This window comes from Amyelois transitella, chromosome 29 (assembly GCF_032362555.1).
Source record: "Amyelois transitella isolate CPQ chromosome 29, ilAmyTran1.1, whole genome shotgun sequence".
In the NCBI taxonomy this organism is placed as follows: Eukaryota; Metazoa; Arthropoda; class Insecta; order Lepidoptera; family Pyralidae; genus Amyelois; species Amyelois transitella.
In genome coordinates this window covers 5108053-5361013 of record NC_083532.1, presented here as the reverse complement: position 1 = coordinate 5361013, position 252961 = coordinate 5108053, and the positions used below count along the sequence as shown (strand labels likewise).

General features: G+C 37.8%; 9 protein-coding genes and 1 long non-coding RNA gene across 13 annotated transcripts in view; 4 read left to right on the top strand and 6 right to left on the bottom strand.

Moving 5' to 3' along the window:
- Positions 1-29535: 29535 nt before the first annotated feature.
- On the bottom strand, positions 29536-30387 carry LOC106140476 (serine protease 3-like). Its single transcript, XM_013342072.2, has one exon. It carries the CDS (start codon positions 30385-30387, stop codon positions 29536-29538), a length of 852 nt encoding a protein of 283 aa, XP_013197526.1.
- A 5075-nt stretch (positions 30388-35462) lies between these two features.
- LOC106131754 (talin-1) lies at positions 35463-158355 on the top strand. The gene is made up of 65 exons (XM_060952654.1): positions 35463-35857; positions 48995-49114; positions 65703-65816; positions 66243-66364; positions 66816-66970; positions 67798-67953; positions 68558-68661; positions 69400-69541; positions 70252-70443; positions 70833-70911; positions 73572-73740; positions 74987-75159; positions 75563-75724; positions 76324-76415; positions 77449-77537; positions 78857-78976; positions 79962-80100; positions 80601-80803; positions 81450-81551; positions 87198-87368; positions 88035-88230; positions 89249-89397; positions 90655-90774; positions 91302-91412; positions 92808-92897; positions 93921-94052; positions 94771-94838; positions 95759-95809; positions 95895-96039; positions 96432-96622; positions 97095-97224; positions 103031-103158; positions 104625-104793; positions 105419-105511; positions 106242-106316; positions 107035-107197; positions 107833-107960; positions 112098-112229; positions 114539-114724; positions 115899-116053; positions 116611-116754; positions 117836-117969; positions 118813-118925; positions 119366-119524; positions 121707-121867; positions 124487-124589; positions 124930-125060; positions 125742-125874; positions 126519-126642; positions 127595-127759; positions 133373-133563; positions 135047-136873; positions 139741-139857; positions 140294-140479; positions 141620-141824; positions 142426-142556; positions 143661-143780; positions 145536-145745; positions 146283-146461; positions 147877-148023; positions 148358-148753; positions 150876-150917; positions 152114-152220; positions 152610-152619; positions 153227-158355. Exons 5-65 carry the CDS (start codon positions 66835-66837, stop codon positions 154170-154172), a joined length of 11022 nt encoding a protein of 3673 aa, XP_060808637.1. The 5' UTR covers positions 35463-35857; positions 48995-49114; positions 65703-65816; positions 66243-66364; positions 66816-66834; the 3' UTR covers positions 154173-158355.
- Positions 158356-159171: 816 nt separating this feature from the next.
- Positions 159172-177564, bottom strand: LOC106131760 (protein prune homolog 2). The gene is made up of 10 exons (XM_060952747.1): positions 177440-177564; positions 174773-175472; positions 173979-174071; positions 172998-173144; positions 171435-171574; positions 169966-170098; positions 167074-167207; positions 165999-166130; positions 164406-164492; positions 159172-163691 (listed from the first exon to the last, which is right to left on the bottom strand). Exons 1-10 carry the CDS (start codon positions 177442-177444, stop codon positions 163571-163573), a joined length of 1692 nt encoding a protein of 563 aa, XP_060808730.1. The 5' UTR covers positions 177445-177564; the 3' UTR covers positions 159172-163570.
- LOC106131752 (uncharacterized) lies at positions 177336-180879 on the top strand. The gene is made up of 7 exons (XM_013330946.2): positions 177336-177346; positions 178840-178931; positions 179027-179153; positions 179697-179764; positions 180034-180133; positions 180209-180339; positions 180623-180879. The coding sequence occupies exons 2-7, from the start codon at positions 178862-178864 to the stop codon at positions 180877-180879; spliced, it is 753 nt and encodes a 250-aa protein (XP_013186400.1). The 5' UTR covers positions 177336-177346; positions 178840-178861.
- A 541-nt stretch (positions 180880-181420) lies between these two features.
- LOC106131762 (uncharacterized) lies at positions 181421-188125 on the top strand. Its single transcript, XM_013330957.2, has 6 exons — positions 181421-181824; positions 183944-184064; positions 184684-184821; positions 185327-186142; positions 186401-186564; positions 187059-188125. Exons 1-6 carry the CDS (start codon positions 181677-181679, stop codon positions 187100-187102), a joined length of 1431 nt encoding a protein of 476 aa, XP_013186411.2. The 5' UTR covers positions 181421-181676; the 3' UTR covers positions 187103-188125.
- A 7643-nt stretch (positions 188126-195768) lies between these two features.
- LOC106131764 (protein quiver) lies at positions 195769-210091 on the bottom strand. Of its 2 annotated transcripts, XM_013330960.2 has the most exons (6): positions 209930-210091; positions 207730-207814; positions 203251-203310; positions 201787-201834; positions 197169-197315; positions 195769-196376 (listed from the first exon to the last, which is right to left on the bottom strand). In XM_013330960.2, exons 2-6 carry the CDS (start codon positions 207752-207754, stop codon positions 196180-196182), a joined length of 477 nt encoding a protein of 158 aa, XP_013186414.2. In that variant the 5' UTR covers positions 207755-207814; positions 209930-210091; the 3' UTR covers positions 195769-196179. The 2 variants fall into 2 exon arrangements, with proteins under 2 accessions (XP_013186414.2, XP_013186415.2); XM_013330961.2 differs by lacking the exon at positions 201787-201834.
- Positions 210092-214812: 4721 nt separating this feature from the next.
- LOC106131761 (F-box/LRR-repeat protein 2) lies at positions 214813-228148 on the bottom strand. 3 transcript variants are annotated; one of them, XM_013330953.2, is made up of 15 exons: positions 227952-228148; positions 226557-226679; positions 226015-226098; positions 225585-225692; positions 225132-225229; positions 224199-224265; positions 223082-223184; positions 221261-221346; positions 220787-220847; positions 219838-219959; positions 219188-219289; positions 218250-218337; positions 217078-217202; positions 215776-215884; positions 214813-215116 (listed from the first exon to the last, which is right to left on the bottom strand). In XM_013330953.2, the coding sequence occupies exons 1-14, from the start codon at positions 227979-227981 to the stop codon at positions 215780-215782; spliced, it is 1302 nt and encodes a 433-aa protein (XP_013186407.2). In that variant the 5' UTR covers positions 227982-228148; the 3' UTR covers positions 214813-215116; positions 215776-215779. The 3 variants fall into 3 exon arrangements, with proteins under 3 accessions (XP_013186407.2, XP_013186409.2, XP_013186410.2); XM_013330955.2 differs by having other exon boundaries at positions 226557-226670; XM_013330956.2 differs by lacking the exon at positions 227952-228148 and adding an exon at positions 226802-226819.
- A 1861-nt stretch (positions 228149-230009) lies between these two features.
- On the bottom strand, positions 230010-243244 carry LOC106131751 (uncharacterized). Its single transcript, XM_060952617.1, has 14 exons — positions 243127-243244; positions 242368-242488; positions 240193-240288; positions 238961-239092; positions 237612-237765; positions 236803-236867; positions 236074-236224; positions 235328-235405; positions 234677-234754; positions 234238-234350; positions 233468-233557; positions 232567-232656; positions 231151-231304; positions 230010-230374 (listed from the first exon to the last, which is right to left on the bottom strand). The coding sequence occupies exons 1-14, from the start codon at positions 243242-243244 to the stop codon at positions 230120-230122; spliced, it is 1695 nt and encodes a 564-aa protein (XP_060808600.1). The 3' UTR covers positions 230010-230119.
- On the bottom strand, positions 234676-236179 carry LOC132903759 (uncharacterized). Its single transcript, XR_009657478.1, has 3 exons — positions 236074-236179; positions 235328-235405; positions 234676-234754 (listed from the first exon to the last, which is right to left on the bottom strand). It is a non-coding gene; the product is annotated as an uncharacterized LOC132903759 (long non-coding RNA).
- Positions 243245-248460: 5216 nt separating the features above from the next.
- Positions 248461-252961, top strand: part of LOC106131759 (aldo-keto reductase AKR2E4) — a 6179-nt gene continuing 1678 nt past the window's right edge. Inside the window, exons 1-5 of the mRNA XM_013330951.2 lie at positions 248461-248497; positions 248918-249010; positions 249736-249918; positions 250671-250787; positions 252259-252426. Coding sequence (XP_013186405.2) covers positions 248918-249010; positions 249736-249918; positions 250671-250787; positions 252259-252426 — 561 coding nt within the window. The 5' untranslated portion in view covers positions 248461-248497. The remainder of the gene's footprint in view (positions 248498-248917; positions 249011-249735; positions 249919-250670; positions 250788-252258; positions 252427-252961) is intronic.

Below are 252961 nucleotides of genomic sequence, written 5' to 3'. Positions count from 1 at the left end.
CCGCCAATAAACAAGTCATCGACCCCGACATACGCTGTTATTGCTCATTAAATTAGCGCAGTCCGGCTATCAGATGACCAAAGAGAGCTCCCGAGGGAATGATTTTGAATGAAATTGCATAAGATTGTTGTGTGTGATTATAAAGGACTAACTACGCTCCGTACTCCACTTTATATGTTTTCAAGATTTCATGGAAATTGGTTCAGTAATTTTGAAGTGAAAGAAAGACATACAACCCACACTTTCAGATTCATAATATTACCTAGTATGGCTATTGCTACAGACACAGATTGGACCTATTCTTATTAACCACTTCATCTCGTTCCCATGGATGTCATCAAATACATCATACAATATGATGTCATATATACAAAGGGAGTGTGGAGGGAAAGGTCGGAGTGGGAAGGCCTAGACGAGCGTATCTTGATCTAATTAAAGACGTCCTGGCAAAGGGTCAGGTCAAGAGTACCCGAAACCGCCGAGCTTGCATGAATGTGGATGAAGCGAAGGAAGTATGCAGAGATCGTGGCAAGTGGAAAGATGTAGTCTCTGCCTACCCCTCCAGGAAAAAGACGAGAGTGCCGAGAACCACACGGCACCAATCTTCTCATGTTTAAGGTAATCATGACCTGTCATTTTTTCAGTATGTGGGTACTCTTTCACAATTAGACAGTCTGTCTGCTCATAGCTCAGATTAAGACACATGTTCAAACGTTTAACACATAACGTGTTTAAACCCCTCCGGGAAAGAGGCGTGATTTTATGTATGTATGTATGTATGTTCAAACGTTTTGTGCCTAATCGCGCGAGAAACCGTTTAAAACAATTACGAAAGCACAGCCCATTTAACTAAAAGCCAAACTGGATTACAGCTCCGACTGCCGGCTGTAATCCGATCAAACTAAACATAAATACGAATTACGTTGGGGAGTTGGATACTTGGATGATGTAGCGCTGTTTAGTTTAGGCTTTTGGATATCAATAGCTGTGCGTTGGTCAGTCGGGCAGTATCCTATCATTATGTACCTAGAATAAAAGTAGCTTACCCGCGTCTGTCACTCTGGGATTACGTATGCTTGGACTTTTCAAACTTCACGACCGATTTTAACGCAATTGTTTTTATAACAAGAGTGATTCAAGTGAAGTCATTGTATAAAGTAAAGTCGCTTTCTGCTTCTGTCCCTATGTAAGTATGTATGCTTAACACATTAATACTACACAACGGATTATCATGCATAGACAATGATAACCGTGCGTAGCCGGTGCGTAATAATGGAATTAATAATTTTATTAAAATAGACACGAATTACGAAATTGCAAAGATTTTTAAAAGCCCAGGGCATTATTCCACTGTCGTACATAGGAACTAGGTCCCTAACCAACTAGTACTTAAAGTAGATTAAGTGGAGAAGGAGAAAAAATCTAAAGAAATATAAGTACCTATTATTGTATAAAATTTTTCTTCCCAGATTAAAAAATGCCATGTCACAGATGTTTACCTACATTTTTCTGAAATTAATCGCATTTATACCATGAGTAACCTCACCCCTTCAGATTTCTTTACACATTTGTTAAACAATGTGTGTGTAAGTGTGTCCGTAGCTCCAAAACATGTTGGGCGCCGGAACTCGCGACAAACAGGACGATACATCACGACACGCTCCACGGACGAGGGGGCTGAAAGTATTCTTTTCCATTTCTATCCTCGAGAAAGAACTTTGAGAACTTGTGCATTTAATAAATAATCACGTCTATATCCCTTGCGGGGTAGACAGAGCCAACAGTCTTGAAAAGACTTGAGGTTTATCATTATTGGTGTTGTGGACTGTATATTATTGAAAATTTACGAAAAGGTATGATTTCTTGGTTACAGAATATGTGTTTGGTTTTGTAGTATACACACACAACAAGTACAATCTCACATGTTAGGTAATGTTGTCTTTTATGACAAAACGTGATGGTATTTACAAATTAAACCTTCTTAATTAACCTGTAATGCAGCGTGTCTGGTTAATCACTTTACTGCAAACGAATTCAAACGAAATAAGTTGATCGCATAAACATAATTAGTTTTTAACCCCCGTAAAAAAAGATAATTTCTAGTTTGACCTGTTTGTATGTACGTTTCCATGTGTGTAAGTTTGTAAGCGATTCTCTCGCTTTTCGCTGAACCGATTTTGATGCGGTTTTCAAAAGGTTTTCGGAAAGTGTTTGTTACACTTAGGAGAAGGTTTTAAAATTGAACAGATTTAAAAAAGGAGGTTATCGACTGGACGTGGTTAATAATATCATTTAAGTCTATGATGGACGAGGAATTATATTTTTAACCCTTACAAAAATAACATTTAAAACGCTACTAACAAATGCACATCTAATAGCGTAACAGTTTAACGTAATATTCATCGCATTTGCGACTTGACTGCATTGAGGCGCTTCCCTTGCTCGCTGAAATAAAAAAAAACTATAAATCATGGCGGCCGCCGCCCCTGCGATTGGCGCGCACGACTCATCGAGCAAATCCCTCTATATTTACTTTGATTTACATACAGTTTGAGATTTCTTGCGCTGATACATAGTAATGTTGTTGTGTTGGATTATATTGTACGTACGATATATCTGTACGATGTATCGTAAGATAATATTATGGGCTAACAGCCTGTCACTGTTTGAATCTCAATTCCATCATTAAGCCATACATATAACGACTTTTAAAAATTGCTAACAGTCTTTTCAAGAATTGTGTGTGTGTCTTAATCTGAGCTATGAGCATACAGACTGTCTAATTGTGAAAGAGTAGGTACCCACATACTGAAAAAATTACAGGTCATGATTAACTTGAACATGAAAGATTGGTGCCGTGTGGTTCCCGGCACCAAGAGAAAAAAAGAATAGGACGCCTCCGTCTCTTTCCCACGGATGTCGTAAAAGGCGATTAAGGTATAGGCTTGTAAACTTGGGCTTCTTCTTTTAGGCGATGGACTAGCAATCTGTCACTATTTCAATCTCAATTCCATCATTAAGTCATACACTGAACGTGACTTGCAGTCTTTTCAAAACTGTTGGCTCTGCCTACACCGTAAGGGATATAGACGTGACAATATGAAGGTTTATATAAGAAATATGAAGGTTTATATAAGAAATCTGAAATATTGAGGCACATTTGTTTTTAGAAGCAAAGATGTACATATGTGAGAGCTGCGTTTCCTTCAGGCGGATATTGTAAAAGGCAGTCAAGGGAAAATTGCAGACAAGTCGTTTTATTATTTTATTATATAAATTTCGTATAAATCAATTAATCATCACAATGTATTCTGTCGCCCACATTTCTATTCCAAGTTTGGATAATTGTGAAGTTGACGTTATTGAAGAAAATGCTGCAGTACAGTTTGTTACCGCTTCATCTGTACTGACGCTTTGGAAGCGGCAGTAAACTTACATAGTTTTAACTTATTTTTTCGATGTCAACCGATGTTGTAAAACCGAAAGATGTGACAATAATAAAGTGATGTTGCATGTCCTATTATGGAATATAGAATGAATAAGAATTTTGAATTTGAATTAGTTTTTTTTTTTTAATTTTTTTTTAGTAATTTTTTTCTACAAAAATGCATCTGAAGTAAAGAAGCCATTTGTATGATTGACTAGCAGAATAGTTTTGGGCATCATTGAAGCTCTCAAGAATGAATAATTTTCCCCGTTTTTTTCTCATTTTCCATTATTTCTTTGCTCCTTATAGTTGCAGCGTGATGTTATATAGCTTAAAGCCTTCCTCGATAAATGGTCTATTCAACGCAAAAATATTAATTTTTCAATACGAACCAGTAGTTCCTGAGATTAGCGCGTTCAAACAAACAAACAAACTTCAGCTTTATAATATTAGTATAGATTTCTACAATTTGCGAGAGAACATGCATCTTTCACACACTATTCTTTGTTTCTAGACTGATATAAAAGTTAGCGTTAGTTGAATGCGATGACTTTTACTACATTCACGGGACAAAGCAGAATGTTACTATTCTAAAACATCACACAGGCCTTCTATAAAAAATAACAACAATATGTAAGACACGGAACATAAAATAAACTTGTTAAGAAAGTTTATATACTCTGTGGTACTCTATGGTAGGCATAAACATAAAAATAATCCGCTGACTCAGTGTGCAAGCAGAGTAAAGGAGAAAAACATCTCGGCGTCTACAGATCGCTGCTTCCTGTTTCCGGAGTGACGTCACTACCGGCGAGGGAAGCTGTGGGGTAACCATCATGAAACATTTTACATGAATTTCGTAATTTTTGCATTAAGGTTTAGTTAATTTTAAATATTTCATCTTTTATCAAATCGGGGATGTTCTAGGGAAAGGTCAGGTCAAGATAAGTACACTTAAAACTTCGAGCTTGTACGAACAAAGTTTAGTAGGTATGAAACGAAAGGGAAGTATTATGCAGGTATCATGGGTAGGAGAAAGATGTGTAGATAATGTTATAAAAAAAACCGAATTAAAAAAAAGAAGGTATTTTTATTTTTACTAACCAAAATATTTGGGCACCCTCCGGCCCAAAGAATCAATTTGTTACTGCGTTTTGTTCGTTGTTCATAAACTTTTATTGTTATTAATATCAGCGGAACCCGGCGGCTCCTGCTAGTCATGACAGATGAAAAGCAGCCAATTTATTATAAGTCCGATGAAGCGTGCGGTTTGGGCTGTCATACGAATTGTAAGTACTTATATTAAGACGAAGGGTGTGGCTGCTCTTAATCTCACTTGATCATAAAAAATATTTCTTTTTATTTTCAATAGAGTTCAACTTGTCAAATAAATATTTATCAAGGAAATTCTTTCGACTATAATAACAATAATATTCATTTATTCTTTGAATATGGTGTTAACGGCGTCGGAATGATGTAACTTTTTAATAAATTTATTTTATGACGATTATTTTATTGTCAAATAATGTATGATGATTATTAAAAAGTAAAGATTTTATTAATGAAAATCAGGTATTTTTACTACATTGGCATCAAAAATTCCAAGCGATCATTAATTACAAAGTAGGTACCTATAGGTAAGTACCTAGCTAATCTTAAAAACATGGAGTACAGCAAATACATACATGTAATCACGTCTATATCCTTCGCGGGGTAGAAAGAGCCAACAGTCTTGAAAAGACTAAAATGCCACGTTAAGCTTTATAGCTAAATTATGAAAAATCACCAAAAAAATCACAATTTATAGAGCCAATACATTTGGCTCTCAATAATGTATTTCTTTTTGTACTTCAGCTTTCTATTACATTATTGTTGAAATAATACCTAAGTACGTCTTATTTCCAAAATACTTCGCGGAAAACCACGAAGATATTCACAATCATTTGTCATAAAAAGTGTTCGCGTTACGCCAGTCATGTTCGCCACTCAACTAAAACAATAACCGTTGCGGCGGCGTCGTGACAATTATAATGTTGTTAATGGTTAAAATAACAAATGTTACGAGAGGGGTGCTGTTGGGGGGCTGGGGTGGTGCTTCCGTTAATGTATGTTGACTCGACACTGTTATAGATCAAATGAAAATAAATTAAACATACATACATACATAAAATCACGCCTCTTTCCCGGAGGGGTAGGCAGAGACTACCTCCTTCCACTTGCCATGATCACTGCATATTTCCTTCGCTTCATCCACATTCATAACTCTCTTCATGCAAGCTCGGCGGTTTCGGGTACTTTTGACCTGACCCTTTACCAGGACGTCCTTAATTTGATCAAGATACGTTCGTCTAGGTCTTCCCACTCCGACCTTTCCCTCCACACCCTCCATGTATATCTGCTTAGTCAACCTGTTTTCATTCATCTTCAAATAAATTAAAATGTGTATTAAAATAAGTAAAAAAAAATATTAAAACTTGTAACTTTTTTTCAGATAGTGAATTGATACCTTTACAATGCCGTGCGGTAAGGACACTTTTGAATAGGGTCTCTTCTTCTTTTCCCTATGGATGTCCTCTCCAATAGGTGCTTAAGGTAATTGCCACGTAAATCTAGTGCAGTTTTTACTATGATCCAATATGAGTTAGATTCTCCAAAAAGAGTTCGTTCGTTCATCAGACGGTAGTCGTTACGTGTAAAAACCTGACTTCAAGATTATGGTCATAACGCTCCCCGAGCTCCTCTCTAGGGAGCAAGAGGAAAATAAAAAAGAAAATCTGAACCGTAATTACTGTATCAAATACACCGACCGTAACGCGAACATTGATATCTCCGCAGCGAGACTTAATTTTTTTGTCTATGAAGACATTACAATTTGTTTTTACGACGCAGACAAAGGCATCTAATTACAAACAGCCTTGTTTCTTGCAGTTTTCGCGCCATAAAACAGTAAAATTAATAGAGTCGCAAATTTTGGGGTGCAATTACTATTATCACTTCTTTATTAGTTTGGGTTTAATGTTTGAATTTATAATTGAGTAAAAGCATATATATTTCATTTGATATGTCTTTCGAATGCTCGAGTAAACATAGTCTAAGTTGTGTGTGTAAGTAGGTACCTAACCAGTGATACCTATATTTGGAAGAGATTGCATTAGCGATAAGTCCGCCTTTGTACCATCTCTGACTATTTTGTGCCGTTTTGTATGTTTTACTCTTATGGTGCAATAAAGAGTTTTATCTATCTATCCTATTTTGAAAATTAATTTAATTTAATTTAAGTAACTTAAAGTTACTTATTACATGTAGATGATGTTATAATTTTAGCAAAAGGTTGAAGCGAACACTGAGTTTAGAAGGAGAGTAAAAAATCGCTAGGGAGATCGCCTATTATTTAATTATTAAGCCAAGCTCCATGTGGTATTTGTGTATTCGTAATATTGACTCTGTTTACTCCGTAAGAGATGTAGACGTAATGGGTGTGTTTAAATTAAAGGGTTATTAATTAACATTCAAAGGGTAATTTTTTGAATATTAAAATCTTCCGACTTAATGTTAGGATTCCCGCCAAAAAACATTTACAGAAACCCAAAAATGATCACGAACAGAAATTCAAGAACACATCCTTCTTAAAATCGGTTAAAACTAAACAATCGACTACCCAAACGTTCCCCAATCGATACAAATCGTATCGATACTTAAAAGATAGCGATTCGCGACAGCCATAAATTTTTATAACGTCGATTTGTGAGATAAAGTGAATTAGAAACGGCTCGAATGGAGTACGTTTCGTAGCCGCCATGTTTGTGGGGGACGACAGGAGATAAAACAGTTTATATCTATTTAATTTTCGGACATAACTAACTTCAATTTTCGAATGGTCATGTATGAAATAAGATTAATATATTAATTACGGTATAGGCAGAGCCAGCAGTCTAGAAAAGACAACGTTCAGCTGATGGAATTGAGATTGAATTAGAGACAGGTTGCTAGCCCATCGCCTAAAAGAAAAATCCCAATAATATAAGCCTTTCCCTTAGTCGCCTATAACGTAATAGATTACGTTAAAGGATTTAGGGAAAGGCTTATATACTTGGGATGAGTGTTTGAGGGCTCAGGGTTTAGAAGCTTACGTAATAGATAACGTTAAAGGCGATTTAGGGAAAGGCTTATATACTTGGGATTCTTCTTTTAGGCGATGGGCTAGCAACCTGTCACTATTTGAATTTCAATTCTATCATAAAACCAAACAGCTGAACGTGGCCTTTTGACGACTGTTGACTCTGTCTACCCCGCAAGGGATATAGCCGTGATTATATGTTTGTATGTATGTATAATTTACACTATTGAATTAGTTTTGTTTATCAAAATTTGTTTACTAAAAATAAAACTAATTTGAAAATTCCTAGATATAAATAAGCTTCTAAATCCTGAGCCCTCGAACACTTCACTTAATCAAGTAAAGTGTATCACAGTTATGATGTAAGTTATAGTCCTGAGCTGGGGGGCGATGACAGATGGGGGCTCTGGCAAATGGCAACACCAATGTATAATATATACATACCTACATCCTTATAATTAATGCCGTGTGGTTCCCGGCGCCAATAAAAACAAATAGGACCACTCAATTGTATTCACATGGATCCCGTAAAAGGCAACTAAGGGGTAGGCTGGGTGTGTTCATTAATTCATTCATATAATCACGTCTTTATCCCTTGTGGGGAAGACAGAGCCAACAGTCTTGAAAAAACTGATATGAAAAAACTGATATGGCTTCGTTTAGCTTTTTGGATTGATGATAGAATTGAAATTCATATAAAGTGAGAGGTTGCCAGTCCGTCGCCTAAAAAAGAATCCCAAGTTTGTAAGACTATTTATTAGTCGCATTTTACGACATCCATGGGTAACAGATGGAGTGGTTCTTTTTTTTTGTATTGGTGCCGGAAACTAGATGGAATTTTTCAAATCAATTTTAAATTAATGCTTTTTCAAATCAAATGTTAATTAGTAGTATTCAGTCATTCCTTTAGTAACACAAGTTTAGATCTTACCAGGTCAAGTTCGCCCGCTGAAATATAAAATACTACTGCATTTTATTTCAAAAATTTAAATATTTAATTCAGTAAGTATGTTTTTTTTATACATTTATAGTAGTGAGAGTATTTGTTTAGCAGAACAGCAGCATGCGTATCGTTGCTACGATCTCGTAGCTGACTTCTACGAAATGCTACGGCCTACGAAATGCCTACGAAAATGCTTCAAAATAATTTTGCAATCAGAGAATAATAAGGAATAAGAGAAAATTTAATTTCGAATGATGTCAAACAGTAAAAGTTAAACCTACACAATACAACAATTGATTCTTTTCAAGACTGCTGGCTCCGTGAGGTATGTGGACGTCATTGTATATATGTATATGTATGTATGGAAAAGTACCTATACATAAGTCTTGGGCTGTATGTTATGTACTAAAAGATTCAAATGCTTTTTTTAAAACAAAATCCTTGTCAAATTGTTACTTACTTAAATTCAGTGGTTTGATATAACAGTTTTATAAAATAAAGTTCATTAAATCTTTTTGAAAATACATACCTACCATTCAGGCTTTTGAAGACTGATGGCTTTGTCTACCCCGTAAGGGATATAGCCATGACCATATGTATGTATGTATGTAAAAATACACACCTATATACATAAAAACAGCAAGGTCAAGGAACGGTCTCTTCAATTCAATTAATCTTACGATGTTAATATTACATTGAATTTTCAGTACCCTCTAACTTCAAGTATCTAGAACATGTCTACACCGTAAAACTTATCCAGTCTACTCTCACAGCTATAGAATCAAAGCCGTCTCTTAGTACATAACACAATCGATTTTCCCAAAGCCTCCTAAATAAGTTTCAGCGGGCACATAGCGAGGTACACACAGCCAATGGCGACCCCGGGGCAACAGGTGGGCGGCGGCCATCTTGGAAACCGCGGGAGGGCGTGGGCAGGTGAGTGGGGGTTCAAGATTACTTTTAGATTAAATCTGCTTAAGATTTTCAATACATACATACATACATACATACATAAAATCACGCCTCTTTCCCGGAGGGGTAGGCAGAGACTACCTCTTTCCACTTGCCACGATCTCTGCATATTTCCTTCGCTTCATCCACATTCATCATAATTCAATTAATTATTAACTAGCTGTGCCTGCGACTTCGTCCGCGTATACTTAGTTATTTTGGGCATCTTTGAAGCCCCCAAGGATGCGTTTTTTTCACAATTTCCATTATTTCTTCGCTCCTAATAGTTGCAGCGTGATGTTATTTAGCCTAAAGCCTTACTCGATAAATGGTCTGTTCAACACAAAAAGAACATTTAAATTCTAACCAGTAGTTCCTTAGATTAGCGCGTTCAAACAAACAAACAAACAAACAAATTCTTCAGTTTTATAATATTAATTTATTAATTGTCAAATTTTGTCCGTCACAGCTCATAGTGGCCTTTCATTCTTTTCAAGACTGGTTGGGCCTACCTACCCCGCAAGGCATAAAGACGTGATAAATGAATGTATTACAAAGAGGACAAAAATGAAAACTCTTGTTAAGGTATGAATGCTATATCAATATGTCTTTTACATAGGAATCTGTCGATTACTCTTTGGCACAGAATGTCTGAAATTTTGACACTAATTGACATTTATTGAAATGTAGTTTATAAATATAATCAAAATTTTAAAGTTCGTACGTTTGGGATCTAAATCAATGAAGTGATATTTATTAATTAAGAAAAATCAAAACATGCAACAAAAATTATCTTGAAATGTAAAAGTTGGCCAGCCTGCAGCTAGCCTATGATATACCTAAAAAGATTTATTTTCAAGATAGGATACAAGGTATCGCTTATTATAGTCAACATAACTTATTATAAGTATAATGTTTACTAGCGACCCGCCCCGGCATCGCACAGGTAGCGTTTATACATATAAACCTTCCTCTTCAATCTTTATTATTTTCCTATTAAAAAAACTGCATCAAATACTGTCGTGTAGTTTAAAAGATCGATACGTGGATGTTGAGTATGATCGAGACTGTTGGCTCTGTCTACCTCGTAACCAATAGAGACATGATATAAGTAAAGCGGGAGTGTGTGGGAGCGATGATACGGCTACAAAGTCACGTCTATATTCGTTGCGGGTTAGACAGAGCCAGCCGTATGGCTTTATGATTATAAAACTACTTAGGTATATCTTCCAGCTCATCAACCTTGCTTGTGCATTTTTGACTTCGTGTTGACATAATTTGTACAGTGTGTACATATTTTACCCTTATTCATTTGACGAAATACGAGTACCTACTCTTATTCTTATTACTTTAACATTCGTAAAACTTATTATTTCAATATATTTATTCACATTCGTAAAACTTATTATTTCAATACTTTTAATGTAGACAATGTGCATTCGTCCATGATTTAGATTTAAAAGATCTACTTATATTAGTATATTGACGTCCGGCGAAAATGCTGCAGTGTAGCTTGTTCCGCCGCTTCTTCTACACACTGCGCTTTGGAAGCGGTAGTAGTTATAATTAGATTTAAGTGATGTGACATCAATAAGTGATACCTTGTATCCAATTTTGAAAATAAATCTATTCTAAGAATAGAATAGAATTCTAACCTAAGGTTGGAAACCAGTAGTATGAAACTTTAATAGAACCATATTCGATGTTCTGGCTGGTGTGGTTCGTGGTGATGGTGGCTGACACAGCCTGCCACCACTATGATATTGATGAAGACTTTGATGACAGCTTCGAGGAGGAAGGTAGGGTTAATAATTAGTGCTTAGTAAGTTTGTAGCTTGTAGCATTTTTGAAAATTTATGTATTAGATATAACTTAAATTTTATTTATTGCAATATGTGTTTATTTAATGACCCAAAGATTAAGATGATAATAACTTTAAATGACGTAAAAGGCGACTAAGCGATAGGCTTATAAACTTGGGATTCTTCTTTCAGGCGATGGGATAGCAACAAATCACTATTTCAATTCAATCATTAAGCCAAATTGCACAATGTGGCCTATCAGTTATCACAAGAGTGAGAGCTCTGTCTACCCCGCAAGGGGACGTGAGAGAAAAAAACTATTTTAGTGTGTTTTGTCTAGTTTTGATAGGACTATTCAGTCTTGAATCATCTTGTCTTCTCACTGTAACTCATTTGGGACAGATGTTCTTCAAACTATTTGTTTGACGGCCTGTGGAGCAGCGGTAGTACGCTTGTCTGTGACACCGAAGGTCCCGGGTTCGAATCCCGGCCAGGGCGTGATGAGAAAAGAACTTTTTCTGATTGGCCCGGGTTTTGGACGTTTATCTATATAAGTATTTATTTTTAAAATATAGTATCGTTGAGTTAGTATCTCGTAACACAAGTCTGGAACTTAACTTCGAGGCTTAACTCAATCAGTGTAATTTGTCTCGTATATATTTATTTATTTATTAACTAACCATGGCTTTAGTCTTACAAAATTTCTTGTTTACTTTGAGAAAGCTGGTCGTAAATTCATCTGTCTGCTGTTTTTAATAGAGTTCACAATGACTACACCTTCAAGGACTTCTGTATTCAGGAACTGCACCAGAATGCGTAGAAGCGGTCTGATATCAACTACCAGGAATGAGTATGAGGAGACAGGTAATTTTTTTAAAATTAAATGTATGTTTGTAATATCTTTATTGCACAGAAACTTACACAGTTACAAAAAACAGAACATAATTATAAAATAATGTAAATAAATAAAGGAAGTGTGCAGAGATCGTGGCAAGTGGAAAGAAGTAGTCTCTGAATACCTCTCCGGGAAAGAGGCGTTATTTTATGTAGGTATGTATGTATTATAAAATAAATAAATCACTTGTTGTTGTCATGGATGTCGTAAAAGGCGATTAAGGGTTAAGCTTATAAACTTGGTATTCTTCTTTTAGGCGATGGGCTAGCAACCTGTCCTCCTATTTGAATCTCAATTCTATCATCAAGCCAAAAAGCTGAACGTGGCGTTTTGAATTTTTGAATTTGTATGTATTTTCAGAAGCTGCCTACGTTATGCCAACGAGATCAGTGAAACCTCCGGACATACTGCCAGCTTCCATCATTCATGCCGCTCTGAACATACCGTCAATAACACCATCACGATCAACAAAGTTATCTACAACATCAAATTCTCCAACACGATCATCTCTACCAACACTAACTTCAATTGATTCAACATTTTCATCGACAACATTAAAATCATTAGCTGTTCTTACTCGATCATCATTACCAACTAGATCATCACCTAACAGATTTACATCAAAAACACCGACTATTGTTTCAACTGATTTAGAATTAGAGCCATCATCATCATTTACTTACTCGATTCAAAGATCACGAACCACTGCGTGTGATCACTGTTATGAGTTAGACAGCGGAGTGTTACCGAGAGTAGATAATGAGGTGAAACTGAACGAAGTAGATGACACTGAAGATATGATGATTGGCAAAAGTAAGGAATCGAAGGTTAAGCAGATGGAAATGCCACAAATGTTAGAGATGATGAGAAACCTGGCAGAAGATTACGATTGGAGTCTGTCGAGAAGAATTAAAGATAATTTTTTGAGGTAACTTCTTGCGATACACCTAGACTTGGGTAGAATCTATTGAGAACAATTGAAGATATTTTTTTTAAGTACATACACGCCTCTTTCCCGGCGGGGTAGGCAGAGGCCACATCTTTCAAAGTAACTCACTACACCATAGATTTGGTATAACAGATTAGCTGTTTCACGCGCAAAATACCCATATTTCTTACAATTATAGAATGTTCGCTAACTCTTGAATTTTTGAAGATTTCAAGGCTAACTTGTTTTGATTACAATAAAGAATTGTTTCTCGTGATGGAATGCATTCAATTCTCAAATCTCAATTCCATCTAAGTCAATCCATAATAATTCCATCTAAGTTAATAATCGGAGATGTTCTAGCAAAAGGTCAGGTCAAGAGTGCCCGAAACCGCCGAGCTTGCATGAAGAGAGTTATGAATGTGTATGAAGCGAAGGAAGTGTGCAGAGAACGTGGCAAGTGAGAAAAGGGGAAGACAACAAAGAGGCGTGATTTATGTATGTATGTATGTATGTATTTAAGTCTAAATAAAATAAGTAAAAAAACTTGCTATGGGCAAAATAAATAAAATAAAAACAAATGATCAAGATAACAAAAATAGGCTTTCACAGTCTTTTAGGATCTTTAATATTGCTTGAATCGTTAGTTAGTGCAAAAAGATATATTTCAGGAAAATTAGTGACATTACTGGCACCTATTCGACCACAGACGACACGGCTGACACCACGGAGTTGACGTCGGAACTCACACATGTCGTTAATTTTGACGCTTACGCCAACGCCCGCGTCATTTCTAAGGTCAGGGCTTTTTATCTTGTTACTAAGTACTTAGTATTAAAGAAATTATTGGAAGTCACGGTAATTTGAACGATATAAATATAGGCATATCGCACTTATATTATAGATGCGCGCTGTGTGGTTCCCGGCACCAATAAAAAAAGAATAGGACCACTCCTTCTCTTTCCCATGGCTGTCGTAAAAGGCGACTAAGGGATAGGCTAACAAATGTCAAGCCAAAATGCTGAACGTGGCCGATCAGTCTTATCAAAACTGTTGGCTCTGTCTACCCCGCATGGGATATAGACGTGACAATATGTATGTATCATAATTGCGGAAGTAAGCTCGTCTGTTTTTATTTTACTTTTTCACGCGTTATCTACTGAATCAATCTAGAAATGCGAACATACAAGTATAAATTAAGAGTCTGAAAATTACTGGAAAAGGAAAAAGTTCTCGTGGGACTTGGGAAAACCTTGTACTCTTTTGTAGGTGACGATAAATTCGTCGTTTTTTGTAGGTGGCGCTAAAAATAGTTGCTTTCTTTGTGGCGCTAAATTAGTTGATTGTTATAGATTTTGCAAAATTCACGCGGGCGTAATCTGGTCTAATATATACAACCTACTTTCCAGTGTGGTATGCCGTGTGGTTTCCAGCACCAATACAAAAAAGAATAGGATCACTCCATATCTCTCCCATGGATGTCGTAAAACGCGACTAAGGGATAGGCTAACAAACTTGGGATTCTTTTTTAGACGATGGGCTAGCAACCTGTCACTATTTGAATCTCAATTCTATCATAAAACCAAACAGCTGAATGTGGCATATCAGTCTATTCAAGACTGTTGGCTCTGTGTACCCCGCAAGGGATATAGACGTGACCATGTGTATGTATGTAATTATCAGTGCTTCGTCTGCGGGCTGACCGTTACCGGGGTCCCTCAGGACTCGAACTGCGCAGACGCATTCGCCGGGGACTTCATCCCGCTGGTGCCCGTCGACCCTAAAGCCAGGTCCTACATCTCCAAGTACAGGAAGTACTGCAGGTTTATGGACGTGTAAGTATTTGGTCTTTCAAGAACGCGTTTTTATTTAAAAGACATGAATAAACATACATATAGTTACGTCTCATATCCATTGCGAGGTAGACAGAGTCTTGAAAAGACTGATAAGCCACGTTCAGCTTTATGGCTTGATGATAGAATTGAGAGTCAAATAGTGACAGGTTGCTAGCCTGTCGCCTAAAAGAAGGATCCCAACTTTATAAGCATATCCCTTAGTCGCCTTTTACGACATCCATGAGGAAGAGATGGAGTGGCCCTATTCTGAAGAGATAAAGTGGCCCTATACTTTTTTCTAATGGTGCCGGGAACCACACGGCAAGTTGTTACCCTGACAATATTCCAGTGCCTAAGACGAACGTATCTTGATCAAATTAAGGACGTCCTGGTAAAGGGTCAGGTCAAAAGTACCCGAAACCGCCGAGCCTGCATAAAGAGAGTTATGAATGTGGATGAAGCGAAGGAAATATGAAGAGATCGTGGCAAGTGGAAAGTGGTAGTCTCTGCCTACCCCTCCGGGAAAGAGGCGTGATTTTATGTATGTACTAGCTGTGCCCGCGACTTCGTCCGCGTGGAATAGTTATTTTGGGCATCATATTTATTTTTGCAAACATCCTCCTCGGCTTTATCAATTATAGCTGCTAATTGTTTTGCGACTTGGCGACGACTTGGCCCACATCATTACCCGCGACGGAACGGAGACCGTATAGTTACTTTACTTTAAAATAGTAATAATCTTCTAAGATGTTCATTGAAATTAAGTGATATCAAAGACAGTTGTGTTTTCAATTAAGTAAATACTCATAATCAACAACAATCTTAAAAGATAGACATAATCAGTTTAAAAGTAGGTAAGAGGTAAAAACAGACAATCATACAAAGGAAGTATTATAAGTAGAATGATACCTATCTATATGTAGGAAGTAGGATAGAGCAGGGCGATCGAAAGATGCAGGGTGTCAGGCGGTCCCGCGTATTAGAAAGAACGCTGGTTCGCCGTATTAAATGTTTCGCTGCAAATTGCTTATAACGACTATATCTCAAAACCTATTCGTCTGAATTATATACTGTAAATGGCAATTTTAGTCTACATGAAAAGCCGAAAGTAATAAACATATTTATTTGGATAAGGATTAATACTGAATTAAAGAAAATTGGTTTCAAAATAACTTATGTTTATAATGAAAAAATAATCTTAAAAAGTGAACATAAAAGTGGTTATTGTAAGTAAACCTTAAGAGATAGATATATGCTCTCGCGGACTTTTTTGTGGCAAAAAATGAGTACTTTACATCTTTAGTACATTGTTTTACTATATTTTTGTTGGTTTGCGCAGCGTTCGCGTGGAAAGCTCGCAGATGGCCGACTCATTCAACTTTCACCTGCATTTTTGACGTTTGCCGTAGGAAATCCGGGATAAAATGTAGCCTATAGCCTTCCTCGATAAATAGACTACCTAACAGTGAAAGAATTATTCAAATCGGTTCAGTAGTTTCTGAGATTAGCGCGTTTAAACAAACAAACAAACAAACAAACAAAACAAACTCTTCAGCTTTATAATATTAGTATAGATGTAGGTATATATTCCAGTGCCGGCTCCGTCGAAAACGTGTTCGAGCCGCGCTCTGTGTTCGGCCGGTTCACGGGCGGCTGCTCTGTGCGCTGGGTGGACCTGACCGGCATCTACACGCAGCGGACATGCCGGAACAGGCGGCGACCCGTCACGGGGAAGCATTTCGCGAGCAAGCGGATGGCTAAGCTCGAGAGGGCATTGCATGTGTGTAAATAAATGTTGTCATGTTTTTCTCGTGAGTTAACTTTTATGCACTGGTCGTGTTATCCCAAATTTGACATATACATAAAATCACGCCTCTTTCCCGGAGGGGTAGGCAGAGACTACCTCTTTCCACTTGCCACGATCACTGCATACTTCCTTCGCTTCGTCCACATTCATAACTTTCTTCATGCAAGCTCGTCGGTTTCGGGTACTCTTGACCTGACCCAAATTCATTATGAACTAATTATTAGTGTTCCTCGTCTTCCGCGTTCATTCCCATAGATATCGTAAAAGGCGACTAAGGGATAGTCTTATAAACTTGGTATTCTTATAGCCGATGGGCTGTCTTCGTTTGAGTCTCAGCTTAACAGCTGAACGTGGCCTGTCAGTCTTTCAAGACTGCTGGCTCTGTCTTTTCTTTCTGTCTATCTGTTGGGATTCAAATAGTGACAGGTTGCTAGCACATAGCCTAAAAAAAGAATCGAAAGTTTATATGCCTTTCCCTTAGTCGCCCATTACGACAGCCATAGGAAAGAGATGGAGTGGATCACTCTATTTTGTTTTGCCGCCGGGAACCACACGGCACTTAATTACTTTAACTTGTACCAGAAACAGTTGCAGATTACAAGTTATTAATGGAACTTTTCAAGCGGTTCTTCTCACAGGAGATGGAGAATGGGTGCATCATCAGCCCAATGGCGACCCTTCTCCCGATGTCCAGGCAAATCTCCCTCTACGCACGTTTTCATGCCTGCGTTTGTACGGGGGAGTGGTGCAATGCAGCTGAGGGGATACCGAAATGGATGACGAATTATGAAATAGTGTCGTTGATTTTCGTATTGTTTTTAGTCTAGCTGCGGTTGTGATGTTTAATAATTTGTTAAGTAGTGAATGTATTTGTAAAGTGTGTTTACGTTACTTTGAAATAAGTTTTCGTATGACATGAAAATAATAAGAAAAATAGGCAAAGTGTGTTAATAGATTAATGAAAATTTTAAGGACATTTATACAATTTACATGTATATACAATACAATACAAATTATCTTTATTGCCCATAAAAATACATATGTAGTAGTAACATATTTTATGAATATGTTGAGCATAGGCGGACTTATCGCTAAGCAATCTCTTCCAGCCAACCTTTATAAACTTTTATATAATTACTAGCTGTGCCCGCGACTTCGTCCGCATGGAATAGTTATTTTGGGCGTCATTGAAGCCGTCAAGGACGAATAATTTTCACCGTTTGCAGCGTGATGTTATATAGTCTAAAGCCTTCCTCGATAAATGGTATATTCAACACAAAAATATTTTTTCAATTCGAACCAGTAGTTCCTGAGATTAGCGCGTTCAAACAAACAAACTCTTCAGCTTTATAATATTAGTATAGATATTATATTTGTTTGTTTGTTAACTCTTTATTGCACATACAAATACTTAAATATAACATATTACAAACAGTTAGTGGATTTAGAAGAATATGTAGGTACAAAAGCGGACATATCCCGATCGGGATTTCTTCCAGTCAACCAAGATATGAAGGAAAATCCATAATAATTTATAATCATACGTTTTTGAGTCAAAAGATTTTTGTTTTGTAATGATTTTATTGAATCACAATTTACCCGTTTCGTGAAAGCATTAAGTTCAAATGTTACTGATGTAGTTTTATATCTGTAAGACCTTTAAGTAGAGACTAAATAGATTAACCGACTTGGTATTACATGGATCTCACAACTTTTTACGGTAGAAAGACTGAGAGCTGCGAGACTTGGTTTTTTTACAGGATGTTTTTGATGGCATTTAGTTTTTTTTCTTAATAGAACGACAATAAACGACACTAACTTTGTTGTCATTTAAAAGGATCGTTTTTTTTGTAAAACCCTGTGACTTAATTAGCAGCAGACAGGCAGCAGGTATCAGACAAAGGTTCTTGTAAAAACCTGTGACTTCCCCAATTTAGGATCAATGTCAAACAGAGGACAGGTTGCTAGCCCATCGCCTGAAAAAGAATCTTAAGTTTATAAGCCTATCCCCTAGTTGCCTTTTACGACATTCGTAGGAAAGAGATGGAGTAGTCCTATCCTTTTTATAGGCATCAAATTTTTATGCAATACCGCGGGAGTTCAGGGATAATAAAAGTAGCCTATATGTTATTCTGGGTCTTCAGCTACCTACATACCAAATTTCATCGTAATTAGTTCAGTAGTTTTTGCGTGAAAGAGTAAAAAATTACACGTTTTTATTTTTTAGGGCTCCTATTGTAGATTGTCCGTGCCTCTATCTTCTCGCTGTGACTCTTTAAACTCTACCACGTTAAATGTCATGGTCCACGATCAAAAAGAAAGTTAATTTATTATTTATGGCTTCTAAACGTCTTTTCGCTTTTTGTTGTGTCTGTTGACAAATTAATCAAAAATTATGCTGAAATTCCGATCTTTACGTTGAAGCTTGGAATGAAATCCTTGGTATTATTTTGTGTGCATTTTGTATAGTCCTGATCCTAAATTCCGAAATGTTTTGATCGTCTCCCGAAGCCTCGCGAGGCAAACCCAGGATGCTGTGGAAACTGATATGTGTGCTGGTCTGCCACTTGCACCAGGACTCAGCTCTCATCCAGGACTTGGAGCCTAATGAAATACTACCTGAATTTACCGAATTTGAAGAAGGTTAGAGCTTAAATTATTTAATCTATGGTATGGTTCAGAGATCACCCATCGGTAAAGTTCAGAATGGTGGTACCTACTATGGGTTAAAAATGAGTGTGATACTTGGATGTGCGTATTGAAATTATTATTTTACTAGCTGGACACAGCACAGCGACATCGTCATAGTATAGTTTAGTTATTTTGGACATCATTGAAGCCCTCAAGGATGAATAATTTTCCCCGTTTTTTCAACGCAAAAAGAATTTTTCAACAAACAAACGAACGAACAAACAAACTATTCTATTCTAAACGTAAACACGGTTTCTGTATTACCTACCTTACAGTTAAACCACTGAACCGATTTTCATTACATTTTGCATACATAAGGTAAAAGCACCTATTACGGAGGTATTTCGCAACATTTGAAAGTAAGAAGCAAAAATAAGCATAAGTAAGTATTTTTAAAGGTTCCAAACAAAATTATTATCTAAAATGGAATTTAAATTTTGTATTGCTGTTGAGTCTAAGTATCCTTTCATGTGATTTCTTATTTAAAAAAAATATTTAAAAAGGCAGGTCGATTTTCCCTAATACGGAGGTATGATTTTGGTCAGAGCCTATTACTGCGGTAGACGGCTCCTAATACGGAGGGTCAGGAAGTACATTAATTTACCGTACAAATAATATGTATAACAATAATAGAAATGTGTAAGTACCTTTATTGTAAGTTTTTCGTTCATTGACTATTTAATTACATTATTTCACTTTAATGAAATTAAAGACGACTTTGAATTTAAAGTATATTATTTATTTAAAGTATATATATGTATATATTATTATTTAGTGTTTTCTACACGCGTGTGTACAGCTTTCACGGATTTAACAATATAAAAAAATGCAGGTTCATTTAGGAATTAAGTTTTATTTTTTATTACAATTAGTTACTTTGGCTAAGAAATAATGACGAACAATAACAATCATCTAAAATCTTTCAAAAATCAACACTTCGTAGAGGAACAAAAAGTAACAATAATGAAATATTTATAACATTAGTCTTTCAAAAACTAACACTCCGCAGAGGATAGTAAACTGTAACTAAAAGTTTTACATATTAAAAAATAATCACTTTAGTAATGGTAAGTGAACTTAATATAAGATACCTAAGTAAAGTTTAGGGTCAATTCAGGCTGCAGTTACAGTGGTCGACAGCAGCCCGAAGAGCATTTACAGCTTCGGAAGAATTTTAAACGTTCGCTACTAGACTAGCTTCGCTTCAAAACTGCTGGCTGTCGTCAGCAACCGACGCCGCATCAGTCACCAACAGTTTTATTTTTTCGAGCGATTACTGGTCTATAAAATAATGAAAATAAAGTTTAAAACTCTTTTAAAACTTGCGTCAATGCTGCCCGCTGCCACTGCTGCCTGAATTGAGCTATGAATAAAAGCGTAGTAAAAAATGAAAAGAACAATTACGTAGATTGCATTAATTGATATTAAAATATTTAATTATTTCAATGTTTTTGATTTTACAAAAAAAAAAAACATTTATATAAAAATAAGAATCAGAAAAAAGACGATTTTTTTATTTATTTACGAAACCCTAAAATCTTGTGATTTTCTGTTTAATTAATAAAGCCATAATAGGAAACCATATTACCTAATACAGAGTTACCTGGAAATAACTACCACCGTATTAGGAAAACTACTCGTGTTTTTAATAATCCTAATTCTGACCCATCAAAATTCCGATTAATAAAAGAGTGTAAATTTTTAATCAAACGACAACTATTTCGTGGCTAAGATGTGTAAAACTGAAGTAACAGTTATACACAGGATATTATTTGTGATAAATTAAAACACACCTCTCAATTTTTACCCCTCCTAAGAAACTAACATTTTGTACTCAACAGTTTTATTATTTAACTAGATTTCTAATTGAGAACACATACCTCAGAATATGGTTATTAATTTATGAGATTAATAATTATTTCAATTGAACTTTTAACTAATTCAAAAACTTAATAATTTGAAAGTTATAAACAATTAAATTTTATCAGTATTTTTCCTATTACGGAGTTATACCACCGAGTTAGGATTAGTCTATAAAATTCGTATCCTATTACGGCGATATTTTATTTCTTATTTTTTGGGTAAAAACTGAGTTACAAACGTGAAACAAGCTATTTAATTTAAAAATTTAAAAGTAGGGAAATGCTATAAGTTATTCATAAACAAACTTGAACGGCCTATTAATACGAAAAATTGCCTTTGTAAATATTAGTGTGCTTACTTTTGTTGTTCCGCGTTTGTATGAAAACACCTGTCCCGTCGATGCCGTGACATAAACTGATTGATTTTGTTGTGTTGCCAATGTGTTGTAGTTGCAAATGTCGGTTAAGTCGTGCCGTAATAAATTTAGAATAACACATTTGCGTTATGATGTACTTACACTGAATAGAACAGGAATAAAACTAAGAAATATAAATACCACCGTAATTGGAAGCGATTTTGACTACCGCCGTATTAGGAGCTTTTACCTTATAGTGTGGAGTACAGAAAAGGTGAATAGACTACTTCTCACGAGGGCGAAAGCTAGTCAATCAATAATGTGGCGACATGACAATGCCACACGTCACAACAATGAAAAATAAAATCACGCGACGTCATCAAAAAAAAAAAAAGCGAAAAAACCTAAATCACGCAAGCAAAGATTTCACTGATTGGAGCATATATATAAAACCTCCGACACAACATCGTCGGAGCCGCGGTTCCCCAGGCATAACACCTAGCCTGGCGGAAGATCTTCCCTTTGGTGGCGGTCGAGCCTAATCATCGCTCCCGCTACAAATAATTTGCGCGTCAATGAGTATGTACACACATACATACATATAGTCACGTCTATTTCTCTTGCGGGGTAGACAAGAGCCAGCAGTCTTGAAAGACTGAAAGACCACGTTCAGCTGTTAGGCTTAATGATAGAATTCAGATACACAGATATCACATCAAATGGTTTCGTTCCAGACAACAGATTTATGACACGCGAACCTCATAACTTCCGAAGACTGAACAATTCAGCTCTGGAACCTAACATAGTCTGGAAACCTTCACTGTCGACTGCGCACGAGCCGTTTGGTTGGAAACCTATCGACCCTATGAAACTACGTGGCTCATATTTTGGTAGAAACCCGGCTACATTGACAAAGAAATCTCCTGATATTCCCAGTAAGTATACTTAAACATTTTCTTTATTATATATAACTAGCGCCCGCCCCATCTTCGCACGGGTGCAAAATTCGGAAAAAATTATACATAAAAACCTTCCTCTTGAATCACTCTACCTGTTACAAAAAACCGCATCAAAATCCGTTGCGTAATTTTAAAGATTTAAGCATACAGACTAACAGACTAAAATAGCGACTTTGTTTTATACTATGTAGTGATTATTATAACTAGCTGTCCTGGCAAACGTAAATCTTTAAAAAATTATAATATTTTTTTCATTTGGCCTTCGTGCGCTAAATATCAAATTTAAGTTATTTGCTGATAGTATCCTTTATCTTGTTATTTCTTTTGTACAGACGCTTGGAAGCGGCAATAATACTAACTAACTTAAAACTAAGTTTTTAAGTAATTCATTTGACGTCAACCAATATTGTGAAACAAAAAATATGACAATTATTAAGTGATGTTTGAAATGTCCAATGATAATTAATTATTTTTTTTTATTTGAATTTTCTCTGCCGGCAGCTCCCGTTCGCAGTATTATATCTATAAAGCCATCTCGAGTTGCCTGGACATTGATTTTACCAAAACCAGATCGTTCTTCTCCGCAACCCATCAATTGGAGAAGGCTAGACTCTGCTGAAGATCAAGGTACAGGTAAAAGCTGATTTATAAAGGTATTAATTGTTTTACCAAATAAAAAATAAGTAAGTAAAATTTAATGCTTGAAACATATTATTTGTTTGTTTGTAATATCTTGTTGCGCAGAAATTTACACAGTTTCTAGAAAAAGTACATAGTTATAAAATAAATAAATCACTTGAAAAGGTGGACTTATCTCAGTAAGGGATCTCTTCCACTCAACAACATATTGTTTGTTTGTAAACTCTATATTGCACATAAAAAGAAATATTACAAGTTACAAAACAGTTATAGGATTTAGAAGAATATGAATAATAAATATTATTAACCAAAACAATAATTTTATCAAGAGATAGAGCCAATAGTCACAAAATTCTAATGTAATACGTTTAGCTGGCTGGGTAAGAATTGAATAAAGATATAAAAAAACTTATTGTTTTAATAGATCTCGCAGCAACTAAAGAGAAAAATACTGAAGACACTGAAGATGATGGCGGCGATAGCTTCATTTCTTCTAACGAGGATAATATAAATGAAAAAACTTCCTTAAATTCAGACTCTACTAGAACTAATGCAGACACAACAAAAAATACAGCAAGTGATACTGAAAGTGATAACAGCATTGATACATCGAAGAATAATAGAAGAACATATACATTTACAACATCTACCCCTGATGATGAAGAAATTGTGGCACAAATAGTTGCAAAATCTGAAACAACAACTATTAGGGATGAGACTTATGAAGTAATTGAAACAACTGTTAAGGTTATTACATGGCAGGAGGATTATGGCACGCATAAAGCATCCACGATACCTGAAGATGAAGCTGATAGAAATGAGAATTTTAAACAAGATTTTAGAAAATATAGAGATTCAACATACGCGACGACAATGCTGGAAAAGAAAAGTAAAGGGACTTACACGTACGCGGCAGACACGGAAAATATTTTGGACAACATCACTTATGTATTTGAAGAGGATATTTCCATTAATAAACAATTAAATAATCTTAGTACACAATCTTATATGGCAGAGGACAATGAGGTGACAGATTTGACACGAAAAACTATGGATATTCATGCTTCTACAAGAGAAACGCCTTTAATAACAACAGAAGAAGACAAAGTAACAAAAGTTATCATCGAAAACTCGGATACTACGATTGTTAACATTCCGAAAGTCATAACGTGGCAGGAGATGTATGGCACATCTAAAATTACTCTGTCTAGTATAGACAACGATAAAAATGTCACAGAAGATTTCACGATAGATGAATCTTTAGATTCAACTTCTACTATCGATCCACATCTAACGCGTTCAAGGCCTGCTGTAAAAAAAGACGATTTAACAACTGTAGAAGATACAACAACAACAATTGAAACTGTTACACCAGAAGTGTACACAGAAAGCACTTTTAAAATACCAGAACCAGTTACAATAACTTTCGTACATGATTCAGAAAATAGTCTAACTAGTGCAGCCACCGAAGCGGATACTATAGATGCTGAGAAAGTGTTAAGATTTCTGAACGACATCAAAAAGGGTGGTGAAGACATTATGGGTCCGAAGGGTTCTTCTGATGAGAGCTTGCGACAGTTGCAGGGATTGGCCAAATTACAGCAAATGTTAACGGGTTTGTTGAGCAACCAAACACAGGCACAGACATATACAAGCACGACCACTACGGAGACGGAGCCACCCTCGACTATTGACTTTTCTAGCAGTAAACTAGTCGCTAAGGTACGTACGTGAGATACTGTTTTATAGACATGATTTGAGTGCTTCTTCCTCCTGGCTTAAGTCTCGGTTCATCCTCACCTCTCTGGAGAGTAGCCCGGGATATGCCTTTGACCATGGATTGGGTGAGGTTTTTTGTAGACATGTATCTCGAGACTGAACCAGTAAAGGAACACACTCAAATGACTACATTATTTGCAGTGCTATGTGTGTGGTCTGGACGTAGAAGGAGTTCCGTACACTTCAGACTGCGCAGACGCATTCGCCAGCGACTTCATACCGCTGGTGCCGATGAGGGCGAAGGCTCGGGGGATGATATCCTCGTTCAGGAAGTACTGCAGATATCTGAACACGTTAGTATTATAACTGAGCGTTGGTTAGGGAATCTGTCTTAAAATTGTGCCCGTTTCAAGATATGTACAAGTGAGTGTACATTGCTCCCGTGACAATGTACAAATAACTCTTTCCTGAGTTGATGACATTACTCTGGCATTAAGAAATGGGAGTTGCATTTTTGAGTACTCTGTGACCCCGGTCACAATCTCACTGACTCATTTTACAACCGGGACCAACGTGCGAATGACGAAGATGATAGATGTTCAGAGTGGCATGTTGCTGACCCGAATTTAATGTTGCCTGTACGTTGGTTTTGTAATCTGCGCGGAACCATTAGACCAAACTTGATGTAGTGGAGAACAAACCCCAGGAATTATGAGTATCACAATCGAAATAAAATCGTCCATTATCTGCGACATCTAACTCAGCTTAACTACGACCGAAATCTACTAGAACTTACGTCATGCTGCATCAAACTTCCTACTCATTATATTTATTTTTTTTATTATTAAAATCTCATATGAATCACAGTCCACATTTTTTAGTTTGGATAGTTGTGAAGTTGACGTTCTTGAAGAAATTCTGCGGTGCAGTTTGTTACCGCTTCTTCTGCACTGACGCCTTGGAAGCGGCAGTAAACGTATTTGACGTCTACCAAGGTTGTGCCATCAAAATATGACACTAATTAAGTGATACGAAGTGTCCTATACAATGAAATTTTGAATTTGAATTAGTCGCTACCAATTCAGACCTCTCCCCCTGTTACTCTAGCAACCGCGTCATCAACAACGAGAAGGAGCCGCGCTCTGTGTTCGGCCGGTTCACGGGCGGCTGCTCTGTGCGCTGGGTGGACCTGACCGGCATCTACACGCAGCGGTCCTGCCGGAACCGCCGGCGCGCCGTGCTGGGCAGGCACTACGCCAGCAAGCGGATGGCCAAGTTGGAGATGGCTTTGAGTGTGAATGCTTGATTACTTATCGTATTCCAAACCTTTTAACTGCTTTTCGTGGCAAGTGGAAAGAGGTAGTCTGTGCCTACCCCTCCGGGAAAGAGGCGTGATTTTATGTATGCATGTTTAACTACTTCCTTCCAATTTCCTGATAATCATCAACTAGTTCTACATTCATTCATGTTTTTTAATGTAGACAATGTGCATTCGTCCATGATTTAGATTTAAGAGATCTATATCCTAATGGTGAGGTGACGAGTAGGAAGTCTCTGCAAACTCACCGTTATATCTTTGTATGTTAAAATGTAGGTAAATTTTCAATCCTCTTTCAGGAAGTGAATAACGGGTGCATCATCAGCCCAATGGCCACCCTGCTGCCCGTGGCCCGCTCCATCTCCCTCTACGCTCGTTTCCATGCCTGCGTCTGTACGGGGTACTGGTGCAACACCGCCGTAGTGAAGAAGCAATGGATGACGAACAACGCCCTGATGACAGTTTTAGTAGTGCTGTTGTATTGAAAATTGTGATGGTTTGTGTCATTTTAAATTGTTCAGTTTTGAGTGAGCAGTTTTATTTTTTAGATTTTCGTGCCTCGAAGGGATAAATGTACGTCATATCCGTCAGTTTGTGGATTTGGCAGGATGGTCAAGACCGTATACCTAATCTTATAAAATTCTCGTGTCATATTGTTCGTTCCCGAACTCCTCCGAAACTTTCGTGTATGTTAGTATAGTCAATGACAGAGAAACATGAATCTTGTATCTCTACACTAGCCTGTCAAAAAAATTCGTTCCTGCAGTCGAAAAGTCAATAATTCGGCGTTACAGTTAAATTCATCTGCTAACTTTTACCCTGCCTTCTCTCCTCGCAATATAAATTACTCAATTTGCCCAGCACTCTGGCCGCCGCATAAACGCACAAAGTTAGTTTTCGCTATAATCGTAAATTAGCTATAATAGGCTGGCAGCGGAAGCGGCTGTATACGATATTTTCCTTTGCCTCTATTCAAGACGATGCGACGAAAGTTGGCCCCGGCCAGTCTGGCGCCGAAATCTTCCCGCGAACGCGTCTGTCAAACGCCATATTTGCTTACAGTCACCGTTGTAATTCTAACCTAAATGTAAAGTTTTAAGATCCATTTTCGCTTGCCGAGAACATGCAACGCCAGTATTGACTTTTCAATATAAAAGCAATGCGTTCTGTTACTACGTGCGTCTGATATCACAAATTTTACTCTGAGGTTTTAGTAATAGAGGTTATTTTCCAGCTATTTTCCGGAAAATTGTCTATTGACTGAAACATTTTTCGGCGGCGTGGCGAACTGTTGTCTGGGTGGCGCCAATTTTCCGGATAACCTCAAAGGATTAACAACTTTGTGTGTTTAATGGAAAGTTCATTTTAGTATTTATTGTAAAAGACAATCCCTAAAGGGCGAAGTTGAAAAGTTATGTTATATCAAGAGATAGGAATGAATTACAGAGTTATTACATAGGTACATGTTTTCAGACCATAGAGTTCTAAATTGAACGAGAGTTTCAGCTGTCTAACACCCTAAAGGGTCCACTGTTTTGTTAGAAATTATCTATCGAAGTATTTATTGTTGTATTTTACCAATATATTTTTTGGCGTTTTGTGATTTGCGGTATAGCAACTGCTATTTCAAAGCTCATATCCTATAAATGCCCAATGTTTCTGGGCTCATAACCTATTAAAAATGGTCTGACGAAGTGTTGATGTTGTATATCTAAGAGAAATGTGTGTTACGATTTATACTTTTTGTTCAACTTTTCAATTTAATGGAAGTTATAAAGTAACTTAAAAACTTGTCGTTCACTGAGATTTCTATCTGATAATCTAAAATTTATGACAGATATTGGCATAAGGACTAATGATAAAACGAAAAAATTAATAAAGCAATGAAATGAAGAACTTTCTTTTACAATACCATTTTAATACGATTTCATAGGCTTATAAACTTAGGATTCTTCTTTTAGGCGATGGTCTAGCAACCTGTCACTATTTGAATCTCAATTCTATCATCAAGCAAAAATACTGAACGAGACCTACCAGCATTTGCAAGACTGTTGGGTTTGTCTATATATGTACGATTTCAAAGTCAAAAGAGATATGAGGATATGTCATTTGTGATCCTAAACCTGGAGCAAATTGTACAAGTAATCGGAGAGGGGTTTGAGCGTGCAAACAAACAAACATTGGGCACTTTACTTCTGTTGATTCAGACAGTTGACTCTTTATCCGAAGGTATTAAGCTAGGCAAACAAATATGACTGACTGACTGACAACGTAAAGCCGTAATAGGTTAGGTTGGTAGGGACACATTATGAGAAGAGGAGCCAAATAAACTTCATGACTTGAAATTAAGTGTATTTGGAAATTATTGTAACAAATGGAATTATTTCAACCTATAACTATTTGAATCTCAATTCTATCACAGCTGAATGCGGCCTATTAGTCCAAGACTGTTAAGTCCGTCTGTTCCGCAAGTAATATAGACGTGATTGTAATATGTATCTATGTTTTGCCATTTGACTACGGAACTAATAATATGGAATCAACAAAAGTTGTAAAAATCAATAGAATTCAATACGGATTCTAAAGTAATTTGCTATACTACAGTACTTTTAAACAATAATGAGACTTAAATCCCCAATACGGAAGGACTATAATCCGTTCTAGTAATTTACCTAAGTGCCTTCACTACGATATTTTGTACCATTAGACTCGGTGAAGTCAATGATGCATGAACAAAGGTCTTGTCATGTTAATTTTTCGTACAGTAGCATTATTATACCCATGATTTGCAGTTTGCGACTAAGGGAGAGGCTTATAAACTTGGGATGCCTCTTGTAGCGTAAGCTGTCACTATTTAAAATTTAATTCCATCAGAAAGCCAAACAGCTGAACGTGGTCTATCAGTCTTTTCAAAACTGTTGGCTCTCTCCACCCCGCAAGAGATACAGATGTGACTATTTGTATGTAAGTTCTTGCGTGTGGAGATCATATAGTTTCTAATAAGAATATTATCATTCTCAAGCTTGAGTCACCTGATTCTCTATAATCAAATTATTATCTATAATAATTGAGCTTTCCCAGTTGCAAGCTCCGAAAAAGAATAGTAGACACTGGTTCTTCGCAAAACAGTGGTCTTGAACAAGAGGCAAAAATTATTATAAGACATTTTAAATTAGTAGAATCGAGGTATTAGTAGTACATTTCATGTAGCCGTGATAATGAAGCAAGCATTAAAAACTCACACAATTTTATTAGATACCTCAAACAACAAAACTCATACAAAATATTACCCGTAAAACGTCGTGTGTGTCGACTTTAAAATCCAGTCGGAATAATAGGAGACATTTGTGAATATCGCATATTTATTGTCACAGTCTCTGGGTCTCTCTGTCAGGACGCCCACGATCTTGTCTCCGTAGAAAATAGGGCCGAATTCGTGAATGAAACAGTCATCGTAATTCGACAAATCCACGCAAATTAACGACTCGTCTAAATCGACGCCGTATGCTTCTATACACTTGATGCCGTCCGCGATTTTGAGGTCGTAAGTCGTGAAATCATCTGTGAGAAACAGCTTCTTGTGCATCGTGGAGACAGTCCTCCAAATGCTGGCTTGAATTAACGCCGGCACGAACTTATTGTCAAACACCGCCGGCCTCATATTAAAAGGGTAATAATCCACATTTAATTTAGCTACAGCTATGTCATATTTCCCTCGCGAACTGTAATTGAACTTCTCATAAAGTCTCCAGATCAAGATTGGGTAAGTCTGGCTTCTGTTAGTAGACAAGTCGTAATATAACAGCACTCTGTGGGTAGCCCCTCTGGTTCTGCAGTGGGCTGCGGTGATGACCCATTTGGTCAAGATGACGCTGGCGAAGCAAGCGAAGGTCCAGGTGGATGAGGAGTTTCTCGTGATAGCGGCGACGTACGGAAACCTCTCGAAGTTGTCGGAAGAGCTGTTGTCTTTCAAGTTGATGACGCCCATTGACCTGGTGAAACTGTACACGTTCGAATTGAAAAGATAGTCCCTTTTCTTCTCTTCCACGTTGATGTCAGTCGCGAACTTGACCATGACGCAGACCGCCATGATGGCCACGAGGATGAGGAGCGACAGGACAATGCAAGCGGTCTTCATTTCTGGTCGCCGTTATGAGATTTCCGACTATGTAGCATTGTTGTGTACATTTGGCGTTTGATGTAAGACGTTATGAAGCTTCAAGAAGACATGTCATAATCATAGAAATTGTGTCATAATCATAGATAGATGTAGAGCGACTTGAAGTTAGAATAAAGATTATCGCGCGCAAATGATCTCATACATACATACCTACATAATTATATTCACGTCTATATATCCCTTGCGGAGTTGTAAGAGCAAACAGTCTTGAAAAGACTGCTTGGCCACTATCAGCTGTTTGACTTAATGATTTAATTGAGATTCAAATAGTGACAGGTTGCTAGCCAACCGCCTAAAAGAAGTGTCGCCTTTTACGTCATCCATGAGAACGACATGGAGTGGTCCTATTCCTTTTTTTTATTGGTGCCGGGAACCACACGGCACTGAACTCACGTAAAACAAAGCTTTACTAAAAGCGTCCCTCCGATAGGATTGTCCTTGCAATTCGACATGGGTATAATATTGACATACCGACAGATTCCCTTAAGTGAATACGGCTTATTGTAGACGAATACCAAGGGATTACTTGTACTAGAACTGTCTTTTTTGTCTCGTATTAAATATATAGAAAGTTCTAACTGTCAGTACTTATCTGATTTCATTCCAAATATAATATCATACTTATTCATAAAAACATTGCTATACCTAATACCTACATAGTAATATGTAGCAATATGCCGTGTGGTTCCCGGCACCAATTAAAAAAATAAAACGATCACTCCATCTCGTTCCCATGGATGTCGTAAAAAGCGACTAAGGGATAGGCTTTTAAACTTGGGATTATTCTTTTAGGCGACGGGCTCGCAACTTGTCACTATTTGAATCTCAATTCCATCATAAAGCCATACATCTGAACGCGGCCTTTCAGTCTTTTCAAGACTGTTGGCTCTGTCTACCCCGCAAGTGATATAGACGTGACTGAAAACTAATTTAGTTATTATTATTATTAAATCTCTTCCAGTGTGTAAGGTCCGTTGTGCAACCCTCGTGAGATATTCCCAGACATTCGTAAAGATTTGTTCCGTTACGCACGGTCGGCGGCTATCGGAGATTTTCACTATTTTCACAGTTTTATACGACTTCACCCCGAAAAATAGAGTTATCTATACTAATATTATAAAGCTGAATTCGAATTGAAAAATTATATTTGTGTTGAATAGACCATTTATCGAGGAAGGCTTTAGGCTATATACGAGTAACATCACGCTGCAACTATAAGGAGCGAAGAAATATTAGAAAATGTGAAAAAACGGGGAAAAATATTCATCCTTCAATGATGCCCTAAATAACTATTCCACGCGGACGGAGTCGCGGGCACAGCTAGTTTTATATATTTCGGTGTAATTTGTACAGGGTTTACATATGATCGTACAGTTTGCAAAAAAAAAAGCGAGATGATCGCAAACAAACATACATACATACAGGTCACACTGAGAACCTTTTTAATTTTTAACTCCTTTTTATTTGAAGGCGGTTAAAGGAAATCAACACGCCAATGGTTCGATGTGTGCATTGATATTAGTCAATCAGTCAGTCGTGAGATATTACAAAATACATATGTTTAAACATGATAAAGCTTGCATGAAGAGAGTTATGAATGTGGATGAAGCGAAGTAAGTATGCAGAGATATTGGCAAGTGGAAAGATGTAGTCTCTGCCTACCCCTCCAGGAAAGAGGCGTGGTTTTATGTATGTATGTAAGTTTAAACATTTACTTTCTAACTTATCTTGACTAACCGATGCTCATCGTAAGAAAACCTGCACATTCAGGCAACTGGATGTGTAACCATTATCCTATACGTTGTTAGACTCCCCTGCAAAGGTTGCGTAGGTCAGACGGGAGTCGCTTCGTGTAAAAACTTACTCAATTCAGGACAGTGGTTCTCGTATCTCGGGTTCTTCTCCTTTTTACATACATACATATTATCCCTTGCGGGGTAGACAGAGCCGACAGTTTTAAAAAGAAAAGGCCACGTTCAGCCGTATGGCTATATGATGGAATTGAGATTCAAATAGTGACACGTTGCTAGCCCATCGCCTACAAGAAGAATCCCAAATTTAGAAGATTATCCTTTACTCGCCTTTTACAACATCCATTTTTACACTCTACATAATCCCTAATAAACTATATAACGATATTGTCTGTTTATCTGTTTGGAGACGTCAATGGTTCCCGTAAATTTTTATAGCAAGTTCAAATTCTTATCAGATCGGTTCCATCAGGGTCGGAATAAGATAAATTTACTAAAATCGATGTCCTGTTATCAAGATGTGGTAGATAAAATGAATGTCTCTCGTGTCGGTATACAGATCTTTTATTGCTTTTGGAACTTACAACTGCTTTTACGTTTTCTGTTATGTTGGTAGGGGAATTTTATTCGCGAAGTTTGTAAATGTGAACTTAAATTTATATGTTGGGGATGATATTCATGTTATAAATTAAAGCGAAGATATACCTACATGTTCATTTAATATTTTTAATGAAAAGAAAAAATACGATGAATGTGGATTGCAGCAAATGAACGTACAGGTGTCGTTGCAAATGGAAATATGTATGTTAGTTTCTGCCTACCCCTCCGGAGAAGCATCTTTCCCTACAGATTGTTAAAGTCAATCAAGGAAGATGGCATGCAAATTCTTCTATAACGTTTAATGGCGTAGCCTTTTTAAAGCTTTATGGCTATAGTATACGCATCGGTGTAGAAATATTTGGTACCTTATACCTATTATACTTATTAAGTACTCTTTAAATATCGATGAGGATAGGCTGTGCCTACTCCGTAATAAAAAAATACGTGGTATGTGTATGTGTTACTAGCTGTGCCCGCGACTTCGTCCGTGTGGTATAGTTATTTTGGGCATCATTGAAGCCCTCAAGTATGAATAATTTCCCCCGTTTTTTTTTTCACATTTTCCATTATTCCTTCGTTTCTTATAGTTGCAGCGTGATGTTATATAATAGCCTAAAGCCTTCCTCGGTAAATAATCTATTCGACACAAAAATAATTTCAATTCGACCCAGTAGTTCCTGAGATTAGCGCGTTCAAACAAACAAACTCTTCAGCTTTATAATATTAGTATAGATAAGAGAGTGGTTTATTTTTTATTTTATTTTTCTTAATACACTAACTCTAAATTATGACAAATGTCCCAAATGAAATGGTTCGCAAATAAATTGAAAGACATTATAATCCCTACTTGTAACATTAGGCCGCCCTTGCAAAAACAACTCCCCCACTCACAATAAAATTATTCATAACTTACAGCCCTCTCGCTCTGTCCCGAAAATATAGTTTAAGTGGGAAAGGGAAGGGTGTAATAGTGGTAGCCATTTATCAAAAAATTGGCGGGAACAGCGGATGGATGCGATATATTGAGATGTATATCTTTAGTGTTACATATCTACTTGTTTTGATTTTCGCAATGTTTTCTCTCAGAAACTAAGGGGGAGTTTTGCTAAAGTTTCGACAGACAAGATATTGTACGGAACTTCTAACGGCAAGATTTGCAAGACGTAGGCTTTTGGCTATTTATTACATATTTCTTTTTTTTAGGAGAGCTGTGACGTAGTCCTAATGCCTGTCATATGTTTTCGCGTCCTCCATGATTATTTCCTTAGTCGCCTTTTACAACATCTTCGGGAAGGACATAGAGCTTATCTGTAAAAGTTTAAGCCAAAGATAGAATGTTCATAGTACAAATATTAATCTTTCCACGCCAAACTATTCAACAAAAATCGAATTAAAAAAATATAATATTTCCTTAGCGAAAACAATTACTCGCTTCTAATAATTGGTGCCTTTTTTTTTGTTTTTGATATCGAAGGGGAAATCCTTTTTACGGACAACCCCCGAGTCTTCACCCGGGAGAGTGTGGGACTCCTGGTACTTAGTATACCAGCCTACCCACTAAAACCCCTCTGTGCGCCCTTCTTGCCATTTTGAAGGCATCATGGGATCGCAGGCATTTCACCACGAATGAATGAATGAATAATTGGTGCCTCCGATCTCAAATCTCAATGACTTAAATACATTAAATTAACCCGCTTGCTGGGCGCATGTATAATTAATACTATTCGACAACAGATGGCGCTGTTTTTCACTTCCTTTTTTTACATGCGTAATGAATATGATAATGAAAAAGTATTTTTTGTCAACGCTACTACATACGGTAAACTTTTTCAGTATTTTTGTAAAGATTTACTCATATCGCGAGGTAATTAGTCTCAAATCAAACAATAATGAAAGAAAGTAATTTTGCTCTTAATTTTTCATCAGGCATTCGAACTGTTTCCAATTATTTACATCCATGCTTTTCCGAACGCCGTTTGCGTAGTTTTCATTAAGTTAAAATGTTTGTAAACAATGTGAAATACTAAAACTGCTTTGTAACACCCGCAGCCACACCCTATCGTGAAAGCCTTCGAAAACACTATACTGCTTACATTATTATAATCTGACCTTTGAATCGGGCACGGTAGCTGCGAAACGACTAAGTAGGTAGGTACCTTCCTAATGAATAGTAATTTAGAAGTTCGCCGATGATGTAAGAGGTGACCAAGGGCAAAAACCTAGTGAAAAAACTCGTAGGATCCTAACGTCTCCAGATCCAAAAGGTCTCCAGTGCGTAAGCACCCGGGACAAATGCCAGTAAGGGAGATAAATTGTTCTACATATGCATAAGTTGTTTGCATTAAAAGCAATTTACTCGAACTCCGATCAGAATCTTAACTTGGTTAATGAAACTAATTAAGACATTTAAGTGCTTGAAACAACTTTAACTCAAAAGTAGGTCGGAAGTTGAGGGCATCAAATTGATTCGCTCGCTTTCTCAAATAATGTGCAGCCTACGCTGGGCCTTGCAATCCAATCGAATACCCCACATTACTATACCAGCCAGTTGGACAAGACAACATGCCTTATAAAGATAAGTCACCATTTACGCACTGCTGTTTTACAATGAAAACAAGAGGTAGGTATGGTATGATACAATAAAACTATACAGAAATAGCGATGACTCAAAGTTGAGGCTGAATTACGCGAAAACACACGTCCAAAGCGGAACGTGAATCAGCTGAACTCTAAAAAATCAATACGCGCGCGTTACACAAATTGTTTTGATAGTTGCAACATTTAGACAGGTGCTAACTGCTGTAATAATTTTTATTTATTTAGTTTTAAAATTACTCACTTGAGTGAACTGAAATAAAGCTAGCTTTAGCTTTTAATTTTGTTTATTGAGTGTCGAAATTAAATTATCTCCGGTGTGAACATAGCCTCAGGTGGTCGCTGCAGTTGGATTGCTGGTGTTCTGTACCAGATGGCGCAGTAGTACTCGTGATGTTGTTACATACCGTATGGGCGTGTGAGTGCTTGTGTAAAAATTAAGTGTTTTGTGATGTTAAAATCGCTTACGGAGCGTAAAAACGGTGAGTACAATGACTTAACTATTTAATCTATCAGATAAAATAATCGCAACCGTGTGAGCTTTACAGAAATCGCGCAGGAAATGCGAAAACCTACATCTGTTCGATTAGACGTATAACCCGACCAAATTTAGGTCGCGTCATTAGTGGCGCACTTCCTCTTGTTCCCGTTCGACTCAATTTTGCCGGGTTGTATTCCCGCCATCTTGTGGCTGGAGCTTTTCAGGATTTCGTATAAATATATCGATCGTATTTCTTCCGTAACCCAATTCCATCTTTAATACTGTTCCTAATGGAATATGGGTGTTATACTGAAATGGAGATGATCACCCGCCTCCGTTCTATTTCATTGTGTTCCTCATAAGGTTTTGTTGACATTAGCAATCTGGTATTTAGGAGTCAAAAAGTTGATGAGATAATATTCTAATTGGTATGGAAGCCCTGTAGAGCGTTGTAGGGCGTTTGTCCACTTTCACGGTAGCGGGAAAGATCAAATTTTAATCAACGAAACAAGTTGATGAGTAAACTTTTTGGCCTTGCTTGGCGCCTCAGTGACATCAGAAATTTAAATAGATTTTTATAGAGCCCTGTTTCTTTAGTCGCGTCCTCGAACGCTTGAGATGACACAATTTTAATACAGACGCCGTTTGTATCTTGTGCATTAATTGGCCAATAATAATCTTTAATTGTCAGTTGATAAAGAAGGATCATCTGTTTTTTTTTGTCAGTAAGAAGACTTTACTTTGAGTCTATAGGCGGGGAATCCCGCAGTCCTTAGTTTTGTATTCCTTAACGGAAGTCACCTTTGGCAAGCTCCTAACGTGCAAATCATCCGAAGAAATATTGTAAAAACAACTAGACCAAAGCCCAGATCCTTAAACGTTTGCCTGGATGTTCACACCTGTGAGATTACAGGTAAAACAGTAAATAACCAATGTTACTCTTGAAGGCTTATATATCTTTGTGCCAAATTTCATAAAAATTGGTCCACTAGAATACAACTGATGATTTTCATAGATACAAACAAACATACATAACTCTCTTTATACATTATTGTGGATTATGCCAAGCATTTGATAATATTTAATGATAGTAGATAGAACTACATATTAGTTATTATCATTATAAGCCATTTGTTCAAATACATCAAATAATTGTTGTAACTAATTAATAGAGGACTTTTTTTTTTCTTATAGTCAATCTTCGGCTTACTACTTAATATTTTCACTTTTTGGGAACTTATTAGTATATTGATATGCTGACTACACATTAAATTTAATGAAAGCTATCATGAAGCCAAACAGCTGGAAGTGGCTTATCAGATTCTTTAAGACTGTAGGCCCTGTCTACCCCACAAGGGATATAGACGTGACTATATGAATGAATGAATGATTATCATGTTGGTCTGGTATCGGAGGGAGAGCCTAGTGGGTGCCAGCTGTTCATCGTCCCACCAAGATAGTAAAGGCAATTAAGGTAGATGTTAAACTTAGGATTCTCATTTTGGATGATGCACTAGCATTCATATTTGAATCTTAGTACGTACATACATATAATCACGTCTATATCCCTTGTGGGGTAGACAGAGCCAACAGACTTGAAAACACTGAAATTCCACATTTAATGTTGAATCTTAGTTTTATAGTTAAATTCAACTGTACATGGTTAATTGTCTTTTGAAGGCTCTGTTTGTTTGTCTATCATTTTTTAATTTGAGAATGTTAGGGAAAAAGATGTAATATGTGTGTATTTTGTCTCCCGAACAAGGGCATTCACTAGTTATACTAGGTGCCCGACGCAACTGCACACAGAGATATAAATATTTTAAATAGAGCTGACAACTGATAGCCACCTGTCAGCTGCATGTCTTATTAGAACTATACCTATGTACGTGTTAGAAGTGATTAATAAATAAGTATTGGGGCATTGTTACTCATGCAAATTGTACATAACCAAGTAGCTAGTATTGAATGAATATTTTGCTTGAGGTATTTGGGAAATTCAAGATGGCTAAAGTGATGATGTGTGTTGGGAAGTGTTGGGTTATCCATGAAATCTCACATCGTTGGTTTTTTAATAGATTAGCTGTGCTCATAACTTTGTCCGCGTGGAATAGTTATTTTGGGCATTATTGAAGCCCTCAAGGATGAATAATTTTCCCTGTTCTTTTCTCATTTTCCAGTTTTTTTTGGTCCTTATAGGTGCAGCATGATGTCATATATAGCCTAAAGCTTTCCTTGATAAATGGTCTATTCTATGCAAAAGGAATTTTTCAATTTGAACTAGTAGTTCCTGAGATATTTGAACGCGCTAGTTCAAATAAACAAACTTTTCAGCTTTATAATGTTAATAAAAATTTGAGTGTTTTTGACCTAATTCTGCCTGGTGGTAAGCAACCGGCCTAAGGTTGGTGCACGTAAGCTCGAATAGTGCCTGTTCACTCTAACATTGTCCATGGTCAAAGACATACTCCGGGTATCATTCTCTCCAGAGAGGTCTAAAAGCCAGGGGGAAGGACTCTTACCTTCACAAATTCCCACACGAACGAGATTTGAAACAGATTTGATTTTCGAGTGCCGCGTGGCCCCCGGCACCAATAAAAAAAAGAATAAGACATCTCGTTCTCATGTATGTCGTAAAAGGCGACTAAGGGATAGGCTTACAAACTTGGGATTCTTCTATTAGGCGATGGGCTATCAGCCTGTCACTATTTGAAACTTGATTCTATCATTACGCCAAACAGCTGAACGTGGCCTCTCAATCTTTTCAAGACTGTAGGCCCTGTCTACCCCCAATGTATCTATATGTATGTAGATTTTCACGGACGGCGTTTTTGGCATAATTTAGTATTAAAAGTGACAAGCTTCGATCAGGTATAAAAAAATGTATATTTGATCGAAGGTGACAAGTAAAAATTATCAAAGGAAAAATATGGTAGGAAGCAATGAATGTCGGCGGGACGGAGGTCAACATGTCTCGTCTCGATCGATGATCTAACTGCTACGAACAGTGTGTTAACTAACTAAATGTGATGGTTTTGTGTGGTGTCCGGCAAAGAATAACTAGACAACTAACTAAATTTCAACTAAATATCTAGCTAGCGAAGTCTCAGTCGCTAATAGTCCCGTTTTTACGTTGGTACAATACCTCACAAAGTGATTAAATTATTGACAAATTATTTTTTCCGATGATGTCGTAAAAGGCTACTAAGGGAATATATATGTATATTATAAACTTGGGATTCCTCTTGTAGGCGATGGGCTAGCACCAGTCACTATTTGAATATCAATTCTATCATTTAGCCAAACACCTGGACGTGGCCTGTCAGCCTTCAATACTATTGGCTCTGTGTAGCCCGCAAGGGATATAGACGTGTCTTGTCTATATTGAGATGGGTATGTTTGAAGTGAAAGAAGTAGTTATGCGGGGATCGTGTCAAATGGAAAGATGTATTTTTTGCCTATTCCTCTGGGAAAGAGGTGTTATTTTATGTATGTAAGTAAATTGAAAAAAAAGAATAGAACCACTCCATCTCTTTCCCATGGATGTTGTAAAAGGCGACTAAGGGATAGGCTTACAAACTTGGGATTCTTTTTTAGGCGATGGGCTAGCAACCTGTCACTATTTGAATCTCAATTCTATCATTAAGCCAAATAGCTGAACGTGGCCATTCAGTCTTTTCAAAGATTGTTGGCTCTATCTACCCCGCAAGGGATATAGACGTGACCATATGTATGTATGTAAGTAAATTGAAAATATGTATTACGTATCGATATAATAATAACTGGCTTGAAGCCGTGTTGTAACTTCCTGCAGCCGTTCCATTTTGTTGGAAACATTAAATACGGCTATTTTAAGAACTGCTCTTTCTACGGATTCCCTGTCAAAGCCCTCTCAGAGTTTACGATTTACCAGTAAATACTTTTATCTTTTACGTTGAGAGAGAACGTTGTGAGGGAACCTTTACATTCAGGTAACTAACGATGATCAATGACAATACGGGTAAGGTTACCCTGCAAAGGTCAGATGTGGATCGCTTCGTGTTAAAACCTGACTCACCCAATCCAGGATCAGGTCAAAAGGCGCACACCATGCTCCTCTCCAGAGTGGCGAGGATGCGACCGGGACTAAAGCCAAGAGGAAGAAGTGAATAGTTAAAGGCAATTTTTTTTCGAAAATTCCCATAAGATGTATGTTTCAATAAAAATGGCCGAAACTTGAGTACAGTAAAGTGTTATTTGTTTTCACCAGCAGCTTTCACAGAAGAATATAGATTTTTCGCGAATCAAACGAAAACTATAATTCCCTTTTTCATACAAAGTTTCTTTAAATTCGGGCAGCTTTTTAGTCGTGACGTGGCAAACAGACATAATTTTGCATTCGTATAAGTATAGTTAGTTATAAAATACCTATCTGGAATCCAAGCTACCTACTTAGTGTAATATTATCTGATTGGCTCATGACGTTACAGTTTAGCGAGTCAATGCAACTTACGTATCGGGTCAGATCTGACTCGGCAATGACCTGATTGTAGTGTTAACGTTAAAATCTTACAATGATGTTATTATTGCTTATAAACTTGGGATTCTTCTTTCGGGCAATGGTTTAGCAACCTGTCACTAATTGAATTTCTATCATTTTTAAGTCAAACAACTAAATGTGGCCTGTGAGTCTTTTGAAGACTGTTGGATCTGTTTACTCCGCGTGGGCTATAAACGTGATTATATGTATGTATGTTCTTAGCTTGATTCTCTCAGTTGCTAAGATTCCCAGCCCTGTATATTCCTCTCCACATTGTCCGCTCTCGGCATACTCTCTTGAGGTAGATTGCCTAATAAATAAAATAAACATACATACATACATATAGTCACGTCTATATCCCTTACGGGGAAGACAGAGCCAATAGTCCCGAAAAGACTGATTGGCCACGCTTAGCTGCTCGGCTTAATGATGGAATTGAGATCCAAATAGTGACAGGTTGCTAGCCCATCGCCTTAAAAAAAAGGATCGCAATTTTATAAGGCTATCCCTTAGTCGCCCCTTACGACATCCATGGAAAAGAGATGGAGTGGTCCTATTATTTTTTCTATGGGTGCCGGGAACCCAAGATTGTTTTCCAACTCTTGCTAACATTACACGTTTAGAATCATTGCAATGGTCCGTGGTCACCGAGCGAATGGAAACCAGCGGGCTGTACTGCTCTCCGTCTTCACGGCAGTTCGTTTATCGCCAACACAGATCGCCAAATTGTTACTATGCTAACTACCGTCAGAATTCACACTAGCCGAGTCCGTATTTTGAAACGAGACTTTATTTCATTATGTTAATTTGATGTTATTTTCCTCTTAACCAGCAAGGTACTGAAATCCTTCTAATTTGTGTAAAAAAAGTTTGTGAGTAGGAGGATGTCATTATGGATGTTTGTTTACTCTTTCACGCAAAAATTACTGCACCGATCACGATGAAATTTGGTATGTAGATAGTTGAAGACCCAGAATAACTTATAGGCTACTTTTTATCTCAGAGTTCCCGCGGGATTGATTGTTACGTTATGATAGGGGTCTAAAGCGGACGTAGTCGCGGGCGGTGTCAAGTAAAATATAATTATCAAATTACGCAGATGAATGAGTACAAGGTCTCATTATATAAAAGGAATTTAGTCACAAGAAATTGTAATGAAAATCCCAGTTCTTAGAACTGGTCGAAAACTGTTCGTCATACGTTAAATTGATCACATTAAACCATTAAGCTGTAATGACTAATGATTTGTTAATGGCTTACTACACTAGAACATCATTATTAATATTATTACCAACTTATAAAAATAAGGGATAGGCTTATAAACTTGGGATTCTTATTTTAGGCGATGGGCTAGCAACCCGTCACTATTTGAATCTCAATTCTATCATTAAGCCAAACAGCTGAACATGGCCTATCAGTCTTTTCAAGACTGTTAGCTCTGTCTACCCGACAAGGGATATAGACGTAACCATATGTTTGTATGTATAACTCTCTTCATGCACAAGCTTGTTTCGGCATTGCGTGAATGTGTGAGTCGATCAGTCAGTCGAGATTTTATTATAATAACTAGAGGCCGCCCGCGACTTCGTCCGCATGGAAACCCTATCAATCCCGCGGGAACTCTGGGATAAAAAGTAGCCTATGTGTTATTCTGGGTCTTCAGCTACCTACATACCAAATTTCATGGTAATCGGTTCAGTAGTTTTTGCGTGAAAGAGTAACAAACATCCATACAAACTTTCGCCTTTATAATAGTAGTAGGATGACACAAAGTTAAAATGTGAGTCATCAGTTGATTCCGACGTCCCGTTTTTTCTAACTACTATAAATAGTAATCAACATGATTTGAAATCAGCTATACCTTATAGGGTATTGTCTAGGTCATATGCACTTCCTTATGCAGATAGAACTAAGTATTTACTGTATGGTAGGTTTGCTACGATACAATAATGACTAGACTTTACAAAATCATGCGTTTGTTCCGGTTGTAACCTCATACCTCTCAACCTCTGGAGTGGAGCCTGGAGTACGCCCTTTTACCATGGATCCTGGATTGGGTGAGTCAGGTTTTACAAAATCATGCGTTTGTTCCGGTTATAACCTCATACCTCTCAACCTCTGGAGTGGAGCCTGGAGTACGCCCTTTTACCATGGATCCTGGATTGAGTGAGTCAGGTTTTTACACGAACCGACTCCCGTCTGACCTCCGCAACCTTTCCAAGGGAACCTAACTCGTATTATTCATGGTTAAAACCATATACTTGGTTTTGCTATCGAAGAGGAAATCCTTCTACCGGATGACTGCGATGACAATGACGTATCTTAACCCGAAAGAGTGTGGGACTCCTGGCACCTAATGTGCCAACCTACCCACTTAAATGTTTCCTGGGCGCCCTTGTCATTTTTAAGGGGAAGATCGGCGTACCTAGACCTTTAGGACAAAATCCTTCCACTTGTCTCACAATGTGGAGTAGGTTGTTCGGCCGCTTCTTCTACTGATGCGCTTTGGAAGCGGTGGTAGATATGATTAGATTTAAGTGATGTGACGTCAATAAGTGATTTTATTTTATTTTATTAAAGAAACCAACAGCGTATACATTAAATAGTAATACAGTATTAATCTTATGCTATTATAAGGCCAATGACAGGTTTCTCAGTGATACCTTGTATCCAATTTTGAAAATAAAACTATTTTATTCTAATAGGATATCTCATGTTAATACTGGGTTTGGCGGAGTTAATATTACCGCAGTACTAGACTTGTTAGTGGCCTGTTACTGTTAGGTTCAGAATCTCAACAATTTGTTAACAAATAGTTATTGATAAGAATGATGAATCATACGTGTATCTCCGCTCAGGTCATCGAACTGGAGGAGCGCCAGCCAACGAGCCAACGTTTGCCAAACCAATTAGTAGGAATTCGGAATGTTGGGCCAATGTTTGGACTCGTGTGTTAAGCCTTCTGACGAATTCTGGTTGGCTGTTTAGAGACAGAGCAATTTTTCAGGGGCAATTTTGAGACGCTCTGTTTTCACATTCTTCTTTGGGACAGAGAGGCTGTAGAGGGAAAAAAGAACTGTTCAAGAGCAATTTTAAGACGCTCTGGATGACCAAAGAAAACAGAGAGAGAAAATGATTACATTAGCAAGATAATTTTCATGTAAAGCATGCCGTGTGGTTCCGGCCATTTCAAATTCTAGGATCTACGCTAAAATAAGTACCTATCTATCCGTTGTAATGCTTTTTACAAGAGCTAGTGCCGTGTGGTTTCGTCACTTTGGAATAGAACCACTGGATGGATGTCGTAAAAGGCGTCGATCTCTTGTATTGGCAATGGGCTAGCAATCTGACACTAAATGAATCTCAAATCTATACTAATATTATAAAGCTGAAGAGTTTGTTTGATTGAAGGAACTATGGTATATATACATATATCAGATTCGAATATACATATATCAGGTTCGAATTGAAAAATTCTTTTTGCGTTGAATAGACCATTTATCGAGGAAGGCTTTAGGCTATATAACGTGACGCTGCAACTATAAGGAGCGAAGAAATAATGGAAAATGTGAAAAAAAGGGGAAAATTAAACATCCTTGAGGGCTTCAATGATGCCCAGAATAACTATTTCACGCGGACGAAGTCGCGGGCACAGCTAGTAAATGTATAAAATAGTGCAGAGTAATTATATTCTCACTTTAATGATATAATAACGACGTAATCTAGGTAACAACATGATTTACAAATGATCCCAGAATCATTATAACGTGTATGCAATCAGAAATTGTGTGAAGAACATAATCTAAAATTCTAAACTGTACAGTTTAGATAATGAAAGCTAACTTTTGCCCGCGGATCTGCTTACATTATGGTCGTTTATCGTAAATGCCACGGATTAGGTGATTTTGTCGCAATTCAAGGAATTATATATATTAGGAATTATTTAAACATTAAGACATGATTGGACTAACAAAATTTCAGGCTGCTTAGGTATGACACCGATCCGTGAATTAACGGCCTCTGTGGCTCAGCGGTAGTACGCTTGTCTGTGACACCGGAGGTCCCGGGTTCGAATCCCGGCCAGGGCATGATGAGAAAAGAACTTTTTCTGATTGTCCTGGGTCTTGGATGTTTATCTATATAAGTATTTATTATAAAATATAGTATCGTTGAGTTAGTATCTCGTAACACAAGTTTCGAATTTACTTCGAGGCTAACTCAATCTGTGTAATTTGTCCCGTATAGGTATATTAAAAAAAAATTCTATGATGATTAAGTCCATGTTATCAAAGTAAAATGAAACACCGGCCAAGTGCGAGTCGAACTCGCCTTTTATGACATCATCACGTTGTTACTTAAATACATATATGTAAAAGTGAGATTTTGAATTTCGGCTTCCAGGGTAGACATACAACATACATACATATGGACACGTCTATATCCCTTGCGGGGTAGACAGAGTCAACAGTCTGTATGGCCACGTTCAGCTATTTGGCTTTGTGATAGAATTGAGATTCAAATAAGAGACAGGTTGCTAACCCATCGCCTAAAAAAAATCCCAGGTTTGTAAGCCTATCCCTTAGTCGCATTTTATAACTATTCTTCGCTTCTTTTGAAACTATTTACCATTTTCTTGTTACATACATATAATCACGTCTATATCTCTTGCGGGGTAGACAAACCCAACAGTCTCGAAAAGACTGATAGACTTCGTTCAGCTATTTGAATTTAAGATCGAATTGAGATTCAAATAGTGACAGGTTGCTAGCCCATCGCCTAAAAGAAGAATCCCAAGTTTATAAGCCTACCCCTCAGTCGCCTTTTACGACATCAATGGGAGCGAGTGGTCCTATTCTTTTACTATTTTCTTGTTACTTTTAAATTTCTATGCAATAAAGATATTACAAACAAACAAATGAATAAAACTGTGGACTAGTTCCTCACAATTTGTACGAACACTTTTATTATGGTATGGCCTTGTCCGAAAAAAAAGCGTGTCGCAATCCACTGAGAACGATCTACCTGGCGGGTGTCTTAACAGTATTGAAAGCAGCTGATATTGTTTTTTTTTTTATTGTTGTTATAATAACTTTCATTAAATAAATATGTATATAAATAAATATATACGGGACAAATTACACAGATTGAGTTAGCCTCGAAGTTAGTTAGAGACTTGTGTTACGAGATACTAACTCAACGATACTATATTTTATAATAAATACTTATATAGATAAACATCCAAGACCCAGGCCAATCAGAAAAAGTTCTTTTCTCATCATGGCCGGGAATCGAACCCGGGACCTCCGGTGTCACAGATAAGCGTACTACCGCTGCGCCACTGAGGCCGTTAAATGTTTCTTACAAATGCCGTGTGGTTCCCGGCACCAATCCTGAAAGAATAGGACCACTCCATCTCTTTGTCATGGATGTCGTCTAAAGCGCCTAAGGTAAAATAAGCTTGGGATTCTTTTTGTAGGCGATGGGCTAGCAACCTGTCACTATTCGAATCTCAATTCCATCATGAAGCCATACAGCTGAGCGTGGCCTTTCAGTCTGTTCAAGCATGTTGGCTCTGTCTACCCCGCAGGGGATATAGACGTGACTATACGTATGTATGTATGCCTCTAAGTGATCACACTACCATAGAGAGACGTCACGATGACGTCATGATGATCGCGCATGGATGACTCAAGTCACAACACCATGAATGACATACCATTGAAATGATTCGGATGGATTTGATTCAATCATCAATTTGTAGGTTAGCGTTACTCAATATCATTGGCGTAGTTTTGAAACAATGCCTCAAGACTGTTGCATCCCAACTTATATTAGGTACATACACACATATGGTCACGTCTATATCCCTTGCGGGGTAGACAGAGCCAACAGTTTTTAAAAGATGAAAGGCCACGTTCAGCTGTTTGGCTTAATGATAGTATTGAGATTCAAATAGTGACAGGTTGCTAGCCCGTCGCCTTAAAGAAGAATACCAAATTTATAAGCCTATCCCTTCGTCGCCTTTTACAACATCCATACTCCTTAACGCTCTCATTTCTACCATGCTGTAAATGTTGTCTGGAGTACCTACGTAACTTTTGGAGAGTTGGACTGTTGCATGTTATCAACTGAGCTAAAAAGGGCTCAGCCACTAGGCCCTTAGAATCGGAAGGTCGGCTAGCCACCGTCCAGCCGTGGGCGGAACTTTCACGGCGCCGTGGGCGCGCCCACAGTCCACGGCACGGCGGAAGTGACGCAATTTGTTCGGAGGATTCAAAGGTCACTGCTTAGGCACGTGTGATACATACAGAAGTTTATCCCTTAAGGGTCAGACAGAGTTGATAGTCATGAAACTCAAAGACCACGTCAATATGGATAGCTTGATGTTTAAATAAATATTGACATTGACACGTTATTCCTCCTGGCTTTTGTCGCACCTGGGAGAGGAGCCCGGGGTTTGCCTTTGACCATGGATCCTGGATTGGGTGAGTCAGGTTTTTACACGAAGCGACTCCCGTCTGACCTCAGCAACCTTAGCAGGTAAACCTAACCCATATTGGATCCATGGTTACATTTTGAATTGCCTGAATGTGCAGGTTTCCCCACAATTTTTTCCCTCACCGTAAGAGCATCGTTTAGTATTCACTCTGACTGCCCCGAAAGGGGTTTACTTGTGACTGTATGTATTTTTTTTAAAGGGCACATTACTCAGATTGAGTTAGCCTCGAAGTAAGTTCGAGACTTGTGTTACGAGATACTAACCCAACGATACTATAATTTTATAATAAATACTATTATAGTTAAACGTCCAAGACCCAAGACAATCAGACAAAGCTCGTTTCTTATCGTGCCCTGGCCGGGATTCGAACCCGGGACCTCCGGTGTCACAGACAAGCGCACTACAGCTATGCCACAGAGGTCGTTGCATGCATGAGTGTGTGTGTGTTTATAGTAAAGTAAATGCAGTTTACAAACAACGGGAACAAATGCACCTGTAACGGTAACCCACATTACAGATAAGATGGGTTATGGTGAAACACGTGCGAAGGCATAAAATAAGTAACTATTACACAAGCCTTGCGATATACTTATAAACCTACATACATATAGTCACATCTTTATTCCTCGCGGGGTGGACAGACCAACAATTATGAAAAGACTGATAGGCCACGTTTGGCTGTTTGGCTTAATGATAGAATTGAGAAACAAATAGAGACAGCTTGCTAGCCAATAGCCATAAAGAAGCATCAAGTTTCAATACCTATCCCTTAGTCGCCTTTTACGACGTCCATAGGGAAGAGATGGAGTGGTCCTATTTTAGTGGAGTAGTTATTTTGTGCGCGGGAACCACACGGCTTTCTACTTACTAAATAAATCCTACCGATATAAATACCTACGCGTTCACAGCGTCAGTGCAAAAGAAGCGGTAACAAACTGCATTGCAGTATTTTCTTCAGTTACGTCAGCTTCAGTGGTTTCGTATGTGTGTTAATAGAAGCCTTAATGGTCTGCCTTGCAGTACCTCTACTTTGCCCTTTGGAGATAACAAATTAATGTCAGTTACGTGATGTGACAAAAAATTATAGAATTCATATTTGCTGTGATATTTTTCGATGTGTTAGTAGACCTTGTTCATCAAAAATTTAATATTTTGACCTTACAAAAAGACTTATTAATTGGATGAACTTCCACTTAACATTCTAGATGAAGCAAAAGATCTTTTATCTTATATTTGAGAACACAATTGTCTTACTTTTATATTCCGCATACAAAGTAACTTGGTAAGAGACACCGCCGACCTGGCTCTGACCCCGGACCGTGCCCGGGACCTCGCCTTATGTAAGGGGCTCCGCTGAGTCGCAGACCGGAGCTAGACGGCGCCACGGCGACTGGCGCCGGGACCGGGACGGCCGCATCTCTCCGTCCCGCTCGCCCGCGGATTTCTGGCGCCCAACGTGGTGCGGTTTATTTTGCGAATTATAAATGTTAATCCACCTCTTCGTGTACCTTGATGCTGATGGATTTTGAATCCGTTTACATAATGTGTAAAATGGTGCGTGAGCTCTTAATGGAGTTGGTTGTAGTTTATGACGTGGATATTAAAACTTTAAACCCAAATAGGTACTTTTAGGTGATAGGCTAGCAATCTGTTAAGCACTATCTGCGTCTCATTTTTATCACCTAATCTTTTAGCTGGACGGGCTCTTATGCGATTTTTCGACATGACTGTGAACCCGTGAATTTATTCCCTCTTAAATTCTGTCTTCTTCTATTTGGCAACATTCCCCGTCACATTGTCCGTCTCGTAACAGCAATTTAGGTTGGCAATCCAACTAATGGAAAATTGTTTAATTTATGTATTTATATACATCAAGGAAAATAAGAATAATACTTAAAGAGAAATTCAGTACAAGGGCACTACTTATTTCTAGAGAAATGTCTACCAGCAGGCCCGCTACAGGAAAGTGTAAAGAAAGGCATTGGCTTGTGTACATAATAATTAAGATATAAACTTACTTTTTGTACTTAACAAACATTTCCTACTCCTACTTTCATATTTAATTTACCTACTCTATTCTTTTGTATGTTTATTTACCTATTTTCTCATCTCTTTCCCAGGTATATGAACTGCAATGTGAATTAGAACACACGCCCACGAGTGCCTTACAAACGAAGTGCCTTAAACAAACAAACAGACAAGCAAACGAACGAAACAACGACCTACGAATATTTCATACGGTAAGTCCTTAGTATGCTCCTCTCTTGTAAGCGATGGACTAGCAATCTGTCACTATTTGAATGTCAATTCTACTGGCCTTTCAGTCTTTTCAAGACTGTTGGTCCTGTCTAGTACTTGATAAAGGCGTTATTATATGTATGTATATAAGCTTGCCGATATACGTCACCATGCTTTTCTTTCCATATATGGGTCAGGCCGCGAAAATTGTCAATTGTATCACAAAAGTAACACAAGACATTTTGAGTTACCATAACACAAATGTAACCCAAAAGCAATACACGTTTTGGGTAAAGTTCGTTTCAGATTGGTGACTAAAATAACCTAAATATATATATTTCATTCCGTTTAAAGTCTCACTCCTCGTGTCATCTCTCATGCTAGCCAGGCCCAAAAAAATATTTATATGGCAAAACAACGTTTGCCGGGACAGCTAGTTATATGTATGTATGTATGTAAGCTTGCATGGCACGTCATCACGCTTAAAGAAAGAATTCCTTAAATATCATTCCGTTTACAGATTCTCTCCACGTACATACATACATACATAAAATCACGCCTCTTTCCCGGAGGGGTAGGCAGAGATAGTCTCTGCCTACACTTCCGGGAAAGGCAGAGACTACCTCTTTCCACTTGCCACAATCTCTGCACACTTCCTTCGCTTCATCCACATTCATAACTCTCTTCATGCATGCTCGGCGGTTTCGGGTACTCTTGCCCTGACCCTTTACCAGGACGTCCTTAATTTGATCAAGATACGTTCGTCTAGGTCTTCCCACTCCGACCTTTCCCTCCACACTCTCCTTGTATATCTGCTTAGTCAACCTGCTTTCATTCATCCTCTCCACATGACCGAACCATCTTAACATACCCTTTTCCATTCCTGTAACTACATCTTCTTTCACATTCACTCCACGTGTAATGTTTAATTCTAGTCAGGCCCATACTTCTACTTAGACAGCTTCTAAATGATATTAAAGAAGAACACTGACTGACGTACAGTCCAAAAAGCTATGACTTGAAGATATGAAATTTGGCATGTTATCTTCCCATAATACGAGTACCATTCTGTTTACAGCAGAGTTCCCCAAACTTTGTGTCGTAGACCCCTTGTCATGTTTTTCCGTGTTGGGTAGAGGTACTTACCTGATATTGATTTTCTGTATCCCTACAACTTTAACAATTTTATGAACATGTCTAATATTTTTTTAACTTCATAAGTACTTTTATAAATAATGTATAATATGTTTTGATATTATATGATAGTATGATGTAAGTAAATAGGTACAGTGTATGTGTTGAGATCCACTATCGTGGACCCTCATTTTCATTTCATGGACCCCCAAAATATATTCCCTAATAATCAAATAATCACAGACCCCTAGGGGTCGATATAGACCATTTTCGGAATCACTGGTTTAGAGTCTTACTCCACGTGTCATCTTTCATAATTACTAGACAGACCCATACTTCTAATTTAGATTTTAATAAATTGAAAACAATTTTTATGAAAATTTAATATGAAGTTTCCTTAAATGAACGAGATTCTTCGTTAAGAGCAGCCGCGTGCGTGCACTAGTAAAGATATAAAACATATTTTTTTACCTCCTTCAAACCGATTTTGATTCGGTTTTCAGTAATGTGTTTGTTACACTCTGTAGAAGGTTTAAGAAATTTAATCTGCTTCAAAAAAGGAGGATATCGATTAAAGGCGGTTCAAGTCCTCACAAATCAAAGATTAAGTATTGGAAAACTACATACATACATACGATCACGTCTATATCCCTTGCGGGGTAGACAGAGCCAATAGTCTTAAAAAGACTCAATAGCCACGTTCAGCTGTTTGGCTTAATGATAGAATTGCGATTCAAATAGTGCCAGGTTGCTAGCCCATCGCCTAAAAAAAAATCCCAAGTTAGTAAGCCTATCCCTTAGTCTCCATTTACTACATCCACAGGAAAGAGATGGAGTGGTCCTATTCTTTTTTGTATTGGTGCCGGGAACCACACGGCACAAAACTAGATTATTGGAAAACTAGATTTCATCTTTTGTGGAGCCGTTGGTGGGCGATGTTTTTTAGCATGCCGCCCACCGGGACGCCCCGCGGCGCTGCATTGAATACGCATTTCTCTCGATTTCCTATCAGGCACGGAAAGTGATCTCGGGAGGTTTTCTGCACATAAATCTATGAGCGTGCGTGTTTTTTTCTTTTTTGAACGAACATTTTCGTTGTGCGATTTATATGTGTCTGTATCCGACTATTTTTTTTCTTAATGACATAAAGCATAGGGTGTGGAATGTTATTGAATTGTTTCCTTAAATTGTAGCAAATGTTTACTCCGTAATTTACAACATGTATATACCTAGGTACTAACATTTATATGCTTTGACCGCCTTTAACTCTCGAAAGCGATATACATAATATCGCTTTCGAGAGTAAAAGGCGGTCAAGAATACCCGAAACCGCCGTGCTTATGATTGGTGGAGCAAGGCAAGTGGAAAGATGTAGTTTCATAGTTTACCGTCTACAATTTTTTTTTACATAATTTAAAAAATATATAAACGTTACGTACTTTTTAAATTCTAAAGCTGTATTATTTTTCAGTCAAAAATGCATTTCATTTGTATGTTTCTCTAGCCACTTAAAAACAAAATTACGCATTGCTCCTGAATAAACTAAATTATATTTTTATAAGATAAATGAAGCTACCCATTTGTGCGTGTAACCATTACAACCGAGCTGTTGATAACATCATAAATTGTCTGTTTATTTATATCAATACCTTAATTGTGCGACTCCATTACGTCAATAAACATTGAGTGCGCCGCGAATTGAAACACTCCAGTTTAAAGTTCTCTAGACGGGGATAATATTTGTAGAAATAACAAAGTGGAGATGGAAATAAATTAAGTTGAAATGCATCGTGTTGACGGCTGTGAGCGTTGGTGTCGAAGCGGTAAGGTGCTTGGTCAAAATGCGATTGCGTATAAAGACACCGGTTCGAATCCCATTGCGGCCATGTTCCGATGACTATTTTTGAAGTTATGTACATTAGTTTGATAACTAACCGATGCACAGGTGAGGGAAAACATCGTGAGGAAACCTGCACAATCAGGCAACTTAAGATTCAGTACGGGTTAGGTTCCCCTGCAACGGTTACTGAGGTCAGACGGGAGTCGCTTCGTGTAAAAACCTGTCTCACCCAATCCAGGGTCCATGGTCAAGAGCTTACCCCGGGCTCCTCTCCAGAGAGGTGAGGATGCAATCGGGACTAAAGCCAAGAAGAAAAAGCAAAGTGTTTTTGGGTACACTAAGGGTACTTAAGGGTAAGTAATTTAAAACTCAACTTTTCAGTGGTAACTTATTACCCTTAGACTTTTACCCCAAGATGATGAAGATGAGGTTTAAACAAATAATCTTTGCTTTAAGTCAGTTGAATATTGTAGCGGCTGTTCAGCCTCCATGAACAAACAGACTCTTTGACTTGACATTTTAGATGACCAAAACCGACTGACATACTTATGAAAAAAAGGACAATCGAAACTAAGACAAGACAACAATAAGACGATGCCTTGAACAGCCAAAATTCTGTTTTATTCAGACACGACCTAACAGACCCTCGGCCCGTTCAAATATAAACCTCTCAAATAACCTCAACAAATCCTAATTATACGTAATTATCTAACTACAGTATTTCATTCTCCCAGTTACCCTCCTGCAAAGAAATGAAAAAATATTCCAATAAAGAATAATGATATATTCAATACTCTATTTAAGCTTATTCCCAAAAAGCCTTCACGAACCTAGCAATTTCCCAATTCACTTAATTAACGTCGATTGTGTATCGACATTATAATTGCGTCAACAAGCCGGGGTTGTCAACAAGATCGCGCAGCCCCACGCGTCCGCACGCGTTACTTCTGCACCGCCGCGTCGCGCCACTCCGCTGGGCAAATATTCATTTTAATTGTACGCCACATCGCTACAATTTAGGGTTACGTCTCCCGCTAAAAAAACAACTTCCAAAAAAGCCATTCAACCTTATTTCGATGTTGTCACAGCTTTTTTTACTTTGACACTTTGTTTATCTCATCCATTTGCGTCAATCACAGCTCTTTTGTGGCGCTAAGTGGTCGCAGGTGTATTGTTGAGTAAAGAAGGGTTGATTTTGCCAAATCTCTTTCCTATCAGATCCCGCACCCTCGTATGATATTATCTACGTAGATACAATAAATTAATGATCAACAAGAAAGTTTTATTGGCTCTCGTATAGAAGCGGCATTAAATCTTCTACGGACATGATAAGGGGATTAATAATTCTGTCCCCAGAAAGCGTAGCAAAGTCTTCGCCCCGATACGAATCAATAAACAAAATCACGAGCGCCGGAAATCCGAGCGGAGTCCGAGATGCATTTCCATCTTTCACCGTCTTTTCACCCTCCGAATATCATCCCTAAAGTTCATTACCCGTCCTTGTTTTCGCGTTAGTGTGAGGGGGATGCGTGACTGTTAAGGCGCCTGCGCGGGTCAACCCCTCATGAGCATCGGAGAAGGTTGATAGTGAGCAGCGCGAGATCCTGGCGTGTTGCCGGGCAGCCTGAACATTCCTCTGTGGACCGTCCGCGGAGGCGGAGGTCCCGCTCTCTCACCCCCGGGTCACAACCGCTGCATTGCTGCACAAAACCTTACATATAGTTTGTTGCACCCCAAGGACCTATAATAAGTCCAAACATTTTCCGAGTCAAATCAAGCCTGGTCAAAAAAATATAATTGAAATAAACCAGGGAGTGAGAGAGCGAGAGAGTCCAGTATTTCTCTAAAGTGGGAACGAGACGTCGAGATGACTCGCCGCTCCCGACCGAGGTAAGTGCCTCTCAAAGCCACGTGCTCCAACTTTTAGTTTTCACTTCAGGTGCTCATGCAACTCTTGTTAAGTTTCGTTCATTTAATTGTTTCGTCGAAAGCCATTGTTGCTTTTTGGAGTCCTTTTTCAGTTGTATTATCTGAGTGGATTGGTCACTTATAAGTTATGAACTTCAGTTGGTTTAGTTTCTGTTAGCAACAGAAGTTGTTTAAGTTCTCTGTCAATTTGCATAACTTGACTATTAAACTTTGTTAAGCTTGAACTATGCAGTTTCTATTATATCTAGATTAAGTTTGCATTTCGCTACTGAATCACTTATAATGTCAACGACTTTATCACACGTATCATTCTTATCGCCTTTCATCGCAGTAGCCATTACAACGTCATAACATGCTTTATCTATTAGCTAACGTGTTATCTCAATCATTTTGATATATTTACACATGTTATCAACAAATAATTATCGAACTTTTTTATTTTTTAAACTAATGCAGATATTACAAAGATGATGGTTCAAGCGTAAATCTTAAACGTCGATCAAAAGACAAGCCATATCTTAAAAGGTGGCTAGCAACCAGTACAGTAACTATTGTACAGTTTATTTCCAAAAAATCCAATCGTACATACTTCACGCTTATTTCCAGGGGACTTATACTTTCCACTTACTACGATCATTTCATTCTCCTTTTTCTATATCAGTTATCTCTTCATATAAGCTTATTGGTTTAAAATATCCTCACTTACACATCCAAACTCCAAACCCACATAAAGCCTCACATTGCATCATTGATATGGTAATTTACTAAATCGATGCATGGCATTTGGGCGTAATAACAGACCTTACACCCATCTTTACCCAAAAGTATAAAGACTTGACGATGTGTACGTATAAATTTTCTTAAAGCCTAACCTATTAGACCTGAAATTACATACATACATAAAATCACGCCTCTTTCCTGGAGGACTGAGTAAGACACAGCTTACCAATTGCATTTCCACTTGCCACGATCCTTGCGAGCTTCATTCGCTTCATCCACGTCCACTTAAAATTTCTGCATCTTACTCGTATTAACAAAAAACCAACGTATGTAATGAAAATCTTCACAAAATTCTCACTTCGAATCCAGATAAATTGGAACTGTATATTTGGTCTTTAATTCCCCTTCTCCAAATAACAAGGCATTCAAAAAGTGTTACTCCTTACATCGTATTCGCTTGCCATATCGTTCACAACAAACTCTAATGTATCGATATTCTACCCTGTAATTTCGTCTGCATTTCACTGATCCTCTTATTAGAATAATTCTGTCATTCACAAACATTGCACGTCATCGCAGTATGATTACACCTCGTTAGAACTCTCTTAAGGGTCGCTAAAGACCGCCCGCGGATCACGGCTTTGCTCCCGATGCTGTAATTAAATTATTGGGAGACATGTCTTAATTGTCAGCGCAAGCGTGTTTTCGTCTTTTAGTTTATTTGGACTGTACTATGCCTATAAAAAAAGTATCAAATATGACCTACCAATTTTGCCCTTACAGTTAGATTAAATATTTCTAGTTAGGCAGAGACTAAATTTTTTTCATTTGCCACTATACCTGCAAACTTTCGCTTCATCCACATTCATAGCTTTTTCTAGTTAATTAGGAATATCACTATTACCAATTTTTTTTTTCGAATTTTATATTTAATTTACCTTTTTATTAGGATACTAGCTGTGCCCGCGACTTCGTTCGCGTGGAATAGTGACTATGAGCAGCGTTTTTTTTTAAATATATACTTATTTTTATTTTGGATCATAATCACAGTCATTTTGGGTAGCTAAAAAACCTACTTTAATGGCGCGGCGCGGTTCTCGGCGCGCTTTATATACCTACCCGCGCGCGCAGTCGTCGTATGCAACCGACAAACGTCCATCCTAAGCTGAACCGCGATTCCTAAACCGATAATTTTTATTTAACTTCTCTATAAAGATATTTATTATAAATAAAAATTATTATAAAGTTTCAGTAAATTCTACTAACAGAGAAAAAAAGTAGTTATTCGTAATAGAATTAACTCTTACTAATAATATAAACGCGAAACTTTGTATAGACGCATATTTGTTAGTCTTTCTCGCAAAAACTACTGAACAGATATGGATGAAATTTGGCAAACAGTTAGTTTAGGCTTGGAAATAACAACACTTATGTTACTTTTTACCGCGGGATAACATCTCAGACCCACGGGAAACTGGAAGGAATCTGTTCGACATTATTCTTAAAATTCAACAGCTTACAAACTACCTTCAGCCGTAAAAGAACAATGTTTTTTCATTCCCATGGGAGTACTATGATTTCCCTCGGTAAATTATTCTTATAGTTTATGATATCAGCCTAAACTAACTTAAGTAGAAAGAATTTAGATGAGCCCTTTTAATTTTTTTCCCATGGTAATCCAGTCAATTCCAAGGTAATAAGTAACTATAACATATTCTATTAATGATTGTAATTTACCTATCTAGTAACAATGATCGACGTCGTTCGTTGACCGGAACAGGCGTTAAAAAAACAATATACTACCGATTCCCATGGGAAACGGATGTTTTCCCGCGGTAAAAAGTAGTCTTTATGTTGCGCCAGGCTCTAAAATATGTCGGTACAAAATTTCAACCAAATCCGTCAAATAGTTGCGGAGATTAATGGTGCCTATGTATAATAGAATAATGTTCGACGTGATTCTTTAATTTGACATTACTTTTTTATTTATGAATCGATTGACATGAAACAAACACTAAAGCATAACTGAAGCATACCACAATATACTCGTGAAAACCGCATCCAACTCGGTTCAGCCGTTTCTGAGATTAGCGTGAACAGACAAACAGACAAACCGACAAACAGACAAAAAAAAAGTTAATTACATTTTTGGGTTCGACATCGACATAACAATAACCCCTGCTATTTTTTTTATTTTTATTTTCAATGTACAGACAGCACTTTTCTACAATTTTATTATATGTATAGATATAGATTGTAATTTACCTATCTAGTAACAATGATCGACGTCGTTCGTTGACCGGAACAGGCGTTAAAAAAAACAATATACTACCGATTCCCATGGGAAACGGATGTTTTCCCGCGGTAAAAAGTAGTCTTTATGTTGCGCCAGGCTCTAAAATATGTCGGTACAAAATTTCAATCAAATCCGTCAAATAGTTGCGGAGATTAATGGTGCCTATGTATAAGCATAGAATAGTGTTCGACGTGATTCTTTAATTTGACATAACTTTTTTATTTATGAACCGATTGACATGAAACAAACACTAAAGCATAACTGAAGCATACCACAATATATTCGTGAAAACCGCATCCAACTCGGTTCAGCCGTTTCTGAGATTAGCGTGAACAGACAAACAGACAAACCGACAAACAGACAAACCGACAAACAGACAAAAAAAAAGTTAATTACGTTTTTGGGTTCGACATCGACATAACAATAACCCCTGCTATTTTTTTATTTTTATTTTCAATGTACAGACAGCACTTTTCTACAATTTTATTATATGTATAGATGTACAGACAGCACTTTTCTACAATTTTATTATATGTATAGATTGTAATTTACCTATCTAGTAACAATGATCGACGTCGTTCGTCGACCGGAACAGGCGTTAAAAAAAACAATATACTACCGATTCCCATGGGAAACGGATGTTTTCCCGCGGTAAAAAGTAGTCTTTATGTTGCGCCAGGCTCTAAAATATGTCGGTACAAAATTTCAATCAAATCCGTCAAATAGTTGCGGAGATTAATGGTGCCTATGTATAAGCATAGAATAGTGTTCGACGTGATTCTTTAATTTGACATAACTTTTTTATTTATGAACCGATTGACATGAAACAAACACTAATGCATAACTGAAGCATACCACAATATATTCGTGAAAACCGCATCCAACTCGGTTCAGCCGTTTCTGAGATTAGCGTGAACAGACAAACAGACAAACCGACAAACAGACAAAAAAAAAGTTAATTACGTTTTTGGGTTCGACATCGACATAACAATAACCCCTGCTATTTTTTTTATTTTTATTTTCAATGTACAGACAGCACTTTTCTACAATTTTATTATATGTATAGATAGAAGATTGTAATTTACCTATCTAGTAACAATGATCGACGTCGTTCGTTGACCGGAACAGGCGTTAAAAAAAACAATATACTACCGATTCCCATGGGAAACGGATGTTTTCCCGCGGTAAAAAATAGTCTTTATGTTGCGCCAGGCTCTAAAATATGTCGGTACAAAATTTCAATCAAATCCGTCAAATAGTTGCGGAGATTAATGGTGCCTATGTATAAGCATAGAATAGTGTTCGACGTGATTCTTTAATTTGACATAACTTTTTTATTTATGAACCGATTGACATGAAACAAACACTAAAGCATAACTGAAGCATACCACAATATATTCGTGAAAACCGCATCCAACTCGGTTCAGCCGTTTCTGAGATTAGCGTGAACAGACAAACAGACAAACCGACAAACAGACAAACCGACAAACAGACAAAAAAAAAGTTAATTACGTTTTTGGGTTCGACATCGACATAACAATAACCCCTGCTATTTTTTTTATTTTTATTTTCAATGTACAGACAGCACTTTTCTACAATTTTATTATATGTATAGATTAAACGTTATTATGAAAAAATGTTGGATGATCAAATAATTATGGTTGTTCTAAAGAAAAGCCGTCAAGCGTAGCTTCCTGAATCTAATTTATTTGGTTTTTGTCACTGCTAATCCTTCATTCCCTTTCGCAATTTACATATAAGGTTTGTATATTGTCTAGTAAATTCTTTTGCACTCGTTTGCCCCTCAGGGTGACTTCCAGCTGTGATGATAGCCCTTGATTGATCGTCTCCATCTGCTGATATTGCTAATTTGTCCCGATCCAAATTGATCGTTGCTTTGTAAACAGATTGGGTTGGTCTTATTTAATTTGTTAAAAATTTTCTGTTCCGGGTTGTCTTAACCGAATTCTTTTACTCCTGAGATAAAGTTTCCTGTATTCATTAGAAAACCTTAACATCGATTACAACTGCTTCTTTTTCAAATTAGTTATAAGAAGAATCTCTTTCATCAATTTGTTGTTTTAGCTGTTTTATTATTATCATATTCGTAATTTTCAAATACGTCTAATTCTCTCTTTTTTTATCTTCTTTACTAATCTAATAAGTTTGATTTCCTATGAACACCGTATTTTCATAAGATTTTTCCTTATCTCGTTCTGTTTTTCTAACTCCCCGTCATCTTCAAGTGTGTCGTAAAAATGGCCCCTAATCGTATAATCGTATATTATGTTAAAATCACTATCCTCCCCCTGTAGCGACCCTAATTCGCTAATTGAATGCTATCGGATGTCGCCGGACACCGTGACGGCATCCGGCGTGGACCGGAAGTGCAATATGGCGGACTGTATGTGCTCCTTCATTATTTTTATTATCTTACATGATTGATGATGCTGAAGATTTTACTTCATATTTTTTTTCTGTATTATTATTGATAGTAAGTTTCGATAGATTGTGCGTTTTCAAAGTTCCTATATTTACTTTATGTATTGTTCCTTTCTTAGTGATATGGAATGCACGGTTGTTTTTTTATTGAGTTGGATCTGAAATTAAAACGTTATTTTCATTGAATAATATCTTACATCCTACTTTTATTCGTTTATTCGAAAAAATCTTTACGTGAAATAAGCTGTACCAAAAATTTTCATATTTCTTAAATTTTTACTACGTCGTTGTTGAAATAAATATTTAATTATAAAGATAAGATACATCGACATAGTTGGAACTACTCAATGCTTTTATATTACTTACGAATTTTGCTTCTCAATGTATTAAAGTATATTCGCATGTTCATGATTTGCCATCGCCTTTCCTCTCATTAATTTTATGTCTTTTACTCTTATATGTATACTTAATATTTATTCACTTTATGAAATACATGATACATATTATCACCAACCACGCCCACATTTCCATCTTATATATCTTTCTCATAAGAGTAAGCGAGATAAAAGCTATCCGGCGCCAGACATCGCGGCGCCGGAGTCTATCGATTTACCACCCCCGAAGATTTTTTGGAGGGGGCTGACGCATGCGCGTTTCTTGTTTGTCGCAATGGTTTATAGATTTTTGGCTTTATTACTACCCATATCTTAAGAAAGTTTGATTTTAAAAATACATATTTAAATGGATAATTATTTACACTCATGATATATATAGAGGCTTATGTTACTGCCTTTAATTAATGCACTTATAAAAAAATAATTTCTTATTACTTTATTTTAATAGCTGTTTTAATTATACAATGAATTTAATATAAGAGCAAATTAGATTAATATTTTTTTTATTATTATTTTAATATCTATCATTTTTATTTTCATTATTAGAATTTACTATTGATTCAGTGCTTAAACATAGTTTTATTAATATATTATTAACCTCATTTGTTCCCATTTTTGTAATTTGCTCGGATATTGACAACGCTATTATTATATTCTTACCACGATTTTTCCCGTTCGACAAGTTATTAGTAACCCAACACTGTAATAGTATCACGCACAGTCTAAGTATGGTCAGTGTTTCAACCCTTCCGTTCATTGTCACCACTCCTGTCTTCATCTCCATTGTCTGCTGTCGAGGGCGTGTCACGGGCGTTAATTTGATAGTTCTTTGTTTGGATTTTGTCACTTTTGTGTTGTGTTCGGTTCATGAGACTTGACGTCTACGTCGTCGGGTCATTTCTTATTTACTTTTATTTATAGATTTGATCTTCTTTCTGGCGTTGTTATTATTCGTCATTGTCGTTTTATTATTTTTATTCCGATTAAAGCTTTTATAGGTGAAGTTAATGGATGATCTTACAATTTCTTCTCTTTATGTTATACTTTTATAATTAAATCTATGGACCTGATTTTATGTTCTTTCATTACATCAATCATAAAATTATTGTTTCATTTGTTTTCTGTGAAATAATATTTTAATTTAATGTTAATACTGTTTCACTTATTAATTATGTATAAAGAGAAGGTACCTACTTAGATGATTTTAACAATGGATTGCGGATATTGCTTCAGACTAAATAACACAAAATTGTTATGTAAATGACAGTATAATTAAGTTCCAATTGACACTGCCATGTTGCCCGCCAACGCGATGATGAAATAGGTGGTGTCGATATAGTTTGTACGGTAATTATACGCGTTTGTTAAGCGCAAAGGAAGGTAATCTTAAATGGACAAAAATAAAATAGTTCCAGCTGCTTTCATAACAAAATAAGGAATCCTCTCAGTACGGAAATCACGTCTATATCCCTTGCGGGGTAGACAGAGCAAAGGCTGAAAGGCCACATTAGTTTTTTGGCGTAATGATAGTCGCGGAAGGAGTGGTCCTCTTTTTTTTAATGGTTCCGGGAACCACATGGCTCCAATAAAAAAAAAAAAAGGACATGAAAAGCACATTTAATCAATTTATTTTAACTTTACTGTACAAAATACATACGTATAACACGATGCTAGAAGCATTATCTACCAATCCAACTTTATTTATCCCTTATGATCCCTATTAGTTTACCATTTAATTATCCCAATGTCCACCTCTCGCAGTTAAACCGATTTTGCCGAAACAATTCTATTTTCAACCTCGGAAAACTACAAATGCCATTTTTTTGGTAATTACCAAGTTAATATACAGGTGAAATATTAAAAAAACGCGAAAAGAGCTGCAGCCGAAAGCTAATAAAGCATAATAATGTAAACACTGACTACTTAACATTTGGCATTTCTTCCAGTCGGCTGCCTCACATCAACTTTCCTCGTGACTTTTACAACATGTAAGGCCCTAAAAGAAATACTCGTAGTAATTCCGTCCCCGACCCCAGCATCGCCGCTCGCTGACCCGAGAGTTATCCGTCGTGACGCACCCACCAACGAAATATTTTGACACATGCCTCAGTCATTTTAATAGCGCGCATAGACGATTAAACTCATGTCATATGGAAATGTACTGATGGCTCTAGGGTGGTGAAGGATGAAATATTTCAAACTCAAGATAATGGGGAAATTTTCAAATTGACTGCGTATTTTTTTTAACATTCAACATCATGTTGCTTCCTATGGGACACGTAGTTTGGCAAAAATGAGGATTGCGATTGCTAGTCACATAAGATAAAAAATTGAACTTTATAATCCTAGCTTTGTTGATTAAATTGTGACATCTTTCGTCATTTCTCCAAAAAAAATATTTTTCTTTAAATCATTACGGTAAATAATGAAAACAATCAGTGGAGAAAATTTATTAGCAAAACTAAAACATTTGATAATTTATTTTAATCTTGGGATTTTTCATTTAGACGGTGGACTAGCAACCTGTCACTATTTGAATCTCAATTCTATCATTAAATCAAACAGCTGAACGTGGCCAATCAGCCTTTTCAAGACGTTGGCTCTGTCTACCCCGCAAGGGATATAGACGTGGTTACCAATTTGTATGTATGTATGTAAAGCATTTGGTGTAGAATCAGGTCATCTATTATGTTCTATTGCAACGGATAAATCAAATGTGATAACTGGGTTTGCAGGAAATACTAGTACATAATGATATTTTAATTAAATTGTTATTAATATCACATTACTATAGTCATTCCTTTTATGTTAGGACGTATTGCTATTAACATTTAAACTAAACAAGAAAAAAAAATTGTAAGTAGTCAAATTGAACTAAAACGCCAATAAGGCTAGAAAGTACCTAATAACTATAAAGTCGTCCACATAGGCAAATAACCTCTTCTCTCATATTGCACATTAACATTCCTACAATCGCTTCCCCCACGAACTCGGACGGCCGGGAAGCCGAAAACGAGTTTTTATGCAAAACTGCATGCAATATCTCTCACCCGTTATGGCTTCGAGCTTTTTAATGAGTGCATGAGAATTTGATGGAAGCCATTAGGCCTATCCATATGGACCTTGCGTAGACGTGTAAAGGTTCAATTTACATCAGCCCGTTTTATTGATGATAAAATTTATGAAGTGGTCGTAGAATCCTTAATAAATTTGCGAGGATATAAAACGTTTAATTATTATATTATTGTTCTGTGTTGGCCCGAGGATATGCCGTTACTTTTTTACATTAAAACTCATTTAGTTCTATTATATTAAAAAAAAATGTATTTAATGGTCAGCTCTTTGACAATGATTGTGCCAATAGATGTTAACGTTACTCGTGATGTTGAAAGTTAAGAAATTGTATTAATCTGCGTCTATTCACAGCGTAGTCCCTACAGGATGCAGAGATTGCATATAGTCCCCAATGCATTCAAAGCTGTTAGCCGCTGAGGTCCGCTAAAACAACATGTTCTTGAGACCTATGTTGTGCCGCTCACCGCCTTGAAAACATTTGCACCAATAGTGTTTTTCACTTTAAATTTATTCAAGTCATAGATGGTTCTTGTACAAGTGGCTTGTCTTGGTTTTTACAAGTAAATTAGTTTTTTTCTACTTAAAGAGGTGAAATCTTCCTTATTCTTGTAGAAAAGGATTTTCAGGAAAATACAGCTGGGGCTGAATGCTAGTTTAAAATATTTTTCGTTCCTGATAATATAAATCCAAATCTTTAAAATTCTAAATGAAACACGAATCCCAAAAGTGAAATAGACTGGACGCCACACACAATTCCGTCAGCGATCCGTCATGGCGCCGCGATATAAATACAAACTCTAAAATAGTTCGCGTCGCAGGTGGTTGAGGCGCGTCTGCCGGGCCGGACGGGTAAACATTGATGTGTTAACCTCGATCATTTGTACCGTTTAATCTTCTTACACATACACACACACGGTCACGTCCATATCCCTTGCGGGGTAGACAGAGCTGACAGTCTTGAATAGACTGAACGGCCACGTTCAGCTATTTGGCTTAATGATAGAATTGAGATTCAAATTGTGACACGTTGCTAGCCCATCGCCTAAAAAAGGATCCCAAGTTTGTAAGCCAATCCCTTAGTCGCCTTTTACGACATCCATGGGAAAGAGATGGAGTGGTTCTATTCTTTTTTGTATTGGTGCCGGGAACCACACGGCGCTAATCTAATCTTCTTCCTCGCTATAGACTAGGTAACATTCCCACCGCTCTGGGCAGGAACCTGGTGTAAGCTCTTGACTATGGATCCTGGATTGGTGAATCATGTTTTTAGACGAAGCGACTCACATTTGACCTCTTTGACGCAGTACATCTTAACCTGTGTTGGAGCATAGTTACACATCCAGTTGTTTGAATATGAAGTTTTCCAAGCTATTTCGAGAGCGTAACCCATGATGTTACACGTCAATACCAACACCTGTGACTACAGTCATGGACATTAAGGGTTTCACGTTGGGGCATAGCCGGAAGGGTCATCATTACGATGACGCCGCCAAGGTGGTGATGATTAAGATTGGAGTCAAGCCAGAACAGGCTTGCGAATTATTTATGTTTACGAATACATACATATAATCACGTCTATATCCCTTGCGGGGTAGACAGAGCCAATTCTATCATTAAGCCCAACAACTGAACGTTTTGGGCTCTGTCTACCCCGGTAAGGTTTTATAGCAAACATTTACATATACATTTATATTTAAAAATAACTTAAACATCGAATTTAATTACTGAACCACCCTTCGGGTCCTGATAGCCGCAATAAAAGGTACTTTATTAACGACAAGTGCGTTTGACTGATGTAATGTAACACCTGTCACTATTTGAATCTCAATTCTATCACTAAGCCAAAAAGCTGAACGTGCCGTATCAAAATTTTCATGAGTGTTGGCTCTGTCGACCCCGCAGGGGATATAGATTATATGTATGTATGTGTAACATCTCCCCATTTAATTTTGCTAAGTTTTACATCTACATATTTATCAATTAAGTAAATAAAATTAGTTTCCAAAAAAAAAAAAAACTAAACAAAACTCGCCTTACAAAATCGCATGTAAATGGCATGAGTAAGTTGCCCTGTCAAAACATACAAGAACTGTGAATAAATTTGTCATGCGAGTATTTATCTCGTTTCAGTTGTCTTTGTAGTAACGGTTCCCTCTCGGCCATTCATGTCTCCGTGTGTTCTACATTTTATTTTTGGAACGTCGATTTTCGGCAGGCGTTACCTGTTGTATCGTTTGGAATATTTCTTTTTTTTTCTTTGAAGAATTGTCGTACGTTTTAATGTGAAATATTGCCCGTGGATCTCATTGTACATACATACATAAATCACGTCTCCTGAGATATCTTGAGGGTGTGTGTGTGTGGAGAATTAATAGAAATCCAAAACTATCAATTATGAATTTATTCGTGTAATTATATCGAGTACGCAAGATAGTAGAAAGAGAGTCTTAACTTAATTACATTCGTTTTTATTACTAAATTATACTAAGTCGGCAATGTAGAATGTTGCAGTGCGTAAAGGAATGTCGCGGTAATATGTTGAATTAGCCACATACTTCACTCCATCCTTTCCGAGGTAGACCAAGCCTTCTTCACATCATCCCACTTACACTCACATTGTATGTCTGCTTATTTTAAGGATTGAAGATTTCTTCATAAAAGTGTCAGGCATTGCTATGAATCAGGACAATTACAAAATATCATAGCAGTAGGTCACAATAGTTGCTGGAAACAATACAATTTTTTCTCTTTTGCTTCAGGTACCAACTGAGACAAGCACACCGCAAGCATCGTCGCCGGCGTGACGTAGTATCAGAGAGCGCGTGGAGAGAGCGCTGCAATTCGACTGGAGGCGGCTGATTTCAGACCACCCAGTGAGTATAGTAGTACAATATGTACGTTAGAAGTTCTATCCGTAAGTTCTAGCAAACTTATAATGAACAGCACACAGATTTTGGTTAGGTGTAGGCTTGGTGCAGTCAGTTTTTCAGTACAATTCTTTGAATACAACCTTTGTGTCCTAAACAAATTTATGATTATCCCGTCAGCGTTAGGCCCAGTCGCTTCTTCACCCCTCTGGAGAGAAGATCGGGGTCCACATTTACTTGAAGAGACTCCCGTCTAACCAGTGCAACATTTTCAGGGGAACCTAATCCATATCAGTCCATAGTGACCTGAATGTGCAGGTTACCTCTTTAAATTGTCCATCATCGAAAGACTTGGTTCATGGTTACACATCCAGACGCCGGAATGTGCCGATTTCTTTACTACGACATGATGGATGGTTATCGTTGTTTTAGACTCCCGAAAGACGACGACGTCACCGCTCGTTCAGCCAAGAGCGGACGCGGCGGAGGCCTAGCGCGCAGTCTCTAGACCTCGAGCCGCAGGATAGCCGGCACCACACTGCTACCATACACAGGTGACACATTAGCTACGTCCACCATATTCTTCTTACAGCTACTAGGGACTGCTAGATCTTCACCTTTCTGTTGTTACTGACCAACAGTTTACATCAGTCTGAAGACCCTGCAAAGCGGATGTAGTGAAAGAAAAAATGTCGGAACCCGGGGCCCAAAGCAAGAGTGACGTCACGACATTCATGTTTTTTAATGTAGACAATGTGCATTCGTCCACGATTTAGATTTAAGAGATCTATATTTGTAAATTGACGTCCGATGAAAATGCTGCAGTGTAGTTTGTTCCGCCGCTGCTTCTACACATGCGCTTTGGAAGCGAAGTGGCGTCAATAAGTGATACTTTGTATCCAATTTTGAAAATAAATCTATTCTATTCTACATCTTTCCTCTAGCCAGGCTCCCTGCATACTTCATCCACATTCACATGTCTTACACGATCGCATTCCCTTCCAGAGCGCACTCCCTGAAGAAAATGGCGACGCTATCTCTCAAGATCTCGCTGGATGGCGGCAAGGTGGTCAAAACTATACAGTTCGAGCCAACTACCACCGTGTACGATGCGTGTCGCATCATACGCGAGAAGATACTGGAGGCGAACGCTAGCGAACGTATGTCTTAAGTCTTTTATTGTTTATTTCTAATGTTTCTCTTGATAGCGTGATAAGGGGATGTTGTGATGTGAAAGAAGATGAAGTTACAGGAATAGAAAAGGGTATGTTGAGATGGTTCGGTCATGTGGAGAGGATGAATGAAAGCAGGTTGACTAAGCAGATATACAAGGAGTGTGTGGAGGGAAAGGTCGGAGTGGGAAGACCTAGACGAACGTATCTTGTTCAAATTAAGGACGTCCTGGTAAAAGGTCAGGTCAAAAGTACCCGAAACCGCCGAGCTTGCATGAAGAGAGTTATGAATGTGGACGAAGCGAAGGAAGTATGCAGAGATCGTGGCAAGTAGAAAGAGGTAGTCTATGCCTACCCCTTCGGGAAAGAGGCGTGATTTTTATGTATATATTTGTTTCTCTCGTTACACCCAGTACTTACTTGTTCCGAGGACCATAAATAGCATTTCTTTTCTTGGACAGGGGCGGGTTTCATCACGACGTAATTAGCTTTCAATACAGCACAAAGTAAATGGTGTTCTGGTGGTTTGTGAACGAAGCGAGTCCCGTCTGTCCTCCGGAACCTTTGTAGAAGAACATTATTTATTGAATTATTGGATCATGGTTACACACATCCATCCTGAATGTGCAGGTCTCCTCACGATGTTTTCCCTCACCGTAAGCCCAGCATCGGTCAGTATTCAAACTAATGTACTTCTAATAAAGTCTAGGTGGGATTTGAACCTGCGATTCACGAAGCGGGCACCTACCGATTCGGCCACCTACGCTCTTATCACCAATCAATCCCTCTTCAATTAACTTATTTCTCATCAACAGCCAAGGAGTACGGTCTCTTCTTAGCATCAGAGGAAGACAACAAGAAGGGGATATGGCTGGAGGCGTCCCGCAGCCTGGACTACTACATGCTGAGGAACGGGGACCTGCTGGAGTACAACAAGAAGAGCAGGAACCTCCGCGTGCGCATGCTGGATGGTGAGTGCTGCCGGTGTCAGAGCGAGACAGGGAGGAGGCCAGGGAATACTTGGAATTCTTCTTTTAGGCGATGGGCTAGCGACCCATAACTATACGTACATTATGGCCACGTTTATATCCCTTGTGCAGAAGACAGAGCCAACAGTCTAGCCTAAAAAAAGAATTCCAAGTTTGTAAGTCTATCCCTTAGTCGCCTTTTACGACATCCATTGGAAAGAGATGGAGTTTTGTATTGCTGCCGGCAACCACACGGCACCCATAACTATTTGAATCTCAATTCCATTATTAAGCCACACAGCTAAACGTGGCCTTAAACAGTTTTTGCGTGACTGTTACAATGCCACAATTTGCTCCGTAAGGTATAAAGACGTGACTATATATATATGTATGTGATCATCACTATCACTACACGTTATAAAGTATTTTCTCTGTATAAATTCGTGAACGGAATTTGTTTCTGTTTTAAAAGTTGGAAAGAGGGTTTTCTGACGAACGTTTATGACTGTAATGACATAAACGTTCTGTACTGTAATGACCATGACATAGTATGTCAAGTAGTACTTTTCGCTAAAAAACAAATTTCCAACGCCTCTTTCTCCCACAGGCACAGTGAAGACGCTCCTGGTTGACGACAGCCAGATCGTGGCCAACCTGATGGTGGTGATATGCACCAAGATCGGCATCACCAACTACGACGAGTACGGTCTGGTGAGTCAACCCTTGGCTGGTAACGCTTTCAGGAAAATATTTGTGAGGAGTCTCATCGCGAAACCCAGGAGCTCCTCCGTAGGTGCCGTCACGTCACGTTGGAAGATGTTGCGCGCCATCTATTTAAATCAATGTATAACTTTTAAAGCACCTCGATGTGCTTTGTTTTGGCGGGTAGCATCTAGTACCCAAGAAATTAACTAGATGGCGTTGTATACTTGTAAAATTTGACAATTGCCATTTACTTCTCATCCTCTTCCGAATATACATCAGCACGCAGTACACATTATTTTATTTAAATTCCAAAATAAACGGTCCGGTAGAAGCGTAGACAGGTGACGTTTTTCTGAAGTCTGCAGGCTGTCTGTGGAATAAATGTGTGGTCATGACGACTCCACTGGGCCGAGAAAATATTAATTCAGTCTTAACTGAGGGCGCTGAAAAAAAGGCTCCAAAGCATTGTTGTAGAGGTAACCTCTACGGGCCAACAAACAATCAGATATTTTTAGAATTTTCAAAAGAAATGCGTCAAAAAAGTTCGTATTTAGGAATTGAAGATTTTCTTTTAAAGTACTAATAATACATATCTCTCCTTCTATCTATGAGTTTCTTTAAGAAAGAAAATTCTTTCGAAATTTCTCTTCTTTATCAAAACTGGCGATGTTATCTCGAAAAAAAAGGTATACTCTTATTGTTTCTTCTTCTGCCTATAATCCTCTTGTAATTCCCAATCGCCAGGTGCGTGAAGAGCAGAAGGAAGAATGTGACCCTTGCGACAAGCCCAACTATGGAACTCTGACGCTGAAGAGGAGACATCACGACAAGGAGCGAGACCTCAAGATGGAACAGCTGAGGAAGAAACTCAGGACTGACGATGAAGGTATTTTTGTGTTGAATAGACCATTTATCGAGGAAGGCTTGACGCTATATAACATCACGCTGCAACTACTTATTAGGAGCGAAGAAAATGAAAAATGTGAAGAAAAACGGGGTAAATTAATCATCTTTGAGGGCTTCAATGATGCCCAAAATAACTTAATTCCACGCGGACGTATAGGCGGCACAGCTAGTGCATACATAAAATCAAGCTGAGTTCCTGTAGGGGCAGACAGATTACATCTTTACATTTTTCTTTCGCTTCATCCATAATTCGTAACTTCCTTCATGCAAGCAATGCCTAAATAAGCATTCCCTTTTCCTTACTGATAAAAAGATACTGATGAGATAATACAGGTTAAACTTTGAACTACCTTTTTTTAAGGCGGTTAAAATTATGTAAATGTGCCGTGTAGTTCCCGGCACTAATAGACAAAAGAATAGGGCTACTTCATCTATTTCCCATGGATGTTGTAAAAGGCGACTAAGGAATGGCTTATTAACTTGGGATTCTTCTTTTAGGTGATGGGTTAATGGGTAAGCCATCTATCACTATTTGAATCTCAATTCTATCATCAAGCCAAACAGCTGAACTTGGCTTATCAGTCTTTCAAGACAGTTAGCTCCTTGTACCCCGCAAGGGATAAAGACGTGATTATATGTATGAATGTATGGTTAAAAATGTCCGATAAAAAAACATGTATATTCTTCCAGTGAACTGGGTGGAGCCGGCGAAGACGTTACGCGAGCAGGGCATCGACGTTACGGAGACCCTGCTGCTGCGGCGGAAGCTGTTCTTCTCGGACCGGAACGTGGACTCGCGCGACCCCGTGCAGCTCAACCTGCTGTACGTGCAGGCGCGGGACGCCATCCTGGACGGCACGCACCCCGTCACCCAGGACAAGGGTGAGCCACTCCCCCAGGGCAGCTGGGTACCGGCGGCTCTGCTCCGAGTTGTGACCAAGCGGGACGCCATCCTGGACGGCACGCACCCCGTCACCCAGGACAAGGGTGAGGTCGTAAAAGGCGATTAAGGTTTATAAACTTGGGATTTCTCGTGTAGGCGACAGGCTAGCAACCTGTCACTATTTGAATCTCAATTCTTTCGCAAACATCTGAACGTGGCCTATCAGTCTTTTCAAGACTCTATGTACCCCGCAAGGGTCATAGAAGCGATTATATGTACGTATGCATGTAAGATGGACAAACCCATGAGTGTATTTCCTAATTTTTATTATTGTTATATTATATTTTTATTATTGTTATATTTATTGTTATATTTTTGTCGCCCGCAGCCTGCGAGTTCGCCGGCATCCAATGTCAGATCCAGTTCGGGGACCACAAGGAAGACAAGCACACGCCCGGATTCCTCGAGTAAGTTGGTTGCACACTAGCGCCCCGCCCCGGCTTCGTACGAAAGCATTTATATAGATATTTCATATAATAACTTTCAATCCCCCATTTTTGATGTTGTAAAAAACAATTGTTCTATGTTAAAACTCGGGTTTTTAACTATATGCATATTAAATAACATCCAACGGTTAAGCCTTGAAAGCGAAAAGACAGACAGACTTTCGCATGTATAAAGCCAGTAAGAGATATAGTAATAAGACTTTCCGCCCGCATGACAATTACCCTATATACATACTCCACGCATTTCATGGACATTGGCCTAGTGGTTTTTGACTTGAAACACGTAGATGTACATACATACATATAGTCACGTCTATATCCCTTGCTGGGCAGACATAGCTAAGGGATAGGCTTTTAAATTTGGGATTCTTCTTTTAGGCGATGGGCAAGCAATCTGTCACTATTTGAATCTCAATTCTATCATTAAGCCTTTAACAGCTGAATGTGGGACTCGTATCATAGTATTTGTATTTTGTGTCACGAACTATAAAGGGTCAGGTCACTGGTAAAGGGTCAGGTCAAGGGTACCCGAAACCGCTTGCATGAAAACAGTTATGAATGTGGATGAAGCGAAGGAAGTGTGCAGAGATCGTGGCAAGTGGAAAGATGTAGTCTCTGCCTACCCCTCCGGGAAAGAGGCATGATTTTATGTATGTATGTACGATCGCGTTCATATCTGCAGTCATAGTTTTAAAATTCTTACGGGTTAAAATAGCGTGCACTGTGGTTCCACTAGATACACACACACATGCATATTTAAAAAGAATAAATATTCCTTCAAATGAATACGGTCTTTAATGACAATGATTACTAAGTAAAAGAGTTTATTATTCTATGACATATTACATAACAAAACAGAAAGAGACGGTAATTAACATTCGCCGAACTGGGCCCGATAATTGTCGATCGAGATATCGTCGTCTCTCATTATTTGCATAAGATTTGCCTATAGAGGGAAGCCTGCGACTGCCAGACTTATGTCATTTCAATAAAGTTGAAAGTTTGTCTGCACACGACCCTAACATAGGTAGTGGTTCCTTTGAAAGTTATTGGGTAGCAATTTTATTATTTCGTGTGACCAAGTGAGATCTAAGATATATTAGATAATCTCGCTTGCTCACACTCGCTTGTTCTAGTTACTAGCGTTACTTGGATTCCGAAGTTATTCAAGGATTTTTTTTGTCTATTTTAGTGTTACTGACAATTTTTAATGTTTCAAGGTGCCATTTGAACTAAGTAACTGACTGACTAACTAACTAACTGATATCTAAGAATTACAATACCCGTGTCTTCAAACACGGAAATCAGCAAGAAATATTAAACAAGAGGGAGCAAAATAAAACATTCAATAATTAAAATTAGTAAATTTTATTGAAACAGTTTACCTATAGTTTTATTTACACATTGATGATTATATAACATATATAGTATATTACACTAATTGTATCATCCACTTATCTCCTATTATTAAGGTTACAGCTTAATTATTCGTTTTCATAAAGAAAAGATATTGAAGCTGTCCTTAAAATACTATCTAAGTAATTAGTAGTTTTAATATAAACTGGCAGAACCTTCCACGCACTATATGGACTCGATGCACAGGGCGGTTGTCTTGCACAAATGATATTGTTGGCATATCATCAATCGGATAAATACACCGCACAGTTGGTAACATGGTTTCTTGCAGCACTTGCACATAATGAGCAGCTGTAGCGCGTCCTGCTATCCACATCTGTTCCCCAGGTCCAGCAGCACTCATCCAGCCCCACATATTTACAGATATGTGTCCAGACTTCATATTTGGCACAATATTTTTTTCTTCATATCGAGTTGCATTTCTTCGCCATAAATGAAGCCTACCGTGTTGTGATGACATAAACGAACATTTTCGTCCGTAAATATCGCTTTTTTCCAGTCAAAATCCAAATACTGCCGAGCAAATTCTAAACGTTTTTGCTTATTTATTTCGGATAAATACGGCTTTCTTGCTGGCTGGCTGTGTGCAGTCCCTCACGATGCAAACTGGACGAACAGTAACCACTGATGTGTCGAACTGTTCTGCAAATGTTCAGGTCGGTATGAAGCCATTATTTTCGTACTGGTCCACCATGGATCTCCGCTGTGTGGCGTGTCGCTGTGTTGATTAGCGGACGACTTTTTTTTTTTCACTACCCTCTTCTTGATGGCGCGTTACCCAACGTTTCACCGCTTGTTGTTTATTGTGTTATTTGTGTGAATGTGTGAGTGATAGCAGCGGTGCAAGCTATAAAGTTTTGCGAACTATGACTGCAATTATGAACGCGACCGTACATACATACATACACACATACATATCATCACGTCTATATCCCTTACGGGGTAGACAGAGCCAACAGTCTTGAAAAGACTGAAAGGCCACGTTCAGCTATTTGGCTTAATGATAGAATTGAGATTCAAATAGTGACAGGTTGCTAGCCTGTCGCCTAAAAAAGAATCCCAAGTTTGTAAGCCTATCCCTTAGTCGCCTTTTACGACATCCATGGGAAAGAGATGGAGTGGTCCTATTTTTTTTTTATTGGTGCCGGGAACCACACGGCACTGTATGTATGTATGACTATATGTACTTCCCTCCCCCCCACCAGCCTGAAGGAGTTCCTGCCGTCGTCGTACGTGAAAGTGAAGGGCATCGAGAAGAAGGTGTTCAAGGAGCATCGCAAGCACGCCGGCCTCAGCGAACTGGACGCCAAGGTGCTGTACACCAAGAGCGCCAGGGACCTGAAGACTTATGGAGTCGCCTTCTTTCTGGTCAAGGTGGGTGCAGGAACATAGCGGATTATCTGTAAAAATTTTACTTGCGCGATTCAGCATCTGAGCTGTTATTGGCGATAAGCGTGCGGAGAGATGGCGGCACTGTTCTTTTCAGCGCCCAGGACATAAAGACGTGATTTTATGTATACAGGGTGACATTTAGAACAACTGCATCCTTTTAAACATAGACTATACCCATGCTTCTGAGCTGTTTGAGCCTATTTTTATTTAAATTAAACGTCATCATTTTCACATTTAAAAACCCTCAAAAACTACGTCACACGCTTTATTAAAGACCAATACTACAAAAAGAAATTAAAACTAAACATGTAAATAAATGTCTGAAAAATAAATTATTTTTCTAGTATCAAGATCAAGTAAAGTACAGAGTTGTCGAGGTCGCTTTTCCGCCGGCCGGGGTGATATTACGTATTTAGGATCGGAGGATTGATACTTTTATTTTGTTTCGTACTTTCTGAAATATGAACCGATATTTTTCTTTTAACGTTTTTAAATATCCTTTAGATGAGTACACTTAACAGTTAAATTTATGCAGTTGAATTAAAAGTCACCCTGTATATGTATTAAAATTTCATACGATCTTTTCACATGTTCACATCCCTTGACTGTACTTATACATTACATACATATAATCACGTCTATATCCCTTGCGGGGTAGACAGAGCCTTCAGTCTTGTAAAGACTGATAGGCCACGTTCAGCTATTTGGCTTTAAGATAGGATTGAGATTTAAATAGTGACAGGTTGCTAGCCCATATCACCTAAAAGAAGAATTCCAAGTTTATAAGACTACCCCTTAGTCGGCTTTTATCTTCTTTTTTGTATTGGTGCCGGGAACCACACGGCACTGTACCGACTGTACTTATAAGCGTTTTTATTTATTAAAACTTCATTGCACAAGATACAAATGTACAGCGCAATTGGCGGACTTAATGCTAGAAGCATTATCTACCACTCAACCATTGGGTCCTACAGATAACTTCATGTGGAAGTTTTATTCTATTCTCGCGCGCGCGATTCGTAATGTCAATCGGATTTCCGAAAGTATTGACCTGTTTGCATGTTCTCTGAGCGAATTCATAACAACAGCGTTATATATTGTATGCTACAGTAATAATAATGATTAAAATGTATTGCTTCTCTATCGCATTGGTGCAAACTGTAAAGATAGAATTAAGCTTCTGAAATAAATAAATAAATATTTTATATCTACCCGTTCTCTCTACCAGGAGAAGATGAAGGGCAAGAACAAGCTGGTGCCCCGGCTGCTGGGCGTCACCAAGGATTCGGTGCTGCGGCTGGACGAGAAGACCAAGGAGATCCTGCAGACGTGGCCGCTCACCACCGTGCGCCGCTGGTGCGCCAGCCCCAACACCTTCACGCTGGACTTCGGAGACTACAGGTTGGCTGGTCATGTCTATATCCCTTGTCCGGATGGACAGAGCGAACAGTCTTGAAATGTCTGAATGGCCACGTTCAGCTGTTTGGCTTGATGATAGAATTGAGGTTCACTACTAGAGTTACTCATTCTATATATGTACTAATATTATAAAGCTGAAGAGTTTTGTTTGTTTGAACGCGCTAATCTCAGGTACTACTGGTTAAGAATTGAAAAATTATTTTTGTGTTGAAGTCGCGGGCACAGCTTTGTTTGCCTATCCCTTAGTCGCCTTTTACGACATCCATGGGAAAGAGATGGTGTGGTCCTATTCTTTTTTTGTATTGGTGCCGGGAACCACACGGCGCTATTGATGCCGGGAGCCACACGGCACGTTATAACAGATATATATATATATCATCCCCAGCGACCAGTACTACTCAGTTCAGACGACGGAGGCGGAGCAGATCCTGCAGGTGATAGCCGGCTACATCGACATCATCGTGCGCAAGCAGCGCGCCAAGGACCACCTGGGCATCGACGGGGACGAGGGCTCCGCCATGCTGGAGGACTCTGTCTGCCCCTCCAGGTCAGTGCTGGGTTGGGGCAGGTGAATTGTTAGGAGTATCGGGATTTTGAAGGTTGAACAACGTCGACTTCACAACTTAGAATAGAAATGTGGACGAGAGAATTCATTGTTCAACTTAATTTATTTATATGAGATTTTAAAAAATTAATTTAAAAAAATATTTTATACAATAATACTTGTAAATCTTGTCTGTGTCAAATTTCGTGAAGATAGGTCTAGTAGTTTTTGAGATATACAAAAGTGTAAATCTTTTCTATAAAATGCGTGCGCATAAAAGGCACAGTTTACTGTTTTCGAAGTAATGTATATTAGTTTGAATACTAACCGATGCTCTTACGGTGAGGAAAAACATCGTGAGGAAACCTGCACATTCAGGCAACTGAATGTGTAGCCGTGATCGATCCAATACGAATTAGGTTTTCCTGCGAAGGTTGCGGAGGTCAGACGGGAGTCGCTTCGTGTGAAAACCTGACTTACCCAATCCAGGATCCATGGTCAAAGGCATACCCCGGCATATTCCTCTCCAGAGTGGTGAGGATGCGACCGGGACTAAAGCCAGGAGGAAGAAGACAGATGATAGAATGTATGTTTGTCCCCAGGGCCAACATTATCCAACACGACACGTTCAAATCTGGCAAAGTCAGCACAGAGTCTGTCGCCAAACCCGCCGTGCATAGGCCGGGAGCTGAAGGTAAATTATTAAAATTAAATATATTTTTTTTATTATTTTTTTTTTGTAGTAATGATATTGTTTTCTAAATATGTATAAATTTATATATTTTATGGAAATGAACATATACACTATGGATATTTTCCAAGAACGTCAGGCAGATGCACCGTAGAAAATATTTATTTTCACAAGCATCAAGCTATTTTATTACACTTTTCATAGATTCTATTTATTTATTTTGCGAAAATTCGTAATGTTTTGTTTTTTTTAGTTTAGGTTTCAATTTGCCAATGGAATTTTTATTTTTTTTACGGCGTTAAGTCCGCCTTTTGTACATTTTTTTTGTGCAATAAAGTTTTAAATAAATAAATACAAACACTTCTGATTTTGAACTTTCGCGTTGCATAATACTACTCGTATTTATAAATAGTACAGGTATTAAACGCTCACGTGACGTACCTTTATTTATCAGTCGCTCGCCGACCACGGCTCATTGTGACATGAATAGAATAGAATAGATTATTTATTTTCAAAATTGGATACAAGGTATCACTTATTGACGTCACATCACTTAAATCTAATTATAACTACTACCGCTTCCAAAGCGCATGTGTAGAAGAAGCGGCGGAACAAACTACACTGCAGCATTTTCATCGGACGTCAATGTACAAATATAGAACTCATGATTGAAACATGATTCGAAAAGTCCGAGATAAAAATTAAAGTCACACTTACGTCACGTGCGCGTTTAATATTTAATATTATTATTTATAAATAGAAATACCAAATTTAATATTCAAAAGTACCCGAAACCGCCGAGCTTGCATGAAGAGAGTTAAGAATGTGGACGAAGCGAAGGAAGTGTGCAAAGACCGTGGCAAGTGGTAAGAGGTAGTCTCCGCCTACCCCTTCGGGAAAGAGGCGTGATTTTATGTATGTATGTATGTATGTAAATAGAAATATTTGTTACCAATAATTAATAGATGCACTGTCGCGTATTTATTTTTCTTTATAATTTAGCTTCGTTTGTTTTTGTTTATTTTGTCCCGCGTAGGAGCGAAGCCGTTCGCGATGAGCCACGTGACCGGCGCCCAGCAGACCACGGTCTCTGGCCAGATCATCACGGGCCACACGCCGCCCGCTGTGTGTATTTTATTTTATTTTTATTTTTTTTATTTTTTTTTAACACGCTTTTAATTGGTAGTAACAATGTATACTAATATAATAAAGCTGAAGAGTTTTGTTTGTTTGAACGCGCTTATCTCAGGATTTTTTTTTTTGGTTTTTAATGACTACTAATAATTTATACTAATATAATAAAGCTGAAGAGTTTTGTTTGTTTGAACGCGCTAATCTCAGGAACTTTTTTTTTGGCTTTTAATGGCTACTAATAATGTATACTAATATAATAAAGCTGAAGAGTTTTGTTTGTTTGAACGCGCTAATCTCAGGAACTACTGGTTCGAATTGAAAAATTCTGTATTGAATAGACTATTTATCGAGGAAGGCTTTAGGCTTTATAACTTCACGCTGTAACTATTAGGAGCGAAGAAAATGTGAAAAAAACCGGAATACATTATTCAACCTTGTGGGCAATTCAATGATGCCCAAAATAACTATTCCACGCGGACGTAGTTTTATATGAAAAATATAATCATGTCTTTATTCCTTACGGAGTAGACAGAGCCAACAGTCTTACAAAGACTGAATGTCCACGTTCAACTTAAGGAATTGAGATTCAAATAGTAACAGCTTACAAGCCCATCGCCTTATAGTAGAATTCTAACATTTTAGCCTATCCATTAGTCGCCTTTTACGACATCCATGGGAAGGTGAGTGAGTGCCGGGAATCACTCGACTTATAACATCATTTTGAAAAATAGAAGAAACATTAGTATATATCTACAATAACAATGTGTGTCTGTTTGTTTCACGCTACTAACACGACGGCAGTCTACGAAGTGGGCTGTGTAGGTACATAATGTTTGTTATTTGTGTAGTTAGAACACATAAGAAGAAGAAGAAAATGTCTTGTGATAATCAAGATTTGAGTATATTTTACGCATATTTGGTTAGTCTGTTCTTCTGTTGAACTGTGTCTTCACATGTATTTTAAAATGAAACGGAACCAGGTTTTTTTTATAAAAAAACTTATTCAACTAGAATAAGTTTTAAGAACATCTTTTCAAAGTTAAGAAATTACGCCTATCAAACTAAAAGCTTTGTATTAATCTATTTTCTTTCCTATATCCAAACGCTTCAAGATAATCCAATTAATAACAAATGACCAGATTCCGTTCTGGTTAAATGACATTAAAACCTATAAAATATGTATGTATGAACGTAACGCGGTATCTCCTTAACCGATTTCGCTTGAAATAGTCTTATGCCGTAATGATCTTTTACGATAACTCCTGGCAAAAGCTTTCAAGATTCTTAACAAGACGATATTGACATTGCAGGCTTCCCAAGTCCAACAGACCAAGGTGACCTCCGTACTGTCGGAGCCGCAACGAGCCTTGCTCACTACCATCACCAGCGGACGAGAAGTCATCAAGAGGAGCGAAGAGGGACTGGCTAGGGTGAGTTTCTATATATATTTTTTGTAGATAATAAAACAAGAAGGGCTGAAGTGACTACCCTGGGGACATCCATCTTTAAATATTGCCAAATTGTTGGAGTTACAAAGAGCCTTGCTTACTACTATCACCAGCGGATGAGAAGTCATCAAGAGGAGCGAAGAGGGACTGGCTAGGGTGAGTTTCTATATATATTTTTTGTAGATAATAAAATAAGAAGGGCTGAAGTGACTACCCTGGGGACATCCATCTATAATGTTGGAAAATTGTGAGTTACAAGGATCCTTGCTTAGTATTATTACCCGCGGACGAGAAGTCATCAAGAGGAGCGAAGAGGGACTGGCTAGGGTGAGTTTCTATATATATTTTTTGTAGATAATAAAACAAGAAGGGCTGAAGTGACTACCCTGGGGACATCCATCTATAATGTTGGAAAATTGTGAGTTACAAGGATCCTTGCTTAGTATTATTACCCGCGGACGAGAAGTCATCAAGAGGAGCGAAGAGGGACTGGCTAGGGCGAGTTTCTATATAAATTTTTTGTAGAAAATAAAACAAGGTCTGAAGTGACTACCCTGGGGACATCCATCTATAATGTTGGAAAATTGTGAGTTACAAGGACCCTTGCTTAGTATTATCACCAGCGGAAGAGAAGTCATCAAGAGAAGCGAAGAGAGACTGGCTACCGTGGGTTTTCTGTATTTTTGTCGTAAATAAATGGCGTAAATGAAAAAAAAAGAATAGAACCACTCCAAATCTTTACCATGGATGCCTTAAAAGCGACTAAGGGATTGGCTTAAAAACTTCGGATTCTTCTTTAAGGCGATGGGCTAGCAATCTGTCACTATTTGAATCTCAATTCTATCATTAAGGCCTATCAGTTGAACGTGGCTTATCAGTCTGTCAAGACTGCTGGCTCAGTCTACCCCGCAAGGGATATAGACGTGACCATATGTATGTATGTATGTAATAATGGTTTTGTCCCCAGGCCACCCTCCCGGACCTGGGCCACGACGCGACGTCGCTGAAGTGGAAGCAGGTGACCCTGGACACCAACAAGCAGGTGGTGACGTCGCACATCGCCGCCATGAACGCCGCCACCGCTCAGGTCGTCACTCTGACTTCCGGTTAGTATTCATGCCGGCCAAAAACAAAATAATTATGTAAAAAAACTATGCTAGCTTAATAATTGTCATATCTTTTGGTTTCACAACATTGGTTGATGTCAAATAAATTACTTAATAATATGTTTACTGCCGTAAAAAACTGCACTGCAGCATTTTCTTCTATAACGTCAACTGTACAATTATACAAACTCAGAATTAGAATAGAAATGCGGACGAGAATAGAATAGATTTATTTTCAAAATTGGATACAAGGTATCACTTATTGACGCCACATCACTTAAATCTAATTACATATATCTCGACAAGAATTATAGGAAAAGATGGAATGATATGACGACTCACTTTGATATTGGATAAACCAGTTCCTTTGAAATCGGCGTGCATAATGCTAATGCCTATATAAAATAAATTATTAGCTCTGTGCCTAAAATGGCTTAAGTCTATTAAGCTATAAACTAAACAACAAAAATAACTTAAACTTTGTATCCCGACACGACCAGGTCCAACGGAAGAAGTGGACCACACGGCCGTGGGGGCGGCCATAACGACCATCACCTCGAACCTGCCGGAGATGACGAAGGGCGTCCAGATGCTGGCCGCGCTGCTGGAGGACGACAACGGCGATAGGCTGCTGGACGCCACCAGGAAGCTGTGCAGCGCCTTCAGTGACCTGCTCAGGGCTGCCGAGCCCGAGGCCAAGGAGGTTGGTGTACTGGATCCACCTGTCTTCATTATTTTATATGAAGAGCGCCGGGATATTGATGCTGAGCTAAATGTCTCGTTTGAAGGCTTCAAACCGGACAACACTTTGTCTTTGACGAAAATGTGCCATGAAGTTAACCTCAAGCCCCGTAATTCTTTAAGACGTTTTATGTTAAAGCACCACATTTCTCTATTATTAATATATATATACATATAATCACGTCTGTATCCCTTGCGGGGTGGAGAGAGCCAACAGTCATGAAAAAACTGCGGGCCACATTCAGCTGTTTGGCTTGATGATAGAATTGAGATTCAAATAGTGACAGGTTGCTGGCCCAGCGCCTTAAAGAAAAATTCCAAGTTATAGCCTATCCCTTAGTCTCCTTTCATGACATCCATGGGAACGAGATGGAGTGTGAATTTATTCTTTTTTTTATTGGTGCCGGGAACCACACGGCACTATTACGCTTAACTATACCACACGCATTATTAATGTCAAAGGGCATATGTTACATCCTTGTGGCACTCCATCTCTTTTAAAATATTATAATTGTTCTACTAAAAAGTCATTACCAATGAATTACAGCAAATACTACTTGCGCCTAAATTTATATCTTATAACTAACTCGACTAAACTTTATTTCCAGCCGCGTCAGAATCTGCTAAATGCGGCGTCTCGCGTGGGAGAAGCCTCCACCAGCGTGCTCCACACCATCGGCAACGAGACGGAGCACGACAAGGAGACGCAGGTAACCGAGCGACGGAAATCCTCGCTATATAGACGACTTAATTATTGTTACGACAGCTTTTACAAAGCATTTTTCAATAAAGACAAATACGATTCGGACTTTGAAGACGTTAAGCCTGAAGAGTGCGAGGTTAAGTATCAAGACGATGGACTGTATGAAGATGTAGATACTACCAGAGATTGGGGATTGCTAGACGTTATACAAGAGGAGTCTGACAGCGATTATTATAGGAGCGTCGATTATTGTAACGCGGTTTTCAATAAAGGTAAAGCTAATATTGCCGACGACAAAATGATCGATTTTGAAACTATCCTGCAGAATTGCGAAGGGTATTTGGATGATAAAAATAAAATTAAAGATGATACACCTAAATTGTATCCTAAAACTATTTCGGATAAGATATACGATTTCAAAAAGGATTTCTCTAATCACAATTATGTTAACGTTAATTTCGATGACGGTTATGAAAATGTTAACTTTGATGGGAAGACGAAGAACGATGTTATGCGAGAACGGTTCTTCCTTTCTAACAGCGGTAACGATAAAAACGATATAAACGATAGATTCAACAAGTTTAACGGGAAAAAAATCGAATGTCACAGCATAAAGAATGACGTCACCAAAACGGGTCCCGATGTTAAAGTCGCGGGCGCTTTAAACATGAAATTGATCAATCTCGATAAATATAATCGAGTTTTGACCACGACCGAAACGTTCATGGAAAAGGCTGAAGCAAGTTTCACTAAAAACGAAATTAATAAGCTGCAAAGGGATGATTTAGAATCGTTTTTGAAGCGTAGCGAAAAGTATTATACAACTGAAACGCGCGATAGGCAAACTACGGTCGAATTGAATAATCAAAAAGAGGCCAAAGGCAAGACCGAAATTAGAATCTTTTATAATCCCACTTTCAGATCGACCGGTGCTAAATATATAAGAGGTTTCTGTGCGTTTTGCAAGCGGAGATGTCCGCGAACTGATGAGAAATGTTGCGCCAAATGTGTGTGTTTGGAATTAGAGTTGAAAGATGTATGGAAGGAGAATTGGTTGAACATTTTGTGCTTTCTGTCGCTTATTTTCGTTCTGATTGCACTGCTGGTGCAGTCTTGTTTTGCGAGGGATGCATGTGAAGGCGGCAAGAATGGTACGGATGAGAAGTGCTTTGAAATGATATGATCTTGTCGTGGGTTTATTTTAATACAAATATTTTATGTAGTTCATCTTAAAAAAGAATTTTACTGTAATGTGAGAGCATAAGACATGTTCGTTCGGTAGCTATTTAAAGTATTTTGTTTAGTCCTGTTCTTATTTCACAATTTGGGGATATATTCTTTTTATTCCATTCGCTTAGTGTTAATCCCGGTTGTGTCATCTCTCTGTCATAGAGCTGATGATTTTGTCAAAATTCAATCATAAAACATATTTCCCATCACATTTTCTCAACAATATCAAAAAAAAAAAAAAAAAAAAAAAAAAAATCATTTTGAGTAAATTATTGTACAAACAATGATGTACTACTTAAATATTTGTATTAAATTTGATACTTTTGAGTTTAAGGCAGGTCGTTGGTTGTTTTATAAAATATAAATCTATATGACTACATACCTTATGAAATATTTTTCTTTGAATTTACATATCGAAACTGCGCTGTACTTACGAACTTATTTTTATACCCTCACTCTTTGATTCCTAAGTGCGATTTCACACAAGCGTTTAAAAATTGCAAGTGTGTAAGAGCCCTAAGCTGTCTCTTTTCCTTTGCTGAACTTATTCAAAAATTATTTTCGAAAAGACGAAGGAAAAAGACTGCAACAATAGATATACGATTAGAATTATGTTTTTTTAGTCTAGAGGTATAAAGTTGCCATTAAAAAAATGCGATTTCAAATTAATTTGATAGATTTCATTTATTTAAATAATCTGTTTCTTTCCAACGCAGTTCTCAAATTATCAAGAGATTTCAAAATGCCTATTGCGTAAGACCAACTCTATAATTACTGTGTTTTTTGTCCATTGTGCCATTAAGTGAAATCTTTTATTTTATTAAATTTGGTCTACGGAAACATTCCTATTTTTTTTAATACTAATCATGTTATAATTATGTGATCTCATTTATATGTATAAGTAAATGTGGCAATAACAATAAAAAAACGTACAAAATTTATTTTTTTCTATGGCAACTTTAAACCTTAAGGTGGAAGTCCCCATGAGCCGTATTATTTTGTTATTATATTATAATGTTAGTTGTTATTTTTTTTTTATTAACATGAGATAGAGCTTTACTAATCTAGTCTGTTATTCTAGTGTTAGGTATTGAAACATTCACATTATTATAAATGGTACAAGAATAATCAAGATTTTTTTTCTCAAATTTTAACTTTCAGATTTGTCAAATATGTATGTATCGCTAGCCTTATTAACCCTTAATGACTAAATTTAATTTAAAAATTACCACATTTACTTGAAAAATATATTAACGTTCAGAAAGATTCAGTGGCGATTTGAAAATGAAAAAAAATAAAAAACTTATTTTTATCAAAATTTTGTGAATGGTAAAAAGAAATATGTCAGTATTATTTTTGGATTTAAAAAAAAATTCGGCACCTATGCACCGAAGAAATTTTAAGTATTAAAATTATTCTACTATGTAGTACTTAATGAGTTTGGTTTTATTGGTTGTTTTTTTTAGTTTTTAGTATAGAAATCGCGTAACAAAACAATATTTGATTATAATTTTTTTTATAGATATTAGGCTTTTTATACAGTTATTATTTTAAATAACTATTGGTTGGCACATTTGGTATTGGTTTTTCATTAATATTGTAAATATTTTTTGTTTCTCGTAACTTTTGTTAATCATTTAACTTTAGTCATGTGACAGATCTGATTTTGCCATTTAATTATTTAGAATTTATTTTTGTTGTTAATATAATCGAGTATTCCTTTTATTTAAATAGAAAAAAATGTTTAATTTATCATCAGTTTGTTTTGTACTTTTCGATTTTTTTTAAAGCGATTAAAAAATATGTACTTATTTTTTTAACACATTTTTTTTAAAGCGAATACTCGATTTTTAATTTATTTTGTTAATCTTATTTGTTATAACGTTACATTTAAGGGTAAAGGTACTGCCAGTTATTTTGTTAATACATTTGCTTCGTCGAATCGCCTGGTTTTATTTACGACTAACCGTCAGAAAGTGAATGTAGTGACGAAAATAACTAGCTGTACTAATATACCCCCTGTAAATAGACTAATTAAAAACCCCGGTGGTTTAGTGGTTAAGTTGTGTAAAGTGGGTTCGAATCCCATTGCAATCATGTACATATGAATTTTCGAAATTATTATATTAGTTTGAATGCAAATTATTACGGAGATGGGAAACGTCGTGAGGTAAAAGAGGTCAAAGTCAGTTTGGTTTGTCAGGAAAACAATTTAAGTCAACTTGTAGTACGAGTTTCAAAAAATTATTCGTCGAAAGTCTGGTTTAAATGACGAATGAAAAGTGTCAAGTAAACTAAAAATATTTTTTTAGTGTGAAACACCATAACAAAAAAAAGAATATGTACAAGTTTAACAGTAGACAGGTAGGATGGTGTTCCCGAAAGGGTCCCCCCACAGCATAATGCTGGTGCTGGTTCGAATACCACAATTGTATTACATATACTTGGAGTACGCTATTAAAAAATACGTCAGAAGGAAGGTCTGCCCGACACCGAACTTTTCATGCCTTGGTCCCTCACAAATGTACCGAAGTGCTGTTGAAAATGCGACATTTTTTTCCCCCTTCTTGCTTTAGTCCCGGTAGCATCCTCACAGCTCTGGCGAGGAGCCCGGGGTGCGCCTTTGACCATGGGTCCCGGATTGGGTGAGTCAGGTTCTTACACGAAGCGACTCTCATCTGACCTTCGCGACCTTTGCAGGGGAACCTAACCCGCACGCGCATTTTAACCGGGCACGTTACCGATTCATCCACCGAAACTCTATTGAAAATCTATTAAAAATGCGACTAATCTAATCTATCTAATCTTTCTAATATATTTAAATGAGCAATTCTTGTATATATATAATCAGGATCAGGATCTCGGAAACGGCTCCAACGATTTTCATGAAAGTTACAGATTAGGGGCTTTTCGGCTCAAGGAATCGATTTATCAAGGTCCTAGGTTCGAGAAAAGCTCGGTTCCCAAGATATATAAACATTTTAAAAACCGCGTTTTAAGAAACTATATCAGCGCCATCTCTGGTAGACTGAGCAAAGCTCGATCAACCGGTACTATAGGTTAATACTAGCTGTGCCCGCAACTTCGTCCGCGTGGAATAGTTATTTTGGGCATCATTGATTGGGCCCTCAAGGATGCATAATTTTCCCCGTTTTTTTTTTTCACATTTTCCATTATTTCTTTGCTCCTTGTAGTTGCAAGGTGATGTTATATAGCCTAAAGCCTTCCTCGATAAATGGTCTATTCAACGCAAAAAGAATTTTCTCAATTCAAACCAGTAGTTCCTGAGATTAGCGCGTTCAAACAAACAAACTCTTCAGCTTTATAATATTAGTATAGATTAAAATCTACAAACTGGATCTGTGTGAACCATCGAATTATATTAATTCAGATTTAAAAGGGACAAAAGGAAGAAAAGTTTCTAGCGAAAGGTCAGGTCAAGAGTACACTAAAACTGATGAGCTAGCGTGAAAAGATTAGTGTACAAGCACGCTATTTTACTTATACTAATTGACGTGTGCGCACGCTGTCGTCGCTGGGCGGAATGGGGCGAGGTAGGGTCGCGTGGCCGGATGACGCCGCGTCCCCCGCTCCTCGTCACTTCCCCGGCATTACGTTCTGTTACTTGCATTGGGCGCGAACAATTAGTGTAGATGAAACTTTTGAAGAATGCAAGGATCTGAGCAAAATAAAGAACTACGTTTGTTCAATGATTAGGGAGAGAGAGAGTTATAGGTTTATTAACTCGGGATTCCTCTTATAGGCGATGGCGATTGAATATACCATTATAAAGCAATACAGCTGACCGTGGCCTTTCAGTCTTTAAAATACTGTTGGCTATGTCTACGCCGCAAAAGATATAGACGTGACTATATGAACGAGATGATTAACAGAGATTCAGTACTTAGATACCAGTTATAATAGCGTAAAAGTGCAGCTTTTTTTGATTCTTTAAGCAATCAGTGGCAGAAGAAATAGATTTATTTTCAACAAAGATTCACTCTATCTACCCCGTGAGGGATATAGACGTGACTATGTGTACACAACTTCTATTTATCTCTTAAGGTTATGGGCTTGAACCTTAAGGTACTAACTAAACAATCTTGAAATGTCTTAATCAAAAAATACATTCTTTTAATATACTGTGGTTAATAGCAGAAGTAATTCATTGTGACATTGGTAATTTATTTTATTTATTAAAAGTGTATTTTTAAATAAAAAGACGAATCAAAATTGTTTTTACCTTTATTTCCGACATGTTACGTACGCCTGCAGATAACACTAAATAAATATAATAAAACAAGTAACATCATTCTAAAATGTTTTCACAATTAAAATTATATTGATTGCTTAAGAAATGTAAAGCTGCAAATCTACTACCGGTAACTAAGCGCAAGATGATCATTACATTTACCCTCCACAGGACATCCTCCTGTCCCTGGCCAAAGCCGTGGCGAACACGACCGCCGCCCTGGTGCTGAAGGCCAAGAACGTGGCCGGCCAGTGCCGCGACGACCAGCAGCTGCAGAACTCCATCATCGCGGCCGCCACCAACTGCGCGCTGGCCACCAGCCAGCTGGTCGCTTGTGCCAAGGTATATATATATGTATACAGGGTGACATTTAAAACAACTGCATAAATTTAACTGTTAATTGTACTCATCTAAAGGATATTTAAAAACGTTAAAAGAAAAATATCGGTTCATATTTCAGAAAGTACGAAAAAAAATTAAAGTATCAAAATCCACGATCCTAAATATGTCATATCACCCCGGCCGGCGGAAAAGCGACGCGTAAGATTCAAAGGTCAACGACACAATTCATTCAGCTGAGCGAACTCGACAACTCTGTACTTGATCTTGATACTAGAAAAATAATTTATTTTTCTGAAATTTATTTACATGTTTAGTTTTAATTTCTTTTTGTAGTATTGGTCTTTAATAAAGCGTGTGACGTAGTTTTCGAGGGTTTTTTTAAAATGTGAAAATTATGACGTTTAATTTAAATAAAAATAGGCTCAAACAGCTCAGAAGCATGGGTTAAGTCTATGTTTAAAAGGATGCAGTTGTTTTAAATGTCACCTGTATACTTGCGATTCGCCAAATCTTTCATGATGCGTACCGCTGTGATTTGGAATTACGTATGTGTTCCCCGATACGTACAACTTGGAGAACTACAAGAATATTGTTAATCTTTAAATTGCATTCACTGAATTAGGACTTGTAACGGACTGTATTCATAACCATACAACTTACTTCCAGGTGGTGGCGCCGACGATCCACAACCCAGCGTGCCGCGAGCAGCTGCTGTCCGCGGCGCGACAAGTCGCACAAGCGGTCGACCGACTGGTGGACGCGGCGCGGCCCGCGCCCGACCGCGCCGGCCTGGAGCAGCTCTCCGCCGCCGCGCAGCGGGTCTCCCACGAGCTGGAGAGGCTGCTGGCGCACTGCGAGCCAGGTGCGGACACACACACTGTGGGACTCTAGTTCAGCTACGTATATACAGTGCGGCTCTGGTCTAGTGTAACACCGACCGCGCCGGCCTGGAGCAGCTCTCCGCCGCCGCGCAGCGGGTCTCCCACGAGCTGGAGAGGCTGCTGGCGCACTGCGAGCCAGGTGCGGACACACACACTGTGGGACTCTAGTTCAGCTACGTATATACAGTGCGGCTCTGGTCTAGTGTAACACCGACCGCGCCGGCCTGGAGCAGCTCTCCGCCGCCGCGCAGCGGGTCTCCCACGAGCTGGAGAGGCTGCTGGCGCACTGCGAGCCAGGTGCGGACACACACACTGTGGGACTCTAGTTCAGCTACGTATATACAGTGCGGCTCTGGTCTAGTGTAACACCGACCGCGCCGGCCTGGAGCAGCTCTCCGCCGCCGCGCAGCGGGTCTCCCACGAGCTGGAGAGGCTGCTGGCGCACTGCGAGCCAGGTGCGGACACACACACTGTGGGACTCTAGTTCAGCTACGTATATACAGTGCGGCTCTGGTCTAGTGTAACACCGACCGCGCCGGCCTGGAGCAGCTCTCCGCCGCCGCGCAGCGGGTCTCCCACGAGCTGGAGAGGCTGCTGGCGCACTGCGAGCCAGGTGCGGACACACACACTGTGGGACTCTAGTTCAGCTACGTATATACAGTGCGGCTCTGGTCTAGTGTAACACCGACCGCGCCGGCCTGGAGCAGCTCTCCGCCGCCGCGCAGCGGGTCTCCCACGAGCTGGAGAGGCTGCTGGCGCACTGCGAGCCAGGTGCGGACACACACACTGTGGGACTCTAGTTCAGCTACGTATATACAGTGCGGCTCTGGTCTAGTGTAACACCGACCGCGCCGGCCTGGAGCAGCTCTCCGCCGCCGCGTAGCGGGTCTCCCACGAGCTGGAGAGGCTGCTGGCGCACTGCGAGCCAGGTGCGGACACACACACTGTGGGACTCTGGGTCACCATATACAATATTAATGTTGTTTCTATCTGCCACAGAGCGCGGCACGGCGACAGTGAGCGAGCGCAACGTGGAGACGGTGCTGAGCGCGAGCGAGCGCGTGCTGGAGTGCGGCGACGCGGGCGAGCTGGTGGCGCAGGCGCGGCTGCTGGGGCAGGCCTCCGCGCGGCTCATCCAGGGCATCAAGGTGAGGCTGCAGCGGGCGAGCTGGTGGCGCAGGCGCGGCTGCTGGGGCAGGCCTCCGCGCGGCTCATCCAGGGCATCAAGGTGAGGCTGCAGCGGGCGAGCTGGTGGCGCAGGCGCGGCTGCTGGGGCAGGCCTCCGCGCGGCTCATCCAGGGCATCAAGGTGAGGCTGCAGCGGGCGAGCTGGTGGCGCAGGCGCGGCTGCTGGGGCAGGCCTCCGCGCGGCTCATCCAGGGCATCAAGGTGAGGCTGCAGCGGGCGAGCTGGTGGCGCAGGCGCGGCTGCTGGGGCAGGCCTCCGCGCGGCTCATCCAGGGCATCAAGGTGAGGCTGCAGCGGGCGAGCTGGTGGCGCAGGCGCGGCTGCTGGGGCAGGCCTCCGCGCGGCTCATCCAGGGCATCAAGGTGAGGCTGCAGCGGGCGAGCTGGTGGCGCAGGCGCGGCTGCTGGGGCAGGCCTCCGCGCGGCTCATCCAGGGCATCAAGGTGAGGCTGCAGCGGGCGAGCTGGTGGCGCAGGCGCGGCTGCTGGGGCAGGCCTCCGCGCGGCTCATCCAGGGCATCAAGGTGAGGCTGCAGCGGGCGAGCTGGTGGCGCAGGCGCGGCTGCTGGGGCAGGCCTCCGCGCGGCTCATCCAGGGCATCAAGGTGAGGCTGCAGCGGGCGAGCTGGTGGCGCAGGCGCGGCTGCTGGGGCAGGCCTCCGCGCGGCTCATCCAGGGCATCAAGGTGAGGCTGCAGCGGGCGAGCTGGTGGCGCAGGCGCGGCTGCTGGGGCAGGCCTCCGCGCGGCTCATCCAGGGCATCAAGGTGAGGCTGCAGCGGGCGAGCTGGTGGCGCAGGCGCGGCTGCTGGGGCAGGCCTCCGCGCGGCTCATCCAGGGCATCAAGGTCACAGATAGATTATAGAATAATTGCATACGGAATATATCTGCTTATTGACATACCGACAGCCACTTTATGATCTGTATTTTTCATACCTTTCCAGTTCGACCTAGACTTGAGATATTTGAGAAATGACACCAGAGGTCTCTGCCAGGGCATGATGAGAAAAGAACTTTCTGATTGTCCTGGGTCTTAGATGTTTATCTATATAAGTGTTTATTATGAAATAATGTATCGTTGAGTTAGTATCTCGTAACACGAGTCTCGAACTTATTACGAGGCTAACTCTTTTTTGTAATGGTGCCGGGAACCACACAGCACTATATATATATATATATATATATATATTGATATAATTTGTTAAATGTATCGTTTCGTCACAGTCGGAGGCGGAGAGCCAGCCGTCGCAGTCGCAACGCAAGCTGCTGGCGGCCGCCAAGCTGCTGGCGGACGCCACGGCGCGCATGCTGGAGGCTGCCCGGCAGTGTGCTTCCTCGCCGCAGGTACTTGATATTAACTGAAAGACAATGGTTGGCCCGTGTAAATAGGAACAGGATAGGTCCTGTAGCGGGAGCGATGATTCGGCTCGACCGCCACCAAAGGGAAGATCTTCCGCCAGGCTAGGTGTTATGTCTGGGGAACCGCGCGACAGACGTTGTTGTGTCAGAGGTTGTATTTATAGCTCCAATCCGTAGAATCTTTGAAATCCCGTCTTAGATTCTTCGCTGCTATTGGTTGAGCGCGTCAATTTCTTCGCGATGATTGACATTAGTTGTTTGATTTGATATTCTGACGAGTGGCGTAGAGATGTCGCCACAGGTCCTATTTACATACAGGTTGCTAGCCCATCGCCTAAAATAAGAATCTCAAATTTAAAAGCCCATCCCTAAGTCGCATATAACGACATCCATGCAATTGAGACGAAGTGTTACTGTTCTTTTTTTTTCATTATTATTAGTGTCGGGAACCACACGTCACAAAACACAGTACATACATGTATAATAATCTCGTATGTTTATCTGTCTGACAGGACCGCGAGAAACAAGACGAATTACGTCGCGCCGCCGAAGAGTTGAGATACATAACGGCCGACTACGCCGAGGGGCAAGACATCGTCGGCTCGCAGGTGGCAAGGCTTCAGGTAATACTTACACACATCACGTCTTTATCTGTTACGGTGTTGACGGAGCCTACAGTCCAGAGGAAGATCAGCGGCTCGCAAGTGTGTAGGCTTCAGATGATAATAACATACATCACGACTTTATCTGTTACGGTGTTGACGGAGCCTACAGGCCAGAGGAAGATCAGCGGCTCGCAGGTGGCTAGGATTCAGGTAATACTTCATACATCACGACTTTATCTGTTACGGTGTTGACGGAGCCTACAGGCCAGAGGAAGATCAGCGGCTCGCAGGTGCCTAGGATTCAGGTAATACTTCATACATCACGACTTTATCTGTTACGGTGTTGACGGAGCCTACAGTCCAAAGGAAGATCAGCGGCTCGCAGGTGGCTAGGCTTCAGGTGATACTTACACACATCACGTCTTTATCTGTTACGGTGTTGACGGAGCCTACAGTCCAGAGGAAGATCAGCGGCTCGCAGGTGGCTAGGCTTCAGGTAATACTAACATACATCACGTCTTTATCTGTTACGGTGTTGACGGAGCCTACAGGCCAGGTGACGATCAGCGTTGTTAGCGACTGCTGCTAACCTTTTCTGAGTTCGCCGCCATAGGTTTTGCGTTTTGTCTATGTGAAAAAAGCCTCTGACAGGGCCGTAGGAAAATTATTTACGATATTATTTTTTTTTTGCTAAGACATTGTAGCTTTACACGAGTTTGTTTTTGAAATGTATCATTGTAAGGATCAAGCCGTCGTTATCATAATTTCTGTAACTTGTAAATTGTGATTCCTTACTTATAAAAATCGGTAACAATGTTTGCAGAATATAACATTTGCATATAACATTTATAACATTTGCAGAATCAAATTCAATTTCAAACCTTTTATTCATTATTATGGGACACATCACATTACTTGATAATTGTCACATGATTTGGTTTCACAACATTGATTGACGACAAATAAATTACTTAATGCTAAGTTTACTGCCGCTTCCAAAGCAGAAGAAGCGGTAACAAACTGCGCTGCAACATTTTCTTCTGCTACTTATAATCACGTCTATATCCCTATCGGGATACACAGAGCAGACAGCCGACATATTCTATTCTATTACATACATATAATCACGTCTATATCCCTAGCGGGGTAGACAGAGTCTTGTAAAGGTCAGCTATTTGGTTTTAAGATAGAATTGAGATTCAAATAGTGACAGGTTACTAGCCCATCGCCTAAAAAAGAATCCCAAGTTTGTAAGCCTATCCCTTAGTCGCCTGTTACGACATCCATGGGAATGAGTCGTAGTAATCCTATTCTTTTTGTTTTTTATTGGAACCGGAAGCCTTTTTCCTAGATTTTTACAATGTATTAGAATCAGGTTAACCTTGAAATGATTTATATATTGTTGTGTGTCAGGAGAGCGCCAGGCAGGCGGCTTCGTCGGCCACGCAGCTGGTGACGGCCGCGCACCACGCCGCCGACCACATCACCAACAAATATTCACAGGTTCGTTCATTTTGGTAATCGTAATGTTTCTAAATATATATATGTACTAGAGGCCGCCCGCGACTTCGTCCGCATGGAAACCCTATCAATCCCGCGGGAACTCTGGGATAAAAAGTAGCCTATGTGTTATTCTGGGTCTTCAGCTACCTACATACCAAATTTCATGGTAATCTGTTCAGTAGTTTTTGCGTGAAAGAGTAACAAACATCCATACATCCATACAAACTTTCGCCTTTATAATAGTAGTAGGATTATCATATTGGTAAAGGGTCAGGTCAAAAGTACCCGAAACCGACGAGCTTGCACGAAGAGAGTTATGAATGTGGATGAAGCGAAGGAAGTATGCAGAGATCGTGGCAAGTGGAGAGAGGTAGTCTCAGCCTACCCCTCCGGGAAAGAGGCGTGATTTTATGTATGTATGTATTAAATATTATAAACATTCAGTGCAGTGTATTCAAGGATTGATTAGTGACAAAACATTCAGTGACATTATATATAGATTATAAACTCCTTTCTAGTATCAGCACACAATAAAAATATAGGTATGTATGTAGTCACTGGACCTCTTTGAAATAATTAAATAGGTTAGAACTGACCACCTATAAAAAATACATACATACATATGGTCACGTCTATATCCCTTCCGGGGTAGACAAAACCGATAGTCTTAAAAAGACTGAATGGCCGCGTTCAGTTATTCGGCTTAATGATAGAATTGAGATTCAAATAGTGGCAGGTCGCTAGCCCATTGCCTAAAATAAGAATCCCAAGTTTAAAAGTCTATCCCTTAGTCGCCTTTTGCGACATCCATGGGAGTGAGATGGAGTGGTTGGTGTTCCAATTAAATAAATAGATAAATAAACCTGGTAAAGGGTCAGTTTATGTGTCAGGTGGATGAAGCGAAGGAAGTATGCAGAGATCGTGGCAAGTGGAAAGAGGTAGTCTCTGCCTGCCTCCCCGGGAAAGAGGCGTGATTTTATGTATGTATGTCATGTAAACCTGTTAGTTTTAATCCGTCCACAGGAGAGCCTCTCGACAGAGAGCCGCGCCCTGGGCTCCGCAGTCCCCCAGCTGGTGGACGCGGCCGGCGCTGTGTCTGCGCAGTCGCCGGCCTCGCAGCTCGACCTCATCTCCGCCTCGGAGACGCTGCTGCAGGTATACCTCGCTGGTGGTGATGGGAATGTGTGCACGGGTGGTTCCCGGCACCAATAGATAAAACAATAGGACGATATTATAATAATATAAATAAATATATACGGGACAAATTACACCGATTGAGTTAGCCTCGAAGTAAGTTCGACACTTGTGTTACGAGATACTAACTCAACGATACTATATTTTATAATATAATACTTATATAGATAAACATCCAAGACCCAGGACAATCAGAAAAAGTTCTTTTCTCATCATGCCCTGGCCGGGATTCGAACCCGGGACCTCCGGTGTCACAGACAAGCGCACTACCGCTGCGCCACACTACGAATGTGTGCACGGGTGGTTCCCGGCACCAATAGATAAAAGAATAGGACGATTTATTATTATATATACGACTTTATACGACATTCGTGGTGAAGAGTTACACAAAAAGTGACTAACGCACGGACGAACGGAGCTGCGGTTATTATTTAGTGCGATGTGGTTCCCGCGCCAAGCAATAGGACTACTCCATATCTTTCCAATGGATGTCGTAAAAGCCGAATAAGAAATAGGCTTATAAACTTGTGATTCTTACGTGAATAAGCTAACAAACTGTCACTATTTGAATCTCAATTCCATCATTGAGCCATACAGCTGAACGTGGCCTTTCAGAAGATTGACTCTGTCTACCCCGCGAGGGATTTAGACGTATTTAAAACATAGCCTTTCGTTCCAGTCGAGCGGCCACGCGATAACAGCGGCCCGCGGAGCCCTGCCTACTGTAGCTGACGCGGCGGCGGCCAGGTCAGTATAGAATAGATTTATTTTCAATATTGGATACTCAAGGTGTGATACTCAATTCTATCATTAAGCCAAATAGCTGAACGTGGCCATTCAGTCTTTTCCAGACTGTTGGCTCTGTCTACCCCGCAAGGGATATAGACGTGACCATATGTATGTATGATACAAGGTATCACTTATTGACGTCACATCACTTAAATCTAGTAAATTATTTATTTAGGTTTAACAAATAATAATTTAAATGAACTCTAAAGCTAAAACTACTTATAAAAAAGAAAGAAAAAAAGATGATGTTCATGTACTTTGTAATAATAATGTGTTACGGGAAGTATATAAAAACAAATGAAACTAAAACACCACTTCCTGTACTAATTTATAACTTAATATTTACAATAAAACAATTACAAAAACATTAAAATACAATCTGGTCTTATATGTTAACAATTGCTCTTTTTTGTCTCTCGATCGTCACTTTTTTATTTATGCTCTGTCTGAAAACTTTTTTTATTTGTGGCCAGTTGCAAACATAAAGAGGTTGCTTATTTCCAAACAGATGATTACAAACTAAAATTTAATTTACAAATTGTATTCACATCTTAAGATAATACCAATGTAAGAGTTAATCCATTAAGGTGATGAAGATAGGGTTGCCATTTTTGTGCATCTATAAGTATTTTTTTATCTATAAATTGAATGTTTAATTCAAAACTGTATTTTGAATATACTACAACTTATTAATTTGCATATTTATTGAGTTAATAATTTGTAATAGTATATTTCTATTCTATAAATTGTGCCAATGAGAACAATAAATACATTCTTAATTTAACATTATTCTAAGTACTTCGAAATGACGAAACATGAATTTGTTGAAAAAAGAAAATAACAAAAATGTTAAGAGCTGCCTTTTTTTTTATTCACAGAAACTTGGCCGACACTGCGCACCAATTGACGGGCAGATGCGCCGACCTCAGGTATGTAACGGCTGGCTCTGTCTACGCCGCAAGTGATATAGACGTGACGATATGTATGTTCAATATATAATTTTTTCTCTCACAGATCAGCCGTATCCCGGGCCCGGATATCTTGCAAGGGTTTGGAAATGGACGCGGCGGCGGAGATCATAAGATCTCTACAGGAGGAGTTGGATGAGCTCGAGCGAGCTGCCGAAGCCCTGGAGCTCAGGCCGCTGCCCGAGCAAACGGTGAGACATACAGACATATCCAAATATATATAACATATATATATTTTCTGCAGCGGGCAAGTCAACGTTTGTTTGCACTTCCGACCACGCGTACCATATCGCATGTGCAATTTCCTTTTTGTCGTATGTTCATCAGCCTTAACGCATTTTTAAATCATTCACCGTTTATGTGATGTTTTGTTATTTTGTAAGAAAGGTTCTTCAACTTGTAAGAAACGTTTAGTTTCTTGCCCATATTGTAATTGTTGAACACAACATTGTTGTTGAAATGAAGACTGTCAAGATTATATTTTGTTATATAAGAATTCTCTTGCCAATTATTTAGTACTAGGCCGTAAATCATTAAATAGGTAATATGTATGTAGAGATTGTAAGTAAAGTTGTTATTCCAGCCGGAATGGGCCCTGAGCACGATGCAGACGGGCTCCCGAGCAGCGGGCGCGGCCACGGCGGCGCTGGCGGCGGCGGCGCGGCGCGCGGAGCCGGCGGGCTGCGCGCGCGCCGCCGCCGAGCTGGCGGGCGGGCTGCGGCTGCTGTACCGCGGCGTGTGCGCCGGCGCCGCGCACCACCACCAGCCGCACAGGTCTGTCTTACATATTGCTACTTGCATACACATGAAGATACTCACAGTTTCTGTAAACTCTATCACCCAAAGCGATGACTGACAATGTGATTGAACCATTTTATAGTAGTTATTCGCTATTTCATACACACGCATAAAATGTAGCCTGCCTGACGTCAAATCTACCAAAATTTCGTTAATTTGACTTCAAATTTACCAAAATCTATATTTAATCATATGCATATATTTGCCAACTAAATTTGTAGTAGTTTCTTGTGTAGAAACATTACTCTCGATTTTATCGACATTGTTCAGAATAACTTAATTGTTTAACTCATTCTGCAAAAAAATTACAAAACCACAGTTTCTTATATGATTATCAAATGAACATGCACTACCAGTCTTTCAAGTCTGCCAACACTGTCTACACCGCAAGGGATACAAACGTGATCATATGATAGCATCAAAATTGACACATTGTTTCCACCGACAGGGTGATATCGTCGACCCGCCACGTGTTCCAGTCGTCGCTGACCCTCGTGGACACCGTGAAGACATGCCTGAACAGCTCCGAGCCGCTGGACACGGCCCACATCGTGTCCCTCGCCAAGGACATAACTCACGTGTGTATTAAAGCTGTGTTATATTATATTACTAGCGACCCGCTTCCCGGCTTCGCACGGGTGCAGAATTATAAATGTTATTATTATACATAAAAATCTTCCTCTTGAATCACTGTACCTGTTACAAAAAACCGCATCAAAATCCGTTGCGTAATTTTAAAGATTTAAGCATACAGACAAACAGACTAAAATAGCGACTTTGTTTTATACTATGTAGTGATAAATTATTATAATTATTATTTCGTTATGAATGTGGATGAAGCGAAGGTAGTATGCAGTGATCGTGGCAAGTGGAAAGAGGTAGTCTCTGCCTACCCCTCCGGGAAAGAGGCGTGATTTTATGTATGTATGTATGTATGTATATTATATTAGTGCCGTGTGGTTTCCGGCACCAATAAAAAAAAAAGAATAGAACTGTTGTGATTATTATTGGTGCATGTCATTTATTTGTGGGTATTGAATAAACAAATTAGTCTTGGTTCAACCTGCCTTTCAATTACGACATGGTGTCAGGTGTCGTCTAAAATAATTAATTTTCGGTATAAAAAGTCGACTTTAAGCTAAAATTAAGTGTTCGTACGTAGAAAAAGTGATAGTGTTTTATTATTACTATGGAACACGCGCGTCCGCCATCGGAATTATGCCTAGAGGGCGGGCCGGCAAACCGCGCTGACGCGTGGCGAAAATGGTACAAGCAGTTTTTGGTGTTCCTGAAGGCCTCGGGAGTCTATAAAGAACCGACAGATGTACAAGCCAGTCTCCTCATTAACCTGATAGGCTCAGAAGGTTACGACGTATATACTACGTTTAAATTCGAAAAGGAGACTGATCGGGAGAATTTCGACAAGTTGGTCAGCAAATTTAATGAGCATTTCGGTACGAAACAAAATACTACCATGGCTCGTTTCAAATTTTTTACAAGAAATCAAGAAAATGGTGAATCTGTCGATGAGTACGTCACAGCATTGAAAATACTTTCGCAGCATTGTGAATTCGAGCATCTCGAAGAAGGTCTGATACGCGATCGTGTTGTTTGCGGGGTCACCGATGGAAAAATACGTGATCGATTACTGAGAGCTGAGGATCTGACCCTCGCACGAGCTGTGAAGATTTGTCAAGCTAGTGAGATGTCTACAGAGGAAAAACGGCAGATAGAAGGAACCAAGGCGGTAACCGACGGGGGCGCGTCGTCGGCAGCCGTGGACGTGGTGTACGGCGGCGCAGGCGGACCGTCGCGAGCGGCGCGTGGCGGCTGGGGCCGGCCGCGGCCGCGGGGCCAGCTCCGTGCGGCCGGCGCTCGGGGAGCGGCCACTGCAGGCGGCCGACGCGGGGCAGCTTCTAGGAGTGCGTGTCGGGCTTGCATGAAGGATCAGTGTGACGGAGACTATAAGTGTGCGGCTAGAAATGCTCAATGTTTTTGGTGCAGTGAACGGGGACATTTTAAAAGTGCATGTCCTAAGTTAAAGAGCAGAGTATACCAAATTGAGGAAGAGTTATCAACTGACGATTCAGATTTGTACTACGTCTCCACGGTCGACAATTTCGGTGACGGTATGGACAGCCACAAATGGTATGAGACTTTATTTTTATATGGTAGTGATTTAAAAGAAAGATTTAAGCTAGATACTGGTTCGGATTTAAATGTAATGTCCTTGAAAACATATTGTAAATTGGGTTTGAACTTATCAGAGTTAACATCAGATAATACGAGAGCTTTATCGTTTTGTGGCAATTTTATTCCTATTGTTGGATCATGTTACATCAATTGGTTTTATAAAAATAAAGTGTATAAATTACGTTTCATAATTTCTGAACACGACTGTCAAAATGTGCTGGGCAAATTTTCTTGTGAACAACTAGGCTTAATAAAACGTTTATATTCAATAGATATTAACCAGTATGATGATATTTTCAAAGGTTTGGGAAAGTTGCCTGGCAAATACAAAATAGTAACAATTCCGGGCGCGCAGCCGTCAGTCTGTCCCGTTAGAAAAATACCCGTGGGCGTACGAGATAAGTTACGAATCGAATTAGATCGAATGGAAAATCTAGGCGTTATTAGAAGAGTGACGCACCCGACCCCGTGGGTGAATGCAATCGTAGTGGCGGCGAAAAAAGATGGCAGCATTCGAGTGTGCCTCGACCCGCGGCCGCTTAATAGGGCCGTGCGACGCGCACACTACCCGTTGCCGACGCTCACTGATATCGCGACTAAATTAGAAGGAGCTAGGTATTTTAGTAAATTAGACGCTCGATCTGGATTTTGGATGGTTCAGTTAGATGATGATAGCGCTGATTTATGTACGTTTGGAACACCATATGGCAGATACCAGTATCTACGTTTACCTTATGGTATAAACTGTGCATCTGAAGTTTTTCATCAAAAAATACGTCAAATATTAGAGGGCTTAGAGGGCGTAGATTCATTTGTTGATGATGTCATAGTTTGGGGGTCTTCAATTTCAGAACATGACGAGAGGCTTAAGCTTTTATTAAATAGGGCACGTGATGCTGGTATTAAATTTAATAAAGAAAAATGTGAATTTTGTGTTCAAACGGTAACTTACCTTGGACATACCTTTAGCTCCAAAGGTATGCAAATAGATGAAAGTAAACTTAAGGCAATTCGTGACATGCCGAATCCGCAAGACAGGAGTTCATTAGAGCGTTTTTTGGGCATGGTAAATTATTTATCAAAATTTATACCACATTATTCAGAGATAGCGGCTCCTCTACGTATCCTTTTGAAAAAAGACTCTGTATGGAATTGGGACGAAGTACATGAAGCGACCGTGCGGCGTTTAAAAGAGTCAGTGTGCGCCGCGCCTGTACTGGCTTTGTATTCTGCGCGCGAGCCGGTGCTGTTATCAGTAGACGCGAGCTCTCGCGCGCTCGGCGCAGTGCTCATGCAGGGCGGCCGGCCGGTCGAGTATGCGTCATCAACACTCACCGACACGCAATGCAGGTATGCTCAAATTGAAAAAGAGCTGTTGGCGATCGTGTTTGCGCTCGAACGATTTCACCAATATGTTTGTGGCCGTAAAGATGTCACAGTGGAGACGGATCACAAGCCATTGGAAACGCTATTTCATAAGGCGTTGGATTCCGTTCCAGCCAGACTGCAGCGCATGATGTTACGTATACAGGGATACGATTTCAAGGTTACGTATAAACCTGGAAAATATATGTTCGTTGCAGACACCCTTTCGAGGGCACCTTTACCTGAACAGTTACAACAAAAAGTAAGTGATGAAATTTCGGAGCAATCATGTTTTCTTATAGAAAATGTTAGGTTTAGTGACAGTAAATTGAGTATGATAAAGGAGCATACAATGAAAGATGAAGAATGTCAGTTAATTATAAGATATATAAAAAATGGCTGGCCAAATTATAAGTATGAAGTGGATGAAAGAGTAAAAGAGCAGTGGTCGTATAAGGAAAGTTTTGAATATGTCGATGGTATAATATTTAAAGATAATTTGGTTTATATTCCATTTAAGTTAAGGTACGAAATGGTAAAGCGAGTTCACGATGGGCATATGGGTATAGATAGATGCAAACGGCATGCGCGGGATGTGATGTTCTGGCCAGGGATGTCTCGAGACATCGAGAGTGCAGTACGCCGCTGTGCGACGTGCGCCGAGAGGGTGGCGCGGCCCGCGCGGGAACCGCTCTTGCCACATCCTATCCCGAGCCTGCCGTGGGCTAAAATAGGCTCGGACATATTTCAGAACGGTAACAAGTATTTTTTAATCTTAGTCGACTATTTTTCGAATTATATCGAAGTTTGTCCACTGCTGAACATTACTAGCAAGACAGTCATAACAGCGATGAAGGATCAATTTGCAAGGCACGGCATCCCACAGGAACTGATAACTGATAATGGGCCAGCGTATGCCTCGAAGGAATTTGCTACATTTAGTAAGCAATGGGGGTTCAAACATGTTACGAGTTCGCCGAAATATCCGGTATCAAATGGACGAAGTGAGAAGGCAGTACACATAGTTAAAAATATGTTAACCAAATCTTTGTCATCTGGTTCTGATTTCTATTTAGGGTTGCTAAACCTTAGAACAACTCCCAGGGATGGAATTAGCTCACCATCTCAGTTACTTATGGGACGCAGGCTTAATTCCAGGCTCCCATCTCACGACTGTAAACTGCAACCCAGCCGTGACAACCGTGACGATTATAAGGCTATCACAAGCAAGCAAGCCCGCGACAAACAGCACTATGATAAACGAGCACGAGCGTTGCCGGAGCTGCGGGCTGGGCAACGTGTGGTGATGGTGGACGCCGGAGACAGGAAGCACGCGCGCGTCCAGGCGCGGGCGCCACAACCACGCTCCTACTTCGTAATAGACTCAACAGGAAAGCGGTACAGAAGAAATAGACGCCATTTAATTAATGTGGAGGCAGCTCTTTCTTCTCCATCCCAATATACGCCCGAGGAGCAAGAACATTACGAGGAAGAGGATTGGTCCATGGCCGAAAGTGAGGACAACGCAGATGATCCTACGTTTGTTTTAACCAGCGGGGATGGGTCGCGTCTCTCTGAGGACTCCCGGGGTGATATTTTGAAAGGCCGGTTAGATCGCGCGCGCAGACCGGCGGCTGAGGCGGCCCGCACTATTATTGCCAAACTAAATAGGGAAAAATAAATCATAATGCAATCTGAGCTTAAAATTAGAATTGTATAAAATTGGTATAAAAGATTGTACTATGTTACTTCACCCAAGCTGTTATTGTTAATTGTCCGACTTCATAAAATTAAATGTATGTAAGTATTTTTATTTTGTATGTATGTTCACCAATTTTCTTAGTCATTTTTTTTTCCAAATTTTCGATTAATATATTTTTGTTTAAAAGGGCTTATATATATCAGCGGTGATCCCATAAAAATTACAATGATAAGATTAGCCTTTATAAAAAACTGTAAAAATATACATTAATCTAGATATATAATATATATATATTAAGGTATGTAGTATTGAAGTCGGTTATATGTTTATTTTTCTTGTTTTTTTTTTTTTCTTCTATGTATATTATTGTTTAAGTTGCTGACTCATAACATAACAAATTATTTTAATTTTTTTTTTCTGTTAATTTTTTTTTGTGAGGGAAAGATGTTGTGATTATTATTGGTGCATGTCATTTATTTGTGGGTATTGAATAAACAAATTAGTCTTGGTTCAACCTGCCTTTCAATTACGACAAGAACCACTCCATCTCGTTCCCGTGGATGTCGTAAAAGGCGACTAAGGGAAAGGCTTATAATTTATGTGTTAGCAACCTGTCGCTATTTAAAACTTTAATTCCATTAAATACGTTACGTCAATTTTAGTTTTAATTTTGACGCCCTATAGGTACCTATATGTTAATTCAATTCTATCTTAAAGCCAAATAGCTGAACGTGGCCTATCAGTCTTTACAAGACTGTTGGCTCTGTCTACCCTGCGAGGGATATAGACGTGATTATCTGTATATTTTATATTCATTCAAAACAGAATGGGAAAGTCCATTTAAAAAATTCAAAATCATTTAATAATGACTTTTAAAAATATGTCAATTCAATTCTATCTTATAGCCAAACAGCTGAACGTGGCCTATCAGTCTTTACAAGACTGTTGGCTCTGTCTACTCTGCGAGGGACATAGACGTGATTTATATGATATGTTATATGATATGTTTTATATTCATTCAAAGCACAATGGGAAAATCCATTTAAAATATTCAAAATCATTTAATAATAACTATTAAAATAAAGTAATACACCTAATTGTAACTCCGCACCCCCTCGACCCAGGGTCTGGAGCAAACCATGGAGGCGGTGCCGTCGCACGCCGAGCTGGACCTGGCCGCGGAGAACATCAACTCCACCCTGGACGTGCTCAACAGCGGCCAGTTCCCGCCGCGCTCCGACAGGACTTACAGGTGAATTGTCTCCCGTTTGGTTTCCCACCAGTGCCGTGTGGTTCCCGGCACCAATACAAAAAAAAGAACAGGACCACTCCATCTCTTTCCCATGGATGTCGTAAAAGGCGGCTAAGGGATCGGCTTACAAACTTGGGATTCTTTTTTAGGCGATGGGCTAGCAACCTGTCACTATTTGGATCTCAATGCTATCAATAAGCCAAATAGCTGAACGAGGCCGATCAGTCTTTTCGGGACTGTTGGCTCTGTCTACCATATGTATGTATGTATGGTTTCCTTCCACCCAAAGGTTGAATGGATGAGATTGCTTTAGCGATAAGTCCGCCTTTGTACCATCTATATCTGCTTTGTGCTGTTTTGTATGTTTTACTCTTACGGTGCAATAAAGAGTTTTATCTATCTATCTAATTATTGTAGCGGGAGCGATGATTCTGCCCGTCCGCCACCAAAGGGAAGATCTACACATACATATGTACATTCATTCATGTTTTTTAATGTAGACAATGTGCTTTCGTCTACGATTTAGATTTAATAGATCTATATTTGTATATTGACGTCCGATGAAAATGCTGCAGTGTAGTTTGTTCCGCCGCTTCTTCTTCACATGCGCTTTGGTAAAGGTAGTAGTGAAAATTAGATTTAAGTGATGTGACGTCAATAAGTGATACCTTGTATCCAATTTTGAAATAAATCTATTCTATTCTATCTTTAGACAGACGATGTTGTGTCGGAGATTGTATATATGCTCCAATCCGTGAAATCTTTGCTTGCGTGATTTAGACTTTTCGCTGTTTTCGGCTGATCGCGTCGCGTGATTTTATTTTTGCGACTTGTGGCGTATAGATGTCGCCACAAATGTACAGTACACGTAATTGTATACCTTTATTTACATCTGTTTTCTAAAATATTTGATACTAGCTGTGCCCGTGACTTCGACCGCATGGAAACACTATCAATCCCGCGGGAACTCCGGGATAAAAAGTAGCCTATATGTTATTCGTGGGTCTTCAGCTACCTACATAACAAATTTAATCGTTATCGGTTCAGTATTTTTTGCATGCAAGAGTCAGAAAGAACAAACATCCATACTAACATACTCACAAACTTTCGGAATTTATAATATCAGTATGTCAATTTACCTTTAAATGTACTTATACTGCATCTTGCACGCAACGACATACCTACATTTGTATAGTCCAAGCCTAGATTCTAAGTTCTCATGTAAGTGAATATTTTTCTTATGAGAATAAAGATTTCTTTAACCCGATGGATTAATAAAATACATACATACATACATAAAATCACGCCTCTTTCCCGGAGGGGTAGGCAGAGACTACCTCTTTCCACTTGCCACGATCCCTGCACACTTCCCTCGCTTCATCCACATTCATAACTCTCTTCATGCAAGCTCGGCGGTTTCGGGTACTTTTGACCTGACTGTTAATAAAATGATTTTTTCTTTATAGCGATCTCCAATCGGAGCTGAACTCGGCTGCCATAGGTCTCAGCAACGCAGCCTCAGACGTGGTCTCCGGCGTGGACGAGAAGCAGCGGCTGGCCGCCAGCAGCGAGACCTTCGGCGACCAGTTCACCAGGCTGGTGGGCGTGTGCATGGAGATGGCTGGCAGCACTGAGGTATGCGTATGGTCACGTCTATATCCCTTGCGGGGTGGACAGAGTTAACGGTCTTGAAAAGACTGAATGGCTACGTTCAGCTGTTTGGCTTAATGATGGAAGTGAGATTCAAATAGTGACAGGTTGCTAGCCCGTCGCCTAAAAAAGAATCCCAAGTTTGTAAGTATATCCCTTAGTCGCCTTTTATGACATTCATGGGAAAGAGATGGTGTGGTCCTGTTGTTTTTCTATTTGTGCCGGGAACCACTCGGCACTACCGGTATAGTACATAGGTATATATCCTGAGGTATATGTACATATATAATAATCGCCTTGCGGGGTAGACAGAACCAACGGTCTGGAAAAGACTGAATGGTCACATTCGATTGTATGGCTTAATGATGGAATTGAGATTTAAATAGTGACAGGCTGCTAGCCCATCGCCTAGAAGATGAATCCCAAGTTTGTAAGCTTATTCCTTAATCGCCTGTTACGACATCCATGGGATAGAGATGAGGTCCTGTTGTCTATTTGTGCCGGGGAACCATGCGGCACGGTAGGTTTTTTAACATGTCATAAATCTTAAGTTACACTCATTATAAGTTTGTTTTTAATACGTATTAATGTATGTTTGTATGTTTCTCAGGACCGAGAAACCCAAACGGTGATGGTGAACTCGATGAAGACTGTGACTGTCAACTCGTCGAAACTGCTGTCCACTGCCAAGTCAGTCAGTCAGGTAATTGAACTGTTTGCTTTTGATTTTAATTTTATAAAATCACAAAAATAAAAATGAATATATTTTGTTCAGAAATATTTTTAATTATGTATCGAAGGCACTTTTTCACGTTATTTTATATTACAATAAATTACATTTAAGTTATATAAAATATGTATTTCTATATCTAATAGGAATTATTTGTCAAAAAGTTTGACGGCCTGTGGCGCAGCGGTAGTACGCTTGTCTGTGACTCCGGAGGTCCCGGGTTCGAATCCCGGCCAGGGCGTGATGAGAAAAGAACTTTTTCCGATTGGCCTGGGCCGTGGATGTTTATCTATATAAGTATTTATTATAAAATATAGTATCGTTGAGTTAGTATCTCGTAACACAAGTCTCGAACTCACTTCGAGGCTAACTCAATCTGTGTAATTCCGGGACCCCCGGTGTCACAGACGAGCGCACTACCGCTGCGCCACAGAGGCCGTCAAGGTGTCAGATGTTTTCTATAGCTGACTATACTTGATTTGGAGTAGCATATTCAGGTTGTAGAACTAATTAAAAATGTTATGTGTAAAAAATATTTAAGGGAATTTTTTTTTCTAGCCTATCCCTTAGTCGCCTTTTACGACATCCATGGGAAAGAGATGGAGTGGTCCTCTATTAATTTTTGTATTGGTGCCGGGAACCACACGGCATACACTATTACACACAAGGGTACATATTATTAACAAAATACATTTGTCATTAGGACCTGACTCGTCCGAACGCCAAGAACCAGCTGGCGGCCGCTGCCCGCGAAGTCACCGAGAGCATCAACCGACTTGTAAGTTATATACATACATATCGTCACGTCTATGTCCCTTGCGGGGTAGACAGCGCCAACAGTCTTGAAAAGACTGATAGGCCACGTTCAGCTATTTGGCTCTAAGATAGAATTGAGATTCAAACAGTGACAGGTTGCTAACCCGTCGCCTAAAAAAGAATCCCAAGTTTGTAAGCCTATCCCTTAGTTCTTTATTCTTTTTTTTTATTGGTGCCGGAAACCACACGCCACATACATACATAAAAACACGCCTTTTTCCCGGAAGCAGAGACTACATCTTACCACTTGCCACTCCTGTTGTTGAGTCTAGTCTAGTCTAGAATATATTTGAAATTTAGCATGTAGGTTCCCCATGTGGTCTAGGTATCTACAACGAGAGATATTCTCAAAATTCCCGCGGGAATGGAAACTAACAGGATACATATAAGTATTAGTAAAACTTTGGTTTTTGACGGCCTCTGTGGCGCAGCGGTAGTACGCTTATCTGTGTCACCGGAGGTCCCGGGTTCGAATCCCGGTCAGGGCATGATGAGAAACGTCCTTTCTCTGATTGGCCTGGGTCTTGGATGTTTATCTATATACGTATTTATTATAAAATATAGTATCGTTGAGTTAGTATCTCGTAACACAAGTCTCGATCTTACTTCGAGGCTAACTCAATCTGTGTAATTTGTCCCGTATATATTTATTTATTTGGTAATATGTCCAACATTTCCAGGTGGACGTCTGCACGGAAGCGGCGCCCGGCCAGAAGGAGTGCGCGGCGGCGATCCGCAGCATCGAGAGCACCCGCCCCCTGCTGGAGAACCCCAGCCAGCCCGTCAGCTCGCTCGGCTACTTCTCGTGTCTGGACTGCGTGGTCGAGCAGAGCAAGGCGTTGAGTGAGTATAGAAAAAATAAAGACAGATAATAAGAGCTCAGATAGAAAAAGCACAGAAATAAAAGGCATTTTTTGAAGAGAGTGTCGAATGTGGATGAAGCGTTAGGATCGTGGCAAGTGGAGAGATTTATTAATAGTGGTATATATAAATATTGAGTGGTAGCGGACCCAGAGTAGAACTTTGAAGAATGACCGAAGGAATATAAGTCTGATGAAAAATTTGTTGGTTTGTATTTGGAACTCGTTACTTTACTCTTGTATAAATAATCGTCGTCTTATAAAGAGGTATATAAAAATATTAAGTGGTAGTGGACCCAGAGTATGACCTTGAGGAACGCCCCTAGGAATATTAGGAGCTGAGGAAAAATAAAACGATTTTGACGTTAATGTACTTCCATTAACTAAATAGTGTTTTTATCGTCACAGCAAAAACGTCTGTTTGTAATTATATTAATGATTTTTTTATGATTATCATCAAATAATAATTCTATCTAACGCATTCGTAAAATCACAGTTCATCAAATTTCAAATTAAATTCAATACATGATGATTTTCCGTGACTGTTTTATCAAGAATAAACTAAATTAGCAAGCTATATCTATATAAATAAATGTATCTGTATGTTTGTCCGTGTAGGCGAAGGCATGTCCGGCATGGCGGGCGCGGTGAAGAGATCGGACCCGACCTCGCTGTCGGCGTCGGTGTCGGCCGTGGCGGCCGCCGTCACCGGCCTGGTGGAGTGTACTGCGCAAGCCGCTTATCTGGTAACTATATCATACACCACGTCTATATCCCTTGCGGGGTGGACAGAGCTAGCGGTCCCGAAAGCTCTGTTCGTGACTCCGCAAGCGCGAACGGAATTGTTAAAACAAGCGCCGATCACATAGGCGGTAAAAGCTCTGAACGGTGTCGCTAATAACATAGACACATTTTACAGTTACATGCCATACTTATGGCGGAACATGTGCGTACTTACAACACATGTAAGATCACATATATTTCTAACACCCATTTGTACCATTTTTCAAGTAAATAAAGAATATTTCATTTAATTTAATTTCATTTACGTGTTCAACTGTACTTTGACTGAGTTCACAAGAGCTATGTTAATATGAATTATCCTTATAATTATACTTAAATTACTTAATAGAATTATGATTTAATTAGCTACTCTATCGCATTGAGTAACACTGTAATGATACGGTTGGTTATTGTTAATAAATAAATAAAAAAGTAACCTTACCTTGGTTACTTTTTGACGTGACGTGCCAGTAAATAATATTGTTGCACGTAGAAACACGTAGTACATACTCCTGGAGGTTACTCCCCACTTCTCACAATTTGCCTTAGTAATTCATGCATTGAATAATTCTCATATTAATAACCGGATTCAAATCGTGATGGGTTGCTAGCCCATCGCCTAAAAAAGATTCCCAAGTTTGTAAGCCTATCCCTTAGTCGCCTTTTACGACATTCATGGGAACGAGATGGAGTGGTCCTATTCTTTTTTTTATATTGGTACCGGGAACCACACGGCACCTCTTTTAGTAACATGATATCAAATGTCGGTGTACATGATGATACCGGCACTACCGGAATAGTATATAGGTATATAAAGAGAAGAGAGAATAGTATATTTAGAATTATATGGAATGTAAGAGCGGAGTTCTCCTGGCACAAGCATATTTTTGCTTAAAAGGAGGCTCCAGTAGTTAGCACTATTATTCTCTCTAGATACTGAATAAACAAAAATTTTATTATTTATTTATATTTTATACATCCTGAGATATACATACATATATAATAATCTTTTAGTAACATGATATCAAAATGTCGGTTGTCGGTCTTTCACAAAGTGGGCGATAACGCTCCCTTGTGCCCAGGCGCTGTAGGTCTCAAGGGGGGCGGTAAGAGACCCAGAATAATTAATAATAATTAATTAAACTAATTTGAAGTTATAGTGCTTTTTGAATAGGTTAAAATTGGGGGGCGCTAAAAAAATATTTATTCTCAAAGTGGACAAAATAAGTTTGGGACCGTCTGGTGTACATGATAGGTTAAAATTGAAGGCGCTAAAAAAATATTTATTCTCAACGTAGACAGTAGACAAAATAAGTTTGTGACCGTCTGGTGTACATGATATATAACTGTATATGTAACTGGACAAAATAAGTTTGTGACTGTCCGGTGTACATGATATATAACTGTATATGTAACTGGACAAAATAAGTTTGTGACTGTCCGGTGTACATGATACATAACTGTATATGTAACTGGACAAAATAAGTTTGTGACTGTCTGGTGTACATGATATATAACTGTATATGTAACTGGACAAAATAAGTTTGTGACTGTCCGGTGTACATGATATATAACTGTATATGTAACTGGACAAAATAAGTTTGTGACTCCCTTGGTGTACATGATATATAACTGTATATGTAACTGGACAAAATAAGTTTGTGACTGTCCGGTGTACATGATATATAACTGTATATGTAACTGGACAAAATAAGTTTGGGACTGTCCGGTGTACATGATATATAACTGTATATGTAACTGGACAAAATAAGTTTGGGACTGTCTGGTGTACATGATATATAACTGTATATGTAACTGGACAAAATAAGTTTGTGACCGTCTGGTGTACATGATATATAACTGTATATGTAACTGGACAAAATAAGTTTGTGACTGTCCGGTGTACATGATATATAACTGTATATGTAACTGGACAAAATAAGTTTGTGACTGTCCGGTGTACATGATATATAACTGTATATGTAACTGGACAAAATAAGTTTGTGACTGTCTGGTGTACATGATATATAACTGTATATGTAACTGGACAAAATAAGTTTGTGACTGTCCGGTGTACATGATATATAACTGTATATGTAACTGGACAAAATAAGTTTGTGACTCCCTTGGTGTACATGATATATAACTGTATATGTAACTGGACAAAATAAGTTTGTGACTGTCCGGTGTACATGATATATAACTGTATATGTAACTGGACAAAATAAGTTTGGGACTGTCCGGTGTACATGATATATAACTGTATATGTAACTGGACAAAATAAGTTTGGGACTGTCTGGTGTACATGATATATAACTGTATATGTAACTGGACAAAATAAGTTTGTGACTGTCCGGTGTACATGATATATAACTGTATATGTAACTGGACAAAATAAGTTTGTGACTCCCTTGGTGTACATGATATATAACTGTATATGTAACTGGACAAAATAAGTTTGTGACTGTCCGGTGTACATGATATATAACTGTATATGTAACTGGACAAAATAAGTTTGTGACTGTCCGGTGTACATGATATATAACTGTATATGTAACTGGACAAAATAAGTTTGTGACCGTCTGGTGTACATGATATATAACTGTATATGTAACTGGACAAAATAAGTTTGTGACTGTCCGGTGTACATGATATATAACTGTATATGTAACTGGACAAAATAAGTTGGAGACTGTCCGGTGTACATGATATATAACTGTATATGTAACTGGACAAAATAAGTTGGAGACTGTCTGGTGTACATGATATATAACTGTATATGTAACTGGACAAAATAAGTTTGTGACTGTCCGGTGTACATGATATATAACTGTATATGTAACTGGACAAAATAAGTTTGTGACTCCCTTGGTGTACATGATATATAACTGTATATGTAACTGGACAAAATAAGTTTGTGACTGTCCGGTGTACATGATATATAACTGTATATGTAACTGGACAAAATAAGTTTGGGACTGTCCGGTGTACATGATATATAACTGTATATGTAACTGGACAAAATAAGTTTGGGACTGTCTGGTGTACATGATATATAACTGTATATGTAACTGGACAAAATAAGTTTGTGACTCCCTTGGTGTACATGATATATAACTGTATATGTAACTGGACAAAATAAGTTTGTGACTGTCCGGTGTACATGATATATAACTGTATATGTAACTGGACAAAATAAGTTTGGGACTGTCCGGTGTACATGATATATAACTGTATATGTAACTGGACAAAATAAGTTTGGGACTGTCTGGTGTACATGATATATAACTGTATATGTAACTGGACAAAATAAGTTTGTGACTGTCCGGTGTACATGATATATAACTGTATATGTAACTGGACAAAATAAGTTGGAGACTGTCCGGTGTACATGATATATAACTGTATATGTAACTGGACAAAATAAGTTGGAGACTGTCTGGTGTACATGATATATAACTGTATATGTAACTGGACAAAATAAGTTTGTGACTGTCCGGTGTACATGATATATAACTGTATATGTAACTGGACAAAATAAGTTTGTGACTCCCTTGGTGTACATGATATATAACTGTATATGTAACTGGACAAAATAAGTTTGTGACTGTCCGGTGTACATGATATATAACTGTATATGTAACTGGACAAAATAAGTTTGGGACTGTCCGGTGTACATGATATATAACTGTATATGTAACTGGACAAAATAAGTTTGGGACTGTCTGGTGTACATGATATATAACTGTATATGTAACTGGACAAAATAAGTTTGTGACTCCCTTGGTGTACATGATATATAACTGTATATGTAACTGGACAAAATAAGTTTGTGACTGTCCGGTGTACATGATATATAACTGTATATGTAACTGGACAAAATAAGTTTGGGACTGTCCGGTGTACATGATATATAACTGTATATGTAACTGGACAAAATAAGTTTGGGACTGTCTGGTGTACATGATATATAACTGTATATGTAACTGGACAAAATAAGTTTGTGACTGTCCGGTGTACATGATATATAACTGTATATGTAACTGGACAAAATAAGTTTGAGACTGTCCGGTGTACACGATATATAACCCCCCCGCAGACGGCGGTGTCGGACGAGAGCAGCGCGGCGGGGCGCCCGGGGCTGGTGGACCAGGCGGCGTTCGCGCGCGCCGCGCTGGAGATCCGCCGCGCCTGCCGCGCGCTCGCCGACCCGCACACCGACCAGCACCAGGTGACGTACACAGCCACGGCTTGCAGAGGTAGACTTGAAAATGCTGATAGGCCGTAGCCGATTCGAAAAGCGACAAGTTTTGAATATTAGAATTTGAATCCCAAATTTATGGACCTATCCCTTAGTCGCCTTTTATGACAACCATAGAAAATAGATGAAATGGTCCTATTTTTTTTTCATTTGGTGCCAAGAACCACATGGCACACATTATCATATATCTTTATAGGTTTTCAACGTTCGTGAATGTAGAGAGTGATATCATATCATTGTTCGAATTTTATATCATTACATACATACATATTGTCACGTCTATATCCCTTGCGGGGTAGACAGAGACAACAGTCCCGAAAAGACTGAATGACCACGTTCAGCTGCTCGGCTTGATGATGGAATTGAGATCCAAATAGTGACAGGTTGCTAGCCCATCGCCTAAAAAAAGGATCGCAATTTTATAAGCCTATTCCTTAGTCGCTTTTTACGACATCCATGGGAAAGAGATGGAGTGGTCCTATTCTTTTTGTTTTGGTGCCGGGAACCACACGAAAATGTATATATACATGTAAATTAAGGATGTCCTGGTAAAGGGTCAGGTCAAAAACACCCAAAACCGCTGAGCTTGCATGAAGACAGTTATGAATGTGGATGAAGCGAAGGAAGTGTGCAGGGATCGTGGCAAGTGGAAAGAGGTGGTCTCTGCCTACCCCTCCGGGAAAGAGGCGTGATTTTATGTATGTATGTATGTATGTACATGTACACAGATTGAGTTAGCCTCGGATTAAGAATTAGTTTCCGACATCCATGTTAAAGTAATGGAGTGGTCTCATTATAAAATGCCCGTCAATGCCTGCTCTTTTTCTTAAGTCTTTGATAGCCTACCTGAAATGATAAAAAGACAGAGATTATCATATGTACATATATACATATAATGACGTATGTATCCCTTGTGAGGTAGATAGAGCCAACAGTCTTGAAAATACTGAAAGGCCACGTTCAGCTGTATGGTTTAATGATAGAATTGAGATTCGAATAGTGACAAGTTGCTAGCCTATCGCCTAAAATGAGAATCCCAAATTTATGAGCCTATTCTTTATGTCGCCTATTATGACATCCATAGGAAAAAGATGGAGTGGTCCTATTTTTTTGTATTGGTGCCAATTATCATATATCTTTATAGTTTTACAACGTTCGTCAATGTACAGAGTAATATCATATCATTGTTCAAATTTTATATCCATACATACATACATACATAAACTCACGCCTCTTTCCCGGAGGGGTAGGCAGAGACTACCTCTTTCCACTTGCCACGATCCCTGCATACTTCCTTTGCTTCATCCACATTCATAACTCTCCTCATGCAAGCTCGGCGGTTTCGGGCACTTTTGACCTGACCCTTCACCAGGACATCCTTAATTTGATCAAGATACGTTCGTCTAGGTCTTCCCACCCCGACCTTTCCCTCCACACTCTCCTTGTATATCTGCTTAGTCAACCTGTTTTCATTCATCCTCTCCACATGACCGAACCATCTCAACATACCCTTTTCTATTCCTGTAACTACATCTTCTTTCACATCACAACACTCCCTTATCACGCTGTTCCTTATCCGGTCACTCAATTTCACACCCAACATACTCCTTAACGCTCTCATTTCCACTGCATTTATTCTGCTTTCGTGCTTCTTTTGCCATACCCAACTTTCACTCCCATACATTAATGTCGGGACCAACACGCCCCTGTGCACAGTGAAATGTGAAATTCACAGTGTTTATCCATACATACCTACATATTGTCACGTCTATATCCCTTGCGGGGTAGACAGAGCCAACAGTCTTGAAAATACTGAAAGGCCTCGTTCAGCTGCGTGGTTTAATGATAGAATTGAGATTGGAATAGTGACAAGTTGCTAGCACATCGCCTAAAAAAGAATACCAAGTTTGTAAGCCTATCCCTTAGTCGTCTTTTACGACAACCACGGGAAAGAGATGGAGTGGTCCTATTCTATTTTGTATTAATGCCGGGAACCACACGGCACGCATTATCATATCACCTTTATAGCTTTTCAACGTTCGTGAATGTAGAGAGTGATATCATATCATTGTTCGAATTTCATATCATTACATACATATAGTCACGTCTATATCCCTTACGGGGTAGACAGAGCCAACAGTCTTGAAACGACATCCATGGGAGAGAGATGGAGTGGTCCTATTCTATTTTGTATTAGTGCCGGGAACCACACGGCAATGCCGGGAACCACACGGCAAGCATTTTTATATCATTCATCATTGAATTTCATCATCCGTCAGGTGTTATCGGCCGCCACGGTGATAGCCAAGCACACGTCGGCGCTGTGCAACGCGTGCAGAGTCGCGTCGAGCAAGACCGCCGAGCCGGCCGCCAAGCGGCACTTCGTGCAGGCCGCGAAGGACGTCGCCAACTCCACTGCGGCACTCGTGAAGGAAATCAAGGCGTTGGATACGGATTATAGCGAGGTGGGTGTAGGAGAAAAATTGGTAATGAAGAAAAATGGTACTTTGTTCAAGCCGCGAAAGACGTTGACAATTCTACTGCGGCACTCGTCAAGGAAATCAAGGCGTTGGATACGGATTATAGCGAGGTGGGTGTAGGAGAAAAATTAACAATAAGTAGGTAAATATTAGGGAAATAAGTGATTTAGAGTGAAGAATAAAGGAACTTCGTTCAGGCCGCGAAGGACGTCGCCAACTCCACTGCCGCCCTCGTGAAGGAAATCAAGGCGTTGGATACGGATTATAGCGAGGTGGGTGTAGGAGAAAAATTAAAGATAAGTAGGTAAATAATAGGGAAATGAGGGATTTAGAGTGAAGAAAAATGGTACTTCGTTCAGGCTGCGAAGGACGTCGCCAATTCTACTGCGGCACTTGTTAAGGAAATCAAGGCATTGGATACGGATTATAGCGAGGTGGGTGTAGGAGAAAAATTGGTAATGAAGAAAAATGGTACTTTGTTCAAGCCGCGAATGACGTCGCCAACTCCACTGCGGCACTCGTGAAGGAAATCAAGGCGTTGGATACGGATTATAGCGAGGTGGGTGTAGGAGAAAATTGGTAATGAAGAAAAATGGTACTTCGTTCAGGCCGCGAAGGACGTCGCCAATTCTACTGCGGCACTCGTCAAGGAAATCAAGGCGTTGGATACGGATTATAGCGAGGTGGGTGTAGGAGAAAATTGGTAATGAAGAAAAATGGTACTTCGTTCAAGCCGCGAATGACGTCGCCAACTCTACTGCGGCACTCGTCAAGGAAATCAAGGCGTTGGATACGGATTATAGCGAGGTGGGTGTAGGAGAAAATTGGTAATGAAGAAAAATGGTACTTCGTTCAAGCCGCGAATGACGTCGCCAACTCTACTGCGGCACTCGTCAAGGAAATCAAGGCGTTGGATACGGATTATAGCGAGGTGGGTGTAGGAGAAAAATCACTACATATTATAAAACAAAGTCGCTATTTTAGTCTGTTTGTCTGTATGCTTAAATCTTTAAAATTACGCAACGGATTTTGATGCGGTTTTTTGTAACAGGTAGAGTGATTCAAGAGGAAGGTTTTTATCTTATAAAATGATGGAGCTGCCACTCAATTCCGCACCTTCTCACATAAACATCTCAATAATCCAACCCCTCCCTTCCAGGAGAATCGAGCCAAATGCGCGGCGGCCACCGGCCCGCTGTCCGAGGCGGTGAGCAGCCTGTGCCAGTTCGCGGACAGTCCCGAGTTCGCGTCCGTGCCGGCCAGGATCTCCGCGGCGGCCAGGCGCGGCCAGGAGGCGGTGCTGGCGGCGGGCAGGTCGGTATACTGCGGCAGATATACATACATACATAAATCACTCCTCTTTCCCGGAGGGGTAGGCAGTGACTACCTCTTTCCACTTGCCACGATCTCTGCATACTTCCTTCTCTACAAATAAAAAATATAAATAAATATATATGGAACATATTACACAGATTGAAGTTAGCCTCGTGGTAAGTTCGAGACTTGTGTTACGAGATACTAACTCAACGATACTATATTTTATAATAAATACTTATATAGATAAACATTCAAGATCCAGGCCAATCAGAGAAAGTTCGTTTCTCTTTTAGCTATTTGGCTTAATGATAGAATTGAGATTCAAATAGTGATAGGTTGCTAGCCCATCGCCTAAAAAGGAATCCCAAATTTGCAAGCCTATCATTTAGTCGCCTTTTACGACATCCATGGGAAAGAGATGGAGTGGTCCTATTAATTTTTTGTATTAGTGCCGGGAACCACACGGCACGGCGTCATTAATTCAATCACGTTTATAATGTACTGTATATATTTATATTTAACGAATGAAACAAAACATTACAATTTGCCAACAGGGACATAATCTCCGGTTCGTGCGCCATGCTGGAGTCGGCCAGGGTCCTGGCCCTGAGCCCGCAGGAGAGGGCGCAGTGGCAGCAGCTGGCCGCCCACAGCAAGACAGTCTCCGACAGCATCAAGTCCCTCGTCCACAATATACGGTGAGACACTTCATGTACAACCTCAACAGAAGACATTCATACATACATACTAATAATGCTACATACTGCCGTGTGGTTCCCGGCGCCAATAAAAAAAAAAAAGAATAGGACCACTCCATCTCGTTCCCATGGATGTCGTAAAAGGCGACTAAGGGATAGGCTTATAAACTTGGGATTTCTTTTAGGCGATGGGCTAGCAACCCGTCACTATTTGAATCTCAATTCTATCATTAAGCCAAATAGCTGAACGTGGCCTATCAGTCTTTTCAAGACTGTTGGCTCTGTCTACCCCGTTAGGGATAAAGACGTGATCATATGTATGTATGTATTTATGTATACTAATAATATGACTAAATAACTTTAATAACTATACTTCCTACAAATATATACATGCATACATAAAATCACGCCTCTTTCCCGGAGGGGTAGGCAGAGACTACCTCTTTCCACTTGCCACGATCTCTGCATATTTCCTTCGCTTCATCCACATTCATAACTCTCTTCATGCAAGCTCGGCGGTTTCGGGTACTTCTAAAGACGTTCATTTTTTATTGCATTCATGATACTCACCTCTCTGGAGAGGAGCCCGGGGTGCGCCTTTGACCATGGATCCTGGATTGGGTGAGTCAGGTTTTCACACGAAGCGACTCCCGTCTGACCTCCGCAACCTTTGCAGGGGAACCTAACCCGTATTGGATCGATCATGGTTACACATCTAGTTGCTTAAATGTGCAGGTTTCCTCACGAATTATCGGTTAGTATTCAAACTAATGTACATAACTTTGAAAATAGTCATTGGTACATGGCCGAGGCGGGATTTGAACCTGTGCCTTTGTACGCATCACGCATTTTAACCAAACACCTTACCCATTCGTCTACCGACGCTCTTGAAAACGCTAGTATTTACATACATACATACATACATACACATGGTCACGTCTATATCCCTTGCGGGGTAGACAGAGCCATAGTCTTGAAAAGATTTGGCTTAATGATAGAATTGAGATTAAAACGCTAGTATAAGTTAATAAATTAGAATTCCTATAATGTTAATAATTAAATTGATTTTTTTTGTCAACAGCGAGAAAGCGCCGGGCCAGAGGGAGTGCGCCGCGTCGCTGGAGACTCTGTCCACCCTGCTGAGGCAGATGGACCACGTGTCCATACAGGCGGTCGGCCAGCAGCTGCCGCCCAAGAAGTCGAACACGTTGCAAGGTCAGTTCAGTCATTAGTATTGATAATTACGATCTCATTATGATTATAGAGAAATTAAGAATTAAATAAAATATTTTAAAAAAAGGGTCGTGTGGTTCCCGGCACTAATCGAAAAGAAAATAGGACCGCTCCATCTGTTGCCCATGGATGTCGTAAAGGCGATTAAGGGATAATTCAGTGAGTAATGGAACGAGATTAAATACGTGTCAATAGATCTATCTATATAAATGTTAATTTTTATAAATTGGGACTCAAATTCAATTTTTTTATTTATTGTTATGGAACATTTAAAATCACTTAATAATTGTCATATCTTTTGGTTTCACATCAATAGTCGACGTCAAATAAATTATTTAAAACTAAGTTTACTGCCGCTTCCAAAGCGTCGGTGCAGAAAAAGCGGTAACAAACTGCGCTGGAGCATTTTCTTCAATAACGTCAACTTCACACAACTGTCCAAAGGCGGGCTTATCGCTAAAGCAATCTCTTCCAGTCAACCTTTGGGTGGAAGGAAACCAAACAGGAGATTGGCGTTGGCGCAGAGCAAGATAAATAAATAATTGTTTTAACATAATAAAATGCATACAGAATATATATCTATATATAATACATATAACATACATACATACATATGGTCACCCATAACTATAACATAACCCATCCTATCCTATCTATACCTATCCCTTAGTCGCCTTTTACGATATCCATGGGGAAAAGACGGAGGTGGTCCTATTCTTTTTTTTATTAGTGCTGTGAACCACACGGCACAATAATACATATACTACACAAAAATACGCATAAATACATAATAATAACATATTTTTTATAATGATTTGTCCTCAGGTTACATGGAGCAGATAGAGAACAGTGCGACAGAGATGGAAGAACGCCTGGAGCCGCTGAGGGTGGCGGCCGTCGGGCAGGCCGAGAACCTGGGCCACGCCGTGCTGCAGCTGGTGAACCGATTGATATATCTATACATACATATAGTCACGTCTATATCCCTCGCGGGGTAGACAGAGCCGACAGTCTTGAGAAGACTACTAGGCCACGTTCAGCTTTTTGGCTTAATGATAGAATTGAGATTCAAATAGTGACAGGTTGCTAGCCCATCGCCTAAAAAAGAATCCAAAGTTTATAAGCCTACTCCTTAGTCGCCTTTTACAAGATCCATGGGAAAGAGATGGAGTGGTCCTATTCTTTTTTGTATTGGTGCCGGAAACCACACGGCACTTTTACAGAATTGGGATTCAAATAGTGACAGGTTTCTAGCCTGCCGTCTACAAGAAGAATCCCGTAGAAGAAATTTATTAGCTTATCCCTTAGTCGACTTTTACGACATTTTTTTCTATTCAATTTTGTATATCAATTTAATTGAATGCTTTTTTGTACACAGATATCGTACGCCGAACCCCTCCTGAACGGCACGGTGGGCGCCGTGTCCAACATGACGGAGAACAGCAGCCAGTCGTCCCTGCTGCAGCACACCAGGACGGTGCTGGAGACGCTCACGTCCCTCGTGCAAGCGGCCAAGACAGCGGCCGGCAGCCCCAGGGTCAGATACAAATACTTTATCTATCTTATATATTTCTATCTTAAAGCCAAATAGCTGGACGTGGCCTATCAGTCTTTAAAAGACTGTTGGCTCTGTCTACCCCGCAAGGGATATAGACGTGATTATATGTATGTATGTATGTGTCTTATATATTTAAACGAGCAATTCTTGTTTATATATAATCAGGATATCGGAAACGGCTCCAACGATTTTCATGAAAGTTACAGATTAGGGGCTTTTCGGCTCAAGGAATCGATTTATCAAGGTCCTAGGTTCGAGAGAAGCTCGGTTCCCAAGATATATGAACATTTTAAAAACCGCGTTTTAAGAAACTATATCAGCGCCATCTCTGGTTGACCGAGCAAAGCTCGGTCAACCGGGTACTTTGATGTAAATGCGGTACAATTATAGGTGTTACAAAGCATATACATTACGCGCATTTAACCAGTCATGGCATGCAAGAATACAGAAAAATTAAATTAAATGAAAATTAAAATTGATTGATTGAGTGTGTTTTGAAGGATAAATACGTATGAGATAGGTGCCGTGTGGATGGAATCACTCCATATATCTTGCCGGTGATGAGATGATGATTGTATAGGTTCATCCTTTTGATTAGAATATGGTAACTTTATTTATGTGTTAAAAAAAGAATAGGACCAGAACATATCTCAATTTCAATTCATTTATTGCATACTAGAGGCCGCCCGCGACTTCGTCCGCATGGAAACCCTATCAATCCCGCGGGAACTCTGGGATAAAAAGTAGCCTATGTGTTATTCTGGGTCTTCAGCTACCTACATACCAAATTTCATGGTAATCGGTTCAGTAGTTTTTGCGTGAAAGAGTAACAAACATCCATACATCCATACAAACTTTCGCCTTTATAATAGTAGTAGGATCATTTTGTACATTTCAGTTCTAATTACTTCAATAGACACAAAAAATATAATGAGTACAGTAAAAGCTCCCTATTCGCGCTTCCGTCATTCGCGTTTTCACTATTCGCGGTTTAAAAAAATGCAACCCAAGTGTTACCGCTTAAAGTGAAAATAGAAATGCTTGATCGTTTACGCCTTGGAGAGGATCTAGGAACGTATCCCCATAAACCCATATAAATTACCATTCTGTATTCACGGTTTCTGTATTCGCGGCATATTTATGGAACATATACCCCGCGAATAAAGAGATTTTACTGTACAACATGAACCCCGTAGGGTAAAGCAAAATTCCTATGGATGTCGTAAAAGGCTACTAAAAATAGGCAAATAAACTGAAAAAGAAAGAGAAGAGTTTTGGGATAATGTACGAGATATATATAGTAAATAGGACATTACATTCCTTTATGAGAAGTTAGGAGTACCCGTAATCGTCGAATATGCATGAAAAGAGTATTGAATGTGGAGGAAGCGGGCGAGGTCTGTAAGCATCGTAGCAAGTGGAATGGGCCTGTGTCGTAAATTTCAAGAATGGCTTATTTCGATACTTTAGTGATACGATATTTCGTGATAAAAATTATATTTAAAACACATATTTTAAGTTTATAACAAATATTTTTAATCTGACGTAAAAACACAAGAAAGTGTCATGGCGTCGTGAATGACGTCACATACGTAGTGGCAAGCGATTGTGTTCACTTACGGCAAAAGTTGTTTTGTTTAAATAAAAATGGAAACTTCGTATTTTAAAAACTGTATAGTGCCCCAGTGTACAAATACAAGTATAAAAACTTCGACTAAATTATTCATACGTGTTCCGGTCAACCAAAAAATGCGAAGAAAGTTAATAGAAAATAAACAAACTTGCTTGTGCTGTTGAATTAAATATTTGACCAAGCGTTAACAACAACAATGACGCATATCACCATGTGACGTAATACGTTCTGATTGGCGTTCACAGCGGAGGGGACCGGGGGGAAATTTATTTGATTTTAATTTGTAAAAATAACAATAATCTTAAATTTAAAGTGGAATTATTTCGGGTTTCCTCGTTTAAATATTACAATTTACGCCTAGAAACATTCATCCATTGGTTTCGTTGTTAATTGACACAAGCCTATTCCATAGTCTGCCTACCCCAATGGGAGACATGTATGTATATCCTTAGTATACCCGAAACCGCCGAGCTTGCATGAAGAGTGATTATAATATTTATATTAATGTATGTGTATATGCGCGTGCAGGCGGTGGCCAGCCACGGCGAGGTGGCGGCGCAGTGCGGGGCGGCGCGCGCGGCGCTGGGCGAGCTGCGCGCGCGCGTGCTGGCGCTGAGCGCGGAGCGCGGCGCCGTGCGGCCCGCGCTCGAGCAGCTGGCGCGCGCGCAGCGCCGGCTGCAGGAGCACAGGTCAGTGCTCTGTCCTCATTTGTGATACTCACTTTTGTTTTTACATATTTTAGTGTCAAATATGTCAATAATGGTTCTGCATAAGGTGTTCGAGATTTTTATACGCTTACAGAAAATGCTCATCAGATTGAACAACTTTTGTATAGACGTCTTTTCGATATTTCTTAATAATTAAAAAATAAGTTTCTTTCAAATCCAATGATGACGAGATGCTTTTTGTAGGTGGCGTTAATTTAATAGCATTTTTCTTAGATAAAATTAAATTACAATTCGGCGCTTTTTGTAGATACGCAAAATTTACGCAGACGAAGAAGCGGATTAAAGCTAGTTTACATATAACCCCGCGCAAGATCATTCATTGAGTGCATTTGGAGACGTGCCAATACGTTGTACAGCCAACACGATGTTAAACCATACAACGTAGACTTATTTAAGCGGTAGAGAGGATATTTGCAATGACTGATTTAATGTACCGTAGAGTGTACAATGATCTAATAGAGTTTTTCGAGCGGAACCTTGACCGGCGTTTACAAGCGCGTATAAAGATCCCATGAAGGACACAAAAAACATATATAACGTTTAAATCCCTTACGGGGTAGACAGAGCCAATTGTTTAACCGGATGATTCTGTAAATACAATGCTGGAGAACCTTAATGCAATGTTAATGGCGTGGGAATGTGCAATTAGTCGAATCTTACCGATTCGACTAATTACACATTCCTAGGCAACTTCAAAAAGATTCAAATTAAAAAAAAAAACAAAAATTTTATTCATTTACTATTACTTATTTTTTATTACAATTTATTAAGTGATACTTCATATCACTTAATAATGTCATCCTCTGGGTGTTGTCATACCATTTCCAAAATTTTAAAGTACCTACTATATCATGAAAATAAAATGAAAAATAAAAACATATTTTACAATAAATACAATCTCTGATATTCTTCTCTAACTAACAATACCATGGCGACCGTTGCTATGGCGCACATAAAGAAGGTTGCCTACAGTGTTCATTGCCATATGAAACCGGGTCGCATCGCTAGTTATTTATATCCGTGAAATATGTTTCGAGTGTTACGCGGTCAGTTTACTAACGATCGTTGATTTCGCGTGTGTTTCAATGCGATATTAACTTTTTCGCCCATTATATTTCTTGGTTCCCGTGGGAATTACGCGTGGCATTGTGTCAGTTCATCTTGAGTGCGCGTGCGCATATTTTGGGCTGTGTAATTACGTTTTCACAGTAAAAAAGAAACGTTGATACAACTTTTCAAAACATTTGTGTGAAATATAAATAGTGTATTTTGTTAGTAAACAGTATCTATTTGAAGACGAAATTACACGTTTTCATTGATGTATGTTTACTGTCAGCTTAACATATATATTATTATAAAAAAAATGTATTAATTTTTATGGGACACTTCAACATCACTTAATTATTGTCATATCTTTTGGTTTCACAACATTGGTTGACGTCAAATGAATTACTTAAAACTAAGTTTACAGCCGCTTCCAAAGCGTCAGTGCAGAAGAAGCGGTAACAAACTGCACTGCAGCATTTTCTTCAACAACGTCTACTTTACAAACTGAGAATTGAATAATATTGTTTAATGTTTGCACGTCACTGGACGACGACATGTAAAAATAGGTGTCTCGCTTTTTATTATGACGTGAAACGAGACAGCGATAGTTTATCGCGCTATAAAAACGGCGTAGCGCGTGCCATGGTACGGGGCCGAAGGATTAAATTATCTAAATTATCATACTCTAGCGACCCGCTCCGGTTTCGCACGGATAGCATTTATACATATAAACCTTGCTCTTGATACACTCTATCTACAAAATAAAACCGCGTCAATATCCGTTGTGAAGTTTAAAAGATCTGAGAATACGTACAGTCAGATATAGTAATAGTAAATAATGAATATAAAAATATTAGATATAAAATTTCACTCTTAAAATAAAGTTTACGTTCCAAGCTTATTGAAATATAACTGATTTGTGCTAAGACCGGTGACCCGGTTTATTTACGCGTGACGTCATGGAGAAATTGCGCGCGCTCGGGTGAGTTGTGTGACGTCATTTGTCAATTGTAACGTTATTTTAGTTGATTTGTCTATGGTCAAATTATGTAAGTGATGTTTTGAAGCTGAGAAAACTATTATAATATTATTTACTAGAAGCCGCCCGAGACTTCGTCCGCGTGGAATCAATCCCGCGGGAACTTCGGGATAAAAAGTAGCCTATATGTTATTCTGGATCTTCAGCTACCTGCATACCAAATTTCATCGTAATCGATTCAGTAGTTTTTGTGTGGAAGAGTAACAAACATCCATACTGACATAGTCACAAACTTTCGCATTTATAATATTAGTAGGATATGTGGTTTTACAATTGACAATGTTTTGACATATCCATCAATTAAATTTTTTTTATTTTCTTTTTTCATAATGTCTACATTTCCGAATTAAATGGTATTGTTTAATACTCAGTTTGAAATACTCCCCACTTTTTTCATAATGTCTACATTTCCAAATAAAATGATACCCCCCATTTTGAAATACTCAGTTCAATTCTTCTTCTGACTGTATGTTTGTTTGTTTGTTTGTCACCAGGATGTCCCTGTTGGAATCTTACGATGAGAACGACTCGTTCGTCGATTACCAGACGCGCATGGTGGGCGCCGCTAAAGAGATCGCGCGCTTGGCCGCTGATATGGTGAGTTTCTTGTGATAAACATTTATACATACATACATATGGTCACGTCTATAACCCTTGCGGGGTAGGCACAGCCAACAGTCTTGAAATGACTGAAAAGGCCACGTTCAGCTGTTTGGCTTAAAATCATAACTATACTTCCTACAAATATATACATACATACATAATATCACGCCTCTTTCCCGGAGGGGTAGGCAGAGACTACCTCTTTCCACTTGCCACGATCTCTGCACACTTCCTTCGCTACATCCACATTCATAACTCTCTTCATACAAGCTCGGCGGTTTCGGGTACTTATGACCATGTATATTTATATATGTCTATATATATTTATGAACAGACAGCGAAGTCGGCGACGGACCCCAGCCGCCTGGTGGCGCTCGGCAACGAGCTGTGCCAGCGGTACGAGCAGCTGGCGCAGGACAGCGTGGGCGCCGCGCACACCACCTCCAACGCGGACGTGTCTGACAGGTAACATATATATATATATATATATATATATACTAGCGACGGACCCCAGCCGCCTGGTGGCGCTCGGCAACGAGCTGTGCCAGCGGTACGAGCAGCTGGCGCAGGACAGCGTGGGCGCCGCGCACACCACCTCCAACGCGGACGTGTCTGACAGGTAACATATATATATATATATATATATACTAGCGACGGACCCCAGCCGCCTGGTGGCGCTCGGCAACGAGCTGTGCCAGCGGTACGAGCAGCTGGCGCAGGACAGCGTGGGCGCCGCGCACACCACCTCCAACGCGGACGTGTCTGACAGGTAACATGTCACTAAATTTCTTTATAATCTATGTTTTTATAACTAATATTATAAAGCTGAGGAGTTTGTTTGTTTGAACGCGCCGTTCGTTTGCCGTGTGGTTCCAGGCACCAATACAAAAAAGAATAAACAACACTCTATCTCTTTCCCATGGATGTCGTAGAAGGCGACTAAGGGATAGGTTTCCAAACTTGGGATTCTTTTTAGGCGTTGGGTTAGCAACCTGTCACTATTTGCATCTCAATACTATCAATAAGCCAAATAGCTGAACGTGGACGATCAGTCTTTTCAAGACTGTTGGCTCTGTCTACCCCGCAACGGATATATACGTGACCATATGTATGTATAAATAAATAAATTATTGGTTGGTGTATCAGGATCCGCGTGGCGGTGGTGGAGCTGGGCGAGGCTTCCTCGTCGCTGGTGCTGGCGGGCGGACAGTGCCGGCTGTCGGCCGTGCCGCAGCACCAGCGGGCGGTGGCCGACGCTGCCAAGACCGTGTCGGCCAAGGTGCGTGTCTCTTTGTTTCAACATTATTAGAACAATTTGGAGGACTTAATGTATTGAAGCATTGGCTAGCAGTGGACCGTTGGGATCTGACAGGGGCTTTGTTAATACTTATATTAATACTTACACAAAATATAAAATAAAATATAATAAACATACATGACAACTGTCCGTGCCGTAAAATGCGACTAAAGGATGAGTTTGTTAACTTGGGATTCTCCTTTCGAGCGTTTGGCTGGCGACCTGTCACTATTTGAATCACAATTCTATTATCTTAAAGCCAAATAGCTGAACGCGGCCTATCAGTATTTTCAAGACTGTCAGCTCTGTCTACCCCGCAAGAGGTATAGACGTGATTATATTGTATGTATGTGTGTGTGACTAGCCACCCGCAGGTGGTGTCGGTGTCAATTCTATCATCGAGCCAAACCGCTAAACGCGGCCTATCGGTCTTTTCAAGACTGTAGGCTCTGTCTATATAGACGTGATGATATTGTATGTATGTATGGACGGACACCCGCAGGTGGTGTCGGTGTCACTATCATCGAGCTATCAGTCTTGAAGACTGCCGGCTCTGTCTACCGCGCGAGGGGTATAGACGTGATGATACTGTATGTATGTATGTGTGTGTGTGTGTGTGTGTACAGGTGGTGTCGGTGCTGGGCGCGCTGCAGGCGGGCTCGCGCGGCACGCAGGCCTGCATCGACGCGGCGGCCACCATCGCCGCCATCATCGGCGACCTCGACACCACCATACTGTTCGCCAGCGCCGGTCGGTCTTGTCTACAGTACTACTTACCACTTTAATGAGTTACACCGGTGTAAACCTGCGCAGAAATTATCTGCGCCAATCACAGTGCGCCATTTGTAATAAGTTACACCGATGTACCTGCGCAGAAATTAATTTTTGTCATGGCGCGAAAATGTCTGCGCCAATCGTAGTGCGCCGTTTGAACGCGGGATCAAAACCGTTCGCTATTGGCTGATTGCGTACGCGCCGTGTTTGGAGTTCGCAGGAGCGCGGTAGTCGGTAATGAGCGAGATACACGACTCCTGTTGTTTTGGGATTTAAAATCCTATGTAGTAGCAATAAGTTAGTTATTTCACTAATTAGTTTTCATTCGGCCAGATTCGGCGGTCGGTTGTACTATTCTGCGCAGTCGAACAATGCCGATGTAACTTATAAAAGTGGTAGACCTGTACAATAATACTCTATTTACTTTCAGTTGTGACGTATATACATATATGCAGTGACGTTCTTAAACCGTAGTTTCTGGTACGAATAAAAAAATAGAAAGAAAAGGACCACACTTTCTCTTTCACATGGATGTCGTAAACGGCGACTAAGGGTTAGGCTTATAAACTTGGGATTCTTCTTTTAGGTGATGAACTAGCTACCTGTCATTGTTTGTATCTTAATGCCATTGTGAAGCCGTTCATCTGAACTTGATATTTCAGTCTTGTCGAAACTCTAGGCCCTGTCTTCCCCGCGAGGGATATAAACGTGTTACTTAATGTATGTATATAATCTCAAAAGAACTCCCGGCCCTGTCTACCCCGCGAGGGATATAGACGTGTGACTTCATTTATGTATGTTATTCCAAAAGAACTCTCGGCCTTGTCTTGTCTTGTCCCGCGAGGGATATAGACGTGTAAAGTAGAATAGAATAAAGAATATATAAGTTTAGAATATAACCTTTAATTGTATTTTCTAAATTCATCAGGCACTCTCCACTCTGAAAAGGAAACGGACACTTTCTCTGATCACCGCGAGAGCATCCTGAAGACTGCCAAAACCCTGGTGGAAGACACCAAGACCCTGGTGGGGGGAGCGGCCGGTACCCAGCAGCAGCTGGCTGACGCTGCGACCAGCGCCGTCAACACTATAGGTGAGTCGCTTCGTGTGAAAACCTGACTCACCCAATCCAGGATCCATGGTCAAAGGCACACCCCGGGCTCCTCTCCAGAGTGGTGAGGATGCTACCGGGGTTATAATCCTGCGGGAACTCCGAGATGAAAAGTAGTCTATATGTTATTCTGGGTCTTCAGCTACCTACATACCAAATTTCATCGTAATCGGTTCAGTAGTTTTTGCGTGAAACGGTAACAAACATCCATACTGACATACAAACTTTCGCATTTATAATATTAGAAGGATATATAAAATTCTCGTATCACAATGTTTGTGTCCGTACTCCTCCGAAACTGCTTAACCTATTCTCATGAAATTTTGTGAGCATATTGAGTAGGGCAAAGAATCGGCCAAAATCTATTTTTCATACCTGTACTGGTATATATGTGATAAGGGTTGTCCGCCCTTAACATTTTTATTTAACTATAAATTACTCAAAAAGTATTTATATTACAAAACAACGTTTGCTGGAACGGCTAGGATATTTATTTATATATATATAATATATATATTCTTGGAAATAAGACCAGAAGTGATTTTTTAAAAAGACAATTTTAATAACCTAAAGGAATTAAAACAATTTCTTACAAAACAAGTTAATTTTAACCAAGACAATTACTTTTTAAAAACTACCCGACCAAATTACTAAGCTTCTTACAAAACGATTTGACAACCAAAATAACGACTCCTAGATCAAAATAGACATAACTCATTAATTAATTAACGACAAATCTAAATAATTGCCAAAATATGAAAACAATAACGCAACGTTTTAAAATCTAAATCTAAACGGACAGAGTGACGACCGCGCGGGACGAGTGTTGCTCAGCGACTGCGTGCGGCGACGACGATGCGCCACCTTTTATAGTCACTTTTGGTCTCTCATCCAATACGGCCTTTCCTGACAGGAGTCCGTCCTCGGGCTCCCTTTTTAAGCTTCTTCATCCAAGATTGGCATGAAGGGCGTAGGAGATCCTTGCGCCAACCTCTGTGTCCCGGATGTACTAGGTTGGGGTTCATCAGCATCGGGTACCGCAGACTCCTCACTCTCGCGGTCTGCCTCTGCACAGACGAAAACAACAGCACAAAAACATGTTCCTTTTTTTTTAAACATCTAAAAATAATAAGTAGCTGCAATACTATAAATTCCCAACCTATGCACAATGGATATAAAACAAACTGAAATCTGTACTGATCACCCGGGGCAGTTCCCGTCGGGGGAGTGCCGCCTCACGACTCGCTAGAGATCTACGCACACTTACGTGAGACATAACTTTGCGTGTGTGAATCAGTTCCACATAAAAGCATGTTTCAACCCAAACCATCAACATGAATCATTAAATCATCATTTTTAATTAATAATAGGCAGTATAGTCAAAACAATAGTTACCACAACACAACACATATAACACAACTTGTCAGAGGCCACCGCATGGCCCTGCAAGTACCAGAGCTCCAGGACCACATGTCTGAGCGACTCCAAGACAGTGTCCGAGCTCAATAACCAAGCATGTTCCTTAAACCAGAATCGCATGTCTGAGCGCACTCCAAGACAGCATTCCAGGACACTGAACACACTTTATTCTGGAAATGCTATCCGTCAGCCTAGATAGCTCATCTAAGTACACGGACTTCAAGAAAGAGGCTATCCAGACAGAAAGATAAACACAACCATCCATTGCACTCACTACATGGAGCACAAACATTCTTACCTACCCAAAACGATAACTAAATAAAAGCTTTCTAAAATCACTGATCTTTAAAACAGACAGAGGCCCCGGCACAGGCTTGTCTCAAAAAAATAATATTTCACACAAGATCTATGGTAAGCCGAAATAATTAAATTCACTCACCGCTAAATAAAGCAGAACAGACATCAGGAGTCCATTCTCTGTGCCACGGCATCATATATTCCGCAGCTGCCTGCGTCGACTTGCCATATGAGCCGGCCAACAGCTGGAGCTCGTAGCGCCCTTGAGGCAGGATCTTCACCACACGATAAGGCCCTCGCATGCATGAGTCCAACTTCCCCGTTGCTTGAGCCTGTTTTCTCACAAAAACTAATGAGTTTTATTCAAAGCCACGAGGTGCTTTGCGACCTTTATTCACATACTTATCTTGAGCCTCCTGGTTTGAGCGAAGACGTTCAGACACTCGCTGACGACTCATCTCCCTTAGAGCTTACCTGTTTGGACTGGAACCCTCAATAGCTACATCACGAATTAGACTTCGGATGAGTGGCGTTGCCGCATCAATACCAACCAGCAGATTTAAAGCGGAACATTTTGTTGTCCTATGTCCTACGGTAACCATCAGCTTCCGGTAAGGGTCCTATCACATCCATATGAACCGTCTCAAGAGGCACGTCTGGTTTTTCCCATGAGTGAATGGGTTGAAAAGGAGCACGAGCTACCTTTTTATGTGAAAGGCACACCAAACAGTGCGTTACGTATTTAAGTGCAAAAGTCCTCAAACCTGGGAACCAGAAGTGCTTCATGATCAGGTCAACTGTTTTATCTTCCCCAGGATGTTCATGTTCGTCATGGAATATTCGTAACAAACTCAATCTATGACCTTTAGAAATGAAGCAAAATAATTTAGGATTGTCACCAGTAGGTGTATGTTTAAAATACAAGATATCGTTCTTTACAACGTACAGAGATGAATCCAATTGTCCATCCAACTCCTGCATAATAGAACGGGTCTCTTCATCGGAAGCCTGAGCGATGCGAGCCCAGTTTAGTGACTTCTGAACAGTAACTGTGTTAATGGGGTTACGACTGAGATAGTCAGCATGGGACAAAAGGGAACCTTTACGATAATCTTACCATGTCTCGGCCTAACCTGACCTTCACTAATTGTCCATCCCAGGTATTTAATTTCTGTTGCGAAAACGAACACTTCAAGTTTATCAAAAAAAACCGGCGTTTGTTAACGTTTCAACAACATTCCGCAGTAAAATAAGACCTTGAACTACTGTCATGTTCGATTTACATTCAACTCGCGTAAGCCGCTGATAGTTTTTGGTACGAACATACCTAACACCATCCCTATTTAAAACATCTGTGCCCAATATAACCGGAGTATTCATGTATTGAGACGGCACAAAAAATAAATCTACCTCGAGAGTTAAGCCATCAAACTCAATTGGTAACCGGACATAAGATGTACTTTCTACCTCCTGATTACCCAATCCTTTTAATATTCTAAAAGCAGGTTTAACCGAACAGTTAAAATGCTTCAACAAAGATGATGACATGAGCGATATAGTCGAACCACTATCTATCAAAATATCTACAGGAACATCTTGGATAACCGCCACTACGACGTCACTATTTGTAGAAGTAGCCAAAGCATTACAGAAATTAACCGTATCCTTGTTCGTTGCTTCAGACCTCTGTTTGGCAAAACAAGTTTCAACACTGTGACCGGATTTCTTACAGAACGAACAGGGTTCAGATCTAGTCGGCACAAAAGTAGGTTTTGAAGACGGGGCGTTCGTGGTAGCAGTCAGTTTACTTGAAGCCTGATCCGGTTTAGAACGCTTAAAACAATTAGCCTGTCTGTGTCCTAGCTGACCACACGAAAAGCATTTAATGTCACTATTACTTCTTTTCCGTGACGAATCCGTAGTTTGTTTATTCTGGGTGGCATTAAATGAAGCTGATCGAGAGGAACTCTTTGTTGAACAAACCGGCTTAACATAAATCGAGAAAAATTCTATTAAGTCATTTGGTATCAGTTTCGCATTAGTTGCCGCTGCGCGAATATTGGGGTCGCTAATTCCGCGTATAATTATGGCTGAAATTAACTCATCACTAAGGCCTCGCACAATACGTAAGCGAAGTAAAGCACGACGCGCATAATCCGCATATGTAGGGTACTTATCCGAGTTAGTATTAATGACCTCAGCTAAAATATTGGCGATATCAGGTGTTTTTGGACATAACGGCTTGAATTCTTTTTTGAAGTTTGTCCAGGAACGGTCACTTGACACCCACTCGTTTAACCAAGAGCGTGCATCACCTTTAAGGCAATTACCGATACGCGCAAGACATTCATAGTCACTCCATCTATTACATGATTTTGCGCGATCTACCTCCGCACACCAATCGTCAAAATTATGTAAATTTGGATCGAAATTGGAAATATAAAAATGTTGACTCGACCTACCCGCATAGTTAATAGAACGAATCGCGTCTACAATGCGGTCGGTAACAGATGAATGTTCCAGCGTCGATCGAGTGGTATTTGAAACACGTCCTGAATGACGTGGCGATCTAGTTCTAGAACGTGGACGACGATCATGATTGTCGGTGGGAGTCATTCGCCAATCCCGTGATTGTCTCCTACTTCTATCGCGAGGAGGCGACGGTTCCCTATCTCGTGTTCGCGACACACGTCTGCTTGGTGAAACTAACATACGCGTGGACCGAGTTGGCGATGGGCGCCGTTCACGTGAACATGACGGTGGTACGGAAGGTGTTCGGTGGGATCGCGAAGAAACCCTAACCTGCTCTTCTAATGCTTTGAGACGGGCCAATAAGGTTTCCATCTCGGAAGATCGATCACAGTACCTATCATGCTGGCTGTGACTATTGCGTCGATCACGGTCATGACGCGGGCTACGACTATCACGACGACGACTCACATTACGATCAGACCCGTGTTCTGACATTCTAACTAACAGCGATTCAGACAAAAGCCAATAATTTTAACACTTTTACAAAAAAAAATTCACCACACAAAAATGTAAGAAGTAAGTCACAACAATAAATCACCAATAAGTAATAACAAAAAAAAAAACTCACCGAAAACGACGACAACAGCATACATACAAAACAATCGCACTCGTTATGATAAATACCGTGTAGGGTAGATTAATAATTGTAAAAACAAAACGAACTAAAACCAGTGAAATAAATTATGTGGGCTAGAGAGAACTATCCCACTTCTGATCTTGGAAATAAGACCAGAAGTGATTTTTTAAAAAGACAATTTTAATAACCTAAAGGAATTAAAACAATTTCTTACAAAACAAGTTAATTTTAACCAAGACAATTACTTTTTAAAAACTACCCGACCAAATTACTAAGCTTCTTACAAAACGATTTGACAACCAAAATAACGACTCCTAGATCAAAATAGACATAACTCATTAATTAATTAACGACAAATCTAAATAATTGCCAAAATATGAAAACAATAACGCAACGTTTTAAAATCTAAATCTAAACGGACAGAGTGACGACCGCGCGGGACGAGTGTTGCTCAGCGACTGCGTGCGGCGACGACGATGCGCCACCTTTTATAGTCACTTTTGGTCTCTCATCCAATAATATTCATTAATTCATCACTTATAGTTACCGCTTATTGTGTCATACCGGGCGTGGGACCTGGTGACCTGCAATACAGGTTCTTTTGACACCTAGCGTAGGCACCAGATCTCCACTACGATTATTGTCCACAGGTATATTTATCAGAGATAATAAGTATTACGACATATTTTTAGGCCATCTTGTTGTGGAGTAAATAAAGGTTTATTTTTTTTATTATTATTAATTATAACCCTCCCCTCTACCGCGGCCAGTGTCCCTGTGCGAAGTGGTGAAGCTGGGCGCCATGTCGCTGGGGTCGGGCAGCGCGGAGCCGCAGGTGCTGCTGCTGCACGCGGCGCGCGACGTGGCGGGCGCGCTGCGCGACCTGGCCGCCGCCACCGCCGCCGCCGCCGGCCAGCACGCGCTGCACGCGCACATGCAGCGGCTCAAGCACGCCGCCAAGGTAACGTGCGCACGAGTCGCCGCTGTGCTGGTGATTGTTGAAGAAAATGCCGCGGTGCAGTTTGTTGCCGCTTCTTCTGCACTGACGCTTTGGAAGCGGCAGTGAACTTAGTTTTTAAGTGATTTATTTGACGTCAACCAATGTTGTTGGACCATACGTTTTGAATAGAATAGATTTATTTTCAAAATTGGATACAAGGTATCACTTATTGACGTCACATCACTTAAATCTAATTATAACTACTACCGCTTCCAAAGCGCATGTGTAGAAGCAGCGACGGAACAAACTACACTGCAGCATTTTCATAGGACGTCAATTTACAAATATAGATCTCTTAAATCTAAATCGTGGACGAATGCACATTGTCTACATTAAAAAACATGTAAGAATGTAGAACTGATTATGTCAATACGATATTTTGATTGGTCCATTAGAGTGTAGGTTCACAACCGTCTCTTTTCAATGGATGTCGTGAAAGGCGACTAAGGGATAGGATGAACTGAGGTGCGATAAAATAGTAAGGTATAAACTTGGGATTGTTTTAGGCGATTGGCTAATAACTTTCACTATTTGAATCTCAATCAACGTCAGAAATTTAAAATTGTCCTTCACGGCTCCTGTCTTTCTCGTCATAACTATTGAAGCGATGTGCATGAATCTTTGCATTATATATTATTTGGAAGACGGACAAAGAAGTAGGATAATTTGAATAAAGATGGAGCCGGGGAATGGCTAATAAAAAAGTGATAATTCGTGTGTTTATACTTGAAAAATTGGATACCAATTTCCAAGAAACAGCATTCATTCAAACTAAGCAAACGTATATACGTTTTAAAATGATTTTTACAAGGCCTACAGCTTTACGAGAATAATATTTTAACATATTTTAATTATTTTTTTTTTATATAGGTACTTCTTTTTTTGTGTCAACCGATTATGTAAAGCTTTTAAGTCATTATAATTTATGGGAGTTTTTATGTCTGGCTGTGTTGATGTGTGCAAAATTAATATCGTAGTATTTGTAACTGGTAGAAGGTTATTTTACTCGTTTGACGCAAAAATGTGTGTATTTTGTTTGTTTGTTTTTTGTATGTTCGTGTCATGGTGAGGGTCCTGCCTCATTGTGAATTCATTTTGATGCAAACTTTACGATTTTTAATTTAATCTTATTCAGTTTAGATTGCTTAAGGTGATCAAACTCATTTTAAGCACATGTATGTCGTACTGTCTCTATTTTGTCAAGTGAGCTTGACAGAGACAGAACGAGACTTGTTTCTAAATCTGACTCATTAAATTGTACATTCTCACTTGAATGTTCTTTTATTTTTAAATGATGATTCAAATTATCATCCTTATTTAAAAAGAGTTTAAATTATTAATAAAAAAAAACAAGAAATTGTTAAAGTTTGTATCGAACCGTGTAAATATATATCATATCGTGTTTGTACCTGTCAATATTGGACTGAAAGCGTGTGTTCTGTAGCGGCTGGAGAAGCGGTGGAGTCTGCAACCGCGCCCCAACACCGTGCCGAAACCCAAACGTCGCTCCGTCAACATTAACCTCAGAAATGACTCCTGCGACTCTGAGACCGATATCTTCCAATCGGACCAAGAGGATGAGCTCATAAAGCTATTGGACTATTCCAGTCAGGATGACGATGTATCGCCCAGTGTGTTCCATGATAATTGTGAAGAAGTAATCACGTATATAGAAGGTTTGATGCAAGAAGTGACAAAGAGAGATCGAAAAGATGACGGTTTGAACGAAAGATATAACACAGCGGCCATGAACAGCTTGGTCGATATGGATTGGAGAGTTATGAAGTATGGTGAGAATATTCTCTTAGGTGAAGTCAAGAAATTGGTTGATCTGTTCATCGAATTGAACGATAGAGCTGTTCTGAAGAGAAAGAGGGATAAATTGAACAAATTGAGGATTAGCAACGATCTGGACGATGAAATGAAAAGGCTGTCGCAAGTTATAGATGATTTAGACTCTGAAATTGAAACCGATGAGGGCCCAGTCAAAACTACAACAATTAAAACTATACAGACTACGTCGCCAGTGAAAAAAACAAAGATAGATGATAAATTGTCTAAAATCAAATCGCCAGTGTTCAAAGTTAAGAAAGTTAGACCTGTCAATTTGGTTATTAATCTAGATTTTAAACATCCGAATGAAAGTACAATCGAACCAGTAAAAATGCTAAGTCCAGAGCAAAAACAAAAAGATGAATCTACAGAAATGATTGTCAAACCTGAAACTAAAGAGGTGAAATCTGAATTCTGGAACCTCTTTAGGGATGATAAAGAATGGTGGAAGTTTATTGCTAAAAGAAATCTGGAGAGAATGGAAGAAACTAGACGTGAATTGGAGAGATTCAGCGGCCACGAACTAGTTTTAGGAGATTATCAGACAGAGATAGATAAATATGAGAATGAGAAAGAGACGTTACAGGAATTTATCGATGACGTCGATAGATCTAAAACTGTAAACAGAGATATGGAATACGATAAGAAGTATGAAGATATGGTGTTAAAATTAATTGAATTTGCAAAGAAAGATTTCATTTACAAAGGCTTCGATCCGCTGATTGAGCAATTGAAAGCGCTGGCTAACGTAAAGATTGACAAAAGGAAAAAGGTCAACATACAGGATATAATAAACATATACACACAAATAGACATATCTAAATATACTTACGAAGAACTGTGTCTGTTAGAGAAGTATTATAAAGAGATTATAAGAAGATACAAGAAAGAAAGTGTAAATAAAGAAAACGTTACACCGAGAGAGGAAAGATCTCCGAGTCTGATCAGAGAAACTGAAACCAAATCAGCGCCGCCCTCTTATCACAAAAACGTTATTCTGAACCTCCATTCAACTCACAATCTGTCCAAAAACATCAACCAATACTCAAGTACTGTAATCGCAAACGGTAATTCTCTCGAACGGAACAAAACGAATAAACATAACCTAAGGAATAACACCGAAATTTTCGATCTAACTAGGACATATCCAATGGAATATTACGCCAACAACTGGTGGACGATATACGAAGACGTACTGAAGAGTAGGGAACAACAATTCGGCTCAATAGATAACTGGTGGAGTTTCTACGAGACAATTCTCAATAAGCAGGACACTAACGATGAAGAATTAAAAAGATTGCGCGCCGTGGTCAAACATAGGCACGAATTGAGAAGTCGTCCAAATAGCCGAGTCGAGGAGCAGTTGAGGATGTTGGACGAGGTGGACAACGGCAGGTTTCGGGAGACGGAGGAGGTGGCCACGGGTAGAAATGATTCGGTCAGCCGTGATTTTGTACAAGCATGGCGTTCAGGCTTGCTGGTTGATGGTCATTGGTCATTATGTCTGTCTTAATCTTAATGGCGGCGTTTAGAGGTCTTTTTTAGATGTGATATTATTTTAATGAATAAGTATAATTGAACAAATGATTTTATTGTTGAGTTCAACATTTTTAACTTAACATCTGATAAATTGTCATCACAGAAAAAGTATTGGAGCGCCAACAATCTGAACATACGTTCCGATTTGAACCCCAAACGTGTGGTAATAAGAGCTATGTTGGCTTAAATTTTGATGGAATAAGATTATGATTACATCCATGGTATAATGACATATTTAATATTATTAAAATTAACAACAAATGTTCTTTTCACACATTTTCAAAATGGTCAAATGACGATTCGTTCCTTAGCTCGTGTGCTTCGGATTTTGAAAACGCATTTATTTACACGTTAAGAAATATTTTCCGAAGTCAACTTGGAAGTCGTAAATGGTTTTAATAAACATGATCATCTCTAAACGCCGTCCCCCTCTCTTCAAGTCACCGTCATTGTGTCGTGTACGCATTGTTTTTTACTTAATACCGGGGTCGCATAGCGTAGCGGAATAATCTCTTATGGTGTATCTACGCGACTTTAAGTACATAGTATTTATTAATAATACAGGTATTAAACGCGCACTTAACGCACCATTATTTTATCACTGTACGGATCAAATAAAATTTTATCAAAGACCCTCGATGACTTTATTCTTTTTGAGGGTGCTATTCTAAAATATGGTTACTCGGACAACCGGACAGACTAGTGAGTTGTATTTCGAACGATATTGACCTCTCTCCGGTTTCGAGTGAAACGTCAAATGTGTATATGGCATTGCATAAAAAGCCATATTTTAGAAGCATGGCTTTAATTTTTTTAACTTTAGAAGTGTTGTTTTTGTCCTAATATAGTGTATACTACAACATTAGGAATTTATTTAGTTGTAGATTTTAGCGTAGATACGCCATAGGCACCCGTCATTCATGGGGTTTGGTCCGCCGATGACCATCATGTAACAAATCACAAGCTTTCATATCGACAGGTCCAATATTGACAAACAGACACGCTTTACATATTATTATATGTATTTATCATCATTGGAGTGTTATTGGTTTACCATCACGCTTGTTCGAAGGACCATATTTATTGAACTACCAAACTATATGTCGGTAAAACGGACAATTTATATTACCGTCTTGTTTTATCAAGTTTAGTAAGACAGAGACGGCGATAGAACATGTCCGTTTTCAATTGGAGTTAAACATAAATATGGTGAGGCTTTGAAGCGATATTTGACGGATATCATTTGTTGAACGAGGATTTTTTCTTTTTTTTTTAGAAATATGATTGAAACGAATCTGCTTTTACAGTATACCTCTGAAGCTTAAAAATCAACCAATCAAATTGCTCTATTTGAATCCTTTGATAAATTAACTATTCTGATTGGTCAATATCTTCGTTCATCAAATTGTCTGATATTTTGTTTAAAATCGAGCCAATAAGCGGGTGTGATCATTTATATCTATTTATACATATTTTAATCCGACATTGAAAGCTTATGGGTTCCCGAGGTCGTTAAATTCATAAGTCGAAACCGAAAAATATTGCGTGCAAAACTATTCGAATAACTAAATATTTAAATTGCGATACACAGTTATAATCCATTTCTTTAGGTATTGAAATGAAGGTGAACAATTATCTTATATTAATCTATTTCTTCTTTAATTCAATTCTAAAATATTGTATTGTTATTAGCAAAAGAAATTCTTTGTGATAACTGATGCACCGTTTTGCTTTTTCTTCTAATTTCTATAAATTAATTGTGTGGATTCGAGCACTCTGGAATAGAACCACTTCATATCTTTCCCATGAATATCGTTAAAGATGATTAAGCCTATCCCTTAGGCTTATAAACCTGGTACCCATTAATCTTGTCGGCGATGGACTAACCTAGGCTGGCACTATTTAAATCTCAATTCCATCATAAAGCCATACAGTTGACGGAGGCCTTTCAGTATTTTCAAGACTGCTGGCTCTGTGTACCCCGCAATGGATACAGACGTGATAAAGATGTGCCAAGATTGTTAACTATTATTTCAGTGTCTAAAGAAATGGACCTTAAATCATAAAAAGGAGGAGGGTGCTATTTTGACTTTAGTCACTCGAATAACTGATTTGCGAGTCACTAGCTTTGAAAATAGCACCCCCTGCTTTTCTGCAATTACTAAGATTTGCAAGCATTTTGATTTGAACCTAGGACATCGCGTCGCTAAGTCACCGGGGCATGGCGCTTTCAACGTTCTAATAATGGCAACCCAGAGCTTTTATTAATGTGTTTCAATGTTCAGACTAAAATTTATGTGGATCATGAAATCTGTGTATTTGAAAACCCTGTTAAAGATGCAATATATTCTATCTATCTGTTAATATATTTGTTGTTTGTTGATCTTTACGTCGTGAAGAAACGCTTCACTTGCATAAAAACGGTTTATATCCCATTTTTGTCTTTCAAATCATTTGAAGAAGTCCAAACAAATTACCACTCCCCACGGAATGTTCAAAGTTCATACTGTGTAACGTTTTGTTAAATATATTAATTTATTATTATTCAAATCATATATAATCATTGATTGAATAACAATTTAATTTGATTATATATATATATATTATATTGATTCGCACACATTTTTCACAATGTAAAACTTGAAAATATGATCACGCGATATCATTATGCTGTCTCTAAATTATTCGATTAAACTTTATTGTTAGGCGCTTATGTCCAGGCCGTTCAGTCATGACAGGTTGTCTGATCAATGTTGAACTCGACAGGTGATGGTGACCAATGTGACGTCACTGCTGAAGACCGTCAAGGCGGTGGAGGACGAGCACACGCGAGGCACCAGGGCCCTGGAGTCTACGGTGGAAGCTATCACGCAGGAGATTGAGGTATTGAAACCGGTTTTTATTATTCTAGTTATTGGCTTTTTTGTATGTATGTTCAACATGTAGAGTAGCAGAACTTAGCAGCTGTTGGATAGAGATTTGATGATTAGTATGATAATTCTTTATTTTATAACGGAAACAGTAATATTTGATAGCGAAATGAATGTTTAACTGAAAATATTAAACCACTTCAAATCCTACTAATATTATAAATGCGAATGTTTGTGTGTATGTCAGGATGTCAGCATGGATGTTTGTTACTCTTTCACGCAAAAACTACTGAACCGATTACGATGAAATTTTGTATGTAGGTAGCTGAAGACCCAGAATAACACATAGGCTACTTTTTATCCCGGAGTTCCCGCGGGATTGATAGGGTTTCCATGCGGACGAAGTCGCGGGCAGCCTCTAGTTAAGAATAATAACATGTCTTCCACAGGTACTAATGTCTGGAACACCACCAAAATCGACCGCCACTCCGGAGGAGCTGATCCGCTGCACTCGCCAAATGACAGTCGCCACAGCCAAGGCCGTGGCTGCCGGGAACGCCAACAAGCAAGACCAGCTGACCGCCGCAGCCAACCTTGGCAGGAAGACGGTGGTGGACCTGCTGAGGGCTTGTAAGGTGAGGAAGTGGTTCTTAGAAGGTCAAAGCTACAAGATATATCAGCAATACTACGAGACCAGCTGACTGCCGCTGCCAACCTTGGCAGGAAGACGGTGATGGACCTGCTGAGAGCTTGTAAGGTGAGGAAGTGGTTCTTAGAAGGTCATAGTAACAAGATATACCAGCAATACTACGAGACCAGCTCACTGTCGCAGCCAACCTTGGCAGGAAGACGGTGGTGGACCTGCTGAGGGCTTGTAAGGTGAGGAAGTGGTTCTTAGAAGGTCATAGCTACAAGATATAGCAGCAATACTGCGAGACCAGCTCACTGCCGCAGCCAACCTTGGCAGGAAGACGGTGGTGGACCTGCTGAGGGCTTGTAAGGTGAGGAAGTGGTTCTTAGAAGGTCATAGCTACAAGATATAGCAGCAATACTGCGAGACCAGCTCACTGCCGCAGCAACCTTGGCAGGAAGACGGTGGTGGACCTGCTGAGGGCTTGTAAGGTGAGGAAGTGGTTCTTAGAAGGTCATAGCTACAAGATATAGCAGCAATACTGCGAGACCTGCTCACTGCCGCAGCCAACCTTGGCAGGAAGACGGTGGTGGACCTGCTGAGGGCTTGTAAGGTGAGGAAGTGGTTCTTAGAAGGTCATAGCTACAAGATATAGCAGCAATACTACAAGACCAGCTAACCGCCGCAGCCAACCTTGGCAGGAAGACGGTGGTGGACCTGCTGAGAGCTTGTAAGGTGAGGAAGTGGTTCTTAGAAGGTCATAGCTACAAGATATAGCAGCAATACTGCGAGACCAGCTCACTGCCGCAGCCAACCTTGGCGGGAAGACGTGTTACCATGTTTCAAGTTGGATAGATTCTCCAGTAAAAAAAACTGACGTCCACTGATCACTTCGCTTAAAAACCTAAAAGTCTGGGATTTCCGCTTTAAGAGCTTGCAGAATGCAGCTTTTACTAAAAGTAATCGCATCCAGAAAAAAAAGTCTCGAATCTTTGAACGGTCTTTTGTTGAGAAAGTCTTTGAACTGTCTTAAGGCCAAAATCTTATCATTGTGTCAAATCAATGAATGCATTTTTGTGCCACATTAATGTAATCCTGTCACGCATTCAAAATTAACCGATTCATTCTCGTTCCGCCCCCACAGGGCGCCGCCCACTCAGCCGAGACCCCCGACCTCCAAACCAGGACCCTGGAAGCTGGACAATCAGCGGCCCTGGCCTACAGAGCCTTGCTGTCGTGCGTGCTGTCGGCCAGCACCGACCCCTCGGCCAGGCAGCACTTCCCGGAGCTGTCCAGGAGGGTGGCCGTCACTGTGCAGCACATCATCGCTACTGCCGAGCTGCTCAAAGGTAACTGTCGAGGTGGACAGAGCCCACAGTCCCGAAAAAGAGATTCAGATAGTAACAGGTTGGATAGCTCATCGCTTAAAAGAAGATTCCCTTTGCTTGGCTTTAACATACTCTATAAAAAGAGAACCAGCTGGTATTCACTAAGTTTTTTCTTCGCTGGTCTATTCACGAAACTTCCTATATTCCTATGTAAAAACGTACATTACGTTCTTGTGATATGGAAGAGCGGAGTCTACTGGCACAAGTATTGCTATACTTAAAAGTAGAGTCCAACAACTATCTATGTAAAAATGTACCTACTTAGCGAATAAATTTTTTTTTCCTGTATGGTTGTGGTGACATCACTAACGTCACCCACCTGTCAATCATAGAGAAAAATGTGACGCGCTCAGCAAACAGCATCGAAGAGTCTAAATCGCGTAAGCAAAGATTTCACGGGTTGAAGTATAAATACAATCCACGACCACTGTCGCGTAATTCCCCAAGCATCACACCAGCCTACAGGAAGATCTTCTCTTTATGGCGGTTGAGCCAAATCATCGCTCCTGCTATATGGAATATAACTTATATGGCTTCAACTTATATAAATGTTTATTTCCAGGTTCGGACTGGGTAGACCCAGACGATCCCACAGTGATAGCGGAAACGGAACTGCTCGGCGCCGCGGCCTCCATAGACGCGGCCGCCAAGAAACTGGACGCTCTGCGCCCGCGCAAGTCTGTCAAAGTACAGGTCAGTATGGGGTAAACGGATGATTTGTCTGACTGGTTGAGTGATCAGTCATAAAAATGGAACTGTTAGATAACCGGCAATTTATAAGTATAAAAAAATATATCTCGTTCAAATGGTTTCATTTGTTTGCTGTTTTCTAAACGTTCAGTGTAGTAGTTAAAGCACAATATAGTTTAAAATAAATATATTAAGGCCAAGAAGATCATGCACCACAATATCAAGAGTGAAGACTCCAAAAAGAGAAGAAAAGAAAAGAAGAAGAGAGTGCCGCGCGCCGGTGAGATATGTTTGATATTCTTGGTTGTTATATTGTATCACCCGGGAATCAAACATATTTCCCATCGGTCGCGGTCGTGACGACGTGCACAACGACAAGAGATTGTTGAAGATGAAGAAAAGAAGAGAAGAAAGAAAAGATGAGAGAAAGAAGAATTAACATGGATGAAAATTCTGTTAAATTATACTTACATTTCGTGTATAAAATGTTCACTGTGAGACAACTTGGATAATGAATACTTTAAAGAAGCTTATTTATATTTATATATGTTTTAACTATGAAAGGAAACCTATTTTTTAATTAATGCAAGAATGAAAAAGTAAAACAACCTTGGCCATGTAACTTTTATCTAAGTTGTGTTCTTATGGTGAGGGAAAACATCGTGAGAAAACCTGCACATTCAGGCAAATGTATACCTATCGATCCAAGTTCCCCCGCAAAGATTGCGGTGATGGAAGTCGCTTCGTGTGAAAACCTGACTCATACAATCCAGGGTCCATGGTCAAACACATGCCCCGGGCTCCTCTCCACAGCGGTTGAGGATGGTGGAGGAGGACCTGGACTAACGCCAGGAGAAAGACGATGAATAAAATGAAACAGCTGTGAAATAATCTTTTAAATACAATAAAAAGTAGTTTTCATGGATTTAAACATTTTTTCTCAAACAATTTTATGTATCGGCAGATATTCTTATATATAATATCTTCAGTATATCCATATTATATAGGTACATTACAATAAAAACAAATGTCAATGTCAATATCATAAAACTTTGCACACACAACCTCATCTCCCTCGACCCCCACTGACGCCCCATCTCACCCCAGGAGGCGGACGAGAGCCTGAACTTCGACGAGATGATACTGGAGGCCGCCAAGTCCATCATCACGGCCACTTCAGCGTTGGTACGAGCGGCTTCTGCGGCCCAGAGGGAGCTTATTGATCAGGTACGTAGAGTTTTTTTTTGTCTTGACGTGACGATAACTTATAAGATTACTTTCTCACACACTCATGCGTTTACTTTCTCACACACTCGTCAGTTTACTTCTCACACACTCATGAGTTTACTTCTCACACACTCGTCAGTTTACTTCTCACACACTCATGAGTTTACTTCTCACACACTCGTCAGTTTACTTCTCACACACTCATGCGTTTACTTTCTCACACACTCGTCAGTTTACTTCTCACACACTCATGAGTTTACTTTCTCACACACTCGTAAGTTTACTTTCTCACACACTCATGAGTTTACTTTCTCACACACTCGTAAGTTTACTTCTCACACACTCGTAAGTTTACTTCTCACACACTCATGCGTTTACTTTCTCACACACTCGTAAGTTTACTTCTCACACACTCATGCGTTTACTTTCTCACACACTCGTAAGTTTACTTTCTCACACACTCATGCGTTTACTTTCTCACACACTCGTAAGTTTACTTCTCACACACTCATGCGTTTACTTTCTCACACACTCGTAAGTTTACTTCTCACACACTCATGCGTTTACTTTCTCACACACTCGTAAGTTTACTTCTCACACACTCATGCGTTTACTTTCTCACACACTCGTAAGTTTACTTCTCACACACTCATGCGTTTACTTTCTCACACACTCATGCGTTTACTTTCTCACACACTCATGCGTTTACTTTCTCACACACTCATGAGTTTACTTTCTCACACACTCATGAGTTTACTTTCTCACACGCTCATGAGTTTACTTTCTCACACACTCATGAGTTTACTTTCTCACACACTCATGAGTTTACTTTCTCACACACTCATGAGTTTACTTTCTCACACACTCATGCGTTTACTTTCTCACACACTCGTCAGTTTACTTCTCACACACTCATGAGTTTACTTCTCACACACTCGTCAGTTTACTTCTCACACACTCATGAGTTTACTTCTCACACACTCGTCAGTTTACTTCTCACACACTCATGCGTTTACTTTCTCACACACTCGTCAGTTTACTTCTCACACACTCATGAGTTTACTTTCTCACACACTCGTAAGTTTACTTTCTCACACACTCATGAGTTTACTTTCTCACACACTCGTAAGTTTACTTCTCACACACTCGTAAGTTTACTTCTCACACACTCATGCGTTTACTTTCTCACACACTCGTAAGTTTACTTCTCACACACTCATGCGTTTACTTTCTCACACACTCGTAAGTTTACTTTCTCACACACTCATGCGTTTACTTTCTCACACACTCGTAAGTTTACTTCTCACACACTCATGCGTTTACTTTCTCACACACTCGTAAGTTTACTTCTCACACACTCATGCGTTTACTTTCTCACACACTCGTAAGTTTACTTCTCACACACTCATGCGTTTACTTTCTCACACACTCGTAAGTTTACTTCTCACACACTCATGCGTTTACTTTCTCACACACTCGTAAGTTTACTTTCTCACACACTCATGAGTTTACTTTCTCACACACTCATGAGTTTACTTTCTCACACACTCATGAGTTTACTTTCTCACACACTCATGAGTTTACTTTCTCACACACTCATGAGTTTACTTTCTCACACACTCATGAGTTTACTTTCTCACACACTCATGAGTTTACTGCTCACACGCTCATGAGTTTACTTTCTCACACACTCATGAGTTTACTTTCTCACACACTGATAAGTTTACTTCTCACACACATAATGTTTGTTTCCAGGGCAAAGTGGCCCGCCGTCCGACCTCGTCCTCCGACGACGGCCAGTGGTCCGAGGGCCTGATCTCCGCGGCGCGCCTGGTGGCGGCCGCGGCGCACTCGCTGGTGGAGGCCGCCAACGCGCTGGTGCAGGGGGCGGGCTCCGAGGAGAGGCTCATATCCAGCGCCAGGCAGGTGGCCGAGTCCACTGCGCAGCTGCTGGTGGCCTGCAAGGTGAGTGGCTGTTTGCACCACTGCTGCAGTTCAGCGCCGGGTGGTTTCCAGAACTTGGAAATAGAAGCACTCCATATCTTTCTCATGGATGTCATCAAGTTTGAAAGCCTAGCCATTAGTTGCATTTTACGACTAAGAGCTAATAACTTTTGTGGGTATTAAAGACGTTCTTCGTCTTCTCCCTAGCCTTTATTCCGTCTATTTGGGGTCGGCTCTCGTAATACGGCGTCGCCAGGATATTCTGTCCTGGTTCGTCTCGGGTGGTAATTGGGCGTCTTTTAAATTCGTACTTTTTGCTACTTTGTTCCTAATTCGTACTTGTTCCTTATTTTTTTGTACAAACTTCATCCATGTGAGTCGGGGTCTCCCGTCCACTGGGCTGCTTACTCATGTCCAGTGACGTGGCCGCACCATCTGAGGCGGTTCTCCACTAGCTTGTCCGGGATTGATCTCCAGTCAATCATAATATAAAGGAAAATCCAAGGATGGATTTGTTCAGAACTCGATCTGGACGTAAAAGACTTGATGAAATTCCAGGTGAAGGCCGACCCGTCCTCAGAGTCGACCCGGCGCCTGCAGCAAGCGGGCGGCAGCGTGATCCGCTCCACCGACAACCTGGTGCGGGCCGCCAGGGACGCCATCACCAGCTGCGACGAGCGCAGCCTGGTGCTCAACCGGAGGATGGTGGGCGGCATCGCGCAGGAGATAGACGCCAGGTGAGCTGGTGCTGGGGCTGGGTGTGTGTGTGGGAGTGACAGCCTGGTGCGGCCGCCAGGGACGCCATCACCAGCTGCGACGAGCGCAGCCTGGTGCTCAACCGGAGGATGGTGGGCGGCATCGCGCAGGAGATAGACGCCAGGTGAGCTGGTGCTGGGGCTGGGTGTGTGTGTGGGAGTGACAGCCTGGTGCGGCCGCCAGGGACGCCATCACCAGCTGCGACGAGCGCAGCCTGGTGCTCAACCGGAGGATGGTGGGCGGCATCGCGCAGGAGATAGACGCCAGGTGAGCTGGTGCTGGGGCTGGGTGTGTGTGTGGGAGTGACAGCCTGGTGCGGCCGCCAGGGACGCCATCACCAGCTGCGACGAGCGCAGCCTGGTGCTCAACCGGAGGATGGTGGGCGGCATCGCGCAGGAGATAGACGCCAGGTGAGCTGGTGCTGGGGCTGGGTGTGTGTGTGGGAGTGACAGCCTGGTGCGGCCGCCAGGGACGCCATCACCAGCTGCGACGAGCGCAGCCTGGTGCTCAACCGGAGGATGGTGGGCGGCATCGCGCAGGAGATAGACGCCAGGTGAGCTGGTGCTGGGGCTGGGTGTGTGTGTGGGAGTGACAGCCTGGTGCGGCCGCCAGGGACGCCATCACCAGCTGCGACGAGCGCAGCCTGGTGCTCAACCGGAGGATGGTGGGCGGCATCGCGCAGGAGATAGACGCCAGGTGAGCTGGTGCTGGGGCTGGGTGTGTGTGTGGGAGTGACAGCCTGGTGCTGGTTGGGATTCTTGTAAGCGACGAGCTAGCATCCCGTCACTATTTGAATCTCAATTCCACCATACATGTTGAACGAGGCCTATCAGTTTTATTAAGACTATTAGCTCTTGTCTACCCTGCAGGAAATATACACGTATATGTATGTATATATGTATGTGTGGCGACATCTGTACGCCACAAGTCACCTCCTTGATGACCTCCGACATAACATCGCGTGTCGCGCGGTTCCCCAGGCATCACACCAGCCTGACGGAAGATCTTCCCTTTGTCGAGCTGAATCACCGCTCCGGCTTTATATGTACATACATACATACATATTTAAGATAGATTAGATATAGATTTAAGCTTCTGAAATAAATAAATAATCACGTCTATATCCCTTGCGGGGTAGACAGAGCCAACAGTCTTGTAAAGACTGATAGGCCACGTTCAGCTATTTGGCTTTAAGATAGAATTGAGATTCAAATAGTGACAGGTTGCTAGCCCATCGCCTAAAAAAGAATCTCAAGTATGTAAGCCCATCCCTCAGTCGCCTTTTACGACATCCATGGGAAATAGATGGAGTGGTCCCATTCTCTTTTGTATTGATGCCGGGAACCACACGGCACGTACACTTTATATGTAAACAATAACAATCCTCTGTCCACAGAACGGAAGTCCTCCGCATAGAGAAGGAGTTGGAGGAGGCCCGCGGCCGCCTCACCGCCATCCGGCAGGCCAAGTACAAGCTGAAGGCCGACTCCGGCGACGACACCGACGACATGCTGGGCTACGCCAGCGACGCCTCCGGGGCCAGGTATGTGGCACTGTGGGGGGGATACTTGACCTTTCATTGTCCAGGGTCATGGTCAGAGCTCCGGACTCGGAGGTGTACAACTTTTACTACTACTTTTTGGTTGAGCGTTTAATCTCAACATTATTACTACAGCATTCACTTTTTGGTTGATAGTTTTACGACGCAAAAAGGTTTTGAGATAAACTTATGATAAGTCTCATACATACATATCATCACATCTATATCCCTTGCGAGGTAGACAAAGCCAACAGTCTTGAAAAGACTGAATGGCCACGTTCAGCTGTTTGACTGTTTATTTGTTCAAAAGTCTCAATCAAAAATATTTCCCTTACAGATTCAAAACGCCCACAAGCAGCTTCGTGAACACAACGTACAGCCCCAACTCGACTTACACCAGCCAAAACGCCACCAACACCACGTTCAACACCACCCAAAACGCCACCAACACCACCCACAACATCACACAGGACAGGAGTCCTTTCACACAGACAGAATCTCACAAAATCTTCAGCCCCGCACAACATTTGGATTCCGTTCAACAAGACCCTGGGCATAATCACACGACAACTTCGTATAATCAAAACCAACATTCTTCTTCTTATTCCGCTCAGAATAATTCCTTCAAACAGAGTCCAAACGGTTATAAAGAAGAGAGTAACGTGCAAAGTCCGACTTTCAGCAGCTTCAGACCGGATGGACCTAAACAAAGTTACGAGGGATTCACGACACGGTGAGTTTGTTTTTTAGTGTACAAATAAATATACATAGGTGGTTTTCTTTGGGATTTTATGTCGATAGAAATTTGTTTATATATTTGAATTTATACGAATTAATTTTAATTATTTAAATATATGTAGGTGTATATGGGATTTATTACACAGATTGAGTTAGTTTCGAAGTAAGTTGGAGACTTGTGTTACGAGATACTAACTCAATGATACGATTAAGAAATAACTACTTATATAGATACCCAGGGCAATCAGAGAAACATGTTTGAAATATTAGAAAAATATTCTAGTAATCCATTGATTATTCCATTTTAAATATATTCATTAATTTATGAACGTCTTTATCTCTTGCGGGGTAGACAAAGCCTGTATGACTTTACAACATATACTGAAAGTCTCTTATTTCACATTCAAACGCACACTTTGTTTGCAAATTATATATTTTTATAATCTTTCACTGTAATTTTTTTATCACAAACTCAAATGCCAAAGAAAACAACCTGCAACCGATTCAAATCTACTAATATTTAAAAAAAAAGAAACCTTTTTTAATACCCTAACTCTTTCTAATCTATACCTATCTCTCTCGCACGCCGCTGGACCGCAACAGATGAAACTGTAGTGCCTTCACACGTCACTTATGAAACGTGCCTGTATTTTACAAATTTAAGTTAGTTTTAAGATGAGAGCCATATTTCAATTTTATAAGGTTGGTGTATAAATCTTAATTTATTTTATTAGCAACATTCAAAACTGCATTTCTTATTTATCTAAGTTGATCTTTACGAATCTCTTAAACCTGATTATTTTGTTTATATCTAACGTGCGTGGATATGTAAAGAAATATTTTAGTTTCTTTTTGAATCAAGTCCATTAAAGAAAATTATTTACGTCTCCTTGGCAAATAATAACGGAATAAGTTTCAGAAAAGATAAGAATGTTTCTGGTAAAAATATATTATCATAAAAGTATATTTCATATTGAAAATGATAAACGCATGGCTTTCCGCTAGTACCCTTTTTGTGTTACACACGTTCAAAATGTACTACATTAAAATTGGTTTAGTATTTTAATATTCATAAATTAGCTATTTTACTTCTCAATTTATGGAAATCCTCTTAATAATTAATTTGTCTGAGACGGTTTCTCACAAATATTTATATGTTTGGTATTTTCATATTGCATAATTTCATTTGACCTAAAATTTATTGGCATAATGCTGAAACTACTTATAAGAAAACTTTATTTGTATTATCATCGTGCACACAAAATTTTTGTTTAGTTTTGTTTCTTGCTGCAGTGTAGTTTGTTCCGCCGCTTCTTCTACACATGCGCTTTGGAAGCGGTAGCGGTAGATTTAAGTGATGTTACGTCAATAAGTGATACCGTGTATCCAATTTTGAAAATAAATCTATTCTATTCTGTGAGCATATTAAAATACTGAACCAATAAATGTATTCTCTATATGTATGCGTTCTAAACATGTATGCAATATCTTTCCGCACCGCAGACCGGTAGAAACACCGCCTCCTCTCTTTAATATAGTTATATTATACTCCGACTAAAATATGATGGATCTCTCGTTATGTTGCTTTTTCTTTATCTTATCAAACAAAATAGTTAAAAATATCAGGTTATGCAAATCTTAATAATGTAAAAGAAGAAAGTGAGTTACTGACTGACTTATCAACACACAGTCCAAACCGCTGAGTTTAAGGACATGAACTTTACATGATCTAGGGGTGCACTTAGAGAGGATTTCCCCTAAATTCTCGCGAGAAGGGGAATTATGGAGATTTTTCGTTTTACTCCCCGGGTCTACCTCTAGTATTATATAATATATTTGTTAAAACAAGTCAAAAAAATTTTCTTGTTAAGTTTGTCAGCTTAAAAATATAATCTTGAAGATATACTCAAATAATAGACCCGACAGACTCTCAGAAACTAAAACACCACGATACTTCTATAATATAAATATTAACCAAAAAGAGTCCGCGAAATTTAAACAAAAGTTACACGATATTTAGTTGAAATATTATATTACGATTTATAGCGACATAGCGAGAGGTCCCACATGTCCAGTCATTATTCAATATAGCATAGTTATGTATTATGATTTTACAGAGATGCAAGACGAAACGACAGAACGATGATAAATAAAAATAAGTAAGTCGTGGTGGAAACATTAGTGTAGTCGCGGCGACATTATGGTTGATGTTATGTTATGTAAACGAACCGATCATAACTTTTGTGTAACAAATTAAAATCATAATTTGATATGTGAATTAACGATGATGTGGGTTTGTAAATTAGTTGATAAAATAATATAATTTTAAAAAGTTATAAAAAAATGTGGGGTGTTTCTTTTTAGTTAATTCACAAGATCTACAGTAGGCAATACTGTAGAACTTGTGAATTAACTAAAAAAAAGTTAAGCTTTTTTTTTTCAATGCAATTTTTTTTTTCAAAAGTTTATTTGTAAAAAATGTAATTTAATATAAATTATAATATCCAAATTAATCTTAAAATAAAGACATCAGCGAATTCGCTATACAAAATATATTTTATAAACACTATCAATTTAGCAATTGTAAAATAGTTTGTTCACATAATTATATCGACCTTCGGGCCGCGACTGCGCTCGCTTACCGCATTCACATGTAAATACTTGTGGCTCGCCCTCGCCGTTTGAAGCCATCATATCGTTCTGTTTGTTTGTTGATTTATTTGATTATTTTTGTTTATTTATTACCCTGTGTTTAGTTTAGTCATGCTTTGAACTCTAACATGGAATTTCTCAACCTATTTTTTATTAATGAAACTAAAAATATTTTGTTTGCTATATGTGGGATGTGTTAAAATGCATCCCTTAACATTGTAATTGGTTATAACAATAATTCATTCAATTTTGGGTTATAACTGTCTGCAAGCATAATTTTTTAATGACATAATATATAATTGGCATTAATGCACTAACGATTGAAACGCATAATAATTTAGTGGAAATATTTTATTATTATGTCTTAATTCGCGTATTAGGTATATACGCAAATTCAACAGTAACACTACATTTCCCAGAATAAAAAGCTCCTCATTTCCTTCTTATACTTTTTTAATGATTTTAAACATACATTTTTATATTTAAAAATATATGTCAATAACTAATTATGCGTAACGATCATTATGCATTATCCGTTCCTGCTGTTAATATTTTTCTTTCAAACCTATATATACCTACTAATATTTTGAACATAATTATGCGTCACAATCGTTATGCGCTCCGCTGGTTTAGACTTTGGGTTGAGAAACGCCCAAACAAATAACCTGATTAATTATCTCGGCCACGCATGCGTTAACAGTAGAAGCATGGAGGAGATGGTAGTGAAGTCTCTGCGCCTCCCGGAGGTGCGGAGCGCCGTGCTGGTGGGGGGCGCGCCGCGGGCGCCGCCCCCGCCCCCCCGGAGGAGGGATAAGCCCGATGAGGACTGATGGTTGGTCAATTTGGATTTGGCTGGTTGGCTGTGGGTGCTGGCGGAATACGATTTTATTGATTGATAATTCATTTGTATTTGGAAAAAGTAATTTTGTAACTATTTTTTTTTCAATATAGACAATGACCACGGTTTTTTAGATCTGAAATATCAATAAAAATAAAATGAAATGTCAATAAAAATCTGCTGCAGTGCAATTTGTTCCGCCTCTTCTACTACACATGCGGAACTTTGGAAGCGGTAGTAGATATAAATAATTATAAAGAATAATTAAGTTATGTTGACGTCAATAAGCGATACCCTGTATCATGTTTTGAAAATAATTTCTATTCATTGGCATATCAACTCACAATGCAAACTACTACACTACTATTAAAGTTTTGTAGTTGACATTTTTGTGTTTTTTTTTTATTAAATAGGTTTAAAATATTACATTCTCCGCCAGCACCACAGAGAACCAGTATTTGAAAAGTTACAGTGTTTCGGAGACAAGGTCGGCTCGACTAGATTTTTTTTGTTCTTCATCCGAATTTTACATCAACCAATTCTGCACATCCCGATGTCAAAAGATTTCGGTGACACGCTTTTTTTTTTATTTTAGAGAATGATTCTACACTTTTGTCGCTCGTAACTCGTAGCGTCTTTATTTTGACAATGATGAAACATAAAAATGCTGTCTGTTCCCGAGATATTGGGTTCGATCCCCGTATTTAGAAATTACTGATCTTGCGACACTAGCTGAAAGCTTGATAAATATTTCGATTGTCTCCGAAAAACTTTAATTGTTAGTTTAAAAAGAACAAGTCACATTCAAATATGGGGATTTAAACGACCTAGTGTAGGGCCTGCTTAGTAGCCTCAACAGGTAGGCTTACACGACGCTTTGGTAACTAATTTTCAATTTATCCTAATCCCGGTGTTTGCATGGCTTAATGTTCGGTTCGGGAGTAACGACGTAACAAACTAATCAACAACGTTTTGCAGCTACGAAACCCGTTTGTACGACACGCCGCGTCCCGCGAACGAATACAAGGAGGAGCACTTCGAATCGTCACACTTTCATAAACAAGAGCAAAAATACGGCTACGACACGCCAAAGACACCGTTGAGTCCCAAATTTAACGCGAGAGAATTGAAATTCGACGATAAAGAACCTATTTATTCTACCCTCAAAAAACCGACGACACCCAAATCGTTTGACGGCGTCGGTCAGAGTTTCACTGAACACCAGAAGTCCACCGAAGCCATACCAGGCGGCACCAAACATTCTGAGTACACCATCAAGAGCGAATCGTATCAGAGCTATCCCAAAACCGAGTTCTTCAAGTCCGAAACTAGACAAGAAGTGAAATCACCTTTCACCACTTCGACACCGGCCAAGGAGTACAAAACTGATTTGGTGAAAGCGGCCACGCCGGATTACGATAGGATCTCCTCGCCCTACGGCAAAGAGGTTTACAGCTACGGCGGTCCCAATTACACCGAGGAAACGACGACCGAAGTCAAAGACATACCCAACGGCACGCAAAAGGTTACCACCACGAAAATATACAGCTCGTCGCCTGTCAACATGACGAGTACCAATACTAAATACGAGCCGATAAAACTGGAGGGTATCGATGAGTTGTCCAAATCGTTCGACAACGACTCCAGATACAGCACTTTGGACTCTAGATTCAACACTTTAGAGTCCAAAATGAGTTCGGATACCAGTCGGTCGTTCATGAGGCCTTCGGAGTTCAAAGCCGAGTTTGCCAGCACGTCGTCGATGAAGAAGCCCTCGGATCTGGTGAAGGAGATCGACAGCTTGGACAATAAGTTCTCGAAGCAGACGATCACGTCTGAGACGATCGAGAGGAAGTCGGTGATGACCAGTTCTCATAAATCGGAATCCAGCTCTACAGTGACGAAGAAGTTCGGCAATTTCTGAGGTAGATATATATATATACATACTAGCTTCGATACCAATTTTCTGTGACAGATTAATAATGCAATTTCTGAATAGTATATTTAGAAGAGTTTACGCTTACATTTCTGAGGCCTGTGCATTTTATTAGTTACATTTATTTTTTTAAGATTTAAAAAATGATCAGAAGCGAATGTTTTTCTGTTTGTGTAAAATGTAAGCCATATTTTCTCACTCATTTAAATGATGATGACAGGATTCTATTCTTCAAAATTGAGCCTCGAAACTTCGTCAATAAATGTCAAAAACATTTTTTTTTTAATAACTAATATAAAACAGTTTCGCGTTGTATATAAACATCTTAGTAAAAAAATTACATTTTTGATGTGTAACATCTTTTATCTCGTCATTTTTAAGTGTTTGATAGAAAGTTAGTTGTGTGCCTGCCTCTACAATCTTGTGGGATTTCAGATGTTACACATGATATGTGACTACTGAACGGTTTTTATATCGTCGTCCTTGTCTCAATACCGATTATTATTATTAAATTTATTAAAGGTACTCTTTTGATAATTCAAAAAAAAAATTTAAGTACTTAAAGAACAATGAACACTTCCAAATTCTCGTGTCTCAGATTAATTTAATCAAAATAAATTATTTTATTTTGATTATTTTCATAAATTAAAATAAAATAATTAATATTATTTAAATTTTTTGAATTTTACGTGATAATCTTAGAAATATTTGTACTTGTTTGAAATCAAAGTTATTGTTTTTAATTATTTGAATATTACTATAGTAGTCAAACAGAAATGTAAGCGTAAACGAGTAACTTCACGACAAGCTTTTAAATTCGCTTGGCTTTTGAATGTCTAATTGACGAATTGTTGATGTCTCACGCTATTGTAGTAGAAATAAGTGTACTTATTAAATACAAAGTGATTGTTTATAACAAATTTGAATCGTGTGATATAGGAGTGCATTTTTTGTCGTTCGTAAATGAATATTTATTTAAATTGTAAGAGATAATATAAATATATATTTATTTTTATTATTGACATGTCTCGGACGTTTTGTAGTTGCACTAACTTGCATGTGTTATCATAATCAGAAAAATAATGAACTAATTAAAAAAATAATAATAATAACACTGAAAAGTGAAACGGTTACTAAAATGTATTTCCCAAATTTTCGAAAGATTTTATTAATGTTGAGCAAATTTTTTTTGTAGTATACCACTTTACTGTTGCGTAAAATAAATAAGATTATTAATAATATTTAAAATTTTATGAGTGTAATAAAACATAAACACGGTTGGTTTCTTAAATTAGGTATTTTTTTATTTAGTTTATAAAAATGTACACAAATTTCGCTTGCCTTATTCGATTTTATATAAAGTAAATAACCTTTTCTTTATACACCTGTAATTCTAAAAATTGAAAAAAAATATATTAAAAGTCTTATCTATTTAAAATGTCTAATTTAAGAAATCAGTCGTTGTCGACCGGTGCTATTGTATAAGAAGAACGCGGTGCCTAACAGTTAGCCCTAACCGGCCTACTGTTCAGATATTCTATATAGTATTGAGGCGTTTTTAATCAAGGGGAAACGTCTTTTGCGATATTATACAATGCAAAAAATATAGGGACGTCCCTGAATTAAATTTTCTGATTTTGAAACAATTAAATCTATAATTTAATGACGAGTATTATGTATTATTTTTTCTAAATTGTAAATATGATCAGTTTTTTCTATATTGAATCTTTTATGTTACTTTAGTAATTAAATAATAATTTTGTCTAAATTTGGACAGATTAGTTTTTATATATGAAAGTAAATTTTTTAATTTACTACTCCTGTACAATATTTGTCATTAATAAATTGCGTTTGATGTTTCAAATCAGACGGAAAAAAACACGCATACACAAAATATAAATAATGAGAAAACAAACGTGCCTTTGTTCTTGTGCCAAAAGTTAACAATTTATAATTTTTTTAAAAATAGCAACATTCACAATTTTTTTAATCTAAAATTTTTTGAAGTCCTCTGCCGAAATATACCTTTATTTATAACAAGAAATTAAATATAATAACTTTTATTAAAATTTATTATTTATGTGTATGTGTGTTTTTATCCATCACGCCTGAATCACAAAGTGCCAGCCCTGCGGGGGACCTTACTTCTAGATGCCTTCAGAAATTATATATATAATTTATTTATATTGTATTCTGATTGGAATACAATACGTGCAGCTGCAATATTAATGTTTAAGTCGAAGAAAATTTTACTGTTTCATAAAAAAAAAATTAACGTGAAATAAATCATAGCATCGAACAAAAAGAAATATTTTTTTTATTAATAATTCTAATCGTTAATTTACTTTAAAAAAAACTCTGTATAGAAATTTGCATTATTTAGTTTTAAGTTTATTTAAACTTGAATTTTTAAATAAAATAAAATCAATTTTAATTTACAACTACATTATACCTACTTAACATTCAAATTGCAGCTGCCAAGTTACTAACGAACGCCTTGTGTGCCATTATTTATATGTTTATTTTGACATTGTGCCTTTGTCGAGACGTGGGAGACGAAGTTGTAGGATGGTATTGTGCGGGCGAGTACCTATAATATAAAATTATATAATTCTTATGAAAACTAATTCGCTCGCACATACCATAGTAATTGATGAAATTTTCAATGTGCCATTGTCAGCCATAAAATAAGTAAATATTTGTAAATAACATAACTTGGTACTATTTGTAGCAGTAGTGATTAATGGTGCGTTTTCTCCATGACTATATATATAAGTTATATTTACCACGAAACCTTTGAAAATCAAATGTAAACTATTACTGTATGTACTGCATTTTTTTTGCAATGAGAGCATACTTATTATACTTACAAATTACTTTATCGTTTCGTGGTGGAAAACTAGTTACTGACATAACATACTATTTAATACATTTAACATAATAACATTTTATTAAAAAAAAGTGATTATTGTAGTCTCAGAACGAATTATGAATTAAAAAGAAATATTTCATTCATCACATCTATATACCTTGCGGGGACAGAGCCAGCATTCTTGAAAGACTGTAAAGGCTACGTTATTACATTGAAGGATCTGAGACTATAACTAATGCTTTATGCCCAAAAAACAAAATAACAAGGCAGCTTTTAAAATTACCAAGCGACATAAAACTTTTCTCAAGATATAATAATGTATTGGTTTTTTTTTGTAGCAAAATAATGACGGTGTCTTCAGAAGTAGCCTGAGGCGTATTCGTTCTTCAACACATATTATTATTCTTTCTATGTATTATTAATAATATATAAAAATTATAGAGTCAACGTGCCTTAATTTTGCAAATTTTACGAAATATATATTAAGTGGCTTTTTAAATAACAGCAATATTTTCACAATATAATAAGATTATTATATTTTATTACACAGAACTCTTTTGCTTTCCATTCTGATCCGTCTATTATATTTGGTCAGAAAATTTGGCTGATATATTAAGCCCTACTTTGTATTTTACAATTTTAACATTATAAGAGATGCCCGCGGAAGCGATTCGTCCACTGAAGGTATTGAAACACCAATTTCATAGTTTTAGAACACATAGATTACTATATTATGTAGCTTTTGACATAAGATAGATATAATGTATATTTTACGCCCTTATAATGTGGCGAATATTTTTCTTATATTATTATCTGGCGGAAATGAAAATTTGTCACTTAATTAAAATTGATAATTTAAAAACTTAATTGAATCTATTTTTAAGGGCGTGGTTACTTCAACAAGAAGTGGCGTTTGGGCTAAAACCTGTGTCTTATTAAATAACATTGAAAATAAATGTAATATTCTGTAATCATTTTTAATATACATTTAAAGTTAAATGTAATTCGCTTCTTAGAATGTACTAATGATTATAAAATGATTATTGCATAATATTCAATGTAGTTTTTTTATACTTAGATATTAATTAATTGTACCCTATGTAATGGAAATGTCAATATCAGAAAACCAAATAAAAATACTAATTATTTTTATTGTTTAATTAATTTATGGTTCGGATTTGATTTCTTATTGATTTGTTAATATTTTCTGAGATTTTATTTGATGTAGCTATAGCGCGGGCCCCACGGGGATGTACCGTATGAAATATTGTATGTAATAAACGTAACTCATGTAATGTTTACTTTGTTTTATTTTTTCTACTCCTTTATCGACGTCGCGCACACCAGACGGAGAAGAGCCATGTTAGTAGGACTTTGATGATTTACATTTTGCGCCGGAAAAAAGCAGTCTCTAAATTTCTTTGGTATCAGATATCGGCAGATTGGTAAAATAAGTAATACCATTCTAATAAATACATAAAATCACGCCTCTTTCTCGGAGGGGTAGGCAGAGACATTTATTAAATATCTCATTAGTCGGTCGACTTGAGAACTTCCTCCTTTTTTAAGTCTGTTAAAACAATAATAGGAATGTTTTTCTTATAAAGGTACGCCACGCCTCTTTCTCGGAGGGGTAGGCAGAGACATTTATTAAATATCTCATTAGAATTAAATTTTAATGTGATTAATTGACTAGAATTTGATGGTCTGGTCATGGTCAATATACAAACACAAAGATAATGAATGGGAAAGCCTAGACGAATGTACATAGAGTACGTAGTTTTGTTAAGACAAGTGTCTGGTTTAAGTCACAATAACATACATCTGCAGTTAAAGAAAGGATTAGGTATTGACTAAATTAGTGTCATGACGGAGAGTTTTAATTTTCTGTAAAAAATTGATTTAGCTGGGTCCCAAGTATAGGAAAATTCGGTATTCCCATATTATCATAATTTTCTTACATAAAATGGTTACAATCATTTCGGGGCCGCCGCCGGCGTGGTATTACTGGTCCAGAGGTCGGAGCGATCGGTTTTCACGTCGGGGGTACCCAGGTACAAAACTAAAGCTATGGGGTATGATTTAAAAAAAAACATTTTTATTTATTTGCGCAGCGTGTAATTCCAGTTCAATATGACAACATACAAAAATAACACAATTCAGTCTGCAAACAATAGTGAGAGTTACAAACGAGTTAACAAAACAACTTCAACTATATCAGACAAAACCCCGGGACCTCACCAACTATATCGTGCCGATTTAAAATTCTATACATACATTTTTGGTTTTTAAACCACAAAAGATAAGACGTATGCATTAGTTTCATAATTTAATTTTCTGTAATCATCTTTTTAAAAAAAATATTAATGCTCAAAATATTTCGTGAAAATAAGATTTTTGATTTTTTTTCCCATCCTTGCTGTTTATGCTAACAATTTTTGATTATTTTTTTTATTTGCGACTGTCATATTTCTAGAAAGAGATATAGACTCTTAAATCGGCATTGATCAATACTAATCGTTTCTTTTAACACAATTCTCAATACAATCTCTACATCTAATACTTCAACACACACTAACACACACACACCTACGTTTTCTTTCTATATATATATTCATAAGTTCGTTTATTTAACAATATACAATTATCTACTTATCAAATATATTTTTAAAATTATAATATACAAAAAAATACTAAACAATACAAAAAAACATATGTTGCTATTAAGTGCAATAGCTTTATCTTGTACTTCATATAAATTAAAAAATATGGCGTGGTGTTCTAAAACTTCAAATATATTTTTAGAGATTGTTTCACATTGAATTCAGTTACGCATTTTATTATCTCATTGCAAAAATAAATGAGGATAATTGATATATTTTTAGAATTTAATTCAGTTTACCTGACTGAATCGATCCCTAAAATATTTGTACTGAATTTACATGGATCTTATACAGTGTAGGTAAATGTATAGTTATTTATATTAAAAGTTCTAAAAATAAGGGGGTTTATGATCAAGGATATTTTTTTATCATTTACGTTCTCAAAAACTATAAAATAAACAAAATATTGATTAATAACTCATGAGTTTTTATGAAAATCATCGATAGGTCTGAAAAAATATGTAAAGTTTAAATTTTATGTTACTATTATTTAAAATTTTAATACCAATTATAAATTGTTATTAACTAGTATGTAAATATAGTGCTGATTAAATTTATATTTGTCTAAATTTTTTACATAATATTCATATTTGCCTAAAGGTTTCAAAAAATATCATTTTATTACAATTGAGATTCAAATAATATAAAATAGATCCAGCTTTTACTGCAGATATACTATTTTTTATATGTCATAATTATAGTAGACAAATACATAGCAAACAAAATTACTCAATTAAAAAAAAATTACTATTTAAAAAAAAAGTTTTAAACTATGGCAAAAAATATACTTAATTATCTAATGAAAGACGGTCCATTTGAGAACCTCCTCTTTTTTTGAAGTCGGTTAAAACAATAATAGGAATGTTTTTCTTATAAAGGTACGTAATACTGGCCTTAGATTAAATTATACATTGAAAATACATTTCGTTGTTTTTACTTATATAGTTAAAATTAAACTTTATTTATAAAATACAGTAAATTAAATGAAACACAAATTATCTCTATTTTACATCATTCTCTCCATTCCATATTAATTTTATAACACACTAGCTGTGCCCGCGACTTCGTCCACGTGGAAAAGTTATTATGGGCATCATTACAGCCCTTAAGGATGAATAATTTTCCCCGTTTTTTTTTTCACATTTTTCATTATTTCTTTGCTCCTTATAGTTGCAGCATGATGTTATATAGCCTAAAGCCTCCCTCGATAAATGGTCTATTCGATGCAAAAATAATTTTTCAATTCGGACCAATTGTTGCTGAGATTAGCGCGTTCAAACAAACAAACTCTTCAGCTTTATAATATTAGTATAGATTGAAGTTATTAAAAGCCACTGCGATATAATGCCGGCATTTAAGTTGATCTATGTGCAGTCTGCATTTTTTATATAGTAAAAATCATTTCCACCGTCTCCCGTCCTGAATTTCAGCGTAAAGATTATCCTGTGTTAATTCAGGTTTAGAGCATATTCATTTTTTTCAACGGCGCATTGCTACCTCATTTATATTTTAAACAAATCATTATATCCAAAAAAAGGCCAAAATTATAAATGTAACAACTCTTCACTATAATTCAATTCAGTAGTTTTTGCGTGTAAAAGTAACAAACACACACACATCCTTAAAAACTTTCGCATTTATAATATTAGTGTGATTGTTGGGATTTATTTAAATTTATGACCAAATGCAGTGTTCAATTTTCATGGGAGACGTTTTCAGATTCTTTTTGATATCATTCAAATCAGTTATTTATATACAAAATTACAACATATATGTATTTATAATCCAGATATATATTTAACAAGGTTTATATGTTTTAGCTACCCTCTCTTTCTAAACCACAAAGTTAGTACGAGATACAAGATATATTTGCCTTGAAAACTTTCGTCAATACATCCACTGGTCCCAATGCTATATAAAGGGAAGTTGTATTAAAAAAAGTTAAGAGTTATATTAAATCAGAATTCAATATTGCAACTTTCTTAGTAAATTAATGACGAAGAAAATGCCGTTTTTTGAATGTTTTGGTATCTGTATTAGTTACAATCATTTTGTGATTTTTTACCACATTTTGTAAAACATTGTATCCACGATGAGAAATTAAACAAAATGTATCGCAATAAATGCTTTAACAGATTATAATCCTGTCAGCTGTTACCCTTATCTTCGCCCGCGCGAATTTAGCGCCATCTACAAAAAGAATATAGGTTTTTCGCACTTCCCACGGGAATGGCAACTAAGGGATGGGCTTATAAACTTGGGATACCTCTGTTAGGTGATGGGCTGGCAACTTGTCACTATTTGAATCTCAATTCTTCTACATTAATTCTTAAATTTCAAATCATTATGTTAAACAGCTGAACGTGGACCATCAGTCTTTTCAGGACTACTGGTTCTGTCTACCCCGCAAGGGAAATAGATGTGATTGTATGTCTTTGCCCACGGGAACTAGTTTTTACCGCGATAAAAGGTACCCTATGTCCTTCTCCAGACTCTCAATTATATATATGTACGTGATATTTCACGAAGATTAATTCAGTAGATAACGCGTTCAGAGGTAACAAACAAACAAACTCACTTCCTCATTAATAATATAAGTCTGAATGTCAATTTTGGTACGTGCTACAATAAGTTCTTATACTACGTAATATACAGGGTGCGTAAAAACTACAATAATATTAGTGTCATTGTATTGCTCATGTTATGCCTATCACAGGGTGTTATTAAATATGCAAATGTGTGAAGTAATCTTGTATTTTGTAAGCGGAAACATAAAAATAGCACCGTTTGTCTAAAATGCTTTTTAATCTATTATTTATTACTTATATTTGCTGACAGTTAAAGTTATTATTAATAATTATTACTCTTTTTATTTGTTAAAATGATTCAGTAATACTTAGAATGAATGTAAAATATGATTATTTATTGTTTTTTTTTTCTCGCATGCGCAATAAAATCATGTTATATAACATGCTTATAAATCCTCGGACAAAAATATCTTCGTATTAATACTTTTAACATTTAATTACTGAGATTCTTTCAATGATATGAAATTACTGATACGATGATAAGACTATATAATTTCACTAGATGAGATGCACAATTAATTTTAGCGAATTCAAAATACACAAATTAATATACTAATTACGATTTAAAGCTTCATTAAATGCTTATTTAAGGGGGCCATTTTCAGATATTTTGAACATTATTGTTGAATACTTAAAGCTTATTACGACTTTTTCAAAACTTCCACATATATTTAGTCCCCATTGATAATTTCGATAACGCGTTGAACAAGAAACCCCATTCTCTCGTGTTCCCGCGGGAATTCCGGGATTTTCTCTTTTGGGCACCCTTCCCACTTTTTAAGGAACATACAAGTTAATTTCAGTGATGTCGGCTGTTGAACTTGTCATACCCTCGCCGCATATTGACAATCAAATACAAAAATAATAGCGCCATCTACCGAAGATTGTGTTAAACTCAACCCGTTACCGCCATCTATCTCTTATTAACATAAACTGTATTCACTGGCGCCATCTCTTATCAGCGTTGGTAAATATCTCATATATCGGCGTCATTACTACCGCCATCTGTGTTCGACGCTAGCAAACAGCTTTTTAAACTGACGACGGACAGCGCCATCTCTCGGTGAATTAAGTAAACTCCGGATCATTACCGACTATAACATACCGACGAATCACTATAAACTTTTACTACATCCGTTTTCAAGTGAAAACAACAAACTCTGCAACCTACCAGCGCCGCGCCACCTCTACAATACGTCGGTAAACTTTACCGCCGCCATCTTTGACGGCGGGAAATCGCAAACTTCCGCCTGACAGCGCCATCTATCGTCGTTTCTCGTCGAACAGCTTCACCACGTCCGGTATGGCGTTGGGCTCGACGGGTACCAGCGTGTATAATTCTTCAAGTGTACGTACGTAGCTCAGCTTGCGGAAGAATTTTGAGCTGAAAATAAAACACAAAGGGTTCCTTTTTCTGAATACATACATACATGCTTGTTTCCCGTTGGGGTAGGCAGAGACTGTGGATTTCCATTCGCTACGATCCTTACAGACCTCTCTTTTTCTGAATGTAAGCTTTTAAATAACATTTGACGGCCTCTGTGGCGTAGCGGTAATAAGCTTGTCTGTGACACCGGAGGTCCCGGGTTCGAATCTCGACCGGGGCACGATGAGAAACCTTGGTCTCGGATGTTTATCTATATAAGTTTCAGTATATAATGTAATATCGTTGAGTTATCTCGTAACTAACTTACTTCGAGTCTAACCGTGTCGCTGTCACAAGTGCCGTGTGGTTCCCGGCACCAATACAAAAAAGAATAGAACCACTCCATATCTTTCCCATGGATGTCGTAAAAGGCGACTAAGGGATAGGCTTACAAACTTGGGCTTCTTTTTTAGGCGATGGGCTAGCAACCTGTCACTTGTTGAATCTCAATTCTATCGTTAAGCCGAACAGCTGAACGTGGTCATTCAGTCTTTTCAAGACTGTTGGCTCTGTCTACCCCGCAAGGGATATAGACGTGACCATATGTATGTATGTATGTATTCAAGTGTAACTCAATTTGTGTAATTTGTCCCGTATATATTTATTTATAATTTGACTGAAGATTTGGGTTGGGGAAAGGTCTGAAAAAGGCGCTACAAACATACTAATTACCTTACAAACGGCTTGGTCAACAACACAAAAGATTTCAGCCAAAACGTCGGATGTACCAAATACAGGTGTTTTAGACTTTTCCGCAATCTGCGACAAAGAAAAAAAATTAAATATAATTAGCTATTGTGGCGCCATTAGCGTCGGTGGTCATATCGGTAAGGTGCCCGATTAAAATGCGTATGCGCAGAAAGGCACTGGTTCAAATCCCACCTGGGCAATAAGTGAAATCTTTGCTTGCGCGATTTAGACCATTCGCTAATTACGTGTTAGTGGTTGGCTGTTGTGACTTATGGCGTAGAGATGTCGCCACGGCAAATAAATACATGAGCCTGTCATAAAAGTAGATGAACTGTCTCCGAATGGCCTGGGTCTTGGATGTTTAAATATAAAAAGTATTTATATAAAAAGTATCTATACTAATATTATAAAGCTGAAGAGTTTGTTTTGTTTGTTTGTTTGTTTAAACGCGCTAATCTCAGAAACTACTGAACCGATTTGAATAATTCTTTCACTGTTAGATAGTCTATTTATCGAGGAAGGCTATAGGCTACATTTTATCTCGGATTTCCTACGGGAAACGTCAACAATGCAGGTGAAAGTTGAATGAGTCGGCCATCTGCGAGCTTTCCACGCGAAACCAACAAAGATGTAGTAAAACAATGTACTAAAGATGTGAAGTACTCATTTTTTGCCACAAAATAGTCCGCGAGAGCATATATCTATCTCTTAAGGTTTACTTACAATAACCACTTTTATGTTCATTTTTTAAGATTATTTTTTCATTATAAACATAAGTTATTTTGAAACCAATTTTCTTTAATTCAGTATTAATCCTTATTCAGATAAATATGTTTATTACTTTCGGCTTTTCATGTAGACTAAAATTGCCATTTACAGTATATAAATCAAACGAATAAGTTTTGAGATATAGTCGTTATAAGCAATTTGCAGCGAAACATTTAAAACGGCGAACCAGCGTTCTTTCTAATACTTTCAATTAGCAGCTATAATTGATAAAGCCGAGGAGGATGTTTTGAAAAATAAATATGATGCCCAAAATAACTATTCCACGTGGACGAAGTCGCGGGCACAGCTAGTTTATAATATAATGTAACACCGTTGAGTTAGTATCTCGTAACACAAGTCTCGAACTTACTTCGAGGCTAACTCAATCTGTGTAATTTGTCCCGTATTCTATTAATATTAAAAAGAATAGGGCCACTCCATCTCTTTCCCATGGATGACGTAAAAGGAGACTAGAGGATGGGCTTGTAAACTTAGGATTCTTCTTTAACGCGACACGCTAGCAACCTGTCACTTTATATGAATCTCAATTCTGTCAGTAAACAGCTGAATGAGGCCTATCAGTATTTTCAAGACTGTTGGCTCTGCCTACCCCGCAAGGGATATAGACGTGATTGTATGTATGTATATGTATACATATGTATAGATACACTGATAGTAGTAGGATATATATATATCTATATCCTACTACTATCTACCCTTGCGTAGCATATATATATATATATATATATATACCTATATATATATATATATATAATACAACATATATATCTATATATAACTCCTCACCTCCTATCCACCAGCTTGTAGCACTCGTGGAGCCAGTGGAAGGTGGGCATCTTCCTGCTGCCGGCGCTGCCGTGGAGGTACACCAGGATGTACTCGTCTGTCACCAGGCGCTCCAGAGTCCAGATTACGTAGCTGCGAAATTATATAACATATATTAAATAATAATAAAAATAAAAAATAAAAATCATTCATTCCAGGTTTCTAGACCCATATCGTTGACACAAAAATTACATTTTAATACATTGACGGCCTCTGTGGCGCAGCGGTAGTGCGCTTGTCTGTGACTGTGGAGGTCCCGGGTTCGAATCCCGACCAGGGCGTGATGAGAAACGAACTTTCTCTGATTGTCCTGGGTCTTGGATGTTTATCTATATAAGTATTTATTATAAAATATAGTATTGGCATCTCGTAACACAAGTCTCGAACTTACTTCGAGGCTAACTCGATCTGTGTTATTTGTCCCGTATTTATTATTATTATGGGACCACTCCATCTCTTTCCTATGGATGTCGTAAAAGGCGACTAAGGGATAGGCTTACATACTTGAGTTTCTTTTTTAGGCGATGGGCTAGCAACCTGTCACTATTTGAATCTCAATTCTATCTTAAAGCCAAATAGCTGAACGTGGCCTATCAGTCTTTACAAGACTGTTGGTTCTGTCTAACCCGCAAGGGATATAGACGTGATTATATGTATGTATTATTATTATACATACATACAGGTTGACTGAGCAGATATACGAGGAGAGTGTGGAGGGAAAGGTCGGAGTGGGAAGGCCTAGACGAACGTATCTTGATCAAATTAAGGACGTCCTGGTAAAGGGTCCGGTCGAGAGTACCCGAAACCGCCGAGCTTGCATGAAGAGAGATATGAATGTGGATGAAGCGAAGGAAGTGTGCAGAGATCGTGGCAAGTGGAATGATGTAGTTTCTGCCCACCCCTCCGGGAAAGAGGCGTGATTTTATGTATGTATGTATGTATTTATATCTCTTTGTCTATTTTGCAACGGATATAGACGTGCTTATATATATGTAAGTTTGTACAAGTGTGTGTATATATATGTATGTCAACTCACAGAAACAGATTGTCCATAACGTATCTGTAGTCGGTGCGGGCGTTGTCGGGCAGGTGGCACGCGCCGAACACGATGACGGCGGCGCGGCCCGCGTACCCGCCGTGAGATATCACGCGCTTGTACGGCTCTATCACCTTAACGGTAAAGAAAAAACTTTCATATATATATACATATATACACATATACATACATATATATATATATAATATATATGTAGGTATAACTAACTATATATATATATATATATATATATATATATATATATATATATATATATATATATATATACAGGTGGCAGGCGCCGAACACGATGACGGCGGCGCGGCCCGCGTACCCGCCGTGCGAGATCACGCGCTTGTACGGCTCTATCACCTGGACGGTAGAAAAGAAACTTTCATATCTATATATATAAAACTCTTCCGTTACTGAGTGACTGACTGACAGACAACGCACAGTCGAAACTACTGGTCGTAGACAGCTGAAATTTGGAATGTAGGTTCCTTGGGATATGTAGGGGAGCACTAAGAAAGGATTTTTGGAAATTCAACCCCCAAGGGGGGGAAAAGGGGTAAAAACGTTTCTATGAAAAATCTTATTCCTTGGGATTATAAACTTGAAACTTGGCATGAACACGTACATAGGCAAGTAAATATATTTGTCTATAGATATAGATATATATAAAACTCTTCCGTTACTGAGTGACTGACTGACAGACAACGCACAGTCGAAACTACTGGTGGTAGACAGCTGAAATTTGGAATGTAGGTTCCTTGGGATATGTAGGGGAGCACTAAGAAAGGATTTTTGGAAATTCAACCCCCAAAGGGGGGAAAAGGGGTAAAAACGTTTCTATGAAAAATCTTATTCCTTGGGTTTATAAACTTGAAACTTGGCATGAACACGTACATAGGCAAGTAAATATGTTTGACATTATAAGTATTTTCAAACTACCCTCCAATCGTGATTTAGGGGGTGCGATTGGGTGACTGATTTATTAACGCACAGCCGAAACCGCTCGGTATAGGAGTCTGAGATTTTGAACAGAGGTTCCTTTAGTAACATAAGTGAGCACTAAGAAGGGATTTTTGAAATGTCAACCCCCAAGGGGGGGAAACGGGATAAACTGAGCCGGGGCTGCGGGAAAGTTCTAACGAGATACCGTGACCCCGGAACGCAAAGGGCAACTGAAGGAACGAGGTGGGTTTTAGTCAGTAAAAGTCTGACACTCCCTTCCGTTCCACCCAGAGCGGGAGAGGTCATTTGATGATTTCCCATCCTTAAAAAAAAAGACTTTGTATGACAACTTTCAGTCGTCTCTTTAACATACATAATAACATACATAATTATGTACATACATGCATAACATTAATAACATCACGCCTTTAAATCCCTATTTTGTGTTAACACTACCCATACAAACAGCTAAAAGGAAACAAGTGAAGAGACGAAATTTGTCCGCATCCATTTTCACCTAAATTCTTAACGTTAATGAGATTGATGAGATGAATGAGAGATTTTTATTATCAGGTCAACCTAATAGCCTCACATGTACGTATAACTTCGTAAGAATTTTCTTTCAACTCCTAACCGTTGAGGAGTTGTACCTTCCATCATCAGCTCATTCACATGGGATGATGACTATCAGACGCAAATACTTAAACAGAAGGAAATCCTGTAAGGCCTCTTCGTCCTATAAATCCTGTTTTTTTTTTCTTTTGAGACGATGATTTTGTCTCGCTTTACTTTTTCTATACAGATTTGTATGTATACTAATATTATAAAGAGGAACAATCTATTTTTTTATATGTTTGTTTGTTTACACATGTAATCGATAAACTCCGAAACTACTGAATCGATTTCAAACATTCACCATTAGAAAGCTAAATCATCCCTGAGTAACACAGGCTATATTTAATTCCAGTTGTAACAAGATTTCAGCCTGTGGAAGAAAAAGCCCTGTCGAGATCATTAAAAAACGCTATATATAACCGAATTACACGTGGGCGAAGCCGCGGGCGGAATGCTAGTATATATATATATAATATATTTAAACGAGCAATTCTTGTATATATATATAATCAGGATCTCGGAAACGGCTCCAACGATTTTCATGAAAGTTACAGATTAGGGGCTTTTCGGCTCAAGGAATCGATTTATCAAGGTCCTAGGTTCGAGAAGAGCTCGATTCCCAAGATATATAAACATTTTTAAAAACCGCGTTTTGAGAAACTATATCAGCGCCATCTCTGGTAGGCCGAGCAAAGCTCGGTCAACCGGGTACTATATATATATATATATATATATATAACTAACTCGGTTATATATATTATATTATTGTTGTATATTATATATTTACAGAGCCAACAGTCTTGAAAGGACTGAACGGCCACGTTCAGCTATTTGGCTTAATGATAGAATCTATTAAACAAATGAAATTAAAATTTCCTTTTGAAAAATGCTACCATTCCATCAGTATTTTCTTGAAACGTCAGCCAACCGAGTTATATTAATATTATTAATACATATATAAATATAACTGGGTTGTCTGTAAAGTCGGTTTACTGATGATAGTTGAAAGTGACAACGTCACAACGAAATTTTAATTTCATTTGTTTGATAGATTCTATCATTAAGCCAAACAGCTGAACGTGGCCTCTCCAGTCGTTTCAAGACTGTTGGCTCTGTCAACCCTGCAAGGGATATAGACGTGACCATATGTATGTATGTATTGTACATATGTATACATACAAGTATGTAAGCATATCCCTTAATCGCCTTTTACGACAACCATTGGAAAGAGATGAAGTTGTCCCATTCTTTTTTGTATCGGTGCCGGGAACCACACGGCACTGTATGTATGTATACCTACATTAATTTAAAAAAAAAACCGACCTTCATATCGCAAGTGTGCAGAGCGCCACCTCTCGGCACCGTCACGAAACTCCTCTCATTGGTCAGCTCCTCCGCAGCAGAGTATTCAGGTATGGGCTCACTGCATGAGCTCAGGGTATTCGAAGATTTGGACCTATATATAATATAATAAACAAAGATCGGAACAGGTAGATTGAATTGGGGTTAATGAACTAAAACGTACATACATACATACATAAAATCACGCCTCTTTCCCGGAGGGGTAGGCAGAGACTACCTCTTTCCACTTGCCACGATCTCTGCATACTTCCTTCGCTTCATCCACATTCATAACTAGTACTACCTACATACATACATAAAATCACGCCTCTTTCCTGGAGGGGTAGGCAGAAACTACCTCTTTCCACTTGCCAAGATCTCTGCACACTTCCTTCGCTTCATCCACATTCATAACTCTCTTCATGCAAGTTCGGCGGTTTCGGGTACTTTTGACCTGACCCTTTACCAGGACGTCCTTAATTTGATCAAGATATGTTCGTCTAGGTCTGAAACGTATATATTAATATGGACACGCCTCCGTCCGGGATTGCGGGATTTGTAAATTATTAAGATTTTTTTTCCGGAATTTTTACAAGTGGGGTGAAGAATATATGTATTAGTGGTAGCTGTTTTCCCCCGACTTTGTTCACGTAAATTGTATTCCTATGTTACCCGCGGACAATGTAGTTTACTGTAAGTGTAAGTACTGAAATGGAATCCCGGATAAGAGGCTTATCCATGTTATGCTTTCTATTAATTCATGATGCAAGTACATAAAATCAATCTACCTATTCCGATCTATGATAATAAAGAACAATATAATCACGTCTGTATCCCTTGATCCTTGATGCCGTGTGGTTCCCGGCACCAATTGAAAAAAGAATAGGACCCACTCCATCTCTTTCCGATGGATGTCGTAAAAGGCGACTAAGGGATGGGCTCATAAAGTTGGGGTTCTTCTTTTAGGCGATGGGCTAGCAACCTGTCACTATTTGAATCTCAATTCTATACCTTAGTCGCCTTTCCCCGGAATTCAAGAGAAAGGTATGCGAGTGGTCATTTTGTTAAGCGTCAGGAACCACACGGCACATTGTTATTATCTTCTGGCGTTAATCCCGGTAACATTCTCACAGTGCCGTGAGGTTCCCGACACTAAATAAATAAGAGAATAGGACCACTCCCGTCCCTTTCCCATGGATGTCGTAAAGGGCAAATAAGGGATAGGCTTATAAACTTGGAATTCTTGTTTTAGGCGATTTGAAACTCAATTCTATCATTAAGCCAAACAGCTGAACGTTGGTCGTTTCGAGACTTTTGGCTCTATCAACCCCGCAAGGGATATAGCCGTGATACAGCAGTCTTAAAAGACTGACAGGCCACGCTCAACTTTTAGGCTTAACGATAGAATTAAATAAAATATAGAATAAAAAGTTGTAAAATCGATTCAAAACCTCTTAGTGTCATCATCGTCGCTGACCACATCGCCGGGCTGGGTCCGAGGCAGATCACCATGCACACCCTGGTCCTCCCCGTCGGAATCCATCGAGCAGCCGCTGACACTGTCCAAACTGCACTGGTCTTCTTCAGGAGGCTGTGGGGGGCGTTAAAGCTGATTGTCACATATAGAATAGAACAGAATTGCCGGGAAGACGGAGCCAACAGTCTTATAAAGACTGATAGGCCACGTTCAGCTGTTTGGCTTAATGATAGAATTGAGATTCAAATAGTGACAGGTTGCTAGTCTGTCGCCTAAAAGAAGAATCTCACGTTTATAAGCCTATCCCTTAGTCGCCTTTTACGGCCTCCATGGGAAAGAGATGGAGTGGTCCTATCCTTTTTTAATATTGGTGCCGGGAACCACACGGCACTAAAATGCACTAAAACCGTAATATCAACACGACCATTGTAACACCGCCCATTATTACCACACAACGACGAGTGTGTATGTTTCCACGCGTTTTTCTCACAAACTTTATTGCTTTGTTTTGAAACAATGTCACTTACACTTTTTTTTTGCGAAATGCCTTCGTAGTTCTTTCGTACATACATACATACATATGGTCACGTCTTTATCCCTTGCGGGGTAGGCAGAGCCAACAGTCTTGAAAAGACTGAATGGCCACGTTCAGCTATTTGGGTTAACGATAGAATTGAGATTCAACTAGTGACAGGTTACTAGCCCTTACTAATTGCGACACCTTATTTAATCCTACTAATATACTACTATTATAAAGGCGAAAGTTTGTTTGGATGTTTGTTACTCTTTCACGCAAAAACTACTGAACCGATTACCATGAAATTTGGTATGTAGGTAGCTGAAGACCCAGAATAACACATAGGCTACTTTTTATCCCAGAGTTCCCGCGGGATTGATTGGGTTTCCATGCGGACGAAGTCGCGGGCGGCCTCTATTTATTTATATAATAATAAAGGCGAAAGTTTGTATGGATGTATGGATGTTTGTTACTCTTTCACGCAAAAACTACTGAACCGAGTACCATGAAATTTGGTATGTAGGTAGCTGAAGACCCAGAATAACACATAGGCTACTTTTTATCCCAGAGTTCCCGCGGGATTGATAGGGTTTCCATGCGGACGAAGTCGCGGGCGGCCTCTAGTATTATATATGCGAAAGTTTGTGATTATGTCAGTATGGATGTTTGTTACTCTTTCACGCAAAAACTACTGAACCGATTACGATGAAATTTGGTATGTAGGTAGCTGAAGACCCAGAATAACATATAGGCTACTTTTTATCCCGGAGTTCCCGCGGGATTGATAGGGTCAGCCTCTAGTGCGAAATAAATCATTAATTCATAGAAATAATACTTCATCAAATTTCAAACGAACACACAGAGAAACACACTAACAAACAAACAAACAATGAGACTAAGCATAAATAACAATAGTTTCTTATAGACACGGGAGCACAAGATACCGTATAATATATAAAAAAAAAAAAAAACAATTCTATATTTTATATTTAAAAATGTTTCAAAATTGTTTTAACATACCAGTTGTATTTTCCGCCGGGTGTTGGCGGGGCTCCGCTGCGGCCTGGGGCGGAGCGCCACGCTGCCGGTGTACGGGTCTAACAGGGCCTGATACGCCGACCTGTCCTCCTGCGTGGACGACGATATCAGGTCTGGGGAGTCTAGCTCCTGTTATCAACATACAAACATACATATAGTTACGTCTATATCCCTTGCGGGGTGGACGGAGCCAACAGTCTTGAAAATACTGATAGGCCACGTTCAGCTCATTGGCTTGATGATAGAATTGAGATTCAAATAGTGACAGGTTGCTAGCCCATCGCCTAAAAGAAGAATCCCAAATTTATTAGTCTATCCCTTAGTCGCCTTTTACATTTGTCGGTGTCCCTTCGGCCATGAACCAATGATTCTTTTCGAAGTTATGTAACATTAGTTTGACTATTAAACGATGCTCTTATGGTGAGGGAAAACATCGTGAGGAAACCTGCACATTCAGGCAACTGAATGTGCAGCCATATGATCCAATACGGGTTAGGTTCCCCTGCAAAGGTTGCGGAGGTCAGACGGGAGTCGCTTCGTGTAAAAACCTGACTCACCCAATCCAGGATCCATGGTCAAAGGCACACCCCGGGCTCCTCCAGAGTGGTGAGGATGCAACCGGTACAAAAGCCAGGAGGAAGAAGTAAAATCATAAAGAAATGACCACATTGACAAAAAAAAACAGACTACGTTTACGAGCAAAGATATAAAAGACTAGCGGCCCGCCCCGGCTTCGCACGGGTGGACATATTTTTGTGTTTTATATTTTGAAAAATAAATTTATTTCAAAACAAATTTATGCCTATGTCTTTTGAAGGTCTATTCTATATCTGTGCCAAATTTTATCAAAATCGGACCAGTAGTTTTTGAGTTTATTCCACACAAACATACAAAAATACAAAAATCTTTCCTCTTTATTATTAGTGTGGATGTGGATAAGTGTGGACAGTGTATAAGACTTACGTTGTGAACGCCTAGACTGCTAGACATTTCTATAGGCAGCTCGAAGTTGGGCAAAATCCGGAGATGGGAGGGCGACTCACACCATTCCGCTACCTGAGAACATACATACATACATATGAGAATTTTATATATCCTACTACTATCCTACTACTATTATAAAGGCGAAAGTTTGTATGGATGTTTGTTACTCTTTCACGCAAAAACTACTGAACCGATTACCATGAAATTTGGTATGTAGGTAGCTGAAGACCCAGAATAACACATAGGCTACTTTTTATCCCAGAGTTCCCGCGGGATTAATAGGGTTTCCATGCGGACGAAGTCGCGGGCGGCCTCTAGTAAGATATAAAATTCTCATGTCACAATGTTGTTGGATGACTAAGCAGATACAAGGAGAGTGTGGAGGGAAAGGTCGGAGTGGGAAGACCTAGATGAGCGTATCTTGATCAAATCAAGGACGTCCTGGTAAAGGGTCAGGTCGAGAGTACCCGAAACCGCCGAGCTTGCATGAAGAGAATTATGAATATCATGTTTTCTTTTATTTCTTGTTCGTGTAATGACGTGCGGTACCCTACACTTTTGAATAGGACCAATGCATATCTTTTATAGGGTCGTATAAGGCAACTAAGGGAAAGGGTAATAACCTGTCACTGGGCTAGCAACCTGTCACTATTTTAATCTCAATTCTATCATCAAAACTAAACAGCTGAACGTGACCTATCAGTCTTTTCAATACTTTTGGCTCAGTCTACCCCCCAAGGGATATAGACGTGATTATATATACATATACATACCCTAGAATGCAGCTCATCTGTCACAGGAACATCCACCGCCCCACTTTTAGGCGTACTCTGCCCCCCCTCCCTTCTCTTCCTCTCAATATACTTCAGCACCGCACCATCTCTCACTCTCTTCGGAGGCGTATCATCTATACTAATCTTCCTCCTATCGCGTTTGACATCAGACGTATCCATCACTTGACTATCAGCTGTGACATAATTCTCACTGATATACAAATTATTTTTTGAAGTATTCTTTTGCGTACTATAAAAGCCGTTACTTTCAGCTGGTCTTTCGCCTTCAATGCTGGACAAACTCAGATCTTTTTCCTCATCAATTTTGTGAACCTTCTTCGGTATTAAATCTGGATAATCTGGACTGTTCAGGCCCATCAAAGGATGGTTAGTTGTTAGCGTTAGAGTTGAGCTAAACCTAGGCGGGCTAATACCCAGATTTCTAGGGGAATCTATGTTCAAATTGGACATTTTTGTAATTAAGCTATCATCTTTTTTGTTGTTTTCTGGATCGGCGAGTCTTAAAACCTCCGGGTTCTGGAGTCTCAGCACGTTGTCTTGGCATTCTTCGAAATCTGAGGAGTGGACTGAATTGGGCGTGTCCTGGGACCGGAAGGAGTCCGAGCCGGTGTCCATCTTCTCGTCTGACGACGGGGAGGTCAGGGCCTCTTCGTCTGTTAAGCGGGCCGTTTTGAAATTGCTGTAACAATTATCATCTGATGAACAGTTGATAAACTGACAAATTGGATTGAAGGGTTAAGCACCTTAACCTTCCTTAAATAAATTTATATGATACTGAATAATTTAGAAAGTCTGTATCTCACTTTAAACAGTAGCTATGACTAATTTACAGTGACTTCGCGAATACTTTAGATTTTTTTTTAATTGTGCATAAGTCAAAAAATAATAAACCGATTTTGATATCCTACTAACTTAAACATTCCATTGACCTTCCTCAGAAAACCCTCTTTCACAAACGAAAAATTTCATCCGGTATTAATTGTTACTATCCGAGATTAGCACATACATACAGACAGACAGTAAAACATCAGTAGTAACACACAAAATCAAATGTTTTAAGCTGAGAACCCACTACTTTTAAAATCGATTAAAACGTGAGAGACATGAATACGAATTGAACATGGTTAAGGTCGTCTTGTGGCCCACTGTACTCATAAATTTTACGCCAAACATAATGTGCTCCCGACACGGCAGTGAAAGTTCTAAGTGAAATCTATTGTATGGTTTTAAATACCTCTCCTAAATACCTCTGTGGTCCCAGAAATATTTTTCATGTACTAATACTAATATTATAAAGCTGAAGAGTTTGTTTGTTTGAACTCGCTTATCTCAGGAACTACTGGTACGGATTGAAAAAATCTTTTTGCGTTGAATAGACCATTTATCAGTGAAGACTTTGAGCTATATAACATCACGCTGCAACTATCAGGAGCTAAGAAATAATGGAAAATGTGAAGAAAAAAAAAGGGGAAAATTATTCATCCATGAAGGCTTCAATGGTGCCCAAAATAACTATTCCATGCGGACGAAATTGCGGGCACAGATATTTCATAGAATAAAATTTTAGACTAAGTATAATAATATAACATTCATGAATGATAACTTTAACAGTAATGGGTGAGAGATAAGTATTATAAAACCTAAAACTACTGCAGAACAAGATGGCTTAGTATTCAACATAAATTTACTTTGAGACTAACTGTGCCCCAAAGCTTTTCATACATACATACATATAGTCACGTCTATGTCCCTTACGGGGTAGACAGAGCCAACAGTCTTGAAGAGACTGATAGGCCACATTGAGCTATTTGGCTTAATGATAGAATTGAGATTCAAATAGTGACAGGTTGCCAACCCATCGCCTAAAAGAAGAATCCCAAGTTTGTAAGCCTATCCCTTATCAGTCGCCTTTTACGACATCCACGGGAACGAGATGGAGTGGTCCTATTCTTTTTTGTATTGGTGCCGGGAACCGCACGGCACTTCATCAAGTTTTTCATACATACAAATTTGAGATTTTGAGATAAAAGTACCTACTCTATGTTTCATTCAAGGCTATATTTTGCCCATGTACAAAATTTCATCAAAAATTGTTTAGTAGATAGTGCTTGAAATAGTAACAAATACACAAATCCTTACAATTTTTTGCATTTATAAAATCACTTGCATTTACAACACGGAAAGATTGGCTTTTAGACTCTGCTTACCCCATTGGGAAAGAGAAGTGTGTGATTTACAAGAGAATATATAAAATATATCATTTATTTTCAAAAAAAATATATCTTTTAAATTTTTGGTTTAATCACTTATTCAAGTCGTTTAAATTCCAAAGAAAAAACAAAACGAATAATAGTTTGAAAATGGGAAAAAAACCAATTCTGTAATGAAGCAAAAAGAAAAAGTATCTTCATTAAAAGTGGGTAGGTGAATTTAAAAAAATGAAGCTATTTGGCAGCTTATAGTACGGCAATGTTATTGTATTCCTATGCAAAATATTGGAAATCGTTAGTAAAATAATTACCATTCCATTATCAAGGTTACAAGTGCGATAAGGTAGGAAATATACAAAATAATTGCATCGGTTCTTATTGGAACGATAACACGATATTTTGATGTTATATAAATAATTTAGAAAATAATACTTACCTCATTTGTTTCTGGTTGTTTCACTTACTAATAATATTTAACGAATTGAACACAAATAACTAAAAATTTATTAATTTTTAGAAAGCGACTAAGCTTTGCTGTGTATTGAATAAAATGACAATTCGGTAAACAATGTTGCCAGAATTGTATTTTGATTAGTTATTATTTTAATCATATTGTTGGTAGAAAAAAACTTTTTATTTATTGTTTGACTCCCAGGGTTGACTGAAAAGATAAAATGTTACCCTATTACGTTAGCTCTATTACGAAACGGAATAAACTATACTTATTCCATAAAACACTATTAAAAAAACAACATATGCTGCGTTGTATAACCCAGATGGAATCAAATTTCAACTGAATCTGAAATGTTTCTTAGTGAGAATCGTAATAAACCGATCAAAGTTCAAAAGAGTTAGGGTTCTCTACTTATATATTATTTCACTAAAATCGTAATCATCGTATTTTTCTATATTTTTGGTAATCAAATTTAACTTAATATTAAAACAATTAAGATATTTTGACTCATAATTTATGAGACAATCTAGACTAACTCGGGCCCCGACTGCTCCTATGCTTAGTTATGAATATGTTCTGTCCCGCTTGCTTATATGATAAAAACCTATTAAGATTGATTATTTATAATTAAGTTGATACTCTAAGCTAATGAAAACAATACCTTTCAAACTCTACTGACTCGGTCTTCTTTTCTTATCCTATTTTTATCACGACCTTTTGGCCTGTCTTCGATCTATCGACGATAGCTCGAAATATTCACTGAAAAATGCACAACAATAATAATTATGATTTTGAAGAAATGTTAACACACAATGAAGAACAATAAGCGAGTTTCTTAGAATTTACAGTTTCAATTACAAATGCGTCCAATGAATTCAATGCTGTTATTTTTCCCTTATCAGTTCACTTTCACTTTTGTACTGAAACTGGTACCAATCATACGTAACTTCTTTTGTTTTTTTTTATGGAATTTGATAATACCTCTTAAGGACTTAAAACGATAAATTATTTTTTTAAGTATTAAAATATTAAGGCCGTGTTCGTCTTGTAAAATAGTTAAATCTATATTTATTATTATCAACTTGAAAACCATTGTTTATAGATCTTTAAAATATTAATATCCGTATGCACACTTAAGGTTGCACACCTTAAGTGTGACGAAATTCTTAACAGTAGGATGCGTGTTTGTTGAAAATTTTTACGGATATATTCTCACAACGTTTTCGTTTTTTTTGTCACCTATTCCCAGTGTCGTCTTTCCAATGTTTTCCAAATAATGAACTAAAGAAACCGTATTTGAACGAGCCAAACGCGGAATAACGATCATAAAACGTTTGGTTTTCATGGTAAAAACATCTTTTTACTCAAAACTCTTGTTTCAGGTTGGTGAAAGTGGTACCTAAAATGCAGTTTATTGCATTAATTATTTCTTTTTTCTTAGTATTACCTAAAAATTTTGCCGAAGATGTCAGCTGTAAGTACGCAAAAATGTTATAAACTTATAAATTTTCTAGAATCATTGCCCAAATTTATCCAAATACGAGATGAAATTCATACATATTTTTGCAGATCAGGCATGTGTGGACAAATATTCTCGTAAGGGTTACCAGCCATGGCAAGAATGGTCAGACCACTACACCTGTCACCGCTACCGATGTGAGATAAGAGATGGAAAATATTTCATTGCTGCTGTGGGGTAATACATACATACATACATATAATCACGTCTATATCCCTTGCGGGGTAGACAGAGCCAACAGTCCTGAGCGGACTGATAGGCCACGTTCAGCTATTTGGCTTTAAGATAGAATTGAGATTCGAATAGTGACAAGTTGCTAGCCTATCGCCTAAAAAAAGAATCTCAAGTTTGTAAGCCTATCCCTTAGTCGCCTTTTACGACATCCATGGGAAAGAGATGGAGTGGTCCTATTCTTTTTTGTATTGGTGCCGGGAACCACACGGCTGTGGGGTAATTTTTCTCATAAATTAAAATTTTCACCATTTTTAGTAATTCCAAAAGGTTTAATCAGTGGCACCGCTCCAGTCTTGTGTGTCCACTCGGATGGCTTGTGATTAACTTTATTTCTTTCCACTTTACTTTAAATAAAAGAGTAATATTGTCACAATATTCGACTATCAAGAGTAAAAGGAAAACTTATGCGTATTAATTATGGACTAAACTTAATGACTAGACGTAAACTTATGGACTTAATGAGTTCTTAATGTAGTTTCATTTCAGATGTCGAAAGCCAAAAATTCCGGAAAATGCATTGGAATGTCACGAATACATTGAAGATGAAAATGTTGGTGAGTGTTAAGCAAAGATAAACTGGAAGCTGGTTTCACTAGTAAAACTGTTGGATGGGAGTCATCGAGTTATTACTTGACCAACCTACTTCCTGGATTGTGGTTAAGTAGGCCCTGGACTCCTCGGGGAAGCCGCAATCGACGTAAACTCCATGGACTCAATGATGACTGTTTGGCTTAAACAACATACTGCTTCCATTAAACTGCAAAGAAATATCTTAGTTAAAGAATTCACTACCTTACATTTACCTTTTTATTCTTGTTTTTAGAATTTCCAACTTGCTGCGCGCGACTTAGGTGTGTTGTTGAAGTAAATGGCGAAAGGATTGTCCAGACCAGAGGTCAACCGGGAGAATTATTCCCCGATAAGTAAGTACATACTTAGAATCTCTACTGACTTTGTCAATTTACACAAAACACTAATGAGAAAAATTCAATAAACAGGCCTTGGAAAGGACAGCAAAACGAGCCTAACCCAGTAGTGGGAATGGGTGCCATTCAGCAAAACACCGTTGGAGGTGAGCCTCAAAGTCAACCATCCCCAGGCATCTTCAGCAGCAGAGGAGCAGGCAAGAGTAAACTTGTATTATTAGCCGATGATAAAATTTCATTCGGAGAATCATTCGATATGCTCAGGTCTCACTAGTTTAAGTCAGTCTTTTAAATTGACTCATTTATTTATTAAAAGCCTGAATGCTGCTTAGTTTATTCTCACACATTTGAATCTATTTTTTGTATATAAGCACCTTATTCGTTATAAAAATCAGTCAGATACTTACGAGGCGTAGTTCAATCAATTTTTGAAGCGTTTTTCTTATTTTAAATTATTTTATTAATAGCCACTAATGTCCCTGACAGCGGATGGCAATGATAATAACGGGAGACGGTTCGTAGACCCTTACCCAAGCCAGCAGATGCAGGAGTCGCCGCGCAAGAAGAGATCCACTATTTACCCTCTTTTTGATAGAAGTTCCACACGCGATTCCATTTCCCGAGTGCCATATCAAATAAAAATGCCGGGATACTCGCCTGAGAGATATACTTCTTATTTCACCAATGGCGTGAATGGTGATAAGGGATTTTCTGGCCACAAGTTGCACCTGAATTCGTCTTAGTTAAATCAAAACCAATAAAAAATTACAAATTATGTTTCAAAAATTTTTGTTTATTAATGTTTACCAAAGTTGTTATTTTTGTATTGTTATTATGTGCACATTTTGTTTATGTTTTACTCAATAAACGTTGAATTATTAATGTTGCTTTTAATTTTGCTCTTCCTGTAAATTTGCCAAATTTAATGTGGATAAGATAGAATAGATTTTTGTTGTAAATATATTCATAAAATTGCTTAAGAACTTTTTCTAAGTAACAAATTTAAAGTAAATACATTCATATTTAACATTTAATTTTCCCCGGGGGGTTAGGCAGAGGTAGGCCTGCAATCTGCATAATTCTATTGTTTGATCCAAAATCGTATTTATTAACATGTACGCTAAAAAGATCCAAGTTTCATCCTAATTCAAATTAACTTGTAGATATTTAAAGTAGGTTAAAACAATAACTACTGACATTGTTTACTATGCATATTAAGGCAACACCAAATGGCTTCTATCAATCTGAAATTGACTTTGACATTGCTTGAATTCTGTTGATGGTGTAGTGAATTAATATCGAAAATCGCCTGTCGTGATCCGTGAACTTTTTTTCAATTTGTTTACTTATTTATTTTGTTATAATAAATTGGTATGATTGTGATTAGCTAATACAATGAAAGATGGAATTAAAAAGTAACCAAAGCAGCACATATTTACTAGCAGTTATGTGTAAATATTAAAAGTGTTGTAAATTATTTCTTGCCCACACAACCACGTCTTGCAACTACGATATTTCTGTTTCTTTATGGACAAAACGAATGAAAATGGCAGAACCTGTGAAACCGTTCGCGTGTTCGATGCCCGACTGCGGTATGACGTTCACCAATGAAGATCATTTACATGTACACATGAAAAAACATGACATGGTGTTACAGTTTGGTATGGAACAAAAAGCCGCATTTGTGGGTAAGATAAATTAGTATATACCTACCTTAAATTTTTTATTAATACTAAAGATATGTCAGAACCCTCCTTCATACAAGTCAGCCCAAAGAATGGGGTATATTGTACAAACAAGATATCAATTTTTAACTTAAAAACTAAAAATGTATAAACAAACAACAACAACAAACAATAACAATTCTCTGCTCTCTGGCTCTATTTATTCTGTAGGCATAACATACATAATACATAAAATCACATCTCCCTTGCGGGGTAGGCAGATCCAACAGTCTTGAAAAGACTGAAAAGCCACTTTTAGCTGTTTGGAGTTTTCAAAATAGTGACAGGTTGCTAGCCCATTGCCTAAAAGAAGAATCCCAAGTTTATAAGCCTATCCCTTAGTCGCCTTTTACGACATCCATGGGAACTAGATGGACTGGTCTTATTCTTTTTTTTATTGGTGCTGAGAGCCACACAGCAGGCATAAAATTAAAAAAAAATTGTACTTAGACAAACAAGGCAGCATTCTCAAACATTAATGTGTCCAACTCAAAAACTTTCTACAGGACAAAAAAGTTTGTGAGTTATACTATGTCCAACCATTTATTTTAATTCTGACAGCTCCTTAGAGTTGTATTATTAAGTTACATACATACATACATAAAATCACGCCTCTTTCCTGGAGGGGTAGGCAGAGACTACCTCTTTCCACTTGCCACGATCCCTGCATACTTCCTTTGCTTCATCCACATTCATAACTCTCTTCATGCAAGCTCGGCGGTTTCGAGTACTTTTGACCTGACCCTTTACCAGGACATATTATTAAGTTACCCATTAGATTTATAACAACAATTGATTTAAAATCCTTAGAACATTTTATTGATTTTAAAATTATATACTTTTTGTTTTACACATTTTTTTTCATAAAAAGTAGTATTAATAACCATTAATTGCAAAACTTTTATTAATTTTAGTTTCAATGTTTGTTACATAGGTAAAATTTTACATTGCAGACATATTTAAAAATGTACTTTAACATAACTTAAAACATTTATATAGGTAATTTATGTAAGTTTATTATTTGGTATTTACATATGAATTTTATTTATGTATTTGTTTATGTACTTGATTACTTGATTAATTCTAATTCAGTAATAACAGCACATACATACATTCATATAATTACGTCTTAATCCCCTACGCGGTAAACAGAGCCAACAGTATCGAAAATAATGATATAATTTAATAATAATTTCTTTATTTCTGTACCAACTTAGACCAGACATTTTTGTGACCGAGATCTGCTTTTAAGTAAGGAATTGCCTGTGTTAGGAGATGTAAAGATGTATGTCTATAAATAGTTGTGTGAGTGGAGTACACGCCTGTCACCCTTTCCATCATGTCTCCTATCTCGGGTCTGCTGGAAGAAATTTCTTTTGTAATAAGCAGAACCTTTGTAATTTTGTTTCTTGTGTTTATCATTCTCAATGTTATCTAGGTACATAAATTAGAAAATTAATAAATTATACATCTCTTTATTAAAAATGTGGATAAAATAAAATCAACAAAATATGTACTCACAACTTTAAAAAGATAAAAATAATCAAATTACTCACTTTGTCGACTCGTCGTTCGAAATACGCGCGAAATTTCCTGAAATCCCATACTTCTTGTTTTTGAATCTGATAATTTATTTAAAACTAGCTATGCCCGCGACTTCGTCCGCGTGGAATAGTTATTTTGGGCATCATTGAAGCCCTCAAGGATGAATAATTTTCCCCATTTTTTTTTCCATTTCCCATTATAGTTGCAGCGTGATGTTATATAGCCTAAAGCCTTCCTCGATAAATGGTCTATTCAACACAAAAGGCATCTTTCAATTCGAACCAGTAGTTCTTGAGATTAGCGCATTCAAACAAACAAACTCTTCAGCTTTATAATATAAGTACTTATAGATAATACCTAGTTAAAATTAAGGTAAAATTTTATACCCCCTAATTTTTTCTAATTATTTTACAGAGTATTAAATTCTGACTCCTCTCAATATGCAACGCAATTAATTTATTATGAGTAAAATTGCAATTTATATATTATGAGTAAAATTGCAATTTATTATTTATTATGAGTATAATTTCCTTTGCAGCCGATCAAACACCAACCCCAACGCGTTTCATCAGGAACTGCGAGGAAGTTGGTCTCTTCCTCGACCTGCCCAATGATAACCCCTTTGAGGAGGGCTTCAAGAGAGCTATGGAGACCGCCAAGTTAGTGTTCAAACCCATTCATTTTTCAGTCTGTCGAGGGGAAGGCTAATAAACTTGGGATTCTTCTTTAATGCGATGGGCTTGCATACTTACGTACATACAATGATGTCTATATCCCTTGCGGGGTAGACAGAACCAACCATTTAAAGTATTTTAGGGGTTGATTTTTGAGAAAAAAGAATCTTATGTTAAACCATGGGTTTTTAACTATACCAAATATCAATTGAATTGCCCCAGCGGTTTAGCTGTGAAAGCGGAACAGACAGACAGACTTTCGCATATATAATATTAGTAAGGGATTATTATTTATTTTATGAGATACAAACATACATACATATGGTCACGTCTATGTACCTTGCGGGGTAGACAGAGCTAACAGTCTTGAAAAGACTGAATGGCCACATTCAGCTATTTGGCTTAATGATAGAATTGAGACTCAAATAGTGACAGGTTGCCAGCCCATCGCCCAAAAAGAATCCCAAGTTTGTAAGCCTATGACTTAGTCGCCTTTTACGACATCCATGGGAAAGACATGTAGTGGTCCTATTCTTTTTGTATTGGTGCAGGGAACCGCACTTTTTATGAGATATTTTAGAAATAGAATTGTTTCTATTTTCAGACACGGCCTCTCGTCCATGGAGCACCCGTCACAGAGCACAGAAGACCTGCACACACCGCAGATGGTGTTCCCGGCCATCGACCAGGCGGACTCGGCTCTGTTTACCTCCAACAATCAGAGGAATATCACTATTAGCAGGTAAGTTAAGAATTAGTTTTGGTAAAAGGTCAGGTCAAAAGTACCCGAAACCACCGAGCTTGCATTAAGAGAGTTATGAATGTGGATGAAGCGAAGGAAGTATGCAGAGTTCGTGGCAAGTGGAAAGAGGTAGTCTCTGCCTACCCCTCCGGGAAAGAGGCGTGATTTTATGTATGTATATTGTATATACATAATATAGGAATTTTATGTCGGTGATCGAATGATTAAGGTAGTTGACTAAAATACGCAAGTAATGGTAATTTGGTGGGTTTTTTATTTTATTAATTTTTATGATTTTTCTGACGTCCATTGAGCACCGCTCGGTCACCCACGTACTGTAATAAAATACTATAAAATATGGAATTTGTCTTCATCCATTTTTTTCATCTTTGTGCATACAAAGATAAAAAATATATTTTTGTTATTATGTGTTAATAAATATATATTCAATGTACAGATTTTTTTAATAACATTTTTATTAAATTATTGAAGAATTCTTCCGTAGGTCGTCAAGCGATGAGTCAGGCGCCATAAAGGAATACGAAACGACTACTATATCAAAACTGACCAATCAAGTAACGACAATAAGTAGGCGAGTCGAGAAACACGACACAGACAAACACACAGACGAGACCACCAAACAAATAGACAAAGATATATCAGAAACTATTTACACTAACAACGTTATAAAAATTAGAAAAGATAATTTAGTTAACGTTGAATGTAGTATAAGTGGTCATAATAATATAATAACATATACAGATTCGGTAACAAAAGATGTTAATATACCTGTTCCGCCTATTATGAGTCAGAAATCTATAGACAACGTTGTTGAAAGTTTAACATCCGATTTGTGTAATGATGACACGAAATTGATGAAATCTAAAAACGAAACAGACGAATACATGGTGACGATAACATTGCCGGGCGGCAAGAAAATCAATATGAAATCTGTCGATGAGAAACCCAAGTCTGACGGTGAGAAACCGAAGTCTGTCGATGAGAAACCGAAGTCTGTCGATAGAAATGTCAAAGAGAAATTGAAGAGCGTTATAACCAGCAAGGCTCAGACGTTGCCAGTCATACAGAGTATAGGTACGCTTATACCGGTAACAATATTGCCCGCTTTGAATAAAATGCCAATTATGCCATTGACTAGTAACGTTATTGGTAACGTTATTGAAGAACGTAAGACTGTTAAAAGAAGAGTTTGCAAGAGTGACGTGGGTGGAGAGTCTTCGGCGACAGTTGTTAAGAAAGACAGAAATAAAGTGACAAGGGAACACTTGAATTCGAGGGTCGCCGCTTCCAGAAGATACAGGTGAGAACTTGACGTTGTTATCCTTGACGGGGCGGACAGAGTCAGTGATCTCGAAAAGACTGAATGGCCACGTTCAGCTATTTGGCTTAACGATAGAATTGAGATTCAACTAGTGACAGGTTGCTAGCCCATCGCCTAAAAAAGAATCCCAAGTTTGTAAGCTTGTTTGTAATTTTTTTTATAATGTTGTGTTTAATTCTGTATTTTGTGTCTGTAGCAACTGAATAAACGTGTTTATCTATCTATCTATCTATCCAGAGTCCGTTTGAAGGAGACAATGAACCAGCAAGTTGCGGAGATTGCGCGCCTCAGAGAGGCGAACAAACAGCTGGCGGCCGAGTTGGCCGCTGTCAAGAGCGAGTTTATGGAACATGTGCGGACATGTTCCGCCGCCGGAGTAGGAACAACATTGGCGGGAATGTGTATGTGTTTTTGTATTTTTTTTTTTTTTAGCGTCACTTACTTATACATATATGTGCATAGAATGTGCCATGTGGTTGCCGGCGCGGATAGTAGAAAAAAAAAATAGGAATGAGACCACTCATCTGTTTGACATGGATGTCGTAAAAAGCGATTAAGGGATGGGCTTTCAAGCTTAGGATTCTTTAATTAGGCGATGGGCTAGCAACCTGTCACTATTTGAATCTCAAATCTATCATTAAGCCAAACAGCTGAACGTGGCCTACCAGTCTGTTCAAGACTGTCGGCTCTGTCTACCCCACAAGGGATATAGACGTGACCATAAGTATGTATGTATATTATTAAAATTTGTGACGCTTCACACTCGCGCTATTTCACCCCCCGGGAGCCCTATATCGAGATTTAGTGGTCGTATTCTTTTTTGTATAGGTGCCGGGAACCACACGGCACGATTTTTAAAATATGTACATGTATATTTTGTTTTTTTTGTTCACAGGGATACCTCAAGAGAAAACTAAAGACATTCCAGATAATACTTAGTTTTAAAGATTTAGTTTGTATAGATATTCTCAAGTCAATTGACCTCTCACTAAGCATAGTTTTAAAATACCAGTCCTATATCAAATCAATCAATCAAATCAAATCAAATATTTTTATTTCCTCTCAAATATCAAGAAGTATATACATAACATAGGTAAGAACATGAGAGACTGTAATAATAATATAATATTAATGACAACTGACTATTTTAAACTGTAAAAAAAACATTCTCGAATTTTATTAATTCCTAATTGTAATAAATTCATGACTTTTTCCCGCAGCGTCGCTCGCGTTATAGTTGTAATAATTCTCTTGGGAATTTTGGGACGTCACTAACACCTTTTTCCCGGAGGAGTAGGCAGAGACTTCATCTTACCTTGCTACGATGCCTGCCTACTTCTTTCTCTTCGTCCACATTCATAATTCTCTTCATGCTAGCTCGGCGGTTTCGGGGAAGTTTGGGACATCCCTAAATTTTTTCGCTAATAATATTGAGCAAAATAAAAATTTGTTGCAAATAAGTATGTGAAAAATGTAGATTAAATATTTAAAAATAATTTATTGTATGCATGTATACTGTAGGTGTGCCTTTTTGTAATAAATAAATATTAGGTCCTTTTCATGTGAAATTGGCGTTTTGTTGTACTGGCCACTTCATTCATTTATTTCATTATCACGTCTATATCCCTTGCGGGGTAGACAGAGCCAGCAGTCTTGAAAAAGTGACAGGCCACGCTCACGGCGCACGCCGGAGGGCCCGGGTTCGAATCCCGGCCAGGGCATGATGAGAAAAGAACTTTTTCTGATTGGCCTGGGTTTGGAATGTTTATCTATATAAGTATTTACTACAAAATATAGTATCTCGTAACACAAGTCTCGAACTTACTTCGAGGCTAATTCGGTCTGTGTAATTTGTCCAGTTTGTATTTTTTTTAAACAGATAAGCGAGCAGAGACGCCGGGTAATATATAAATTTTAAATTAATAAGGCAATATTAAACAAAAATAACGTAAAATGATTAAATAAGACTGATTTTTATTTTTAAATATGATTTGTAAGCTGTAAAAGTATTATGTAAGTAATTGAAATATATTTGTTAAAGTATTTTTAATGAAAATATAAAAATGTTTGACATAAATATGTTTTATTTTTTATTCTCTACCATAACCATCTATGAAGGATGTCTGGTAAATCGCGTTTCATATTTAAGGTATTAGTTAATCATAAACACGTTCAACTTTACAGAATATGAACCCAAGAAGTGCCGTGTTGTTCCCGGCACCAATACAAAAAAGAATAGGACCACTCCATCTTTTTCCCAGGGATGTCGTAAAAGGCGACTAAGGGATAGGCTTACAAACTTGGGATTCTTTTTTCTTTTTCGTTCAGCTGTTTGGTTTAGTGATGGAATTGAGATTCAAATAGTGACAGGTTGCTAGCCCATCGCCTAAAAAGAGAATCCCAAGTTTATAAGCATATCCCTTAGACGGCTTTTACGACATCCATGAGAAAGAGATGGAGTCCTCCTATCGCCTGATCCCAAGTCTATAAGCCTTATTCGCCTTTTACGACGTTCACGGGAAAGAGGGAGTGGTCCTGTTCCAAGTGCCGTGACCCTCGGCACACGGTTTTCATATACGGTTGACGGCCTCTGTGGCGCAGCAGTTGTACGCTTGTCTGTGACACCGGAGGTCCCGGGTTCGAATCCCGGCCAGGGCGTGATGAGAAAATAACTTTTTCTGATTGGTCTGGGTCTTGGATATTCATCTATATAAGTATTCATTATAAAATATAGTATCGTTGAGTTAGTATCTCGTAACACAAGTCTCGAACTTACTTCGAGGTTAACTCAGTCAGTGTCATTTGTCCCGTATATATTTATATTTATATAGGATACTTGTAAAATTAAAACATTTTTTATAACAATATTTCTATAATTATGGCACTTCAATATTTGACAAAACTTGCTTGTTATAGGTTCTTGAGTTTAGAAGCTATGGAAAATGTGAGGATGGCAAAATAACAATTTTTATACATAAATTTAAATTAAACAAATTTCAGTAATTATAATTATAACAAGTTATATAATTATACAATATTAACAGTATTAATCTTTACGATGTTTAGATTTAATTAATATTTAATATGATAAATATATTAAATTACAATGAATTACATAAATATGCTCTAATTATATTTTGATTTTGTAAAAATTAAACCATTAAAACATATTTTCCCGTAATGTTTTAGAAAATGTAAATAAAAAAAAATATTTTCTAAAATTGTGACGAGAAAAATCCTTTAATAGTTCAATTTAATTTTATACAAATTGAAAATATAATCAGTACACATTTTATGTATAAAAACCTCATACTCAAAAAAAAAACTCGTAATTTTTTCTTTTGTTTCTGAGTTAGAGATCTTTTAACAAACGTAAGGTCAACCAACGAAAAACATGAGAAAAATAACAAGCAGGCCACGATGTGTTCCATCTTGAAAAGAGCTTTAAAAATAGCATTTGATTATTAAATAACTAACTCTTTTTATCAAAAGACTGTCGTGTTAACAAAAAAAAAGTTTGTTATTTTTTTTTTGTAAACACGACAGTATTTTAACAATTATTAAAAAAAAAGTTGGGTTGTTATGTCGTTGTATTTTTTCTCCAATAAATAAATTAAATAAATGTCTGACTCCGAGGTCGGACTTCGAAATTTAAAATCATTTAGTATTTTTTATGAAAAAATGTATAATTTTGAAAGCCGAATTGTATTTTAAACAACAAAAGCTGAAATAAATTTTATTAATATTATAAATTGACTATACATTTTATTTTTATTTATAAGACTATTTCCACTGCCCTTTTCGAGATTTTCAGACAAAAAGGGGGGCAGTCTCGACGGATAGTAAGTCGCAAAGCGATGCTTGTTAGTGGTAACTCAAATGTGCAATTACTTCGTTCAAAGTTTGGGTAAAACCTAGCCTTAATACAATAAAAAAATATATATTTTAACGTTTCCTGCATGTTTAAAATAATAATGTATTATTTTTCAAGGAACATAGTGCGAATTATTTAAGAAATTTACGTAAGCTTAATTATTGGACAAAAATAATATCTATAAATTCATAATTTAAATAATACAATTGATAATTTGACTTGTTTTACCCAATGTTAGTTAATAAAATACATGCGCTGCTCATAATTTGAGTGCACTGAATGTGACTGGATTTTCACGATTGTGCCGAGGCGAAATGGTGGATTTCGGTATAGAGTTATATTTAATGACTGTTCAAAATTGTTTATTGCATACATATTATCGATATAATAATGTTTGCAGACGTTTAAACTATAATCCACATTTCTTATGTTACATTTGTAATTTTCTTATTTATTCATACTCGTTGTTCATATTTATAATTTATATTTAACGCCATATAACTTGCACTAAATCGTCGAAAAGCCAGTCAAAGGCCTATAAGGTCGCAGATATGTCAAAATATATATCTAAATTACTAAATAACCGTCAGGAAAACTATTATTTATCTAAATATAACGCGTGATATGCAGTATAAGATAGGTGAAGAAATATTTTATTATTATCTTGAAAGTTGCGTGTTGAAATATATTTTTTAATTCAAAAATTCGGAAATTATACAAAAAATATATTCCAACACTACATTGCATTCTTATTATTTAGTTCTAAATTAAAGCGAAGGTAAAACTTTATTATTTATATCTTTACAAGAGCGTTCTTTTTATTGTAAAATTACTAAATACAATACGCCTCTGAGTTAGCTGTGACTATGAGATTTTTTTGTTGTAAAAATTTTTAAGATTGTTTTTTTTTTTTGCTAACACAAGATTTTATCCTATCAAATTTCCTTCGAAACATTACTGTAACTTAACCATAGTTTACAAATCAATTAGTTAACATTAATTGCGCGCGTAAACCTAACATTTTCCCTAGTAACCACGCGACAATGAATGCTACTAAGTAGATGCTACCGAGCCAAGTAAACAAGACAGACAGTTACAGCTATCTCAAATTACCAAAGGTGTTCTTGGCAAGGTGGGAAGCCCACTACAGTGCGGTGACATGCCATAACTTTCGTTTTTACGATACACTTACACAAATACAAATTTGGACTTTGACAAATTATACGTTTCACCTTCAGTTTCTGTCTCTCTCTGAAGGTAGCCGAAAAGAAAGAGAGGTAAGATACGGTTTTGTCAACGTTAGTAAGTGCACACAGGCAATTATTTCACCATGATTTAGAAGTCATTACAGAGAGCGATTTCCGACTGATCTACGATTATTCTTACAGGGGAACCTATTAATTGGATCATGGCTACATTCAGTTGTGTGTTCTTATCTGCACGTTTCCACCAATTTTAAACCTTTATTGATTTAATTTGCAAAATAGTTAAAATGTCTAAAATAAGGCTTTGTTAATATTACACTTTGTGTGTGTGTTAGTGTTCGTAATAAGGAATAAATATCTTTCCGTACAATATAACTTATGTTCGATTATATTTCGTAAATGCATGCAATGATCGCGTCATCTCAGTGAATTTATAGCCAGAAATTACATAACATTAAATATATATATTTTTATTGCTTTGTATACAGAGATGAATTGAACTACAGCGAATTTTAAAAACAGCTCAATTAAATTTCTATAAATAAAATAGCCATTATAATTTCTGGCGGATTTATGTAAAGAATAATGTCATAAATACTAAATAATTAATAACAATATAGGAAGATTATAATCTAACATGATATTATATATTTTTATTCTTTATTTTACATATAACCTATATGCTTTGCACTTCGTATCGCTATATATTATTTACTTTTATTAATTACGAAATAGACGCATGGCTCGGCTTCAGTGCTATGCGCAAGCACTGTGAGAAACGAAATTTGAGGGGATACAATTCATAGTTTGTGTTTGTTATAAGAATTATAACAATAATTTACATTCATATTTTTAATCTGGCAAAATAAATACATTGTTGAAAAAGTTGTGTTTAAAAAAAATAAGTTCGAAATAATATTTGAAATAAATTATATAATTAATAATATATAATAATAACATTCAACTAGAAATTGCAGCCCCTTAATAATGCCAGACTTTTTTATATGAATTTATTAAAAATACTTATTACAAAAACAAAAATACAATGTATTTGCGATAAGTATTATTAAATATAAAAATCAGTAAAATCCTTATTCGGTGTCAATAATGGAGAATATATTTTAATTATACCTAATATTGCCCGCGACTTAATTTCTTATATTCTATTCCTGGAATCAACTCAATAATCGGTGAGGTTACAAAATATTTTTATCCGCTACTTTGTTAAGCTTATTTCTTAATTTTGTTTTTCTCTTTTGTTTGAAATTTAACGAATAAAAAACTGTTGTCGATGTTTAAAATCGTCATAATTTTTTTTAATGCATTGATGAATTATTATAATGCATAAAGCGGTGTTTACATAAAATGTTGACGTTAAATATTTTTTTCTCCGACACAGAATGTAATATTAGGGTTTCCCTGCGCGTGTTGCATTTATTACCGTTGTATGCAGGTACGTTATTTACAAATAGCAGAAAAATATATTTTTAACGATTGAATGTTGAGTTGAAAACTGGAAGTGTCGAATATATATTTTTTTTTTTTAATCTTTGAGGAACTACTTTGATTACTCTTAGTAGGAAAACGGCAGTGGACAACAAAGACTGTAGGTAAAACGTTAAAATAATGGGAAAATAAATATATTTCGCGAAACTTTAAACATTTAGGACTTTTGTAGTAGATTTTTTTTAAATTATATTATTTTATATGATTAAATCTTAAAGCAGTTAAAATAAATACATCAATTTAATACCTAACCGCTTACTAATTATAAACTGTGACTTGGTCGTTTGCATTATAACTAGACTATATTTTGCTAAAAAGGCAATGCTTTGGTTATCTATTATAATATAGGTAGAGGAAAGTGATTATTTGTAGTTTTTTTTTTTGTAGTAGAGATAGCATTGTAATGAACTTATTATAAATCCAATTTTGTAAAAAACACATTACGTTTCCCTCGTTTTATTAACTCCAGAAGAAGGAAATTAAAAGTCATAAAAATAAAATAAAATCCACAATTAAATTAACAATAAGATAAAATATTTTTTGAAATACGAAATTAGCTTTGAGAAATTTATTTAACTTGCTACTATCACTTGTTTGTATTTTTTTAATCTCAGTACAACTACACACTTTTGTTTGTTATTTTTTTTTTTAATTAGTTTATCCTTAAGCTATGTATGTATTTAACAGTCTTTGTTGCGACCGCTCTCCTAACTATTTCAAACATATTGTATCTAATGATATTGTTATACTATATTATGTCACTTTTGACATTTCAATTATCATTTTGAATTGTGTATCTTGTTATTATCGAAAAGAAACGGAATATCTGTTCATTCCCATGGGATTTCAGGAAGTTCTCACTTAGTGTAGTCCCCTTGGGCGTAGGGTCATAAATCAAATTTCAACTTCCTACGCCCTATTAGGTTTGGGCTAAACGTTGTTTGTCACTCTCAAAGTAACGCAAGATATGTCGGTTATTTTAATTTTATAAATATTTAAATAAAAATAAATAAAATAAATGATGGATGAATCCCGGTGTCTCATTGACGGGTTATTATTAAAATTGTCAAATGCAGACTATTAGGAAAAACCACGACTATTTTAGCAGACTCAGAACAAAAAATTGTTGACATCAATCTGAATGAATTAATATTTTTTGTTGAACACAATTGTTTTTATACCATGATAGCCTTTAGGTATACATTACAATTTAAATAAACTTATTTTGAGGTCAATAACCGAAACCTTGTATCCTTTTTTATAAAAAAAACTATTTTTATACCTTTTGTCAAGACATTATATAGTATAACACAGTATCCTATCTAACTGTATATCAAACTCTAAGCTGAAAACTTAACAATAAAATATTATTATATATTAACGATTAAAAATTTTGGTGTTTATTTTCATAAATTTATTTAATACGCTATCTTATATTAACGAGGTCTCGTTATGCTCCTAAATGCTAGCTTTTAGTTTCTCTATTCTTAATCTATTCACCCGTAATCCACACCACACTTTGTTATTTGAAAAAATCAATACTTGCCCATAAAAAAAATATATAAAATTATTAACAAAAAATAAAAAAAATAAAATGGGACTGTCTAACGTCACACACATTAATAATACCCAATACTAATTAATATATAAAATAATAGAAAAAATATTTTTATATGCCCATTTTAACTTTGGATTCTTCAGCACTGGATATTTTTCTAGTAATCTCAATTTATAAAAGATTTTTTTTTAAAATTAAAAGGTGATTAAAAAAACACAAATATTAGGTTTTTATACTTATATGGCTGACTTTTGTTGATTTTGACTTAATGAATATTTTATCATATTTTTAAAAACGAAATATGTGTTTTTATACATATGTGGTTTAATATCTATTAAACTTTGTTATAGGTACGTACTTGTTAAATTTATATGAAATTATATAATAACTGCACGATATTTATATAAACGAATAATTTTGATCAATGATAGCTTTCTCATGTCTGTAAAAATCAATAGTTCAACACTTATTTTTTGCATTCCTTTGTTATATTTTATAGGACTTTCTGTGTAACAAAACGAAATTCTCTCGAGTCCCTACACTAAAGGGAATTTATAAATACAACCGTGCGTCTTTGTAGGCACCTAACTTCTATTCTTAAGTTAATATTCCATCGTTACTTTATCGGCAGTACACGCTAGTTCAAACCATTTTCTTACAATTATCTAGAAAGTGCCACACGCTGTAATCAAAGTGCATTATGAGCATTATGGTCAAAATTGGACCAAGCGGAGTTGCGTCTTCTCAAGGATCCATATTAGATATCATAAATTAAAAAAAAATATATATGCCATAATTTAAAGATTTTTCCATAATCATCTATTAGAATTTTCATCGTTATGCGTAATGATGATTATGTCAAAAATACTTTGAAATTATGCCATTAAAATTTATGACAACCAATATGGACGCCAACCTCGCAGTGTCTGAGCAATGTACATGCTAAACGCTATTTGGAAAACCTTTGCACTATAATAATGTAATCGTCGAAGTATTTTAGAGCAAAAATGCTGAATATGATAAAATTTCGCCTAAGATGAAAAAAAATATATGATCAGTTCTCACAACACTATTTTTGTTACGATTTATTAGTTAAATCCGTGAAAATCATTGTAAACAGTGATATCTATATTTTTTAATATATTTTGATTGATATTTTTTTATGTTTTGAGAACTAACCATTACTAAACTACGTTGCTACGTTGGACGAAGAATGTAATTAATTAAATCCACTAGGGTTGTAGCCTGGTTGGGTCAGTCGATGTTAATTAGAGTTTTATTCCATCACTATTTTTATTGCAAGTCTTGTACTGTCTTTATTTGATGTCACAGTGCGTAAATTTTTGCTTATAATTATCAATTGATAATTATATTTTATATAATTTTGTAACAAAAATATAACCTATAACAGACCGATCGCTAAGACTGACAGTTAATTAACGACATGTCAAAACAGAGACAATTTAGCCAATAAACGAACACGGTTTTCGAACAATTAAAATTATCACCAACTAGCTGTGCCCGCGACTTCGTCCGCGTAGAATAGTTATTACGGGCATCATTGAAGCCCTCGAGGATGAATAATTTCCTTTTTTTTTCACATTTTCCATTATTTCTTCGCTCTTAATAGTTGCAGCGTGATGTTATATAGCCTAAAGCTTTCCTCGACAAATGGTCTATTCGACGCAAAAAGAATTTTTCAATTCGAACCAGTAGTTCCTGAGATTAGCGCAATCAAACAAACAAACTCTTCAACTTTATAAAATAAGATATAGATACGGCACCACGGCAAGACTATAGTGATGTGACACGTTGTAAATCATCGATGAAACAAATCGATCGATTCACCCACCAGGCCGTCTAAAATCCTACTTCATCTCCATGCACTTGCGCATGCTAGGATCAGCGTTAGTATTAGCGTTGGTGTCACTGCCACCGACGTGTTACACATGTCTTCTTCACAGAAACACATGTGGCCAGTTCCCGTACTTTCCATCATGCAAACGTGGTCGACCATGAACAAGTTGATCTGTAGCTGAGACGTGCACGTTCGCCGGACCGACTCGTACGCTGTGAATGGGAATTGTCGATGGTTATACTTTTTAATGTCACTTCATTTAGTTGTTTTTTTTTTTCGAAGTGTGAAAGATATCGTTTGGTTTATTTTTGAAGAGAGAATAACAGTGCTATATTTTTAAATACATTTTTCAGATTAAATATAATGTAATAAAAAATATGATTACGAATACACGGGTTAGGTTTACCTGCAAAGGTTGCGGAGGTCAGATGGGAGTCGCTTCGTGTAAATACCTGACTCACCCAATACAGGATCCATGGTCAAAGGCAATCCCAGGGCTCCTCTCTAGAGTGGTAAAGATGCAACCGGGACTTAGCCAGGAGAAAGAAAAAACATAAGAAAAATGTTTTTGCGCCTTCCTTGTAGAGGACCCTGGGGATATGGCGCGAAGTAACTGCCGTCAACCTCGTAACAAAGCCAAAAGGATGGTGGCTATTTCTAGAGGAAACGGCGAAAGACATGTATATTACGCCATTAGGTGGTTCTCATTTTATTGCAGTTTCTTCTTCCTTTCTATTTAAATTTTAGAGACAGCTAAAATAAATTAATACTCACTTTAATTAATATTTACTATACTGTATAAATTATTTATTATACTATATAAATCGAACTTCGTGGCTAACTCAATCAGTGTCACGTAAAAAAAAAACAGTTGAACAAGGCCTTTTTACTTAGTTGTCTATATTTACTCCGTAAGTGATATAAACGTGATTATATATCTGTTTGTATGAACATAAATCTATAAAAGTGCTTAAATATCTGTTTTTACATATATCTATACTCACGACTCTTAGACGAGCGCACCATCTTGACGCAGCACCCGTTACAGGACTCCAGCGGCGGCTGGTCGCGCGGCAATGCCGTATAGTTGAACGGGTCTTTACAGCGGTAGTCTGTCCAGCTGTCGCACTCATAGCAGAATATCGTTCGAGCTGGGAAGAGAATAAGAGGTATATTTAAATTTTCATCTAGATTTTTGTATTTTTTTTTTACTGAATCAGGCCAAAAGCTGTTGACGTTAAAGCTTTTATGTGATGAGTGAAATGTGTATGCTGACTTATGCGTGTTTTTTTCGTGGGATTTTCCGACGAATGCATCGTGGACTGATTGTAAATTGGTCGATTTTTATTATAATTTGTTATATTTAATTTGGAAAAAAACTATTATTTCGTTTATTAAAACAATATAATTATATAAATACTTTTTTTTAATTATAATTGTGGAATAGGAGTCATTTCTAAAACTATGTACAACATCAGACCTAACTACTAATAATAGCCACAGTGATATAAAATAGAAACGTATAACAAGTTTTTGGATAAAAAATAATTATCTATCATGAACTTTCTTGGGTTAAAAAATAATAAAAAATATATATCTATCACCAAGCACTTGAATTATGTTGGGGATGACCAAAACGGTTGGGTTTGAAAATTGTTCTTTTATTCTTATGTCACTTATTGAATAGTGTTTTGTTGGTGTCCCGTTTTGTCAGTGGAAAAGTGAAGACCATATTTTCGCAATTTCTGTATTTTATTCATTCCTGCCGGTATATAGGGCATTTCTGGAACAAGGAGAGCTTCGGGTCTGCCGGGCAAAACGAATCCATAACAGATAAAAAATAAAGACTATTTATCAACCTGTCTGATTCTGTTTGAAATTATAGATTTTATACAGCTTACTTGCCTACGTAATTCCTTCGGCCTGGCCTAGACCTATATTGACCTAAACCAGTGCATTGCGAGGCTTCGATGGGTCACGCAACCCTTAAGCACTACACGGAAATAATTTACAATACATACAGCTATGCAATAGGGATGTGGACTGTACTCAAATAAGTATAAAATTTTACCACGAAAAGGTAGTTTCTATAGTAAAAATAATAAAAAACACAATATTTTCCTCAATAAACAAGGGATTATTTTTTTATTTAATAAAATGTAATTAAATATTTCACCCTCAAGTCACGTGACAATGAACACCAATCAAAATGCGTGATGTCACGCGTTGCAATACAAGAATTTTCGCTGTCAAATACTATGGTGTTTGTTGATATTTGGATCATATTATTACCGTGATTACCGTCCGATTATCTTAGCCACGGAAATACTTTGTGTAGAATGAGTCTGTTCTTTTTCTCTTTCACATTCCGCTATTGATTCCAATCTTTGCCTTTTAACTGCTAATAGTCGAGTTGTTATGTTTTCGGTTCGTCTTTTCTATCAGGTTGACATGCAAACTTTCTTGGCACACAACCTGCTCTCAGTCTGATCTGGGATACTGTGCCCATCAAATGATATTCTGGATAATTCTCCATATCATTGGCAACTATAATGAAACTACGAAACATTGTTTACTTTATTTCTAACCTAAAAATTCGAGATTTCGTCTTTGAAAACTTGAAGAGTTAAATTATTTTAATACAAGTAAATGTAACAAATATTATCAAACTTACATCAAAATGATCCTCACAGAAATACATTTTACTTTGTGTAGATACAAGTGCCGGATCCCGACGGGCTAATTGAAGCCAATTTTTCAGCATCGTTTTTGTACGTGGAACGTGAATAAACAGTTTTTCAGGTGTTTTAATAGTTGTAATTTTACACTGCGGCACCGCACAATATTTATAAAATTTTGAATTCATATTATTATCACACAACTATGAAATAACTATTCATTGCATACAACTTCGACAATATTTTATAACGCGTGACATCACAGCGGCCGTTTGACAGGTATCCGCGTTTTAGCGCGAAATTTTAAATGGAATTTTAAATAAATTATTTTAAAGGTATTACTTCAAATAAAAAAATAATAATAAATAGTTTGGGTTATATTTGGTACTTATGCATGGTTTTAAACACTTTCCCAAAAATAGTCCACATCCCTATTGTTTGTGCATTGTTTTTTTTAATAGCTTTGTTTATTTTCACAGGTCGTCCAGTAAAACAATATATTTGTATTTTTTTTAATAGGTATGTTTGTTTTTTGTAAAGATAAAGCAACACGTGCCGTGCCGTGTGGTTCTCGGCACCAATAGAGAAAAAAGAATAGTACCACTCCATCTCTTTCCCATGGATGTCGTAAAAGGTGACTAAGGAATAGGCTTATAAATTTGGGATTCTTCTTTTAGGCGACGAGCTAGCAACCTGTCACTTTATATGAATCTCAATTCTATCAGTTAGCCAAACAGCTGTCCGTGGCCTATCAGTATTTTTAAGATTGTTGGCTCTGTCTACCCCGCAAGGGACATAGACGTGATTATATGTATGTATTACAATATGATTGATTGACGTAAACTTAATCTCAAACCTTAGTGGCTTCGTTATGCTAATTTAATACGTACTTAATGTTTTGTAAGATCCTTTATACAATAATAAATGAAAAAAAATGTAAATCATTACAAAAAATAGGTCTGATGTGAACACAACGATTGGACAAACAAGATGAAGAAATGGATTAATGATGTAGGTTCTAAATCCATTTTATAATGCGACTAACTTATATTAGAACATCCGAATCCAATGTCAAAATAATCTTGCCACTTACCAATTTTTCTACAAAACTATAGGTACTAAAACTAACATGCCATAAAGTCAGACGGTCAATATCCAACGTAACAGTTATCCTCATAAAGATACAATAATTATTAATTATTTTAGTAATTATTTTAAATACAATTTACATTCCATGTTTCAGTATATCATACACTAGCTATGCCCGTAACTTCGTTCGCGTGGAATAGTTATTTTGGGCGTCATTGAAGTCCTGAAGGATGAATAATTTTCCCCGTTTTTTTTTTTCACATTTTCCATTATTTCTTTGCTCTTTATATTTGCAGCGTGATGTTATATAGCCTGAAGCCTTCCTCGATAAATGGTCTGTTCAACGCAAAAATGATTTTTCAATTCGAATCAGTAGTTCCTGAGATTAGTGCGTTCAAACAAACAAACTTTTCAGCTTTATCATATTAGTATAGATAGCATATAGTATTTATTTCTTCACTTCACTAGAAATAAGCACGGGGTCCACCTGGGTCCACACTGGGTTAAAGAAAAACGTTGATTTTATTACGTTATTATAAAAAATGTTACGTTAGATATTTAGTCCAACATATCTACAGAGAAAGTTATGTCAAAATAGTTAACATGTTAAATGAAAGTGAAATGTCATGCATATGTGTGTTTGTTTAGACTAGTTATTATAGTTTGCACAATATAAAAAAAAAAATTAGTGATACCCACATAATAAATGCGAACTTATATTGAAGTCGTGTTAGTAATGTTATAGTGTTATTTTGACAATCTGTTACCTTTTTTTATTACCGGTTTGTGGCCAAACGGCGGATTTTATTTTGGTTTTATTAAATAAAAAAAAAGATTATCGTTCACATTTATTTTTATTATTTATTGCATTTTCCGAATCAGATAAGGAAAATTTTCAAATAATCAATTGCAACAATAAAATTAATTAAGAAATAATAGATGTTGGCCGATTCCCATTCCCAGACCTACTCCATATGCTAACAAAATTTCACGAGAATCGGTCAAGTCGTTTCGTAGGAGTACGGGAACGAATATTATGATACGAGACTTTTATATATCAATATTAGTTTTCTCAGTCAGCACATGTTGTCGCATTTTTATTCGCAACCACGAGACGAATTAAAAATAGCTGCACCTTGAATAGAATCTATAAATATAATGGAACCAACACAAAATGAAATGAACCGAATTGTGAAAATTTCATCAGGCGATATACCTATCATTCGATTATACTTCAGTATCATTTTATAAGAGAATGGTAATATATTTTTTATTGTATATATATATATAACATAAAAATATATGTATATAATAAAATATATACATATATAAATATGTATATATATATACAATAAAAATATTTTACCATTCATTGTTCAAATATATATAATATATACATTGAAAAATTTAATTTAATTAAAAAAAATATGTTTTTGAATAGAAAACTGATTATTATAATTATTTTTAATGTATGTGTATAATTTACGCATGATAATTATACCTAATAAGCAATATTAAAATTACTAATATATACTATTCTGTTACTAACAACGTCTGGCTTACAACAATAACATTAAAATTACATAAATAATTTAAACAGAAAATAGAAAAAAAAAGCAAAATAAGAAACCCAGCCTACGGCATTTCTTCTTTATTAGTAAATATGTGAATATTTTTTTTTTCATTTACAAAATATTCAATATTAATAAAATTGTTCAACAATTGTTTCGAATAAATTCATTTGAATATTCAAATATTTAGAAGCCATAATAAGCATGTGTCGCTATATTGAAACTTTCCAAGCTTAAAGCTTTTGTGATTCATAGCTTTTTTTTTTATAAAAACGAGTACTTACTTTGGCATTCCGCCTGTACTAGCGGGCTGAGACTTAGAGCCCATAGTGCTGAAAATCCATGCTTTGAATTAGTAAAAAAGAAAATAAATGTTGGAAAATATAGATAGGACTATACAACTAATAGAGTGAGACAGACAAGTCCTGTAAATAACTGAATTACAATATTTTTAAAGACTTAAAAAGGGTCTTTTAGTTTAATTTTTCATTTTAATGCGAAGCTTTTTTAATAAATGGTTTTGTTGTGGCAGGTTTAAGCTCAAGAGCGTAGCTCTGAGGCGTGCAAAAATGTCCATAGGCTGGGCTAAATACGGAAAAATATCGAAAATAGAAGAACGTTATAATGTACTTTTTGTCTCGTGAATGTATGCTTACGTACGCCTACCGACACAATCTTGGTTAGTGTTGTATTGTTAGTGAGAATCGATATAAATAAACATATAGGAAAAATCTGGAAAATAAATGTCAGTTATTCACAGGAGAGGTGTTTACGTTAGGAGCGATGCTGTCAGTAGATTTAAACGATTTTAAAAGCATATTAAATAGTTTTTTTTTTTAATTAATTTTATCAACCTCAAGTATAAGTTTTGTAAAAGTTATGTTAGTAGGTACATAATGTTTCTAATTTGTGCAATAAAATGTGAATAGCGATTTTGCAATATGTAATCATTAAACTTCATTCAAAGTTAAAATATGAGAAACAATTAAGCAACATTAATTCGAAAAAATCTAAATAGGTCTATCAGAGATTTATTGTAAATTCCATTAATTTCTTAAATCAGAAATTTCTGTAAGAATATAATGACAACTTGGCTTCTAACTTTCGATAAAGTGCATAATTTACTAAGCAACACACAACACAACACTTTACAATACAGCAAAATAATATTATTATCAATGCAAATTTTATATTTATTTTTATCGTGACCTTACCGTTACCTACCTACCTGAGCTGAAGAGTTACTTACAAATTTAAAAAAAAACACGATCCAATAAAAAAAAAACTAAATTCTATCAAAGGTTTCTACAAATTGTAGATTTCAAATAGATTAAAAGACATATTTTCATTTTAGTTCCTGACAGAATCGCCCCGTCAGGTTCAGTAAGTATAGTGTAATAATTAATTTTATAGCATGCAATTACCCATTCCTTGTAACATCGCAACATACATTCCTGTGGACACTCAACACGGTAAACATTTATTTGCGTTTACGTCGACAAATTTATCGATAAATAAAACCATCGATAAATTGTACACCACTATTTTGTACCTTTTTTATTTTTAGAGATAATTTTTTTTTCCTTATGATTTTTTTATACCATGCCAGTATTTCTTTTTTTTTTTAAAGTTAATAGTGGTGCGACGTAATCACAGTAGGAAATACACAACACATAATTTCTAGATAGGATTAGAGAACATCTATCGAAAGTTGTTTGCTTTCTGTTTTTATTATTAATTTTTATTACCAGTTTTGATGCAGGAGTTTGCCTTAACTTGGTCGACTCCGAGCCAGGACATGAGAAGAACTGAAAAAGCAAAACACAATTTCTTTTTGACCAGACCATTCGATTTAGATTGACTATGGTCTCTTTTACAGTAATTTGAAGATTCCATATGATTTTTCGCAGTGATTATGACTCCTAAACTATCGGGAGGAAGTGAGATGGCAATTAGCAGAAAACTAATATACTCTGGAGATACTCGTATTTTAAGAGAGGGAAAAATCTTTGAAAAACTTTCGCTCCCGTGGGATAACCAGAAACGAAGTTACTCCAGAAGGTGTATTTTGTATCTATGCTAAATTTCGTGAAAATCAGTCCAGTAGTACCAGTAGAATTGAGATTCAAATAGTGACAGGTTGCTAGCCCATCGCCTAAAAGAATCTCAAGCTTATAAGTCTATCCCTTAGTCGCCATTTACGACATCCATGGGATAGAGTCCTATTAATTTTTCTACTGTGTGTACGTTTAAGATTACAGATTATATGTATCACACACAAAGACACTATATCGAAAAATACCTATCTAATAAATGGCATGTAATTATATTTTTACGATGTCGTGAAGACAACGGGCCAATCGTAAAATAAATAAATTTGTACTAGGGTTGGCACAATTCGATACATCTATTTTTCATAAAAACTTAGATTCATAACATTTTTGTCAAAACATTCTTTATTCCGACATTAGAAAATAATGAATTTAAAAAATATTATAAAGATTTATTATGATCGAAGGTTTTTGAGTAAAGTAAACTCAAGAAAATGTATTATAAATTTTATTTTATTATATTTATTTAATTAATAATAAATATAAAAAAAGAAACTAAAATTAAATTACATTTATACAAATACATACATACATACATAAACTCACGCCTCTTTCCCGAAGGGGTAGGCAGAGACTACCTCTTTCCACTTGCCACGATCCCTGCATACTTCCTTTGCTTCATCCACATTCATAACTCTCTTCATGCAAGCTCGGCGGTTTCGGGCACTTTTGACCTGACCCTTCACCAGGACGTCCTTAATTTGATCAAGATATGTTCGTCTAGGTCTTCCCACCCCGACCTTTCCCTCCACACTCTCCTTGTATATCTGCTTAGTCAACCTGTTTTCATTCATCCTCTCCACATGACCGAACCATCTCAACATACCCTTTTCTATTCCTGTAACTACATCTTCTTTCACATCACAACATTCCCTTATCACGCTGTTCCTTATCCGGTCACTCAATTTCACACCCAACATACTCCTTAACGCTCTCATTTCCACTGCATTTATTCTGCTTTCGTGCTTCTTTTGCCATACCCAACTTTCACTCCCATACATTAATGTCGGGACCAACACGCCCCTGTGCACAGCCAGTCGAGCCTTTTTGGATAGTTTCTGACTGCTCATAAAGGCATGCAAAGCTCCATTCACCATGTTCCCCGCGTTCACTCTCCTTTCAATATCACTATCACACTTTCCATCTGATGTAAACTTTGATCCTAGATATACAAACTCTTTCACTTGCTCAACTTTTTCTCCTCCAATCAAAATATTACATGCTGTCATTTCTTTCTCCATTTCAAAAACCAGTGTTTTAGTTTTACTTACGTTCACTTTCATTCCTTTCTCTTTTAAAGCTTCATGCATACAGATATTTATACAAATTTATTTAATATTTAAATTAACGAACTAAGGCATGACTATGGTAATGTGTATACGATCACAATATTTTTTAAGTGTGACATCATAATTTTTTTTTTGTAAGTAATTTCTTATCCCGAGAACCCTATTTTTTACGCCATTTTGCGCACTGATTGACCTGTATATTGGCAGTTGCCCAGACCGTGATACGTAAACAATGCTCTGATCACAGATTTATATCTTTTGATCTTGATCTCGATGAACTAAAATATTATACACTTTTCATTTACTGATCTCATTTCTTTTTTTTGTGACTATGTAAACAGGGAAGTGGAAAGACGCAGTTTCTGCCTACCCCTCCGTGAAAGAAGCGTGATTTAATGTACCTATGTAAGTATGAATTTGAGTGCTTTGACCCCTAAATCTGCCTGATAGAAAATTTGTGAGATGGTCTAAAATGGCGCTGTCTATAACTATCATCACGCCTGTTTGAGAGAGAGAGTATTGCATCCTTCTTGCTTTAATCTCTATGGTATTTTTTTTTCCATTTACAATATTTTACCACCGAAAATAATAGCTTTCAAAAACATATTTTCCTAGAGAGCTCATTTTTCGTTTCGTGTCGCCAATTTATTGTAGAAATTTATCGGTTATTATAAATACGTAAACCTTGGCGATACACAGCATCGGCCATAAAATATGTGACGTGAATTAGGTTTTTGTAAAAATGGACGCGAAAAGTAGGGCACGCATAGTGTGGGGAATCTGTTGAAATGAAAATTTATCGATAATATTCGACGGCCTCTGTGGCGCAGCGGTAGTGCGCTTGTCTGTGTCACCGGAGGTCCCGGGTTCGAATCCCGGCCAGGGCATAATGAGAAACGAACTTTCTCTGATTGGCCTGGGTCTTGGATGTTTATCTATATAAGTATTTATTATAAAATATAGTATCGTTGAGTTAGTATCTCGTAACACAAGTCTCGAACTTACTTCGAGGCTCACTCAATCTGTGTAATTTGTCCCGTATATATAAAAAAATTGTCCCGTATATATATAAAATATATATATATAAATATGAAATGAAAATTGGGGACTAATAAACCTTTTTAGAAAACAGTGCATTAGGCAAACAGGCAATTTTATTTAGCCTGTTTTCTGAATGTCTAGGCAGACATCACATCTTTCCGCTAGCCACAACCCATGTTCATCTATTTTGTCATGAAAAGCATTTTTGCACCGGAATGTCCCCGAGACAATCATGTACGTTCTTTTCATCTAACTACCTACATTCGCTTTTAAATGCTTCCTTAACACTTGTATTGTTTATTTGCTTTTGTTATTCGTCTTCTCGCCATAAACAAGAGAACTAGATATACCTACTTAGGGTTAACAAAAGTAAGAGCAAACATGCGTTTGATGTTTGGGATTATTTGCTGGAATTGTGCGTTAGTTTGGAAAGCCCGATTTAACGCAATCGTAAAAAGCCAAAGTTTGAGCACTCAGGTTCATATACAGTTTATTAATTACTTAATATTTGTCTGCAGGTTGACTAAGCAAATATAGAAGAAGAGTAGGAATACGTTGGTGGGTAAGGCCTTTAATCAAGGCCTTACCCACCAACGTATTCCTAGGGGATATCCTGGTGTATATTATACTAGAGGCCGCCCGCGACTTCGTCAGCGTGGAATCAATCAAGCGGGAACTCCGGGATAAAAAGTAGCATATAAGTTATTCTATTATACCTACATACCAAATTTCATCGTAATCGGTTCAGTAGTTTTTGCGTGGAAGAGTAACAAACATCCATACTGACATCCTGACATACTCACAAACTTGCGCATTTATAATATTAGTAGGCATTACCTACTCTAAACCAAAAAGCTTTCAAGAAAGATGATTATAAAGCGAAATAAGTATACAGGGATCGTGGCAAGGAGAAAGACGTAGTCTCTGCCTACTCCTCCGTGAAAGAGGTGTGATAATTATGTATGTATGTTTATTCGAACTAGCGAGGTTTTACTGAAAACGTACTATTGGTGCATGTTTAAAAGATCAAGTAATATTATTCATATAAAAGCATTTATACTGCATGAATGATAATCAGGTCACCAGTGGCATTTCGGTTCATGCATCTATGATAAACGAAAATTTGTTTAAAACTCTACATTATGTTTTAAATTTATATGTTATTTCAAAAAAATATATATGCATACTTACAATAAAAATTAAATAAAAAAGAACTATTAAACCGAAATGAGAAAATCTTATATGAAAACTAGAGAGTAAGAGAGATAACCCCCGTTTTCGTAGGAGTTTCTAGAAATCCTCTCTTAGTGTATCCTACCTATTATTTGGGCTGTGCGTTGTCTGTTTGCCACTCACTCAGGAACGGAAGAGTTTTATAGATATATCTACTAGCTTTTAAACGCAGCTTCGCCCGCGCGAGTTTTGCGCCACCATCAAAAGAAACTTTAGTTTTTATCGGGATGAAAATTACCCTAATTACCCTTTTTCACATTCTTTATTATAAATACGCAAAATTTCAAGAAGATTGGTTCGAAGATAACGCGTGAAGAGACAAATAAACTTTCTTTCACATTAATAATATAACTTGGTATAAAATCGTCGAAAACTGCATAAAGATAAAAATATTTCTCACTAATAGCAAGAGTACAAAGTAAAATTATTTTGTCGGTGTGAACCAATAATTAATTTTAGGTAAAAAAACATGTTAAATTCAATTTTTGATCACCTATCGGGTTACACTTCTTATTATAAAAGTATTTATATAATTTAAGTAGAACATATTTACCTGGCACGGGAAATATCCAGCGCATTTTCGCGTCCCTTGTCGAGCGAGTGCGAGGGCGTACAGCTTCAGCTAGACTCGGCCATAGCTTGAACACAATGACGCTACGTCACGAAATGATAACTGCGGTGAAATAAATACAGTAGTCCGCGGCGGTTCATCGTGAACGGTTACCGTTTGCCATTTTGAAATGCGACAGATCCTGCCATTTGCGAAATAGATTTACCTAAGCTAAATAAAAATGCTTTCATGTCACAAAGGTCAAGGAAACTTGATTTATTAAATACGGTCGGATAACAAGCTGTGAACTGAATTTCAATTTTATCTATCCATTCAGTCTACCAAGGAATTACATTGATTTTTTAACACATCAAATATGATTTTATTTATAAATTTTTGCTGTAACTATCAATACTTTTATAATGTTATGAATGTGGACGAAGCGAAGGAAGCAAAGATCGTGGCAAGTGGAAAGATGTATTCTCTGCCTACACCTCCGGGAAAAAGACGTGATTTTATGTATGTATCAATATAATTATATGTAAGAAAATAAGACTAAGTATTTAATAAAGTATATATAAGAAAATAAAATAATTCAACATTTTTGATTTTTGCAATTATTAAATGCGATTTCCTATTTGAATGTTCATAGTCACATGGTAACTTTTTATTTTTTCACTAATGAACCGCCATCAGCGACTGTATTGATATGAGTTATTTTCTGTGATAACTTAATTAACTTATTGGTACATTGTTACATAAATAAATAGCTGTACATATATCTAAACTATGGAATCATTAATACCTATGTGAAAAAATAATATGTAAAAAAATGTACATTAATATTTTTGTTATTATAACTTAATATGTTTTAGCTTTATTATTAAGTATATATCTTATTATTAATTATGTACACGAGCCAAAGCCTTTCTTTACACTTTTTTGGACGAAATTTCTATAAAAATAAGTAGTGCCCTTGTACTAAATTTCTTCTTAGTCTAAGATCTAGTTATATTTATTCCTCGATGTACATAAATAAATATATAAATAAATATGTACCTAGTTGAAAAAAGTATTTCTTAGCAGGAGTAACTTATAAGTAAGTAAGTTAGTAACGCAATATAAAATTAAAAACATATGAAAAAAATATTAACAATTCATCTATATACAATATAATATAACAATTAAAATCTTGAAAGACTACCTTTCAGATAATTTTAACCAGTTAATTTAAAATTCTACTTTGAATTTGTTATATTTCATATGTACTCACATTGCCAGGTGTAAGCATTGAATATTAAAATTTTTGTAACATTTTTTTTTTATTATTTTTCCTTAAAATAACTCAATACAATGATAACAACCCTACGTAATACGTACTATTTAAAGATTTCCCTGAAAATAATTTTTTGCTCATTATGTAACTTCTTGTAAGTTGTACCTACCTATTAGTACCGCATTGCATCATTTTCCATAAAGTAAAAATTCGCGTCAAATATCGATATAGGTACCTAGGTATTATCGACCTCATTCAAACACTATTCTTCTCAATAAACAATAAAATAATTATGACAGTTTAAAAGGCGGGAAATGACGCGATTCGCTGTTTTCACCGCCTACTAATTTATAGACGAAAAGGAAACATGAAAATAAGAATGTCTTTGTCTGAGATACGGTTCACTTTTATTTGATTACATAAATACGAAATTACCATGCTTTCTCATATACATCGTGACTGAAATACTACGTATACGATATTTCAAGTAAATTATGAATCATATTTTTTTTTAAATTGAGAATTACTCAGACAGGCATAGGAAAAAAAACAAATAAATACAAGCACGGGAAGATTTCGTACGGCCATACGGTAGCCATAGGTGCCATGGAGGCGTAAGTGCGCGAGCATTATTGATTTTACGAAAGCCACCACTGCCTAGTTTCGCATTATAACGTGTTGTTTACGAATTCAATATCACAATTTCTTCCATATATTAACTATAACAGTAGCAAAAAAATCGTTAGTTATATTAGTGTTATATGTATTTCCTTTAAAATTTATAAATGAACTCAATGTACATATGTTAACAAATTATGTATTGTTGGTGTTTTACAAATAAAGAAAATCTCTAATTCAACATATACTTTTGTTGGCAGAATTTATCACGGCTCAGAATTAAAAAAAATGACTAAATTTATTTCTTACCGGCCAGAAACATTAAAGACTGCAAGCGATACATAGAATAACACTATAATTTTTGTTTCCAACGTTATAAATACACTTGAAACATTATTTAATAGAATTATATTATTATTAACGGTTTATTATGATTGCGTTTTCCGAAATTTTAATGGTTTTGAGCCCATTTTATGCGGCACGTCTTAATAAGGCACCGCGCGCTCAGTGCGACTGACAATGTTGCCAGTGCAATGGTAAGAAAATCCCTGGAAAAATTCAGAAAATTCGTATCCCTAAAAGTAAAATCTTTAAAAGAGATTTCTTTTTTCTTATACTTCTAACTGTTTATGTACCGAGTTTAATGTTTTGTTTAATTATTACGTGCCTGCGAATAAAACAAATACTGTCTACAAAAATAAACTTCAACGAAATATGGGGGGTGAAACCTGGCAACACATTTGAACCAGCATTGGCTATTCAATGCCGCTATGCGGCGATGTTAAAACACGAAATTTTGTTTTATTACTCTAATGTAAACGTATCACTTGGTCTCAGTATAAATAATACTGACCAAAATTTGGTGAATACAAACTTATTTAAAGAATTATAAAAATAATGTAGATAAAAATATTTGCTATTTGAAAACTAAAGATTTATTTTATATGCAACGATCTGAAATGAATCTAAATGTGTTCGACTCATAGACCAATTTCATTTGCCTCAAGTTTATAACAAAGGGCAGCAGAAAAAATATAAGTCGCCAAAGGGCTTTTGCTGTTTTTAATAGGTTACTCAAGCACTTTTAGTGGCTGGTCTAATTTGAAAAAGGGGAAATGTAGGTTGCTCTGATTGAAAACGTCCGTAGAACGTCGAAAATTGTAGCGTTGCTTTTAAAGATAAAATATCAAAATTATTTAACATCAGTTTGTCTTTTTACTTTTATAAGCATAAACATTAATACATACACTATTTACATACTGTGTTAATATGTTGTTTAATAGTGAATATAAAAAATGTCATTTTAGAATATTTGGTACTTACATACCTAGGTACCTATTGAAATATTGTCTATCTAATGATTTTTCATGTCATTTTGTGAAACAAGTTGTTGAAATTTATTTTTTTAATTCAAATTTTTTGTTTTAAATTTAAGTAACAAAAAAATAAATAAATCTGCCAAGTAATGGGGTGAAAAAAAAAATTACATTTGAATTGATTAACCCTTTTTGAAGTCTGTTACGCCAACACACTGTTAGAACATTATAGTATTATGGTAACAAGTTTTAGCCAACTTTATTTCTGTGATTTTAGCAAATCCGTCCGCCGTGTGGTTCCCGGCACCAATAGAAAAAAGAATAAGACCACTCCGTCTCCTTCCCATGGATGTCGTAAAAGGCGACTAAGGGACTAAGAATCTTCTTGTAGGCGACTATTTAAAACTCAATTCTATCATTATGCGAAACAGGTGAACGGTATCATATTTTACGTACTTACATTCATAAAATCACGCCTTTTTCCCGGAGGGGTAGGCAGGAGACTACATCTTTCCACTTGCCACGATCTGTGCATACTTCCTTCGCTCCATCCACAATCATAACTCACTTCACACAAGGATTTCGGATACTCTTGACCTGACCCTTTGCCAGGATGGACGTCCTTAAATTGATTAAGAATTTGAATTTTAGCAATTGCAGAAAAAGACAATTTTTTATCAACCTTGATCTCATACTGACTGACATGAGTGACACTAATGTCCCATCACTACAAATAGGTAGTTATAAATAGTTCCGGTCTTGCACACTACTTTATAAAAACGTTAAATTATGTGCTTTACCCCAAAAGATAGGCAGACTTTTACGATAGCACTGCCAAAATATATCATTTTTATTTCGCAAGTCTAGAGTATGTACTTACCTATACAGGATGTTGGCTCTATGTACCCCGCAAGGGTTATAGACATGATTATATGTTTCATGTGTTCGTTTAAACTTCCCCAATTTTTTTTAACCCAATAGTTCGTTGGTAAACATATGAAAAGGATTTGAAAAAACACACAAAATATAAATATGAACAGTTTTATTATTCAAAGAATAATTTGTAAATGTACAGTGTAATAATCACACATTTAAAGATACAACGAATTACCTACGTTTGCGTTGAAATATATTTTTTTTTAATATATCACGTGAATATTAGCCACATAGGTTTCTTAGGCGAATGTGCCCACGGAAGTACATTCAAAATGGAATGAAAACTTTTTTTTTTTAAAAAAGAAAATTTTTTTCAATGTAAATCGTAAAAAAATAAGCATTGTGTTTTGAACGTTTCTTGACTTGAAAATATAATAATTACAAAACAGTCATTGGATTTAGAAGAATATAATACGTACAATGGCGGACTTATCCCAATAGGGATTTCTTCCAGCCAACCAGAATATAAAGGAAAATCTATAATTAAAAAGAGCAGCGCACATAAAAAGCATTGAGAATGGATTTGTATGGTATCTTACTTATTAGGCTATTAAGAAAGAGATGGTTATGAATGTTGTTATATTAATCGTATTTTCAAGTTTGTTTTTACTTCCGTGAACAGATTGCCACAACACTTATATAATAAAAAAACACAGCATGATATGGGAAAATGTGTTTATTTTAAAAATTGTTAATATTGTAAGAAAAATTATTTAAATCCTTAAAAGTAAAAAATTATGCACATAATTAACAAATATTTTCTTTTTTTGACAAGGTTCAATGCTATATTTAAACAGTACTCAATTTTTTTTACTAAATTCTTGAAAATTCGTCAAGACTAAATGCAAATACCACTTAATTAAATTGTGTCTAAATTTCTATTCAAAGTTTTTGTCTCACATTGTAAAATATGAGTACTGTTTACAAATCACCTGTACATTAATATTTTCATAGCAATTTTGAAAAATCACTAATTTTTCTTCAGTCCGTCATCAACCACCTCTCATACAATTATTGCATAGATATATAGAAATAGATACCTCCAGGTCAACCTTTTTTTTTCACCACCTTCTTCTTACTTGTCTAGAGGCCAAGATGAATCTATGACCACGATATTGGATTTGGCGAGTCAGGTTTTTACACGAAGCGACTCCCGTCTGACCTCCGCAACCTTTGCAGGGGAACCTAACCTGTATTGGATCGATCATGATTACACATCCAGTTGCCTGAATGTGCAGGTAACGATGTTTTCCCCCACCGTAAACAGGCATCGGTTGACAATCAAACTAATATACCCGCGGTATCTATTCCTATATACATCTATGATACAGTGTTATATTTTTTTTATCGCTCAATAACCGTTACCTTAACACATTCTATATTTAAATCACAGAACAGCCAATCAGAAATATAAAAATAAAGTATAAAACTGGCAACATTTTAGTGTTGCCGCACTACAATGTATTATGTTAATTAGTTGATATTGCTACGTACATTTAAGCGGCGAAAAGTTCGGCATATAAGTTGACCTACGTATGCAAACATCACTATGACGATAACTAAAAATGTCAAGGAAAAATTTGTCAAATTAGTCAATTTTTACTTTAACATAAACCTTCCTCAGAAAATCCCCTTTCCGACATTCCAAACGGGAACAAAATCCGTCTACAAATTTCCGAGACCAGTGCATACATATAGACAGAGAAAAAGTAGGTTGACTTTATAATGTGTAGCGATAATTCCGTGAACATTCGTTACCCGTCGCCATTTCAGGTCAACTTATACGCCGTGTATCATACCGCTACAATAATTAAACGCTAATTTTAACAAGTTACCTAATCATTTAATATTTTTTTATTAATATTTTACTTAATAAGGCTTCGTTTTATCTACAGGCGTTATTGTTTCGCCAAATTCGAATATATATAAGAGCAGAATCCTGGTACAACACACATTCATGTGTCACATCTCTATCCCTTGCGGGGTAGACAGAGCCAACAGTCTTTGAAAAGACGTACGTTGTATGGCTTTATGATGGAACTGAGATTCAAATAGTGACAGGTTGCTAACCCATCGCCTAAAAGAGGAATCCCAAGTTTATAAGCTCATCCCTTGGTCGCCTTTTACGACATCCATGGGAAATGAAATGCACTTTGAAATAGTTTAGCACACCGGCATTTCAGAATATAACTATTCATTATATCAAGTCTTTATGTCTTACAATTAACATGTACCACGTCTTTATCCCATACGGGGTAGACAGAGCCACTCATCACGAGGGCCGCGTTCACTTCTCATTTTGAACTATGTAAACTCAAGCACTCTTACATAACGTTTTTTTCCCCTTGCGGGGTAGACAGATCCGACACTAAAGAATTAAGCCGTGTTAATGTAGTTATTATTATCGAGTCTTGACTAACGGCTCTGTCTACCTCGTGAACGATTAATACGTGATATGTGTAATACGTGTAAACATAGACTCGAACTGCGACTCCAACATGGAGCCATGAATATTGTTATACCAGATTTCTACTGAATAAAATTCGCGCTTCTAACTTTTTAAAGAGTGAGCAGAATATATATATATATATATTATATATATATAAAAAAATATATATACTAATATCACACCGCGGATATCAAATACCTTCGCATAAACGTCAGTGGAGGGCGAATAAATTGCAAGGGATGATGCATTCATTATTGATGGCGTTCATATATTTTTTTAAGTAAATTAAAGAAAAATAAAAAAATGTTTATATTGGATATAGACGTGATTATTTGTTTTTATGCGTGTATGTATGTATGCATGCATGTATGTATGCTATTGTTAATTTTTTTTTAATTTACTTCTTAAATTTGTAAATAAAAATGAAAAAAAAAAATTTTCTTGGAAAAGTCTGAATCATGGCCACAGTTTATATATATTTATATATATATATATATATATATATATATATATATAAGTCAATCTATATATAATATACATATAAAGGATAGAAAACATAACATATTGACCGTTATACATTACTAAAGGTGTCACTACCGCTTCCAAAGCGCTAGTCTTCAAGCGGTGGAGGAAACAAGGGGGGGCATTCCCAGAATTCCCGCGGGAATATGCGTACTAAAGTACAATCTAGTGACTCAATATGGCAGTCATAATATCCGCTCACTCTTATCAACGCGAATGTAAAATTTAAATGCGATTTTCGGGAACGGCGAGTCGACGTATTCGAGTCGCGATCTGTAAAATAAAATTAAAGTTTATTATTATACAAATACAGTGCCGTGTGGTTCCCGGCACCAATACAAAAAAGGAAAAGACCACACCATCTCTTTCCCATGGATGTCGTAAAAGACGACTAAGGGATAGGCTTACAAACTTGGGTTTCTTCTTGAAGGCGATGGGCTAGCAACCTGTCACTGTTTGAATCTCAATTCTATGATTAAGCCAAGCAGCTGAACGTGGCCTATCAGTCTTTTCAAAGCTATTGGCTCTGTTTATCCCGCAAGGGATATAGACGTGATTATTTGTATTTATGTAGATATGTCTTCATGCATGCATGTATGCATGTATCTATGTATGCATGCATGTTTGTTTGTATGCATTGATGTATTATGTACGCATGTATGTATGTATGTATGCATGTATGTAGGTATGCAAGTATGTATGCATGGATGTATTATGTACGCATGTATGTTTGCATGTATGTATGCGTGTATGTATGTATGTATGCATGTATGTAGGTATGCAAGTATGTAGACATGGATGTATTATGTACGCATGTATGTTTGCATGTATGTATGCGTGTATGTAGGTATGCAAGTATGTATGCATGCATGTATGTATTATGTACGCATGTACGTATGCATGCATGTGTGTATGTAGGTACGCGCGCCCACCTCATCATATGATGTTGCAGCAGCGGCAGTAGCGCGGCGCGGCGGCGCGCGCGGCGGGCGGCGTCACGGGCGCGAAGTACGCGTGCACCTTGATGTTGGGCAGGTGGCCCTGCGCACCGGGGTGTAATATATATATATATATACAGGGTGACATTTAAAACAACTGCATCCTTTTAAACATAGACTATACCCATGCTTCTGAGCTGTTTGAGCCTATTTTTATTTAAATTAAACGTCAACATTTTTACATTTAAAAAACCCTCAAAATCTACGTCACACGCTTTATTAAAGACCAATACTACTAAAAGAAATTAAAACTAAACATGTTAATAAATGTCTGAAAAATAACTTTTATTTTTTTCGTACTTTCTGATATATGAACTAATATTTTTCTTTTAACGTTTTTAAATATCCTTTAGATGAGTACACTTAACAGTTAAATTTATGCAGTTGAATTAAAAGTCACCCTGTATATAATAATAATATATATATATATATATTATACCCCGCTTCGCAGACAAGATATAAGAGATTTATATCTAATATATTTAATTTATCTTTATTTTAAGTTTTATTCTTATTTTCCTTGTTGTACATGAATATATAAACAAAAAAAAATTATAAAATACTTTATTGTACATAACAAATTTTTTGTACAACATAAAATGACATCAAAAAATAACAATGCACAATGGCGGACTTGTCCCTATGAGGGATTTCTTCCAGTCAACCAGACCATTTGCGTTTCGGCTACAAAATTAGAGGAACTTCAATTGGAATGTTCAAGACATCCACAGGACCAACAGTATACCATTTTTTTAGAAATTTGAGTAACTTCTTCCAAGGGATAAATTCAACTCCGATAGGGCAGTCCAAAAAAGTCTGGGTCTTCAGCTAACTACATACCAAATTTCATCGTAATCGGTTCAGTAGTTTTTGCGTGAAAGAGTAACTAACATCCATACTAACTTTATGGTTACTGGATTAAAAAAAATCGACTTTTTTGTTCCTCCTATACCAAACGCCAATTTCATATATATTTTTTTGAACTAATATTATCCACCTACTCAAAAGGTGTGAAGCTGAACGTTGTGTTGTTGTCTCTGTCTACCCCGCAAGGGATAAGGACGTGATTGTATGTATAAATAAAAAAAAAATTGTGTTCATTCTTACAACACATTTCTCTCAACTCTAAATAAATATATTTAAACAAGAATCAGCTTTAACCCGCTCCCTCGTGTTTTAGAGACTCTAAATTCTGTCTACCCCGCGAGAAACAGAGACGTGTGACATCAAACTCACCCTCAACTTCCTTATAGCGTGCCTGGTGACCAGCTGACAGTCGTATAGCTCGATGAGTTGTAGTTTCTCGCACGCCGCCAAATGTTCTAAAGCCCCATCTGTCACTAGTGGACAATTGTCTAGACCTGAGAACGGAAGTTTATAAATATATATATATTACTAGCGACCCGCCCCGGCTTCGCACGGGTGCAAAATTCGGAAAAAATTATACATAAAAACCTTCCTCTTGAATCACTCTACCTGTCACAAAAAACCGCATCAAAATCCGTTGCGTAATTTTAAAGATTTAAGCATACAGACAAACAGACTAAAATAGCGACTTTGTTTTATACTATGTAGTGATATATATATACTTATATATACTTACGAGACAAATTACACAGATTGAGTTAGCCTCGAAGTAAGTTCGAGACTTGTGTTACGAGATACTAACTCAAAGATACTATATTTTATAATAAATACTTATATAGATAATCATCCAAGACTCAGACCAATCAGAGAAAGTTAGTTTCTCATCATTCCCTGACCGGGATTCGAACCCGGGACCTCCGGTGTCACTGACAAGCGTACTACCGCTGCGCCACAGAGGCCGCTTATAAAAAAATAAACAATAAATACAAGTGCCGTGTGGTTTACGGCACAAATAAAAAAAAACAAAGATTAGGACCACTCCATCTTCCCATGGATATAATAAACCGTGTGGTTTTGGGCGTAAAAAAAAAGTTTAGGACCATTCCATCTCGTTCACATGGATGTCGTGAAATGCGACTAAGGGGTAGGCTTATAAACTTGGGATTCTTCTTTTGTAAGCGATGGGCTAGCAACCTGTCACTATTTGAATCACAATTCCATCATTTAGCCGTACAGCTTTAACATTGCCTTCCAAATGTTTTCAAGACTGATAGCTCTGTACCCCGCAAGGGATATAGACGTGATTATATGTATGTATGTATTCTACCTAATTATTTGAACGAACTTCCTTCAGAACTTCAGGAGTTGTATACTAAAGATTTTAATAAGTTTAAAAAATATCTAAATTGTAAATGTAACAGCGATTCACCGAACATAGACAAACCCTGCTACGTTTGCAAGGTTCAATAGCTATTTTTTGTATGTGTTGTAAGAATACTGAATAAATTATTTAAAAAATAAATAAATAGATATGGACCCACCTAAAACTGTGAGGTGTTTTGCGGCGCACGGCGCCATTGACAGCTGTTTTATGCCAAAGTCCGTTATCAGTTCACAGTGCGATAGCGTCTGAAATTAAATAACATGTTTTCAATAAACTAAATTCATATATATATATATATAACCACACACGGCACTATATATATATATATATAGTGCCGTGTGGTTCCCGGCACCAATAAAAAAAAGAATAGGACCACTCCATCTCGTTCCCATGGATGTCGTAAAAGGTGACTAAGAGATAGGCTTATAAACTTGGGATTCTTTTAGGCGATGGGCTAGCAATCCGTCACTATTTGAATCTCAATTCTATCATTAAGCCAACAAGCTGAACATGGCCATTCAGTCTTTTCAAGACTGTTTGGCTCTGTCTAGCCCACAAGGGATATAGACGTGACTATATATATATATATATACTAAATTTGTTTTATTTTCTCGACCTCCGAGTCGGTTTCTTGTCGAATTCCCGTCCTGAAGCCTTCAGGAAGAGGGAGATTCGACGTCCCCTTCAATAAATATAGTATATATATATGTAAGGAAATACCTTTGAATTCCTTTCTTTCGTAGTTCAAATTTGAGCGCTTTACTATAATTGTTATGTTGATTTGATAGATGGCGCTAGTGGTTAGAAAAAATAATATAAGATGATATTGTAAACACAAGATGGCGGCAGATTTACAATAATAAAAAGGTGAATTAAAGATTGTGTTAAGTAGTAAAAAGAGATCGACAAAGTAACTTTAAATGTCGTTTCTTTGTTTTACAGGTATATTAGTTCTAGTGTAAAAGTTATAAATAAAAATAATCTTTGTTTTACAGAGTAACACGTAGTTTAATTTGTCGAGAGTTCTCACAGAATTGACTAAATTGTCTTATATATATATATGTATGAGATTACTTTAATAAACAAACAACTCACCAATTTCTCTAACAGCGGGCAGCCCATTGCCAAATGCACAAGCGTAGCGTCCGTTATCAGAACGCACTCTTCTAAATCCATTCGTTCTAGCAGTCTACAACTCTGTGGAGGGAAAAGAAGAATAATAATTTACTGGAATATTACAATTAACGGCCTCTGTAACACAGTGGGTACCGGGTTCGAATCCCGGCCTGGGTAAGATGAGAAACGAACTTTCTCTGATTGGCCTGGGTCTCGGATGTTTATACATACATATGGTCACGTCTATATCGCTTGCGGGGTGGACAGAGCCAACAGTCTTGAAAATACTGATATCTTAAGGTTATGTACAAAAGGCGGCCTTAATCGCATAATGAAATTTGGAAACTGAGTACCCGAAACCGCCGAGCTTGCATGAAGAGAGTTATGAATGTGGATGAAGCGACGGTAGTATGCAGAGATCGTGGCAAGTGGAAAGATGTAATCTCTGCCTACCCCTCCGGGAAAGAGGCGTGATTTTATGTATGTGTGTATGTATGTATGTATGTGTGTGTGTATGTATGTATGTGTGTATGTATGTATGTATGTGTGCATGTGTGTATGTATGTATGTATGTGTGTATGTATGTGTGTATGTATGTATGAAATCTGTAAGTTCTGGCAGGCACTCACCCTGGCCAAAGCCTGGAAGCCGCTGTCAGTGAGCTGCCCGCACGAGGCCAGCTCCAAGGTCTGCAGATCTGGACAGTGGACGGCCAAGGCCTGGAGAGAGGCGTCTGTCAGGTTACTGCAGCCTGGAATTGGAGAAATTATCATCGTCTTACATATTTATATGTATATATCCTACTACTATTATAAAGGCGAAAGTTTGTATGGATGTTTGTTACTCTTTCACGCAAAAACTACTGAACCGATTACCATGAAATTTGGTATGTAGGTAGCTGAAGACCCAGAATAACACATAGGCTACATTTTATCCCAGAGTTCCCGCGGGATTGATAGGGTTTCCATGCGGACGAAGTCGCGGGCGGCCTCTAGTATTTTTATATGTATATATTTTAGTGCCGTGTGGCACCAATACAAAAAAGAATAGGACCACTCCATCTCTATCCCATCGATGTCGTAAAAGGCGACTAAGGGATAAGCTTACAAACTTGGGGTTCTTTTTTAGGCGATGGGCTAGCAACCTGTCACTATTTGAATCTCAATTCTATCATCAAGCCAAACAGCTGAACGTGGCCTATCAGTCTTTTCAAGACTGTCGGCTTTGTCTACCCCGCAAGGGATATAGACGTGATTATATGTATGTATGTATTATAAATATGATAAATATATATTCACAAAGGTTGCTCTATAGACAGCACCATTGTATAGTGCCGTGTGGTTCCCCGCACCGATATTAAAAAGAATAGGACCACTCCATCCAGATCCCATGGATGTCGTAAAAGGCGACTAAGGCATAGGCTAATAAACAAGTAATTCATCTTTTAGGCGATGGGCTAGAAACCTGTCACTATTTGAATCTCAATTCTATCAGTAAGCTGAACGTGTCCTGTCAGTCTTTTCAAGACTGTTGGCTCTGTCTACCCCGCAAGTATGTACGTATGTAAATATGGTTTACCTGAAACGCATAGACGCCTCATTGCCGGCCCCAACTTCGCTATCGATTCGTCCGTCAAAGTCTATAAAAATATATATAGATTGTATTATATTTATATAAACATAAACATAAAATCACGCCTCTTTCCCGGAGGGGTGGGCAGAGACTACCTCTTTCCACTTGTCACGATCTCTGCATAGGTACTTCCTTCGCTTCATCCACATTCATAACTCTCTTCATGCAAGCTCGGCGGTTTCGGGTACTCTTGACCTGACCCTATACCAGGACGTCCTTAATTAGGTCAAGATATATATAAGGGGTAGGCTTACAAACTTGGAATTTTTCTTTAAGGCGATGGGCTAGCAACCTGTCACTATTTGAATCCCAATTCTATCATCAAGCCAAACAGCTGAGCGTGGCCATTCAGTCTTTTCAAGACCGTTGGCTCTGTCTACCCCGCAAGGGATATAGACGTGACCGTATGTATGTACTCACATCGCATCCTTGCACATTGAGGACTTGCAAGTCGGGACAGTAAGTGGCTAGGCACGACACGGCTCGGTCGTTCACGTTTTTGCAACCTGAAATATAAATGAATTGAATAGAATAGAATTTATTATCAAAATTGTATACAAGGTATCACTTATTGACGTCATAATATAATTATCCATAGGTCGCTGGTTTATATCCGGCTCGAAGGACCATGAAAAAGATTGAAAAATAGATTGCAATGTAAAGTGGACTGTATGTATTGGACTGGTAAAATAAAAATCCTTGAGTTAACGGACAAGACTCGTATCGCTTTATTGCGGACCCACAAGAAGATATTGGATGTACAATGTTGCCATATCGAACAAACAAATTAAAAAAAAAATATATTTTAATGTTGGTGTTCCAACACATCACTTAAATCTAATTATAACTACTGCCGCTTCCGAAGCGCATGTGTAGAAGAAGCGGCGGAAATAAACTACACTGCAGCATTTTCTTCAGACGTCAATATACAAATGTAGATCTCTTAAATCTAAATCATGGACGAATGCACATTGTCTACATATATTAAAAACATGAATGAATGTAGAACTAGAACTAAATGAATAGAATAGAATAGAATTTATTATCAAAATTGGATACAAGGTACTTATCACTTATTTATTTAAACTTTATGGACGTAAAATGTACAACAGGTGGACTTAATGCCACAAGGAATTCTCTGCCAGTCGAACCTTTGGACCAAACTGAGATGGATGTATGTGTGCCGTGTGGTTCCCGGCACCAATACAAAAGAGAATAGGACCACTCCATCTCTTTCCCATGGATGTCGTAAAAGGCGACTAAGGGATAGGGCTTACAACCATGGGATTCTTTTTTAGGCGACGGGCTAACAACCTGTCACTATTTGAATCTCAATTCTATCATTAAGCCAAATAGCTGAGCGTTTCCTATCAGTATTTTCAAGACTATTGACTCCGTCTACCCCACAAGGGATATGAACGTGACCATATGTAAGTATATATGTATATTAGATACATTCCCATCGATGTGAAGGTCAAAAAGGGAGTCGTTTCGTGTAAAAACCTGACTCACCCAATCCAGGGTCCATGGTCAAAGGCGCACCCCGGGCTCCTCTCCAGAGTGGTGAGAACACGACTTGGAACTAAAGCCTAAAGACAGGAGTAAAAAAAAGAAACTCACCTCTACTCTCTTTCCCATGGATGTCGTAAAAGGCGACTAAGGGATAGGCTTATAAACTTGGGATTCTTCTTTTACGCGATGGGCTAGCATCCTGTCACTATTTGAATCACAAATCTATCATTAAGCCAAACAGCTGAACGTGGCCATTCAGTCTTTTCAAGACTGTTGGCTCTGTCTACCCCACAAGGGATATAGACGTGACCATATGTATATATGTATATTAGATACATTCCCAACGATGTGAATCGAAAGATGTGTGATAGAAAGATCAAAAAGGGAGTCGGTTTGTGTAAAAACCTAACTCATTCAATCCAGGGTCCACGGTCAAAGGCATACCCCGGGCTCCTCTCCAGAGTGGTGAGGATGAGGTGAGGGAGGGAGGAGTGCAACCGGGACTAAAGCCAGGAGAAAAAAAAAGACTCACCTCTACAAAACTAAAGACTAAAGCTAGGAGAAAAAAAAGAGACTCACCTCGACAAAACTAAAGACTAAAGCTAGGAGAAAAAAAAGAGACTCACCTCGACAAAACTAAAGCCTTAAGCTAGGAGAAAAAAAAGAGACTCACCTCTACAAAACTAAAGCCTAAAGCCATGAGAGAAAAACAAAAAAAGAAAAACTCACCTCTACAAATGAAACTCTTCAATTTCGGACACGACCTGGCCAGAGCCTCCACGCCGTTCTCAGTCACCGACTGACACCAGGACACGTTGACGTGTGTCAACATCTGTCAACGAGAAATTATGTACACGTCAACATCGAAACGAAGTGTGCAGAGATGTAAGGCAAGTGGAAAGAGGTGGTCTCTCTGCCTACCCCTCCGGGATTTTATGTATGCATACATACATAAAGATGTAGTTACAGGAATAGAAAAGGGTATGTTGAGATGGTTCGGTCATGTGGAGAGGATGAATGAAAGCAGGTTGACTAAGCAGATATGCAAGGAGAGTGTGGAGGGAAAGGTCGGGGTGGGAAGACCTAGACGAACGTATCTTGATCAAATTGAGGACGTCCTGGTAAAGGGTCAGGTCGAGAGTGCCCGAAACCGCCGAGCTTGCATGAAGAGAGTAATGGATGTGGATGAAGCGAAGGAAATATGCAGAGATCGTGGCAAGTGGAAAGAGGTAGTCTCTGCCTACCCCTCCGGGAAAGAGGCCCGATTTTATGTATGCATACATACATATGGTCACGTCTATATTCCTTGCGGGGTGGACAGAACTAACAATCTTGTAAAGACTAAAAAGCCACGTTCAGCTATTCGGCTTTAAGATAGAATTGAGATTCAAATAGTGACAGGTTGCTAGCCCATCACCTAAAAAAAGAATCCCAAGTTAATAAGCCTACCCCTTAATCGCCTTTCACGACATCCATGGGAAAGAGATGGAGTGGTCCTATTCTTTTTTTTATTGGTGCCGGGAACCACACGGCACAAAAATGACACCAGCAGATTTTTTAGGAATTGACAAGCTATACATCAACATAGACACAAACAACAATTTCAAATTATAAATTCAACAGTGTGTATGTATGTATAGTGGTGTGTATGAATAGAATAGATTTATTTTCAAAATTGCATACAAGGTATCACTAATTGACGTCACATCACTTAAATCTAATTATAACTACTACCGCTTCCAAAGCGCATGTGTAGAAGAAGCGGCGGAACAAACTACACTGCAAATGTATGTATGTATGTATCTCAGTGGGCACGCGGCCTTACACAATACAAAAGTTAACTTACTGGGCACCCGTCTGATAACGACTTTAACGATATATCCGTTATACTAGGGCACGAATCCAGGTTTATTCTGAAAAGGAAATAATAGTAAAATAATTAGTTACAAAAAAAAAACATACAAATATATAAATTCTATCATTCAGCCCAATAGCTGAACGTGGCCATTCAGTCTTTTCAAGATTGTTGGCTCTGTTTACTCCGCAAGGGATATAGACGTGACTATATATGTATGTATATAAAAAAACATACGTACATATAATCACGTCTTTATCCCTCACGGGCAGACAGTGTCGCATAAACTTAAAAGGCGACGTTCAGATGTTCTGCTTGATAGAGAAAGTAAGGTTAAGTGAAGAACATCAAGTTTATAAGCTGTTCCCTTTGTCGCCTTTTACGACATCCACGGGAAAGATATGGAGTGGTCCTATTCTAATAGGTATTGTATTTTCTCCCGTTCTATGCTGTTTTTGGTCGGTATACATATATACATACATACATACGTATACATACATATAATCACGTCTACATCCCTTGCGGGGTAGACAGAGCCAACAGTCTTGAAAAGACTGATAAGCCACGTGTCCAGCTGTTTGGCGTAAAAAGCGACTAAAGGAATCGCCGTTCGTAAAAAGCGAATAAGGAGTCGCCTTTTACGAACCAATAAACCAACCCCGCCTACAGGTTTGGAAATATTTGATTGAATAATTGATCCTCCATCTCTTTCCCATGGATGTCGTAAAAGGCGACTAAGGGATAAGCTGACAAACTTGGGATTTTATCTAGATCTCGCTATAATAATTCTGTCACTATTTGAATCTCAATTCTATCATTAAGCCAAACAGCTGAACGTGGCCATTCAGTTTTTTCAAGAATATTGTCACTGTCTACCCCGCAAGGGACATAGACGTGACCATATGTAATGTAATGTAATATTACCTCTGCAACTTGCTACACCTCCTGCCGAGCGCTTGACACGTCTGATCTGTGACCTTCTTGCATTTGTTCAGGTTCAAATCTTCGATATTCGGACACGACTGGAATGGAGAATTCATTAAAATTAATGACGCAAAAACTACGCAAAAAAAAAAAACAGCTGAGCGTGGCCTGTCAGTAGTTTCCGTACTGTAGGCTCTGTCTACCCCGCAGAGGATATAGACGTGACTATGTTTATGTATGTGTGTATGTAATTTCATATAAATAAAACATATAATCAAACCAGGCAGCTGAATGTGGCCTATCGGTCTTTTCAAGACTGTAGGCTCTGTCTACCCCGCAAGGGATATAGACGTGATTATATGTATGTATATATGTATTCTATAAATGCTACATGCAAGTCAAGGCGAGACGCTAGTTTAAAATATTAGTATCAACTGTATTTGTATACGTTACCTGTGCGAGTGTCTTCATAGATCCATCGCCTATACTCTCGCAGCCCCTCAGCGACAGTTGCCTGAGGAACCCGCCACATCTGTGTGATATGTTGTCTATGACAGGGCCCTGCCAAATAAATTAATTAGTAAATTTAGTCTATCATACATAATAAAAAAAATTATCTCTTTTTTAAGATAAGATTGGAAACTCTTCTTCCTCTCTACATACATATACATATAGTATATAGTCTATATCCCTTGCGGGGTAGACAGAGCCGACAGCCTCGAAGAGACTGATAGGCCACGTTTAGCTGTATGGCTTTATCATAGAATTTAGATTCAAGTAGTGATAGGTTACTAGCCCATTGCATAAAAAAGAGAAGAATGGTCCTATTCTTTTTTGTATTGGTGCCGGGAAACCGGTCACTATTTTTTACTAGACATCTTACCTCAACATCAGTCTGAAATTCAAATAGGTCTATTCTCTGCCAGTTTGAGCCGTCCAAAGCCAGGACGTTCCATAGCTTCGATACCTGAAACAGGAATGATATTACAAATTATAAAAAAATATATGTATATATACGGGACAAATTACACAGATCGAGTTAGCCTCGAAGTAAGTTCGAGACTTGTGTTACGAGATCCTAACTCAACGATACTATATTTTATAATACATACATGCAAGGGATAGATTAATGTTATGTTTTTAACCTTTTTTAAGTTTTATTTTTGCAATTTTTATGTTTTATCCGAGTACTTATGGTATTTTTTCTATTTTAATTTTCTTATGACGTCTTCTGAAAACGGCTCGGTCACCCAGGTACTCTTACTTCAAAAATATACAGACAGACAAAAAATTTTAAATCTCATTTTCGTCTTAGGTTGGGTCTTTTATAAATCGCTTATATTGATTTTTTTTTAGCAATATCTCTCAAGTACAGACATCGGTCAGATACTATTTTATTATATGTATATAGGACATAATTATAACCTGAGCACATCTGCACAGAGAGACCACATCGAGGTAGGACAGTATCCTGAGGAGCAGCTCCTTCGGCAGCTTCTTGTTTATGTGGTTGTCATCCTCCCCGGATGACCGGATGATCTGAAACGACTAGTTTATTTAGAAAGTAAGACAGATGTACTCCAATTCATTTCACGCCCGTGTAAAACAAAATTCACCATAACGCCCGTTCTCTTGGGAGTTTCAGTAAATAATCATGAAAATTTTTTTACCATACAAAAGCATATGTTGCAAGATGATATCGCATCATTGTTTGAAATACCATTCTGAAAAGAAATCAGAATTATAAAAGAAAATTTGATATTTCACTCATATAATTCAGATTTCTATGGTTCATGCGCAAATAATCTAGTGCCGTGTGGTTCCCGGCACCAATACAAAAAAGAATAGGACCACTCCATATCTTTCCCATGGATGTCGTAAAAGGCGACTAAGGGATAGGCTTACAAACTTAGGATTCCTTTTTAGGCGATGGGCTAGCAACCTGTCAAATATAAATTTATTTTATATAATCTATACTAATGTTATAAAGCTGAAGAGTTTGTTTGTTTGAACATGCTAATCTCAGGAACTACAGGTTTGTGTTGAAAAGACCATTAATTGAGAAGGCTTTAGGCTATATATCATCATGCTGCAACTATTAGGAGAAGAAATAATGGAAAAATTTTAAAAAAGATGGGGGAAATTATTCATCCTTGAGGGCTTCAATTAATAAGGCAAGAGGCTTTCTACAACATCCATTGGCAAGAGACCAACTGATCTACCACAACAAGAACCAAATTTACTACATATTTATAGATTCTAAAGGTATTTTTAAAAATTGTGTAACAAGCATAAAAATGTGACTATACTTTTTAAATACATTCAAAAGTTGTGTCATACATTTTGGCAAAAGTGCAAATCCCCATTTCCCTAATAATTTAGGTCCGCCCAAGGTCGATAAATATACTAAATACCTACATAACGGTATGTAGTGGCTATGTATGAGTTGATTGCCCGTCAAGAGGTCATTTACACTTAAAATCTGACAAAGAAAAATGCGATTCAACGCGTCCAACATAACGTCGTACATATATGTAGATTTCCGAGATAAAAAAAAACTAATAAACACAACCATGTTTTTTTATATCTAAAAGCCGAGTATGCAGAACGGTAATGCGAACTATTTTTTTTTTATTTAAAAATAGAACACTTTGTTTACCATTCATGCGTCACAATTTTTGTTATGTTTAATGTGGTAATATTATGAAGTGCAAGTGTTGAAGCATGCAAGAACAAAGGGCTAGCCCTGCGCTTTGGATGCACGATGTCAGCTGTTCCCAATCAAAACGAAAACAAACAAGACACTGGATCAATGCTTACATCAAATTTATTCCTTCCGGAATATGTCATATTGGGGTACGGGGTCACTTTAGCCACAGTGCCGATTTCACTTGCACTCGCGTCGTAAAATATCCTACACTGAGATTCCGCGCAAATAGAAGTATGGGCGTCTATGATTATTTTTCCGACAATAGCGCAAACTACGTCCTTTCGGTTTTTTGTTGTCTCTCGACATAAGTTCGTTCAGAAGACTTAATTTTGACTTTAGATAATGTCTATTACATTTTTTAAAGATTTCTTACTTACTTTATATCTACCTATATCTTATACAAGGAAAAACAATATAATATATTAATAAGGTAATTTTTTAATAAGACACTAATTATAATACATTATCATAAACAAATAACAAAAGTTTGACAGTTCGTTCAAATTATTTAGCTCTAAGTTCGGAACGATCTCCAAATCTCCATTTGACATTTAATTTTGAACTAAACTAGTCCTATGTTCTACGGTGAGATGGTAGTAGTAGTCAAAAATATATAAAAAAATGAAAAAACTAATGAATTTTTTTAACGCCTTTGTAGTAATGATTTCCTATTGAAATTTGCGTCATATCTTTGCGACTTTCTGCGACATCCATGCATGAGAATACATAGAGTTCATATTGTAAAATTATTGGGTTGTAATATATATAGGATTGTGCTACAATAGGTAGGTACAATTTCTATATGCTTACAGTACCTACCTAATTTAAAAAATACCATCGAAACCAAAATTACTAATTAATTAATCAGTAGGTGTCATGTAAAATCCTTTTACTACAAGTTTACCTTCCTATACTGTTTTAGCTTCGATGTTATAGGATTCTTGGTAAAATAGGTACCTAGTTAACAAGTTGTCGTTGTGTTGTTGAAGCTACATCATACATTCATTATAATCACGTCTCTATCCCTTACAGAGTAGGCAGAGCCAACAGTCTCTAAATGTTTGTAAGGCCACGTTGAAGTTACAGTTAATTTGTGAAAATATAGGTACACATTTAATTTTCTGGAATAACGGACGTAACTACAACATGTTAAGAAAGGGTTAGGGGTGGGCACGATATAAACATAAGATTTTTTTATCTAAATACTTTATTAAGTAATTGCAATACAAATAGGTCGATAAATAACAAAATATTTATGCAATGAATCTTTCGTCTTTAGTAAAAATACAAAGCTATTTATCAAAGAAAACTTATTTTACCTTAAACTCAAAAACATTAAGTACACCGTAATTGGTCGAAAATTATTTTTGCTACATTAAACCTAGGTATCTGCTTATAAATAATAAAATACACATAAATTTATATTTATTGAAAGATTTAATTTTGGCCAATGATTTATTTGGCAAGCCATGCTTTAAAAAAAAATCACACGGTCCTTACTAAAGCTGCGGTTTAAAAAAAATGTCACAGAGATATTGATTTCACATTTTAAAGTATAAGTTGTGCAATAAAAATTACTAAAATAATTTCAACTAATTGATTTAATCATTATAATCTAGAAAAAAAGTTAATTTGTTGCACAATTTAGGTATGTAATTCTCACTAACAGTTTTGACTCCATTGTTTGAATCAATAAGAATGAACAACAACAGTGTAGTGTAAACTACTTTTGTTATTTTTCTGTTTCAAAATTATTGAAAATAAACTTTTCAGTCACAGATTTGGATATGAATAAGAATAAATTTTATGATTAATTTAATAATTATAGATGTAGGATATCTTTTGCGTAAGATACTTTTTGAGAACGAACATGTTTTGATCAGTCCTCTCTTTTTTATATTTATAACAAAAAATATATACATAATATTAACGTACTCGCAAAAAAAAAAAATAGGTAAAAAAATAAGATAGTTTCAATAAATTTAAGTAAGTCCAAACTCCCAATAAATCCAATTTTTTTTGATGTTCCAAATGTTAACTGGTTGTAATTATCATTATACCAATTGTACAAATGTAGATTCTTATTATAATATGTAAATTAAATAATTTTAATAAAATCACGTAGTTTAAATCACGTAATTATAAAAAAAATTTTCTTAATTTTTAATAACTTATGCTATGAAAGATCGACTTTCTCATAAAGGCGTATTTTCTTACACACGTACACTTAAATTTATATTTAATGTAGATACGACGTAAACGAATTTTTATTTACACATTAGTTGTTAACAGCGCTGCTATCCTCCAGCGATATGACTATCCTGTCATTTTCAACTGAATTAGCTCTGTTGAACTTCCTTTTATCTTTTCCATCTTTGTGGTGTCTCTTGTGAACCTTCCCCGTCCTCTTCTTCTTCTTGTGCGCTCGTTTCTTGTGCTTCTTGACCACCTTTTCTTCGGAAACCGGTGAGACCGGGTGAGTCTTGCGTCTATTTTCTACCGGCGCCATGTAAGTTGGGGCTTGTTGTGGTTCCTGTATTTTAAAATTTGAGTTTTATTACTATTACTAGCTGTGCCCGCGACTTCGTCCGCGTGGTGTAGTTATTTTGGGCATCATTGAAGCCCTCAAGGGTGAATAATTTCCCCCGTTCTTTTTACGTTTTCCATTATTTCTTCGCTCCTAATAGTTGCAGCGTTTTGTTTTTCAATTCGAACCAGTAGTTCCTAACATTAGCGCGCTCAAACAAACATTTTGATATTTTAATGGCAAACCCCATGACAATGACTGTAATATTAAATCCTTGTGCCATGGTCTGTCTATGACCATAATTTAAAATTGGGTAAGTCAAGTTCTCTTTCTGACCTCTGCAAACTTTGCAGACAATATTTTTAATGATTTTTGGCACAACGAATAGGACCACTCCATCTCTTTCCCATGGATGTCGTAAAGGGCGACTAAGGGATAGGCTTACAAACTTAGGATTCTTTTTAGGCGATGGGCTAGCAACCTGTGTACTATTTGAATCCCAATTTTATCTTTAAGCCAAATAGCTGAACGTGGCTACTCAGTCTTTTCAAGACTGTTGGCTCTGTCTACCCCGCAAGGGATACAGACGTGACCATATGTATGTATTCTTAGACCCGGTTCCTAACACAGCGAAGAAAAGACAAGATGAAGTGTGTCTTCAATGACCAATCTGGATTTCGTCATTCCTCATCTGCTATCCGCTAAGCTAAAGTAGAAATGGATCCCTCCTGATGTCTCCTCTCCGCCCAGAAACCGGGTCTAAGTCTTACATCAGCAAGCACCTTTGGTTCGATCCTTGGGTTGGACCTCCTCAGGACGCTGTTACTTGCATCGCTAAAGTACCCATTGGCATTGTCTTCTATATACATGGGTGCTTCAGTGGAGGCGTCTAAGACTCCGTGGAGGTATTTGCTGCCGCGATTCTTGACCGTGAACCTGAGAAAGGAATTTAGGATTAACTTACATACATATGTACATGTAGTGCCGTGTGGTTCCCGGCACCAATACAAAAAAGAATAGGACCACTCCATCTCTTTCCCATGGATGTCGTAAAAGGCGACTAAGGGATAGGCTTACAAACTTGAGATTCTTTTTTTTGGCGATAGGCTAGCAACTTGTCACTATTCGAATCACAATTCTATCTTAAAGCCAAATAGCTGAACGTGGCCTATCAGTCCGCTCAGGACTGTTGGCTCTGTCTACCCCGCAAGGGATATAGACGTGATTATATGTATGTATGTATGTATAGTGACAGGTTGTTAGCTCATCGCCTATAAGAGGAATCCCAAGTTTGTAAACCTATCTCGTAAGTCGCCTTTTACGAGATCCATGGGAAACATGTGGAGTGGTCCTATTCTACATTAAGTGCCGGGAACCTCACGGCACAATTATCAAAATTAATGTACTTTTTCTAGTTATTTAATTACATAAATATATTTCTGGTTTGGCAGCAAAGAATTAATAATGAAATAATAAGTATAAAAAGGTGGATCTAATATATGGATCGTAACGTAGACTGTGAGTCTTGTGATTAAAAAATCTATCTTTTGAGGGATAAAGACGTGATATATGTGTGTTCCTTGTGAAAATTATGGATTTTATTTTGTTTTTAAAAGAGAAATGATAGAAATGATTCAGTAAACATGTTCATAATATTTCTGATTAGTAAAATCTTGGGAACAAATATTGAATTTATAGTCATCACAAAATTATGAATAGGTATGATCGATAGATACTAATCTGTTAATACCTTTCCATCGCATCGACTAAAATAAAACCTTGCGGGATTATATCCCAATGTGTCAAATGGGAAGTTAATCATAATGATACAAAAAGGAAGAAAATTAATCATATATCTCGTCAACGTTCTTGAATAGCCCAGATAAAATCTGTTAGTATTTAGTATTTAACCTGACGTAAAATTTATAATAAGCAAAAGGCCTTTCGGAAGCAACTTTTTATGGCATAAATAATTTTTTCCTATTCTTCTTTGGCATAATGGTTTTTAGCATGCAATATTTCGACATAATAGGTCTTAAGCATAATTATATTTTTGGCATACAGGTAAATGATGCATAATCAACTTTAAGGTTTGTTTAGGTGAGGTAGGTATCTTATACTACAAATAGTTATGCGTGGATTATGCGAAAGAACGTTATGCATAAAAATCTTTAGTATGCCATAATACGGTATCCTACCTTTTGTAATGGTCACCACCCATATTTGGCCTCTTCGGCTTTTTCTCTTCCGAGTATTTACTGTGCTGATTCTCAGGGTCATGTTGAACTCTAAAAATTATAAACTCATCGTTAAGATAATGAAAAACCCGTGACTTCGTCCGCATGGAAACCCTATCAATCCCGCGGGAACTCCGGTATAAAAAGAAGCCTATGTGTTATTCTGGGTCTTCAGCTACCTACATACTAAATTTCATGGTAATCGGTTCAGTAGTTTTTGCGTGAAAGAGTAACAAACATCCATACATCCATACAAACTTTCGCCTTTATAATAGTAGTAGGATCTAGTAGGATTGTACAATGCATCTAATAATGCTGCACCCGTCACCATTTGAATTTCGATTTCATTCAGTAAGCGAAATATGTACAATTAAACGTGACCATTCAGTTTTTTTAAGAAAACAATAATATTATTGGCACTTTCCCCTCTAGTTGGAATCCTGGTTATGCCCCTGGTCTACCTACTGGTCCTAGCTTTTGGGTCAAGAACGTTGACAAGACATATAAGTTTATTATTTTGGTCTACCTCATAGTATTTCGCCTTTTACGACATCCCATGGATGTCGTAAAAGGCGACTAAGGAGAGATGATGAGAAAGAAATGATGGAGTGGTCCTATTCTTTTTTATGTTGGTGCCAGGAACCACACGGCACTAAAAAACTTACTTCCGCATTTATAATAGGTAATTAATTATTAATGTGTGATGAGAGTTATGAATGTGGATGAAGCGAAGGAAATATGCAGAGATCGTGGCAAGTGGAAAGAGGTGGTCTCTGTCTACCTCTCCGGGGAAGAGGCGTGATTTTATGTATGTATGTATGTATGTAATTAATTATTAATTAGTTGGAATAGTCGTAATTACCCTCGTTCAGCGCTGACCTCCTGGTCTTCTGGTTTCTGTACTTTGACCTTCTCGCTCATTTTGTGAACCACGTCTTCAATGTCCCTCATCCTGGTCAACAAAAAAGATTTCTCATACATACATATTATTTCGAGCTTGCATGAAGAGAGTTATGAATGTGGATGAAGCGAAGGAAATATGCAGAGATCGTGGCAAGTGGAAAGAGGTAGTCTCTGCCTACCCCTCCGGGAAAGAGGCGTGATTTTATGTATGTATTTACATATTATCACATCTATAGATATCTCTTGCGGCGTAGACGGAGCCAACAGTCTTGAAAAGACTGACAGGCCACGTTCAGCTGTTTAGCTTTAAAATAGAATTGAGATTCAAATAGTGACAGGTTGTTAGCCCATCGCTTAAAACAAAATTCCCAAGCTTACAAGCGTTTGCAATTGATAAATCTTTATCGCCTTTTACGACATCCATGGGAGAGAGATGGAGTGGTCCCATTTTAAAGAGGCGGGGAACACGTCGCTTTAAAATTCTTGAATTGAGAAATCTTCGTTCCCTTGGATGTCGTAAAAGGCGACTAAGGGATAGGCTTATAAACTTGGGATTCTTCTTTTAGGCGATGGGCTAGCAACCTGTCACTTTTTGAATCTCAATTCTATCTTAAGCCAAATAGCTGAACGTGGCCTATCAGCCTTTTCAAGACTGTTGGCTCTGTCTACTACTCAAGGGATAAAGACGTGATTATATGTATGTATGTAATGTGTGAGATGAAGGGTTACCTGTCACCAATAGCGTCAACTAAGGTTTGAAGGTTGGGTTTCCCAGATTTCTTGTCAGGCTCTGGAGCAACAGGCTGTTCTTGCTGGTGATAGGCTTCTTGATAGGGAGGTGCCTGGAGAAGGTATAAAGGATATCTATCATTGAGCTGTGCCCGGGACTTCGTCCGCGTGGAATAGTTATTTTGGGCATCATTGAAGCCCTCTAGGATGAATAGTTTTCCCCGTTTTTGTTTACATATTCTATTATGTCTTTGCTTCTTATAGTAGTTGCAGCGTGATGTTATATAGCCTAAAGCCATCCTCGATAAATGGGCTATTCAACACAAACATAATTTTTCAATTCGAACCATTAGTTCTTAAGATTTGCGCGTTCAAACAAACAAACAAACAAACAAACTCTTCAGCTTTATAATATTAGTATAGATTAACTAATTATTACCTTAACAGGAGTTTCTTGATCAGGCTCGTTCCATTGAGCTGGTGGAACTTCAGTCCAAGAGGCGCGGTTGTGTTGACCCTAAATCATAGATATGAACATACATACATACAGTCACGTCTATATCCCTTGCGGGGCAGACAAAGCCAACAGTCTTGAAAAGACTGATTGGTCACGTTCAGCTGTTTAGCTTAATGATAGAATTGAGATTCAAATAGTGACAGGTTGCTAGCACATCGCCTAAAAAGGAATCTCGAGTTTGTAAGCCTATCCGTTAGTCGCCTTTTACGACATCCATGGGAAAGAGATACGAGTGGTCCTATTCTTTTTTTGTTTTGCTGCCGGGAACCACACGGCACTGCTGGGAACCACAAGACACTACATAGATATGAAAAAATTACCTACAAACTCATTAGACTTGTCTTTTTTGTGAATTACTTTACATAGCCGTGCCGTGTGGTTTCCGGCACCAATATAAAAAAACGAATAGGACCACTCCATCTCTTTCCCATGGATGTCGTAAAAGGCGACTAAGGTATCGGTTTACGAACTTGGGAAAACGAGATAGAGTGGTCCTATAATTTTTTGTTTATTGGTGCCGGGAACCACACGGCACATATTAAGGGTCAGTATTTCGATGAGCAATTAACATACCTGAGGTTTCTGCGTTTGTCCGTAAGAGTAGCTGTAATATTCCCTCACTTCTCTGCCCTCAGCTGACTGGTCTACTTGCTGCGAAATTATATACAGGTTAGGGATGACGCCGTGTGGTTCCCGGCACCATTAGAAAAGAAAGAGTAGGGCCACTCCATCACTTTCTCATAGATGTCGGAAAAGGCGACTAAGGGATAGGGTGGTTTCCGGCACCATTAGAAAAGAAAGAACAGGACCACTCCATCTCTTTCCCACGGGTGTCGGAAAAGGCGACTAAGGGATAGGCTTATAAACTTGGGATTCTTCTTTTAAGTGATGGGCTAGCGACCTGTCACTATTTGAATCTCAATTCTATCATCGAGCCGATCAGCTGAACGCGGCCTAAATACGGCTAGGCCTATATCTTTTCAACGTATGTTTTATTTAAAAGTACCCGAAACCGGCGAGCTTGTATGAAGAGAGTTATGAATGTGGATGAAGCGAAGGAAGTGTGCAGAGATCGTGGCAAGTGGAAAGAGGTAGTCTCTGCCTACCCCTCCGGGAAAGAGGCGTGATTTTATGTATGTATGTAATCCCAAGTTTATAAGCCTATCCCTTAGTCGCCTTTTACGACATCCATGGGAAAGAGATGTAGCGGTCCTATTCTTTTTTTTTTTTCATTGGTGTCAGGAACCACACGGCATCATGATAAGGATATGTTTATATGTATTTATTATGTATTCTTTTCAGCGTATGTTTAATTTCACCTTAGATTCTTCAGCTTTCCGATTCTCCGTCCACCTTTTTATCATATCCACTGTGTCACCCTTCTCGTTCGATTTCCCCTCGGCGTCGCCCTCTCGCGGTTCAACGTTGTCCTCTTCGAAATATTGACTGGGCGGTTTGCTGTGTCGTTTTCTGTTTGGAGATTTTATTGCAATAATTAAATTGTATTTAAAAGTATTGATTAGAATCCCGGCCAGGGCATGATGAGAAAAGAACTTTTTTTGATTGGCCTGGTTTATCTATATAAGTGTTTATTATATAATATAGTATCGTTGAGTTAGTATCTCGTAACACAAGTCTCGAACTTACTTACTTATTTGTCCCGTATATGTAAAAAAAAATATTACAAATATTTAATATTTTGTTATATTACGATTTCTGTAACATTTAAATAGATAATTGAAATAAATAAAAAATAAAACTTAAATATTCGAAAGTATTTCTTTTGGGTTGAAAATTGTTATTCAATTCTAAAAAAAGTTACGATTTCTTTTTTAATTGAATAACAATTTTCAATCAAGTTATAGGTATATAATCAGTTTCTAGACAATTCTATAACCTAACTGTTGGTATAAACATCTCTCTCAAGTAAAACTTTAATTTTGTATTGTCTATAAATTTTGACACTAGGCCCACCCTAACCTCACCCCCCAAACTAGATACGCCCTCGGCGGTTGAAATCAATTGACATGAAAATAATTGAAACGCACCGTTCACCCTTCTCCTGTTTCATATCACCCATCTCTTTCTGATCATTGCTGGTGGTCAAGGCGATCTGGAAAAACCAGGCAAAATTCAGGCAATAGTCATACATGTCTTGGTTCCAGAAGTACGAAAACGGAATTATATCTAAGTGATACTATTACGTTTTGTTTGTAAATAAATGTTTTAGTAATGCATGCCGTGCCTGAACTACACTGAAAACGGGCAACAAATAAATGTATTTTTCAGTAGGCGTATGCACTTTATCGCGCCATCAACTTTTCTCTACCAGCTGACCAGTTTACTTTAAGTAGAGAACGCCAAACGGCATTAAGTCCGCCTTTAGTACATTTATTTTGTGCAATATAGTTTTAAATAAATAAATAAATGAGCTGGTATGGCCACGGCGGTAAAATGGTAGTCGCTCCGTGTAATTACCTGAACCCACTCCAGAATCGTGGTCATAGGATACTATTCTTTAGAAATCTCTTATCGCAAAAGCACTATCACCTCAGTTAACTCATAGACTGCTCGTTTGCCATTGAAAGAACTTACAGCCTGCAGTGCAATGCAATGGTTAGATTTATGTCTTCGGCGCAGAGCCTTCCTTCTATTTCACCGCTCTGAAGAGGAGCCCCAGGGGCACCTTAAAACCACGATACAACGTCCCGACCGGCTGTTAACAAGCTCCCTCTGATCCAAAGTTTCAACACCACGTCAAATTAACCGCAGATTTTGCAGGATCTATTATTGCAGGAGCAATCTTTAAGGCACACAGTGGTAGGGCCAAGGTTGCAGCAATCCCACCCTCACTTACCACTATATCGGGAGAAGGTGGTGCTTGTGCCGCTCGGGGCACCGCCTCATTATAATTAGATTCGGGGGTCACCTTGGATGCCCTCAGTACCTTTTCTCGTGGCTTCTCGTTTTCATTGTCAGTCAGCTCGTATACTGGACCCTCGTTGGCGCTTCTGGTGATAAAGTGGGAGATTGAAAGTCAGATGAGAGGTATGAATGTGGATGAAGCGATGGAAGTATGCAGGGTCGTGGCAAGTGGAAAGATGTAGTCTCTGCGTAGCTTTCCGGGGAAAAAGGCGTGATTTTATGTATGTATGTATTAATAGTCAGAGTTTTTGTAGTACCTTTTCTATCAATCGGTCACTCAGTTACAGACCCATGGTCTAGAACATTACCCAGGCTCCTCTCAAAGAAAGGAGAGGATAGTCTGGAGGAAGAAGTCACTCAGGACAGTAGTTAATGGAAACGTTTTATAAATATTGATTAACTGGATATAAAATGTGATACCTGACGGCGAGGGAAACATCGTGAAGTAACTTTCATATATGATGTGTAAATGAGTATGCCGTGTGGTTCCCAGCACCAATACAAAAAAGAGTAGAAACACTCCATCTCTTTCCCATGGATGTCGTAAAAGGCGACTAAGGGATAGGCTTACAAACTTGGGATTCATTATTAGGCGATGGGCTAGCAACCAGTCACTATTTGAATCTCAATTCTACCATAAAGCCATATAGCTGAACGTGGCCATTCAGTCTTTCCAAACTGTTGGCTCTGTCTACCCTGCTAGGGATATAGACGTGACCATACGTATGTATGTGTAAATGAGATCCCATACAATGACTGCGAAGGTAAGACGAGAGTCGCTTCGTGTGAAAACAAGGAGTATGATCCAGCTCTGGACCTGGGTCCCTCTTCGCTTCACCGGCCTTGTCCGGCTACTGAGCCCCCCCATCGCTGCAAGATGGGAACCCTTCGGAGGGGACCAGATAACCTCCTAACCTAACTTGGCTAAAAATAGTTACCTAACGCGGTTCAGAAGCAGCGCAGTTTGAAAGCGAGCCCGCAATAAGTTGCAATAGAAGAAACTGTTGGAACTGGAAGCGAGGTCCTCTGACACAGGTATTCTATACTTACAAGAGGGCCTCAACAACTGGCTTTGTAAAACTGTTTTACTGAATAAACGTAAAATTTTTTTTTTTTTTTTTAACTGGTCTCATTATTGGAAACACAGGTCTGCGCTCGTTCTATTTTGCCACCGCACCGCCGGTGTGACGACTTTGAAGAGTTTCTTGTTCTACAGTCTTGGCACGGGTCTGATTTTAAACTGCGCTACTTCTGTATATAGAAGTCTTTGGACAAACTTACTTGGGTAAAAACTCGTTTCCCGGCGGGGGTTTCTTCATCTTGTACATATGGCTCCAGGGCGCTGCAGGCAGGGATTCCCAGGGTTGACCAAGGACTCTGGTCCAGACCTCACCACGGACTACCACCAGGCATCTGGGAAGCAATGTGAACTTGGTTCTTAAAGATATCACAATTATATTTCATGGAATGGAATGAAAAAATGAAATGGAATTATAATCACACTTCAACACGTTATAAGAGTCCGAGATCGACATCATTTTTTTAATTTGTATTATAAGTGCGTCAAAAATAAGTTAAATGATGTATGATGTATGGAGTGATATCCTGGATAATAGTTAACTCTACTAGCCAAATAAAAATTCACATTTAAAAGAAGCAAATCAAGGATGTCCTGGCAAAGGTTCAAGTCAAAAGTACCCGAAACCGCCGAGCTTGCATGAATAGAGTTATGAATGTGGATGAAGCGAATGAAGTATGCAGAGATCGTGGAAGTCGAAAAAGCAGAGATCGCAGAGATTGATCGGTGCAAGTGAAAAGATGTAGTTTCTACCTACCCCTTGTGTCATATGATTAATTATCTATGAGTGTCAATGTCATTGTCAAGAGAGAGATACATAAAAACAGTTTGTAGAATAAAACAGTTTGTAACGGAGATACAATAAAACAGTTTGTGATGGCGTCATCATGCAACTGAACCTCGAATGTGTTTTATTTCATAAATTACTATATGAAGAGAGTTATGAATGTGGATGAAGCAAAGGAAATATGCAGAGATCGTGGCAAGTGGAAAGAGGTAGTCTCTGCCTACCCCTCCGGGAAAGAGGCGTGATTTTATGTATGTATGTATGTATTACTATATGAAACACCCCTCCGGAGAAATGGCGTGATTATATGTATGAATGTATGTTAAAAGAAACCAAGAAAACGTGACCATTCAGTTTTTTTATGAAAAAAAAAATATTTTTGGCAATCCTGGTTATGCCCCTGCCTACTTACTGGTCCTAGCTTTTGGGCCAAGAACGTTGACAAGACATATACGTTTTTTATTTTGGTCAACCTCATAGTGAGTAATAATCCAATTTCTATAGAAGTAGCTGTGCCCGCGTCTTCGTCCGCGTGGAATACTTATTTTGAGCATCATTGAAGTCCTCAAGTATGGACAATTTTCCCCGTTTATTTCACATATTCCATTATTTCTTCATATCATTTAGGTATCATTATTCTTAAGTTACCTTAGCCGAGTGCAACAGTACGGAAACTGCATGTTGGTGTCTTCAACCACCTCCTCACACTCGATGGCCGATTCTGGTGCTTCGACGCGCTTACATCTGTAAACAAGTCACGAAATAAATGAAATTAAAAATCAGGACGCAGAATTAAAGGTAAATAAATACCTAAATATAATAAATATATACGAGACAAATTACACTGATTGAGTTAGCCTCGAAGTACTCGAATCCTCATAATTATAAGGATTTCAGTGACTGGTCACCCCATGCATAGAAAGTGCTGACCACAATTCATTCCTCTCAACTCTATTGTAGGCCTTTTCCAAATCCACGAATGTGCAATAGACTTTTTGACTCTTGGCCAAAAACTTTTCGGCTATGCACCGCAAAGAAAAGACCGGATCAGGGACACCAACGGGGAGGTCAGTCTGTTTGTATGTCACCGAGTTGATGTGAACACGTAGTCCATTGACATCAAGTGTGGCATCCTGACTCAAAAGTGGAGGTCAATATACATATATTATATTAGTTAATTCTCTAAGTAATAACGAACATAAGTATGTTTGTACTATTGTCACACTAGCTGTTGCCCACGACTTCGTTCGCCGTAAAAATTCACTGGCAATCTTAACACACAAACCTCTTCTAAAAATTCTTCCCCTTAGATTCGAAGAGAATTTTTTATATGCCCGTTTTAAAATTAAACCGGTCACTTACTATTTTATTATAGTATGTGTGGATGTCGGATTATCGACATCGACACTGTCGAGACATCAGTTTTCAAAATTGGGATTGTTAAAAGAATTAACTACGATATTCGGAATGACAGTCAGCATTTAAATGTTGTCATTTTATTTAGCTTTAATGATTCTGTAAGCCCATCCTTACCCTCACAGTAGCTACGTGCCTAATTTCGAATTAAATCAAAGTGTGTAATCATCGTTTGAATTCGCGCCGCCCGCATCGATTCTCACAATTCTTATTTTAGACAGAACCACGTGACGAGATATGATTGAGCTAAGAAATCATTAAAAGTTAACAAGACCTAGTAGGTACCTTTCTACTATTATTGAAACCTTAATGTTTTAGTAAACCATTTTTTACGACCAAAATACACGTGCAACACGTGATGTGCATTTCGCGACGTTAGAAAGAAAGAAAGAAAAATCGTTTATTTGGTACATTAGCAAAATATAAATTGGAATTTGTGAATTGTTACATTACATGCATGCACCAAAAATCAAGTAGGGAATTTTTTCAATGTATTTGATATAGAATAGGACCCTTCCATGTCTTTTTCATGAATATCGTAAAAGTTTAATAAAACTTCTTCTTTTAGGCGATCATTAAGCCAAACAGCTGAACGTGGCCTATCAGTATTATCAAGACTGTGGCTCTGTCTACCGCAAAGGCTATAAACGTAATAATATGTATGTAAATTACTATACCCGTATACTATATCGTGGGCGACATTCAATTCAGTTTAATAGAACCGGGACTAAAGCCGGGAGGTAGAAGATTCAATTAAAAAAAAAGAAAAGACAGGTACCTACCTACTATGATTATTACTTTCCATGATCCTAGTAAAAAACGATTCAAGATCATAGAATATATTGGACGAAAACATTATGCCCTAGTGAGGGGACACGAGTAGGTATGAAATTTTATCGATATTAAATTTTATATTTTCTTTATTTTTTTTTTCTTCCTGTTTTTTTTTCTTCTCTTATTAGGAATATTATAATATATATTAATGGAATATATTAATGTAACTTTTAAACCTTTCACGGAGGATGTAGACAGAGTCCATTGCCGAGATTCCTGAATATTTTCTTGCCATATCCACAATCATCTTTTCAAGCAAGCTCATTGGTTTAGGATATTATTGACCTCATTGTTTTGGCAGTGCCGTGTGGTTCCCGGCACCACTAGAAAAAAGAATAGGACCACTCCATCTCTTTCCCATGGATGTCGTAACAGATGACTAAGGGGTAGGCTTATAAACTTGGGATTCTTCTTTTAGGCGATGGGCTAACAACCTGTCACTATTTGAATCTCAATTCTATCTTAAAGCCAAACAGCTGAACCTGGCCTATCAGTCTTCACAAGACTGTTAGCTCTGTCTATCCCGCAAGGGATATAGACGTGATTATATGTATGTATGTCTAATGGACTTACCCAACAGTATAAATAGCGAGGTTTCTTCCACCAGGCTGACAGCGATGCCTCGTGCAGGAGTAGGCATCGGCCCACTCGGTGTAAGCGGCATGCTTCTTCATGGTACGAGGATCTGTGCAGTCTGCAAGAAGAAAATGGGTATTCAGGTGTCATGATGTTCTGTGCCGTGTGGTTCCCGGCACCACATTTGATTGTTACGTTAGGATGACTGGATTGATTGTTACGTTATGATAAGGTTTCCACGCGGACGATGTCGCGGGTGGCCTCTAGTACTATACAGGGTGACTTTTAATTCAACTGCATAAATTTAACTGTTAAGTGTACTCATCTAAAGGATATTTAAAAACGTTAAAAGAAAATTATCGGTTCATATTTTAGAAAGTACGAAAAAAATAAAAGTATCAAAATCCACGATCCTAAATACGTCATATCACCCCGGCCGACGGAAAAGCGACGCGTAAGATTCAGAGGTCAACGACACAATTCATTAAGCTGAGCGATCTCGACAACTCTGTACTTTACTTGATCTTGATACTAGAAAAATAATTTATTTTTCAGACATTTATTTACATGTTTAGTTTTAATTTCTTTTCTTAGTATTGGTCTTTAATAAAGCGTGTGACGTAGTTTTTGAGGGTTTTTTAAATGTGAAAATGATGACGTTTAATTTAAATAAAAATAGGCTCAAACAGCTCAGAAGCATGGGTATAGTCTATGTTTAAAAGGATGCAGTTGATTTAAATGTCACCTTGTATATACCTGTGAAACTCATGGATTTGGATGAATATGAATGTATTAATATTAACAAGTATCTATCTATAGTTATTAAACTTACATTGATCTTTATAGGCATCTGCCGCTTCTTCCCCACGGACATAGTATAAGATACACAGTAACAGCCAAATCATTGTAATTCAGACAATATTTGTCATCTCAGACCAACACTTTCCCATTGAATAAACGTTTTCAGATGACTATTCTTTGGAACTACATTGTTTTAGGTACAATCGCGCGCAAATATCTTCGAAAAGACGATGGATTTTCTATTTTTACTGTTGCGTTTTAGGTGAGTAAGTTGGTTGATTTGTTGGCCGTAAATCAAAATCAATATTTCATTCAGTAAAACAGGCCTTCGCAGGCACTTTCCAACCGGTGGTGTATATACCTGGACTATACCCTAAGGACTAAGATTATCTGGATTAATCTACGTTTTAAAATCTTTCTAGCTGTTATAACTTCACTATCCGAGATAATGTGTGTAACAGAAGTATTAATTGTAACACAGTCATAAAATGTATGCTTCTCTTATCTCAATTACATGAATAAACACAGTGTCATGTGTCGGAGTAATCAAACCCGGCGAACCATCGCCATCAAGAGTAATATCTTTGCGAATCTCTCTTACCCTTAGTTAAAATTCGAGTATTATTTAGCATGAGAAACTGATCCTTCCCATGGTAATAATGGGGAAAATAATAACTATTTAAAAAAAAAATAGAATAAAAGCTAAAGAAGAGTATGTTACAAACATTACAATCTCACTTTCGCATTTATAGTATATAAAAATTTACGAAAAAATATAATTTTGAAGATTTTTTTTATTAATTTTAGTATCGATGTTTTAATTTCAACAAAATATATGGCCCAGCCCTAAATTTAACAACTTCAAACAACAAGACGTCCACGGCGTAAGCGTAACGTCAAATGTTCAAACCTATAGTTGTCTCACTCTTACTACAGTGAATTAGATGGACAGTCATCGTAAATCCTGTTTCTATTAAATTGAAAATTAACCCCTCCTAGGCTAAGAGCGCATTATTAAGTTTTTTCAGAGTTTAATAATTAGATATACCATGTTTTGACATCCAGTATCAAATTGGAATGCATACTACCTACCTAGTTTTATAGATGCGAATGTTAGGTTGTCTGCTGTGTTATTTATATGTTTGTCTGTCTTGCTTTTACGAGCAAACCGCTAAACCAATTTTGATAAAATTTTGTATGGTTATAGTTAATCATCGGTAACTTTTTCTGAACATTTCCACGGACACAGGAGAACAGCAAAATTATTTTCATGAGTACATTTATTGTTAAATCATTCTAGATGCTGTTATGCGACACTTCTTAAAATGTACAAGCTTATCGCCATTGACGTGCTTATAGGTAATTGCTATTTATTCCACTAGTTGTCTAAAAGCAATCTCATTCAGGCAAAAAACTCGACCACACTACACAACATAACCCATTACCTACCTACCTAGGTGCATGAGACTCGAACTTTGGTTTTATATTTACTTGACTTATATACCGGTATTTAAATTAATACCTACATACATACTCATATAAAATCACACCTCTTGCAGGGCGTGACAAGAGATTACATTTTTCCACTTACACACTCTTAATCTACATTCACAAATCTCTTCATGCAAGCTCGTCGATAAAAATTAATGAAGTCGACCAATTGTGTATTGTGATCTCTGACTATATAACACAGATAAAATATCTCAAGCCCGCGTACATTGCCCCTCCACTCCATTGTTCGTATTTAGTAAATATTATTTTCAAACTGTTATTTTAGTGATAATATAAATTAGATTGTCAAATCAAGTGTTTAGACTTAGAGAACATTGATTCGGACAGGTAAATTAAATGAGTATTATACAAGATATTATATAAGTGTTATCTATAAATATTCTATTATTTCAACAGTGTTATAATTATTGTCGTGAAAGGCATATTCCTGCCTCGCTCGTCCGACTACACGTTAGAATAATAGCCGAGTTTTCACCCCTTACGGGGTAGACAGAGTGAGTAAGAAGTGTGATGACTTATTGGTGAAATTGAAATTCAGATTTTTACAGATAGTGAGAGCTTTTAAACTTGCAATTAGGTAACACGGAGAAAGAAACAGCTGGTCTACTTAATGTGTTTTCTCTTCGCGAAAGCATTTTATTTGAGATTTTTATTATATACATACATAAAATCACGCCTCTTTCCTGGAGTGGTAGGCAGAGACTACATCTTTCCACTTGTCACGATCCCTGCAATACTTCCTTGCTTCATCCACATTCATAACCCTCTTCATGCAAGCTCTGCGGTTTCGGGTACTCTTGACCTGACCCTTTGCCAGGACGTCCTTGATTTGATCAAGACACGTTCGTCTAGGTCTTCCCACTCTCATATCTGTGGATATTCCCAGAAAAAAAATAATATCTACCTACTTTATTATAGGGATTTATTATTCTTGTCCCGGGGCTAAAGTCCTATTCTACTTCTGTGTAGAATTTCGTTAAAAACTTGATCTAGTAGTTTTTGAGTCTTTTTATCTTTTCGGTTACCCTTGAAGTCAGAAAAAGAAGGAAGCAGAAGAGTCAAGGAAGAAGACAACAATACAAATGACTTGAACTTATGTAACTTACATCTACCCTCTTTTTTTCACAATAAAAACGTCACTAAAATCGCTAAAAACTATCCCTTTTCAAGACTGTTGGCTCTGTCTCCCCCACAAGGGATATAGACGTGACCACATGTATCTATGTACATATGTATACATTTTTCTCTCCAACTGTACTCAATATCAGTAAAATGAAACATTAATTGTTTACAAAAAGACCAAGCTTACATCCGGGATTCGTAAAAACTACGATTTTGATCCTCACTCCATGACAATAAGATCGATTTTGCACGCAAAGTGATTAGGGAATGGTTCTTAAAAAATGTAAAATGAAGTTTTTTCTTTTTTTTTTTACGGAATTTTTGAAACGAAAAATGTATAGAATTGGTAAAGGCTTTATTTCTATGGCTATTGTGTATGTTTGTCTATTTTTGTAAAGAAAAAGATAGATAGATAGTGTTTGCCAGCCGCCTCCGCAGCGCACGCGCATCGCCGTTTCCATCGCGCGAAAAGCTCGCTTTTTATTATAACACTAGCTGTGACTTTGTCCGCGAGGAATAGTTATTTTGGGCATCACTGAAGCCCTCAAGGATGAATAATTTTCCCCTTTTTTTAACATATTTTCCATTATTTCTTCGCTCCTTATAGTTGCAGCGTGATGTTATATATCCTAAAGCCTTCCTCCATGAATGGTCTATTCAACGCAAAAATAATTTTTCAATTCGAACCAGTAGTTCCTGAGATTAGGGCGTTCAAAGAAACAAATAAACTCTTCAGCTTTATAATATTAGTATAGATGAAACGGGACTCTCCACTCAATCTCTTTCCCATGGATGTCGAAATAGGCGACTAAGGGAATAGGAGCAAGCTTCCATGTTAGTCTGGTCGCGAATGGAAAACGTAGTGTGTCCCAGCTGTTTCTCATACATACATATGGTCACGTCTATATCCCTTGCGGGGTAGACAGAGCCAACAGTCTTTTAAAAGACTGAATGGCCACGTTCAGCTATTTGGCTTAATGATAGAATTGAGATTCAAATAGTGACAGGTTGCTAACCCAACGCCTAAAAAAGAATCCCAAGTTTTTAAGCCTATCCCTTAGTCGCCTTTTACGACATCCATGGGTAAGAGATGGAGTGGTCCCATTTTTTTTGTATTGGTGCCGGGAACCACACGATTTCTCATTCCGTGCAGTAAAAGTCAATAAAGGGAAAAGCTAAACTTGGTATTCTTCTTTTAAGCGATGGGCTAGCAACCTGTCTTTTTTTTTTAAGATTTTGTTGTCAACTCTTTCTTAACACATTTTTTTTTATCATTGCTGGAAATTAAGAAACTCTTGTACTGTTATTTATAATTATAAAGTAATTGATGTCCTTAAGTGGGAATCGGGAAAGGTCCTTCGATAACTAGTTAAACCACTTTAGTTGGACTTATCTAAATACATACATACATACATACAATACAACCAAATAGATGTAAGTGTATTAAAATATGTGACTATGATATTGTAATACTAGATGTGGCATTGATTTATTCATTTTATGAATGGAAAGCCGTTTGGTTTTCGGCATTTAATTATACCACATTATAGGTAATTGTACCACTCTCATATCTTTCACATGGATGTCGTTGAAAGCGACTAAGAATAGTATAGAATAGATTTAGTTTTCAAAATTGGATACAAGGTATCACTTATTGACGTAACATCACTAAAATCTAATTATAACTACTGCCGCTTCCGAAGCGCATGTGTAGAAGAAGCGGCGGAACAAACTACATTGCATCATTTACACCGGACGTCAATTTACAAATATAGATCTCTTAAATCTAAATCGTGAACGAGTGCACATTGTCAACATTAAAAAATACATGAATGAATAAGGTAAGGCTTATTAACTTGGGATTCCTCTTGTAGGCGACAGGCTAACAACCTGTCATAATTTGAATTTCACGATTCCATCATTAAGCCATACAACTGAACAGTGAACGTGTCTTCTGTCTACCCCGCATGGGATATAGACGTGACTATAGGTGTGTATGTAGGGAAACCAAACAGATAAATAAACTTAGAATTAAACACATAAATACAAATACATGGCAGTTTTATCAAAATCGGTCCAGCAGCTTAGCCGTAATAGAGTATCACAGACGACGATTTAGATAATAGCTGCTGGACGTGGTCTTAAAATTTTTGCGCGACTGTTCGCTCTGTCTACCCCGTAAGGGAAAAACACGTGATTATTCCGTGTATATTTGCCGTGTGGTACCCGGCACCAATAGAAAAAGAATAGGACCACTCCATTTCTCTCCAATTGATGTCGTAAAAGGCGACTAAGGGGTAGGCTTAAAAACTTGGGATTCTCCTTTTAGGCGATGGGCTAGCAACCTGTCACTATTTGAATCTCAATTCTATCTTAAAGCCAAATAGCTGAACGTGGCCTATCAGTCTTTTCAAGACTGTTGGCTCTGTCTACCCGCAAGGGATATAGACGTGACCACATGTATTTATAGGTGTTATATGCTTTAGTCGGTCACAAAATATCACTTCTTGTAAGATAATCTAATTCCATGTCAAGATCGTCTTCTTATACGGGCACAAAACAGATCCTGTTTAATAAAAATAAAACAAGTGAACGTGTTTGGACTCCAGATTTATTTTTATTTTATTTTTTATCATTACCCTCGCTGACCATGGACTTGAAAGGACGTGTTGCACTTCTCTGCTTTTTGTTTGTGAGTTTAAATTTTATTCTATTGTTATAATAGTCACGTCTATATCCCTTGCGGGGTAGACAGAGCCAACAGTCTTGCAAAAAAACTTAAATAATTTTATTCTATTGTTATATTATTCATACATATAGTCACGTCTATATCCCTTGCGGGGTAGACAGAGCCAACAGTCTCGTAAAGACCGATAAGCCACGGTGAGCTGTTGGCTTAATGATATAATCGAGATTCGAATAGTGACAGGTTGTTTGAATCTCAATTACGTCATTAACCCATACAGCTGAACGTGGCCTTTCAGTTTTTTCAAGACTCTTCGCTCTGTCTACCCCGCAAGGGATATAGACGTGATCATTTAAGAATGCATGTAATAAAATAACTACATGCGACTATATACATACATATATATATATAACGCTTTTTTTAAAGATGGCGGCTGCATCTGAAGTACCAAAGTTAAAATTGAATAATGGCGCTGAAATGCCGGCTATTGCGTTGGGAACATTCCTGGGCTTCGATCAGGTAAGTCCAGACTGACTTGGTCTTACTTCTTCCTCCTGGCTTTAGTCCCGGTCGCATCCTCACCACTCTGGAGAGGAGCCCGGGGTATGCCTTTGACCATGGATCCTGGATAGGGTTAGGTTTGACGGCCTTTACGGTAATACGCTTGTCTGTGACACCGGAGGTCCCGGGTTCGAATCCCGGTCAGGGCATGATGAGAAACAAACTTTCTATGATTGATCTTGGATGTTTATCTATCTTAGTTTTTATTATAAAATATAGTATCGTTGAGTTAGTATCTCGCAACACAGAGCCTAACCCTTAGTCGCCTTTTACGACCTTCATGGGAAAGAAATGGAGTGGTCCTATTCTTTTTTTTTTTAAATGGTGCTGAGAACCGCACGGCACATTATTCATTAGATTTTTTTAGACACGACCGATAACTTCGATGTCTGTATATTAAGTAAATGAACTGTTTCAATGCCGTGTGGTTCCCGGCACCAATACAAAAAAGAACAGGACCACTCCATCTCTTTCCCATGGATGTCGTAAAAGGCGACTAAGGGGTAGGCTTATAAACTTGGGATTCTTCTTTTAGGCGATGTGCTAGCAACCTGTCACTATTTGAATCCTATCTTAAAGCCAAATAGCTGAACGTGGCCTGTCAGTCTTTAAAAGGCTGAAGGCTCTGTCTACCCCGCAAGGGATATAGACGTGATTATATGTATGTATGTAACCTGTTTCAGAATGGACCAGTGAAATCCGAGAATAAGCACCTTCGAGACGTGGTGATGGAGGCCATTGACGTGGGTTACAGACATTTCGACACGGCAACCATATACAACACTGAAGACGAGGTGGGGGAAGCCATTAACATGAAGATAAGAGATGGGAAGGTCAAGAGAGAAGATGTATTTGTCACTACAAAGGTATGTGCTGAAAGAGATCACTTTTAGTGTTATGGTAAAGAAAGAAAGAATGAAAAAATGTTTATTAGGTACATAATAACAACAGAAAACTTACCTAATCTATAACAACTTTTGTACCAAAATGGCTTTTGCTTCTGTAAATCATACTGACACTGTTCATATATTTTTATTCCAAACTAGCTGTGCCTGCGACTTCGTCCGCGTGGAATAATTATTTTGGGCATCATTGAAGCCCTCAAGGATGAATAATTTTCCCCGATTTTTTTCACATTTTCCATTATTTCTTTGCTCCTTATAGTTGCAGCGTAATGTTATAGTCTAAAGCCTTCCTCGATAAATAGTCTATTCAACGCAAAAATATTTTTTTCAATTCGAACCAGTACTTCCTGAGATTTGCGCGTTCAAACAAACTCTTCAGCTTTATAATATTAGTATATGTAGATGGAGCTATTAAAATGCCGTGTGGTTCCCGGCACCAGTACAAAAAAGAATAGGACCACTCCATCTCTTTCCTATGGATGTCGTAAAAGGCGACTAAGGGATAGGCTTTCAAACTTTGGATTCTTTTTTTAGGCGGTGGGCTAGCAACCTGTCACTATTTGAATCTCAATTCTATCATTAAGCCAAATAGCTGAGCGTGGCCTATCAGTCTTTTCAAGACTGTTGGCTCTGTCTACCCCACAAGGGATATAGACGTGAACATATGTATGTATGTATGTAGCTATTAAAACTCACATTAAAATATTTTACAGCTATGGAATACCCAGCACAAGAGGGAACAAGTGACTGAAGCCCTGAAGACGTCTTTGGAGAAGCTTGGCTTGGACTACGTAGATTTGTACTTGATGCATTGGCCTTTGGGTTTAAATGTAAGTATTTTATTTTTTTATTAGTGCCGTGTGGTTCCCGGCATCAATAAAAGAAGAGAATAGGACCAATCCATCTTGTTCCCGTGGATGTCGTAAAATGGCGACTAACGGATAGGCTTAATAACTTGGGATTCTTCTTTTAGGCGATGGGCTAGCAACCTGTCACTGTTTGAAACTCAATTCTACATATAGTTCAATGTTAAACGAGATTTAGGATGTAGTGATTGATAGCACATCGCCTTATAGAAGAATCAAGTTTGTAAGCTTATCCTTCAGTCGCCTTTTACGACATCCATGGAAAAGAGATGGAGTGGTCCTATTCTTTTTTCTATTGATACCGGGAACCACACGGCACACGGCTAAATAAATAAATATGTGACTACATCACTTATGTCATACCTACACCAAATGTCAATCATCGCGAAGAAATTGAGAGTGTGGAGGGAAAGGTCGGAGTGGGAAGACCTAGACGAACGTATCTTGATCAAATTAAGGACGTCCTGGTAAAGGGTCAGGTCGAGAGTGCCCGAAACCGCCGAGCTTGCATGAAGAGAGTTATGAATGTGGATGAAGCGAAGGAAGTATGCAGAGATCGTGGCAAGTGGAAAGAGGTAGTCTCTGCCTACCCCTCCGGGAAAGAGGCGTGATTTTATGTATGTATGTAAATTGACGCGCTCAGCCAAGCTCAGCCAGCGAAGAATCTAAATCGCGATGACAAAGATTTCTTTTTTTTTTTATTAAGGCAACAAACAGTCGTTTACAAATAGAAAGTTACATAAACTATGAGTGCAATTTAAAGACCTTTACTGTCCTAAAGTGATGTATTTATATAATAAAAAGGGTTAATTACACAAATAGACTCGCTAACGTTTACTTTAGATAGATAGATAAAACTCTTTATTGCACCATAAGAGTAAAACATACAAAACAACACAAAGCAGATATAGATGGTACAAAGGCGGACTTATCTCTAAAGCAATCTCTTCCAGTCAACCTTTGGGTGGAAGGAAACCAAACAGGAGATCGGCGTTGGCGCAGAGCAAGATAAATAAATGTTTGAATATAGTTAAATACATACATACATAAAATCACGCCTCTTTCCCGGAGGGGTAGGCAGAGACTACCTCTTTCCACTTGCCACGATCTCTGCATATTTCCTTCGCTTCATCCACATTCATAACTCATTTCATGCAAGCTCGGCGGTTTCGGGTACTTTTGACCTGACCCTTTACCAGGACGTCCTTAATTTGATCAAGATATGTAAAATACATACAGAATATATATATATATACATATAAAATACATACATAGTTAAATACATACAGAATATATAGATAACTATTTTTTTTTATGATGTGCATTCTGTTGGCTATAATTTTCCAAGATTCGGTTTTCTTAATTAATTTGTATACACAAGTCGCGCCGATGGGCACCCTCTATTTGATACAGGTAATATCTATTTATTTAACAGGACGACTATACGCACTCCTCTGTGGACTTCATGGAAACTTGGCGCGGTCTCGAGGACGTGGTCAACCAGGGTCTGGCTAAAGGCATCGGCGTCTCCAACTTCAATGAGGATCAGATTCGAAGGGTCCTGACTGAGGGGAATATAAAGCCGGCAGTTTTGCAGATAGAGGTTTGTAAATATTTATACCTACGCATGTGCCGTGTGGTTCCCGGCACTGATAGACAAAAAGAATAGGACCACTCCATCTCTTTCCCATGGATGTCGTAAAAGGTAACTAAGTCATAGGCTTACAAACTTGGAATTCTTTTTTAGGCGATGGGTTAGCAACCTGTCAGTCACTATTTGAATCTCAATTCTACCATTAAGCCGTATAGCTGAACGTGGCCATTCAGTCGTTTCAAGACTGTTGGCTCTGTCTACCCCGCAAGGGATATAGACGTGACCACATGTATGTATGTAAAGTCATAATAAATCATCGCTCTAGAATTTAAAAATAAATAAAAGATAAAAAACACAATTAATCTTACATTAAGGACGTCCTGGTAAAGGGTCAGGTCAAAAGTACCCGAATCCGGCCAGCTTGCATGAAGAGAGTTATGAATGTGGATGAAGCGAAGGAAGTGTGCAGAGATCGTGGCAAGTGGAACGAGGTAGTCTCTGCCTACCCCTCCGGGAAAGAGGCGTGATTTTATGTATGTATGTA

Excerpts from the sequence above, each read along its gene's own strand:
- LOC106131764 (XM_013330960.2), bottom strand. The coding sequence starts at position 207,754 with ATGCGCTGGATATTTCCCGTGCCAG. Across the intron at positions 203,311-207,729 it reads CTGGATATTTCCCGTGCCAG|TTCTTCTCATGTCCTGGCTC; the intron begins GTAAATATGTTC and ends TTGCTTTTTCAG. Across the intron at positions 197,316-201,786 it reads AGTACAGGCGGAATGCCAAA|CTCGAACGATATTCTGCTAT; the intron begins GTAAGTACTCGT and ends TTCTCTTCCCAG.
- LOC106140476 (XM_013342072.2), bottom strand. The coding sequence starts at position 30,387 with ATGAAGACCGCTTGCATTGTCCTGTCGCTCCTCATCCTCGTGGCCATC.
- LOC106131754 (XM_060952654.1), top strand. The coding sequence starts at position 66,835 with ATGGCGACGCTATCTCTCAAGATCTCGCTGGATGGCGGCAAGGTGGTC. Across the intron at positions 103,159-104,624 it reads CGCTCCGACAGGACTTACAG|CGATCTCCAATCGGAGCTGA; the intron begins GTGAATTGTCTC and ends TTTTCTTTATAG. Across the intron at positions 119,525-121,706 it reads CAGCGGCCGGCAGCCCCAGG|GCGGTGGCCAGCCACGGCGA; the intron begins GTCAGATACAAA and ends ATGCGCGTGCAG.
- LOC106131751 (XM_060952617.1), bottom strand. The coding sequence starts at position 243,244 with ATGTCCGTGGGGAAGAAGCGGCAGATGCCTATAAAGATCAATGTAAGT. Across the intron at positions 236,868-237,611 it reads CACCTTCTCCCGATATAGTG|ATCGCCTTGACCACCAGCAA; the intron begins GTAAGTGAGGGT and ends TGGTTTTTCCAG. Across the intron at positions 231,305-232,566 it reads GGTGGTGACCATTACAAAAG|GTTCACGGTCAAGAATCGCG; the intron begins GTAGGATACCGT and ends TTCCTTTCTCAG.
- LOC106131760 (XM_060952747.1), bottom strand. Across the intron at positions 173,145-173,978 it reads GCAGTCTAGGCGTTCACAAC|GAGCTAGACTCCCCAGACCT; the intron begins GTAAGTCTTATA and ends TGTTGATAACAG. Across the intron at positions 163,692-164,405 it reads TTGACCAAGCCGTTTGTAAG|CTCAAAATTCTTCCGCAAGC; the intron begins GTAATTAGTATG and ends TTTTATTTTCAG.
- LOC106131762 (XM_013330957.2), top strand. The coding sequence starts at position 181,677 with ATGAAAATGGCAGAACCTGTGAAACCGTTCGCGTGTTCGATGCCCGAC. Across the intron at positions 184,065-184,683 it reads AGAGCTATGGAGACCGCCAA|ACACGGCCTCTCGTCCATGG; the intron begins GTTAGTGTTCAA and ends TTCTATTTTCAG. Across the intron at positions 186,143-186,400 it reads GCCGCTTCCAGAAGATACAG|AGTCCGTTTGAAGGAGACAA; the intron begins GTGAGAACTTGA and ends CTATCTATCCAG.
- LOC106131752 (XM_013330946.2), top strand. The coding sequence starts at position 178,862 with ATGCAGTTTATTGCATTAATTATTTCTTTTTTCTTAGTATTACCTAAA. Across the intron at positions 178,932-179,026 it reads TTTTGCCGAAGATGTCAGCT|ATCAGGCATGTGTGGACAAA; the intron begins GTAAGTACGCAA and ends ATATTTTTGCAG. Across the intron at positions 179,154-179,696 it reads TATTTCATTGCTGCTGTGGG|ATGTCGAAAGCCAAAAATTC; the intron begins GTAATACATACA and ends GTTTCATTTCAG.
- LOC106131761 (XM_013330953.2), bottom strand. The coding sequence starts at position 227,981 with ATGACATATTCCGGAAGGAATAAATTTGAT. Across the intron at positions 225,230-225,584 it reads CTATGAAGACACTCGCACAG|TCGTGTCCGAATATCGAAGA; the intron begins GTAACGTATACA and ends TCTCCATTCCAG. Across the intron at positions 223,185-224,198 it reads CGTTATCAGACGGGTGCCCA|ATGTTGACACACGTCAACGT; the intron begins GTAAGTTAACTT and ends TCTCGTTGACAG.